Here is a 249,262-nt window from a genome sequence, read left to right on the forward strand (position 1 = left end):
GCAACACATGCAGACTGGGCTCTGAAAAGACCAGTTCACAGAATTCAACATGAGTCTCTGTTGTGCTGATTTCTACCAGCTCGACAGCTGCCTGTGTCAGCCTACACACAACGATGAAGCCACAAAACTCCACTGTTGATGCTAATATGCAAAGGAGGTCTCTGGCACCATCTAGTGGTTAGTGGAATGCAAACAATCCTGCTTTATTTGACTTCTTCATTGTCATTTGACAACTTTCCATCCCTTTTATGTCAGTGTAAAGTTGCACTGCGGATGATGAAAACAAACTCCTGTCAAGAGGGCCTTGCCATGAGTGTGCATATTGGCTGCCATTAAGCTGGAGATCATTAGAGATCACTGTGCTACACTGTGACCCTAATCTGCTTAATTACATTATGGCTGTTAAAGCCTATTCCGACTGCAGTGTCTGCACTGACTTTGGCCAGGTGGCACGGACCAAACAAACACAGGGACGACAACAACATCGTTCTGCTGCGCTGCAAGAAATGATTCAACAAAAGTTCAAGCAGGAGATGTTTTCCAGACCTGTGAGTATACTGTAGCATCTCACCAAGAAACAGTGCATTTGTTTTAAATGGTTTGTTACTGGCATAGCTGATGTTAGTTTGAGTGATATGTAGTGTGTGTACAGCAACCTTATCAGCTGCTTCAAGCATATACAATATACAAACAAATACACACTATTCTTGGTTTTGATAAGTGATTTAAGTTAGTCTTTAACTTCTGTATTTTCCTAGCGGCAATATCTGTATTCCACTTGTCCATAGTGTGGAAATTCTGTTAGAAGTGAACTTCTGGGTCTGATGGTTAATGTCACATTAAACATTTAGAACATTATGGAATCTTAAGTTTGGCATCAAAGAAAGTCAAAGTGCATGTGTGAATGTCATTTCCATCTTCCAATCTTGTATTCTCTGTCTCTGTATCACTTCCTAGCAAGGCATTCTTTATAAATGTGTGTACACGTTCAACAAATGTAATAATGGCTATTAAATAATTTACCTATACAACAGTAATAAGCAGTTTGCAATAGAGACTGGCTCTTTTTGGCTTGTGTCCAGCATAACTTGTCTCTTTAGCTAGCTCTTTAATTAATCACAACCCCTGTCTACGTCTTGTCTACTCTCTAGAACATTGGTTCCCAAACTTCTTTGCTTTGACCCTCTAATATGGAATAATATCTCCTTCTAGCTGGTCAAATTGTTCCTTGGAGGGGTTGTCTTGATGAATTGAAGAACTATTTTGAAAAAGCCACTAAAGGGACTTTTCTCCCAAAGTTGTCTGTATTAGTGGCTTATTGCCAGTCCACAAAGCATGACTAAATTATATTTATTTACATTAATATTAATCATAATTAGGGTTAGGCTAAAAGAGAGGCGGTGTACATCCGGAGGGTGTATTTTGTGGTGCATGGGCAGAGGTTAAATAGAATACAAAACTTCTCTAAATATGAAATATACTTAAAACAAGATATTAAAGAGTTGCCAATTAGGCTTTATCTCTGCTTAGCTTTTTTCACGAAGTTGTGTGGGAAATTGAGTTTGGAGTAGGAAAGGGGATCAGGTTGGGCGCTGGGGTGGGGTAGGGTGTGGCTGGCTTTAAGTACTGGGAAAAAGAGTGGTTAAGGTTGGGGTAATGGGTGGGGGATAGATTAACCAGAGGGGCAAGCCATGGAACTGTTAACCTTGGGGCCCCTTGGGTCACAGGTCACCATATGGAGGAGTGCCCCCCACTGGGTGTACATAAATAGGAAAAAATTAAATAGAATGGAAATAAAAAAGACCAACCCATTATCAGTAAAAGGCACAAGGGTTAGGGTTAAGTTAGGATAGACCCTAACCCTAAACTCTGTATAGAATTTGCCTTGTTAGAAAGTGATGCCAATTTCATTCATCTTAACAGAAGAGTACTCTACTTGTTACATTGGATAAGTACCATTATGTTTTACAGTACTGTGATACACAGGGTTTTAGGTAGAGTTGTTCTTGGCAGAAACAGAGGCCACATTATCATTTTACTTCTATGATTGAATGAGTCACTGATGTCTCTTTTGTTCAGGGGGCTCCCCAGCGAGAAGAAATGTCGACCATCCAAGTTAAAAATACTATGTTGCATCTGAGTGGTCAAAACCTCAGACTGGCGGCTAAAAATGTCCGCAATTCAAAAACACCTGGCCTTCATCTGTCAGCAACACATGGGAAGGAGGCGGCGGGTCGGCTTACGGCCTGCTCGCCGACCCAGGAGGGCACGGCACAGTTGGACTTGCTGCTCAAGTCACCCAGGCATGACCCAGAGAGGGAGGCCGAGAAACAACCAGTCAGACGCCCTCTGAAGCTCGCCCCACTCGAGCTGCCAGAGGAAGTGAGAGAGGCTCACAGGCAAAAACTTGAGTTTATCCAGCAAGAAGCCGAACCCGCTTCCTGTAAGCTGGATGTGACAGTGAATGAGCCCCGAACAAGGAAGGTGAAATCCTGTGTGAGACAGAGACTGGGAAAAGCTGCAGTGTGCCCTTCTGCTTCCACTGAGCCGCTCAAAGCCCAGCACCAAAACAGATCCTCAAGGCCTCAGCTGACACGCTGTAACCTCATAGAGCAGAATGGAGACAGGCATCTGGAGGATGTGGTGTGTCGAGGTACCCCAGCTCCTCTGCGCAGCAAGCCTGCCCCTCCCCTACTTTCTCCCAGAGTTAAAGCTCGGGCCGCACCTGGCGCAGAGGCGGCACGTCAAACCCCTGGCACCCTGCAGCAGGAGACAGGGAGGAGGCGACTGAGGCTGAGGAGAGCACAATGCCTAGAAGAGGATCAGTGCAATTCAAACACGTCAACAGGGGGATTATCTGCAGATAAAGGCAAGCTGGCCCAAGGTGTCCAAAGCAAAGGGCATCGGGCAGAGAGGGCTCAGAGAGTCCAGCCGCATACTGGAAAAGGCCTCAAGGAGCCTCCTGCAGTCTCCTGGGAGTATGGGAGTGTCAGGAAGAGCCATCAAGAGGATTGCAGTCAGCAATCTGCGAGATGCACTCTGAACCGGCAGTCGGCTGAAGGTGGGAGCAGTGAACATGCACTTGAGGGTGTTAAGCCAAGTGCTTCTAACTGGAGATTAAAGAGGAAGAAACCCTTGATCACAAGGCATAACAATGCAGTCCCTCTGGAACGTCTCCAACTGTAATTAAATTGGATCTTTCACTTTTGCAACTCAGGACTTTGCAAAATGATGTAATGCTTAGAGATGCACTTGTGTCCTGAAGAGACCCGGCAGAAACAGGCTGATATCCCAGTTTGAAAGCTGATTCATAGTCTGCTAAACAGTGAAAAGAAGGATACATGAACCAAATGGCATTTCCTCACTAGTTGAAAAAACACATGTAGGAATCAAAAAGTTATTTCTAAAGTTGTGCCATCATAAACTGCTTTACAGCATTAGTCCTTTTTAAGAGCTACAGTCTGCTTTTGTTCTAAAATGATACCACGAGCAAATAAAGTTAATTTTAGAAACATATTCTCAAGACATTATTTATTTAAACAGTTTAGTCTCTTATATTGAGATATGCCAGCCATGTGATGAACCGGCGACATGTACAGGTTGTACCCCACCTCTCGCCCACTGTCAGCTGGGATCAGTTCAGGCCCCGCAACCCTCCAAAGGATAGATAATGGATGGATTATTTGCATTAGATTTTCTTCCATACTTAAATGAAAAGCCCCGTACAGTGTGTTGTTTTGAAATCTCTGAGGGAAACAGCAGCCTAGCAGACATCGCTGGCTCAAAGCCAGACCAATTTTGAGTTCATTAATGGTCCGGGGCACTTTCCCTAGTGCTCCCAAAATAGAAAATAAATAAATAAATAAGCAACATTTCATAAAAGTGTAAGCCAGGTCGCTCAAAGTTATGGATCGTCCCATTTCCAAAAGCTGTTCCCCCAGATCAGAGGATGCACTGATTAAATTAGGTGAAGCAGGCGGGGCACAAAGCGAGGCTTCTGGCACATCATGGAGAGCTGTAGATGATCCAAGATAATGAAACAGCACAGAAGTTTCTCATACAAACAAAGTTGGTACAATGTAACAGACAGATACTGATTGACTAACAGTCAGTGAACATCCTTATGTGATCATTCAATACAACTTTTATCAGATGAATCCTGCATATAATAGTGAATACTGTAATGTATGTGCATACATATTCAACATATAACCCAACATCGAAATCTTAGGTTACGTTCACACTACAGGCACAAGTGGCCCAAATTTGATGGGTTGTTTTTGCTCATATGAGACTCACATCTGTTAACAGCACAAATCACAAGGAATCTGATCTTTTCACTTCTGATTTGGGAGACGTTCATATGTGGTTGACAGTATGAACGTAGGCTTAGATTAATTTAAGTAAAAGAAGAGGTTACAAAACCATTCACTTCTCTTAAGGAATCTAGATTTGACTTACATATTTTAGCAGTGGTCGCTGAATGTCTTACTTTTAAAAGAGCAGGAACAGTCCTGTTTTGTTGTTGTTTGACGGCCCTCCTCCCCCACCCACAATGCTCTGCACTCTGGAAGATTGGCTGATGCTTAAAGTCCTCTTTGAATGTAGCTTGAGCTGACCTTGGTCATTAGCCAGGAAGATAACATCAGCAATATTACTCAACATAAAATAGGTCCTTATGATCTCACTGTCCGTGTCATTATACACTGCCTGTTTCAGTCCTCAGTTTATCTTTGTCCAATGTTTGCTTTTGTTGGAAAGAGTATCTTTTTGCCTTTGGTTTTCTTTCTACACTATTTAACTTCACTGAAGAGGAGGAACATGCTTAACTGAGTTTCCCCTCTGTTGAGGTGCTATAGAGCCAAAGTTGCCAAGATGTAGCCTCCATTCTTTCACGCTTTGTTTCACAGAGGGATTTTTTTTATCAAAACCTCTCTGTTAAAAAAAAAAATGTATGTATCAACTTGAAAGGTGTCTTTTTTAAAATTTTCAGGTTGGAATCAAACCCAGGCCACTGAGGTAAGAACCCATGGGGTGCACACTCTACGGTACACCCTGAAAGGTAGCTTTGAACAGATTGTATCTTGCTTCTTCACAGAAGAGCACAACTATACTCAGTTTGAATTCAGAAACCATTACAATGGACTGCAGTGATGACCCAGGGCCAAGGGGAAAAAGCATCAAAACCTCCATAGAAACGTCTTACACCAAACCTGTATCAAAATCTAACTGATAGGAAGTAGTCACTCTTCAGAAGAGGTGTTGCTGAATGACAACCGAATAATTATTGTTGTAAATGAAAATGTTTAGTTATAATTGACACTTTTCTGAGGCAGCAAATGAAGCTCTAAACACTAAATTGATACAGCTAATGCGTTAGCAAACAGTTATTCATTTGGAGCTGTGTTTCTGTCCACCTGACTGTCCAACATACTGTTTTGGTCTCTAAAAATATCTGGCTTAAATGCTCCACTACGTTGCAAAAATCGGCTGTTTGTTGATTAGTGCCAGGAAGGTAGCTTACCGTGGATCTATCAATTCGTATCATATTTTTCACTGGAAGCTGCCTGCTGGAAACACTTTTTTAAAATATATATATATAGATTTTTGGAGGCTTTTTGCCTTTATGTGACAGGTCAGCTTGAGATAGCCAGGAAAGGGGGAAGAAAGAGGAGTTGACACGCAGCAAAGGGCCACGGGTCAGACTCGAACCCATGGCCGCTGTAGCACAGACTCAGCCTTGGTACATGGGGCGCCCGCAGGTAGGGTTCCACGCTGGAAACAAGGTTGATGGACAGTTTTTACAAACCATATGCTCTTCTTACTTGTCAAAACCTGGCACCCACAATTCAACTCAACCACAGACAGTTTGGTAGGTAATGCTAGTTGCGGCTAATAGAGCTATCCTGAAGCAGAGACGAGCCCCAAATGTTTTTTAAACTTGTAGTCTTCAGCCTCCGAGACGCTGACTCAAGTGACATCAGACTTTCTCACATAGGCAGTATCACTCCCCAAGACCTGTCAACAGACTGTGATGTGTAATTTCCCCTTTAAGCACAATCATTTGATCCATTGTTAAAGTTAATACTCTGTTGGTGCAGAGAACAGCGCCCTCTTGCTGCTTTGTGCTGTAAGGCAGTGCAGCAAATGTCCCTGAGTGGGGGGCACCTGGTGGCATACATGGCAAAATAATGCATAAAAAGTAATGTGGGTAATGCTGCCGTATGGTGAAAATGTAACCTTGAAGTTTGAACCTAAGTTTAAAAAATGCATAGTCTGTCCTGCTTCAGCTCTTATTCACACATTAATATTTCAAACATATTTCGGACGAAGAGCCTCTCTCTGATGTGGGAAGTTGAAAGCTGGCTGTCAATCAGATGACAGATGGCATTCTCCAACACTACACGGTACTCGCAGCCTCTCGCTCACCCTACATGCTGGTCACCTCTTTAGCCCTCGCACATAAGGCGACAGACGGTCCCTCACACTAACACCATTACTCATAACGTGCATCTGGCCCGGAACGTCAGCCCACTTCCCATCCACTTCACGCTGAGCCTATACATAGCCTGGCCTGCGCTCACTTTCCTTGGCTACAAAGGCACTGTAAATAGGCCTGGATATAATGGCTAACTTGTTTGTTGTCCATGACATTCAAATATTGACACTGTGTTTTAGAAGAAAAATGTTGGTGCCTCGACAACTCCACGGCATATTTGGATATGTTTTCTAATGCAGCAGAAGCATGTGGTGACAGTTGTGGGAGCACATTAAAGAGGAAAGTTCAACCAAGAGCTGCCAACACGAGACTCGTGATGCAGAGGACTTCAGAGGAGAAACACAGAATGTCTGCCAGGCAGGATGTCTGACACAGACAGAGACACAGAGGGCTGCTGCGTTTCACTGCAGCTTCCTCTCCTGCCAGGGAGCATGACCACACATGATAAGGACATCAGCGTACACTGAAATGTGAATTACAGTCATCCTGTAAATGTGTATATCAGATCAAGATGTAGATTTACAGGTTGGCAAAGAATACTGACTTTTCTATTAAGGATAGCTATTAAGAAATTGCAAGGTGAAAATGTGTGGGTTTTTTTGTGTGTGTGTGTGTGTGTGTGTGTGTGTGTGTGTGTGTGTGTGTGTGTGTTTGCTTGCTGTAAATAAATAATCAGTTCTTCAAAGTGAATATTATAAGATCAAACTTTTATTATCCCTGAGGAAATTTGGATATTCCAAAAAATAAATGTTGGGCTCAAGAAAACAGCACATCCACACACAGCAAATTAGGATGGAAAAGTGGGGGGAAACTCCTGGGGCAAGTAAGAAAAATAAAATAATTAAAAGATATATATTTTGTATGTTATATATGAACATTTATTTAAAAAAAAAGATGTGTGGTCTGATGATTGTAAACTTGTCAAAGCAGCCCGACATGAGTAATATAGATCACAGAGCTTTACTGTAAGTCAGTGCGAGGACAGACATTTAACACAAAGCTGCAAGCACAAATGTTCTGTAATCATTTCCCCAACTTAAATACAGCCCTTCTCCATAAGTGTGTGGCTGGTTGAAGCCAACACAGCCCGGCCCACCACCAGCCCCAGGGCGGCTCCGCTGTGGCTATCGCAGTGGCAAAGGCCGGACAGTTGAGGCGGTTGCCAAGAAGCCGTGCCTTTTCTTTGAGGGCAAACACTTCAGATGGGCGCAGCCATAAAGAAGAGGGGGAAAAAAAAGGGACAAAAATATCCAGAAAGTTGGGTCTATAATTGGCTGCGCCTCTCAGGCTTTTTTTATGTGTGAGCACAGCCCAGTCAAGAACAGTAGAAGCCACCTCGTCCCCCAGTGAAACCCTACACTTTCCCTTCTCGCAGTTCCCTCCCACTCTGTCCACCCAAGGTTTCTCAAACTCACCTCACCTCACTTTTTAACAACACTGTACACTGGATTGTCACCCTGGATTATATAATAATCTCATCCTGATTTCTGGCACCTGCAGGGGAGATATTTTGGATTATTATCACCTGATAATGATGCTGCCCCTGTGCTGATTCAGGGTGTGATTGCTGGAGGCAGAGAGAGAGACACCTCAGAGTGACAGGCCAGGTAAGAAACAAAAATTGCACCATAAAATCATCCATCTGTCACCACTATCTTCCTCTAAAGACCGATTCTACAATTATTTATTCTTTAACAGTTTCTGCATTGTTGGCAAGAGGTGTTTCTTTGTATCCACATGCTGTTCAGATGCTCTATCAGAGTACAGACTTTTTTTTCTCTTCTTCTTGGGTTGCATGTGGAAAAAAAACAACTGCTTCTGTTTTTTACATTTTGGGAATGATAAACGTGGTGCTTCTGTTATAGACATCTACGTTGCAGTCCCAGGTCTACCATTGAGAGAGGAAGTGGAAACAGGCCTGATGATACAGACCCACAGTTTGTAAGGAATCTGGCCCCCAGGTTCAGATGTTGACGGAGGCAAACCAGCTTGTTTTTAGCTTTACCTCAGATACTGTATCTGCTTGTAAGACTGCAGATTAATTCAACACAGCGCTGGAAGACCCATGCAGTGCATTTAAATGTAATCAGAGATGAAAGGGAGACAAATGAGAATATGTTAGACTTGTACAAAGTTGGGTAAAGAGGATTAGGAGGATGAATCCAAATCTTGTTCTGCTACATTCATAGGGCAGCTGAGTCTTTTTTTTTCTCCACTGAAGTCTTGCAGGGCGGAATTTCTCAGATTTTAAATGCACACTAATTGGGGCAATTAGAGTGATTCAGCTAGCATGCCTATTCTGCTCATTAAAAGTGTCAGTGAAACCAAGTAGCAGAAATAGCCTAATGGAGAATCTGATAAGTAAAGTTGTATCTGGAGGCCAAAGCACTTTCCTTTACCCACTGTAAATAATGCACTCTCTATTTCACAGGCTATATAGGTCAGGCCAGAGTCAACTGCTTGCTGTTTTTAAATTTGTGTCTCTCCACAACATTTCTTGGAACTCACTCCCTGCTCAAATCACTTTCTATTTCAAAATTACACAAGCATATACTCACTGTAATTACATTTATTATTTATAACTCCTTCATTCCACTGACTTTTGTAGTCATAAATAGACTAAAATATGCTTCCAAGATGGCAACATATTTATCTTTAAAACAGGAGAAATACTGCAAGTGTCAAGGAAACATAAATCATCACAGTCTGCATCAGTTAATAACAATACTGCACAGTACAGTTGGATTCACCTTAGCTTTTGTACATATTAAACAACAAAAATAAAGCATGTAAGTTATTGAGGTTAAGATATCTTTTCTACCTTTGGAGAGACCCAGACTAGCTATTTCCAATCTTTATGCTAAGCTACGCTAACTATAACCCGGGCATAGCTTCATATTTAACAAAGAAGTATGAGTGAGGTATCAATCTTCTCACCTAAGTCTCATCAAGAGAGAAAATAAACATATTCTGCAAAATGTCTAAGTATTCCTTAAAAATATTCCATTAAGCACATTCTTGATAACAGCCTGTAAGTTTGGCTGCTTTTAACCTGTGGAAACCAATACATTTACTAGCTAATTTAATGGAAAGAACACAGAAAGGTGGTGAAGGATGGTAAAGAACTTTTCAGAACACAAGGGACTGGTATGATTGCTTTCCAAGTTATGCATAACTCTTTCCTCAGCCTCCCACAATGACCCCCCGCAATGACACACACTCCAAATCAGGATGAGTCCATGTTATGGCTACGGTCAGTCACACATCAGCCCTAATGGCAGCCATCACAACCACTGGTGAACAATAAGAGCAAGAATAGTTTTGTGTTTATATGGCAGGTTTCTGTCAGTGCCACACAGGCACAACAACCTCATAAATGAATCCAACAGAGATGGATTGATTGGTCCTTTGCAACATGCTGGTGGATCAAAGCTGCACACATTTCATGCTAGCAGCTCCAAATAACAACTAGAGATACCTGCGTGGATCTCAAAAGAAATCATGCAGTGCAACATCAGAAAACTACACTCTTCTGAGGTTGTTCTTTTACTGTCTTGTGGGTGGAGATGGAGATGGTAAAAAAAATAGTTTGGCAGAAAGTTCCGACAATCTTTGGTGAGTCCACTTTTCTCTGGATGGAGTATTCACTTGCTGCTGTAGAGAGACGTGTATTTCATTCTCAGGTTTCAATTATCACATCCTGAGAACGGAGAACATTTCCTGCCAGCTTCCATACCAGAAAGAAATTCAAACAGGGAACAGTAGAAATACTGCACAATAGGGGGGATGAGATAGAGATTTTTTTTCATACTGGAGCCAAGTTTCTTTCTACATACAAAGTGCCTAATGCAATCTTAAATCAGCTCTCCGTCAGTCCCTTGTCAATATAAAGATGTGGCAGCAGCAACCGCAGGAGTCCTGCTTCTTTACAGCAATCTCCCTGCACTACAGGAAGTGCTTCACCCACTTTGGTTTCACTGTTGGAGAGAAATTATCAGAAATCCTGTTTGCCAGGAGACAGCTTGGCAAACAAGATTTAGATTCTAAAATGTCTTATAGTTCAGTTGTGCATTTACAAAGTACTGACTGTAGTGTCTGCTAGAGTGCATGTAAAAGTGCAATGTTGATATTTCCACTGACCTTTCCACAGGCTGGACAGCTTGATGGTGGTAATAAGCTAAACAAAACAAACCCAAACCAAGGCCGAGATGGAATTACGACTGGGATTTAGGATCACCCTGGTCTTGGTCATTCTGGCCTTGACTCTTTCCGGAGAGAGAGTGGAAGCACAGAGGGCAGGTAAGACCATTAAGACAGAATATTCTGATGTAACATCAGTGGAAGAGCTTATATTGACTGCATGTGACTAAATCCTCCTGTATTTACCTATGACAGGATGTAAAAATGTCCACTATGACTTGGCGTTTATCCTGGACACCTCATCCAGTGTCGGAAAAGAGAATTTTGAGAAGATCAGGCAATGGGTGGCCAACCTTGTGGAGTCTTTCGACGTGGCACCCGACAAGACAAGAGTCGCCGTGGTACGCTACAGTGACAGACCCACCACCGAGTTCACCCTGGGCAGACACAGGACCCTGGAGGATGTGAAGCGAGCTGCCCGTAACATACGCTACCTGGGGGGGAATACAATGACTGGGGATGCGATCAGCTACACCACCACCAACATCTTCACGGAGCGGAATGGAGCGAGGCCCATCGCCAGAGGCATTCAGAAGGTGGCCATCCTTCTCACAGATGGACGAAGCCAGGATTATGTTCTGGAGCCCTCTAAGGCAGCTGCCAAAGCTGGCATCAGGATGTTTGCCGTGGGCATCGGGGAGGCGCTGAAGGTGGAGCTGGAGGAGATTGGGGCCGAGCCAAAGAATGCCCACGTCTTCCACGTGACGGACTTTAATGCCATTGACAAGATCAGGGGCAGGCTGAGGAGGAGGCTGTGTGAGAGTAAGTCGGCCGTCAGGCCCAGTGCCAGCACATCACTCACACTGCATGCTTCTTTTTGAAGCCTCGCTTTAAAGAGCCTGCCTCACCCCGAACGTGCACTTAATCAAATTAGACTCTTATTTTAACCTTTAAGCACTATACTGAGGAAAGACCCTAACCACAAAACCCCACCCCAACCACAAAGAGCAGCTGCGCATGCACACAGTGCAATCGTGGCTTCTCTTTGACTGAATATGAAGCATGTGAGGGGGCTGTTGCAAAAATTGGCTTGTAAATGACAGTTCTCTAACCAAGACATTTCTGTGGCGTAACTGCCTTTTTGATTGCTGCTTTGGTGCAGAGGTGTTTAGCACTGGAAAGCCTGTCTTGAGCTAACCTCAATGGTTTTTCCACTAGTGTGCTGAGAAAATCTTTCAACACAGGCATACAGGCTTAGAAAGTGGCTTACATAGCCAAATGAATTAGGGAAAATAGGCTTATAAAATAAAGTAAGAGCTTTATGTTGTCCAGTAGCTGTGTGGAGAAGTGAACAAGTATCTGCGTGTGAGTGTTTTCATGGAGAAGATGGATGCTTTGCGCTCCAACACTTGAAATTCCTTCCTAAAATTAGCCAGACAGGAAAGAAAAGGATGCCATAAGTCTTGGCCGCAAACAGTACATGCAAAAATGGAAATGACATGATTGCATGGTTAAGCGCACAGATAAGCAACGACAAACTCTCAATTCTCATTTCAATCTAGCTCTAAATTGTCAAGCTTGACGAGGCAAAAGTAGAGACTCCTCTGAGGAAAATGTTGATTCAGACTCCTTTATTCTTTTTTAAGGACATATCATCTTGCAGGGTGATCCTGGTGCAAGGGCAACACAGAGAGTCATTTTAAAGCTGCAAACCTTTGACCTCGCTCCTTGACTCCATAGGTTTTCACTCTGTCAATGAATAAAGTAGCTTATATTTTTATAAAACGTGTCATACGTGCAAGTGTAGAGCTTAGTGCTCCGTAGCACAAACCAGAAACTAAATTTACACAGAAAGACAGTTTCAATGTTTTCTTTTGCAATCTCTAAACTCACCACGAGTAAGTCTCTAAGTATATCAGTGGTCAGCACAACTGGCTCCCTGAGCAATGCAAGTTATTTTCACCCAGAAAATTATAGCTCTAATGTTTCAAGTGGGTCCAGTGCAGCCGCTCCAGTGTCCATGTTTAATGTTTTCACCTTTTAATCTATAGGTTTTAAAATGGACACTACTTATTATGTGCTGCACTGATTCAATACATCATGTGTGGCCTAGATCACACACTTGACCTTACATGACCCCAGTGAGAACTCTAATATCAAAGCTCTTGTCTAACACCCACAGTGTGTTTAAAAAATTCAGCAGCCATAATGATGACAGGTAACACAAGTAATAGTAAGAATTAAACATTTATCTCGCTGCAGAAAAGAAAATGGTGGTTGTTAGATGTGTTGTAATGCTCAAGCTTCTGCTGATACCATGAACCTGTCTGAGACATGCATTTACAAAGGCAGGTCTTACATTGCATTCATTTTAACTCACAGCCGGATCCCTAAATTATAGCTTCAGGGCCACAAGTGCAGGGAGTAGCTCGGCTATCTAGCATGCTAAGTCTCAGGGCTGTGCAACAACACTGTCTTTAAAAAAAGAGTGACGCACTTCCATTCATTCACAGAATGGTAATTTTTGGTAGACTCGCTGGCTTTATAAACAACATAAAGCAAGTATCTTTTCTGAGATCTTCAATTATCACCTTAGAGAGACTTTAAGAAAAAAAAAGACTCCTTTAATTTCGCTGCTAAACAAACTCATGACAGACACAGACAAGGACAGAGCATGCGGCTGAAATTAAAAATAAACCATGTGAAATGGAGATAACGCTGCTTGTAGATTGACTAGAAAGTATGCAAATGCTGACAGTTAAATTAGCCGCTTGGATTTTCCTATTAGACATGCTCTGGGCTTTGCATGGAAGAGAAAAACAAGCCATGTCAACAGAGCTGTCCTCATAATGAACGTCACAAAGGTTAAAAGCCACTCTGACATGATGATTTTTATAGCTGTGATTTAAGAAAATTGCAGGGTTTGATAGTAGATGTTTGGCAGATACTTGATCTATTAGGGAAGCTGGAGTGTCTCACCGTGACATTTTCGGCCACAGATAATATTTAGGACTGACAGTCAGGACACAGACAAATTGTTGGGCTAATAATAGGTTTAATGAGACATTTCTCTGAACAGATTGATTACAAATGGATGAAAAGACCCTGCATTTGCCGCTACACCTAATCAACAATATGAAAATGTATCTTGCCATGTGGGATGGGTGAGAAGGTTTTATTCATGATCACCTCATCAGTTGTGAAGTAAATGCAAGGGAAGAGTGATTTTCAAACACTGATGAGTCCAAATTTGTTTTGATAAAACTAAGATTTGATTTGTGCAATTTGTAGAATAATTTGGAGAAAAGGAAGTGAGGATGGGACAGTCTTATTTAATTTAGATTGATAAACTGAGTGTAATCTCACATAAAAGCTTTGCCTACTGCAGCTGTAAACATTGGCTCACTTGCCTCTGTAAAGTCAAACAGCATATTTTAATAAAAAAAGTAAGTTAACATAACTTAATCCTCCAAAACAGGTGGAGTAACTCATTCCTATAAATTACTGAAACTCAAAAAATATTTGCTGAAGTAATAACTCTTAATAATACTTACATTTGTGCAGTATTTTAAGTATTGTTCCACTGACATCATTACAAACGTGTAAGCTCCACTGACTATGGTCAGTGCTATAATGCTGTATAGCTTTAAATTGTTTTTTTATTTCAGTTTATAAATCATAATATGTGCAAGCATCCAAATAAAGTGTAAAGATTTGGTGTTAGTTAGATAAAACATCAGCCAGGCTATTGTTAACTACAGCATTAAAAATGAGATTAGTTGATCCACTGAAAATGAATTGGCTACCATTTTGATAATCGATTAATTGTAAATAGTTTTTATTGTATGTTAGCTGTTTTGACAGGTAATGAAATGATTTTCTTCAGTGAAAGAAAATCTAGAAAATTCAACTTAAGTGGTAACATTTGTGTAAAGAAATGCACTTAAGTTAGTCTTATTTTATACAGATAAATTATATGAACACATTTTAAATAGGTTTGGAGAACTGTTGCATATGAGCTAGTATAAAATATGCTAGTTTTAAGTTCCATTAACAGAATAGAACTGGTACAATTAACTTCAATTGAACTTTTTTAACTTGATATTTCAGTCTGGACCAAAGTAACTTTGCTAGGTAGCTGGAGATAAGAATCCATCTTACCAGTCTTCAAGCAGTGTCCTAAACTGGTAGCTACTTCATGAGCTGTGGGCATGGTTTGTTGATCTGATTGGTTGAAGTTCAAGAGTTCATGATGGATGGTGACTGACAGATGGTTCATCCAATCTTCACAACAAACCCTTTCAATGGGAAGTATTATCCAAGCAGTTCCAATAAAGTCTGTTGATAGAGAGGAAACTGTTTGTGAAACTGTTTCTGGAAAAATGCATTTCATTCTTTAAATGCAACTGTTCAATGCTGTGAGGACCAGACACAAAACTCACCACCTCAAAGTGACAAAATATGTTCATGCGGTCATTTAGGTGAACTGACCCTTTAAAACTGTCCCTCTCATCTTTAAATCAATGTTTACATCTATGAAACTAAACAGGATACATATCTGCGTTCTTTAGTAGTGAAGCTGGCATCTTGACACAAATAGAAAATATGCCTCCTGCCAATAAAAACTTAACCTGATCGTGTTGCCTTTCTCACTGTCATCACCGTCACCGAAATATGTGTGTGTTGAAATATAAAACTGTGAATGCTTCTTGGGCCTGTGGATGTGCCCCCTGCTCTTGTAGAGCTGCCCTCCACCCACACACTCCACTCCCCAGACATCAGACAGGAGAGATGGAGAGCAGTCTGTCTGCTCTTTAGATCATGTATCAGTCCAAAGGCTGCATTTCACTGAGATCACCATTTCCTAAAACAATCCAACACTTCACACAGTTTCTCATGTGACCCCTCATAAGCTTTCAGAATAACTGCTTTTCGTAAGAAAGCAATAACACATGTATAGATTTCCAAGAGTAAGATACGAAGTTACCCATAAAAGTGTTTAAACTGTTCTCTTTACCTACCCTGTGCTCCCCAAACAGCACCATGTCCTGATTTACAGCATGTCTAACTGAGCTTTTGTCCTTTCTCCTCAGATGTCCTGTGTCCAAAGATGAAGGTTCAACCTGATCGGTTTAAGCCCAACAGCACCAGTTATGGTCTTGAAGAGGTTCCAGGTATGTGCAAAATGCTGCTTTTTCTAACGGCAACACGAAGCACTGGCAACACTTGTCAACCACAAAGTCAGCATTTCCTACACTCCCACATTTATCTTTTTTCACATCAAGAAAAACAAGAGATAAGTGCAAAGAGTTTGACTGTTTTCACTCACAGTGTCCTCTGTTTCTGTAAGATTGGAAACTGAATTGGTTTTATGTATGACTTGGCAAGTGCCACTTTTCTGGCACATTTATTTTCTGTCTTGTTTTATGCTACCATTATAAAATCTCAATATACTTGCAAAAACTAAATGCTGTCAGGTTTGAATTTGCCCACACGTTCCCACTTTACGTCAAAGCTAATTATTTTGGGAACCCGTTTGCTGTGTTTTACAAATGTAGGTTAGATGTATTTTGTATTTTGGAAAAGTTTTTGGAAAATATATTCACTATACAGACATGATCTTGTCTTCAAGACTCAGCAAGAAAGTGAATAAGCAATTTTCCCCAAATGTGAAACATGGTGGCCTCCATGGAATATGACCTTCAGTGTCTACAGATATAAACGGCTCATTCAAAGTAAAAAAAATATACGATTCGTATATTCAGGTGATTATACACTAATGAAAACATACCTATATGCATATTATATTCCATTTCTGCCAGTAGAGCTTCCTAAATGTTACACACTGGACCTTTAAAGAGGGAAAACTTGCAAACACACTGACATGTTCCATTACATGCAGCTGGGATGTTCAAGTTCAGTGGTGAACGTAGTCATCTACTAGACCTCCATCATTTGATGTTCTTATTTCACATATTCTGAGCTGCTGTAATGTTAAAAGTTTCTCAGAACTCTAGAATAGCGTTTATCCAGAAATGTCGGATGTTGTTATAAGAGTGTCTTTTGGGGGATCTGAGTTCCTGTCTATGTCTCCCACCCACATCCATCACACTAAGAGAAAAAACAGATGCCCATGCATGACTGTTTTGACTGCTGCTAATATGTTTGACTCAATGGAAAGAGAGATGTCGGTGGAGGCTTTTGTTTTGTTGTTTTTTATGTTTGACTCTTTTGGCTGGCACAGTGACACCTGATAGTGTTAAAACAAGGGGGCAACGGACATTTTGCTGGGGGCTCTTTTGTGCAGTATCCATTTGTGGTTTTTTTTCTCAAAATCGAAAGTAGTGTTTCTCGAGAACTATATTTTTGTCAGGCTTTAAAAGTCTCTTTAAACAGCATTTCAAATTATTTCATGATGGAAGCCGGCTTTCCAATAAGGAATTAATTTAAAATATAAGGAATAATTAACATTGCAGCCACAAATCAAACAATCCGTCTATTTCGTTTACCCACAAATCGGTTTAAGGATTGTGGGGGGTTGGATCCTATCCCAGCATGCACTGGATGAGAGGCAGAGTACACAGGTCAGTCACAGGGTTGACAACTACAACAAGTTAATTCACTCATACGCCCCTATAAGTGTTTCCAATTCATTTAACCTGCATGGTTTCAGGCATAGGGAGGCAACCAGAGCACCTAGAGGAAATTCATGCAGACACTGTATGCAAACTTCACACAAAAAAAGCCCAGACAGACTGCAGTCTGTGAAGAACTTTTAGCTACAGCGCTGCTGTGCCAACCACTGAGCCCATAAATGAAATAATAAAAAATAAATCAAATTTGGCAAGAGAATGACATGTTGAGCAAGAGATGGATGACAATGATAGAATGGATATCTAAGGCTTTCTTTATAACATTTTTGGCATAAAATAGTTATCTTTTCCTGGGGTTTGGCTGTTTTGGGGGCCACAGAATGTAGCCTTTTGAGAACACCACTGTTAGCTTTGCACTTTAAACTGGCAATACACATTTGCTGTGACACGGCCCCACTTCGCGCATGACTATTACCTTTTTCGGCCAAATAGCCATGTGCCATGGTCCTAAAATATATGTATTTGGATTGGCATGACTCCCAATCAATCTTCCCTTAAAATCACCCTGACAACCTCTCTTCATACTCAATAAAAAACAAGTTCAGCAAAATAATACAATTCATACAGAGTATCTGAAGTACAGATATTGAGTAAATGTACTAATTAACTTTTCAACACTAGCCATAAGTGTCGCTCCCGATGTTAGGTAGAGAAGGCTTTACATTTTGATATATGACAAATTGATACATTCACAAGTTAAAGTGACTCTTCGGTCAAACAGCCAGTCAAGTGTGATTTTGCAGTACAGAGTGGAGGAGTGTGTGCCTCTGATCACAGCTGACAGCATCACTTCCCACTGTCGAAACATATTATCAGATCCTCTTCATTGGGCAAGTGCTAATTATGTGGTTACGCTTTTCCTCTAAACCCGCAAAGGAATTAGAACTAACTTCAGATAAATCACTGAAACCCGCTGATGTTTTCTTAAGCAGATGTACCACTCTGTCAGATGTGCTGTAAGCACTCTAATTGGAATAAATCCTGTTGGGCTGTGTTGTTTGTCTTTCTAAGTCAGATCCAAAACCCAAGTCTTGTTCCACTGGAAAACTATATGAGAAGATCTTTTCTTGTAACCAAAAACTAGGTTGTTGTGGAATACACCATAAATATACTGCACACTGATTCATATTTCTTTTACATTTAGCTATTTGCACCACAAATGAAATGGTGCCCCCTAAGAGCTTCTACTCACTCCTTTTACATCCTAAGTTAGTATCATGATGTAAGATTACTAATTTGGAAGTGGATTTCCAAGTTGTAACAGTTCCCACAGTATGGCCCAAGGACCAGCAGGTACCTTTAAAAATGTAGTTTTTATTTAAGTTTAGATGTTGGCAAAGTGAGAGAAAGTATATGGATGATTATTGGCTTTCTCTATAGCACAGACTGTTGTGTCATGTTTAAGGATGAGCAAGTACACCTTCATCTGTGTGTGCATTTGTTCAAACAACTAATTTATTTTTTTACCTTAAGGGGGGGGCTTATACATGGATGGAGCTTAAGTTGTAAGTGGATGGGACTCATCAGAAGTTGTTTATTTAAGCCTGAAATTGAGATCAGTTGATCAGAAGTTGCTATTGTTATTGTCGAAAACAGCCTCAGAATTGATCTTCAGAGCAATACTTTTGATAAGACCAAGAGAACTAACCGGATACTAATTTTTAGCCCAAGTCATAATCACATCTAACAGCCCAAACCTGAACTGGGGGCAAAATGTTATCAAACAGTGGTCTGCAGTCTGAAGCTGCCTGACATGACAAAGACATCCGGGGTTTTCCAAAATGTAGTAAGTCTGTAACTGTGGCCCAGCTTTAAGACATACATTCTCAAACTTAATTCAGTAAAGAACTTTTTTTTTCGAACTGTGGCTACAGTAAGCACATAGAGACTTTCTCAACATACACAGAAGTACTACACAAACAGTACTTATCGTCACTACACCAGCAGCTCCTGCAGGTTCCCTCTTATAATCACACAACAAATGCTCTCTACGCTGCCGCTGAGAGAGTGTAATTCTCCGTGAGAAATGTCGAGACTATTTGTCACTGATTATAATTTGACAGCCAAGAGACCTGCGGTTTGAGTCAGACTTGTATTTATCATGGGCTGTCTGACCCCTCAGGGTACTGAGAACACACGGGAGGATGCAGAGTGTGTTTGCGGCTCTGTGTCTCACTATCTACTGCACAAATGTTGCCATCTGCTCTGATCAAAAGAATGCTGTGTTTGTATGCGTTCGCTTTTTCCCAGTCAGTGAACTCATCTGGCTTTTCCCGCAGATCACCCCATTGGTCGTTTTTGGCTGTCCAAAATAACTTTTTGGGTTGATTATACGCTATCCACTGCCAGTCCAAATTACAGCTCTGTGCTGAGATGGCCCGCAAACAGCCATAGAAACAGCGCGGTGAACGATGCAAGCATGGTGACAGAGAGAGTCGGGGCCAGCAAAACTCACAGCTGCATGGCTTCCTCGAGCAACCCTTCAGCAAGACTGATGAGCGGCAAAACATCCCTTTTGCATGGCATCACCAGTGCTCAAAAGACAGAGCTGAGCTTTAGAGAACATTAGTTGCTTGATCTTTTTACTTGCTAAAGTATTTCCGCTCTGATTCAAAAGTAAGCAAAGCTGTTTTATACCAGACTTCTGTCAGCAGATTTTAATGAGCTGGATGTATTCTGCCATGGTGTGTTTTTGCGAGTATGAGTGTGTCTTTTGATTTTGAACGAGGGGAAACTTGAAACTTGAAAGATTACACAGGTACAATTAGAGAACAAAGCTACAGTAATGTGTCTGATTCCAGCACTCACACACTCTCAGGTATGCTAGTTATACTGATTGAGACATGGCAAAATTGGTCTGGCCCAGTGACGGTCCACACAGCCCACTTAAATTCAGTCCAAATACAGCAATGAGTTACGGTCCACAGGTGGCCCAGATCTGTTAGCTACTTATGGCCCGTGACATAGCTACATCTCAGCCAACTGTCCCTCATTCTCTTCCCCCAGTCAGCACTGCATTAATGTGCAGACTAGTTAAATAAGGAAATTGAGCCAGGAAACACTTTTGTAAACCATGGCCAAAAAAAAAAAACATTGCTGACGCTTGTCTTGTCCAACATAGGGCCAGAATAGGGTCAGCTATGGTCATACAGCTGGCTGAGATATGGCTATATCATAGGCTATATGCGGCTACCAGATCTGGACCGTAATTTATTGCTGTATTTGGGCCGAGTGTATGGGCCAAACCAATATTGCTATGTGGGATAATGTCTTGCCACAAAGTAAGCATGTGATAATGCTATAAAGCTAAGCCATTGATAGCATATAAGGTCATGAAATAAAAAAACCTGCACTTTTTTTTAAAACGTGGCAAGATAGAAAAAGTCAAAATTTTAGGCTTGTGCATGAAGCTGACTCAAAGCCCAAAGTATCAAGATCAAGCACATAGTCATTGATACGAAATTTATGGAAAAAGTACATCAACTATAAAAAATGAGAAACTCAAGGCAAACAGTATTTGAGTCAAAGGTGTTTACTGACCAGCAGAGGTAGCTTTTAAACATGAGTGAATAATGGGTTCCGAAATGAATGGAAGTGTATGAGAAATGTCCCCCCAAAGAGGTCTTATTCATATACCAACCGGCACAGAGAAACTCTCCACCCTGTGTGAAGAGTAATCTGAGTGCATAGTAATCTGTCATCCCTAACAGTGCATCTGGGACACATAGTGGCCTTTCCTGACAGACAAAGTAGCTGTGATCCCCTCACTTATTCAGTCTGTTATGACGGCTCAGGTTTTTACTGTTATTTTTTACTCTGTTGCTAGTGGCACAGGGGCAGCCTGGGTGTCTTACCACCTGTTTCCAGGCTATTTCTAATGACATCCACTCAGCTTTTGCCAGACTCTCACATTACCACCTTAATGTTCCAGTTTCCTCTTTGGAAGATTAGTCCACTGGTGTTACTATGCCCACCGGAAACCTTACGCCTCACAGATTTTTCTGCATTACTATAAGTCCGTGCAGGAATATGTTGAGGCTGCCCTCGTCCTGCTGGCTCACTAATGGCACGGTCTGTTTCAGAAGAGCTCAACATGACCACCAGCCTCCAGTGAGATCTGCTGGACAAACTGACCACATTACGGTGGTTCTGTTGGCATTACCATAGCTACAGCACTTGTTTGTTGTACAAGGGAGTGTCCTTTCTAAACCACCTAAATACGGTCTGTGGTTACACCACTTCAAATCACACACTGCTTGGCAACGTACACACACGTGCACACACTCTTAGACTCTCAGAGATGGCAACTAGTTTTTTCCTCTGGCAGCAAATCTAACAAACTGAATAGCCAACAAATGGCTCTATTTTCCAGTTATTCAGTAATACTGTGATTTTAATCTTCCTCCAAAAAGCCACAAACACAGTGGCTTCAGGGTGTGGTGAGGCAGACCCAATTAAACCCCAGCATACCCCGAGAAATCTGACAAAACCATAACTCAACCTCACGACTCAAGAGCCCTGTGTGCTTATTTATGCGTGTGTGAGAGACTGTCTCGAGTCCAACTAGGCTATTTTATTGTGCTTGCTGCAGGGTTCGACCTAATGGAGTACTTCAGTGTGAGAGATATTCTGGGAACCAGAGATGATGATGGCCAAAGTTCTTATGTCCGCCTTGGCACCATGCCCATTGTACAGCAAACAGAGTAAGTGACCACCCTGTTACACTACAAACAATACACTCCACATTAAATATTTCTAAAGATCTGATGGGAAGTCATGGCCGCAGTAATCCCCATCCCCCTCTATGGATTGTGTATGTACCCTGTCAATGCACTTGATTAAAAGAGTAGTTCAGCATTTTGTTATAATTCCCAAAATGCTTTTGCTTACTTGCCAAGCGTTAGATAAGGAAATTGATTCCACTCCCATGTCTGTAAGGTAAATATGAAGCTACATAAAGCAGCCAGTTAGCTTAGCTTAGCACAAATATGCTTGGCTCTATTCAAAGGTACAGATCCATCTATCAACCTCTCTAAAGCTCGCAAAAAGACCTTTTTCACAGCAGCCATTTTGACAATAGTAGGGTAATCACAGGTGCTACCAATGATACTAATAGGTTCCATTCCATTTAGTGTAGTGGAGACTTTTTAGTGACCACCATGCACAACAGCAGCATCCTGACCTGCTTGGAACCGCCTTAACTGGTGTTATTGGTAACACCTGTGTTTACCCTAATATTTCATGTCAAAATGGCTGCTGTGAAAAAGGTTTATTAACACATTATTTTGTAAACAAGTAAAGTTCTGGTTCTATATACAAAACCAGAAGGGGCTCATAGGCCGGTTTTTGTACCTGTGTGCACTGTACAGCTCCAGGCCAGCTGTTTGCCCTGTTTCCAGTCAATATGCTAAGCTAAGCTAACTGGCTGCTGGCTGCAGCTTCATATTTACAGTGCAGGCATGAGAGTAGTCACAAAGCAAAGTATTTAGATGTGGATGACTCTAATTTGACTATTCAAAATGATTTCTCCCAGCAGACTGTTCCAGATTTTAGGTTCATCTAGACATAAGCATCATCTTTATGTAAAAACAAATAGTTCAACAAAAAATATGAATACAAAAAGAATGTCTCCATGCATGTTTATCAAAGGTTTTAGTAGGCTGAGTGTACAGTGGATGTTAACACTGTATGCATATGTTCTGTTCATAATAAAAATAATAATATGTCACTCTGAGTAGGAAGCAGGAACAGTGTATATAGACAAAGCAGTTACGTGGTGAAACATAGACACTGTTTAATTTGGGGTTTGTACATTAATGTCTAAACTGTAATGGGGTCACTGCAAGTGTGTGTTTATCACAGAGTAAAATAAAACACAGTCTGTTAGCAATAACAATGTTCTTTTACTCTGCAGAGACGTGTTTTCTCAAGGGTTGCCAGATGAATATGCCTTTGTGACGACATTCAAATTCAGGAAAACCTCAAGGCGTGAAGATTGGTACCTCTGGCAGGTTTTTGACAAATATGGAATCCCACAGGTGGGTCAACGAAAAGTAAATAGTAATAAATGTGACTATTACAAGGTCAACTTAGAATAGGCTCAGCTCACTGACTATTTCAGATCCTTTTTAAATTATTGGGTGTTAAACTGGGAAATGGTGTATTTACCTCTACCAAGCCAAATAAAATGAAGACTCCTGATCATTTTCAAATGGAATCTAAAAGTATAATACTATATGTAATACCATAATTATGCATGTTAAATTAAAAACTTTTTTTAAAGCTTTTATATGACCTAACAAATCTTGTATAAAAAAAATTTAACTTTGTACCTTAAATTGGATTGATTGTTTACTTTCATAATTTGCCTCTACAGAAAACAATGTTTTCGGATCTCCTTACATCTTGACTTGAACTTGACTGCCTGTACTTTTTCACCTGCTATCCTTGACATTATCTTGCCTCTGACTTGTCAGGTGTCCATCCGCCTGGACGGTGAGAACAAGGCGGTGGAGTACAACGCTGTCGGGCTGACAAAGGATGCTGTCAGAGCTGTGTTCAAGAACCCAGAAGTGGACAACCTGTTTGACCGCAACTGGCACAAGATTGGCCTCAGTGTCGAAGCCAAGTCTGTGTCTCTGTACCTGGACTGCAAACTCATCCAAACTCTGCCTATTGAGGACAGAGAGGACATTGATATTCAGGGGAAGACAGTGATTGGGAAGAGGCTGTATGACAGCGTGCCAATCGATGTGAGTCTATGCCTGCATGTGTAGTAGTTTAATGTACTCATGCAGTGAAATGAAGCATTATGAGAGCAGGTAGTGGTACATTTTAAATGTCCTAATAGCCTCCACTCTGGAGATATTGTGTGAGATAGAAGAGTGTAAGCCAAGGTTACTTTCTTGACATTGCTCTTTTCATTGTTTGTCTGTGTCCATGCAGTTTGACCTCCAGAGGATGATGATTTACTGTGACTCCAAGCATGCAGAGCTGGAAACCTGCTGTGATCTACCCAATGGACCCGTGAGTATTTTAGTCGGTGTCAACAATCATGGTGATGAATTAAAGATTTGGCTGCCAACAAATAAGTCGTGAAACAAAGATGCATGACTGGATCTGTTTGAATTAAAAGTTGCAGTCAGATATGTAGATTTGTTTCTAATTGCACGACACTTTAACACAATAAACTGTCCTGTCTTTAGTCCAAGCTAGTCTCTTATTTAAAAGACTGTGCCGTTGTTAGCTATTGTTACAGCATAGAATTTCATGTGAAACCGTTTTAAAACAATGTAGCTTAAAGTGTCGATATGTATGTTTTTAAACTCTGTAGCCAGGCTAGCTGTTTCCAATCACCTTCTGGCTCCATATATCATTTTTTCCCCCAGCACCATATTTAACGTGCAGGGAAAAGACACAGACAGCTTAACAGCCATAGAAGGTCATCTGAAAGACGTTAATTGTTAAGTCAGAGTTCCTTAATGCTCATCAGATCCTCGTTCAACCTCATTCACACTACCATCCCTTCATTTTTTGGTTTTGATGATCAGTGTTGGCTTAAATATGCTCCTTTCAGTGCCCTAGGAAAGTTGTTACAGAGGCCCCCCCAGTGGAGATCCTCACTCCAACACCTACTGTTGTGGAGCAACAAAGAGGACCTCAAGTGAACTGCTCCTGCACCGCAGGACAGAAGGTAAAGCCACCTGCCTCTACCAGACTTTATCCCTGTCTATTATTTCCATGGATGAGTGGGAATCCTTTCTTTAATGGCTTTCGAAAGATGTCTGTGTTTTCATTTCTCACAGGGAGAGATTGGCGCTCCTGGTGTTGCAGGACCTATGGGTGAAAAGGTCATCTACCATTGCCTTTAAGTACTAGTTTGTGTGTAACTACAGTTCCATTAAGTTCCAGATTTGTTTGTTCTTCTTTTTTACTGTGTGAACATACGTTTTCAGGGTGACACTGGCCCTAAGGGCGCCATCGGACCGCCTGGAATCAGAGGAGAAAAAGGAGAAACTGTATGAAAACCTAAAGTGTGCACATTCACAGGAGTAGTATTTCTAAATTGACTGAGTTTCTTCAGCACATCGTGTTTAGCACTTATGATAGTTTCAAGCTTTGTTGTACTGTAGATTCACTATCATACACATTGCATGCCTTCCAGCTATTATCTCATCTGCTTTTCTACCGGCCTCGATAATAATTGATCTTTATCGATTAATTATTTGCAGGGCAAAGTAATCTCTGTCAAAGGTGACAGAGGTGAGAAGGTAAGTAAACCTGCTCTGACTGATGCTGCATGAGCATCATGTTAACCCAAATACATTTATTTGCATGACCCTATTTTCTACTTTTTTCCTTACAAAAATGATATTTTCTGTCTTTCCCCTTTTCCTATCTTTTGTTTGATGTTTTTCTGTCGACGTCTTTTCTGTCAGGGAGTGGCTAGGAAAATGCTCATAGCTGTTATTGTCAGAATTACAGGACAGGTTACCACAGAGGATGTGTAGCAGAGAGGGCAGGTCTACGCAGACGCCCACCCAGTTCAAATCACAGCCTCTCTACTGCCTGGCAGTGCCAGCTGGGAGTCTCAGAGTATAATTTATTCCTTGAGACAAAATCCTCGGCGCGCATCATTCAAGCTGTCCAGAGAGGGACACTTAAAATGGCCACAAGAGGTCTGGAAGACGAGACATGGTCTTCTCACTTGTGTTATCTACTTTGGTTGTGATAGTTTTTAGAATGTGGTTCGTCTGGATAATACAGGGGTACCTCCCGTATATAACTCTAGCTTTCTTATTTTACGTCAGTGATGCAGTCAGACAGACAGCAGAACTTATTTCATGATAAATTTATTTTCATTTTGTAGTTCTTGCTCCTGGAAACCTTGCTGGTTTGATAAAACAGCATTAAATCAAACTTTAATGCTGAGCATCCCTGTTGCTTTTCTATTTCTTACTGTCTGCATGAGCATCTGTCTTCACTTTCTCCCAGAGAAGACTGCAATTTGTTGTTGTAAACTTCTCCAAAGCTGATGCAAAAACATGACGTAAGCCGACTTGAAGCTGTGGTTAAAAATGGCTATGTCGGTCATTGAGTCGCATGGGGTGAAAGTGAATTCATCCGGCTTTGATTGCTTCTAATTGCATCTTTAACCGACAAGAACAGGCAATTCCCCGTGTAGCAGCGTTGTTGTAGATAATGTCTTTTTCGTTATAGAGCACATCCGAGCGGGGGCCTTTCTCCTAATCTCTTTGATGAAAGAAATGACGTGCGTTAAAATGATATAAGCTCCTAAAATAATTAAAGGGCAACCTTCTGTGACTAGTAAAGTGGTTTATGAAGCAGAGGGAAGTCTTGCGGTGGGCAAGACCTCGTGGTAGGGTGTAATTTAACAGCCATTACTTTTCACACAGTCCAGCTTGCAAGGGATTCCTTGGCACAGCATATGACATCAGTGCACAGACCAAAAGTGCATCACTCTGAAGACAATAGAAAGCCATTGTTCCTTGAGTCTTTGGTTGGATGTGCGACCAGACCATAGTGGGTCTTGGTGAAGCGGTTGACAGCTGTTAGCATATTCTGGCTCCCAAACATTTACTCAAAAGTTTGTGTTTTTGTGTATCTTGACTTGTATAACTCCTTGTGTACTGTGTGTAACGTTAACCTCTGTCTTTTGTCCAAATGTCTGACTTATTGTGTGTTCCACTGTTCAATTAAAGGTGCTGTAAGTGAGTTTTTGTTAAAATAAGGCAAATAGCTTTACATTCTGACAGCCATTACTGATATAGAGTGTTCAGTCAGTAACACAGGTCTGCCAGTCCCTCCTTTCTGCAGTAAACTGAGGCTGTAATTGTAACTGCGTGCTATACTAGCAGTACGTACTGACTTGTTCGAAGTATAGCATATAGTATGCAGTGTACAAACAAAAGCTAAATCTGCAGGATGCCAAACATACCTACCTACCTCACCTATTGTGTCTCACAGTGCAAAGTGCTGGAATGATCACAACAGCTGAAGGTCAACAATGGAAGGTTTTGTGCAAGTTTCATATGCTATTTCCTAACCAAAGTCACTTCTGATGCTTTTTTAGGCGAGAAATCAACTGCGTAGATTTCCAATATTGGCTTTGGTTTTAAGAAAGTTGTTGGCAAATCGAAAATGTGCTCCAACATATTTGGAGTTGAGAAGCCCCACAAGTGCCTGCGGGGGTAGCATGTGCTACATACTGCATGCTGTGTTCATCTGTAGTATGTAGTAGGCGGTTCAGAATACAGCATATGTTTTCTTATGTCCCGTTCCAACTTTATCCAATCAGGAGAGAGGACTCCACAAAAAACAGTCAGCAGAATTTCAGGGGGGGGGACTGCTAACTACAGGAACAGACTGGAAGTTAGCCAAAATGCTAATTTTGCTTACAGCACCTTTAATCAAGTCAATTCTACATTAATCCTCCAGCCACCGTGTACTAAACCATGTTCTGTGACGCTAGCAGGTTGACACTCTGACAGCACGCCATCGTCGCCTGTACTTACCGGCCATCCTGCATGCTTCTGTATTACAGAACAGTCTAAGTAAATACTTGCCTTCTGTTTACAGGGTGATACAGGCAGGATAGGGTTGACAGGTGCTCCTGGACAAAAAGGAGAGAAGGTGTGCCACTTGTAAACCCGGACATGTGGAGGATTTCTTTTTTATGTTGAATCTTAAAAGTTTACATGCTGGTGTTAACTCTCTGTTTCCAATCATCTCACAGGGACTTGGTGGTGTGCCAGGTATTGATGGCTTATCTGGAGACAAGGGAGACAAAGTAAGAAACAAATGTTTTGATATTTCGGTCAGGGTTTGTGACACTTAAAAATGCACATTTTTTCAAGTGTTTTTTCTTCTTGTAAATAGGGTGCGGCAGGAGTGTCTGGTGATCCTGGGCTGCCAGGACCAGCTGGACTAAAGGTGTGTGAATGTGGTCTTTCCATTTTTAATCCAGCTCACATGTATTTGGCTCATTGTTGTAAGGATTTTAAAATAGTGTTGATGCGGGCAAAAAAATAAAAATAAAGGATCTTTAGTCATTCTGGCTTTGGCACTGATCTCAGAGATGCACTTGTTCTGTTAAGTGGGCGTACATACGTTTTTCTGGACAATTACCTCTCAGCCTGTTATCGATTTCCTGTGAAAAAGGGGGCCAGTTTGGTTGACTTTCCCTTGGATGAAGCAGCAGCTGGTGAAAGAGCCAGCAGGGGGAGGAGGGAGGGGCGCTGGCTGAGGTTTGGCCAATGGACTGTGACAGGCTGCTCGACCCAGGACTGGAGAGAATGATCGCCCCCTTTTGATACAACGCAGGGAATACTAAATCACTACTAAATGCTACTTTCACGGCAAGGGTTAGAGACTGACGATGCATGAGAAAGGCTCCTCCTAACCCCAGCTTTGACCTAATGTATAGTATTACCATTAACATGAAATGTTAACACAAAATAAAATATATGTGCATAAGTAGGTGAGCACTCAAATAGAAGCCATCTGACAGTTGTTTATCTGCTTTGCAGATATGGTGCCCAATCTAGACTATATGTTTTGTGGGATGTGTTTGATTAAAACACTTTTTCTTTATTATAATGAATCAATTGTGAATAAATGAATTCACAGAGAATGATCACATAACTATTTAGTCTCTTTTAACTCATTGTTTGGTTGTCATGGCACATTTACTGTATTGTTTAATGTGTTAAGCTCTCACTAGGATCCATTTTGAGTAATAAATGGCAGCTGTTCTCTGATGAGACGTGTATGCTCGCTACCTACTGTGGCACAAACAGCAGACAAAGTTATTAACTCACACTAGTGAGTTAACAAAGTCAAGTATCTAGCAGCTAAAGAGACACACATTTGGGTCAGGAGTTGACCAAACCAGAGCAAAAAGGAGAGTGAGTATTCGACTTGCATTCATAAAAGATCCAGAAATGTCTCTAAATGCAAGCTAATGTTGCACCATGTACATGCTTGTTATCTTAGTAAGCAACTGTTTGCTACCTGGCTGTGGTTTGTTGAGTTTGAGTAGTTTAATATTAATAATAACGAAGCTTATAAGTTGAGCTGACTTACAGTAGCCTAAAGTGGGCTCAGTTCACAGGAAAAGCAATCAATAACATTAATGATAACAGTGTGAACCATATGGAATTCAGCCATCTTTAATTGAATCATTTTCACCTGTGCTTTTCAAAATGTCTTTCATGAAAAATTATACTTTACAATACATTAGTGAATGAACTGATTAATCAGTAATTTATGTTGCACACAAAGCAAAGTGCTAAGGACTGAAGAGACAGTAGTCACAAAACTGAGCTTTCAAAATCAAGCTGACAGTTTGATTAAAGCATAGTTTTTCTACATTGCAGTGATAGACCTGATTAAGTGCAAAAAGGAAACAGATGTCTTCAATAAACCCTCAGCCGTAGGGGGTCTTGTCACTGACAAGAGCCGTTTCTTTTTTGGGGTTTCGGTTTCTTAGCGGGTCAGTTCAATTTCTTACACTGATTTAGCTCTGACTCAGCAGTCCCCCAGTTGGCCTGCAGTATACTGCTGAGTCAGTAACAGTGACACTTTTGGAGAGTCCCAAGTCAATAATGCCCACTAATATAATGTTGCTCGATTTATATCATATAGGGAATTCAAGGGGATGCAGGAATTCCTGGCGCACTGGGACCACAAGGTGTCGCTGTGAGTATGCTCTTAATGCACCTCACCAAATGATCAGTTAAGATCTGATATTAATAAATGATCATATTTATTTTTGAAATTAATATTAAGATGTTTTGTTGTAGGGTGAATCCGGAATAAAAGGTGAAAAAGGAACTGCAGGAGTCAAGGTAAGTAATACTGCACCAGTTCCACCGTATCACATGTTCTTATCTGAGAGTTCTCCGCTGCAATTGTTAGTGTTGGCCCAATAGGTCTACTGCAGAAGATAGGGTTCAGCATCTCACTCAAGAGCACTTGATCAAAATAGTAGATACTGAGGAACTCATTGCTGTTTTCCCAGCATGTCCTGGGACGTGAACCATGATGCTAGTTTGAACCTGTGCATAACAGAGTTCATACTGCAAATACGACAGGGTTAACTTCTGAGAGAGACCATTCTTCTCAGAGGAGCTGAGAAGTGAGGGGCGTGATTGTGTAAACAGATGTGGCTTCCTTGATTCACTCTCCACACTTCCTGTCTGGGATTCTGAGGGGGCGTTTGGCTCTAATGCAGCTCATTCAGGCCTGCTAAAGCTTTGTTGATGTCTGAAGTTTCCTCTGAGTCTCCACTAACACCTTCCCCCTTTTGCCATCACACTGATGTTAGGACACAATTCAGACTCTTCTAATAAATCAGTGAAAGGTTATCTCCTGGCAGCATCACAGTGGTTTCCAGCTGAAGTCAAGTTGTCAAGATGTTTTTAGGATTTCAGTGATACGACAAGTAACAAATTGAGGAACCGCAGCAGGATGATATGAGAAAGAGTTGTAGCAATTACTTTTGTATCATGCTGAGATGTCAACTTGAATTTAACTTTAAACGACTTTTAGGGGTCTGTATATAGCAGTAAACACGGAGTCAGTACACTGATTACTTTGCCATATGGCATGAGGATGTGTTGCAGGTTCGAGGTATACTGAAGCTCCATTCAAACATGCGGATGCCGAGTTTGGAGCTGTCTGTCAGCCGGTCAGTCAGACAGTCAGTAGGCAATTTCCTGTAGGCGAAAACTGGAAAAGTACTTGCCTCAGTGAAGTGATAAAGGGAATAGGTGGTTTAGAGGAGGCATCTGGGGTTGAAGTCAGGTTTGCTGACTGAAAAGTAAGATGTGTGTTTTGGGTTACACAGCACTGTCCACTGCTTAAAAATCTGCTCTCTGTTAGCCATGCTAGTGGCGTGGCTCTGGGGATGGTACTGTAATGCGTGCTAGTCAGTCCACCACTTTGATCCAGACAGAAATATCTCAACTGGATGGACTGCCGTGAAATTTGGTGCAGATATAAATGGTGCCCAGAGGATGAATCCTAATGATCTGCTGACTTTATAATCTAGCACCACCAGAAGGTCAACGTTTTCACATATCTGTTGGGAAAACTGGACATGTACTGGATGGACTCGCAAACAATTTGGTACAGACATTCATGGTTCCCAAATAATGAGTCACAATGACTTGGTGATCCCAGGACTTCTCCTCTAGCGTCACCATTTATGAACTCACTCACTTGAGGGAAATATCTCAACAATTGTTTTAAGCATTGCCATACAGTTTGGTACAGACATTCATGTTCACCACTGGATGAACTAAGTGTTCCCTGACTTTTCATCTGGTGCCACCATCAGGTCAAAATAGCACCTTGTTCAATACCTACTGGTTTACTATGTGACTGAATGACGAATGACGTTCCCATCAGCCTCAGCTGCAGTTTGTGTTTAGTGCTAATTTGTAAATCTTAGCATGCTAAACTAAGATACTATTACTAATCGTAAAAATATACCTTTAACATGCTAATATTGTCATTGTGAGCGTCTTAGCATGCTAACATTAGCATTTAGCTCAATGCAGCGCTGTTATGGATGTATCTAGAGAGCGCTGTACCACAGTACACCCTCACAGAGCGAGCCGCTTGGCTGTAAACCCTTAAGTTTTGTTTTTTTGATAGTGCTTGATTTTTCCATTTTGTTACTGACAGATCTTTTTACTTGGATTTTCTGTTGATGACATTTCAATTCAATTCAATTCAATTTTATTTGTATAGCGCCAAATCATAACAGAAGTTATCTCAGGACACTTTTCAAATAGAGCAGGTCTAGACCGAACTCTTTAACATTAATTACAGAGACCCAACAGTACCAACATTTGAATTTCTTGCCATGGTAGCTGCACACGCAGTACAGTACAACAGATATTTATTAATTATTTATTAACATAGACGGAATTAGGCCTTATTGAACCTTACATTGTCTTCCACAGTTAGCAATACTTTATACATGTTTTCTTGTACACTTGTTTCCATTTCAGGGCGAGGCAGGTTTGGATGGATTACCTGGCAAATCTGGTGTTTCTGGGAAAGATGTAAGTTGTGATCCTCTGCCTAAGATAAACAAACCCCAGATATTCATCTGTGACGGATTGTGTGAGTCACCTTTGTATTAATGAAGCTTTTGTCTAAAATTGATTAGGGTTTGAGAGGACTGGCTGGCACACCCGGACCCAGTGGAGTTAAAGGCACCAAGGTATGCTGCTCTCGCTCCCGTGCTGTATACAAAACACTCTGCTCACTTGATTAAAAACAATTCAAAGAGGATAATGCTGTAAGCATAATGTTATTAAGCTGCACTGATAAATCATTTCAAAGAGGTATAATCATTTTTCCATGCTACTGTCTGCACTCTCAGACATTCCCCAGTCTCCTCTGTGTACCATCAAAGTCAGCCCACTCATTTGTCTGAGAAAATAAAATGCAGAGTTCATTTGTCTGTCTGTAATTACTGACTTTGAGGATTCTTCCAGTGGTGCACACATACTTGTACCACACCCATATGCATGCACAAGGGTGCACACATACACACATGCACAAAGAATTGCCATGGTACTTTAGCCACAAGTTTCACTTTCCTTTAGGCCTTAAGTACACACGCGTCATCTCATAAATTATGGTCGTTACTGTATCATTACCATATTGCCTGAGGTGCTTCATTCTGAAAGTCTCTTGATTCTAATGACGGGGGTATCATCCTTGTTGTGTGCACTATGTCACAGGGGGAGAGAGGCCTTCCCGGATTACCTGGAGATGTGGTAAGTACCAAAAATAGACCAAAAGGATATAAGAAGAATTATGTTCTTATCATTCTGGCTTCTTTAGCAATGAAGAACATAATGGAGTGATGGAGCCAGAACAGCATTTTGAAAAAACAAACACAAAAATGTATTGTACATCTTCAGTTGTGCATTTGTATTATTATTACTTCAAACAAACCAGATAATCATGCACAAGACTGATCTACTGACCTTGTTCTTTAGCTGAAAGTACATTCTCTAGAGAGGGTGCTGTTCCCCAGACAGAAGCAAAATGATTAGTTAATTAACTGATTAGACAGAAATAAATCAGCAGCCATTTTGATAGTTGATTAATCATTTCAGTAATTGTGAAAAATTTGCCAGTCCCAGCTTCTAAAATATGAAGATGCTGATGCTTTTCTTGGCCATATACTTCAGTTTGATCACTGACTTCAGTTTGTGCACATCACCTGGAGAGTCTCTGTACACTTTATGTCAGCAAAAAACAATAACAGAAAAGACAACACATCCTATTACACGTAAACGTACACACACATACACAGATAATAATGTTGATATGACAACATGGTTGAGGTTAGTCATTTTAAACAATTGGAACAGTGTCGGTTTAGCTACATGTCAAGGAGGAACATAATAGTGGGGGGTTTTGAACAAACAATTTTAATGCTTCTCGTACTGGAAATGTAGCGAGCCTTTTGACTATTTTCTGACATTTTATAAATAAATTATTAATCAAAACATAATGAGCAATTTGAATATAATGAAAATAATTCCCACCCCTATGGCAGACAGGAGAACACATTCTTCCAGTCTATTTTGTTTCTGAAGCAACATTATATTTTTCTAGATGTGCTATGTGACTAGCGAAGGGTAACCAGTTGTATTGTCCATGGCCTTATCTAATTAGACCAAGGTAACACAATGAGATACTCATTTGAAAATAACATAGCTGTCCATCTTTTCTTATTTCAGTTTCAAAAAGAAGGTTTACGAGGTGAAAAGGTGAGTAACTGTTCAATAATTAAATCATGTAGTAAAGATCAAAGACTACCTCATAGTATTAGTTATGATAAAGTTTCCTAACTACTGTATATTAGGAAAAGCATATTGGGTAGCATATTATTAATGCAGAGTAAATCCAGTCATTCCAATGCAGTCATCAACATGAACACAAAAACATGAACTTTCAATGCACATACTGTATGTTTTAAATGGTTTCCTATCCAAATCATTTCAACAGGACGGTTTAAACTGTAACTCTTATTCCAGTATTATAGCTTACTCATGTGTTTGACCTGTTTTAGGGAGAACCTGGACCTGCTGGGCCTCCTGGGGCCCAGGGCCATCCAGGGCCTCCTGTAAGAATCCTGATTTATTACTTCCTTCATGTGTCCTCTGTGTCGCTGTTAAGCTTTGGATATTTTGTTGTTGTGAAAGAAACACCTGTTCAGATTCAGTGCTGAGCAGTTCATGAAAACAGCAGTTGTGCCCTTTGAACTGTAGCTGAACATTTGATTCCTCAGGGTCCTCCGGGTCTACAGGGTCTACCTGGGGAACCTGGAGAGTTCGGCCTGAGGGTAAGAAGCTCATTTTGATGGAACCATCTGAACATTTCTTCTCCACAGTACTTCATCACTTAAGTACTGATAGCCTATACTACAAAGGAGATGCTCAATAACATACATAGTTGTTTAATACCTGCATGTACCTTTTCTGTTGTGTTTGGCTTCAGCTGTATTAATATCATTTGAATTGCAAAGGGAATCTTAAGTGCCAATCCACCATTATCTCTTTTTATGTATGCATAATTAAATCTAATAATCTGAATTTATTATTATTATATCATAACTATTAATTTCTAACTTTATATGGGATTGCATAGTCACACCATCTCAGATGGCAGACCTTTACACTCATGTCTCATGGACAATCTCATGTATTGAGCTATGATAGTTAGGTTAGTGTTAGGATTTGGTAGAACACCTGACTAGATCATAGGGTTTGTATCAGCTTCATCCTCTCTTACCTCTAATGAAGCCAGAGGAGGACATAATCATGTATTTATGTAAAGTGACAAGTTGTAGGTTGTGTGTTTCTTTATTTCATAATCACAACATGAAAGGCTCATTTTAACCTTGTCTCCTAGTAATTACATGTGTATACGACTAAATTGCAAGAACAAACACATTTTGAGAGAAACGTAATGTGTGTGGATTACATTTTTACTAACATAATAAGGAAACATTGTTAATGAATGTCCGTAATGCCCACACTTAGTTAAGGTAAAAAGTCAACAGTTACTTAAAGCATGAGCTGCAGCAAGTTTATTTTATTTAAAAGTAATGGAATCCATGATCTTTCCTTAACCCTATCTTTTACTTGCATTTAGTTACTGTTGTGCTTTATTTTATGTTAGCTTTATCCTATTGTGCTTTGCACTTTGTTGCATTTAGTTACTTGTTTTATTTTTTATGCTAGCTTGATTCTTACTCTTGTATTACTTCTCCACTTTTGTATCGCAATTGTTGCACAGCAATTTCCCTCGGGATTAATAAAGCTCCTTGAATCTTGAATCTTAAAGCTGCAGTAGGTAACTTTTATAAAAATAACTTTATGTCATATTTGCTGTAAATTTCACTATATCCTGAAAATAGTACATAAGACAGATAATCAGTGAAAAAATCAGGTTTCTCTGGTTCGTCCTAGTGCTCCTAATGGTATTTACAAGAATCCACCATATCTGAATGAAAACAACCAATCAGAGCAGAGAAAGATAGTTGATTGTTGAGTCTCATTCCTAGGTTGTCGAATATCGATATTGGGAATGAAACTCAATAATCAACCATCTTCAAGCCACCAACCTAAAGCCTCTTCCTACCTTTCTCAGCTCTGATTGCTTATTTTCGTTCAGACCTAGTAGATTCTTACAAATGACATTAGAAGCACTAGGAGGAGCCAGAGGAACCTAATTTTTATTTTTTACAGATTATCTGTCTCATGTGCTACTGTCAGGATATAGTGAAAACAAAACGTTTTTTTAGTTTTAGCTTAAAGTGTTTTTGCAGGAAAATTCAAACTCCTGTCTGGCCCAGTCGCAGTCCCAACTCGACAAATACTGCTGCTTGGTCAGTGGCCCTCCGCATCAAAATATGACAGGGGGGGCTCCATCTTTCAGCATTATTTATGGATGCTCCCGGTACACATATTACAAAGAGCCAGGAAGTCCGCACATGGAGGAGGTGGGGTGGTTGGATGGGTCAAACAAACACAGGACTTTCCTCCATCCTGTGTGTCCAGAAATGATCCTGAGGGGCACCTACAGCATCATATTTTGAAGCAGAGGGCTGTAACGGCAGTATTTGTCGCATTGGGAATGAGAACGCGTTGTCCTGTCTTATCCCTGGGAGCAATTATGCTTTTCAAACAGGTTTGCATCACAAACGTCTTTTTATTCACAAGAAAATTGACACCGGTTACTTGTAACCACAAATAACAGACTCTTTTTGAGATTACAAGAAATCAAACCTTGTAATGCTTAAATCACAAAACAATAATTTTGTGATATTGAAACAAAAATACATAGGAAATATTTTGACACCTGGATACAATCCATTGAGTTTTGACTAAAATGAGATTATTATGTCCACAGAGAAGCTCTTGTAGAACAGAATTCTAATATGCAGTAATTGGAAGTTTATATTGTAGACTCATAAGCATATGTATCATATTCTACTGGGATTATCTTGAATTAAGAAAACTGATATTTATTCCTCATGCTAATGAGGGTTTATACTGTAGCTGTTATCAGTGTTGTAGAATTATTCTCATATTGTTCTTCCCTCTGTCTCACACTGGCCCCATCACACAGCAGTGTGTAATTAACATAGACACAGTGGTTCTACATAATTTGTTCTTCCAAAACATTAACAAAGATAGTGACCTCCATCCCCTTTCTCTACTGGGAGCAATTAACTTCTCATCAGCAATATGTTGGAATCAACATTTGCAGCTGCTCAGTTGGGCAGCAGAGGCAAGGCAAACCTCCTCTGGCCACGAATGAAAGACTTCTCTTCCAGCAGAATGCACTTTGTCCTCAGCCAAACAAGCTTCTCTGAGATCGAGGGATTTATAGTTTATTAACATGAATAAAGCGATCACACTGGGTTCAGATACCACAATATCTAGAAAATCTGCCTCTGCCTTGCTTTTATTTTTTAATATCATTGGAGGTCCCGCTGAAGCATTTCACAGCCCAATAGGATGCTTAAATCCTAAAAAACAGACAGATGGTGAGGAGCTTGACCTATTTTCCCCAGCTTTAGGGTTGTTATACCTCAGTTGAAGATGCACAGGGAGAGTGTGTGTGTGGGGGGGGGTTGTGAAGGTTGAGAGCTGAGAGCTGTGATAATAGGGTGGTCTCCACTGCTGCCAGTGCTGATAGAGTGGGCTGTATGGTTGAGTTGGTATAGATTGAGGCACTCTCACCTCCACTGCAGCAAAGCTCTCATCAGCTGTGTGTGTCGCGGCTGCTGACGCCTGTCTATTCACCTCTATCCTGCTATGACAGCTGAGGGCAGCTGGGCTGGAATGTGAAGAGTCTTAAAGGGCTGCAGAGGACAGCATCAACAAACATATGAAGAAAAATAAGACAACAAATAGATTAAAAAGCAAATGTGCCAGAATTTTCTTGTGTTTCTTATGGAAATGTAGTTTTTTTCCCTCCATGTTTATTTGTTCTGTTTTACACAGAATATTAACAGCAAAAAGATGAACCAAAGAACAAAAAAACTGAATAATGAGAATGTAAAATAAATTAACAGTACTACCAGTAATATTATGATAATAATAATTATATAAAACATTACATCAAGAAAAGACATGGGGGAAAAAGCAAAGGGGGGAAAGGAAAATAAAGCAGAAAATAAGTAAGAAAATAAAATAAAGAGTCAGTGGTAATAATATGCAGATAATGCAGAAGGAGACATTCTGGGAGTGCAAGTGAAAAAACAGTATCCACAGAAAATGTATTCTTTTAGCTTTCTTTAATTTCGACTATTTAGTTAAAGTTCATAGGGATTCAATGGATTAAATGTCTGTGTTGCTGTGTCTGTCTGACTCTGAGAACTCAAGGCAACTTAAGAAAACACATGCAAACAGAGAAAACATAAGCAAATTAAGGAAACATCACCAACTTCAACACATGTCCATTATTTTTAGAAAAAAATGTGACAAAACACAAACAAATACAGAAATGCTGCAGGTAGCGCAGACGGCAACGGAAACTGTGGCTTTAAATGTATGTATGTATGAAGATGAAGATGTTTTCTTAAATTGTTTGATTTTAGTTTTACCTATCTGTATGTTTTCTTCTGTGCATTGAGCTTTCAGGGCCACCGTATGTCCGTCCATTTTTATTTGGAAAATCAATATTTCCCAATGACAGACAGCACTAAGGGAAAAAAATCTGTAAGTACATTTTAGCTTTAGCTAAGGCTAGCCGTGGCTAACTGACCAGCCAGCCTTCATTTAATATAATGTAACTATAGTTGTCTATTTCTTGTGACAGCATTTTCTAGAGCTATACATTTATACAGACATTGAACATTTTTGTGGCATAATAATGTTTTCCATGTTACAACAGGTGTTAAAGACATTAGCATTAACTCAGTTTTGATGTAGGTAATGTGTTTCGGCTTTAATTGCTGAAATTACGGTTTTATTTCTTAATTTATTTAACTTATTTTCCAGCTTTGAGGTCGAAGCTCTACCCTGCCAGAACAGCATAGAATAATGCTTGCTTTAAAAATACTGGAATGGGCCGAAGAATGGGTTAAGCAACCTCAATATGAAAGAAATAATAGAGAAGACATGACCTCAGCCTCCTCAGTAGTAGCTACAGCCTGAAAACAGCTCACCTTTATGTACTGAATGTTTTTTAATGTAGTGATTTCATTTAACTGTTGTCTTTCAGGGAAAGAAGGGTGAGAGTGGACTTCCTGGAGTGGATGGCCTTCCTGGACCGCCTGTAAGAACAATTTCAGTTTCCTAGCAAGCAAAATGTACACACATATTGGTAATACACTTGTTTAAAATGACACTGTTGTTTATGTACAGCTCCTGTCAGTGCTCGTTCTTGCACCTCAATGACCTCTCAAGGAGAACTGAGGAGAATTCATTTGGTATTTTAATTGTGTGGGTTGCGCAACATTTGATGTGACCCACAAAGCACAAAATTACTGCTCTCTCCAAGGTGTCTTCATTGTGTGTTTTAATAGAGGGAAAATAAACAGGCTAGATTAAAACCAACAGGTTACGTCTATTAATTTTCCAAATGACTCCCTGGAGCAACATAGAAATACACCTGTCTTCAAGCGGTATCCAAGGTTGAATGAGCTGTAAACAGTGCTATAATGCCCCCCTCTAGTGGCTGCTCACTGGTACTAATGTGTCTGTTAGCGGTCCATACTGTATGAATAAAAGCTTTGGGGAAAATCTGAGTATTTGTTTTTAACATATATGGCCAGAAAATATTCCAAATGTATTGCGTATTTGTTTATATTATTTCTCTCCAAAACATATAAATACTTTTAAAACCTACATTATGTTAGTGTATTTATGAGATGATGATCAAGTGACATTTTTCATTGATGATATTTTTTGATTTTGCAGGGTCCTCAGGGTCCAGCTGGGCCACCAGGAAACCAAGGACACACTGGACCTCCTGTACGTGACCAGACACACACACTCGAGCCACAATAATTCTTAAATATGATCATTCTTTTGGAAGCAAAATGACACAGAACATATTCACATAACTGTTCTTTCTTTATGAAGGGTCTACCTGGTGAACTTGGATTTTCAGGCAAACCTGGAGAGCCTGGAAAGCCTGTGAGCTGGCCTTTTACTCTCAATTAAAAAAATCTCTGTTCTTGTTTCCCTGTTTATGTCACTGAATGTCAACCTTTTTTCACTGATCTTCACAGGGTCTTCCTGGTAAAGATGGTCTGGATGGTCTTCCTGGAAATGACGGTGCCATGGTCAGTATGACCTTTAGAATAACTTTCTTTTTCTTTTGCCTTTCATGTTCACAGTGAACAAACTTCTGGTTACTTTAAAGCTGGACCAGTTCAAAATTTAAAAACAATGGCTCAAATAACTATTTGTAAGGTGAAAGTATATAGTGATATAGTGATGAAAACAACAGAGAGTCATCCCTCAGATCGGAAGTTCTGCTCAGCTCTATGGAGCTTTTTTAGCATCTTTTAGCTCGTTGTTTTGGTTTCACAGCCTGCATGTATACTGTTCACTCTCAGTCACCACACCACACAGCAGTCAAAGTTAGCAACTAACTGGTGAACAAAGTTTAGCATCTTAAGCTTAAGACCTGGTTTAGTTGCTTGCTAGATGTGGAAATAGGACACTGTTTGCTAACACATTAGCCATGTCAAACGCCAGAATATGTCAAATGTGTTTTTTTCCAGCTTGTTGTGGAGTTCTGTCCCCAAGTGGACGTAAAAATAAATATTGTTTTGTCACTGTAACCGTTGCAATATTATTGACTAAGGCTTCTAATAAGCTTCTTCTAAGCTGCAAGTCATAGGTGCTGTCATGTGCTCCATATTGCTTTTTTGAGAAGCACGTATATTTTAGATATAGAGTGGAGAAGGCTAAAGAAACCAAACGTGTAAACTTCGACAAGAAACCCAATATGAAGCAATTAGCAACTACTAGCCTGGTTCCAGACCTCTGAGTCACTGCCTACATCTCTGTTTTAAAGGAAGACAAAAGAGCAAATTCAGTAACTAGCAGTAAGCAATAAAAAATAAGCAACAAACATTTAATTTATGGATTTCTGAGTTGTGGTGGGTTTACCTTTACAACGTTCAGTATCTGCAGATGTTTCTGGCAAACACTGGTTTTTGAAAGTATGACATCTAAATCGAAATCTTGTGTCTCTGAAGGGGCCCAGGGGAGAGCGCGGAGCAGATGGTTTTCCTGGCAAGTCTGGACCTAAGGTACTGTGACTTAATCATACCCAGGAACACACTGGGCGATGACTGGAGACATATGCAGCTTATGAGATAGTGTGTGTACTTTCCATATGCAAATTTGACATTCTAATGGCCTTGTGTCTTCTCCCCAGGGTGACGACGGGCCTCCCGGACCAAGAGGACCCCCAGGGGAGAGAGTGAGTTCACACTGACTTTTTCAGTGTGGAATATTTTGTAGTATAATGAAACATACAGTATTTTATCATGACTCACATGTTTGTCTTTTTTTCCCACAGGGAGAACCTGGTTCCCCTGGACAACCAGGTGCTGATGGAACAAGAGGGGATAGGGGTGTTCCGGTAAGTGTGCCTACACCTTTTTACTACAAGCTTATTATCAAGCATCACCAGGATATGTTCATTGGTTGAATCCCATTTTACAGTTGTTGCATGTTGTTTAGTTTTGAGCTGTTTAGCCATTAATGACTAACTATGATTATTTGTAGTATGTTAAGGAAAAGCCCCACATATTTTTGATTTCACGTATTTAGTATGTCTTAATGGACTGTTTGCACAGCAGGCTTTTTTCACAGCAGGTCAAACACAGACAGACTTAATAACAGTAATGCAGCTCTGTTCCATTAAAGGTCCAGTGTGTAACCTTTTCATAGTTGTGTTTTCATTACTGTATAATCGCCTGAGAATAAGATCTTTTTTTTCCTGAAATGAGCTGTTTTTTTAATAGACGTGGTCGCCTACTGCCTGTTGAACTCCATTTTTCATGAATAAAAATGTTCTCATTTTAGTCCCATAGGCATTATATAACCAGATGCCTATTACAATTTAAGTGTCCCATAAAGTCACACAAATGAGTTTATTGCTAACCTAATTTTTTGTTTGGCTGTTCAGCCATTTTATATATCCAGTTATTTTATTCCATAGAGTGACTCATTTATAGGAATACAAGTCACAGATTTATTGTAATTTTTGTTTGGGTCATTTATATCGATCTGTGACGCCCAGTCACAGTACTGAATTGACGCCCATTACGATTGTCTATCTAGAATAAAATAAAAGTTATGTGAATTCTGATATTACTGTTCACACTGAGGTCACATTGCAAAAAAATCTGAGCTGTATCTGATTTGGACCACATGTGAAAGTTGAAGTGAAGAATTGAATGCGTCACATTTGAGCAAAAAAAAAAAAAAAAGAAGTCAGATTTGGGCAACTTGTGCCTGCAGTGTGTACGTAGCCAAAATGTCTCTTAGGTCTGCACAATGACAATACTGGACCAAGAAAAAGCAACAGGTTATTATTTTACTTTTTGAATCCATGTTGACTCCAGAATATGTGTGTCAAAAATGATTATGAGATTATGTTGAACTTGTGCTGTAGCCTCATACTTTATCCTATTTGAAAGATGTCAGTAGATTTGTGCTTAGCTCAGAGTTTACTTTAAGTGCTGTAAAGGAAATTATAAAGTTCCACTGTGGATATTAATCGGTTAGTATCTACAACTTGGGGAGACATCCTCCTCAGGCCACTCTTATATTATTATGCAACAGAAATAATTTCTGTTGCATAATAATATAGTGAAATGAACTGCTCCTAATTTTGGCTGGGTAACCTCCTGGGACACCCAGCAGCCCTCGAGCTATCCCCAAATGCCACTATGAGACGCACTGCTCTTGACTTCCTACTTCCAATTAAAAACTTTCCTTATTTGCCTGTATTGAAGGGCTTATATATGGTCTGTAGCAATGTTTACAATTTTGGCTTCTTCTTCCATAGGGAGAACGAGGACAGGACGGACCATTTGGGCCAAAAGGTGATAAGGGTGACAAGGTAAATAAGAAATAAGGAACCTGCTTCATATGCTGTACAACCATACAAGGTAAAATTAAATGTCGAGCAAAAACAAATGCTGAATTCTTGCTGTGCCTACCGTGTTACAGTAGCTACAGAGTTGTCCTCTTCTGTCTCTGTAATGGCCTTTCAGTATTAGCTGTAATAAGGTCATTAGTCTACAGCCAATGTGAACATATTGTCTCTTGTCTCAGGGTGAAGTGGGAGCTAGGGGACTGCCTGGCACTCCAGGAAATGTAAGGACAATTTCTGCTGTTTCTGCATGTTAACAGTCAGGCAATGTAAGACATAACCATGACGGAGGGAATGCAGTCAGTGATGCTGTCTGTTGTTTCTTCCCAGGTGGCAAATGTCATCCCTGAGCCTGGTGAACCTGTGAGTAGACTTCTTTTATTACACAGACCAAACTCTGTTGGAAATTAATGGGATTTTAGAGCTATTTTTTGTTTTTAGCTGATACTTCAAAGGTTTGGCTTTTAATATGATCCTTTAATCTTCTTCAGTTCTTCCTCTTCTCTTCACCTACTTATTCTTTTCCACTGAAACTTCTAATTGCATTGTTTGTTCTTGCCTCTAGGGGGAAACCTGGAGAGAAGGGAGAGAAGGGGGATCAAGGGAAACCAGGAGAGATTGTGAGTTTTTTATTATTTATTTATTTTCTTGTTGTCTTGTCTTCTTCCCTTTAATGTAACCACATCACATCAGGCAATGTGCAGAGGAGTCCACTAGATGTCAGTAGAGATTCGGTGTGGCAACAGTGAAGCAGCCCTGCTACAAAAAGGGAGCTCAGGGGACTTTATTTAATTGGCTGAGTAAATTAAAGTGTAAGACAATGTAATACACCGGCCTGATTCTCTTTCCTTTTCACTTTATGGCTGTACAATATGAAACAGTGGACCAGAATAGAACACAGAATATATTGGTATATTTAGGTTGAAGTTGCCCTGATAGCAGCTCAAATACATTATGTACAATAATGTATTTCCATTATCTTTGACTTTCTCAAGCACCCCATGAAGATGATGAATAATGAGTCATTCATTTTGTCACAGAATATTGTGGTAATTCTTCATGCATGGATGTCGTTATTATCTGCAAACTTCATTGCACAGCCCTCATTAATTTGATATCTTTGTCATCTGGAACATCATAACAGTCCTCACAGAGGTTTTATGAGGAACATGACATAATAATTTTGACAAGAATATGTGAAAACGTACCTATATTCGGCATGTAGGCTTACACTATTAAAACTTGTGTGTTAATTCTTCTCTGAAGGGTCAAAGAGGGTTGCCAGGTGAACAAGGCTTTAAGGGACCGCCTGGACCAGCGGTAAGACGTTAGCGGGCTTGTACTTCCCAGCCAATGTGCTGTAGAGTGACGTGAAGTGGAATATGTCTAATTTTCTTCTTATTCCAGGGTCCTAAAGGTGACACGGGACTTACAGGAGAGACGGGGCGTGTTGGAGACCCTGTAAGTTGTCTGATTTGTTAGAACACACCAAATACAAGATGCACTGTTCTGTACCAACTATAATGGCTGATGTGTTTCTCCCAGGGTCCACCTGGCCTAGCTGGTCCTCAAGGTTCTCGTGGATTACCGGGGAATGTGGTAGGTTTTTCTCTAAACAGAAAACAAACAAAAAAAAAACAGTTTCTGTGACGGTACAAGAATGATGTGTGTGTAATATGAAATATGAAGAGGTCACTTCAGCGTCGAACTACCAGTTGTCTGTCTTCTTCTAGGGCATACCAGGGATCATTGGGCCTCCCGGTCCAGCTGGACAGAGAGGAGACAAGGTCAGTCACCCATTTTCAAAAGCTATATTTGGTTGGATGTTTTTCTGAAAGCATTCAAACTATGTTCAGAATGGTTTTGGCAATGCAGAGTGAAAACAAGAGTGCAGCAGAGAGAGAGTGACCTTGTATGTCCTCCGTTATTGTTTCAGAAGAGAAGTCTTTGTATTCATTTCAATCCAACAGCAGCAGCTTTACAAGAGCGGTTCAGAATGTTTTCTGCTGTCTCTCTTTGTTTTCATTTGCTTCATTTTCTCTTTTTCCACAAGTGACACAGTATCTGTTCTCCAAGGGTGTGACGGTGTGGTTACCTCTGATCACAATGAAGATCACAACATTTTTTTAAAAAGTTCTTCCTGTATTGTTACGTTTGTTTTAGGGTGATCCAGGTAAACCAGGACAACAAGGTCCCGCAGGCCCACCTGGAGAGCCCGGTTTGATTGGACCCCCTGGACCACCAGGGAAAGGGAAAGACGGGCAACGTGTAAGACACTTATTTTTTTGTCACACAATATATATATATATATATATAGTGTTGTTTTTGACATCTTTGCACCAGCAAAATCTAATTTATTTAATTATTAGTAGATGCCCTTTGCCTTTAATAATGTGTACAATCATTTGTGACCAATAATTTTGTATTTAATTATTATATTTTTGTTTTCTTTAAACTCTTTCTGAAGCTGCTTTAGAAGAACCAAAGAAATAAAATCAAACTGTCTGTAACATACTGAATTGAATAGCCTCGTGTTCCTTTGCATCATATCATACCACGTTGAATCACACTGTGTTGAATCCAATCGTGTCGGATCTCAGCAAAACTTTCAAACTCCCTGATTTTATAGCAACATTGCATCAAATGCATCACGTTGTACATATTTCCAGATACATTTAGTATCTTTGCAAACTTTTGAATGTCCACTAGAATTTTAAAAAAGTTCTGTGTAATACAAAGTTTCTAAGGACTGGTTAGTGAGGTTTAACAGATAAGAAGTAGAGTAAAGGTATATTAAATTATTATTATTATATTTTTAATGGTAGAAATACATATTCATCAGTTCACTCTCCGTTATTCCTAACAGTAATAGAAACCTCATTAACGAGCAGTCTCTTGCATTCCACATGTGCTCTGCTTGTAAACATCTCCTCGCCTGTAATACATGTCGAACCACAGCACAATATGACTGGCTGTATGGGCGGAAAACAAGGCTGAGTAGGCAACATGCTCCAGCCCAACATGTTTCTTCATCATTTTTCACCCCAGACATATGGCCGCCCCGCTGACGAGGCAGGAACAAACAGGAAAAACACTGTTAAGACATATCACGTTAAAGAACACACACAGGAGCACAACATATTCGCCTCGCAGCAGCTCCTGGTTTTTACAGCTGCCAGGTGCGGCCCTGAGGCCTCGCCACAGTTATGTGCAAGAAGAATGGCAACACATACACACTTTCAAGGCTTAAATGATTTATTCAAAAGAAGCTTAATTTCAGTGTTTGAGTAGCAAGAAATTTGATTGATGTCTTTTGTGATATTACAGGGAGATCCAGGACCACAGGGAATTCAAGGACCCCCAGGGCTAAAGGTAATGTGATTTAAAAAGTTTGCAAGAAAGTGTGTGTGTGTGTGTGTGTGTGTGTGTGTGTGTGTGTGTGTGTGTGTGTGTGTGTGTGTGTGTGTGTATAAGCTTTGTAGTTTTCCTGAGGTGGGTTTTTTTATCATGCACAGGTGCTTTTTTGTTGATGTGAACTTCTTTTTTTTTCCTGCCACGTATAAGAAAAACAATTCATTTTTGTTGAAAGCAGCAAAAGCAATTTCTATGTCCACCGCAGTGTGACCATTGCTCTGATTATGAGCGTCTCTTCGCTGCACGTCTAGGGCACAGAGTGGGAGCGGCTGGACCGGAGCATTTGGGGGATTTATGGTGTCAAATCGCTCACCCTCATCAGTGATACGTTTTCTCTTCTGAGTACCAAAATGTCAACTGCAGATTGTATTTTTGTTCCATCGCAGATTAAAAACTGAGTGGTATTTCTGGGATCAGCACACATCGCTGACTGAGTTTTTGTGCCAAGCGAGACCCTTAGCCAAACATGACAGCTGAACTGACATTATCTGAGGAGCAGGGTGGTAAAGTAAACTCTTTTTTCCCCTACCAGGGTCAACCAGGGTCACGAGGAGAACCAGGGTTACCAGGGGACAGGGGTGCTGCAGGAGAAGGCAAAATGGGACTACCGGTATGAGCATCGACACCAGCTGGTGACACGTTATTGTCCTCTGGCACATTTATTTACACATTTTGAAATGTGCAATCTTTCTTTATTTTGCAGGGGCCTCCAGGAAATAATGGGGAACCTGGACCTGCGGTAAATATTTTCTAAAGATTAATATTAAATATGTTTATGTCTATGACAATGTGCTCCTCTAATATGTGTTTATCCGGGTTCCAGGGCTTGAGGGGTCCATCTGGAGTCGCCGGTCCTCAGGGCCCAGCAGGACATAATGTGAGTCTAAAAGCGAATGACTGAATAAATAAGTAAATCATTTGATGCACATGTCTTAGGTTATTTGTTTCTTAATGCCTTATTTATTTATTTGATATATTGATTTATTTGGAAAATGTAATTCTTTGACTTTGCTCCACGTGCAGGGTTTACCAGGAAGACCGGGAGAGAAGGGATCTCCAGGAGAGCCTGTAAGTACACAATGGCAGGGAACAACCAGAACTATCTGTGCTGCTGGTTGTAATAACAGATAATAGAGAAATTTAACTACTTTATTTCACTTTATATTCAATATGTCCTCTGAATACTGTATAAAGTGAGATATATGTAGAGGATGATCATGTACTAATAAACTTTCTCCATGTACACAAGTGATGCAGTATATTTTAGGTTTATCTCTAAACTAGTTATACTACAAGAGTTTTTTAACTGATAACAATACATTTAGAAAACGTTTGGAAGGATGTTTTCACATTCATCTGCTGAAAGTGGAAAATTTCTCTGCACTCACTGAAAATCAGATTTTAAAGAAGTCAGTCCTGGTCCAGTATACAGCTTGTACAGTGTGATGTAGAAACTTGAAGCCACCAGTGCACATCCACTGAGAATTGACTTTACAGTGAAGTAGGAGACATCTTGTGTCCAGCAGGAAAACTTTAGAAATGTTGAGATCAGTAAAACAAGGCGGTAGAAACAGTACCGCTCTTGTTCACATGGGCTGCCAGAATCAACACAAAATGAAACTTCCATTTTTTAGGGACTTTAAGTTAACTAAACGGAAACACCAGTGACACAGTGCAATATGTAGCCATTGAGTGCATGCTTTAAATCCAAGGACCTTCTTTTGTTGACTTGTCGGATAAAATAGATTAAATCGATGATACATGTGCTCTTTGGTCAAAAGTATTCAGACACATGCTCTCTTGGTCTGGTGCTGGTTTTCATGATTTGGGCTATACCACCTTAAGCATGGTCAATAAAGAAAAAGGTTTTCCCAGTTTGTCGTTGAAGAGCTTGACTGGCCTGCACAGAGATCTGACCTTAACCCTGTCCAGCACCTCAGGGATGAAGTGGAACACTAACTGTGGGCCAGACCTCATCACTCAATATCAGTGTTGGACCTCATTAATTCTCTTGTGGCTGAATGGGAGCAAATCCAAAAGAGTGGAAGGAACAGAAGGCTTTTACAGCAGCAGAGTCAGAGCTTAACAATAAGGATTGCCCACTTGCAAGGGGCAAGTAAAATACCACTTCGGGCTAGTCAGTCAAGCAACTCCCATCGGGCAAGTGGGAAAAAAGAATGAAACACCTTAGTTTTTCTAGTAGCTAAAGAGTGAGCTATCATGCTACCATTTGATCTCTGTTGGGAGTTGCACATAAGCAGTGTCTATTGGACAGATAATGTCAGAGGGTAAAGACAAAGTTTATGAGCTGAAACTCGAGCTAGTATTTTAATTATCCTGAAAACAGGAGTATAGTTTCATGGCGTTAGAGAATGTGGGTGAACTACGTATTGCACTGTTAGCTGCAAGTTTGAGAGCAAGGTGGGAAAAAATGGGGTTGTTTTTCTTCACCTGAAACAGCTGACAGCATCTCGCTTACATGGAAGCTAAGAGGATCTTTGTTGATATTATTCTTTGTTGTTTTGGCCATACCTTAGGCCATGTAGCATGTACTAAATGCACTAGGACATTTTTGGAGTGGAACCCTGGGTCGCCTACTTAATAGAGACCACTAATCCTACATTCTTTGATTAACTCTCTGATTCATTGTCTCTCAGGGAAAGGCGGCAGACCTCTCTGACCTAAACCTGAAGGTAAGGAGCATTTCCACCCCTCTTCAATGAGAAAAGACTTTATGTTTGTGGACCCTGACACTGATTGCTTTATCCAAAAACATGTCTCTGCCACATTTTAGGACGTATGCTCAGACTGCCCTGCAGGTCCACCTGGAGCACCCGGTCTCCCAGGGGTCCCAGGGGACAAAGGACACCAGGGATCTCCAGGGAAAGACGGTCAAGATGGTTACCAAGTAGGACACAGTCATTAATATTGAAATATCAATATCACGTCTCGTGTAATGTGAAGACTATTATGATAACTCTGCTCATCTTTAAAGGAGCATTATAAAGTGTGTGTCTCAGCTGCATTAGCCCTAAGTGAGCGTGAGGTCCTAGCTACATGTTTGAAATCATCTGTCACTGTTGGTGTGACCGATGGAGGGACTCTGTCCACATCATTAGCTTGGCCTCCTCTGGGGGCAGCAGTGAACGATTAGGACCCCGGTGACTGCCGGGACAGAGACTGATGCTCTTCTGGTGTCATTACAGGGCCCGTCGGGACCAGCCGGACCTCAAGGGCCTCCTGGAGCTGACGGTGGAAAGGCAAGTTTGCACACTAACTGCACCCTTGTGGCTCCCAAATAGCCTAATGCTAATGAATTGCTTTTGTCAACCTTTTTTTTTTTTTGACCTTACAAGGGTTCAGGTAAAAACAAAAAAGGTATTGAGTCATATTTCAAAAGCAGTACAGCTATTGCTGCATCCTCCCCTGTAGATATATTTTGAACATTTTGAGGTTTTTTTTTTTTCCGTTGACAAATTGTTTCTCAGACAGACGCTTTCCTCTTCATGGGCGACATTTCATTTCTTTTTCACCACAGGGTATTAAAGGTGATCGAGGACCTCCTGGTGGCCCTGGAGAAAAAGGAGACAAGGTATATTTGTTGATTATGACTCATGAATCTTGCGCTTGTCTGCTGCTTCCCCTCTCTCTGTGTTTAAAGAAACACTCATTACAATAATGTCTGGTACGAATCACATTATTATATTTCACTTTATTGTGTATTAACAGGGTCACCCAGGACCCCCTGGCCATCCCGGTTCTGCTGGCTTGATGGGTACACCTGTAAGTCACATTTTGGGCTTATTTTCTCCGTTTTAGCACTTGAAATGGTCTGACTGCTTAGGCATTTTGCAAACAGGGATCATTGGATTTGGTCTCACGGTCAGGCTTTCTATTTCTGTTGACCTCCACTGACACTGTCTCTTTCCTCTTAAGGGTAACGATGGACAGCCCGGACCCATCGGCCCCCCGGGGCCCCTTGGAGAAAAGGTCAGGCTGCACTCCATGTACTTTCCCCTCTGAAAACTTATTACCCATGTGTCATTATTGTACAGACCTCTTCCCTCCTGCATGTAGGTCAGCCAGCCTGTGTGGTAATAGTAGCCATTAATCATTTCTTTTTCTTTGGTGACGGTGACCTGTTTGTGTTTATTTGTTTGTTTTCACTAGGGCAAAGAGGGTCTCAAAGGAATCCAGGGACCACCGGGTCTTCCTGGCTTGATTGTAAGAAAAATAATTAGATGTACAGCATCATGAATACACATGGAGTGTGGTATAAACACTCTGAGTTGTAAATGCAGTTAAAGGTCTTTACAGTGGTAGACGCAAAATGATCTGTTTCATTGATCTGCAGGGTCAGCCTGGAAAAATGGGAAAAGATGGCAGACCAGGTGAAACAGGAGAGCCTGTAAGTAGATGGAGATGTTTACTAAGTCAGTGATCCAAAGAATATATAAAGACAGTGTCTGGTTTTAGAAAAATCTGATAGCATAATGTGGCCAGACAAAGATGCTGTAACTATATCTGTTTTCATTTCAGGGCAAACAAGGTGAACCTGGACCACCAGGAAACCCTGGGCTCAGGGGACTCCCAGTAAGTAACCACCAGTAAACATATCTGATAAAGGAAGCTGGCAGTGCAAATTGCTGTGGCTGATTCACTGATGTTTCTCTTCCTATACAGGGCTTTAAGGGCCACAGAGGAGAACCTGGACCACCAGGACCTAAGGTTAGTGTGCTACCTTTTGTTTTCTGTGTAAGTGAAAAGGTCAGTTTGTATCTAAGAGACATAATTGGTGTTTTTCTGGAACACAAACAATGCTGTTAGATATTCTTTAGCACCATTTCCTGCCTGATGTGCTTCCACATCTGTAGGGAGCCTTGTCTGTCTGGTAAATTGGGAACGTATTGCTACAATAAAAAATTGGGAGAGAAGGGGACATAATAGCCTAATATGTAAAATTGTACTAGTTTCTTTTTTCCATGTGGTGTTGGACTCAAAACAATATTTAACTTACAATTTTAAGGCTTGAAATTTCTTTCTTTACTTAATCAAAGTAAATGAATACCACATAGTGCATGCAATTGCAAATACATTCACCGATTTCTGTTGTGCCATGAATAAAAAAATTCAATTGAAACAGTTCAGACCTTAAAAATGTGAACAATCTGGGTCTGACAATGTGGAGGAAAGCAGAAAATCCACCCCGATGCAGTTTTCTGTATGTCAGGTTACAGTGTTTTTACTGTGTTTTCATGAGATGTGCAGTTTAACTGACAGGGGCGCTGCATGCTGGAACTGCTATCTAAGTTAGCATTAGTGTCTCTACAAGACTGATGTGTCCTCTATGAAAATCTGACATAACATATAAATGTCATCAAATAATTGACCACACAATTGGAATCATCCCAGTTGACATTATATTAATACATTTAAAGAGACACCTTCCTCTGCTCAAAAGCCATAACCGATACTATTCACTGCAGGAGTTCAGGGAATAGTACACAGTCATAGTTCTTGGCATGCCGCACTGCGATGTCAAGATATGTCTGGCACTTTTTTACACACACCTTCTCCGAGAGAATCACTGCACCTGCTGCTTTGTCTCTCACACAGCAGCACACACCCGCAGGAAAGGTTTCTGCCACAGCGCCCTGACCAATAGCATGGCTCATTACAGACAGCTCTGACTGAGCCACAGCGAGGCAGGCAGGCCCTCAGCCCCGCAGCCCCGCAGCCCGCGCTGCCACACCGACGGCAGACAACTTATTAGAAGAAGTGTTTCCATAGACACTCTGAGAAATACGCTCCACTGCTTATAATTACGGTCACTAAATTATCAGTCATACAGAAATTATATTCATTATTATTCTAGAAATTCAAAGTTGCTGCGCACAATAAGAAGTACAGATTTAGCACAGTGTCTCAGCATAATCTAGAAGTTTCATATAGATCCTTATAATTAACTCTGTGGAGCTCAAGTCCACTCTCATCTCCTCTGTGGGCAGTACAGCAATATATTATGGAGGGCCAAAAGGGCCACAAAGGGCAGTAAAAGGTTACCAGATGAGGCAGAAACACAACTAAACACATAGTAAACTTAGTGAGATGATTACATTTGGGCTTAAAAAAGAATTATTATTATTTGAAATGCTTATATGATAATGAGATGGGTATGTTTATGTATGTCCGGGAACGTAGAAGACTTTGAGGCTAGCTTACACGAAAACGTAAGCTAAACTCACCGAGCAAGTTCTTTTAACAGCAGCTAAAACATTTTAGCCCGCAAGCTAATGCCAAAAAAATTTGTTTGCTAACACAAATTAGCCACTTGTAAAAACACAATACTCCTGCCTCCATAGCATTTTCTTAGTTGCTGGAATACTACAATTAAAATATGTATTTATTTATTTTTCATTGCCAGTTTTAGGGCTCCATGCTATGTTGCTAATAGCCTGCATTATTTTTTTTCAAAGCTATTAGTATAAAATCAATTTCCTAGTTTACCAAGGCTTGCTAAATGCTAATTTTGCTGCTGTCTAATAAAGTTTCCCCATCGACTAACATGGTTGAAACAGTACAAACCGATAATAAGTAGGCTATGTTAAAAACATTAACAGGACTTTTTAGCCAATATGTGTAGAACTGAAATATTTAGGATTTGTCTCAAACAAACCAGATTTTTGCCAGAAAACCTACAGTACATCACATTATTCAGTTTCATATCCCTTAACTTAGCTATAAAATAGAGACAGGATCGATTGGTTCTATTATAAACAGGGGTTGGAAGTAACAGAGTACTTCTCTGCTGTACTTAAGTAGTTTTTTTCAGATATCTGCACTGTACTCGAGTAGGTCTATTTTTTTTATTTTTACCCCCTTGGCTTTTACACGGATATCTGTACTTTCTACTCCTTTCATTTTCAAAACAGGCTCTTTAGTTTTAATGCATGAAGGGAATTATCAATTTATTTTATTTTTTTGCTTTATTGCACTCCTTCCCAACATCAAGACCGATGCATATCACGCATGAAAAATGTATGAATGTAACAAGACGAAACAGGAGGACTCGACCCTACTTGAAGGTTCAGTAAGCTTTGCAAAGAAGCAGTCGGTAGAAACACTCTTCAGAGAAACCAAGAGAGTAGTTTTTACTTTTTATACTTTTTCACTTTTACATGAGGAACGAAGGCGAATCACTACGTCTACTTTTGCTGGAGTCTTTTCTCACCCAAGTATTTCTACTTCTACTTAATAAATTTGCCTCTGAGCTGTCAAGTAATCCTTTCTCTTATTTCATATTTTTTTCATGTGCTATACAGGGAGAAGATGGAAAGTCTGGGTCACCTGGGCGGGATGGCAAACCAGGGAAGGAGGTATGTTATCAGATATTAGTGTTTTTTTTTCATGACTTGCAACTTTCATTCTGTGCATATACATTAAAATTATACCAACCAGGAGGGGTCTGAGATGATGCAATAAAATGACTTTATTCATATGATAAAAAAGTAAATTCATAAAAGAATACAATAGAATGGAATAGCTTTAAAAGCATGGAACAAATGAATATGCATCCACCTTTGATCTTTTATGCATTTATAAAGGCAATATACATACCACCACTATTATTCCCTACATTCTTTCATATGCAGTACTCCCTCAGTCACCCAGTGCTGAGAAGGAGCCACTCCCAAGGCACCTTGCGGTCCCTGAGAATAATCATTATTGCTGTCTGGAACCAGCCTCCATTGATTGATAGAATGCAGATAATACTCCTAAGATAAGTTTTGGACGGACTGCAAAATTTCCAGCAGACCACAGAATCCTTAATCTTGTCTGTATAATACAAGAAGACCAGAACTAAGAGTGTAACATTTTACAGGAGCCTCGTATCTTTTGACGTTGAATGAGTCTCATCCCGTTCATATTCATCAATGACGAACCGAAACCCCTCTCACATGCACGTTTAAAAGCTGCAGCACTTTAAGTCTCCCATTTGTCTAGAAGGAGGATGTAAGACTTCATCAGAAAAAAAAATCCTTTTTACCTAAGTTGTCCTCTGGCTGTGAGCAGACAGAATGTTCTCCAAAAGTAAGAACATTTCTTTCCTAACCTACTCCTTCTACAAAAAGAGTAGTTCAAATTTAACCCACCACCACAGCTGAGGCTCTTTTCCAGAAAATGAATAAGCCTGTAGTTTTTTTTTCAGCCCTGAAGATGAGATATGATTAAGTCTTTGTTTTCAGCATGTGGAAGTGTAATAAAACTGACTATTTTTTCGTTTTCGCAGGGCTCTATGGGACCTCCAGGCCGAGAAGGACTTAGTGGACCAAGAGGAGAGTCGGTGAGTCATTTTGTCTGACACAAACAGAAGACAGACGCAGCACAGTGTCAAGCAGACAGATAGATTTGGACGTAAAGTCGCACTCAAGTCATTCCTCTTGCTGTCCTTCCCCATCAGTTTTCTCATTCTGTCTTTTCTTTTTCCTCTGCGCCCCAGGGCAAGCCAGGTGAACCGGGGCCGGCAGGAAAAGCGGGCCTCCCTGGAACTCCAGTGAGTTATCCATTCTTACTGTTCATAATCTTCAAATTCAATTTGCAACAGGCTCTTGGATGGATAACAAACAAACAAACAACAGAAACACTTCAATATAAGCTGTGATTGATATTCTTTATTTCACAGAATGAACACATTTAATAGAGCAGTGCTGGGAGAATAAATAAGAGGCAAGGAGGAGCAGCTACTGTATGTGGGGTGTTCCTGAAGGCGAGAGGGGGATACAAAGTTTTTTCTAGAGAAATGAGCTGTCACATTATGATGGAAGATTGGAGTAAAAGTTGTCCTGACTGGGGTGGGAACATCACTTTCCCCTGGGTGAGCTATAGGATTGACCAGGTTGCTGCCAGTAGAAGGAAAGTGATTGCCAAGTAATATCAGAGCACAGGGAGCAGGTTGGAGTGGCACAAGGTCTATAATTCCCTCAGCAGGTTTGTGTGCCATGTAAAGGTGCGTGCATAGACAAATACCCACTCAGAGTCCCTGGTGACAAAGGGTCTGAATCATCTGATGATGCAGAATGCAAACAAGGTCATGTGAATTGGGAGGGCAGCGTGCATCAGGGAAAAAAAGCTCAGGCTTCTCAAGGTTGTCCTTGATGTAGAAGTGTCAACCAAGATGTGCAAGTCAAGCTGAGTGTGAAAGGATTAGTGGAAAAGTAGTAAATATATTTATGAGCCCCCTTGACAACTGGCATTAGCATAACTAAGTTTTGGTTGAATAGATGGAGAAATGCACCAAATCCAAGGGCAAATATTTTCAAATAACAATGAAGACATGGGAGTTGCCAATAATGCCTCTTATTTGAAATAAAATTAGAGAACAATGTCCTACGGACTATGTGGTCTATGAAATTCAAGTGAAATTCATATTAATCAAAACAGGTTTTGTCCAAAAGTTTGTGAAAGATTTGTTTAAGGCAGTTAATTAATTGTGAAGTTCTTTATTCCACGAAGGCATGAACACGTTGGTCATTTTTAAGCTACTTGTGATACATGAGCTGTGCACTTTACTGCTCAGGTAATATGTCTTTTAAAGTGCTGGCCCAGTCCTCATAAAGCTTTTGGAGCCCTTGTACTCTATGTACTCTCACAGTATCGCTGAGCACACAGATGAGGTGGATTAAAGTCAGTGAGGGTTCAGTGATTACAGAGTTTATTGTGTGACACCCGCGCTGGGGCCCAGTGGCGGACTCAGGCTGCCTGAGGGGTAAAAAAATAAAAAAGGGCACCAGCGTGTACAAAGATGTGATGCATTTATGGTGAAACTGTTCCAAACCCTGTTTAAGATTAAACAGTTTTTATTGTGTGAGTCAGATTTAATGTATAACTAATGTGTTTCCACTGCATGGTACAGCTCGGCTAGACTTGACTCTACTTCTTCTTGTCATTCATTCAGTTCTTTTTTGGTTAAAGTTATGGATAATAACTGGGACTTTTTTTGGTGTCACCTTGGTCGCGGTTCCAAGTGCGCTGAGCCGAAAGTAAAAGGTGACGTGAAAACACTGCTGACCACAAATTGGACAGAGGAAATAGTCAGTAGAATAAAAAAAAACCTGAATAATGTGTGGTACAATAAGGGACTATTAAAGCTGCAGTGGGTAACTTTTATAAATATTACTTTTTGTCACATTTGCTGAAACTTTCACTATATCCTGACAGTAGTACATGAGACAGATAATCTGTGATAACAACCAATTAGAGCCAAGAAAGATAAAAAGATGCTTTGGGTTGGAGGAAGATGATTATTGAGTCTCATTCCCAGTGTTGGTTTTTGATGACCTGCAAATGAGACCCAACAATCTACTATCTTTCTTGGCTCTGATTGGTTGTTTTCGTTCAGGCCCGGTGGATTCTTGTAAATGCCATTAGGAGCACTAGGAGGAGCCAGAGGAACCAGATTATTTCACAGATTATCTGTCTCATGAACTACTGTCAGGAAGGTTTCACCAAATATCCTACAGTTATTTTTATAAATATTACCTACTGGAGCTTTAACTATTTAACCATTTAGAGGCACCAAGTGGCCAACTAATTTTCTAGAAAGTAGGGCACCCTATAGGGGGACTTTCCCATAGGGGTATCCAAGTGGGCACTTTTGCGGCATTTTCTTATTTTCCAACATGGGAACACCAGGGGCTGGCCTGGAGACGAAGAAGAGGGGGAGGCATCATGACAGATATGATACTGTATGTAACGGAAAGTAAATGTGGCAGATCAAGATAGTAAGAGCTTGTGAGTGAGGAGAATTTTTTATTTGACATGCTGGTATCACTCGCAACAAAATGTGTTTTGGCAAGAAATAGACGGAGCTGTACGCTGGTCTGTGGGCTGGGGGATGGTTTCTTGGGAGGAGGAGTAACTGTTGCTAACTCGAGGGCAGACGATAGGCAGCCAGCTACCAGAGAGAAGGTGATGAAATCAGTCAGCAGAGGGAGCAGATCATCAGAAATAGCCTGGAGGAGGGAGGAGGACAGAAGCCAGATGCAGAAAGGTTAGAAGAGGAGATAGAAAGTGATTTCAGTGGAGGGTGAAGGTAGTCAGAAGTGGGATCAGATATTGCCAAAAATGATATCAGATGTCCAAATTTTGCGCACAGAGAGAGGAGATGTAGTGAGTGGAAAGAAGCAGCGAAAGAAAGTGTTTTCATTCAATAACAGAAAGAGAAAGAAGTGTCCACTGTACTTTCTGCAAGCATTAAAAAATTCCTTCACTCTGAGGTTGCCATAACCAGCTTGTCTTTAGGCCCACATGTCCCCTGTAAATATGAATTTTAATCTTTTCAAGCTGGCATGTCCCACCGCAAGATTGGTTTATGAGATTTTTATCCACAGCTCTGCTGCCTGTTGATAAGAACTGCAGCTAAATGTTAATCTAGCTGAATCCTCAGTAATGAGCGAGGCTTTTAGAATGCAAGTACAGTATGACACGTGTGCACCATGTGACAAACGGCCATGTCTCTGCTCTCGTACAGGGTCTTAGAGGGGACAAGGGAGAGCCTGGAAACCCAGGATTACCAGGCTTTAGTGGACCTAAAGGCCCTGCGGTGAGTGGTAGATTTTACATATTCTTATTAAAAGATTACTTGCAGCTATATAATAAGCTGTGGATCATATTAACTTTTATCTTGATTTCCAGGGTCCACCAGGTCCAATTGGCCCAGAGGGAAAACAGGTAAGCACTTCATAAATCCACAGGTGACTAATGTGATATAGAATAAATAGATTTGTTGCTCACATCCACTGTTTGTTGTCTTTTGTAGGGGATGCCAGGCAGAGTTGGTGATCGTGGCCACAAAGGAGATAAGGTGAGTGTTAGATAATAGATGCACCTGACTGACACAATTGTTTGATGCAAGTGAGTCATAACTCAGTCAAACGCTCAACACACACTTCTACAAACAGTGGAATTAAAATCTCTGATGTCCACAAAAGAGAAAAGAGTTTTGTTAATAGCTCATTTGTAAACAGACTAACTCTACATTCATCTGGTCCTCCTTCCATTACTGTGGAATGGTTTACACTTGTGTTTAGATTTACATTTACTTTATATATAGGCTCTTACTATCTTATTATATCTCTTAAGCTCTTATTGTATTTCTATTTCCATTTTATTTTTACTTTACTATATGTATATACCTACTTTTTCTATTCTATATATTGTGTTAGATATTGTATATAAGTACTATTTCTTTAACATTGTGTGAGTAGTAAACTGTAACAAACTAATTTCCCCCACGGGGATCAATGAAGTATTTCTGATTCTGATTCTGTTTATACTGTATACACAGCCATGCATGTGGCCTGATCTATCCCACTGCTGCAACCCTTGTTTTATTTCCATTATTCACTTAACACTTACCCCAGATTCCCCTAGGCACGGCTTTATAACGTTGCGTGGTACTGCGGTTTGACTCTGTGATCCGCACATCTTCAAATCCCACAGATAGCGTTTCAGAGGGGGAGCACCTTCAGAGTACTAGATCAGTGTTGATATAGCGTAAATATACACAGTATTTTATTTTGATAATTGACCGGATTCTCTATGTCGTTTATATTTCTGACTTCCTGTCAGTGCGATTTGCTTTGTGCCGCCTAACACAAGTGGGTCCCGGCTTCCATCAAAAATAGACCAGCCACGTATTCCACATTGTTCAGAGCGGACACTTCTGGTACGCTTCTGGTGAAATTTAGAGCCTTGCCAAGAACGTGCCTGGTGGAATTTGGGTTTGTTTTTCTTTTGGTTGGTGGGGTTCAAATAGCTCCTTCAAGCCTGAAAATTTACAACTGCTGTCATCTAATCCAGGGAGATCCAGGTATGAAGGGAGATAAAGGACATTCAGGAGATCCAGGCATGCCAGGAAACCCAGGACCCCCAGGCAGAAAGGGCCACACAGGGATGATGGGTATGTCAGGACCACCAGGAGAATTAGGAGCTCCTGGGCCACAAGGACCTTCAGGAAACCCCGGTGTCCCAGGCCAAAGAGTGAGTGTTATTCCTGAGAGCTTAATTCCATTTTGAAACAATGTTCATGGCACAGTAATATGCACAGCAGATGATTTCCATTCAATTATAAATAATTGAGTTAATCATTAACATCTTTGTTGTCTCAGGGAGAGTCAGTATCACTGGAGCAGATGAGACGGCTCATCCAGGAGGAGCTGGCAAAACAATTAGATGGTGAGGAGGCAATTTCTATTTGGGTCTCGTCTTGCCTGTAGATCTCAGAGAGACATTTGCTTCATGTGGGCTAATTTAGGAGAACCTAACAGAGTTATATATTTTAATAACTTTTCTTTTCTGTCCAGCCAAAATGGCTTACCTCATGGCTCAGATCCAGCCAGCCCATGTGAAGAGTACAGCGGGCCGTCCAGGACCTCCAGGCCCTCCGGGTAAGGACGGCGGCAGTGGACGACCTGGCCCCCCTGGAGAGCCTGGTATGCCTGGACAGAATGGAGGAGAAGGACCCAGGGGACCCATGGGCCCTAAAGGTAGGACAAAGGCTCACAGCAGTGTTATTGGTTGTGTGTGTCCTTTTTAAGGCTTTTGTTTGCTACTACAGTGTTTACTACTTCCTAATTCTCAACTTGGAAATTGGAGTTGAGATTTGAACTTGATGTCTTCAATAGAATTTCGTCATTAAAACTGCTTCGTGTTCAGTTCAGTTTTATTTGGAAAATACTCTTGAGTGAAGATTGATACCACTTTAATGTCTGCTCGCTAAATCTGAAGCTACAACCAAGAAATAGTTAGCTTAGCACAAGGAATGGAAACAATGGGAAACTGCTAGCCTAACTCTCTCTAAGGTAACAAATACCAGCTCCTCTAAAGCTCACTAATAAACTCATTATGTCTCACTTATTGAATCCATACTGAAACCCAAGAGTGAAAATGTCAGGGTGTAGGGTGCCAGAGAATTTCTTGGCTGGACACAGTGATCCTGAAATCCTGTCACAACTGTAAGGTTGTCAGTGTAACCAGCGGACAAACCAGGACATGATATAGTAGTATTCCAGCACTAACCTGAGTGCACCAAATAGTTTGTTACACAGAACAGTCTGGGAAGTTATCCTTAGAACTGTATGGAAAAGGGCAGGGACTTTAAAAAAATACTTGGCAGGCGATTGGATGAACCATCTGTCTGTCACCGTCTATCGCAGGCGAACTTCAAACGAACAAAACAGTAAGTCAGCCGGGAGAGCAAAACATATTTTACAGCGTGAAAAGCCTGCAGAGGCGTTCTTTGCTCTTATTTCAATAAATCAATACTCTCCAGTTCTGCTATCACTCATGCTAGCATCATCTATGCTAACCTCTTTAGCAGCCGCCATTGTAGTTTTTGCTTCTTACTGAATCACACTGCTTTGGTTTCCCCAAACCACTGTGGTTTCGGACACAAGGGCATAGCCTTTAAGCCCGGTAAGATTTATTCTCGCGTGATCCTGTGAATCCAGCTTAAACACATGAGCCCAATTACATCATCCAAGGAATCTTCACAGACTTGACAACAGTCCACAGAAGATATTATACAAAAAGCTAAGAATGATCATGCTACAGTCCAAAGGCTTGGACAGACACAGGGAAAGGCCTGACATTCCAAACAGTCCCTGCATTTATTTCACACTACTACTGTTCAGACAACCTGTCTAAAATATACTTGCTCTTTAGCTGTCCAACTGTTAGCCCTGTTCTTCCATTCAAACTTATATCCACTGCAACTTTAATCATATACCCTAAAAGACTGGAGAACTATATATATGTCATGAATCAATTTCATCATACGGTAATGCTCATGGCTGTTCAGAACTGCTTATTAATAAATACAACGGCTGATAATGTGCAATCATTGTACCATGCTATTTTCCTGTTCCCTCCAGGTGAGAAAGGAACAAAGGGAGAAAAGGGAGAATCTGGTATCGGTGAACGAGGAGAGCAAGGACCCTCTGGCCCCATAGGTAACAACCAGTCTCTTACTTACTGTATTCATTCTTATTTGGTTGGTTTCAACCAATTTAGCCCATAATTGTTCCTCTTCCCACTGTAGGACCTGCCGGTATGCCTGGTTATGGCAAAGACGGAAGCCCAGGACAAGCCGGAGCCCAGGGAGAGCCAGGAAACCCCGGCCCCCACGGTCAACCTGGACCTCCAGGTCCTCCTGGTCAATGTGACCCCAGCCAGTGTGCCTACTATGCCAGCCTGGCACACAGACCCCACACCAAAAACGTCAAGGGGACTTAAGAAAGAGGAAACACAAAGAGCTTGAAGTCCAGCTGTATTTATGAACTTGGTCGTGTCAGTCTGAATCAAGAACTTTTCTTTTCCAAGATAACCTCAGTTTGGAGAGCTGAAGCAACTTGTGCTGCCGGTCAGATTCTTTGTTTTGTTTTTGGTATGAAGCGTGGGATGGATGGGGATTAAGCATCAAAGGTATTTTTCAGATTTAATATGGGGTAAAGAGGGCAGCTACACAGTTTTTTCCTCACTTGCATGCTCTCTGTAAAATATATAGGGAGATAACGAGGATGATACAATTCCCTCCTCTTAAACCCCCTCCCCCCATCGGGAGTTAAGATTTGGGAGTCTGATATTGTATCGTTTCATCAGTAATTACCAAAAAACTTCAGTTAGGCAATGTCTTGCAGGAATATGTCTACAGCACAGTCTTTTCTTTTTCCTGCCTCACACCATTTTGCATCAATTGCCATTCGCAGCCCACGCTGTCCTACATCGAGCAATAGATGTCAGTCACTGCTCACTAAATTGTTTTCACGCTAGAGATCTTCTACCAGTCTACTGGTAATTACTCAGTCAAGGGAATTATCTGTTTTATTGTCATTGATGGGAAGGGGGAGGGGGGACAGACTGTGAGGCACGATCTCAAACACCAATAGTGATCTTGTGTAGGAGGAGTGTTAATGAGTTAGTGTGGAGAGTGATGAATGACCACATTTGTGCAATTCTTGCCTCCAGGCTGGTAGCATTGTTCTTATGTAGTGTTTGGAAAGTATTGGCACCCAATAACAAAAACTGTTAGAAAATCCCCCATTAAACAAAGTGAACATGTCTGATTTATTTAGACTGAAATAAAGCAACATTTTACTCTGGAAATAAACTGGAGGCAACAGACATGACTCTTGCCTTGGGAGAGATTTGAAGGATTTCATTCCAAAATTCTGTTTATTTGCCTAAAAAATGCAACACAGTGCTCACACTAGCAATCAAATGGTATGAATTTGTATAATTTAAAGTTGGATATCATTTTGAAATGAAAGTCATTTAGATTAGCTTGAAAATCTGTACAAAACAGTAATAACATGACACGTGTGCATAATTCATACGTGTCATGTAATGATTTGTTCCAAGCTCACCCATAGGATAGCTATTAAACCTGAGTCTAAAAACAGAGATGTCGAGACAGGACGAAATGTCACTGTTAGATTTGTACTTTTATGTTTAATGAAGTGGCTCTGGTCATTCTTGCTTTGAGGTATGCATAGACCCGAGCAGTAAACAGCTTTGAGGAGGTGGTATAATTGCAGCCTTTGTTCACCTTTCTTGAAAAGCTGCTTGTTTCACACTGCTTTCTTTAAATGTGTCACTTCCTTTCTGTTCAGTGGGGCTTAATAAGTGCCTACGCTGTGGCAGTGCCTGGCAGCTCAGACCCGCTCTGAAAAGACTCTGCTTTTCTTATTTGTCCCCTGAAACCTTAAATTGGAGCGTTGCTTCCATGCATCCTGATGACCAGAGCAGTTGTGGTAACCATTAAGAAGATTCTTTGTCTTACGTCCCTTATGGACCAATTACACCTCTCCCTAACCTCAGATGTGCTGGTCATCTAAAATCTATTAAATAGTCTCCACAAAAGGTATCACATTTGTCTTCCTTTTGAAAACATTAAGAAACACTTCAATACATACAAGAGCAAAAAAGGAAGTGCGGGAGCAATTTTCAAGAAGAGGATACAGAAATGTTATGTGCCAAAACATACGGTATGACCTACAGGTCACAGATTATGACTTTATGGGCCATTCATACTTATAATCTCTTGCTCAGGTTACCTTTTGGGAAGTCATTCATAAAGAATGTAAAGCTGTGGCTCTGACACAACTTAGTTTTTGAAGATGTTGGTAAAGCAGACTGGAGGTTTTAGTTCGACAAATATTTCTCGGCTGCTCTGGAGGCAGGAGTAATTTGATTTTTGTGTCATTTTTGAAAGAATTAACCGTACATTCTTCATCTTACAAATGAAAAGTTGAGTTCATGACCAATAAAGTGCACCCTTGCTAAATTCTGTACACTCAGGGGTTTTCCTGCTGTAGCCTCCCTATCTTATTGGTGGCTAATGTTAATGCTAATGTTAGCAAAAGGTTGAATTTAACATTTACATTGTTTTCATGTTCCCACATGTGGACAGTGGCCTCTCTTCAACTGAAGTTACATAGTTACAGTTATAGTTCAAAATAGAAAACATTTGAATAAAAAGGCTTATTTTTCATTGCTTCATGTCCATAGCATTAGGTTAGCTTGCTAGCTTGCATTAATACATAAGAATAGCTAGTTTAATATAGGCTGGCCAGCAATGCTCACTAGCTGCTTTTTCAACTTTTTTATGTACAGTATGTTGCCAACAAAACTGTAGATGTTACAGCACCTCTGGGATGTATCTTGCCTTCAGAACAGCTCTGCCTCTGAGAAATGTTCGTATCACTAAAACTACTGTAAAACTTCTAATAATAGCCCGGGTGTTTATTTGCCTAAATCACTGAAGTCACCCTGCCTTTATTGGGGTCAGGCCTTTATTCCTTTAGCACAAAACTCTTGCTCAACACAGATGGAAATACAATGTAACCGTGCTGCTTCTCTTGAGTTTTGTTCAGCAAATTTGACAACTTAAATAGCTTAAATTTCAGGTCGTACTTTTTTCTCTGTGCTGCCGCCATGACACTCGAACGGGAACGTTGTTTTACGGCAGCTGGTATTTTGTTTACCATGCCGGTAAATCTGAATAATATTATTTTGTGGTGCTCATAGTTTCCTTAAAATGAACCAAACAATTGAATTGTGGAGAATCTAACTAATCTAACAATGTGCAGCATGTCCATACTGACAAAGGTTAAAACATTTATATTTGTGTAGGCGAACTAAATGGCTTAAAACTCGCTCAAGCGGGCGACCCGGTGGGCTTTAAGAGGTTTTATACATCCAGATAATTCCTATAAAATCCAGACCAGGCTTCTAATTGAGACCTGCATTTATTTGGCAAAATGTGTGGCCACACCAGGCTTGTAAAGGAGACCTGCTTCTATTTGGGACCCTGCTTTTGTTAGAAGTTTTATAGTACCTAAGGTTCAGAATCACGGTTTGGTCCTAAATGTGTGATTGGAATGAATTACCTGCCATGTCATACCATTTAATATATCTTTCTATTAGCTGCTTCTTTGTCAGTGATTTATTATTGCACAATCAAACCGCATCAGTATTGCCCTTTCTTGGTTTTGTAAATGCTTGATACAGTTACCAATAGATGTGTTACAGGGTGGGATGGTAAGTAAGTTGCAGCACACAGCTTAAAGTTTTGTAGTGCATATTAGCCAAACATCTTTCATTATTCAAATTAGCTGTTTTTGCTAATTGAAAGATTTTTAAGTTAAAGTTATCAGGCTTTGAACCAATACAATTGTGTTTTAATGCAGTAAAAATGTATTAACCTGTTTTCCCCCTTTTTTCCTGATGAATTGGTGCTAAGATATTTTAAATTAGTAGCATATTGTAAGTATTGGAAAGACACATGTACTGTACTGTATAATAAAGACTGGAACAGATTAATTTTATAAAACAGGCTTTGCTTTGTTTTTTGAATAGGCAATGCTAAAGTAAGGTCCCTTTGACTTCTACTCCCCTTCTGCATCTGTAAGCTGAAAATATAAAGCATTAATCACTAGTCTGTCGCTGAATCAAATTTTATGAACCATGTGCATCCTTTCACTTATGTACACAACTTTAAATCCACTGGCTCTGAGCCATGATACAATCTATTAAATCAAAGGGATGTCCTTAGGACGGCTGCTACGTTAACTCTCCAGCAGCTTGCTAAAGGTCATGTTTGATCTGGGAATGTATTTGTGCTGTGCAGACAGAGGCAGGGATGATGTTGACTTTCTTTTGTAACCAGGCAACAGTGAAATGCCCTCCTGAATCTAGATTATATCCATAACAACCCGGGGACCTTGTTTTCAATACAAAACCATCGTACTGTAGAGTGGAATTTCATTGATCCACCACCTTGTCATGTGCATACCAATCTACTTAATTCTCTAAACTGATCCTTCCCAAGGATTGCTCAACTGTTATTGGGGCACAGAGCAAAAAGGGGCGGGAATTAGGAAGGGTCATTTGTGCTATGTAATCATCTGACTTATTGTTATCTTTGAATTTTAATACTAATAGAACGTAAGATGCAGCAGCTCTAAGATAGATTTTGTGTTCCATTAAACAGTCTTAATACACTAGTGCACACATTTCCAAAACATATCACTTTATTAAATTGTTTGAAAAAGAACATCAGGCAAAACACATGTATGATCCTAAATGAGAAAGCACGTTGTTGGAGAAGTCAGCTCGGGTTGACTTGTGCAGTGAAATCTGAAGATATTAATGCAAAATTTTTTTTGTAGTTTTGTTTTGGAAACAAGGACTCAAAACGTTTCACTTTACCAAATTCTGTTCCTAAGTGGCTCATGACTGCAGCGGAGAATCAGTGGGTCAATATGGCACCTGGTATGCTGTAGACTTTACATGTAGCTAGGGTTGAAAAAGTACATGCCTTTGTATTACTTCACACCCTGTCCATATTTGTTTTCCTGGAAATAGGCGTCAGCATTTTCTGCATTTGTATGGGACAACTCATGGGCCTGCAGGCCTGTCGTCGGCTGGAACAAGTTGCTTTGGCATCAGTAGCAGCTATCTGTGAACATTAGATAAGCTCTCACTAAAATCACATACAAGTTAAAACATCTATACAGTATTCTACAATTGTGCCTTGTCTCTGTTTCCCTTTGCGTCTCTTAGATCCGTGGTTCAGATGGAGACATTTGAAGACTCCCAAAGATCACCACGCCCTGGACTTCTGGAAAGCCCTTAAACGTGGTCACCGCAGGATAAGAACTGGAGTGTGTCAATGAGCTGTGATGTCTCATGGGTTTTTGTAGCCGGCGGACTTCTTCCCGCTGACCATATAGAAAGGTGGAAGTCTGCCTGTACAGGTTGATGGATCACAAAGCCCAGGTGGCCCTGAAGATCCCCTTGGACCGGCTGCTCCTGGGGAACCAGGACTTCCTGGCTCACCACGTTCTCCATTTTTGCCATCCTTGCCAATACCAGGAGCTCCTGGTGCACCTGAGGTTGAGATAGAAAACACATGAAATGTCGAACAGTCCATAAAATTAATTTTGGCAAAGGTATTAGTATATACATATAGTGTATATTCTCCATATTAGTTTTGACTTGACTGTATATTGTAAAATGATTGGTGGAACTGTGTGGGTGTGCACTAAAAATAGTTGATATTATCAATTCATTTCCAATGGCTAATGGTCCTGGATATATTTTTCCACTGCTTTTACTTTTGCTTTCCCATTTAAAAATGTATTCTTCTGCATTATCATCAATGTAACTTAAGTTACACAGAAACACTGGCCCTCTCAGATAATGTAAAGTTTCAAAAGGTTTATGTTTTGACAACAAATTTTAATTATTTCAGCTGTGTTTCTGAAAGCTCAAGTTTTGTCCGTCATTTTTGCTGAGGGCTCTAAATACTACAATACGCATGAGCCTCGGCTGCTGTTGCCGTGCGAGGAAGCTAGTAGCGGTAGAGATCAGAGTTGCAATTGGGAATAAAAGCCATGGGGGCTGAATTCATCCAAAAGTGACGCAGACTGCACCCACCGTTTATGGAGCATGTAAGAGAATTTTAGGCTCTGTGATTTTATGTTTCTTGATGACATGCACCTTGGGAGTTGTTAGTAATTAACTTCTACCTCGAGGTTTTTATGTACACAAGGCTTGTGCCTTCAAGACTTTTTGTCAAAGATCCAGATATTTTCAAGCAAAGTTGTTTATCTTTTGCACTGATGATTTAACTGGGAGAGTTTCATATCAGTCCCTAGCAGTGCTCCAGCTGTGAGTGACGCAACATTGAGCACGTTTGTTAGACCTCAGTGATACACAGTGACTTAAGTTCTTTGCAGGTAAACTGTGAAGAACCTCTTTAACAACGTGTCTCATAGCTCAAAACCTCAAAAGTAAGTCCACCACTGTCATTGGAAACGCCCACCCAGAGGCTGGAAGCTTGGATGCTGTTTCTACAAACAGCAAACTATAGCATGGCTTTCTGAGAGCTCACTTTTTCAACTGTTCAAAATAGAATAATCAATAATGGCGATTCAGTGTGCAGACTGAGTGGGACTAGGAAAGTTTATTTTCTGTATATTGTATGTATATTTTCTGATCTGAAGTTAATGATATTGTGCAAAGGTAATGGAAAGAATAACAGTATCTGTAACAGTGATGAATCACCCTCAAGCACAATCATACATCAATAGTAGCTATTATTAGTAGTTTATGCAAAAACCATGATGATGAAGACATAGAAAAACAGAAATGCATGGCAAAAAAAGCAAATTGTCAATATTTTTGAGGACCACCTCAAAGGTTTTAGGGAAGCTCACGTCTTCTTAAGAGGAGCCAAGCTCCTCCTTGACTCCCTGGGAATGATACTCAACAATCAACAACTTTTTTATAAAGAGTACCAACTGCAGCTTTAATAAAGAGAAATGCAGACATTTTAAAGACCTTTTCCTCTCAGCAGTGATGTGCTCTAATTATAACAAGAATTGAGCCTTACCTGCTGCACCTGGTGCGCCTGGGCTTCCTTTGATTCCTACACCGTCCTCTCCCTTGTCTCCCTTATCTCCCTTTTCACCAGCATCACCTGCAGAACAGAGAGCACATAGAGGACACACAAATGAATGCTGAGATGAGAGAGGCATACTGTTTTCACAGTTATGGGGATGTAATTAGGAAACTTAATGACTCCGCTCGGATTCAGCCTTGTTTAGTGAATCATTGATTGTATAATATTATGCATGGGTGAATCCCTTCCATCTGCAGAGCGCTCTATGCAACTTCTTTTCAGTGTTCTGTGCCAGTGTGAAGACAAAGGCTTACTGCCAGGACCCACAGTCTTGTTTTTAGTAAAGGCTTCATTTAATTTCTTGCCACTAAATCCACTGTATTAGTTCTGGATGCTTTCCAAGAAAATAAAGGAGAGGCAAAAGGCACAGCTTATCTATCACAGCACTGGTGAAACACATTCAGTATTTGCAAACCACTTAAGGCTCTTCTGAAGATTGCTGAAGCCAGCTGTTTTGGTTAACTGCAAACTGGTTCTGTTGGAGTTCAGTATTGAGTAGTGGAGAATGTTTCCAGTCTTACTGACCGTTCTTGCCTGGTATGCCTGGAAGTCCAAAGAAGCCTGGATGGCCTTTGGGACCCATTGGCCCAGGGGTTCCTGCTGCTCCTGCCACTCCAGCTGGTCCAGCGGGGCCCGGAGGTCCTGAAGGTCCAGGAATACCAGGAGCACCAATGGCTGCTGGTTTCTTCATAAACTCTTTCATAAACTCGGCTAATTGCTCTAGTTAGACAAAGAACAAATCAGCTTAAAAGTACTGTTTATGTGATTAGTTTGACCATGGGTTTAATATAGAGGAGATATGGATGTGATAAGGTCAAATTAAAGAAAACAAAGCACCTTCAACAACCACTGAGCACATCTCACGAAGCTTGTCATCATTCACTTTGGGGCCCTGTGGTTTAATGAATGAACAGTTATTAGTCCAACTACAATACCACAGTACTGTACAGTAGGCTACATACTCGACACTGTCAATGGTAACACTTACAGGTAGACCTCTGGGGCCTGGTGTTCCAGGAAGGCCTGGTTCTCCCTCCAGTCCTCGAGCTCCCATTGGACCAGACAAACCCTCGTGACCTGGCTGGCCTGGTCTGCCAGTATCTCCTGTAGCTCCTCTCTGGCCCTTCTCTCCACGCTTAAGGTGGAAATGAACACATTTTTACCATTCTTAATTCCTTGTTGTGCAGAGGTTCTATGTGAAATGATCCTTAAGCAACAGAAACAAAATGTTTTAATACCTCTCCTTTGATTCCAGTAACACCAGGAGGGCCCTGAAAACACACAAAGATTAGTTGACATCTTCCAAGTCCACTCACAGAGGGGTCGTCGCATTTTTTCAGCAAAACAAAACGTAGCTCCACATACCTGGTCTCCCTTGACCCCGAGATCTCCTGCTGGACCTGTGTCGCCCTGTTCACAGAAGGAATGTGGTGAGTGTGTTTACTGTACTGACGCTGAAACATTTGAAGCAAATACAGAGATTATAATTACCTGGCTTCCTTTTTGTCCCACTGGTCCCATAGGCCCCTAGACAACACATTAAAAAAACATTACGAACTTCACTTCACCTAAAGATTCTCATCAGTGTGGATGTTTAAAAGGTGAAATAAGATTTGTCTACCTGATCACCTTTGAACCCAGTATGACCCTTCATTCCTTTGGCACCAGTGTCACCTTTATCTCCTTTGTCACCCTGGAAATATTACATTTTATATGCATCTATTGTATTCATTTTGACATTTTGAATTTTTTTCCAAATCTGGTAGTGATGTTGATTATCTTGTGTCTATAAATTCTCTTCATCTTTATTGTGTTCTGCTTTGTAGTGCACTTTTGCTAGTATTGCATGTGCACTGTTAAATAGAGATCTTATGATTTAATGATCAAAGTATTGGTATATGCTTGCAATCTTATATTAGTTATGTATCACCTGGATGCCTTGGGGACCTTCAGCTCCCACTGGACCTTGTTTTCCTGTTTCACCCTGGAAATGGATTGTAGATACGCTTAACACAGCAACTCTAATTTACACATACTGATGTATCTCAAACCTCTAGAAAAACTGCAACAAACACTAATTAAACACCAATTTCTGTTTAAAAAGAAGCAGGAACTGAAGCATTAACATGACCTACACACAACTGAAAAGTAAATGTCCACTCACGGTTGATCCTTTATCTCCTGGTTTCCCATCTTCCCCATCTTTTCCAGGCTCACCCTACATGTAAACAGATGAGTATGGATGTTATATGACTATCAGATAAACAGATGAATATAATTAGAGTGTTACGGGACGCTTGACGGGAGACTCTCACAGTTTTTCCAGGAAGTCCGACTGGCCCGATGGCTCCCTCAGCACCAGTGTCGCCCTAAATCCACAACAGGAATTGTGTTAGTCTTCAAGTTTTTATTTCCATCAGTTCAGTATTCAATTTTATTCTGCAGCAATAAAATTTTGGATGTACGATGTGGACATGCCTCATTAAATAGGAGAGGATTCCAATTACCTTTGTACCAGGGGGTCCAACTACTCCCTGCTTTCCTGGCAGCCCCTAGGCGCAAACACACATCACATGAAAAAAGAAAATGAATGTGTCATTGCTGCTACACGCTTCGATGTTTATGTGGGGTGAAAGAATTTATGATGTTTTAACAGGAAAAAGGTCAATGAAGTAGCATCAAAACTAAATACATTTTTAAATACTTTTAAACAACAAGTAATACTGGTATACTGGTCCACCATGGCACTGTTACGTGTTGCCTCGCTACGGCGTGTTATAATAACTCGTTGTTATTCCCCGGTCAAGTTAGCAATAATAGATGCAGTTTGGGTCAGGCAACAAAAGTACTTGGTTAGGGTCAGGAACAGATCATACGTTTCTTGCCGTAAGTTAAGTAGGTTACGTTAGTTAATGTACGCACCTAACATAAAATAAGTCAGCCCTGACTTTTTGTCCTGTGTTTGTTTGAACACTCCATACTTGGCCTCTCTTGCTCTTTATATGATACTAAATGCTAACAGGTCACCAAAAGTGATTAAGATTCATCTTTGAGGAGCCACAACTGTCTGTAAAAAATTCCATGGTAATTCTTTGGAAAATTGTTGAGATATTTTACTCTGGATCAAAGTGGTGGACCAACTAACAATCAAATATTGCCTCATTTTGGTTAGCAGCATGGCTAAAAAGGTAAAACAGAAAAGTATGCTAACTTATGTGTAATCGTTAATGGCCATTACTTTTAAAGGTAAAATGGCAACAAAAACAAACACTAACAAACCTCCTTTTAAATGTCATTAGTGGACACTATACAAATGCATTTTGCAATGGTGGCTTGCAAATGATTCACTATAAAGTTCCTAGTGTGCAGTTTATGTAAGCCTTGACAATTCTACAACTCTACAAAATCTCTCTGCAGGAAATAAAAGAGGAGACAGGAGAGGAGAGCATAGCTTCTCTCCTTGTAGAATCAGTTTGACCACTCAAGCCATATCTGTAGCCTCTCACCTCACACTCTTACAGGCAAAGGTCGATGTGCTCTTGGCTTTAGATTTTCCCTCCTGCTGGTTGTTTGACTTTAATGTTTTATTAATCTGACCTGCTTTGTGGCCTCAGAGAACAGCTTGTCCTCCATTAGTATTCCTTGCTTTGACTCACTGTGCAATATACTACATATATGCAAAGCCATAATTACCAGTATAACATATCACGGACACTGTAAATGGTTTGTTTTTTATATAGAAACACAATTAATTAAAAAGAAGTTGGACTTACTGGAATTCCCACAATCCCCCTGATACCAACAGCTCCAGCAGTACCAGGCTCTCCCTGTTGAGTAGAGGTTTATGCACACAAGTATAACAAGTATTACAGTAGTCCATATGCATATATGTCTTATAGAAAAGATAAAGCATCATGATTAGATCTTTGGATAGCTTTTTTTCTGTTCATCAGTGTGAGGCTTTGTAACTTTTGACAGATAAAATCACAAACTTCGAACCTGGCAGATGCGTCTGGCCATCCTCCCATTCAGACAGACCTTCACCCGTCCTGCATCCGGTCACATCAATCAGAACCATCTATCTAAAATGCGCTTTTGTTGTCAAGAAAGATCTGTTTGCACTTGGATTCCTCTTGGACTTGGCCATTGGTCTCGCCAAATATCCAATATTCACCAGTATAAATATTTATTTTATATATTTTTTCCTCCTTAAAAAGAACCCCACTGATGAAGCAAGCTTGTTCAGAAAACTGGTATTGGTATTTTGTTTCTGTCTTGGTCTTGATTTGAACTCTGGACTCTTTGGATTCTGTCTTGACTCAGGCTCAAAAAGTCCTGGTCTTGGACTCGACAAAGGTGGTGTTGACTACAGCCCTGGTACCATGAAGGTCTAAACATTGTATCACACCCTCAAAAGTGAAAAAATCTAGGGGGAAATCTCCTTCTTAAGTAACGATATTGAATACTGGAACAAAAACAGTTTGCTGTTGAAAATCAGAAGTCACCTTGGCTCCATCAACTCCGGGAAGTCCATCCAAGGCGTCTTTACCAGGCTCTCCCTGTAATGTCACACCACAAAGTTATAACCCAGTCACACCCTGAACAATAGTGTGCTAAAGAATGAATGAGTCACAGGAAAGTCCCTTAATCCCAACAGCATACTTACAACATCTCCTTTTTCCCCTTTAGGACCCTGCTCTCCTGGAGCTCCCACAGCTCCCTAATCAAAATCAAAGTGAGTAACCAAAACAGTCTTTCTGTTAATGTTTGCAATATAATCCAGAATCCAAAAGAAACTGAAGTGTAGAACTCACATCGTCACCCTTGGGCCCCTCCAAACCCTGACGTCCACGGATTCCCTCCACACCCTGAGGAAAGTGATTCAATCAGGCACAGTTCGTTTTCAAATACATCCTGCCCCATAACTCTGAGAGTAAATGCCAAAGAGAGGAGGACATAAAACTGATCAATCTAAGACTGCTTACAGGAGCTCCAGGTGGGCCGGTGGGTCCTGGGACGCCATTGAAACCAGGAGGACCCTAGGAACAGAGAGAAGTTTTTATCATCATCACATGCCAGAAAATGTTATTTCATTATTTTAAAAACTTTGGTTCAACTTACCCTGTCTCCTTTTTCTCCCAGTGTTCCAGGGAATCCAATGGGCCCTCTTTGCCCCTATAATAACAGAAGAGTACATTTTAAAAAGATATGTCTTTCCTCTCATAGTGACACATCTTTGGACCATGTCTTTGGTAATACACTGGAAACGGCTTCCTTACGTCATCTCCCATGCGACCAGGTGGCCCCTGAGGGCCTTGCTCTCCATCTTCTCCCTGTAGAAAAAAAACAAACAAAGATAAATTAATTAAATTCTGCGGTAAGGCAATGATATTACCCTGTTTATAGAATTCAATCATATCATTTATGTGCAAACTTACATATGACTTGTTACTGGAAATGGGAATTCACACAGTTGTTGCAGAGACCAAAGGAAGGATAATAAGAACTCTCTCACATACCTTCTCTCCAGGTTCACCGTCTTTTCCAGGCTCCCCAGGCAAACCTTTGTGTCCCTGAAGGCAGCAATCAATTGTATTAACAATTTTGCATTATTAGATTTGATCTCATTACTGTCGCAGCTTAAGGTTCCTGTACTATGGTCTAAATTTATGCCCAAGTTTCTCCTCCTGCTTAAGTGGATGTTTATTTCCTGCCTCCGAACAGCAGCTGTTGTTTTCCATTCCACTTCTAATATATAACTAAACTAATACAGCCACAGTGGCGCGTCTGTACAAACATGTTCACAATGACAACATTAAAGCAGCTACAAGGAACTTTCATTCTGTGTTGATTCTGACTGCCACTGTGGACAAAGCTGGTAGTGTTTCCATCTTTTTCTCGTCAGATTGAGATGGCAGGCATTAAGAATAACTGTATAGAAACAGCCAATCCTCTTGCTGATGGTCTTGTTTCAGGTCATATAGAGGCATCAGTATTAAATTGACAATTTAAAAAGTCCTTATAGTATGTTTAACATGATGTTGACTGCACAAGATTTCATGACAATCCATACAATTGTGGAGAGATTTCAGTCTATTTCAGGAATTAATGGACTCTGCAACGGCAACCATTGCACGGTTCTGGCCTCCATGTCGTCCAATAATTCCTAATAACGGACACCTCATAAGGCATTATACTTTACATGTCGGATACTACAATAGCTACTAATGTCACATCTTTTTCCACAACAAATCAAACTAAATCTAAAATATAATTTTTTGTTGACATTGACATTCTTCACCTTCATCCCTGGTAGCCCAGCCAATCCCTGTGGTCCAGCAGGGCAGGCAGCAGGACACTAACAGACAAACATAAACAGACAGGCAGACGGGATGGAAATGAGAGATGGGAGAGACAAAACACACAGTCAAATAGTCCAGAAGCACGGCTGCTGCAGAGCCTCTTAACTTCAATGACTTCATTTGATCAGAAATTCCCTGTCACCAATCCAATTGCCATGCATCCAGGAAACATTTGGCAGTGTTTAAGACAGTAAAACACTCACAGCTTCCCCACTTCCCTCATTGCTGGCACCAGGCGGTCCCTAAAACACAGCAGAGTGACATCTAAAACAGCCGTGGGGGTTTAGATGTCCACATAAATCCACCACAGCAGAAATCCCCGCAGAGGTAATGTGAAAAGAGACTGTCGCATGCAACATCGTCATACACTTGTCATTTCACATGAAAATCTGAGCTCAAAGAGAAATGTATGTCTAGATAGAGATGACAAATTTGTATGGCTACTAGGGTTACACCTGTTCAGCAGATCAATATACAACATCTGTCTGATATTGAGCTTTAATTAAAATGCATGCAGATACAATCAGTTGTATACTGTAGTATTTTATATTTAACCAGGCCTACATGTTCTAGGTCTCGTAGGATATATGGAGGAATTCAGCATTCCAACGAAACTCTGTTTCAGAGCCTTTTTAATAATAATAAGAGATAAGACACTATACTTGTAATTTTTGGCATGAAAAGTGAGTAATATCGACATCATATTCGAAATATTGGTAACTGCATATAGGCTCTCAAATATGGAAGATTTAAAATGCCCAAATAAAAACTAATAAAAGAAGAAGAAATAAAAATAAATACAATATGTATGAAAAACTAACAATACATTAGTAGATGTCAACAGAACATGGGTTAGTTCTGGTTCTTACCACAGGCCCTGGTGGACCAGGAGGGCCCGGAAGCCCTGCGATGCCAGGTCCCCCTCTGGGTCCAGGTGGACCCTGCAGGTATAAGAAATAGTATTATAACATTTGATATACGATAAAGAACAACATTTTCAAGATAGCAAACAGTTTTATGACACTGTAAAATCATATTTAGAGCTTAAATAAATGTTCTAACTCGTCACTATGTTTACAATTATTGTCAGTGATGGAAGAAGTACTAAGGTCTTTTTGTACAAGTAGCAATACAAGAATGTAAAAATATTCCATTACAAGTAAGTAGTATCAATAGTGAAAGTAAAAGTACTGCAGTATTATCAGTAAAATGAAGGTGTCTTTACCAGAGATAAATCTGAGGGGTTGTGAGATGATTCATGAGAGCAGCGCGGACCGCTTTTGTGGACGTTTCTTTAATCCTTGCTTTTTGTTACATATTGAATAATCTGACCTCTTTGAACATTCAAATGAGCGTTCAGAGAGGATGTCACTGTTCAGTGGAACTAACAACTCATCTGAAGCATGACAATAATCCCCAAATAGAAACTCTTCTTTAATAAGCTTATTGTATATTATCTATATTTCCCTCTCAAATGTAGTTGAGTAGAAGTAGGATAAAATGGAAATACTCACAAGTGCAAGAACAACAGTAAGTACAATACTTGAGTAAATAGTTACTTTTCACCACTGACTATTTTCATATTGGTGCATATAAACATCTATTTAAATAAACAATCTTTATTTGTCACACTCTCTGACCTCAGGTCCGATGTTTCCTTCATCTCCCGGAATTCCTGGTTTCCCTGGTGGTCCCTGTCAGACACGGACACACAGCAGTTAACACAGCAGCAAGTTCACTGGTAAGCCATGTATGAGCATTTCAACAATGTTTCACAATAAAAGAAGAAGAAGATGTAGCAAACACATACAGCTGGTCCTTCACTTGCTGGGCCCTGTGAATCAGGAGATACATTACATTTGGGTTAATTTAAAGTTTGTTTCTTTATAGCCACATACAGTTTAATTTCCATGCATGTTGCTTTAGTAAGAGATTTTTCCACTTACAGGAGGACCTGCAGGTCCAGGAAAGCCCGGAAGTCCCTGAAATTAGGGAAGTAGTAATCAGTAACATTGTCATAATTCTGAATGATTTCAAAGTGATCTAAATGGTTACTTACTCTCTCCCCTACAGGCCCTCTGGGACCCATTGGGCCAGAAGAACCCTGCAGACAACAGTAGCACACAATCAAACACAGACAGTACTGGCAGATATTATAAAGAGTGCGTGTCAGTGGATGAAGTGATGGCTCCTACTCCAGTTCCTTGAAGGCCGGGCAGGCCTCTCTGTCCAGGAAGACCGACCTCCCCCTTCTCCCCTTTGCTGCCCTAGGAAACAGACACAACAGGAATAAAACAGCTTTATCTTCTTCCCGCATCTCTCTGCACGGTTGCTAAGATACACAGAGGCAGTGACAGTCAACATTTAATCAATGGAAGGCGAGCCTGCTCTCGTTGTTTCTTAGATCAACGACAAACCCAAGCTTGTGCAAGGCTAAGCAGATAACAAATGGATTGGACAGGAAAAGAGCAAAGATAAATGGCAGAGGCAGCAGTAAACATTATCCCTCAGGCTCAATCAGTAACAACGGCTAAAAGTTTCAGGCCTGTTGTGCATCAGTTCCAGTGCGGTAAAATTCATTATACAGTACATTACATTGATCGTCCTGGAGGCAAATTTAGCCAGACGTTCTCTGCATTGACTTCTATGTCTTTTCAATTGAAGACGCGTGAAAAATAACAATCTGTAGTCCTGAAACTTTGAAAGTTAGATTCCCTCAACATGTTGCCAATTGTTTGGCAATAGATGGGGAGTGGGATGTCTGGGCTACCTTTGCAGAAGGTGAAGACCCACTAGCAGCAAACAAATGGCTTGAAACCGTCACCTCTCGTGGCTGGACAGTACTGTACCTTAGGCATGTGACGATATGAAAATTTCATGTCACATTTATGCTGGCCATTTGTTAAGAAACACATATTTTAATTGCATCACATGTTGAGCCCTGATCTCAATGTCGTTTTTCAGTTTGGAATCTATAGTATCGCCACACAGTTGAACCTGTTTTTGTGGGGGATACAATGGGTAAGCCACAGTGACAGCCTTGGGATTTTGGTATCCTGGAGGTAAATATTATAAACACAACCTTACTCACAGGGTTGATACATCCATTTATAGCTAGCTTACAGCTAACATCTGTATAGTTGGTGTATTGGCTGGATTGCAAGAGTGAAAAAACTTGCCTTACTTTCTGTTTGAAACTCGCCTTAAGAATGCCATTTCTGACCATTCACTTTAATGTTGAAGTTTCTTCTGGCTAAACAACAGAAACCCAGTGAAAAATGCAAAAGGTAAGAAAATCTTTAGCTAATTTATGAACCCTTTTGCTGTTACTAGCTAAAAAACATTCATGCTAAGGTTTATTGTTTGGTTAGCTGGTTAAGCTAACCGACATGCTGACTTTCAGACAGGCCTAGGAGAATGACTAGAAAGATGGCGGCCACTCGCAATTCAAAATAAATCAGAAAATCAATATAGGATTGCATTCTAGCAAGCTAGACAGCTTTTTCAAGTCACTTGTGTAAGGACATTCATTATCTCGATAATAGAGTGTTTTTTATTGCAATACGCATTCAAATTGAATATCGTCACATCCCTACAGCTTGCCTGTTAGCCAACATTCTCTAACTAAAACAGAAATACAGTACTTCAATGTTCTTCTTCTCTATGAATGTATCCACAGGGAGTTAGGACTGCACTCTATAGCCAACCCACCACTGCATCACCGTTTCTTTGTCACCAAATCACTATAAAGCTTTCTGAAAAGTTCAGCTCCTTGCTGGTCAGTCCGGTGTGTCTGTGCTCCTGCAGTGCTTTGATGGGAAACTCATTTGCACATCACACAAAATGATATGGGGCAATCTTTGTATCAAGCTCAGTGAGCAGACCCCAGATGAGCAGAGGAAAATGGATGGCTGGTTCTTAGTTTGAAGTATGAAGAAAAAAAGGCCTAAAAAAGTCTAAACCAGCCTCAAATTTTGACAAACTTTTAGGATGTTAATGTTCAAAACTGAAACTGTGTAATGTTGGCTTTCTACAATTTTGAACATTTTTAACTTTATGCATCAAAATGGACCAAACCCAGCCCAGGCAAAACCTGATACTCTGGACCTGCCAGGTTCAGGTCGGGTTTGGCTCAGGGTCAGGCCATTTTCTTGCACAAAGCTTGGGGCTCGGATAGGCCACTGGGTTGTATCACTCTGGCAAGTTACCATCAGTAATGGATGAAATAAAGAAAAAATATGTGTAACATATAGAATTCTTCTGTGTCTACAATGTGTAAAATGTAGGTTGGTTTGTTTAAATTATCTTCAAATATATGAATATCAAATATCACTGAGTGCTTTAGACCATTTCTTTTTAACTTTTCCAAAATCAAATTGGAATTTCCAGAGTAAACATTTCTGAGTTGACCTATAAAAAATTGTCATCCTTAGAATAAAAAATAATATGTAATGACGAGTCAAACTGTCTTGGACAAATACATTTTGAAATCCTGTGAATGTTTGAACACAGAAGTAAAGTGAATGATTTCCCTGAAGAATCACGTCATACAAATAAATGCACAAAAAGAGGGAGAATGGATCCAAAACCTGCAAAGTATTTTGTCAGCACATAATTTAACATTTCATACTTACAGGAACTCCTGGACTGCCAGGAGAACCTGGAAGACCCTGGAGGGACAAATAAACAAGATAGTTAAAGAAAGCAGAGATATACATAGAGGCATACTTGCTCTGCGTTAATCGAACGGACTGTAGCGTTTTGTAGAAAGAATGGCTTTTATCAAGGAGGAAATACTTACATCTCTTCCATCTCTGCCGTTCTCTCCTGCAGGCCCTCTGGGGCCCTCTGGGCCAGGGGCTCCAGGGGGGCCTTGGACTGATTTGTCAGGCTGAGAGTGGAGACAACAGTCAGCAAATGACAGTGAAATAACTGAATAAAAACTATGAATATAGCTTTTAAAGAAAGAAATTATGAGACTTACACCTTCAAGGATTGGACTCATCAAATCATTTAACCAGAACAGTGAAATGTTATACCAAATGTTATTTGATACATTATCCATTTAGCAGTAAAAACAGAACATTGCTTGGACTAAGGAGGTCAAATTAATTTAAATGGTACCTTTATATCATTGTAACATTCTCAAAGTACATGTGTTTTTATAGCCTGCAGATGTGTTTGTAATTAGAGACATTTAGGGTATAATTCTATATATCGCTGTCCCAAATTGATATACAGTCTGTCACGTGTATGAATGGTCTATCTACACAACCCTAAAAAAGCCAACAAATAAAACCACCACCATGAATTAGATTTAGAACAAAGCAATGAGGCAATTAGGCAACCGAAGCACTGAAGTAGATTATTGGCTTAAAATCACAAAGCAAAAAGGAAGTAGAGTAGATAAATAAATACCTCAGCATTGGCATACATCTGAAGAAGCAAGAGAAATCAGATAAAGAGAGAGTTAGTGAAAGTAGTCACACCACCCTCACCAAAAGTGTCAGCAGAAGCGCACCTGTTCATAATCTTAGTAGTGAGTATATCATGCTGTCGTTTGAATATACAGCCCATACTACCAACACTCCCAATGTACAGAACCACCTCACAGCTGGATGCAGGAATGTTAGCCTGAAATCTAATAGAGCGCACCAGGCCAGGAAATATATCTAGAGTGGGTAGGAATATTTGCATCTTGTGCTTCTACAAGTGATTGAATATGATGATGATGTGAGACAGCAGAGTGGCATCACAGGCTACCAGTGTTTCTTTGAGGCAGAAATCTTGTCAATTGTGCTAAAGCCACACCGGAATAAAAGATAATGTTGAATCATAAATGCATAAAGGCTTACACAGCCTTGCACAATGTGTGTGTTTTCATCTCAGAATAACACTGTCTTGAAAATCCAAATATCTAGGCCTGCTAGTTGCCTCATGCTGCATTTGTGGTCCTATATAAAAATTCAAATCAATCTTGCCACCATTAAAAGCTTTCTCACTAATTTCCAATTAGGTTTTGCCGTTGAATGATCTCTAAGCACCCTCATGCCCAACTATTCCCATGTTTATGACTTCATCTACAACAAGATGGTTGTATGGTTGCAGAATTGGTCATTTGAGGGTAAAAAATAGGACAAGGATATTGGGAGCCAGAGTCTGCGCAGTAGCGATCAGGGTTGGCGCCGCAGTATCGAGGTCCAGCCCATACACCCGGCCAACTCAATTGCAAGCACGGCTTAGCTGTCCGGACGGAGTATTAGGGCTAGACTAAAAGAAAAAACTATTTTTTGGGGGGAAATTACGAAAAATGAAGTCATAATATTACGAGAATAAAGTCATAATATTAGGTCTACGAGAATAAAGTCGTAACATTACGAGAAAAAAGTCGTAATATTACGAGAATAAAGTCATAATATTGCGAGAATAAAGTAGTAATTTTATGAGAACTGTCAGCCTGTTGGCTCAGCCAGCAAAACTGTTTAATGATGAAATTATCAATACGTTAGCTTACCTGTTGACTGTATGTATATATAATTTGCATTTAGCTGGGGTATTATGAATCTACTTTATAAATGTACAGAGCGAATGAGGCACGGTTCAAATTTGCCTCACTATCTGTTAGAACAAGAATGACCACTAACTTTAATGCTGAAGCTGAAGATCCATGAGAAAAATTCAAAAAAGAAAAAATGAAGCTAATTTATGAACCCTATTGCTGTTTTTAGCTAAAATCGTTCATGGTAAGGTATATCTTGTATTAACTGACCTTCTAAATGTCAGGTAGTAGTGCACTCTGGTGTTGCCAGCTTGGAGCTAGGAACCGCTTTATCTTTAACAGCAGGCGGCAGGTGTTACATTGCATTCCTGTCAGCTGATAATCAAGTAGCAGCAGGTAGTGTGCCTGTACTAGGAAACTTACTTCAGGTAGGGCAACATTCGTAACCTGTTAAATCACAAAAAGTCCAATATACTACATTATATCTACCTATTACTGAGACTTTTAATTCATATTATGTCATTTTTTGTGCGTGCAGGAACTATTCAGTTTAGGGCTACACATACTTGTTTCTATGTTGCAGAAGCTGCCTACTATTGTGATTCAAGTGGCGCATACCGTATTCTGTCCTGAATTGCAATTAAATGGTAACAACAAAAATCTGGCACCATGCACACTATGCAGGCTTGTTCTCTCATCTCACACTTTTAATTTGATCACACTTCCTCTTTGTTATTTAAGTTTGCCAGTTAGCTAACAAGCCAATGAGATCATGTCTGCCCGGTCCTTAACACGTCTGCCTCCAAGAAATGTTTGTAGAACTACAACTCCAATCTGCTGTTTGATCATTTTAAAAAATGTAATTGTCCAACTTGCAAATTGTTCTGGGTGAGCTGTAACCTCTGTGTACTAAAGGAAACTGCTTGGCAAAGTATTTGTTACACTTCTGCAACTCTATCTCAGCATTTCTGCCCTGTTTTCCTTCAGCATGCTGGAAGCCCTATCAACCTGAATAAAACCACAAACCACAGCAGATGCTGAGCAGATCCGAGTCCTTGTTACTGTACCTCGGTGGCAGGCAGCTCATTGCAGCTCTCTCTCTGGGCTCTCTTTGGGTCACAATGAATCAACATCCACTGAAGCTCAAACTGAAAAGAGATGTCAATGTTACTGCAAATATAATACCATGCATTCATTTTCATATGTTACATTGGCAAAGAATCTTAAAGTGCTTCGTTATGGTGCAGTAAATTCTTTGTAGTTTTGAATGAATCGACCCTCAATGGGTGGTTGAGCTTGATTTTCCACCAATGCTAATTTCTGCAGGGATTAAGTTTTCCTTTTTTCCCACAGGAACCCAGCTGTGCAGCTTTGCTGTGACAGCAGCACTTTAGAATTATAGCAGAGCTCAGCACACATATAAAACCGGACGTGTTTGTTCACAGAAAGCACCATTTCACTGATAGGGCTTGTAAGGAGAGTCAGTGAGCATGATTAAATGCAGCAGGCAATTCTCCATCCTCGCTTACCACTACGGAGGTGTAGGGATCGGCATCCAGCCTGCCAATAAGAGTGTCTCCCTCTGTGTTGATGGGGCCTTTGCCCTTGATGGGTTTCTGATCCACAGGCTGGCAGTCCACATACAGAGTGACCTGGTCGCGCTCCACGCCAATCATCACCTTGTGCCACTTGGTGTTGAAGAGCACAGAGAGGCCGGGGAAGATGACGGTCTGCAGGTTGCCGTCGGCGCCCATCAGGAAGTACTCCAGGGCCTGCTGGTCACCATTCAGCCTCAGTCCGGCTTGTTTATTGCCGTCTTCGTCAACAATCTGCCAGACGTTCCACACCTTGTTCACCGTGCTCTTGATCATTCGGAAGGTCACCATGAAGGAGTACTCGTCAGGGAAGCCACGAGGAAAGTTCAGCCTGAGAGGGACGTTAAGCACAGGGGTTCGAATCAGCTGAGGTATCAGGGTACAATGTTCCATTTTGTCAAACTCAAAGGAGATTCTTTTATTGAATGACAGTCAAAAAAAGTCAGGAAAAGCTCAAAGACATCTCTCAGGCAGCCAGGTTATGATTCTCAAAATATCTTTTATGTCAAAGTTAATTCAACAACCCCTCAGCAAAACTGTCATCAAATCAAGCGCAAGGTGTGGATAAAAATAACTTAAATGCCTCAGCATCACTGTCTTTAAGAGTCAATACAAATAATTTAAGCTAAACCCTTCAAAGAAAGAAAGGTTTTAAGGCATGCTATAATATCACACAGTAGATACTTTGAAAGAGGCTGCCTCAGTGCATAAATCACTGCTTCAGTTACAACAATACAGTCCTGGTTAGCATCTACATTCTGGTGCTTTCTGTGTTTTTTAACAAGCCAGATTCTCACTAGGCGGTGCATTAATAGATAGGCGCTGCAGCCAGACTTTTACCATCTTGTAAACGATCAAGGTGAGCCAATAAAAAAAGAATTTCCTGTAAACCAGTAAAACAAACGAAGACCAAGCTCTAGCTTTTTGCCTGAGGTGAAAAAGTCTCAAGTATGTGCTGCTTTCACCCTGCAGTAAAAAAAAAAGGAGGCATAATGCTTGCTGGCAGGGACGGACTTCAAAGCACAGTCTGTGCCACTGGACCTGCGGAGGAAATAAACATGTATTTACATTCAGTGTGACAGGGCCGAGTGGTGTAGATACTGGGTGCCAGCGAGTTACATAACAGCTTCTCAGGAAAGCTGGCCTGCAGGAAGAGATTAGCCCAAACAGACTGGAGCAGGCACATTGGGAGACACCGGGAGACGTCTTTAGTTATGTAAAGTGGTAAAGCACTAACCTGCACACCGAAACCAGCTTTTTGAAATGATGTTGTCAACAGCATGCCTTTCACTTGTGTTAAATAAAGTGCAAAATAGCTCTATTTTGCAATTACTATGCAGGGGTGGGAAAAGCTACCCCAGGACTGAGGACCTTAAAGGGCCGTGAAACTCACAGGGCTACTAAGATGTATATGAGTAGATCTACTCATACGATTTAAAACATTCTTTTGTAAATCTTTTGCATGTCCTCCATCTTTATGGAAGCACAATACAAAATAGTTGCAGTTCACCTTTAATAATAATAATATAAACAAAAGCTCATGGCCCTTTAGTAGGTACATTAGGGGTGTAATATATAATTGTTTTCATTATCAATCAACCTGTTGCTTAATTAATCAATTTAGCATAGGACATGTCAAAAAATGCCTGTAACCTTTTCCCATAATCCAGTGTGACGTTTTCAAATTGCAGCAGCAAGTACGTTTAGAGGGAAATGTAATGCAGAGCAAATTACGTTTTCTATAAATTGTTGTTAATTAATGTACCTGGCATGTGTTAAAAATGTTGATACTGAACGTATCAGTAAAATGTTCACTGACAACGTATTTCATTTGTTTTCCTCCAAAATAGGCAATCTTGCAATAATAACAGTAGTAGATGTGTGGACACGAGCCCCGGACCCCGGTGTGACAGTCCTGCGCCTTGGACACACACACCACCCACCCCAACCTCCTCCTTGCGGCTATCAGCTGTATGACTCCGGACTTTTGTCAAGTCAGAGAAAGTAACTCTAGTGATGTCATAATGATGTCACCAGGGTTTTCTGAGCTTGGTTTTGAGATTACAAATCCATCCTTTGTTCATCTGGAGGTGTGGAATTTGAAAGATGAGCATTGGGTTGCATTATGGGAAATGTAGGATTCAGTATTGTTAAAAAAAATGACTGCTACTCGGGATATCAAGTCTTGGGCTTCACTGCTTTGATTTTGAATAAGTAAAAAGAAAATCAGATTCTTGCCAGTCGCCAAACTTTAGCAAAGTAAAATATAAAAATTGCTGTCGATTTTCTGTTTAGACTACTGGATTATTTGATAAACTGAAATATTGCCTTATCTTCAAAGGGCATGGGGTGTCTCACTCGGGACTCAAGGCCTATTTTTGCCCAAGGGTCCCTGAGCAGGTTAATCTAGCCATGTTGCAACAACTAACCTTAATTTAATTACAAACTTAAATCTTAGCAGGAATTCAGTACTGTCTTCTTTCAGTCTAAAAGGACTACAAACAACAGAAGATAAATCATTACCAAAGGCATGGTGAAATATGTCTCTTTACTGTAGATTTCCTGGAGATACGAAGGGCTTTTAGTTAAGTCCCAAAAAAAAAAGGTGCTTTTCCAATCCCACACCCACACGTACAAAAAAATACCTCTACTCTGCCTTTGTGTCTAAGAGATGCCAAATATGTTCAGACATGTTTTTCTTTACCAATTATATGCTGCTCGCCACGCAACATCTGTGCCGGACCTATAATAATGCAACACCTGCATCAGGAGACCACTGCTGCCTCTCAAGATTTGTGTGTCTTTTTATCTGTTTTCTTTTAAACCCTCTTTACTGTACTTACATGGTTGGAATTTGGAAGTTGGCCTCCCTGTCGAGGCGGTAGGCCACCTGGAGGGGAGTGGAGCCGTCCACCTTCCTCACACCTTTCAGAGGGATCACATCCAGCTGGAACTGGGTGATCAGATCAAAACCTATGAAGGATAACATACATGGGGTACATGATCACGTATGTATATAATAATGATCATCATCTACAGTATTTGTGCAGCAGGAGTCATCCTTAGTGTTATAATACAATAACAAAATGCTACTACATTTACAGGGCCAAACGCCACAGGAGCTTTATGTTTTTATCTTTAAGAATAATTCATTTTCAGGTCATGGAAAGGTACTACTATGATACAACATACAATAAGGAGCTTGTTTCATGGAGATCGTATAGTGTTTTGTAATCTTGATAAAACAAATGAGCTATGGTAACATGGTAACACTAGCATGCTAACATGCTCACAAGGACAATGCTAACATGCTAATGTTTATAGTAGGTTTAGTTTAGCATTTGCGAATTAGCAAGAAACAAAAAGTACAGCTCAAGCTGATAGGAATGCCATTAGTTTTTCAGGCGGGCTAATTAGTCTTAACCTTAAACCAAAGTATTGCACAAATTGGATTTTTGACCCCTTGGTGGCGCTACATAAAAAGTCAGGAATTCACCAAAATGATTGCAGTTTATCCTGAGGGGACCCAACACCACAAATCTCAACCGAATGGTGGCGCTAGAAGAAAAGCCAGAGGATTTCCAAAGACATCAGCATTCGTCCTGTGTGGACCATGAAGGTCTGTGTATAATTTCACAGTAATTCATCAGATAGTTGTATTTCAGTACTGCAGCATTTTGTCATGATAAATAGTGTCATTATCTCACAGTTATCATGAATGTATGATAAAGTTTAAGATGAGAAATGAGGAAACAAAACAGGAAACAGTGAATCCCATGTGAAATAAACTACTTCTCTATTTAACAATGACTTCAACCCACAGAGCAGAATGAGTGCAGATGTGCGTGAACAGGGCAGAGGTGAGCAATTACAATCTTGCTGAGTTCGAATTGTTCCAACTAAAATTCTGTATAGCTCAAGTGGAACATTTTATTTGCCTCATTTGAAATCTAGAGGTGTCTTGAGGCATTAGGCAGCCCACCCTGTTCAACTAATTAAACTCACCACCTTCCTCTGGTTAGTCTATTTTCTCTTTTAGGGATTTTCGGGGCTTAGGCTTCTGGTTTTACAACAGCTTCAACTGCTGCTCTAACTTTTGTTTGACTACAGCCCAACTGTAGGTCATTACCTGGAAGGTCATCTTGTCCACCTCTCATTGGTGGGCAGACGCTATCGCCATCCAACCGGTTGAGGTCTAGTTCTGATAGGATGAAAAGGAGAAAAAAAGCAATAATCTTGTTACACCTGTTCTTTGTTGAAAATGCAATATATTACCAGTTGAATTCAGTTGGCGTATTCCAGCAGACAGATACATGGATAAAGCAAGGTCTTTAATGTCAGAGTGGTGCATTTTTAATGCAAGTTTCTCTTACAACTACACATATAGTGTTTCATGTATTGACACATTCCAAAGCATGAACACAGACTAATCAACATGGTATTTGAGATTTATAATGCAGACGGCTCAGACTCCCCCTCGTGATCCAAATATGTCATCAGAGATGGAAACATAATGTTGATAAATACGGCAGCTAGTGTTGCATGACTGCGGCCAAAGCCATATGTCATCAGTAACATTTTATTGGCGAAGGTCAATATGGCAGGTGAACCAATTTCCTTTTTATTTATGTGTATGATTTATCAAGATGGAAGTCTCCTTTGGTGGAAACTGCAACCTGCAATACATCACACTGCCATTTGATTTCAGCTTTCATCATTACTGTTTTTTTTTTTAAATCTATACTTTTGTGTTGGGGTTTTTGTTTCGTTAATCTACAAAATAAAAGCCTGGCCTTTTTCATTGCCAATAATAAACAGATGTGAATTCAGAAAAGCTTATACTCAGAATCATAATGACAGATGTTTAGTACACATTTGGTACACAAATTGGATGGATCGTCATTTGAGTATTTCATATACTGGAAAATCTATTCCTGGCATGTGTCAGAAGAGGGCGCTACCCCTGAACAGCTACACTGCTGTTACGAAGGGGAAAAACCTCTCAGAAACCTCCATGAAACAAAGATGGTGATAGCCAGAGGGCCTTCTCAGTCAATAACCTGAGTCAGCTCATTTACAGTGAGCAGCTTGAACACAACACATCTGGAAGCCGTTCCCAGATCCCACATAACCGCTGAGAAATGAGATAAAGTGGTGAGACGGTATTTATAATCCCATATTTACCACCACTAAACACTTATCTGACTTTGCATGTGGGCCTCAAGTTGTTAAAGTTACTGCTTGCCGCTGCATTACGCTCAGAAAGCCAGTCATTAGTGCAATGAGCGGGCGATGAACCACAATTACGATGTCACATGCACTTGCATGTGTGCGCTGTGACAATGAGACAAATTTAAACAAAGCAGTACACCTACTGTATCTGGCACTCACTGGACGTCCATGTTAGTGTTACTGTGTCCCCAGACAACAGCAGAGAATGGGCTTGTTGTGATTATCAGAAGGGACATTTAATCTGATTTAATCCTACGACACAGACCAGCTCTTTGTGTCTGCTATTTCTGGCCTTTGCTTTGTGAGTTCTGATAAAGAGAATGACCTAGCAACAGTCAACATCAACCTGAGTCCTCTTTGTCTGTGTTTACAGAACAAACTGTTTCACAATAATGGTGACGTTCATGCAATATACGGTACACTGATTTTGTGATGTGTCAATGATTGAGCATTGCACTGTGGGTGACTTACGTCCAAGTGCTGGAGCGAGGAGGAGGGACAGCAGAGCCATGCAGACAGGGGAACACGCTGACATCGACAGACGCCACGGTTGCTTTCTGGTGAGGAATGATGGAGAAAATCAGCATTCACTCATGCATCTAATTCTCTTTGACAGTTTCTTTGAGTCTGAATCAATAAAACACCACAGGGATGACATGGAGCGCTTTGCCGTTGTCCTCTGTGCTCATCCTGAACACAAAATGAAAATAAAAAGTTTACGCCTTTCCTTCAGATTCATCCAGTGAAGATAAAAAGATTACTGTAAGTGGAATATGAGAGTAAATGCTTAGTGAGTCATGATATCACGTAGAGGTGGAACGGTTGCTTGACAAATACATTTTTCAGTACAGATGCCACATGCCCTACCAGATTCATATCTATTGGCAGAAATGGAACATGATATAATATAATTATGTTTACATCAGTGTATATTCACCTGAATATAGGAATTGTTATGTTTTTGTCACCTTAGAATGAGTCATTTATATCTACAAATGCCACGGGTCGCCTTCCATGGAGTCCACTATGTTGAACCGCCATGTCTCTACAAAAGCCCAGAAGGGACAAACCAAACACTGGCTCTCAATAGGTGTTTCAATATAGTGTTTCTTTGTTATTTTGAGGCCACCATAGTGTCTCCTTCGTGCTTGGTAACAGATGGTGACCAAGGGAGTTGCAACTACATCGCAAATGCTTCTAAATCCTACACATTAGTCTTTTGAGCTTTGTTAGCCTCTTTTAGGTCATTGTTTGGGCTTTACAACCTGCAACTTCACCCTCATCAACCTCGTTTCCAGCCACAGCAGACACCTGTTTCCAGCGATAAAGCTCTAATTGAAGCCACTGTACAGAACCTGCTCAGCACCAAACAGCAGACAGACACAGTTAGAGGCTAGCTGGTGAATCTAGTGGAGCATTTAACAGCTAAAGAGCCAGACATTTCCCGTAGGACTTGGTGGAGACCAACAACGGAGCTATAATTTCAAGAGGACCCAAATAAGTGATAATGAACAACTCAGCTCTATCAGCTGGCACCTTTAAGTCAAGTTTTTGTAAATGAACACAAGTTGCTGTAGTTGTATTGTGCCAGTAAAAGTTTTAAAATGTTGCCTGAATTGCATTCAAGGCAAGGCAAAATGGCTCATTCTAAGGTAACAAAAACACAAAGATTCCTGTATTCAGGTGATTATACACTAATGAAAACATACTTATGAATATTATATTTCATTTCTGCCAATAGATCCTCCTAAACATTATATACTGGACCTTTAAAGGTGGATGATAAATGAGTAATAGCCATTCAGCATTTCCAAGGTGATCTTACACAGCAGTACAAGTGTCTAAGCAGTGGTACATTTTGTCCACACTTTCACAAACGTTAGCACACTCTGCTCCTATAGCTTCTTTTATGTGTGTTGTGACAGCTTTCCACAGCAATTCCAAATCCACCATCAACATGAGTGATAGTGATAGTGAGGACTCTTTTCCAAAAGGCAAAGGTTGCAGCTCGTCAATCTGAGAAATGAATGAGGTAGAGGTGGTGTTACTGAGGCCATAACCCACCTTCAGTGTGTGAACTCTTTTGCAAATGTGCGTGTTTGCTTGAGGAGTATGAGTGCATGTGTGTGTGAGTGCAGTGTCAGAGAAATAACTAATGGCTAAGTCAGCAAGGTCTCTTCAGAGAAGGCGTAGGGCTCTTACACAATGCCCTTCGCGTTAAAGGAGCATCTTCGGAGCCCCAGTGGGATTGGCTGTCTGCCTTCCATGCCGATCCATCTACAGTCTAGACTGGTGCAACGGCACGTCACTGATGAAATGTGACAAGAAGGAAACTACTGTTGAACCTTTAAAATTTACAAACCCGTAGTTATTTAGGAATTGTGTGACATTTTGGGAAATACGCTTATTGGCTTGCATGATTCACTGTTAATAATAACATGGAAACCATCTGAAGATTGCTGGGTTTAAAAGGTTGACAGCTGTCTCAAAGTAGACTTTAAGCTGCAGGCACTGCTCCTTAAATGTATATTTGCCACCGTACAACATGAAATGCTGTCAAACAAGCACCCATATCACCTTTACTGTAAGTATAAATGTGTGTAATGTGCATCCTGCAAGATTAAAGGTCCTGTTGTGGTTTCACACATGGAGAGATACTTAGTGCTTAGATGAACAAAATACTTGCAAACACAAAAGGAAAATCCCCAAATATATTCCAGTAAATATCCCGTCATGAAATCAATCAGTTACGTTAATTAGGTAATGACATGTCATCTACTTTAATTCCTGATATTCATCAACATTCGATAGGACTTTCCCTTCGCTGCCACCCATGTTGTGATGTCTCTTAGGTTCTCCCAGGATGCTGAAAGTGAGCCAACACTCCTGCTCTCTCATTTGTCTTAATTACCCCAAAATGGATCACCGTTGAGAGTGAAGCAATCAGCTGTACAATTCAGTCATGTTAAAGTTGACTGTGGCAGAAAACATGTGGACAAAACAAATCTTGATGATGTTGTGGTAGGCGTTAATCAAATGTTCATTCAGTCTCAGGCTTTGTCCCGGCAAATTAAATGGAAAGACTGAAGGGCTAAAGACCGGAAGCTTGGTGTTTATCACTTAAGCGCTTTTTTCCTTTTTACTTTGTTGAAAATGTCACGCACAGTAGAGGTTTATAGGCTGGAAGTGTGCGTGTGTGGGCCAGATTAAAAGGCAAATGGCCAGCTTCTTTAATCTATGCTAAACTAAAGATCTTATTGCACAAAGTCACTAAGAGTGCTGCACAGAGAAAAAATTTAAATGTTTCCTTCTTCTACATGAAGATTAAACACATTTCTAGTGAACACCCAGTATGAAATGGGTCTTCATTATTATGGAATGTATGCAAAAAGCTCAAAGACAAAGATCGCTGACGCAGAAATCCGACGTGAGATACTCACCTCTTCGAACCAGAGCTGTGGAAGGCCATGTTTAACTCCCCTCCTTGATGGGAGACAAGACAGGCTCAACAAAGAGGCGCAGCGGTGAGATGCAGGAGCAGAAGGAGCCACAGATATGAAATTCCCCCCTGAAGTCAGTCCTACCTGTGCATGTTGAGGACTGACGGAGAGAAGCGGCGGAGGAGATGCTCAAGCATTTTCTGAGGACACATAAAAGTTTGTTCAATGGGTTCCTATTGGCCAGGAGTTCTTCAGGAGGTGGTGACTACTTTTTATTACCAACACTTAAAAAGATGCAGAAGCCCATGGGCCCTTCATGTGTAACCCCCCTCCCTGCTTCTTTTCTTTTACGGTGCCTCCTAATGACACGTATGCCTGTATGTAATTCTCTTAATAATTATCGTCAGGATAGGGAAGAAGCAGCCAGTGAGTGGTGAAATGTGGATTTCATAATCACGTGTACTCATCAGTGTAGCTGAAGAATGCATGTTAGCCTGTAGTGTTGACATGGAGAAAGCCTTGTTATTACCTGAGGGCCTCCGGCAGACATGCTGTTTATGTATCCTGCATGTTATGTAATTGATTCTACAGCGTTTGATCTGAGAGACAAAAATGAGCTGCGATGGGCCAATTTTTTGCAGGGATCACAGTAACCCAAATCAGAAAATACTCAGTGACATTATTCATTGCTCTGACTTTATTTGGCTTGTAGCCTACAGACATTTTGACATTTCTTACAGGTATGACTTTCTCATCCCGAATAGATTTCTCAGCCTCTGCGGTACACAACCACTTTGAAGTGACAGGAACCATACCCCCAGTTCATTCAGATCTCTCTAAAGGGGATGAGGCTTATGTTCTAAAAACACAAATGTGCTGCAAATGTCTGCAACACAGCCCACTGTGATCTGAAAAAGTGTCCACTTTGGCAAGTTCATATTCTTATGCTGGTGGATGCCACAGCGTATTACTTTTAATATGTCTCCCATATTTGTGTTTTTCTCTGCTTGGATTACTTGTTTATTGATCCTGGCAGTTGCTGTCCATGTTATATGATAAGGTATTAGAGATCAATAACATCACAGACACTCTGCAATTTACTACAACCAACAATATAAAGGTAAAGGATAAAGATTTTGTTACTGTATCATATTGCTTGAATTGATTGTTTTAGTAGCTACGCCACAATGTTGGTCTGACAGAGCTGTGAGGGAAACATGATACAGTGACTGGGCCTCCTCAGAGATCTGGCAGGGAGATCATGTGTCCAGCCTGGATAATTGAGAACTCATGCTCTCAATGAGAGAGCAGGCACAGACAGTGCGGGCAGAGGGAAAGAGAAAACAGTTAGTGATTATTCATCCACGCGGCAGGCCCCATGACTACCACACTTGTGACCTGGAGTCACATACTCCAAGGCCCTCCAGTCCGAGTACGGCTTGATATTGTTCATGTTGTTCATATGTGGTCCACCAGAATCTAAGCTATGTGGAGGTGACACCTTTGCACCCTGGTAGGTTTTGGATGCAGTAAAAGCTTTGCAGTGTGCAGTGTGGTGGGTGTAGGTTCATGAGATCAATTGATCTGAGCAAACCACTGGCTGACACCTAGAGGTAGTATGGAAAAGCATTCAGTCATATAAATGTTAGCAGCCACAAACTGTATGCAGTCCATGTAAGAGGACATTTTGAGGCATGGATTTGGCTTTACTGCTCACTATAGTTGGAGAACAAACTAATTTGACCTGGAGCCCATGGTTGAATTTTGATATGAGCACAGGGTGACCACATCTTACCCCCCCAAACCTGGACCCTTAAGTGTACCTTACGCTCATGCACATGTACACGCTCATCCATGCACCGCAGGCGTTTTCATCAGAATGGGGGCAATTATTTCAGCACTTTTTCAGCACACTTACTGAGCGCACCTTTCAACACCATGGACACCATGAATGCAGCATTTTCATTGTCGGGTTCTTTACTCTTGTAAATGTCATATTTGGAAGTACAAACATACATCAATGCTGTAAAGTGTCCAGTGTGGAACATTTAGGAGGATCTATTGGAAGAACTGGAATATTTTCTTTTAGCATACTGACAGGTTCTGTCAGAAATAGCCTATGTCTCATAGATGACATTTACACATTGATTGATTGACACACACACACACACACACACACACACACACACACACACACACACACACACACACTGACAAATCAGTGTTGAATTCAGATTTTTGGTGCATTGTTTATATTTTTATTTTGGGTTGGGTAATAATGAGTGGGACAGAACGTGATAAACATTTATCAGCACTAGGGTTGAGCAAATGCCTGGCTAAAATGACTATCCGGTATAGATAATGTACTTTTTATAAGTAAGTGTATCAAACAAGTAAAATGTGTCAATATCTGTACTTGTAAATATAATTTATAATCAACATTTATAAAAAATAATAATAAATAAATAAATAAATAAATACAGCAACATCTGATCAACCTATATCAATTTCAGGCTTAAACAAACAACTTCCAGTTAGTCCCACCCACTACCAGTTTAAGCCCTTCACACATCCCGTTTAAGCCCCACCCATTTGTACAGATATAAATACAGATATTAGTGTACTTGCTCATCCATAGTAGGCACTGAAAACCTTATAATTATTTTTGTAATTGTTGTGAAAACCAGAATATTTGAGTGTTTTACAGAAGGACTCGGTACACCCAGCTTGAAACTGGGACAATCCCGGGATGTCTGGTCACCATATGTGAGCAACCAATCAGTGTGGTAATACGGACGATGTGCATTTGAAAATGTAGTGTAACAGTGAGTACAGAAAGTTAGCAAACTTACTCTACCTTTGCTCATACTGTATGCATCTAGATGTTGCTAACTTCACACAAAATGTGTAACTACTTTCATTATTAACAGTTTGCTGTATTTAATTCTAATAGACTGAACTTTTGCTTTAGAAATGAAATCAGTTGTTTACTTTTTCTTAAGAGCTGAGACCTTCAGTATTCCTGCCAGATAATTATGTTATGTCAATTTTACCAGATTTTTAGTTAAAGTCTCAGTGTTTTGGCAAAGATTTATTTTAGTTTGATAAAGACAAACTATGTGAGGTGAAAAAAGAGAAAAACTAAATGAAGTCCTTGGTACTGTATTGGTTGAGTCGGTGGTGCCAGTATACCACTGCAGAAAAAGATGGTGCAATGATATTACGTAATGGAAGAAGCACCAGGCGAATCTCAAATGAACAGAATTAATATGGAAAATTTTCTGGAAATACATTATATATATAGTTTGTTTCATGTATCAATGTAGGAGAAGGTTACAGTCTCTTGCTGCTATTTCTCTATAGTTGTGCGGAAGCTTCAGTGAATAATTAAAGGGTTAGTGTGTGACATTTATTAGGATCTATTGACAGAATTGGAATATAATATTCATAAACATATTTTCATCAGTGTATAATTGTGTTTTCTTTACCTTAGAATGAGCTGTTTGTATCTACAGAGGGAGCGGTTCCTCTTCTATGGAGTCCACCATGTTGAACCACCATGTTTCTACAGTAGCCCGGAACGGACAAAACAAACTCATGGTCACCGTAGTTTCTCTTATACGCTGGGGAGGCTAAGCAGTATTCAGTTGGTTGCAATCTGCCAGTTCACCACTAGTTGCCACTAAATCTTATAGGTCCTTTAAGTCATAGGCTTCATGTTCCCATTGCACTTTGTCACATTCTGTTTCCATACAGCACCTTTTCCATGCAGCTCATCCAAGCGTAAAAACCTGTTCGCATTATTTTAACTTTTCTTTTTTCTTTGGCCTTGACAGCCTTGGCACAAACTTAAATGCAAATGAAAACAGGTGGATGGAAGCGCACTTATAGATTCTCAAATGTGGAGCTCTTCATGAGGGATGAAGAGCATTCTTCCAAAAGATATTCCAATATTTGATGCTTTGCTGATTTTGGTGGAGAGCGCTGTCTAACATGTCGCTGTAGGTGTTGAATTGGATTGACACCTGGCGACTGTGAAGACTATGGCATATGATTCGCATTATTGTCACACTCATCAAACCATTCAGTGACCCGTGGTCCCTCTGTATGGGAGCATCTGCATTTCTACAAGTTTTTCGTTTATCATAGATCACACAGACAATATGAACTGAGTTGACGATTAGGTAGGTGAGTTTGTGATCATCCCCTCTTTGTAATACATCACCAGAGAGCACTTTTCTGCCAAATCAAATTAAAAGCAAAAACACTGTTATCCTCTGCAGTTATTTTTTTATAGAGAATAAATACTCGTCTGAGTTTGATATTGTACTGTGTTAAAAGTGTTGTCCTTGCTGGGTAACCTCTCTGATATTTCTGCCAGTTTTTTTTTTATGTTTTCCAGACTATATGGTCATCTGGGCTCTGGCAACCATCTGAAAAAGGCAAAAAAAATCGATAGCGCTTCTCTCTTAATCAAGTGCTCGGAGCTTATGGCAGAACGCCATGAGAGAAAAGCAGCAATTGACTTTGGGTGTGTGAAGGTGAAGCTGGGAACAGAGGAGGAAAAGAGTCATCCTGCACCGGTTCACCTGCTGCATCAGAGACACTGGTAGAGAAAACAGATTTCCTATTGTTGACAACTGTTAAATACACAGTTACCAACAACACCAACAGCTTATGGGTCATGGACATTTTTATTCATTTGCAGTTACATAATCCTCCCCTCCCTCCTATCTGACAAGTGATTAGTGTGTGAGGAGTTTTTTAACCAGGACAGATGGCATTTTAATTGCAGTACCTGACTGCCAGGAACAAACGAGGCAGTGCTGGTTAGTGGTTATCCATTGTTACTTTGTTAATATGCACTTTCTCCGAGAATAAAAATAAATATCTGATCAGTTTAACTCCTTAGATCCTTAAAATGGTGAAAATGTTTTGCCTTCTTCTATCATGTACTGTTTTTATCATGCTCCTGGCTTACACACAGTATGTGTATTATGTGAGGGGTATTTGAGTTAAAGTGAGTGAAGGTAATGATATTTGCTTCGAAGCATGTATTTCAGTGTCTTGTCAATCACCCGGAAGCACCTGGAAATCATCCATAAATAATAGCCTAATTTGACTTATGATCTATTGATCCATGATAATTTAGATCCAGAAAAATTGAAATGCACTACAAAATAGCACATTGTGTCTATTTTAGAAATAAAGCCAGAAAAAAAAAGCCAGAAACCGTCTGGTTCCTCTGTAGTTTAATGCTCTCTAACCATCATATTCTTGCCCAGTAATTCCCTTATTCTAAAGCTCTTTCACGCACATTTACCTTTAAAGGTCTGTGGGAAAATACATTTTTGACTTCATCCTTGATGACTGGAATGTAATATTTACCACAGGCAATATAATACCAGACTCCACTGCACTTGGACCCTTGGGCAAAAAGGAGCTGTTGGCCCTTATTAACTCCCTGTTTCTCTCACTGTGTAATGTGTACATCTATGCTGGAATACCTGGACTTTGCTGTGTGGTGATTTTATTGAACATCTTAATTCAGGGATATATACCATAAATAAACACAACACAAGTTTATGAAATGTCTTTGAAAAATTTGTATTAAAAAGCTTAGAAAAACCTGACCTAAACATGACCTGAGACTAGCTAACACACTCTCAACTTGTCAAATACTGCTGTTGATCTGTGGCCCTCTGCTAAAAAATATGATACTGTAGGTGCACCTTAGTGCCATTGATGGACTCGCAGTCCATAAGTTAGGTTTAGTCACCAAAACTACTTGGTTATGTTTTTGGAAAATATCATAACGTAAGATCATAAGTCAACTTCCTTCCTTTTGGTTTCAAACAGGGCACGAACAGCCGTCTCCGGTTGAAAGTCCGATGTCTGATTCGTCCATCTTCCACACCTTCATATGCAGACTGTCGGGCTCTTTATGTCTGGTGGGTGCTAAGGGGAGTGGGAGACCAGCTGACTTAGCAAGCAAATGTTTTCATCAAGAGTTGGTGGAGATAAATGGAGAGTGAATATTGGACGTGGACGTACTTTTCTAATTCACTGAATGTGAATATAGCTTGTGTTCAGATCTTTACGGTTTTCACTTATAGATATAAGCCTCCTACTGAGTTTTTTTCTTACACCCCTAAAAATCAAAAAGGCCTCACATGAAGCTTGGGAACCACTGGGATATATAAATAAAAATTGAACTGGATATGTCTGATTGTTCACAGCTGGCAAAAAAGTCAATTAATGCAAAAAAAGACCAGTGTGTATGAATTTAGTGGCATCTAATTGTGTAGTTGCAGATTACAACTCCCTCGCTTCACCTTCCCCTTCCAAGCCTGAAGGAGGTGGCTGCAAGGGCGTCAGTGGGGCACTGACAAATGCAAGGGTGGCATTATGTTTTTCAGTTTTCCAGTCATTCCCAATTTATTAAATTCCAAAGAAATTGAAATTTTCAAATACACTAGGTTAGTACTAGTGACTACATTAGGGCGTCTAGTTCCATATGATACCAGTATCTTCAAATGGAGTCTGCTACTGCCTCTGAAAGAAGGAAGGATAATACTGATAACCCCAGGACCCCCCTCTGGAGACACCCCTGGGTGGCTGCAAAACGCACAAGTGTTTGGTTTGTCTGTTCTGGGCTACTGTAGAAACAGGGCGGTTCAACATGGTGGACTCCCTGGAAGGTGACCCGCCCCATCTCTTGATAAAACCGGCTCATTCTAAGGTAACGAAAACACAACAATAATTATTTTCAGGTGATCATAAAGAAAAACACCTCTACATATTATATTCCAGTTCTTCCAATAGATCCTCCCAAACGTTCCACACTGGACATGTATGATGTATGTTTATACTTCCAAATATGACATTTACAGGAGTAAAGTTTCTTTTTGCTTCTGCTAATCTGCCATGGACTCCAAATCACGTGACACAAGCATTCTTTTATTGCATTTTGTTGGCATAACACTCATCCTTTGTTTCTTAGCATGGTAATATCCGACTGCACGGTTCACTTCAGCTTCCAGAGGGCAGGCTCTGACGTCAGCTCGCCCGCTGGACGCACACACACACACACACGCACACACACGCACACACACACACACACACACACACACACACACACACACACTATAGTGCAGCAGGCAGCAGAACACACACTACTGGGTGCTGCTGGCTATTAATATTCCCTTATGAAACTGCTAACAGCCTATAGTCTATGTATTGTCTGCAAAACGCGGGGCGGACCGGGAGGATAAACACAAAGCCAGATTCCGCGACAGACGCTGCCGCACTTTCCCAAATTAAAATCCCCGTCAGGACAGAGAGAGAGGCATAGGGAGGGAATAGAGTGAGAGAGAGAGAGAGAGGGAAAGCGAGAGAGGGGGGGACTGCAGAACATACAGGGTCTGGATGAATAACCATGGCAACAGCAGCAGCAGCAGGAGAAGCGCTGGTATAAACATTGCGATTTACTCCTTAAAGGCTGGAACCGAACCCTCTGCGGATATTACACTACATCGCTGCTAAGGTGAGGCTGTTTTATTCTACATGTGACACCCTCCTTCTTGCATGTGTGTGGAACATGAGGATTGGGAAGCTCGTTGTTATGTACATCACAGCAGAGAAAGCTGCTACTGTAGACTGCAGGCTGCTGAGAGCGGTGTCAGGCTCAGTGAGAATGGCTCTTATGGAAATACAGTCTAATGGAGAATTTAGCTTCATTTATACATCCTATGTACTATGTCTATATGGCAGCTAATTGTCTTTGTCTGACCTATTGTATGTATGGTCATGTGTCCTTTTGTAAAGAGTCTAAAGGACACCACACTGATAAGTTCATAAAGCAAAAAAGGACATTTCTAATCAAATTAGCCCTTCAAAATAAAGGCATTATTAAAAATATATCCAAGCCCTCTCATGCTAAGAATGATCTAAATGAAATATAATGAAATTTAGATTGGCAAACTAAGCTGGCAACTGTGTGCGCTGCAGTTCAGTATCTTTGTGGCAAGCGAGGATGTTTGTCAAAGCTGCTCCACAGTACAGTGTGTGCTGTTTATTATCAGTTTTCCACAGATGCTGTAGTCTAAAAAGAACAAAGCAAAGCTGCCACGCTTCATAATGAAACAATGCAGACTTGTCACAGCGGGCTGCATAAAGATAAGAGCAGAAGTAAACAATGAGGCGAGGTTAAATCGCAGTTAATAGGGCTGCTCATACTGTAATGCAGCACGAGTTCAGGCCCTCCTGTGACCGATGTAAACATTTCATTTGTGCAGAAAACCACAAGACCATGTGAGAGTCTGTGTCTGTCAACTGAGCTAATTCAATCTAATGTCTTTATACTTTTTGACTTTGCACATTCGTATATGTGGCTCACACACACGCACGCACACACACACACACACACACACACACACACACACGCACACACACACACACACACATACAGTGGTTCTCGTGCAAATAAATTATTAGTGAATCAGAGTTGTGAATACAGATGTAATTTAGGATCTTGAGTGCAGATTTCATGCAGCTCTCCAAACACTACAAAGGTCTGTTGAGGTAGTGAATGTAGGATTTTCCTGCTTTCTTTTTTTGTTGTTGCAGAAAAGCTCTTTGATCATAAGAGAATGTCATAGGGAGACAGCATGCTGCTCTCAAAATCATACTCCACACTGTCTCTGTTTTTTTGTATTTGCCTTTGCAAGGATTTGGTATTGTAATTTTGAGCCTAATGCAGCATCATGGAAGGTTTTGGCAAATGCTAGATTATGCCATCACATGATTGCCGGCTCAGATCTCACATACCCAGTGTGCAGATTCCTTTTCCTTAAAATCAGACATAGTGAAAAAGAAGTATTGCTTCAGTAACTGTGATGTGACAGATCTTAATATCCTTCAAAATACTTCACAACATCAGCATAATTTCCTTTCATTTCAGCTCATCATTTCATTTTGCTTAAAGGAGATGCTGTAACTCATTGGTCCTTTGTCACATGTACTTGACGGTAGTCCTTTTACTGCTATTGTGCTCTGCAGAGGGAGGTGGATGTTAATGAATGGAATAATGGCTGAGATTAATATCCGGCCCTTTGAGCTGTGCACACATACAGCAGCTTCCAGTCGCGGCACACAATGACCCTCTGTGTTACAATGACACCTACCTACCCTGCAAAATCTGCTCATTCCACATTCAGTCCCTGTGAACGTGTCGCACCTTCATCCTCCCAAAATTGAGAATGGAGATGTCAGTCAGCATTCCCAACTGAGCTGACACCAACAGGGGCAGCTGGAACGTGGAAGGAGGCAGCCAGGAGTTTTTCCTAAAGGTGGAGGAATTACTGGAGCTGCAAACTCTAGACTTCCAAGAAAGCCAGCGTGTGTGTGTGTGTGTGTGTCTGCCTTGCATTAAATAGTAATAAGGCAGCAGATGGCTGTTTTGTAATGATTAGTGTTTAATGATTTGCAGCAGAAAAATCGGGAAGAGATAGTTTGTAAAAGTGCAGAAGCAGCAAATGATACGCAGTAGTCTACAGGTTGTGCAGATCTGTGTGGCGGACAGCAGCATTTGAACAGGGATTTGTGTAACAATAGAGAGATGAAGGAACATTTTAAACATTGGGATTTTTGTTGAAACGTTTAGTGTGTTAACAGCACGTTTTGTATTTTTTCTATTTAACTTGATTGCTGAACATGCTGAGCATGGCAACTCCAGCTGTAGAAATTGAGGCATTGAGGAACAGATAAGGATTTGAAGTGGTAATCCTTAAGATTTCAGTCCTGGTTGATTTGGTATCAGCTTGATACTACTGATGTATCTGGTTAGAGTGCAGGCAAACAATGTCACCTTGTAGGTAAGTGTAGGTAAGTAATCTGAATCCACTAACAATGAAAGCTCTATAGAGAGGTATTACAGAATGTAAATACATTGAACAACTATTGCTAAAAGAAAGTCAACCATTGAAGTCCATAAAAAACAATGGGTTTTCATTTTAATGAACAGAAAAAAAAACAAGTCTCTAAAATGTTTTAATTATTTGTATTTTGATTCCGTTCTATTTTCTTGAAACAGGTTTTTGGAAATTCCCTTAAAAAATTAATAAGTTATCCTGAAGGATCAGGAAAGTACAGACATGTAATGTAAAGTGTTATCCATTTTTTCCCAGCATGAAGGTGTGAATTCTGCTACTAAGCCCTGTAAAATCCTGGTGGGGAAATGCTGGACCCTGGTTGAAATAGTCTAAAAATAGGCCTTGTGGAATCAGCCTAAAGAAACTTTTTCTGTCAGCAAATCCAGTGAAAAGACCAAAACCAACAAACAATTTATCTTAATAACAAGTGCTGTCTGAGGCCCTAGGCCTTTAAAAAAAACAAGGCATTTGGGATTTTGTTTTTAAAATATTATTGTACATCTTTTGTAGGCAATAATTAGCTAAGGGCTGAGCCACAGACAGGCCATGGAAGACGGAAAATAGAGTGAAGAGCAAACGTATTGTTAGTTTTAGTCTTTTCATGTAATTTGTTGACAATATGAAAATAAGAGTAACCCCACGTTGCCCTTTGAAGGCACTGTCGTCGTTCCATCATCATCATCGTGATCATCATCATTGTCATTGCCATGAAAGGAAACACAATGTATCTCACTTAGCTGAATGACAGCCGTATGCCTTTAAAGCTGTCGGCGTGGGTGTTTTGGTCTGTGCCTCACTGATTTGATTAACTTATTGATGAATTTTCAGGCTGATAATCAGTGTTTGTAGCGTCTGTGTGCTCTAGCCACATACTGAAGTCCCTGGATTGCTAGCCTCCATTTAATCATGTACACTGTGTTCATTCCCCTCCTTACTGCCTACCCTAACACATTGCTGTAGAAGTGAGCAGCTCCTGTCTTGAATCTCTGAGACAGCAGATAACAGATAACTAGGACGTTGGCTTGAATTAGGGAAGCAGTGAAGCAGCTTCGGCTAATCATTGCTGGAGAAATCACAGGCTGTCTCACATGAAAAGACCTATAATTGGCTCATGACATTATGATGACCGTCGTCATCTGTGGTCATCCTGACACACACAAGGCTTCACTCTTGTGGCGGGTGTGTCATGTGTCATGTGACATGACATGCAGAGTCAGCAAGAAGAGGCAAGACAGTCATTTCTTGTCTCTTCAGGCCATTTGCAGCAGTGGTTTAATGTACTGTACTACATTACAGAAGTGTGTTTCTCAGGACTGTTTATGATGCTGCTTGCTTTTATGTTCATCTGCTTTAACATAGACCCGTCAACTTTTTACTCTCCTCTAGACTTTTGGAGGGCAGTAGTTGAGGTTTTATTGAAGATTTACTGGTCCCTCTTTCTCAGCTCTTGGCAAGATTCTTATAATACATCTTATCAGCAAAAGTGAGGTGGAGGAGAGCGTTCTGCCAACTAAAAAGACACCTTAGACTCACCCCATTTTCTCTAATTAAATTCTGGTGTTGCGAAAGGACACTGGAATACATTTCTCTGCTAGCAAGTGTCAAATCAAAACTGACTGTTGGCTTAATCAGGACATTATTTACATTAAAAGAAGCATATTCCTAAAAAATTTGCTCCGGTCACGGCTGGATTATGGACTGGGCCAATGGGGCCAGCATCCCAAGGTCTTGGGCTGCAAGGGGGCCTGCAAGCCTCAGGCTGCACGTCATGTGGCCCAAGACTTCTGAAGGAAGTTGAACGCCAGGGCCCTCAGTACACACAGCACAGGCATACCACTAGGCCCCTGGGTGTTCATAGTGTGAGCTAACCATTAGCTAACCCTTCAGTGTTTAAAATGTTCTCTCACCATGAGGGCCTCCTTGGTAGGGTTGAAACAGTATGAGATTTTCACAGCATGATAAAGGTCTCAAAAAATAGCACGGTTTCACGGTATAATGGTATACAGTACATTATTGTTATTATCATCAGTTACAGTGATTTTGGTTAAACAAACACTTTATTATAATTTCACTAAATATTATGCCCTATATTTTTTTTTAAACACTAATACAGTATAATTCATTCAGTTACAGTGGTATACCATGGTATTGCTATGCCACTTCAATGCTACCTCTAGGTGTTTAAAATGTAAGCTGACCACTAGGGCCCCTGGGTCCCTCAGTGCTGACTGGGCAAGGGCCCTTGGTATATAAAAAGTGAGCTGACCCCTAGGGCCCCCAGGTCACTGTTTGTTAACCAAGAAGACTTTCCTCTTTTTAAGTTTAAATTGAAGTTATAGGCTTAAACTAAGCAGTTACATTTGAAAAAAATAAGAGTCTGATCTTACATTTCCCCCCATGGACTAACTATTTTTACACTGCAATACATTACGAAACATTCAGAGGTTCTTAATGGAACTGATGTTAACTTAATTAGTTAGCTAGCTACAGCTGATCCAATCGCCAGCAACAGTTGTCATTTCTTTACTATGAATTTAAATGGCAAACTGTGTGTGCCATCAAAGAACAGACAGACATGGCAACAGTAACACATGGTGCCCAGATTAGCAAACAGTCAACTGCTAATAAATGAACAAGAAGTTCAAAGCTACCACTTTTTAAAGGGCATCGTAGGACAATTGGTATTCACAGGATATCTGCAAGCTGGAGTTAACTGTAATTAGCGGGAACTTTTGCATTTTAGTAGCAGCGAATTAACTTCTCACAATACCCCAGTGTCTAAGCTCTGCTGTAATAAAACCAGCCTGTCTAGATAAATCTCCACTGCTTAAAGAAAGTGGACTGTAACAGTTTTTAAACCAGCTGAGCTGAGGACCGGTCGTTATGCACAAGTAAAAGGTGTTTCTTCTGCAATGACGTGTGTGTGTGTGTGTGTGCGTGTGTGTGTGTGTGTGTGTGTGTGTGTGTGTGTGTGTGTGTGCGTGCATCTACTTTTCTAGTGACGATTCTCCGTGTAAGTTCTTACAACATTTACAGGAACACCAACCAAACACCACACACATGCAAGGCTTCTATTTCAAAGCATTCAATGAGAGGTTATTTGATACACTTTACTTTAAACACTGTCAGCGTTTCATCTCCGTTTGGTTGGTAACAGCTCAGTTTTTACTGTGTTTCAGCTCACACAGCAGTCTCTCTGATCGCTGCAGAGTATAAAGTCCATGTTTTCCCCTGATGATTTCAAAAATTGTGGATTTAAAGTAAAATTAAATGGTTTGTGTTTGGAAGTACAGGGGAAACACTGAGCTTTAATTGCTGCTAATGGAATACACTCCTCATATGGTTGTGAATTGAGCTTCAGTGAGCCTGGGATATGTTGATCACAGGTTCATTTAGAGACTTCCATTTTCAATAGTGTGATGCATTGAGGTACTTTGAGTGCTTGCTTGCATTTGTCTCAATGAGCTGAGGCGATGGCCATGTTTACACAGGCCTGTATTCCTAACTCTGAGGCCCATAAGATAACTAAATTGAAACTGAACTGAATGTGTACATTTTTCTGCAGTTAAGTTTAAATGTAACTGGAGTTTCCTTCAACAAGATCATTGGCAGTTTGATTACAAAATATATTTTCGGTTAAACTCAAAGCTCAGAACAAGCACACATGCAGCATAAGGCAGAATAAATTGAGTTTGAAAAATCATCCCTTTTCATTAAAATGTCCTTTTGTGTCAGAGGGGATAAGGTGCCTTTTGTTTCCTTGTAATCCTCAAGGTACAAAGTCTCTGAAACAGCATTTACAAAATCATGGCACAAATTGAACACGCCTGAAACACAGAGAAAGCTCTGGGATACATAAGGCCTTTACATTAAAAAAAACATTACTAATATTTAAAATTTAAATGTGCAAAGAAGATAACACGTAATTGCCAGTTATGCAGGTATTTGATAATTAATTAAAGGGCAAAATATTAAAGTAGGAGAACCATACCCTAGTAATTATATAGGTAATAATAACAATGTACCAAAGGGCTGACATTAATAGAAGCTGAACTCAAATCAGCTCACAGCTTTCAGCCGCACACATCAGTGCTTTTACTCTGAAATAATTAAACCATACGTTAATCTTTCCAACATTTATCTGAACACTGATGGTGTTGACTGTATTCAGACCAAGATGTCTGTCTTCTTCAGTCAGGTCTGTTCACCACAGTGGACTGCATGAGTCATACCACCTCAGCAAACAGAGGAAATAACAGTGTGAGCTAGTTTTTAGAAATGTCATTATTTGTCTTATCTTTTACTGTGGATTCTGTCTTATTTCTGCTTATTTGTCTGATATGTCATATTTACTGGCTGTCTTCTCTTTTGACAGGTGATGAGTGGGATTATACCATGTCTGAAGTACAGGGAACACTGGAGTTTTCTGTAGAGTTGCACAAGTTTCACAATGTGGATCTCTTTCAAAGAGGGTAAGCAAATTCATCTCAGCAGAAATCACATTCCCAGAGTCATGATATTTGTGTATATTACCGGTCTTTACAACTGGCGACTCAGCAAACTCACAGAACATATTACTCACATGTATTGCTGACGAAAGATCCACACATTTTAATATTTGTTGTTTTTTATTCTGTTGACTTCTTCAACAGTAAAATGTGCCATAACTGAACTGAATTAAAAATTATTAAGATGCATAACATAAGTAGCTCAGTACAATGGTTTCAACCTGAGAAATCACAGACTTTTGCTCCCTCAACTACTGTATGACTGGAAGTGACTGTAGTATTCAGCAGTTCAGAATGAGAATGACAGTATATCCCTGCATTTTAGGTAATCTTTGCTAATTTATATATTTATTTGTATGAAATCCATCTTCCATCCAATCGATTAATACATTGTTAAACATGGTACCTGCATGTGCAAAAGAGGAATACTAATAAAGATATGACTCCTGGGACGCTGAAGGTACAATTTAATTTATCAGCTGAATTAAAGTAACGTACCCTTCCACCTCTTTCACTTCTGCTGGACAAAGATTATGCTGTAAAACTGAGTCACTCTGTCCGAAAGAAGAAAAATGGTGTTGAACAACTTTCATCTAAGCTGGATGTTGTCAGCCGTGTTTAAGTACCCATAATCCTCTCAAAATGTATGTCACGACTTCATGTGGTCCAATGAAATGGCAGTTTACAGTTCAGGATGAGGTGAATCAACATTCAGAACAACGTATTACACTGCCCTGAATAGGAAAACAGAATAGTAGGCCCACATATTTGGTCAAAATTGAAAAAAGACCAGAATGAGGCATTGTGATATTGGCTTTAGCCTACCATATAAGAACTTATTAAACCACAAAAATGTGTGACTTCTGTGAAAATAGCATGTAGCCTACAATTTTTTGGCCATCTACAAAACTGAGAAGACCAACCACTGGGTTCTAGAAAGACAGCCAACAGGACAGCAAAAGACACATACACATGGGTAGCTACAGCTAAAGCTAAATTAAAAATGTAAAACAGATTTTTCACACTTTATCAATTTGTGTGAACTGAGATCCGTTTGTTAATCCACTAAAGACAATAGCAGCTAAGTTCAACCACAATTGAGAAAAAAAAACACACCAGCTAAACCGAAAGCTAACAGCTTTAGGTAGCATGCTGTGTATGCTTTTGACTCTAGTGGAGTTTGTGCAGTTTGGTTAAGTTAAGCTCCCTTTAAATCATATTTGATTATATAGTCCAAGCCACGACCTCACACTGTATATTTAAAATAGAGAATAAAACAGCCATTGCCATCCGGCCCAGTCCGACTATTGATCAATTTTCAATAAAGTTGTCGGTCCGACTCTAAAATAACTAATTCAGCTGAAAAATTGGGTCAGAGATGGGCTCAAATCGTACAGTGTATTTTTGGGTAAAATAATCGGCCACAAAAATGGGGACATTACAAATTTTGCATCTGCTTTTATAGTGTACTGACGTTAGGGTGGGAACACAATACACAAACAGTACAACACAGAAACAACACATTTACATTTAATGGGTTATACCAATAAGAAGAAGAATAAGGAGTGTAAATAAAAAAGCTAAATCAAACTTTCCAGTTGAGTTTTTCCTGATATTCCATAACATAAAAAAGTGCCATGTTTATCCAATGATGCAGGAAGATTAAAACCTCCTGTCTGGTCGGCCTCTAGCTTGCTGAAACACCAGCTTTATCAAAATGATTTTCCCTCTCTAAACGGGATGGGCTAAAGCTTTATCATGGTAATCCCTTCAGCTGAGTGCACTAATATGTTTGTTTTTACTGGTTGCCACGTTGCTCCAGATAGCAGCAGAGATCTGACCAAAGAGAACTGTATCTCGATGTAAAGATGAAGGACTGCGGAATAAGAACAGTTTGGTCCTATGCATCTCACCACACAGTAACGTAATTGCTAAAAATCAATACAGATCCCGGCTGTACCAGACTGGGGGACCACACAGCTGTACACTTTGAAGGGCCCAGTTGTACACTGATTGCATTAAAAAAACACTGATTAAATCTGCATTTAATTTGGAAAGAAGGCGATAAGCATGACATTTCTGGTTTTCGCTGATGGAGGCAAAGTTAGACTCTTAAATAGCTTCGGATAGTCAAATTAAGAACCCAGATGTATTTTCTTAATGTCATTTTTTCTAGTTTAAAGGACCAGTGTGTAGGATTTAGTTGCAGATTGCAACTCTCTTGCTTCACCCTCCTGCTCCAAGCATGAAGGTGAAACTACGGTGGCGGTGAGATGTGCGAAAAATGCAAACAGCCCTATCTAGAGTGAGGATTTGGTTTGTCCGTTCTGGGCTAATGTAGAAACATGGGGCTTCAACATGGCAGTTCAACATGGCGGCCTCCATGGAAGGCAACCTCTGGTGTCTGTAGATAAAAATGGCTCCTTTCTAAGTTTACGAAAACACAGCGATTCTTAATTTAATTCTGCAAAATAAATGTAAACGACTACTAAGATCCATTCTCAAAATAAACAGTAACGTAGTTTATTGAAAATGAAACACTGAACACACTATACGTCCCTACTGTAAAACCTACATTTGTTTCTGACCGGTTTCTGGCAATTGAGTTGACCTATTTCATCCCATAAACATCTCTTATTTATTTATCGACCTCCAAAACCTTTTCCATGCTCTTCTCTGTCAATCCTCCATCTCTAGGAGCGCTGCCGCTAACACACTGATGTGAAGACTGTGTTCACAGCCACACTTTGGTCTCTCAGATTGCCAACGTGTCCCAGAGGAGCTGAGATGTGCTTTTACACAAAGCTGCATTTACTTGAACTGTCAAAGTGACCTTTTCAAAGATTGCTGCCTATAGTCTGGAATGTCATGTAAATAATCCCTGTTTAAGTCAGTAAGACTTATATTCTGTTTTCCATTTTATAGCTTTGTGCTGATATTCCATTTTTTCCCTCAGGAATCTAATCACTAAGCTGCAATAACCTTGTTTCCCAACTGGGTTCAATACATTTTTATTTTACCTAAACTGTTTGCCAGTTGAACTGTAGAATTCAAGCACTAGCGCTCATCTGATACCATGTACAGTATACTTTACAGCCTTTGAATGGATGCATGTCTTTTTAATTATTAATAACCATTTGCCCATTATCCTTTAATAATTTAACTGCATTTGTACAGTTCGTGGCTGATTTTGTTTAACATGACATTGTTAACTTCTCGTCCATGTCATGAGGAGCACTCCTGAATCCAAAAGCTGTACCTGTAAAGATTTTTACAAAAAATCTGTCTTGTCAGTACCGTATTCCATCTAGGCATATTACGGTTATTCAAACGGTCAGTTTGAAGTTATGCCACACTAAGGCTGTAACACCACAGCCACCAATATAGTCCAGGTCATGTCAACCATTCCAAATAACCCAAATACTTTAATATTAGACTTTATGTCTCGCAGGTATGAAGGTAGCTGAAGGCTATTTTGGGTCGGAATGGCAGGATGGCAAAACATGCACGACAAATGTTGCTATGCTGATATCGTATCGTATTTTATTTTATGTAATTTATTAAATATTAGCTCCTTGTTGTCCTGATTGCCCATGTTTTGTCCTACGTAACATCCAATTTCTAATTCTGTCACGGGGGGACGGCAAAAAGTTTAAATATTTTAAACAATGCCATCTACTGTTACCGGTACTCTCTGCCGGACTCACCTAATTTTACCGTCCTGCTCTGATCCACCAACATGACCTTCAGTTTGTAATCTGTCTGAATCCACAGATCTTTTTGTTACCTTTTTTTATGATTTTATTTAGCAAACAGTTAATAGTTAGGGCTATTAAAGTAGCCCCAGCTTCCTTACTCAGTCCAAGAATCTTGAATACATTTGTTCTAGTCTCTGTTGGTCAGCAAATAGGTTTTAAGTCACATGTCCTCTTGAAACAGTAGCCTTAGTGAATCCAATAGGATTTTGTTGTACATTTTGATACACAATTACAGTTTAACATGACTAGCTAGCTAACTTCGGTTCTTTCTTATTCTCTTACTTCTGTATATAGTGAAAACATTTTCCAGGGTTCTGACCTTGAGGATTTAAAAGACAAAAGGAAATTATTTACTTGAACACCATATATCTGTCCAATGGGCCAAATTCTGGTCATCAGTGAAAAATGTCTACCCACAGCAGGTGAATCGGCAAGAAAAAGGAGTGAAATTGAAAATATCTGCCAAATAGCAATGAGCTTAATACCCTGATTATATAAAACGTGATTCAAGTAACCATTTGCCTTCCCTTTGTCCTAAACAAAACAGACCATTCACAATTGATTATATACTGCATATATAAAAAATCTTGATATGTCCTGTTCATTCAGATATAACAGTATGTCACTTTATTTAGTGGAATTGTGTGTGTGTGACTGTTATGTTTGTATCCTCTCCCTCAGGTTCTACCAGGTACGAGCAGGGTTGAAGGCGTCACCTCGAGTGCCCCACAGGTTGATAGCGACAACACAAGACAATACAGGTAAGGTGAAGTGATGTTTACGTCCTCACACACAAACAGACACACTCACACACACACACACACACACACACATGCACACACACACACACACACACACACTCACTTTTTTAGACATCACATAGACACCAGTCTCACAACCCTATCCTCATTCTGGTCAGCAGATAAGCTCCCAATTTTCTATATTGGTTCTCAGTAATCTCAAAATCTGTTGTTGCACTTTTGCTGAATGAACCCCAGCATGTGTGGAGATTGAGGATTTTAGGTATTACAGGCCAGAACTCATTTTCAGTCATGGATGGATAATGGGACAGTGGGCCCCTGGGTACAGACATATAAAAGGCCCCCCAACCCTCAAGACACCCAGGCGTAATTTTTTTTGTTGTAGTCATTTTGCATCTCATTGTGACCATTTATCATTTCTTTGTTTCCATGTTGTGTCTCATTGTGGTCTTTCTGTGTCTTTCTTTGTATCTGTTCTGTGTCTCTTTGTGGTCATTTTGCATCTCTTTGTGGTCATTCCGTGTCTCTTTGTAGTTATTTAATCTATCTTTGTAGTTGTTTTTTGTTTCTTTGTGGTCATTTTGCATCTCTTTTTGGTCATTCTGTGTCTTATTGTGGTTATTTTTTCTTTCTAGTCATTTGTGGCTACTTGTTTGTGTCTTTCTGTGGCCTTTTTTCACCTCTTTGTAGTCACTTTGCATATTTTTGGGCCATTTCATGTCTCTTTGTGGTTGTTTTGTGTCTCTTTGTAGTCGTTTTGTGTCTCTTTGTAGTTGCATTGTATCTCTTTGTGGTCAGCACCAAATGTTAACTGTCACTTCAAACTGAGACTATGGCCCAGGGACTCCCTGACCATATGGGTCTCTGGGCCTGTGCCCAGTTGGGCCATTCAGTCATCCATATGTAAAAAAGATAAATTGCTTTTTGGACAAAAAAAGACTAATATGTTAGAAATGGTATACTGTACATGAACTACAGCAGTTTAGATCTATTTAACTTTTAATGGCAAGTTATTGTGTTTTCCAGAGAGGTTTCAAAAGTGGTAATATTAATCAAATAAACTTCAGAATAAAACCAGAAAAGTACAATCAAACATACTGTTGTTATGTAGTAATATATCCTGCATACTTTCCATCATACAGATTCTGTTAACACTCACTGAGCAACAGTTGAATTTTAATCATATGTCATGCCGGGCCTAAAACAAATAATATCAGCCTGATTATATAGTCTAGATCATGTTTGAACAGGTTGCGTTTTAGCCACAGTGGTCCATATCCAAAGGGGACTGAGTGTGGGAAAATGTCACTTGAAACATGGAATTGAATTACACACATTGTGTTGTTCATACTTGACTTTGAAGTCTGTGTGAAAACAGTAATCTTTCAGTGTTGTGTGTAAAAGTACATGGTAGTGCAGGGAGTGCTTTTATTCTGTGCCTTTCCTGGAACGAGTGAGCATAATTTTACAGTATCATGTGAAATACGAACATTTTCGGCGGCCTTTCTTTTGATTGTTGTCGTCTCACAGATTGATTCCTTCATGTCTTGGCTGTATTTCTGACATCTGTGGATTCAAAAGAGCTTCAATTACAGACATGACTAAGGCGTTTCTTAAAATAAAAGCAATCCACAGATGCCAGAGGAAAACAACTATATATTTCGACATCTGCTTTGTGAAGTGTGTAGAATGCACCAGAATCTTTCATTGTAAATTGTGGATAAAAGCAGATAACAGACAATAAAAATAACCAAATGGATTTTATTGATAAGAAACTGTGCACAGTAAGTGATTCTATTGGTATGTCCCTGCCATTGTCCCACCTACAGAGTTCTGCATCAAAGAATGAAAGTGGTGTCCGGGAATTTTATGACGGTATCTTGTCATTTGGCTGTCAGTGGGTTAAAGACTGACTGACTCACTCTACAGAAAATCTTGCGTCTCTAATATCTTCCTAAACCAAAGGAAGACAAGGTGACTTTACTTGTTTATAACCCAATGTTATTTTTTTTTATATTTATTGGGTGTGAAACAAACAAAACTCTACTGGCATTTCTTCTCACGGACAAGCTTTAGTCTTATAATGAGGGATTTAAGACTGAATTTGACAGAACAGGCTTAAAGCAGAGTGGCATAGAGCACAATAGCACAGCTAATCTTATAATGCCTTTCTTCAAAGAAAACTGTATTCATTTGTGACCAGAACATTTGAGTTGTTAAAATGTTCACTTTGAATTAAATGTTTGTTTCTTAATTAATATACTTTACATAACCAGCAACAAAATATGCAACCAACTAGGAAAATTGGAATTAAAACTTTTTAACATGCCCCGTGTCTTTTACATCCTCCAATTGCTAAATACAATTACATAAAGATGGTTTCTATCATAAAAGATTCCTCACATGTCTTGTCCTCTTTTGTATTCATAGGTTGTGACACAGTGTTTCTGAATCAGCCCAAGCGTTAAAATCTAAATCTCTGGCAATGCAGGAAGCCGTTTCACTGGCAAAACTGATTCGCAGTAATAATGGCTATTTTTAGCTTGTCATGACTGGAGCACTGTGTGTGTGTGTGTGTGTGTGTGTGTGTGTGTGTGTGTGTGCATGGGTTGATCTAGCTGTACTTGTGAGGTCCAATTCCTGACTGCGCAGTCTGCTTTTCTTATGAGGACATTTTGGATTGTGAGGACATTTGGGTCCCAAATATGACTTCAGGCTCAGTCTCAAGTTATATTTAGACCGGACATGAAGCTCCAATAGTTAAAAATCACCAGGGAGATATTGTGTCAGTTTGAATGTTCTCACAGTTATAGCTGAACCAATGTGTGTGTGTTTGTGTGTGGTGGCAAGGACGTGGCTAATTGTGACGGCGATGTGTCTCAGTCTAAGATGTGACAGTGATTCATGTTTTCTCCAGAAATACAGTGACAGAAACATCAGCATTTCCTATACCTTGTCATTAGTTCATGGACGGAGAGAAATCCTAAATAGCCAAAATGTAATAGATTGCAAAGGAAATGATGAAAATAGAATTTCAGTAGTCTTGCTCTCAATGGTCTATTTTTAGGGTACTAAATTCTGGAGGTGCAGTTTTACATGATGTCAGGTGAGAAAAGGAAGTCCAGCTGGAGGAGGCTTTAGTGTTGTGACTCTACATTGTCTAAATACAGTATGGGTATAAACAGATATTTATATTACAGTTTATGTAATATAGTCGATTTTCTTTGTAATTTTAGCTCATTCTTAGAATTGCTCAGCCTGCAATGTCAAGAAAACTAGCCTTGAGTGAGTCAGCACAGGAAAACATCCAGTATGAGGAGATACAATTTCCACTTTGTCACATTTTATTCGCTAAGCTTTTAAGTAGCTGTAATAATATTGTTATAATACTCATATGACTATTTATATATGATAGTATATAGTATATCCCTCATAGTGACAAACTTTGTTGTTCCCCTCAGCTCTATTTAGCATTTCTAGGGCCAGCTCATTGTTTTCTATCATCAGCTTTGTTTTCAGGAGCAGCAGGCAGCTTATTTCAGGGTAAAGACACTGTACACTATCTGCTCAGCGACTGGTGAGCATAGTGGAGCTGCTAAAGAGCCATATATTTCTCTCATGATTTGGTGGAGACCAAGACAGAGCTAACAGGAGAGTGAATATTGGACTTACATTCATCAGGTGGACAGAAACATTACTCCCAATGAATGATGATGTTGCACAGGGTCTGGCCGATGTTTAAATGGGAAAGATTTACTAAAAAGTTTTGAACCTAAAAGGTGATTTCAATGGTGGGTTGCGGCTTGTTTCTGTTGGCCCTACAGTAAGTTACCATACAATCAGTTCATGCAGGTTTAGGTTTGAGCTGAAATCAGGACGTAGTTAGCCTTGCTACAGCTAACCTGGCTCTGTGCCAGGTGGAAAAAATCCTGCCTCCCACCTACTTATTAAGACATAGCATAGCATTGTTTCACACATATATAAACAGAAATGTAAAAAAAACAATTTGAGGTTTTCTAGGGTGCTGCTCCAAAGCATTGCAGCCTATCTCTCATCCACTGACTGCAATCCTATAATTCACCAGGCCATAAAATACATAGCAAATAAGGGACTGCAGTTGTGTACATCACAGTGAAGATAATATCCATATTGTAATTGGAAGGCTGCGGCCCTCCCCTCCCCTTTTGCAGCTCTTTCTACAAGGTCATGCATTAAGCCTGCACACCTCTCAGGCTGAATCCTGAGCACCAGCCAGTGCTCCGGCCAGTGAGAGTGAATACATTCATCATACAAAGACACAGAAAATAATCCCTTACTGTGTTTTCTGTGGAAGTGTATGCTTGACATTTCAATTGTCTGTGCCCTTCAGACAAATGAATTTTGTGTGAAGGATCGTGCCACACACTCAACTGAAGTATTTAATGACTGTGATTCATGCACAACAACGTGGTGATTTTCAAGTCAGAACGTTAGTTAGGAGAATTGGATTGCTGTTTAAGGTTTCTCCAACTGCACGAACTAAGATACTTCCTCATATTAGTATCATGAAGAGCAATTCTGCATTGAGAGTTCTCTGTGTTTTACTGATAGAGAGTGACTAGCACACACACACTCTCACACACAGCAGATGTAGAGCACCAGAGGCTGTAAGCAGATTATTTCCAGCACAGACTCACTGTGGCTAAAGCTTAAGGGCATTTCATCGAGTTTTAATGTGCAGGATGTGATAACACCCCAACACCTGTGAGAACTGCAGTATAAGATGTCAGAACTGGGTGGGTTTGATGTATTTCTGTTGCAGCATAAGTGAGATCTAACTCACTGTAAACATGAATGGGAGCACTAAAATGTATTCGAGTCACATTTATATCCGACAAGAAGAGCATGGGAATAATATTAGATATTCCCAATATTTTCATAGTGTCTGCATACCGTGTTCAGACTTAGGTCGACTTTTTTGCAAATTGTCTGTATGTTACTAATGGAAAACCATTCCTGCCAGGAAAAGAAAAAGATATATCTGCCTTCTTTTTATCATAATACTGATATTAAAAGTCACAAAAGTCACAATGTCTGGTATTTTCCTTGGCTGTAGTGAGAGAAGAAACTTGTAGAGTGAGTGGCAATGCCAGTCCAGCGGCAATCTTGGTACCAGGAATGACTCAATGAGTTGTGTCAAACAAATTTTATTCTACGTTTTTCAATCAGAAAAAAATGTTAAAATGTTAACAGTAAAATGTTACCTGGCATTTACACTTTTAAGGATATTAAAGGAAATAAGGAAGTTCAATACAACACCAATATTAAGTACAGTCTCTTTATTAACTGAAGTCTAACATATTATTATTATTAACATAAGATTTATACATATACAATTTACAAAAATAGAATTCACAGGATGGCTTGCTATCACTGTCAAAGCAGAGATCTCAACAAAGCAGCTGTCTTATCAAGGTCTTATCACTTCTGCTCCCTTGGTACATAATACAATACCTAATCCATGTCGTAAAACACACAGGCCTTTAAAGGAAGCACAGTGTGTGTAAAAGTAGTGAGGGAAACTGCAGCAGCTACTTTACAGTGATTTAGTGACTTTGGTCACGCTGAAGTTCCCCCCAGCACAGGGGTAAGGGCATGGAAAAACCTGGGGGAGATCACAAGTCCTTCACAGGTCAAACACACATAGATAATCATTTATGCTAATTCCTGCACACAGTCTCTAATCCACCTAATTTACGTATACTTAGACAGTGGCATGTCAAAAACCAAAATATCAAAGCCTCACTCGCCTGACTGCGAGGCAACAGTGCTGACACAGAGATACAACTCCTTCCACATACAGTACGTACCCAGAGGGATTACACTGTCTCTGTCACGCATCCACCAAGTCTTTGACAACAGTCATGCTCCCACACATCTGTCATCCTGGCTGGGGCTGCTTGATGCTGCAAGTAGTGACAGCGTTATCAGGATGAGGCCTGCCGAGAGAGGGAGAGTAAGAATGAGGCAGAAAAGAGCACAACCTCAGCAGGGGATTTCAAAGACCTCTCACAGCTCGCAGCTGGACAGCGGCTCTGCCGGGGCGAATGTGCTAGTAACAGCCATCATATCGCACACAAAAGTGCTGGAACATGGGAGATATTCAAAATCGAAACACCAGGGATTACATGTGTCAATACAGGATCCTACACATGTTTGCAAAACAATTTAGTCTGATAATGTTGTGACTATAGTTGCAGGGATATTTGGTGAGCTGCTGTAGTTGGCGAGCTACAACCATACCTCACTAGCTAGCTGGTCTAGCATCGGTCACTCCCACAGATTCTCTCTATTTTCTGTCTGTTTTCTCTATACTGTTATGTTTACTCCCCCTGGAATCTTATTCACCGTTATACACCATTTTGTTCAAAAATAAAGAGAGTAAAACCCTCCAAGCTAACAAGGTTGCTTAGGGACAGTTAGCAAATGTATTAGCTGGTTAGCTGAGTTCGATTGCAAACAGGACAAACATCACCAGAAAAACCCAACCTGTCTAACACCACCAAGCTCCGCACTGTCAAGAGTTCAAACGCAAACTTTAACTCAACGTGAACAATTTCTGTGCTTGGCTTTGCTCACACGAGCGAATCCACTAATTGCGAAGAATCCTTTGGAATGAATTTTGTATGCTGTGTGACCGGGCTGTTAGGGGACGAGATGGATATCACTCTTGTGTCTGTAGGCTCAAGATGAAGCTACAGCCAGCAGCTTAGCTTCACATTAAGACTGGAAACAGTGGGAACAGCTACTAGCACTAAAGCGCACGTTATATCTTCTTTGTTTAAATGACTATTTTGCAGTTTTACAGACAGAAACGTACCAGACTATTTCTTTAGAAGTGCCAGTAGGTTGATTTTTTACCTCTGGACAGAGTCAGGTTATCTGTTTCCTCCAATTTCAAGTCAGTATGTTAAGCTAAGCTAACCGGCTGCTGGCTGTCGCTTCATATTTGACAGTAAGACAGGAAGTGTTGAATCTTCTCATCTAACTCGCAGCAAGAAAGAGAATAAGTGTATTTGCTGCAGTGTCAACCTATTTTTTCAAGGCTACTAGGACCTTTCTTTCTGGAGGTGTTTTTATATGTAAATGAGCCTGTCTGTGCACAGGGAGATTAATGTTGAATACGTGAATTTGTCATTGTTCATTAATGTGTGAATACGCATGTTTGATGAATACCAACTTTCTTCTTTGCACTGACAGTTCTAATGCAAACATTTCTAACTCGTTCTATGCATGGTGTGATGCATTGCTCACTGAATGTTCTTAACTCTACAGGATATTTGCATGATTTCATCACATTACCAGTTCAATTAAAAAATTGGGCAAATAGAAAGCTAGAGGCGGGCGTGAGAGTGTTGGGATGTTAAAAGAGACATTGGGTACTTCTGGACAGATGATCACAATTGTTGGTACATGCTGAATATACACTCAGATCTCTCACCCGCCCCATCAAACATTTACAAGTGTCAGGTCACGCATTCGCAAGACTCATTACGCATTTTCAAATCCTTGTACATATTCACAAATCTGTGCAGCAAATATCAGATTATATATTTGTCAAATGACAGGCCTGATTTTATTTCTGGTTATGAAAAAACACTGTATTCCTGAGACAACTCAGTGTGTATTCAATTAAACATTTATGTTTAGTATCGTTTTGTAGCGTAAGTGTTGTGACATAACTGACTCTTGTAGTTGCAATGAGCTGATAGTTATTGTGCATGTTGCTGTGTCGCACATCAGGAGAATGCAGCTTCAGCTCCGCGGGGGTTTACGACGGCACCGTGTTCAGCCGCATATTTCAGATCCTTTACAGAAATGAGGAGATTACGGTGAATGACTGTATGCTCTTCAAGGTGCACCTTCTATTGGATGGAGAAAGGGTGAGTCATGCTGGGGACATTTTCCTCTCACACACACACACACACACTCTCTCTCTCTCTCTCACACACACACACACACACACACACACACACACACACACACACACACACACATGCTTCCTGCTGAAGCAAAAAGAAAAAGAAAAAGAGAGAATGGGGATCAGGGAATGCCATTTGGGTGCTTGCATTTTATCAGTAGCCTGGCTGTAAATTGCGTGACAGATGATTACAGTGAAAGCAGCTGTATAATAGTTCAATTAAATGGCCATTAATTAATGCATTTTATCATCCACAGTTCCCTCCCACACAAGCCCCCACTCCTACTATCTGACACAAACAATACTCCCTCATAACAGAGATTCAAGCCAGTTAATTAAAGATGAAATCTAACATAATGAAGAAATCATATAATCATGTTTAATAATGGAATAGTTATACTGCTTTGTCATTTGCTAAAAGTGGCTTGAAATGTCAGTGAGTGGACAGTTTTTGTTGAGCAGGCTTTATCTGTTGCAAGCTTGCTGAATCTGTTGTTATACATTAAGCAGCTTTTTAAACCTAGAGATAAATTCAGTGGTTATAAGGGTCATATTCATGTGTGATCTTAAGAAGTGGTTCCCAAACAATTTATGCTGTATATTGTTTTTAGTGGTAAACAGCATATGTTAGTGTATCAAAACCCTGAACTAAGTTGGTGAACATGCAGATGGTGGAAGAAGTATTCAAAGCCCCTACACAGAACTTTCATTTTGTGTTGATTCTGGCGGCCCCTGTGGACAGAGGCGGTAGTGTTTTCACCTGCTCGTTTCATTGATTTCAAGGAGAATCCAACTGAATCCGACCAGGCGGCAGGCATGACCACATTGTATTGTTTGTTAATATGGGTCACTGAGTTATTATTATTAAATTGAGACAATTTCATAATCAGTAAAAAAAACTTAATGTAGTATGTTTTTTAAAATAATAATATGAATTATTAGTATTATTATTTATTAATAATACAGTGTACTTAAAATATCATTGTGTCATTCTGCAGAATGGCCCCTATCACTGTTATTTTATCATATTATTGATGTACTAATATGTAATATTAATGTTGTGGTTGGTGGAGGTGGCAGATTTTAATTACTTTTGCAGTTTTAACTGATCATATATGTTGTGTGTAAAATCTTGAAGTAAAGCAAGGCAAGTTTTTTTATATAGCTTAATCTGAAAAGTAAGCTATAACTGTAGTGGGTTAAAAAGTACAATATTTCTACTAAATGTAGTGGAGTAGAAGTAGCATATACTAGCATTAAATAGAAATACTCAAGTATTTGCATACAAGTACAAGTACATCAACGAGTAAGAGTAGTTCTTTGAATCTGTAATTACAGTACTCGAATGCTACTTTATGTTGCTTTCCACCACTGATTACAACCTACTTGCTAAACAACTTGTTGTTTTGAGCAGGTTAGCATGCTGATGTTAGCATTTAGACTTCACTCACTGGTTTGTGGAGTACCGTTTGCATTATGGTCATCGGACACTGGTCCAGTATGCAACTTTTACAGTGTGATAAAACTTGAAACCTGAAGCCACCAATTCAATTCAATTCAATTCAATTCAATTCAATTCAATTCAATTCAATTCAATTTAATTCAATTTTATTTGTATAGCGCCAATTCATAACAGAAGTTATCTCAGGACACTTTTCAAATAGAGCAGGTCTAGACAGAACTCTTTAACATTAATTACAGAGACCCAACAGTACCACCATGAGCAAGCACTTGGCGACAAGGGCAAGGAAAAACTGCCTGTTAAAAGGCAGAAACCTAGGACAGATCCTTCGGCTCTAGGTGGGTGGTCGTCTGTCTCGACCAGTTGGGGTGAGAGAGAGAGAGAGACAGAGAGAGAGACAGACAGATAGACAGACAGACAGGTGCACAGCAACAACAGCAGCAACAACTACACTAATGGTAGTGACTGATGATGATGAACATGACAACAGCAACGATAGGGGACAATGAGCAGCGACAACAGCAACAACAGTAACCGTAGCTATAATAATACTTTATAATACACCAGTGCACATCCACTGAGAATGGACTTTACAGTGAAGAAGGAGACATCTTGTGTCCAGCAGCAAAACTTTAGAAATGAACAACATTTGCGTATTCAGAGATTCTGGATTTGTTTATGAGGTAGAAGGAGAAGATGCTTTTTTAAGGAGGAATGTGGAATTTATATGTTTTTTGGCTTAAAAAAAACACATCATATATCAAATATATATATATCATACATCTATAATTATTCTTCCAAGCCGACTCGACTATAACCAATATAGAAACAGAAACAGTCTAAGGATTATTGAGTTCCACGACCTCTTGGAATTAATGTGATTTAATTCACAGACAAATGTAAATTGCCTGTGCCCCAGACTGCCCATCTTCGGCTGAAATGACCAGGCGTGTAAACCCGCCAGACAGTTATTGATGTACTGTCCCTTACAGTTTCACCGTGGGCCCGACCCCGAAAATCCACTCTGCCTGTTTTTTTGTTGGGAGCCACCGGAGCTCAAATTGATCAGTGGTGACAGCGATGATGGGGTGTGGGGGAGTTAAGATGCCCCCCGCTCGAAGCTAATCATCCATATGATAGCCATAGCTCACACATTGACATTACCACAGCTGCTTGGTGACATATGTCTACAGCCTGGATTGCTGTGGGAAGGATCCCTGCTTCACTCAGAACGTAGATAGTCTCACATGACTCTGCATGAGTACTAATTTTAGAAGATTTCATTAAATGTAGACGTTCATGCGGAGGTGTGTGGAGACAGAGGAGCTTTAAGGCATATCAGATTTCAGCCGTAAGCTCTCCCGAAGGCTCCCCGCTCATTAACCTTCCGGAGGTTATCTGCGGCTCACAGCTACAGATAGCGCAGACAGAAATAGCCCCTCATTTCCCCTGTGCACACCCACATGTATGCTTAATCAATTGGAACATCAATAGAACCGCAAAGATTTGTTTGTATGTTAACTGTACAGTGTGTGTGTGTGTGTGTGTGTGTGTGTGTGTGTGTGTGTGTGTGTGTGTGTTCATTTGGACAAGGAGAAAGAGGGGAAGAACTGTGTCTAACCTTTATTATAATTAGCAACGCTGCACCTCAATCTTCAAAAGACTCCACTGGCTGCGCTGCCTTTGTAGTTAGATCATACCTTTTGTTTTTCTACTTTGTTTTTCAAATTTAAATAGGTGCTCTTATTTCCATAAGCCTTGCAGTCTATGGCACTTTGAACATGAGGGCAATTCCATTCTATTCAGCCTACATCAGCTTAAAAGAAATGCAGGAATACAGTTTGTAGACCGCACAGAGAACATAAACACTTCATTAAAAAGAACTTTGAAGTGACTAAATCAGCATTGCAAACAAGGTTGGTCATGTAGTATTCATGTAGACACTACAGAATATATACTGTAAAGGTACGTCCAATTCTTATTGGTCACAGGTGATTGCTGTTCCTTTTCATCTATTCAGTATTTCATGTCTGACATACAGATAGGTGAGTGTCACACTAAAGGAAAAAGCAGATGCAAAGGGTCTCCTTTTCTCCCATTAAAGGGTTCTTCAAGTGGAGTTTTTCCTTATTTGAATCCAGGGTCATACTGTATGCTGTACACACACTCAGAAAGTGCTAACTAGCACATAAAGTGTTTTTATCCCCTTGTAATCATATGCAAACTGCTTTTGGTGCTATATAGCATAAGGTAGTTGATAAATAGAAGCATTAGAGGTGACATATAGCACTACATTGCTTCAACAGAAATGGTGCTAAACTGTACCCAAAAGTGATCCTTTTCCTGAGGACTGCTCGCGCACTGACAGTGTGCACCTTCACACTGTGCAGGGTTTAGTTTTAGGCCTATTTTGCTTGGCTACATGCTCTGGTCAAAAGTAGTTCTATGGCCAAAGACACATTTTTAATACACTGCAGTGATAAAGTGGAACAAGCCTCCAACTGAGGTTTTTAAAGTTTAGGAGCACACGTAGGCTATTAATAAGCTACTTATGGAGGATGATCTGGAAATGGTTTAAGTGTGGATTTGAACAGTAGGCTTACACTTATTTGTGTGTATTTTATTTATTTATTCTTAACCTTTATTTAACCAGGAGAAGTCTCATTGAGATTAAAAATCTCTTTTACAAGAGAGTCCTGGCCAAGACAGGCAGCAGCACAGTTCCACAGTTACAGACAATCATTTAAAAACAACAGAGAACATATAAATAGAGTCACAGTCAGAACATCATCAAACAGTGCATGTACAGCTTCAACATCATTAAGAAAGGATTTAAACCTGTTTATAGAAACCAGCTCCTTAAGTTTTAGCACTTTTTGCAGTTGGTTCCATGAAGAAGGAGCAGCATAACCAAAAGCCCTTTTCCCCAGTTCAGTATGGACTCTAGGCACAGTCAATAAAAACAAGTCCTCAGAGCGGAGCTGATAAGTTCCTGTGCTTTTCTGAATTACATACTTCTGCAGGTATGTAGGAAGAACACCGAGGATAGTTTTATAAATTAGGATATGCCAATGATGGAGTCTGCGGGTGGACAGGGCAAACCATCCAACTCGAGCATACAAAGAGCAGTGGCGCGTGAGGGTTTTAAAATTAGTAACAAATCTCAGTGCTCCGTGATAGACCCTGTCCAAAGACTGTAGGCATTTTGAAGATGCATGCATATATAAAACATATTGTATATGTTTGTTGTGTTTTAATTTGAAATTCGGGCAAGACCCGTATTTAAATGTTGTATTGTGCTTAGGATACTGAGAATGCGTTTGATGATGAATAATGCAATATTTTTATTTATGTGACATTGAAGGCCACCTTGACTGAGTACTGAATATTTGAATGCAGTGCTCAACAGGAAGGCTCACAAGGAGGCCTCAGAGACCTACCAGATGATAGTAAATGACTGAAAACTTTACTTACAGAATGCATTGCAGTCCAGCTTTCTGGAGATGTCACATCTACTCTCACATGTTTACTATAAATGGGAATTTAAGCAAGTAAAGAATCATTTTTGCTGCGTGAATATTTTAAGACTACCTCAATGGCAAAAACTGTTTTTGAATCTCTTTTATGCTTTTCTGAGGTTGAATAGAACAACCTGAGCTTGCATTTATTGGAGTGTGTACAGATGCAGTGATGACAGGCAGGCAAGTCTCCTTTGGACTGGAATATTTCAGACACGGAGTCAAAAAGGTTAAGAACCACAGCTTTAAAGTCCCCAACTGCGACATGATGTCAAATTATAATATAATTTAGTTGTTTCATATCAATTTAAACTTCCCCATTATATATAGAAATAAATAAATAAAAATACAGTTCTGTTTTAAAAAAATGTATTTTGTTTGGTGCAAAATAATGGCAAAGGTCAAAGATCCCCAAAAATGCGTGCATTGTTGTTTGGCTGCAAGCAACAAAGATGATATCAAATAATTATATAAAGATGTATAGAAACTGCTGTTTGCTTTTTTTGTGTTAATTATGATGTTTAGTAAGGTAATTTATTGAGAATATGATGCTTTCTTGTAGTGCTTGAACGTTGAAGTGGCCCTCCTATGAGATGACAATACCAGCAGTGGCCCCGAGCCAATTTGAGTTTATGAGTTTTCCAACCATACAGGTTCTTTGTATGGCAGCAGTGCTATAGAGCACCTCTTTCAGTGTACATATTGTAAAGGCCCTTGAGGCAAATTGTGATTTGTAATACTAGGTTATATGAATAAAATGAACTAGATTTGACTTCACTGAATAAAAAAATATGTAAATCATATGGCAATTGAACACCTATGGGAAATAATGGAGTTATATCTCTACCACCAACATCAAATGACTACAAAACTCTGAAAATGACTTCACAGTCCATATCAAGGTGAAACTGGGGTGAGAGAATAATTTTCATGCATTAAACTCTGTACCAATGTTTTGCAGGTGGAGGAAGCCTTGAGTGAGGTGGACTTTCAGTTGAAGCTGGATCTTCATTTCACCGACAATGAGCAACAGTAGGTTTTTAAGCAGTTTCTAAAATGTGTGTGTGTGTGTGTGTGTGTGTGTGTGTGTGTGTGTGTGTGTTTGAGAGAGTGAGAGAATGCTAGACTTTCCCCTTGTGCAGCTTTTATGCAAGAGTGAGAATGCAAACCAGGCATGAATAAGGGCTATTATGTCCTTTGGCTCATAGCCATCTCTTTAAGCACCTGATCACAACGTCTACGCTAGCAACACATGATTGCTGTGATTTGTTTGTTTGCTTGGGACAACTAGAAGAAGAAGCGGGTGGTTTGCATTAGCATACATTGCAAGGGGTGCAATTTTTGCCGCGGCACAGCTCTCGTATCGAGCATCAGCTGCACATTAGTGAAGAGTAGTTAGTGTTATGTTTGTGTGCTTAAACCGCTATTTCACTGTTTTTGTCATACCTGTGTGATTATAGTTATTGTCAAAGCTACACAGGACTGAATTATGGAGCTCATTCTCTATGTCGTAGCATGGCATAGACATCTGTATGGCTTAATAATATCTACTAGGTCTCCATTACCATTCCAGTCAAGATTCAGACTCTTTCTCTACGACTTTTTTCTTTCATAGCTGCAGGAACAGTGCATGTCCTTAATAATGATATTCTCAGACATCTTTTAAAGAGTCTGGCAAAAGGAACAGATATTTGTCAGTGTAAGAAACAGACTCAGCAGGGTCAGATAAAATAGGTACAAATATTCCTTTTGTCGTTTTTCATCAGCACTACAAGTTTAACTGCAATGTATTGTTTCATTTTAAGAATTGTAGAAGAAGAGATGTAAAAGTATGTGTCATTTGTGTGTCTCTCTTCTTCCCTCACTCAGGCTGGCTGAGATAGCGACTGTCCCGCTGATCAGCAGTCGGACCCTCAGTCTCCACTTCCACCCACGGAGAGGCCTCCACCACCACGTCCCTGTGATGTTCGACTACTTCCACCTGTCCGTCATTTCTGTCTCCATACATGCTTCACTGGTTGCCTTACATCAGCCGCTAATCAGGTAGCAAATATTTGCATTTGACAGACCTTGGACTCACACAAAGCATCAATACTTTTTTATTATGATATGATCCCAAGGACCCAATTGAGGTTTTTGCTAAGCTAATGATCCATGAGTTAGATGAAAGCCCTGTCTCCAGCTTAGATTGTAATGTTTAAAAATAATAAACTTGATACATGATATTGTTGAAAGACTAAGGCGAAACCTGCATGTTCTAGGTAAAGAGTATAAAAAAGATTGCTATTTCTTTTTCAGTCCCTCCAGGATTTCATAGGCTTCTTTTGGGATTGTTGCAGCCTAAAATGCCTGATGTCATGGCAGCATTTAATAAAAAATGCAATGCATTTTGCGATGTTTTTAGTCATTTTTTTGCAATGCATTTTGCAGGAGATAGTGAAAATTCCAAGAGCAGTTGTGATTTATTTTGTATAATTCATTAAGAATTGAAGGCAACTTGTTCCAGTGAGAATAAAATGAAAATGGCTAGTTGTATTTATGGCTCAATGTTTTGCTTGGGGGACTTCTCTGATTGGTCAAACTCAAAATTGCAAGGTTGTGCAAGTAGCTCAATCCATAGGGAAAGTCCAGCAGGGGCCACAGTATAGTCTAGAATCTAGTCTAGAGTCTAGATTGTGGACTGGTAGCTGAAAAGGTACCAGTTCACCTCCTTGGCCTATGTGTACAAATTCAAGTGAATATTGGAATTTCACCATTGGGGATTAATAAAAATCCTCTTCTTCCAAATAGAGGACCAGATGCTAACATTTGCCTAAAAAGTCAGATAGCATCCAGGACACGCAGTAGGGAAATACTACACAGTGGATGGGCTTGTTTGTGTTTGTAATGTCACCTGTATCCACCTCACTAATGGGTGTAGCCTATTTGCGTCCTAGTTATGTCTTCCTTGAAGTAATGCTGAGTAGTAACCTAGTTAGCTGAACATGCTAGGCCACAGATTTCCAAACGTTTCCATGCCAGGGCCCTCAAATAACATTAACATGTGGCCGGGACCATGACTATACTGTATACACTGAGATTTTGATATGTTATATATCCTTTTAAATTATATTTTATACTAATAAACATAATAATAAGGTATTAATTCAATTTTAATTTTAAAAATATTTTCCCCTCATCTTCCTCCATATTTTCTGAGGCCCCCTGGCACCCCCTGGTGGCTCCACCCCCTCTTTGACAAACACTGTGCTAGGCAACTCACATTATAGCAGATAAACTCATCGTTTACTCCATTCCTTACACCTAAGCTGTTGTTTTTGGGTTTGGATCAACTCAAAAAGACACCACTCTTTAAAAGCAGAATGTTGCTCATACTACAGCACAAGGCGCACCACTTTGGTATGTTGACAGATCCAAAGTTTGACAGTTCTGCTGTGCCTAGCTACATTTCTTGTGCTGTTATTGGACAATTGTTGTCCAGGGAAGGGGTTCAGTGAATAGGGAATACGTCTTTATTGTAGACAGTTCCTGTAGAACTTTACACCGGAGAGATTTGGAGTTATTGAGTTGAAACTATAATTGCAATCGCAACCAGAATATCAAGAACAGAAGAATCTCAAGAGAATGAACTGCTGGCACGGCTTATTTGTTTTGGCAGCCACACTTAAGAGTGTATCCGTTAGCTGCTTGAACGGATAGTTTTACAAACACTTATCCGATGAATTCAGCTGTAAATATCATAAACTCAGAGTTTAGCCATCCATTACATGGATTACTGCAGCACTAGATTGATTGGAACAGTAGCAGCTCCCATCTCTCAGCTTGATCTGTGTGCCTTCACGCACACATACACACTCATGGTTTGTCCCTGCCTGTGTCCTCCCTGTTCTCTCTGCAGCTTTGCACGTACAGGGAAGGGCTCCTGGCTGGGGAAGGGCTCGCCAGAGAGCGCGAGCGACCCATCTGCCATGTCTGTGGAGAACCTTGTGTTCGGAGCTGGCTATTGCAAGCCTGTCATCTCTGAGGTATGTTAACCTTTAGCAGCGTTCAAATAGAAAGTCACAGACAGTGAAAGCCTATTTTGTCTCACAAAGCTGAAAACAGCTCAAAATGAGCCGGCCGTTGTCCCCGTTCAGCCGGTTGTTCCCTTTTTGTAAGCAAGCAGCTAAATGCCAAGCGATGACGTAAACGTGGTCTCGGTTTAGGGACACAGGTCGATGGATTTAGTTGTGATTTGTTCTGGCATGTCATTCGGAAGCAACAGGATTCAGCCCAAGAGCTGGGCAGAGTCATTCTGATCTGGATTACTCATCCTGGACCTGTCTGTCCCTCAGAATCTGTCATTTGTTGGGGCTCCGTGGAGTCTTAAGGCTTACAGACCATAGGCCAACACAGAGATTATTACTTTGCTGCACTGTGGCTTTTCATAATATCTGATTAACCCACCTGTCCAGGCATGTAGGCTCCAGGCTTAGCATCTGGAAGTGATAGCAGCTCTCCCTGGAAATGATGGTGCAGTCCCGTCACCTCCCTCTCATGGCTCTGTGCTGGTTTACAGTACAGTGAAGCTGCACAGTTGCACGATGACAGAAATCATCATCCAATTACTGTTATAATAATTATTAATCATGATTATATATGTTTTACTTTACAACAATTACATTATTTTATTACCCTTTAATCACCTAAACATACACTGCTTTCAGGGGAGTATTTCTCAAGCAGCAGGAAAATCTCAGCAAAGTTAGCAAACTAACTCTAAAACCAAACTAAAGTTTCTTTAAGTGGTAAATGATAATTCTAATTAATCTAATTTATTCTAATTTATCTTCCCAAAATATATCTTTATGGGATCTTCTTGGATCAGTTTTACAATTAATTTGTATTAATTCCATATGTGCATTTCATTGCAGGAAAAGACAGCATGTCCCAGATATACACACTCATTCTGTCAGGAAATGGAGGAGCTGCTCATTCACAGCTTGGTTGACATGTGAAGTTGCACATTAATTTCCTCTTAGTATAAAATGGTAAAATATAAAATTTTTGTGTGTACTAACTGCTAAAACAGTATACTGTGACCATTAGTATGTAGTAGCTATACTGTACAGAATCAGTATGTAGCATGGATTTGGGAAGTACACTTACTCAAGTACTTCAAATACTTTACTCGAATATTTCCATGTTTTCTACTTGCTACTTTTATTCCTCTGTATCTGAGAGACAAATATTCTACTTTTTACTCCACTACATTTTTCCGGACAGTTTTAGTTACTAGTTACTTTTAGATGCAGTTTTCCAAGTTTGGTGATTTTTAATGTTTTGAAAACTGAAGGGATAAGAGTTCCTTTGTGGGTTGAGAATATTCTCCCTCTCCTTAAGCTAAATAAACTATTTAAAAACACTCTTAAAGTACATTTAGCTGATAATACTTACATACTTTTACTTAAGTAAGGTTTTGAATGCTGGACTTTAACTTGTAATGGAGTTATCAATTTTCTCTTGTGTTTGCCAATTATTCCAACTTGTGCGCAGTTGTAAAAGCGTTCCATTTTTTCCATCTCTTTTATAACGTGCATCTCTCAAGTCCCTGCGGACGTCACAGTCTACACTGTAAATCTTAATGAGTTGCCCCCCTCGCCCTCCTCCTCCTGGTTTTTACTCCCACCCCTGGCTGGGCACTTTAATAAGCTCTGCGTTTAGCCAAGCAGGGGGGTTTCGTTTGATCACAGTAATGAGTTCAGCTCACAAGCGCCACGTACCACATAGCTGCAGGTGAAATGCACACGGAACGCCGCCTCCTCCTTCACCTTTATTTATTTAGAGCTTTCACCTGCAGCTACACTACGTTTTCAGCACTTTCCCCCTTAACACCACAGCATTTCCTCTAAGTGTTATGTTGTTATTTCTGAAAAAAGAAAATTCATATGTTGTAGATTTCCATTGATGCCAGCTGTTACATCTCAAAAGGAAGGAAATAGTTCCCTCCGTGGGATAAAAGGATGTTTTGAGAGAAAAACGATGCTGTTAGAAGTGAGGCACCTGAGAATCTTTTGTGTTTTTGGTGGAGAATAACATGATTCTGAAGATAACAGCTCACACAGTATTTGTCCTGTGAGATACTGCCAGTACAGAACGTCTTTAACAGCAGCAGGGATTGGACCCTCAGATACCACTACAAACTGCGATGGTGAACTGTAACAGTTGCAACAGCCGCAGCAAACAAAAGCAGAAATTCACATGTCAGGTGACTTCAAACTTAAGCATTGTCAGCTCAGAGAGAATCTATGGTTTTAGGATAATAACTGGTTCATACAGAAAAATAGCTATTTTCTCTGCCCTTCGCTCGCAGACTGATCCAGGCAGGCCTCTATAAAGGTAGAAAGAGTTATGAAAGTAAACATGCAGATGTTCCTTCCTGGTTCGGGTATACTGCACTGCAGCAATTACAGAGCGCGCACAGGTATGATGATAGGGCCAGAGACTTTGCTTGCTTGGGGCAAATTACAGTACATCCCCAGATACTCAGGCATTACATGCCTTTCAAAGCTCAGAGCCCCACTGGCGCTGCCAAAACATCCCAGCCATGGGAAGAAGTCGCTGGGTAAAAGGGTGTGTTAGGTAGGCAACCAGAGGACGAGGGCAGTCGCTGGTCACATTCAAAGCTCCCTCTGGCTCCATATTGTGACGGCTGATGTGTACAATGATAGTTGTTTGGAGGCCATTAGCTCTTCAGGAAGATAAATGAGGGGCATGATTATAGCATCCATGTTTTGGTGATTTGTAGCTATTTGGACAGAAACGTGTATGACTCTCAACACATACTGTAAATTGCACCAGTTAATATTTCTACTGCATTGTTAGAGAGCCATCTACTGGAAACATGCTCAATATTACAGCTTACATTAAGTTCACACTCAAAAGCAGGAGAGGAGTTGAGCTACAGGAATGATTGTCTTTATCATGAAATATAATTCCTCATCAGGCTGCTTTCTTTCTTTAACTTTGCACTAACTCTTAACACTGTTGAGTGTTTTATTGTATGATTTTAATGCAACAAATTCGATTTGCAGTTTGTATACACATCATTTTTTTGTTATTTCTCTTACTCATTAGAGCCCAAATGTTGACGCCTTAAATTCTGGCTAAACTTCCTATACTTGTGAACTTTTAAAGGTCATAACAGGGGTGTGTTACATCCTGCTTAGGCCACATACACGTATTGATCTGCCTTTACAGCTGACGGCAAGCTGTGTTTAGGGGCCATTTGTCTCTAACATCACATTAGATCTTGCATGTAATTATCTTATTTGTTTCTAATCAGAAATAAGCTCCTTCTAACACAAGCTCAGAGACTTGTTGCAACAGCTGGCTATAAAGTTCAAGTATGTGTACATGTCCATTATTAAGGAAGGCCATTTTATGAGAGGCGACCACTGACCTACATAGCAGCTGACATTTCCTCTGTGTCCTTCTCTGCAGGGAAGCTTTTATGTGCCCAGTGAAAACTGCCTGCAGAGAGCTCATACGTGGCACCGAAGGCTCTGTCGCCTCCTGTTGGTCGCACACAGAGGCATGCACACCTACTACACGGCACTGATGAAGGAAATCCCACAGCTCCAGCAGACTCCACTAGACTCAGGTGAGCACATGCAAAGACTTGTATTTTATTTTTGGTCCTTAAAAATCTGTAAAGTGATGATTGAAATGTAATGTCTGAGTAGAGTGTTTCATGTTTTATTGCTAGTGGTGGTCTCATCCATAAAATCATGTCACATTTTATCAGCTCATCATACTTATATTCTGGATTAAAACTGTAATATGAAATGTCACTAGTAACTACTGAATACATGTGTAGTAAAGTATAATATGTGCATCTGAAATGCAGAGTCAAGTATAAGTTCTAAGTGCCATAACTTGTAAATAATGTTAAGTTAAGTACAAGTACCTCAAAATGTTACAGTACTTCCACCACTGGTTAATAGTAAACAGTTAGATGTTATGGCCTTAAACCATTCATTTCATTTAATTTGTCTTTAATCAGCCTTTTATAGTTTTATTCTTCAGTCCCAAAGATTATTGAGTTATTTTAAAGATTTGTGTTTTTGTTCAAGATTATACATTGGTCTTAAGTTCAGTTCTAATTAGTATAGAAAAGAGTATGTGCCATTATATTTGTAGTTATCCTGTCCTATCACATGGTACACACAGTGTAATGAAATCCTTTGCACTAAGTTCTGCAAATACCTTTTCTTTCTACAGATGTGCTGCCTGTTGAAGAAACTCTAAATCAGCTCACAATAGAGTTACAGGTATGTTCATTCAACTAACTATATCCACATATTAAAGATTTCTATTGTCTTGTGGCAGACACTAAAGTTGTTCTCATTATGATTTGAGCTTTACTTTATCCAGATTGTTGTGATTTCTCTGTAATTGTGTTTTCCTGTTTTGATGTTATTAACATGTTATCATTTCAAATTCAGAAATGAAGAAAAAAAACATATTTTTTTGGCCTGCTGAGTTATATTTGCAATAGTGCATAGCTCCAACTGTTGATTCTGTGCACAGATAATGGCAGTAGTAATGGCTCAATCTGAAAAAACAGACCTTTTGTTGGCAATGCAAATTTTTTAAACTAATTTAAATTCTATTGTACAGCCCATCAGTGGATTTTAGCTTGGATGGTGCTAATGAGCCATTAGTTTAAGGGGATGAATATGATCACATTATTCTCCTTGGTGACTAAAAACAATTTGTTTGTTAAGTCAAGTTAAAGAGACCAATGATACATTAAATATTCATGGCTTTTAAGTATTAAAATGTAATCATATTGTGAAACGTATGTGTGAACTTGTATGATGCCGCTGCTGTTGTTACCAGCCTGTCACACTGAGAACAGCATGGGTTGATTGATTAGTTTTTACAGTGATCCAAAGACATGTGTTTCAAGTAGACTTCAGATACTGCTTAGTGAGTAAGTATAAATATGTTAGCAGGAAAACCAAGGATCCTACAATAAAGATACAAAATGTATTTTCAGAAAACCTTTCTTTCAGTTTGACATTGTAAAAATGTCTTCTTTTGTCGCCATCAGCTGCAAGAAGGCCATGAGAAGGTAGCCGAGCAGATCAGCAGGGACGTGAGCCAGCTCTGCTCCCAGCTGGCTGCTCTGTGGGGCCGCTTCCTGGAGGCTGCCGTGTTCAACCCCCACATCCTCTCCTACCTGGCCCAGGAGCACCACACGCTCAGGGTGAGAGCCAGACTCCATCAAAGGCATGCTTATACAGTGCTGAAACGTCAACATTCCCTGTGTGTGCTCTGAGCCACAGTCCAGATAGTCTCCATGTTGACTGTTTATGCTTAGCCTTTTTTATCCTTGGCACACAACAAGAACAATCAAAATGGTTTCATAACGACTGACATTTGAGCGCTGTAAGCAGCTCTTTAAGCCATGCTGTGACCAATTTTCTTACAAGTTTTTAGAAGCTATTGATTAAAAATACACCACACTAAAATGATCTCTTGGCATACTGGCAAAGTAAACATGATGTTTAAACCAGTTGTGTTGAAGGAGAAACCTCCATGTTGGACCACAAAGTGGTCAAATGTTAGAATTATAATTTAAACTGACCAAACTCTGGAGTGTCAGACTGATCTGTAAGCGCTACAAAGGGAATCAGCAAAATGATGAGATGCCATTTTAGACCTCAGTAAGCTAATATAATTTCAAATGCAATTTCTATCTAATCACTGGGCTATTTAATATGAATATGTGCTTCACAGTGGAGTAGCTTTCAATACCTCTCTTATGTGGCACTGTTTCGTCTCAGTTGTCTGAAATTAATGAACATGTTTGCTTTGGTATTAGATTATCCTGAGGGGATGCTGTCATGCCTCCACCCACCAGTGGAGTTAGGATTTCAATTAACACTTATTCTGTAATTATTGTGGGGTGAAAATACACCAGAAATAGTGTTCCTAGTGATTTGCCTGTCACACTGGCTGACTTTCAAGGATGATGCATTTCTAATTGCTGGAGAAGGAGAAAGCTTTTGAATCAATCTTGTGTCACAGACTGGAAGAAATGGTTTGAATCTTTCTTTGTGTGCAAACCTTGAATGTTTGACTTGATACAGCTGAATGTTTTGTTGAAATGCCACTAAAAATGAGATCTCTACATAGGTGAACATTTTTTCTTTTGTTTCTGGAAACACCAGGTCAGGAGGTTTTCAGAGGCATACTTCTTCACCGAACACCCCAAAGAGATATCTATGACTTTTCAAGAGGAACTGTAAGTGACAGCCTTCTCAAAAAAAGAAGAGTTAATTCTATGAATGGGTAGAACTTTAGTATTCATATTATTCTGCTGATTCAGAATCAACAGACATGGCCAGATAGCTGCAGAAGTGCGGAGCTCAGACTACCTGACCAAGATGCCTCCTTTACCTGTTGAGTGCCTGGACATCGATGGAGACTGGAACAGCCTGCCCATAATCTTTGAGGACAGATATGTGGAGTCTCCTCAAACAGGTAAAGCTAAAAGTGTTCTTATTAACTCACACCTAATCACTGATTTTTGTTTTTCTAAACAAAAGGTTTACTCTAGAACTGCATTGTCCTTGTCTTTCCAGAGTGGGTATCACATGTGCCAACCACTGATGGGCAGACCAACTCACATCCTACCATCACTCCTACCAATGGTTTTGAAATCGGCCAGGGAGCCAGATCACCAGCAATACCCCAGGATACCTTGGACAGTGATGACTGCATGGACCTGCCCACATATGTCTCACTCATTGCAGAGCAGAGTAAGACCAGCACCAACATCAGAAGTACCATGAAACCCATTCCTACTGAAGACAGTGCTGGACCCTCTTTAGCCCAATTAGGAATCTTGAAGGAACCAGAGGAAAAACGAGGTGAGGTTGAGGAGAAGAGTAATCCAGGCCTGAGGTACATCACAGTCAAGCCTTGTGATGTGAATCCATGTAGAGGAGAAGCAGTCTTGGTTCTGTCCTCCAACCAGAATCCCCTAATTCACTCTAGTAACAGCAGTGATGAGTCTCCTGCTCATCATGAAACAGAAAATACCATCCAACTTTGTGAAAACGACAGCAATTCAAAAGAGAAGGAAAACAATGAAGAAGAATCTGATATTGCCATGCCATTAAATCACTCCATGGATGATGAGAGTGAGGATGTTCCTCTCATCAGCCTTCCCACTGCCTATGCTCATCCCTTTCCCGGTGATCTCAGAAAAGAGATGACTCACCGTGGAGGTCTAGTTGGTTCCAAGATCATGAACCGCTCGTCCTCAGTTATTTCCGACTCAGGTATTGAGAGCGAGCCCAGCTCGGTGGCCTGGCCCCTGGAGGCCGCACTACGAGGCCGACCTCCTTTAGACTTCTCCAGCGAACGGGAGATTCCACAGCAAATAGTGTGTCGCCATCCGGTCCACCGCAGCTCTCTGGAAGGCCTGCAGATGGAGAGCAATGGCAGCCTTCCAAGTGCAGGTATACAGGCCTCACTCACCTCAATTAGCTCCCTTCCCTACGAGGAGGACCAGCAGCAGAGGCAGCTCAGCAAACTGACCAAGTCAGTCTCTGCTCCTCAGATAAGTAGCCCTGAAGACACTGAGGAGGACCATGTCCTGCTCAACCAGGAAACAGACACTACGAGTTTGGTGCAACACCAGGATTCATTTAAGATCAACTGCTCTTCGATGAACAGCAACCTGGATTCAGAGCAATCTGAATCATCTCTATTAGACCCAAGTTTAACAACAAATCATGACCATATTCTCAGGGAGAATATTAACTCTGAAAGGTCAAATCTTCCACACTACCTGTCAGAGACATACAGAACCAAGTCAGTGTTAAGTGGTGTGTCTGAAGTCTTGCTTTTACAAGAGTCTGCAGAGAGCCCTAATGTGAAGGAAAGCGCAGTTATTGGCAGCCAGGGGGAGAATATGAACCATCAAACACACATCAGTGGAGTGAGCGCCTCAGTGGAGGATGTGCATCTCGTTGAAACGGAAGTAGTGCCCTGCAGCTGTGGAAACAAACCATGTGTGCATAAAAGTGTAGCAGATCAGGAGAGAATTAACACTAGAGATGGGTGCCAAAGTTTCCATCAGACCAAACTGCTTACTGTTGAGGACCAGGATCCCTCCCAATCACCTCTAGAGTCTTCAGGGCTTCAACACTCCAATGACCTGCCCAATGGTACCACCACCACACAGAGGCCGAGTGACCTTACAGGGCTCATAGCAAATGATGACACATTATCTGTTGACCTCAAGGGGATATCAGCAAGTGAGAAAGAGCCTTTAGACTGCCAGACTAAGCCCTCTAAGATTCCCAACTCAGGGCTGGCCTTCGTGAATAAGAAGATGGTGGAGGTGGTGAACATGTCAGTGTCCTGTGCCCCAACCTGCTTGCCATTTTCTTCTGTTCTGAGAGACTCTCCATCCATCAGTGGAATGTCTGCTCGCCAGGCCACCTCACCTATCACCCATCAGCCCCTGGGCTCCTTTGGCATAATTTCCTCGTCTTCACTCAATCCCCTGAACATGGATGACGAGACCAATGAACGGATGCTAAAGTGAGTTTATCTTTTAACTAAACTTAATGTTAGCAACAGACAAATGTGCTGTAAATGCATTTTAAAACCCAATTTAAATTACATAGCATGTTATTTTCTGCTTCACCACACGGGGTTGCTTTGTAAATCAAACCTCCTGTGGTTTCTTCAGTGCCACAAATCTCTATCTACATCGACAATGACATTTGTAGGCTTCATGACATAAAAAACCCCACTAAATTTGAAAATCATATTTTTTGACTGCTTAAGGGGGAGACTGTAATTTCAGTTAGACATTAAGGCTGCATCCAAGCATGTTCAAATTTTATATTTATTTTATTTTATAGTTATTTTATGTGTTCAGGCAGTTGAGAATAATGCTTTTCTGAATTGGGTGTCAGTAAATAATGTTTCAGAAAATGCAGGCCCTTTGTAGGTGTGAGATTATAATCCACACCAACCACAGGAAACAAGGCCAAAACACAAGATTTTATGGGTATGTGGAGACGGCTGTTGACATCTGGTGCAGTAGCTGGCAGTTACTCATGCTTGGAAAGCCTAGCATAACAAACTGAAGAGAGGGCAAATTTGAAGAGAGGAAGTCAAGACGAGGTGAAATGCTCCCTGAGTGTATTAAATCACATCAAAGAGTGCAGACAAATCCATCACGATTAGCTGAAAGTACAAGAACTGAAATCGGATTTGTTTTGACTCCTCCACTCCTAAAATCTGTAACCTGGCTGCATGACAGGGTAATAAAACTTGGAGAAGCTGCTTGTAAGTCTGTATTTAAGCCTTGGTTTGCTCGGAAGTGGGCAATGTGAACTAAAATGAATCGCATATAAAAATGCAAAGCCGGTTTTATATTATATTTGGAATCAAAGGGAGAAAACTGTAGGAGTGATTCACCTCTAACAGATGCACTTTTAGTGCTACGCAAACTTTTTTGTAAAACCAAATCTTAGATCAGCATTTCATCTCTGCATATATAACTAAGATTGTACATATTTGGTTGTCTTTGTACGGAAGCCCTAAAGGGCCATGCATTCATACATTTTATTTCCTCCGTTTTCCTGTGATAACGAGTTAATTTCACTTGTTGTCACGAGATAACGGGATAATTTTCTTGAGATAACGAAACTTTGTTTTCCCGAGATAACGATATAATTAATTCGAGGTCTCGAGATAATGACTGTGATATGATAACTGCGGTCAAGCCAGCCGTTACTCCGATCTCCGTGGTCAAATCAGCCGCACTTAAATTTCAATCATGGGCGCATGAAACACTTTAATGTAACATATGTTATTTTAAATGTAGGTTTGAATTATAGCTTCTTATAGCTTATAGCTTATAGCTTATATAGCTGTTCTTAATACCTTTATTTTGAAAACCGGAAGTGAATACGCTGTTTCTCCGCAATTACCATAATGCTGAGAATACTTGTACACTCTAAATTTAAGTGCGGCTGATTTGACCACGGAGATCGGAATAACGGCTGACTTGACCACAGTTATCATATCACAGTCATTATCTCGAGTTCTCAAATTAATTATATCGTTATCTGGGAAACAAATGAAATTAACTCGTTATCACGCGAAAACGGAGGAAATAAAATGTATGAATGCATGGCCCTTTAGGGCTTCTGTATCTTTGCACATTACTGCAAAGTTTTTCAATTTATTGCTAACATACAGAATACAATATCTCTTTTTTTCCCAAATGCCGATTTCTCCAGTTTCTACAAAGCCAAAGAGGAGCTCTTCAAAGAGTTGAGCTTTCAGGCCAGCTTGTACAGTGACCTTCCTCTCCTGGCATCTGATCTGCCCTACTTCCCCCCCGAGGAGGATGATGAGGAGTTTGATGACGGCATACACCTTGTAGTGTGTGTTCACGGACTTGATGGTAAGTTTGCATAAAGCTGAATGTTCTGATTCACTGCAGGCAAATTCCACTGCAAGAGCGTAATAGCTATTAAAGTGACACATCTCTAGCATACTGTACATCCTTTTTTTGGATTTTAGTCTTATTAGCATTGTAAATGTAATATAGTCTCTGAGAGTATGTCCTACGAAATTAAAATATCACTTCGAACTGTGTAGACAGTGAATACTAATTCCTCGAAACATATTCCAGGTGTCTCTTAAATGATTAATGGGCACTCTTCATAAGAGCCGAGCCAGAAAGTGTATGTATAATTTCCTTCCTGCTTCCAGGAAACAGTGCAGACCTTCGGCTGGTGAAGACTTTTATTGAGTTAGGACTGCCCGGATCCAGGCTGGACTTCCTCATGTCTGAAAGGAACCAGGTACATTTGTAGACGACGGCGACGGGAGCAAATTGATAACATGTGCAGTCACATTTTCACAAGGTGCTTTGAGGCAATGTGTGGAGCGCTGACTGCTGTGCTTTTCTGTGCTGCTCTCCCTGCAGACTGACACGTTTGCAGATTTTGACACCATGACAGACAGGTTGCTGGATGAGATCATTCAGCATATCCAGCTGTACAATCTCACCATAGGCCGGATAAGGTCAGTCTTTTATACTTTAATGCTGTGCAACATACACACTATTGACGCCTCTCCTTTGGATTTATTTTGATTGATTATTTAGAGTCAGAACAGAGGCGATCATCCACTGAAGCAGCATTTGCTTTGGTCAGTAGATGGCAGCAGAGACTGTACAGTGGTACTACTGTAGCACTCAGCATGAATGTCTCAACTCATGAGAATCACTGTTTCATGATAATATATAGACCTTACAAACTCAGAATGGGTAAGTTGCACAAAATGGATGATAAGCTCTTATCACACTGTGCCAATAAGCTTTTGACTTTCACTTGATAGACTGTACTCCTTTATGCAGCAGTGTGTTGCCTACTTCCAATCGAATTAAGCTATTCATCCTCCTGCTTAATTGCCCTCAATGTGCCAATTTATTTTTTTTTCTTAGTTCTCACCGAAGTTTGTTAACTTTCTTTATTGTGGCGTATTCTCCAGAGAGTACGTATCAAAGACAAAAGCAATGAACTGCCACAAGAGCATCTGGTTCTTTCCACATTTCCTCTATATTTAGTTTGGTAGGAGACAGATGAGAGGGAGCAGACATGGCAATGAGGGATTTTGGGTAGAGCTGTAACAGTACAGTAATTAAACTAAGTGACAGACATAGCTTCATGAATCTAATATTTCCCACTGCTGGCAAAGGCGCTATTAATTTGCATGGTATGTCCTCTATGCTAGCGTCATTAAGTTGTCATTGCCTTTGAGAATGTTTAAACATTTAACAAGTTAATGAATTTTCTGTAATTACCAGTGTTGTAGCTAAAATCTCCAAATAGCCTCCTAGTTCCGACTTACAGAAGAGTCTATAAAAAGATATTACACAGCGTCGTACTGTGGGTCAGCAGCGTTGGAGGCACTGTTTTTCCAGCCACCCACTCACGTTGCAAGTTTACCTCTCTGAAAGTTGTTTGTCTTCGGCCAACAGCTTCATCGGCCACTCTCTGGGGAACATCATCATCCGCTCGGTGCTGACGAGGCCTCGCTTCCGCTGCTATTTGCCCAAACTGCACACTTTCCTCTCGCTGTCAGGCCCACACTTGGGAACGCTGTACAACAACAGCACATTGGTCAGCACAGGTGAGGTGGCCGCCGCTCGGCTGTGGGGAAGAAGCCACACTGCAGATGTGCTGTATTCACAATGCTGTGCCGCGCAGCATTTGTTTTGTGCTCCTCAGCAGCATCTAGTCTTTCATCTAAGAATATCATCCCTGTGTGTGTGTGTGTGTTGTTTAGGTCTGTGGTTAATGCAGAAGCTGAAGAAATCTGGATCCTTGCTGCAGCTCACCTTCAGAGATCACGTTGATCCACGGAAAACATTCCTCTATCTCCTGAGTCAGAAACCAGGTACCGACTGAAAGCAGATTTGAAACAGAGACAGAATATTGACTGCCTCACTTAACAGACTATTACTTGAAAGACGGTCTGTTCAAATATTCATGAAAATGTTGTCATCTTGTCTTTTTTGTCAAATTTCTGTATATGTCAGCTCGCTAACACTCAAACCCCTGCCAGCGAGCTGAGAGAGGCCTGTGAGAGGCCTCCCCACTGTGTGAGTGGAACAAAGCAGTCGTTTGTCACACAGGCTTGAAGAAGATAAGCCTGAAAACACTTTTTTTACCCCTCCAGCGCTGTGGCAGGCTGACAAAATGATCTAAACCCTGTCATTGGAAACCCACCAGTGCACTCTCTTAAAAGCACACTGACAGGAGACTTGAGAAAAAATGCGGTATTATCGTATCAAGCCTGTCATTGTACTTTGTGATTGTACTTTGCGTTTTACAACCAATTCACTCCTTTCCTCTGTCTTCCTCTCTCTCCACGTCTCTCTCTCTCTCTCTTTCTCTCTCACACACACACACAGACACTCTGCAGTTTCATTTACTAGTTTGTTTTGTGTCCTTTCAGGGATCCAGTTCTTCAAGAATGTGGTGTTGGTGGCGTCTCCACAGGACCGTTATGTTCCTTTCCACTCAGCCAGAATAGAGATGTGCAAAACTGCTCTTAAAGACAGGACCACAGGTCAGACCTGCATATATTAACCCTCTTTTCTTTGTGTTTTCAACATTTTAGAACAACAATCCCATATTTTTCTCTCCTACTACTGAGTACCAATCCTTTAACAGTGTGTCTTTAAACATCACTGTGTGAAACCGAATTGGGATTATTTAAAGTGACACTGTGTCATTTTTATACAAATAACACATCCTTCCTCCTCCAAATGAAAGATGTTCATAAGCAATGGAATGTACGCCTGCTCAATTCAGTACACTCATTGGTTTTGCTGCTACAGCCCTATTTGGTCTGGTATGACCAGTAGGTTATGGAGGCTAATATTAGCTAACGTTAGCAAGCCTAACAATAGATACAGTATTCCTGTGTAACTGGCAATACTTAAATTGGCCTGCTGACTCAGTAATCTGTCAGTAATGTGGCTCTGTTACACTTCTTCCTGCAATTGCTGCATGAGGCAATAATTCATTATGTTGTTTTCCAAAGTTTATAAAATTGTGTTGTTTTTTTGTAAGAAACGTGACAAAGAAATTGTATTTTATCAGACCTTGGTCAAGACTTGTAATTGGTCAAGTCTTGCCAATACCCAGTCTACTTAATGAGTTAAGCACTGCACGGATACAGATCAATGTATCACATCAGTTTATCATTAATTACAAATCTCATTACCTTTTGACAGTTGTCTTTACTGTGTTGTTTTAAAGACAGTGATTTAGTGTTTCCACTATTTGTTTTCAGTGGTAAGGTACATCATATGACACTAAAGCTCAGCAATGAAACAAATGATGTTGTCCCTTTAACTGGATTGGGCGTTTTTCAGGAGAATGTCCTCTTGATCAACTCACCTGTTAAGTGATGAGAATGTACAGCAATATGGATGACTTGCTGTGCATTGCCACATGTTTCCATACATCTCATGTTCTTTTCATTTTTGAGTGTTTTTTTAATGTTTATAAATTGCTGAATCTCCAGGGCGTATTGATCACAACTAGTGGTCTGTCAAGGATCTTTCTTTTACTGCACTACTACATCATGTCCTTAAAGCAGTATGACTAGTAGTAGTTTCACTCCATTATCATTAGTGAGAAGATTGATACCACTCCCATGTTTGCATCGTATATATATCAAGCTACAGCTTAGCTTAGCTTAGCCAGGTGCAAACAATTAGCCTGGCTCTGTCCAACTGTTCCAAAATTCACCTACCACTACCTCTGTATGTTATATATCGTTTGCTCAATGTTTTTTGAGGGTTAAGTGCCAGATCATTGTATTTCTTGGCTGGGATTTCAATACAAAAAATGTATCATGTATGTAGTAGCACTCACTGTTCCTTTCCATTTTTGCACTGAAGGGCCCGTGTACACTGAGATGATCAACAACCTCCTGCAGCCGCTTGTGGAGGCCAAAGAGTGCCGGCTGATCCGCCAGAACGTGTTCCACGCTCTGCCGAACACGGCTAACACCCTGATTGGCCGGGCCGCCCACATCGCTGTCTTGGACTCTGAGCTTTTCCTGGAGAAGTTCTTCTTAGTGGCGGGGCTCAACTACTTCAAATAAAGGTGCTAGCACTGCAGGTTTATGGAGCTGATCTGGAGGACAAGGTCTTAACCTTCACTTTGTATAGTATATTCAATGTATATAATCCCCGGTATGAGGCAAGGCCTGTATATCCCACTTGTTAGGATTGTTAGCAACGGTTATTAAAAGATCAGTGTATTGTGACTGTTTCAATTGCTAACTCAGAAGTCTGAGTTTGACGTGTAGCCATGCAAAATGAAACATCTATCACATGATTGATTGTAGATGTTTTGTTGGCCTTATGAATAACCTCTAAGCCAGAATTCTAACAGATGCTAATGGTGGTCGAAAGCATTTAACTTTGTTCCCTTTAGAGTTGGTTTAGAGCACTGGTTGATTGAAGGGTCACAGCGATGATAGTCTTAAACTATCCTTAGAACCGAGGCAATAGATGCGCAGCATTTATCCCCTTGATTGTACATTTAGTATTTTGTTGTACAAAACATAGATGTTCCTTTATACAGAAATGAATATATTGTTTAAATTATTTATTTTTTATCTGCTTATGTGTCTACAGTGTAAGTAGTCCATCTAAATGTGATCTTTTATGTGTTGTTACCATCAAATCTATCAAATGGAATCAAAGTGTTTATAACGATGGAGGCAGTGTTACCCCATGTAGCCTTTCATTCAATATAGCTGATATCTGCTTTTTCATACATCCACTTATGTTTAACTGTGCACCAGTTCAACTAGTCCATGGATAGCAAGTATAAGGCTACAGTGAGCAATACAGTATCTTTGATACCAAATGGCTGTACCTGCTGTGTTAGCCTCCGTGTTTTCATTAATTGTTTGCACTGATCGATAGCAACATTGACTAGATTAATGAATTGATAATTTGCAGAGCCCCGCCCTCCTTTGTTACTGTTGCTATGCATAGCCAAGCTTTCTAGACTTCTAGTGATAACGGTGGCAGATTACCACTCACAGTTCTAATATTAGCTACACTTATGTATATATAATGTTAATGTAAGATCAGACTGTTATTTCGTTCTAACATAGTCCTCTTTGGCTGCTTCGTGTACATGTTCTTATTTTCAAGCACTACGGATACATTTTAACACTAAAAACAAACAGGCCTTTGGATGAGGACTGATGAATTTTGAAAATGTACAAACTTCCAGGACCGGCTTCATACAAAAGAGAGATACTGCACACTTGAGATGCTAGTCCTGATTGGGCCTTTTTATAATGTAACCTGGAACAAACTGCTGTTACCTAGTTAGTTAGTGATGTGCTCCTCAGCCTTGCAAGTAACGCCTGAATCCTACTTTAGTTAGCTAGTTAGCCGGACATGCTAATGTTTGCAGCTCACATTAAATGTTTGCTTTTGCTTGGCTTTGGAAAGGCTACAAAGAGACACTCTTGAAACTCTTTGAATGCCAAGCACTTCTCTTACCACTGCATAACCAGTTATGGTTACAAAGGTATGACTGAGATATTGCTCTTCAGGGCAGGGGTTTAGCAAACGGTCAATTCATTTGATAAACTACCAGTATTGAAGCCAATCTATAGCATTATAACTACCACTAAAACCTAATTAAGATGCACAGCACACCATTTTGTCCCCTGAATTATGTGACAGGGAGATGGAAAACCGGCTTACTGATATAACTAACAGCAAATATGTTGTACACATAATGTGAAAGAGAAACACATTATCCATGACTGTACAGTACAATCTCATGGTCTAATGACCATCACTTTCTTAATGAGCCATTTTAAATTATAGATTAAAATTGTCTACACAAGGATAGATCGCATAAGGGACTTTGAAATTCATTATTTTTTAAATGGCGTAGATCACGGTGTCATTGCTTTGTTTTCTGGGATACTGGATGATTTGGCATTACACGGACCCACTGCCAAGATTCTCCCACAAACACTGTCATTTTCTAGAAACCAAGGTCAATATGATGCATGGCGATAGCAGGGAAGCGCCGTCGTAGCAGACGCTGTCTCGTGTTCTTGGACATACGATGCCATATTTTGATCATCTCATCAGCGAAATTAAATGTATGCTTTTTTTAAAGAAATGTTCCTCTCCGCAACCTTGGCCGCTGCACTCGAGTGTGACACGAGAGATGTCGTTTCACAGTGGTGAGGGCCGTTTCTTCATCACTGTGCTGTCCGTCAAATGATGTTTACATTTTGACATTAGAGAGCTGTTATCATAGTGTTGCCACAGTCGTCTCATATCCAGCAGTGGTCGTGCATCTGCTGCATATGTAGTTATGTACATACAGAGAGCTATATTTAACCTTTGCACTGGTTTGATGGCAAGTGCACTTTATTGACAACCTTGAATCAACCTCCACTAGCTTTACCACTAGCTTTACAAAATCCAGACAGCTATTTTCCCTGTGTTTTTTGGGGGGGTTTTGTTTGTACATGCACTGCTTCTTTAGATCTGAAGGTCGCATCCTGCACTTGTTGTAAAAATTAACCACGGCTGTCCGTCTCGGGCATTCAAGCATTGTATCGTCTTCAAAGAGTACAAAAGATGACATCGCAAAGTGCTCTTTTTTGTTCCGAAGCCTTTGCCGGGGCGCTGCATGGTAAGCAGAGTGTCACCGTGATTGACTCTAATCAAATGGGCTCCTTTAGGGCGCAGAGACCGTTCTCAAAAAGCCACTAAGCAAAGCTGTGTAAGCAATCTGTAGGAGCTGCCATGCATCATGCATCATTTCTCAACACCCCCTACCCCCCAACCACAAACACACAACACATACTGTATATGGATGAGGCTTTAGCTTGTTTGCGTTTAGGGCCATGTATGTTTACCCAAAGGGGTCGATGGAGGGAAAAAGTGGGCAAATACAGGTTTGAAATTGTTTCATGAAATGGATTTCTGTCCTGTAAAAGGTTTCACTTGCAGGCGCCGTATTAGATCAGAAAGAATTGTATCTACATTACACTGAACTCCATTCTGTATTTTTTTGTTTTTTATGACTAAACACGTCTGTACATTTATGCTGCTGTAATAACTGAGAGTGAATTCAGAGGTGATCCATAAATCCAATAGATCCTTGCAAGTGCTGTCAACCTTCAAAACTAGCTGACTTGAACCTTTTTGTATTTGATTGCCCTTTACTGAGAGTCCAGTTCATGTGTAGTGTGTGCGTGTGTGTGTGTGTGTGTGTGTGTGTGTGTGTGTGTGTGTGTGTGTGGAGGGAGGAGGGTGTGTAACATGTCTGTGAAAGGAGATGTGATATCATTGTCTGCGCGTTGCTGGGACATCCTTCATGTGTTTGAACTGAATGTAAAAAAAATGTTTGACTTCACTGTGAGGAACATGTATTTATTTCATTCTGCAGTTTTTTTGCTGAATGTATAACATGTAAAGTACAGTAAATCCTACTTCATCTGTGCCAATACTGCTCTAATATTTTTCTATGTTGCTGACTGTACTGTATGTATTCCTTAGTAGCTTGTGTCCTATGTAAAAATATAAATACAAATATATATATATAGCATAGTATTATTATAACAGATATGATGTTACAATTAAAAATGTTCCTTTTGCATTATTATGTTGTTTGGCTTTCAATTTCCAGTTTGCTTCAGAACATTTTTAACTTTAATGTTGTAATATCCTATCCAATTCAAATCTAGTTTAACCCCTTCAGACCCCTGCGTCCATTGTAACAGACAGCAAATAGATCTCAGCCAATGAAAATGCACTATTTAAAGGATTTAGAGATATTCTTAAACATTATTAACACTTTCTTAGACACGTTTCCACCAGGTATAATATCAACATACTAAATTCCTCATTTTAAATGTGGAGAAACCTGTTTTGTTTTTGTTTTTTAAAATAAACAACCATCCTAATGTCAAAATATCAAAAAGCAGCTGATGAGCTCATGGTTCATTAAGTTAGCGCAATCATTTCAATCACGTTATTGTTGTTAATTTTCTAAAGCAAGAAAAATAACTTTTTTGATGATACCAATTTATTATTCAAGTGATTAATGCAATTCCTTAATATTGTATTTATACACATACAGAATTTATTATAGGCCAGTGTTTGATAACCTTTATAACTTATTATATAATAAATGAACATACTTTTATAATATATTATATTATTTTAATTAGTATTTTTAAGACTTAATCAATTTTAATGTAATTTTGTTAATTACAAGGAGCATACTATAACTACAACTATATCCGAATTTCATCCACAACCCTGCAGGGGGTATGTGAGATTTAAAAAAGAGTAAGTTTTTAAAAGTCAGCCATGCAATATTCCAAGTTCCATAAACCAGTTTTTATATTCAGTATTCCTATTTTCATTGCAATCGCTAACTGCTGTAAATTGTCAACTGTCATGATGATGTTAATTCACTGTGAGCGGCAATGACCCTGTTCAAAACAAAGCAAAGAAACAGAAAAGAGTTTGATCACTGCAGTTGCCTCCCTGCCACAGAGACAAAGATCCTCAGTTTAGTGTTTCTCACTACATTTGAAGTGCAACCTAACAAAAAGATTCAGTACAATGCTGTCTCATTGCGTCATGCTGACAACAAGTTGGTTTGTCATGAATTTGGCGATAGATTCTAAACTTTTGAAGTGTATAATTTAAGTGGTGCTCAGTTATGAGGTTGTTTAATAAGTCCGTCAGTGATGGAGCAGCACTTTATTGTACATCTTTAGGAATTTTTCCTAGTGAAAATGTTTTGCACTGCATGGTGAGGAGGTACTTTCAAAGACTGTAGATTATTGCAAAAAATTTAAGAACCACTGTCATATAGGCCATATGCAACCATACACATTTAATAACATATTTTAGTTAAAACATTTTGTTACAACTGTCAATAGGAATGTATATTATTATGTTATTATACATTATTGTTATATCATGTTGTTATAACGTTTATTATGTTGAGTGTCTCCACAGGTTCAGCTGGTGGGCGAGGTTCCTTGAGGTCCAAGGCAGAGCATGCTGGAGGCCTCCCCGAGTTTGAAATAAGATGACGTCCACAGATGTGTAGATGAAGAGTTACATATGAAACATACAAAACATTTAGATTTAGCCTGATATCTACATGAGAGATGGGTGAGAGAGACACATACATAGTGCATACTCGTTTGTGTTTCATCAAATTATCAAACTCTTAACACAATCTGGCATACAGGGAACATGTGGCAGGGTGGGATTCAGTGTAGGAACACTGGTTGGTGGCTGGGGCTCTGGGCAAAATAAGTTGGTGGAACATGTAGGGGGGCCCATTGGGGACAATCAGCTCTAGTGGCATAATCCTCTTCTGTGTGAAACAGGTTTTAAACCAATCCTACATTTTAGCACATCATCTATTACAGCTTCAGTTTCAGCAGAAGTGGAGGTGAACTGTGGCTCAGGTCCACCCACCAGCTATTTTCTATAGCTTTTAACTGCAAACGTCTTCATCAGCGGATGGAGATAAGTCAGATGTCATCACATCAGCTTTGGAAACCTGGTAACAAATAGGGAACGTATTATCACCAAATATTTGTTTTAAATATCCATCCGATTGTATTGTAATTCTGGTCCACATATGTAATTATACTTACTGTCAACACATGCAGTTTGGAAATGCAAAGAAGAATTAATGGACAATTCTGTTGCATTCACTTTCATTTATTTCCCAAATAACTTGGTTTAGATAAACTGGGGATTTGTTTTCAATCTGTCCGATCATCTGATTGTGCTGCCCTATTAGATTCAGTAAAAAAAGCTTCATGAATCACTGTTGCAGCATGGAGATAAGATATTATCATAATCAATGGGACAGAAATAGAAAAGGCTGTGCAAAAAAAAACAGAATTGTCCATTGTTTGGCAAAATAACTCTGAAGGCAAACACCAACATACAGACACACATTGATTCATATTTTTTTGGTGTGTAAAAAAGGAAAGATGCTGCTTAGGTAAAATGTTCAGGTTATTCCAGGTGAAATAACATATAATGCTATAAGGATAAGGCTGCCGATTTTATATGAAAGAACAAAACCTCTCAGGCCAAAGTCCGTTGATTCCTATTTAAGACAAAAATCTTTACAAACAGCTCATAAATATATACTTTCATTTTACATCTCAATGATTTCCTATGACAGCTGGGCACTGTAGCTTTCAATAAATTTTACACAGACTGGAGGAAGCAGTGCATTTGTTGGGAACTATTTTCAGCCGTGGATTAATACACATTTAGTGTATTTAGTGTTTAGAGTATTTTCCGGCAGCTGGACAGTGAATGTGGAAGTCAAAATAAACTACAGTGCCCTTGTTCATCTTAAAGGACCAGCATGTGGGATTTAGTGGGGAAGTTTCAGATTGCAACCAACTGAATACTACTCTCCCTCCGAGTGTGTAGGAGAAACTACAGTGAAAAAGGCCTATTTACAGCCAGTGTTTGGTTTGTCCATTCTGGGCTACTGTAGAAACATGGTGGCTCAACATGGCAGACTCCATGGAAGGTGACCCACGGCGTCTTTAGATAAAAACGGCTCATTCTAAGGTAACAAAAACACAACAATTCTTATTTTCATGTGATTGTATGAAAACTATAACATTATATTCCATTTCTGCCAATAGATCCTCCTAAATGTTAAACACTTTAATTAATGTCACGGTCAAGGTATTTTTAATAGTTTTTGGGCAACAATGGAGCTCTATGGCACAGAGGAGGATAAATTCATTATTGATTAGCCCTTTTAATGGGATTTGTTGACATTAACCAAAACACAGAATATCACCAGACATATCTTTTAAAATAAGGGATGCTAACAGTGTCCAACAAAACCAATAAAAATAAAATAAGAATATAAACTTACCATATTGTTTTATACTGTACTGTAAGTTGTTCTAATATCTTTTACAAACAGCCGGTGTATTGCATTAATCAATTCGGCATTACCAGATCCATTATAAATCAACTGAGCGTCTGTTACCAAATTTTTCCTAAAAGACCAATACAGACCCACAATACTCTACGTGCAGACCAATATACTGGTCTCACCCAGGCTGTCACCCTGTCAGTGTCAGTGTCCCTGAGAGGTGCTTGTGCTGTGTGTAGATATGTGGCTGTTTCCTGCCTCCCCGAGCCACACGGTCCACAGAGGCAGATTTGTCACGGCCTTTAACTTCTGTCTGTGTATATTCTATTAACGAGCCCTGTAGTGGGACAACAATGACTCGCCATTTGTATTGTCCGTCGGTGACACCCGCAGTAAACGAATCATAGCAGCAATCCCCCACTGACGCCCCATTTCAACTGCATCAATTTATGACTTCCAGGTTTGGGATACCCCGGAGCTATAAATCCAGGCCACAACAATCCATACTCAATTTGATTTCAGGGTGTTCTTTCTCATTCCACCGTCCATTTGTCACTGCATGTTGAACTCATGATCCAACTGAGGCTAGTTGGAGTCCCTCTACTTGCCTTTTCCCCCTTTTTCCTTCCCTCCCTGAAATCAATAGAGCTCATTTTTCCACCTCGACCCTAAAGACATCACGCCGTCGCCGAAAACTGATGAGGGACCCGCACTCACACATAGTAATGCATTTCATTTGCTGCAAGTTAACAGCAATTGGTTGGTCACATTCACTTATCATCAAATGCAATGAAATCACAGCAAATAAAAGCAGCGCGCTTGTTTACAGCTCGGCTCTGGCACAAACACATCCCCTCCGAGGCCCATCTTATTCTGCATGTGTCGCTCCTCCTCTGCCATAAAGTAGAGGAAAAATGATTTTGTCATTAAATCCATCACTCGGAGTTGATTGAAGCGGTGTTCATTCCATTGTTTGCCTTGTGAAGGAGGGAAAGCATTAGTCCCTGAGTGATACTTTGGGCAGGCATCGTCAATAAGCAAGCCGCCAGTGGGAGTAATTATTGCTGCATGAAACTGTCGGTGCTGGAAGGTAATAAGATCTCACATGGTCTCATTATCTCCCATGACACTGATGAGCAGGATTTCACACCTACGTAACAGGAAGATAAAGCAGCACAACTACAGCAGAACTGGACTTTGAGTGCGGCTTTGAATGATGTCTTTCTTTCTTGATGATTCATCTGGATGAGTTAAAGTTGCTTCAGATGTTCCTGCACAATCCTCTTTGTTCTGAGAATGTTTTTTATTTTAGAACGGATGTTCCAGGTAAGAACACACTGGCACATGCACTCACAGTGCATGCTTATAAAAAAAACTGCAGTCAATTATTATAAACAGCTTTTTATGTAAGGAACTGCTACCTAACATAAAGTGGCCGTAATGTAGGATGACTGGGATGTAAATCAGTACCAATAACTAGTAAGATTTTTGTTTTTTTCCACTGACTTTCTACCCTGTATGTTGTCTTCACATTGGATTATATTTCAAAGAAAGTCTATTTTTAATTGAAAAGTTGAACCTGCAATTATGCTAATGAGTTAAATCTGGGTGTGATAGTGTTTGTAGATGGATAATTAGACCCTTATCATCTGTGCTTGTCGTTATTCCTTTTTAACCACACTTCTTTTTCTCTATCCAAATGAAGGTGGTAGTCAGAAATGACATATTTACATTCTCAATTTGTAGGCCGTACACCATCAACCAAAACTTCAACATGTCCGTGAGTCAGCAGCCATAATAGCAGCTCTGTCTGCTCATAGGCACAGCGGTGGGCATACTATCATGCTCATGCTGACATTCAGTTGTTATGCAGGTATAATGTTGGTATATATGTTCACCATTCTAGTTTGGAGTGTTAGCATGCTATAGGACTAAACACAAACATTATTTTTGCAGGTATTGGACAAATTGAACGATCAGGTTCAGGGGAGCATCTGATGGTGGCACTACAGGAAAAGACACCATATTCATGCCAGTTCATCCTGAGAGGGACGTTTTTACTCCAAATTTCATGGTACGCCATCCAATAGTTGACAAGACATTTCCCTCAAAACCACAGATGTCGACCTCATGGTGGCACAAGAAGAAAAGCTGGCAGATCACCAAAGTCATTAGGATTCATAGTTCAAGTTTCATGGCAATCCATCCAATAGTTGATTCAGCGGCGCCAACCCTGATCACTACTGCGCAGACTCTGGTTCCAAACAGCAGTCATATCCAGGATATAAGATAAGATAGACTTTATTGATCCCATACTGGGGAAATTCACTTATACACACAACACAATAGATTAGAAAAATACCTGTTATATTAGAACAGAATAGAAAAAAATACAAGGTATAAATATATAGACTATACACAGCTTTTTATATACAGATGTGGTGTGATTGATATGGAACAACAATAGAAATAAATATAACTGCACAGAATAAAAATTGTAATTTATAGGTAATATGGTCTATAAATGTAGGGTGCAGTACAGGTATAAAATAGTGCACAAAAACGAGCCGTCATCTGGGTGCTGCTGTTCGTAAAGCACACCTTCAGCCTGATACAGAGTTGGGGATATCCACCTACTTAAAATGAAAATTTTATCTCCTCAGTGATGGGTTGAGATCCTCTCAGACAGAAGTCCACGTCTACTCCACTATTAGTGTCTAGTCTCCATCAGGAAATCTATCAGCGCTTTTTTCAAAGAGGTAATTGCCAAAGATTTTCATCATGTCGTCTATCAATCTTTTATAGTACTTTTTCCTATTTCAGGGGTCAGTCAGACTCAGTCCTTGTGAATAAGCAACAGATGGTGGCATCTTTTATATATGTAAGTTCACATATGTACTTTAATGTTAATATGTCTGACATAAATATTTCCATTACTTCTCCCATTTCTTCACATGCTCTAGCCATTGTCTGTTATGAGGAGTCCCTCCAGCAGATGGTGCTACTACTCTCTGTTCTCGTCTGTTATGTGACACAGGCTGCGGTTATTAAAAGGTTCAGCAATGAAGCCATTTTGTCAGTAATATGAGTTTGTCAGTAATATGAGACCAAAAAATTACACAGTGCCCTTTAAATTGTGACAGATTGTCTTATTGCATTGTGTTTAGGTAGATCCTGCTTTTGCACTTTCAGAGTGATGAGTTGCAGTATAACGTGTGTGTGCATGTGTGCGCTGAAAGCAGGACTACAGGTATATCTATCTGCTGCCAGTGAGCTGATGTAAACCTATAGGTCAGACACATCTCTAATGAGCAGAGCAGTGTGAGAGACTTGGTACAGTGCAGAGCTACGGGCAACAATATCGATCCAGAGACATTTAACATTTACTGTAGCATCCGTACTGGCAGTAAAGTGTCAAGATGCCTCCTCATCTCTCCAGTAACTGTTAGAGGGCAAGGACAAAACTTCTGATTAACAAAAGTGAGAATAAAAGGCTACGAAAACAAAAAGAAAATCCATTCATCTTAGTGTTTTGGAAGCAGAGTCTGTTAACTGAACTTTTCCTTTCACCTTTCCTCAAGGTGACCAGCCTTTTCTGGTGCTGGATAATAGCAAGTCAAGTCCCAAAAGTGATTCCGACAATACCCACCAATTTCATAGCACTGCTGGTGAACACACTTCACCAGTCACATCCATATCATTTCTCAGCTGTGGTGGGCTGTAACTGTAGAGGTCAGTGAATCCTGAAACCAGATATATCTGAGGGGGATGACAGGCAGTCAGGACACAGAGAGAGAGAGATGCTAAGAGGCAAAGGAGATGGTTAATATTATGTTGAACAATACGGTTTTAAAGAAATAGTCCAACATTTTGGGAAATGTGCTTATTTTCCAATAGCAAGATGAGAAGATTAAATCAATGTCCTTTTTGTGCATTCAGTACAGAGAGAAGTGCAAAAAACATTATAATAAGCTGATTAGCACATTATGGCTCAACTTGCAGGCTACACAAACAGACATGTAAAAACACAGTTGCTATATCTTGATGAACATTCTGTCTGCACACGTTCTGACTCTACACTGTTAGACTTTAACAACATTTTATTTTAAGGTTCATTACTGTAATATGCATTGAATTATGGGTATTATTGTGACGTTTCATGTATATTACTGTATATGTGGGATTTTAATATTTATACAAATATAGATTATGTGTAATATATTGTGAAACAGAATTACAGTAAAATTATTTTGCCACTAGACAATGTCAGTATCATGCACCAAATCATAAGGTATCATAGTGTAAAACACATGTACAGTTAAGCTACTGCAGAGGGATGGTTACCACAAAAGTACAGTAAAACTAATTATTATTATAAACATAAAAAAATACCAAAAGCTTACCAAAGCCTTTTCACAGTAAGGTTTGCAGGTTTGGTAACATTGTGCCTGTCCAGAGACCAAAACCTGTGTTCACCAATCATATCTAAACCAGAATAGCTGTAGATACTGCATAGAATTCCTGTGTAAGTGGATGCTATTTCTTAGCTCCAACACATTTTACATGTCAGTTTATGTTTTAAAAAAATAAAAAACAAGATTATGTGATAATCAGTTTGCGTTGAAAAGAACATTAGCCTAGCTTAGCATAAAGACTGGAGGCAGAGGGAAACAGCTAACAGTGAGCTTGGTGGTTTACAAGGTAAAAAAAAAAACTTTTTCAGCCCAGGTCTTATTTCCTTATAATTGTGGCCATTATGACTATAGGTAATGCTAACTTTGCACTTAAAGGTCCAGTGTGTAATATTTAGGATGATCTATTCTACTAAATTGAATATATTGAAAAGAAGAATTGTTGTGTTTTTGTTACATAGAATGAGCCGCTTTTATCTACAGAGGGAGCAGGTCAGCTTCCATGGAGACCGCCATGTGGAACCACCATGTTTTAGATAGGGCCTTTCACAGTTTTTGCAACTTATGTGGTCACCGTAGTATCTCCAACACGCTTGGAATGGGAAGGTTTGACGAGGGGGTTGTAATCTGCAACTACACACTGGTCCTTTTATGATTTATTTAACTTAGACAGCTGTGGCTCAGGAAGCAGGTGTCCGGTGATCACAGGGTTGGCGCTTCGATCCTCCTGTCCAAGTGTCCTTGGGCGAGATACTGAACCCCAAATTGCTCCCAATGGTCAGGCCATCACCCTACACGGTAGCTTGCTGCTACCGGTGTGAGGGTAAGTTAATTTGGAAACCATATAAGGCTTGCACTGCTTGCCCCAGTATCTCTCAAACTTTAATGGTGTTGACATGTGTTTTTATCACTTTGTGCAGAGCCAGGTTAGCTTTATCCTCTTGCTTCCAGTCTTTATGCTAACCTATAGCTAATCACATCGTAACTTCAGCTTTGTTCTAGATCTATGGTTTTAAGTAGCATGTAATATATTATCTAAATTTGTTTCCATTTTATATTTGCTTTATATGCCTTTTGGTAACACGATTTTCATGCATCGTTATTATCATCCATGCAATATGTAGATTCTATAATGAGAGTATCATCAGAACATGACCTTCACATTTACCCACAATAGCTTGCTGCATTCCTAATGATGTGATGTTTCCTACGCAGCATACTATAGTGTATCTCCTTCAAGGCCTTAGGGACATTGAACAAGCGACTGCATGTGGGTCTTTACGTAATTTTAAAAGCTTGTTTGCTTAGTTTTTTTTTGTTTTTATGTAAAAATTGAAACATTAATTTGTTCTTTAAAAGGCAGCTGCAGGTTTTCTGAAATCACTGGAATGACGAATGATGCACATAAATCACAAGTTGTACCAATGCTGAGAATGTGGATGTGAATTCTCTGAGAAGCACTCAGGATGGTGGAGATTCAGCATCTTACCAAAAACTGCCGGATGGAAAAGATAAAGGCAGATCTGGCACGGGGGGGTTTTAAAAATATGAAGTAATCTCCCTGTAATCCTAAAAGATCCCAGCATGCAAAGAAATGGTAATCCCATGTAATGATAGATGATCCTTACAAAGGTCCACTCTATCATGCAAAAGAAGGGCTGTGGAAGAAAGGTGAAAGAGGATATACTGTGCTAGAAAAAATATCCATATGGGCTTTATGTCTGGACTCTCAAGTAAGTCATCATGACTTTCGCCCTTCAACAAAATGTGCTGCATTGGCAAAACCACAAACATGCTGAGCGAGAGATATTGTGTCTTGATATGTTCTGAATCCATTTCATTTTTAACGACAGATTAACCTTGATCCTGCATATCTCGGGATTATCCACTCAGTGACAAGTGCATATGGTGTGCTTTTCTGAAATGCATCCAAATCCAACATCACAGCCGTGTGTATTCATACGCATTCATTTTCTTTCCCCCCCCATCAGGATCAGCGTCCCGATCTGGAGCAGTGCTAGGACTCTCGGGAATCGACAACGCCATCCTTAGATGTCAGGGGCCGCTGTGTGATCCTCTTCTGAACATCACACAACTCCTCCGAGGCAGAACAAGATGCTTTTCTAACACGGCATTCGTCCTCCAGATGCATTCTTATTTACTTGTGTTTCTCGCTGCAGTCTCAGCCTGTTTCTTCTCCGGCGCAAAGGTGGAAACGTCCCTCCAGCTTCAGGCCGCAGAAGAAGTGAAGAGATAGAGGTGAACGTTGAGTTGAGTTAAATGAGGATTTAAGCTGAGGAACTGATAACTACATAAAAACATAAGCAAGTCTTTTATATTAGACCATTTAGGAGAGTTCTTCAGGCAGATAATTTTCCAAGAAAAGTAAGGGAAAAGTTCAAACTTCAAAGCACATCAAAACAAAACTCTGCCTTGTCTGTTTTCATTCGATTTAATATTTCATACATAAAGGATGGAAGGGTTGAAAGGGACAACAGATCTAATGTCGATGAGTCCAGCTTTTTCTTTCGATTCTTGCTCACTGCTGTATAATTGAGTTTGTTTTTCGCTGAGGTTTTGATTTGTTACTGCCTGGGATTAGAGAAGGAACTATATTTGACACCGGACTTTCTTTTAAAATAAAATGACAAATCTGCAACACTCAGTCAGTGTGGACGGGGATGGTGTAAGCACCCAAGCAGCTTTTAGATTTCAAAACAGTGGGGTTTTATTTACCAAGAAAATGAGCAAAGATAAAGCAAAAGTGAATATTAAACTCAATCAGAGAGAAAGATCGATAGAAACAGAGCAGAATGCAACGTACAGCAAATTAAACTGCAACAGAAGTAAACACCTCTCTTATACTAACTGACGTACTAAATGACAAAACAGGGGAACATATACTGGCTGACCAAACCATTTTGACACATCCGGGGTGGAGAAAAAACAATTTCATAAACCCTATGCTCAGTATTAATACTACACAGGATTAGATTTAACTTCATTATTCACAAACTAAAGTGTTCTCCTCCCAAATCCCCCTTGCTGTGACAGGTGTTTGGTCCAGTCCAGGGCCCAGGTGTGGGCATCTAATACTCCCCTCTTCTTAAGTCACATCTTTTGAATGGTGAAGGCCAGACATCCTGAGGACCAGCAGCATGGTAACTCAATGCAATTTTACATGAATTAGTTTGGCATTGGAAATATGTATTCATATTACATAAGAAGATCAATTTGGATTAACGTGTTCATCTCCGGGCTGTAGGGTTGCTGTTACCTTTGGACAGAGCGAGGCTAGTGGTTTCCACTTGCTTCCAGTCTTGAAGCTAAGCTAAGCTGAGCTAACTAGCTGCTGGCTGTAGCTTTACATTCAACAGACAGACATGAGTTATATCAATCCATTTCCCAAATACCTTAAGGTAAATTTCACAAAATCTAATGAGTTGTAGAAAATAATGTGTGTCAAAAATTCAAACTATTACAAAAGGATGCTTAATTGTACACAAATTACCTGTAAACTCGAGCTCATTCAGATTGCAGTATTAGAGTACTGACTTTAACCAAAAGGTTTGAACACATCCAACCTCCTATTTTAACTGCTCACATGCTCACCGAATACACATCATAGATCCCTTAGATCAGTGGTTCACAACCTTTTTCCTCAAGGTTTTTCTTACACCCTGAATAGTCCTCGCAACCCCCAGGTTGGGAACCATTGCCTTAGCTCAGGGGTTTCAAACTCAAATTGGCTTGGGACCACTGTTGGTAATGTCACTTAACAGGAAGGGGAGGGCCACTTCAATGTCAAAGTAGTCCAAGAAATATTCAGAAAATATTTCTTGGAGTTACTCCATTACTAACATCATGGAAACAACAGTTCCTATACATTTTCAATTCAGTTCAATTTATGAATCAGTTAATATAGTTTAAATTTAATATAAAAAAAACAAAAACAAAAAATAGTGGATTATGTATTTTTGACATGTGCCAGCAGTTTGAGATCCCTGCCTTAGATCAAGTAAAGGTCCCATCACTATATCAAAAATAAATTCTAAACCAGTTTATGATACCTTCAGTCATTATGGTCCTAGTTCTATACCACCTGATCTAAGGTCTACAGTGTCTTCTTTTAAAAACATATCTTTTGTAAGCTTTTAGTTAGGTTTAAAGTGTAAAACTTTTAGTTTAGAATTTCTTCTTCTTCTTCTTCTTCTTCTTCTTCTTCTTCTTCTTCTTCTTATTAATAACTTAAGATACCTTTTTTGTTGTAATAACTTTTATAACTTATGTTTTTATATTTTATATTTTATATTTATATGTACAGATAATGCCTTCTTATTTTATGTTTTTATCATATGTTTTTATATATGTAATACCATCTTATCTTTTGTTGCTATGTATCTTTATGGTCTGTTTTTTTTTGCTTTTTATTTCAAAGCACATTCAGTCTACACTACCATATGAAATGTGCTCTGTAAATAAACCTGACTTGTAACTGAACTCTAACATGAAAGAAAAGGTCGTATAAGATGAAAATGCGAGGGTGAGAGGACCTCAAATGTTTTAGCCTGCTGGTGTGGCCATCACAGACAGCTTGTCTTTTCAGTCTTCACTCTGTGATTCAGGTTGATTCCAGATGTGTATCCATGCATAAAATAACGTGCAGTGCATACAGGTTCCCAACATCTTGGTCAATAGAAAGCATTTCTTCCTAAATGCTTTCCCCCCCCACGTCCTTTTGACACAGGGGCTTCCACAGGGATAAGTGGGGGAAGGGTGGATTGAGATGGATGGAGGGACAGATGGGGGAGGAAGGGCGTAATAGCTGCCTGGGTTTCTGTAGCTGTGCCAGGGTGGCGGTGTCAGCGGGACCTCTCAATAAGACACGGTACACAAATTTGCTCATCTTTATCTATGCTCTACCCCCATAATCTCTGAATTTTTGGCTGTACATATGCAGGTAAATAATTAAGCATCAAAATTTAATTCAAAGTTAATTAGCAGATTAGTAGATGAAGGTCAACCTCAAAAGACTTAGTTTCATTAGGAACGAAGAAGAGGAGCAACTGGGATCCATCAATTCTAAACATGTAGCCTCCCCTGCTAATACAGTTAATTGGCAATTTGATTACATTTCAGAATTGAATTGAGAAGTTGGCTATTCATCCTTTTCATTTCACAGAGATGTAGTTTTCTCTCTCCAGACTATGAGGGAGAAGTCTATTAATAAAAAAGTAATATAATTCTGAGCTCATTTTTAAAGCTACTGAGCCATTTAATCACTAGAAGATGTGGATTCTCTGTAAAGGTAGTCGAAACAAAAGATTTTATATTTTTCTACCATGGATTACTTTTAAATGTCATCTTTGGTAGCCATTAGTTGTTGGTCCGGAATGGAGAAGTGTTGGCTGAAATGCTTGCAAGAGGAATCAAAAGGAGATATTGACTCGAATGCTTGGCTTTTAAAAATGAAGCTTCAGTCCGCCTCAGTGGAGACATCCAGTGGGGATTCTATAGTGAAGAGAGAGGGATGGTCCACTTTATGAATTTGAAAGGAAGGGTAGAAATTATGCTAAGGGAAAGCTGTGTTGGCCTCCTCAGCGCAGGCTTCATTGTACCTTCATGATAAAGAAAAGCAACCTGCTGGAACGGGTGGAGGCGGGATGCGGACAGTGGCTGGTTGCAACTGCTCTCTGTTTCATTGCGGACCGCGCTGTCGACGTGAGGTAACAGGAGAGTAAGAGAAGAAGAAATGCAGTGAGAACCATGTGAGGTGAATTAATGAGGGGCAGGTGATGAAAGGGTTACAGGGAATTCACGAACCCAGGAAGCCTAACAAAGAACAGTCAGGAGTCGGTTTTAATTGAAAGGAGGCCTCATCTCATTTGGGTAGAAGCGGTGCCAGCGGCTTTGATGTTGGGGTATCTAACTGTCAGCATTATATTTTAATGGTGACCAGGTAGGACAAAGAACGAATAGCAGAAATAAATGAGGATGGTTTGTTCAGGAGAGTCGATGTTATGCAAGATTTGCAACAGAGAGGAGATCAATTGTGATGCATTTTTCATTACACAACAGTGGGAGGATGTCAGAAACTTGTACTGCTGCAGAGCTCGACTTCAGTGAGGATGGCTGTGTGCACACGCAGGCTGGCACCTGTTGCTGCAAAGTCAATATCGAGCAGTAACATTAAAAGTAACACTGTAAAATAACTGCCATTTCCCCTCACTCTCTTCGACTGGACCAGAAGAGTTCTATTACTGGGGAAATGCCGCCATCTATTACAGCATTATGGCATGGATTCACATGTAGCAGATCTGTCAACAATCTACTAAGTATAGTAGTTACAGTATCTATCCTTTTCTTATGGGTACTTTATTAATACTTAGATCTTATTGCCATCCAGATTCCTGGTAGGTTTCCATTTACTTACTAGGTAATAACTTTGTACCTGCTAGCCAGTTATTTTCTTTCCTAATAATATTTTGTTACTATCTAGTTTCCTAATAACTACCAGGTAATTAGCAGACTGTAAAATAAAGCTTTATGGAAATCTTTTTTTAGTTCATGCACTTGGAGAGAAATTTTCAGTCAGGTGAAGGGGCATACAGACGCATTCAGTTCCTACGGTACATCTGTGGTCTAGGCAACGGAAATATGTGATGAACACAGATTATTGAGGAGTAGACGTTTAGTACTGATATGTGCTATATACTGTGATACATGATACTGTGTGTGTGTGTGTGTGTGTGTGTAATGTGTGTGATATGTGTGCGTGTGTGATGTGTGTGATATGTGTGCGTGTGCATGCAGGAATTAGCCCTAAGCCAAATTTCTCTTGCCAACGTAGAAAAAAACAGACCAGACGAGTTCAGCTTAATCTAGGGGCTTCTGACTTCAGTTCAGACCTTTAAGAAAACAAACAAGGCTGTACTATCTACTTATTGTTTACAGCTTGGCATGGCAGTGAACAAGGGGTGGCTTTGTTTTCTCCCACATTTTCAACACATTGTCCTGATGGTAGTGTGCTGCCTCTGAGAAGGAAAAGCCATTTCCTCAGCTGGAAAAAGTTGGTAAAAACTGAGAAAGCTGACATTATTTGTGAGGGATGAAGCATGATGGTCATCATATGGTCAGGAATATAAAACTTGAACAGTGTGAAGCTGGCAGCCATACAGTTAGGATTCTTGTGAGGCCAATACTGTGGCAGGATCATTCAGATTTACTGAGGCTGCAATGTGATCTACTAGGATGACCAAAATCAATCCGGTGTGGGCGTACCGCCGTCTCCCTCCTACTGTGGAACATTGCGCATTGGTGAAATGATCTGAAACATGACTTACTTCCCTCTCTTTCTTTCTCTTTTTCAGACCAACCCACGTGCGCGCACACACACACACACACACACACACACACACACACACACACACACACACACGACTGTCAAGGGAGAGGAGAGATTCGGCAAGCTCCAAAATTTACACAGTTCACTATTCAAACAGCACCTGTTCAGTAATGATAGATCAACACTGCGAGGAGAATGAGAGAGCATATTTAATTGGATGTTTACATGAGGAGTAACTTCAACCATATGGATTAGATTATTGGACCATATGCACTTCAGCACTTCATCTGGGCACCTTAGTTGCTGAAGTAACACATAGCGCTCCAGAAAACCCATAAAAACCTGCAGAAAAGAAATAAAAGCTGCCTCAAATCCCATAAAATCTACCACACTTCTCCTTAAACAAACAAAAATAATCAATGAGGAACATAAAAAAACACACGTCTTTTTAAAACCCAGCAAATGAAACCACATGGTTGCATTGAAGACCTATTAGTAGTTAGTTATGCAGGATATTGAAAAGTAGGTGAAATTAGAATTAAGTTCAAGTTACTCATTGATCTCAGTTCAGAGGATTTACAACATGACTTTATAGATTATGTATTTTCAGAAGAGGAAGTATCGGCCATGGGCTCACCGGCTTGTGAGCCCTGGGGCAAAAATTAGCTGTGGGCCGAAAGGTAACGAAAACACATTGATTATTATCTTCAGGTGATTAAACACTAATGAAAAAATGCAAATAGATCCTCCTGGACCTTTTTAATATGCAGTTCTGAAAATTAATTGACAAAAATTTTCACTAATTTATTCAATTAATTTCAAGTCATTTATCAAACAAAACTGCCAAACATTCAGTGGCTCCAGCTTCTCAAATGTTTTTTTCCCTTTTATATTTTTTAGGTTTTGGACGGTTTGTTTGTTTGCACTTGGTCAAACATTTTGAACAGCACATAACTGTCTATTTTTTTTAAGTGCATTTTTTCCCCAACCATAACCAAGTAGTTTTATTTTCCCGTTTACAATTTTGGTTTCATTTTCATAGCAATGGCATCGGTATTATTGGTCATAATAACACTCTATAACTCTAACCAAGTTAATTGCCAAGATCCCAGAACACAGCCACAGTGCTAAAAATATATCCAACAGGGCAAGAAACAAGAGCACTCAGACATGTTTTAAAAAAGACATTTTATCCAGATTATCTAAACCACCTTATTTGGAGGTAAAACCAAAAGGGAGTGCATCTGTAATACAGCTAATAATATAGCTAACTAGCCATTGCACAAGAAAGCTGTTTGCACATTGTAAGTACAGCAGTTTAAAGCCGACCTACGAAATCAGTCTTGAAACTGATCATGTTTACAATGATGATTGATTATCTGACTGCTTGTATTTCTTGCCCCATGTAACATATTTTGTAGATCTAGGCAATTATCTGAACTGATGGTCAGAGCTATAAAATCAAACTCCAGACGGTCATATGTAACAATTATTTGTAAAGGTTCTGAACACCTATAGGCACCAACATTCATGAGTTGTTTTGAAAGGTAATGATAGGTAAAGAATGAAGGTAAAGGTAATGAAAAAAATTGTGTCATACTATTTTCTGACATCTTATTAAAGACTAAGGCATATACTGAATAATCCATGAAAATATTTGTATGTTGCATCCCGTAGCAACACATTATGTAATATCACAACAAAATGTTATACATTTTCACTTCATTATGTAATACCACCTACATTCTGTAACAGTCTCATTTTGTAATAAACAGCCTGAACCCAATATGTAATGCATTTTCTGACATTTTGTAATAAATTATTAGATTGTGGTGCTATTATGAAATGTGGGAGTTGCACTTTATTTTATGAACTGCATTTTGTAATAACGGCCACAATATGTCATTTATTTCCAAAAGCAGGTATATGTATTACACATTTTGTTCAGGCTGTTTATAAAATACGGCAGATTATTATAAAATGTGGGTGTTAGGGGTGGGATTCTCTCCTTTCTAAGGATAAGATATGTATTTTGATACATGAGGTATGATACAATTCAGGGACGATGCTTTTTAATATGGAACAATTCGGTTTGAAACAAAGCAATCTGATACAGTTTTTTAACATTTGTTCAGTGTCGACATTTATTTTCCATTCTAAATTAAAATAAGCCCATCTATAAAGTCACATTGCTTACAATCGAATACATATATTTTATGAAATTCCAGGGAATCCCAAGAATTTATTTTATTTTTTATGCCAAATTCCAACTCGTATCGGTCAATCTTTACACCTGTAGTGGGTGTTATTACATAATATGTTGTTACAGTACCTACAGTAGTAATATATACCTCAACATATTGGCCTGAAAGACATCAAGATTATATTATATTATTATATATAGGAAATATTGTAAGTTTATGGCTGTTTTTTAATTTCACTAGGTATTTTAATTAACAAATTATCTGTACATGGATTTCCACATACCTAAGAATACAGTAAAGTAAACTGGTCCAGAGCAAAAGATAAGATTTACATTTATTTCACTTACATTTTTGATTGCTCAACTTTGCCAACAATCAATGCATGACAAAGTTTTCAAATGTTTTCATTATACTAATATACCATTGTGTGACCTAAAGTTTAACTCTGCTCCATTTATCAATCCATTAACCAAACACAAAATTTCCATTTCAGTAGTTCGAATAAACATGTATCCCATGTATCATTGCTTTAAAATTACAGTCACTTCATTATCCACTGCACAAACTCCAGAAATAACATGTCATTAAGATAAAACTCTGTAAATTTTAATTAAGTGAGCTCATAAAATAAGATGACTCTTTCTGCTTCATTCATCTACAAAGTCAATGGTAGGCTGCACATTACTGAGCAGCATTGCAGAAGTGGAATATATTGTGGATCAGTGTATTTGATTTGATTATGCCTTGGTTCAACAGGTAAAGATACGGCTGTTCTGATGGCCTGAGCTGTAAACAAAAATCCTATTAGGTCATGATAAATGATTATCTCTCTGTGAAAAAACTGTTCCATCGTTCTCCCGTGTGCCTCTTAATTATGTTCCTTAACCCTGGTGAATTTAAAGAGGTAAATAATGATACCATTTTTTTATTACGATTCATCAACTTTGCCTTTTGCTGCCGTCGGAGCTGGAGAGTGCCCCGAGTCATCATCTCTCATTAAGTAATGAATAGTGATTGGTATGAAATTACTTCACCCCACTCTGCTGCCTGTCCATTAGTCCGTTAATCAACAGCATATGACTGCCAGGCTGCACAAAATCCTCTTGCAAACAAATCACCCTCGCCCTCCATCCCTTCCCTTCCCCTAAAATACAATTCCTAATTTGCATAATGAGGGCCAAAGGAGGGCAATGTTTGCTCATAATCAAAATGCATTTATTCACAGGAAGCTATCCTGTTGCACCCGCTTAATTCACACCTGCTCATTTCTGTAATCAAAGCCAGGGTTCAGGTGGAAGCACAGGCCTTATAATGTGTTCTCATAGGGCCCAGAGTCTGTGAACTGACAAAAGAAAGATTTTTAGAAAGCTTCACAAGCTTGGAAAAGTACAAGAGAATCAGGGTAGGTAACTTCGGCCAACACAATGTGGACACAGCTAATGGTTCTCACACCAAATCTTTAATGCTCCCCTTGATGTCACCTGAGGTTCTGGAACCTGGCTTTCATTAGCTGTTGTGAGTTTTTGCTGACGCCGTTGGATGCCATCCAGCTTGTCAAATCTCCAGTGGCTGGTTTTTTATAACGTAAGGCATGTCACCTATTTCAACAGCGGCTTGTTGCCATATAAGCTGGTCAGATCAGCTAAAAACAGTAAGAGAATTTTTGATGAAGGAAAAGCCTTAAAATTTACCCATGCACCCATGGACTGCTCCAAATTCTTGACGCTCTTTTTATTGAGAATATTTATTGTTTCGTCATTTATTTACAACTAACTGCAAGTAAATCACTATCACTGTCCTCATTTTAAATTTTACGAGGCTACAAATTATATCAGGCTACAATAAAAAGGCTGAAAAACGGACAGTTAGAAAGGAAGTACAGAGAGTTGTTTGCTATGGAGATGGTACACTGTCTCCTAGTTGCATTGTCTTGTTGCAAATATTTGGTCTGAATTGGGCTTTAGTTTTCTTAAGAACATGACAAATGCATGAAATGTGGCAAAATGCTGGACGTGCAAACATTTAAATTTTTCTCAGTTTTGTATGGAATTGCAGTTAGTCCAAATCAATACAGGCAACTGACTAAAACCTCATTTAAATCACGCATATGCCATAAAGTGTTTTTCCTTAAAGCTGCTCTAATCAATATTTTAATTTTAACAATGGATCAAATGTGAAATAATGTATAGGCTAAGATCACTCATAGTGACAATTACCCAAAGAATTACCACCCAGCTCTACAGTTCCCCTCAGCTCTACAGAGCATTTTGGCGTCTTTCACCTCAATGTTTTGGTTTTATAACCTGCATCTACTGGTTCTTTCCCAGCACTCTCATCAACCTCTTTTCCAGCTGGAGCATGCATCTGTTTTTAGCACTGTATACTACCTGCTCAGCACCAAACAGCAGAAACACACTTAGCAGCTGGCTGGTGAACATTGTGGAGCATTTAGCAGCCAAAGAGCCAGATGTTTTCCTCGGAACCTCTGAGGAGGTTAGAGACCAAAACAGAGCTAAAAACAGAGTGAATATTCCTCTGTGTCTGATGACTGTGTGAAAGGGCAAAGGTTTGGAACTGTGTTTATCATACAGTATCAATTTTATAAGAAACAGTAATGTGCAAATGTTGCGTTTGCAGCTTGCTGTGTTGTCCCATGTAGAGTTTTTATTTTAGTACAATTCACCTTTCATATGCTGTAATGACAATGAAAAATGCTACAATTGCCCCAATGTATTATGTTGTATATCTATATATGACAATTCCCAATCAAAATAAGCTTTTCTAGCACTTTCTTCCATATTACGTCCACATCGTAAGGTATTGGCTGTGTGATGGTGGGTGGAGTGTGTCTGTCTGGGTCAGTGGGGGTCAGATTTCCACATCCATTCTTATATCGCTTCTTTAGTCTGCTACAACACGCCACAGATCCCAGGTGCTAATCCTGATTAGCATCTTGCTGCAGCATTTCTGCACAGCACCTGCCAGAGGTCACTTGTCAATCAAGCAGTGTTTGGTGTACTGTGATGTCTCTTTGATTTACTGTTTGACTTTGTGTAGGCAGCAGCACCACTTCTGCTGCTCAGGCTAACTGACTTTTTCTTCTTTCCTGAGCATGTGAGGATTCTTCAATGTAAAAGCATCATAATCCAGCAAAAGCTTTAATGAAATTGTTATGCATTGATTCAGTTTTATGTCAACAGCTAATAGTGAGTACAGATGCATTTATATATATGCAAATGTCACGTAGTATTACTTAAAATATTACACACTGACATTTCCAATGGCATAGCCTCCTTGTCTTGGTAAACCAGCAGTCAGAGCAGCTCTTGTTCATTATGAACTCACCTCAAATGTGACAGTCCCAGTGAAACATGTAAATGTGAATATGCTTTGACCTAACAAGGACACCTTGTTAACCAGCATCATTCTATAAGATGAAATGAGAAAAAGCACCCTTATCCATCTCTGTCAGAAAAAACAAGCAGCCTAATAGAAGGGATAAGGTCAACACCAAATGTCAAACGTGTTTACCCTCCAGAGGCAGACAGATTGGCCAGTATTCATCATAAACACAACAGGTTCCCATTACTGAAACATTCGCTCATACCATTTTGATCTGTACTCGGGTTTAATTGTGTGAAAATAAAATGAAAGAAAAGGGAAGCAGGAGAAGTCCAGCACGGTCTTTTCCAGCTATAGGGACAGTAAAGGTCATCTTTTCATGAGTGATGACACCTTGCGAGCCTATAAAGCTGGGATTTTCCCTGTGATCAAGGCACGGAAGAGCAGGAGTGTGTGTGTATGTGAGAGTAGAGAAAAATAGAGAAAATACTATTGATTGTGGCGCTCCTGGCTGTTATCCACAAAGAATTGGGGAACTATGAGCAGCTAAGTGAGATGGATTCTCCTGTTTCTCCTCTTCTGTTAGAGAACATATAGTATATCATGTGAGAACATTCCCAGACTGTATTTACTGTCCATCTGCTGTGCATGGCGATCATGAGGACGAAATTGCTCTGTAGCATGAGTGATAAAGATTCATGGCAGGGTGACCTCAAATTCCCTCATGTCACTGTGTAATTCCTGTGCTTCATTACATGTATAATGGAAGGTGAGTGTTTAAAAAGAGTGCCAGCCATGCTGGGACAATTTATTATTCTCTACAAGGCCCAAACTGTTGGAGATCAATAGAACAGGAGTTAGGAGAGGGCTAGGGGTGCAATGTGTCATCATTTTAATGAAATATAGATTTGGGACTATTAAACAGCTTGCTAGTGCGGGTAAAATTGCTCACTTTTTCACTGCTAAACAAAGCCATCCATTTAACTGTAGAAGAATCGATAGCGGGCTGTGACCAATATGTACCTTTCAAATGTGGGTACAGTTACATCGAAAAGTAGCTAATAAATCAAAGCAAAGGGTGCCGCATCTTTTACAGTCGTTGCATCAATATGAACCTCTGTGGCTCTCAGCAGAGTCTCCAGCAGAGTCTTTCATCGTGAACCATGTTCTGAAACAAAACTGAGTAAAAAAAAATAAGTCCCTGTCCTCATTAGGTGCGTATTATGTGCAGGTAGGGATGGGACGGTCTTGTGCAATGACTCCTACTAACACTACCATTTTTGATCAAGTCGCAGCTCAGCATGTCTGTGAGACCCACGTGTTCTGGTTGAAGGCCATAAGCAGAAATCACAGGCAATATCACAAACTGTCTTTACCTTCTGTACAACATACCAAACCCTTTCTTCCTTTGTATGGTGTGTTGACATATGCCAGTGTCAAAGATACATTTCCATTTTATGTATTAAATCGGAATCTAAATAAGTAGAATGACAATCTGGAGATGTAATATTGGATGAATAAAAACATGCAATATATAATAAAAAAATAGTGATTGTGCATGTGACTGAGATTCCAACCCCCTCTGTACAGGTTTAGAACACACTAACGTGGAAACTGTTCTGTGGTACATTTTTAGCTTGCCTTGCAATCATTTTGCTTTCTCTTGCAGTAGTTTATTCCACAGAGCTCCATACGTACATTTATACTGAGATGTGAGCCTTTTACACTCTGAAGCCATCCATGAGGTTATTTCATATATGATATAAAGACTCCGACACAAATGCTCACTCACTGCCACTCTATGCTCCAGCTTCTCTAAACGTCACATTTTAAAGATTTAACCCTAGCCCTACCCTAACTCTAACATTTAAGAGCATCTAGTAGAAATGGGATATAATACTCGATATTAGATGATTATGAAAACCTGTAAGAATCGTTGTGTCTTATTTACCAAAAAATGTGCTGTTTTTATCTTCTACAGAGTCTGTTGAACCGCCATGTTTCTACAGCAGCCCAGAGTGGACAACCAAACACTGGCTCTATATGGTTTTTCACAAGCCACCAAAGTTCTTCCTACATGCTTGGAATGGGAGGGTGAGGCGAGGGAGTTACAGCTAGCAACTAGACATCTAGATACCACTAAATCCTTCGCTCTGGTCTGTTTTTTCACCCTTGAGCAAATCCAAGGGTAACTTTAATTCTATTTCTGTCAGACAACTCACGTTTGAAATGTTTATTAAGCAGTATAGCATATTTAGATTTTGGCATCTAGACTCCGACCTCATCCCTCCCTGCAGATATGTTTACATAGAGATATTGGGGAGTGATGCGCAAATACCTTAACCCCCAGTCAGAGCCTACAGGTGGATGCTGGGGTGGTGGTGGGGCTTACAGCGCAGCAGCAGCAATACGGATGCAGGGCAACAGCGGCATTGACAGAGCAGAGGGAGAGCTGGGAAATTGTGCAGTTTAAATAGACCGCCAGATTGGAAGACTGCGCTTGCTTAGTGATTATGGAGTGAGGCATGTCATGTGTGTATATCAGCGCAGCTCGAGTTGACTGCCTGAACTAGCTCGCAGGCTTCACTCCATTAACAATGCCATTGGTAATAGTTAGTATTTGGGGCTAATTGACCAATCCTAAGCACCGCCTTATTTCATCAATTCACCCAGCTAAACACATATCAATCTCCTTTGGTATTTTGCTCTAATGCTTTGACTGTCTTTTACATTCAAGCTTCGGAAAACCTCACAGTCAACATCAGTACCTTCACTAAAGACACTGATCAGTTCAGAGGTAACATTAAAAGACATAGTTACTGCAGTACTCTAGTTAGCTAACATTTGATGTAGTTAATAGCCTTTTTGTTGTTGTAACTCAGTCGATGGCAAAACATACTCACACCACCATATTGTAACTGAATTTGTCAAATATAGCAACATGTGTTCAGTATTACTCATTATTTTTATGAGAATTCATTTTATTATCATTGTTTTGCCCAAGGCAGATGTGTTAAGCCTACTATGGCACTGGTATACTACTGTCACGTAGGCTAGCTACTTGTTTCTTACATATTTGTGGCTAAAGGGCTACAGCTAATGTCAGTTACACTCTTTACTCCATCGCCACGTTTATGGTTTATGTTTGGTAACGTTGGTAATAATTTAGTGATTTAAAAAATACAAATGGAATCTATCTTTTTAAGCTGTTAGCTAGCTGCTAGCCAAAATCTCAGTGCCGCTGCCACCTTAAAACGTGCTAACATATCTGTCAATTCATCAGGAACTTTAGGTCGTAACAAAGAAAATATCAACAAAGATGAAATGCTAATGCTACTGAACAAATGCTCTTGGTTTTGCTTCATTTATCTGTCTTGTCCCTGTTAGCAGTGACCTAATGCTACATGTTAAAATGACTTACTGTAATTAGCTTTTGTTTTTAGCCAGCTGACCCCTGGTTTCGGGTTAATCAAGCTACATTATTCATGCTGTATGTATGCTATTCATTAAAAAGATAAATATTTGGTACATTGTAGGGTAGGCAGCAGTAATACATCGTATCACTATCACGCGAGTGCACAAAAACCAAAATCTCTCTTCTTTTATGGTGTAAAAAATAGATTAAATTAACATCCTCTCCTGTGAATGACAACGGGACCAAACAAAGCCTAATTTCATTCAACAATGTTATGTACTGACACCTGGGGATCATCAAGAGTCAATTTTGCTGCCATTTTTTTTTTTATCTATGTCCTTGCTGTTATAATGTGTGTAATTCAGCATGAACAAAGGAAAAGAGGCTTGGTCGGATGTTGAATATTTGGATACACCTTTCACCATTGAAATTTACAGGGGTGATAACAAAAGCAATTCACGTTCTTTGTTTCAACAAACATTATCGAGAAAAGCGATAACATTTCTTTAGTGCAGTTTTGTTGACTGCGCTGGGCGTCATGCAGCCGAAGCATTGGTTCAGTCAGGTCAAGTCCAACCTATTCATCATGGGCTTTTAAGCAAGGGAGTCTGACACAAATGGATTCAAAAACGACCAATCAAAAAGTAAAAACGAAGGGAAAAAAACAAACAAATCACAGTTGTAAGGTGGGCCTATGTACAATTAGAATGAATTCATTCAATTCATTCATTTTTTATACAAATTGTCAAGCATCACATTGTGTGAGCAAGTCCTATTTAATAATAATAGGTTGCTGAATATAAGCAGAGTGAATACACTTGGTGCGTGTGGTGTTAATGAATTTCAAACAATTTGAGATTTGTTATCTGGACACATTCTAATTTAACCCTGCGTGATATGTTTGTTTTTAGTGTTGAAGTACTGCGTTTGGAATGAAAGATCAGAGGATGAAAGCTCTTTGTATCAAGTGGTGCTCCTCCTACAAGAGGTCCCTGTCTCTGAAAGCTGTGCTAATGGCCACTTTTAAGGCAACCTAAGTGACCCTTAAAAGTGTGGGTGATGTGAAAGTGGAATAAATGGTTCCATAAAAGCCAGCTAGGATGTTTTGTCATCCTTCTTGAAAGATATCTCTGAGAAACATGTATTTTTCTTTGTCACTTTTGTCAGACAGATATGAGACCAAGACCCCATACTTTATTTCAATGCTTTCCAATAACTATCCAACCTATGACTTGGAGATATCAATTTGAGCTTGGCTGGACTGAATCTCTTTTCCATTTTGCATAAAATTGACAACCATCTGGGGAAGCCTTGGAAAATTGCCTCGCACTGAATAAGTGATGAAGAGATGAGTCTACTGTCAGTTGTAATAATGTGGCTGCTTTAAATGCATTGGCACCATTGTGGTGCATAATTACAGCGGCAGGGGGATGCCATGTCTCTGATCTGTATCATGTAATGCAACTGAGCTTAGAGTCTTTTCATAAGTGATGTACCTCATTTTGTGCGGTCTGTTATCATATTAGTATCTCTTCATCAAACAGATGTGCTGTCGATAGCTATTCATAAAACACAGTGAACAGAATGCTGGCTGAGCTGATGTATAGCTGCTTCCAGAAAAATGTCAAAACGTATCCCAGCATTGTGCAATTAAGGCAAATAGGTGCAGCTGAGTATGGGTTAGACTAATGGAACTTGAGAACTCTGAAATCTGACAATGAAGAGCTGAATCTGATGAGCTGAGTCGGAAATGTCGTTCAGTGACCACTACAGAGCAGAGGAGAAACATTCACATTTGCTTCACTTTTTTTGCTCCAGTGGAAATAATGATTTAAGCACTTTCATCCATCTAGTGACTTTTTTCAAGTGAGCAATTACAGGAACTCAATTATTGTTGCATGTGTATATGTTAATTTCTGCTTAAAAAGATTATTAATAGAAAAAAGTACAAATATGCCAGAAAGTAAAATTAAATTAAATTAAAATGCTAAAATTAGTTTTTTATAGCTTAACATGCTATGTTAAAAGACTAGGTTAAAGGATAAACACAGCTGTTTCAACCTCTAATGCCCCCCTCAGGCCAAGCTTTATATTATTTTTAACTTTAACTTCGATATTTTCGTGCTGTTTTCTACTGCTTTAGTAGTACTATTAACGTAACACTAGTGATGGGAATTATAGTTGGTTTTGGTGAATTATGGTTGGTTTTGGCATCTTGTTCAGCTCAGCAATAAGCTATATTTTTAAAATATTTATTTAGTAAATATGTTTCACCTATGATTGGTATAGAAACACATATATGACTCATTATTAAATGTTACATACTAAACATTATAATTTCCATAATATCATAATTTTACATTATGCTTGGTATGAAAATTTCATTCATTCATTGATATATATATATTTATTTTAAAAAGACATAAAAATTGTATTTCAGACAGGAGTGGCTTCCATTGTTCACTTAAAGGAGCCGATTCATTCACAAACAACACATCACTATTTTACACACTAAACATTATAGCATGTTGACTATAAAAAGGCAAAACACTGCTGAGCCCAAGTACAGCTGAGGCTGACAAAATACAAGTTGGAGTAATAAGTGTTGAGAACTTACTGTGCTGAGCTGAGCCTGACAGAGGATAAATCCATCAGATTTACCTTGCACGGCTATGGATGGAGTTTAGGTTTTGTTTTAATCCAGTGTGCTACTTTACCTCACGGTCTAATTAGATGGCCTATAATGGTCACATTAGCAACCTGTTTATAACTGTGAACTTGGACTTTATAATAAAAACAGTATGAACACTAGACCATAGCAGCAGACCCCCAGAATGGTTCAGTTCATCCATCAGTGAATGCCTGCATTTCACCAATGGAATGTTGACATATGAAAAGAAGTACGTTTGTAGTTTTTTGATGAATAGGTTACATGAGCCCTGTTGTGCTACTGAACATATATATAAAAATGATAACGACCTTGAGCCTCAAAAGCCTATGTGCGGAAATAAAGTTACATACACATCCAATTCGTTTTCACATGTCAAAAACACAAATGGCAAGATTTAGACTCGAAAAATCAACCAGGGATTCATTGATTTAAAAAAACAAACAATACAGCTACAAGATAATCAAATTTAATTTGTTCAGACAGTTTTAACAAAAAGTTAACCAGTAAGTTCAAGTCGAGTTTATTTTTATTTCCCAAAACAGTTTCATTGGCCTTTTCGACACCCAATTCAGCAGCAGTTCCTAACCAGCTCAAGCCTCGAACACAAAACTCTCTGTTATGTTATTTGGAAGGGTGCTGTCTTAAACGTAGTAATATCTGTTGTTAGGTGGTTTCTCGCAACAAAACAATATCAAAACACAAAGTCTGATTATAATGTGGGAGTCGTAGTAGCATGGAATCATGGGAGTTGTTGTTTTCACCACCATTGCTGTTATTGCATCAGCTTCTCCCAGTTAGGATCCATTGTTCATTCTTCAGTATTGTTTTTTTACCTGGGAATTTTCCCAGGGTTAGGGTTAGGGGTTAGTTCCCCTTCTCCCTTTTTTTATACGAGCCCCCCAAACCCCCGACTAAATCGCTAGAGAAATACCCCTTTAATGTCAGATCTTTCTGCAATGATTTAATGTTTTTTCAAATCTTAATTTCAGTATGATTAGAACCCATCTCATCTACTTCATTCTTGACCTTGGGTGAAATAGTTCGACAAAAAAATAAAAAAAAAGTAAAGGGAATACATTTTTCCTGGTGATTTCCAGCTGCAGAATTGATAATTACATATTTTCTAAAGATTAGCCAGTCAAACCCAAGGTCTCTACAATAATTTGTATCTGTGTGTCTTTTCAGTAGGTAGGGTTAAATAAAAATAAACAGCTTAATGGATTTTTTATTGATTCTAATTCACAATTTTCAAATCAATGCCGCTGACTCTCCTTGAATCAATGAGCATTTATCGTTTTACCCTCCTTTAACACATATTGTAGGGCTGTATTGTATTAGATATAGTTATACATTGATAGAGATGTTGTTTCATTTGCTGCTTTGTAGCACAGACACACTCTAATGCTGCTGAAGGAAGAGAGGGGAGGAGAGATTGAGCTAGGTGCTTGAATAATGCCTCATGGAGTGTTGATAACCTTTCAGCTTATTATCCCAATTAGAGTACACAGCTGGAGGAGAAAATTAATTCAACACCGGGCCATTTTGTTTGTTTATTTACCGATGTGTGCGAATTGGAATTGGGTAAACAGAGCCCCGTGATCGAGGCTTCGGCTTGGTGCCGCAATAACGGTCATCACTTTAACCAGACGCCCAATGCAACCATTTCATTTCCCCAGCAACTTTAAAAACGCACAAGGCCTAATAAACAGTATCCACTAATACACATGTGGGTAAATTAAGCCAATCATGAGCACATTTGTATAATTACATATAACGAGGGGCTGATTTTTATGTCAGAAATATCTAGTAAAAGATGTGACAAGGATGCAAGTAAAGGTGACATTAAACGTTGTGAAGACAAATGAACAGTGCCACAGTCAAAGGGCCCGCAGCGCTAATGGTAAAGTAAAGAGAGAGGGTATGGGAATTCCTAATCAAGCGGCAGATGGAAAATTTTCTTTTGAGATCACACAGTTGGCACATTTTAAACTATGAGATGTATGTGAGCCAAGAGGAAATGGTGCTTTCCTCTATTCTCCTCATGCCATAATGTGGGTTTCCTCTGAACTGGTGTATTTCCCCTCCCAGGGGGACAAGGTTGTTCCACATGAGCTGGTTCCCTAATAACCAACCCAAGCCTCCCAGTGAAAAATCCATTAAGGTCAAGTCATGCATAGTTGATTGAACATCTCGTCTGGTGGTCTGCTAAGGAGAGCCATGAGCCTAAGAATACCACATTAATCAGAGGCAAAATGTTTTTATGGTTATGGAGCCGCAGATGTTCTTTAGGGGACTTTTTGGCACATTTGTATCATTAGCACACCAGTCTGATTTAGCAGCATATTTTCAGCAATGAGTTGATGTATGAGAGTGAAGTCGCATGTAAACAAAAGGAAGGGACCTTTCAATTGCAGCCCAAACGGTCCAGAGGGAGTGTTTCCCGTTCTAACTCCCAGGGAAGATCTGGCAGCTCTCGCCACTAAATATTACTCTGCTCTCCAAAAAAACCATGATGACAGTAACCTGCTGTTGTGCGAATGCGAAAAGGTGCTTCAAGAGCACCCTGATCTCTCCTCCACCTCCTTCTATTCACAGCCAGCCTGTGTTCTCCCTGCTCCATTAGTTCAGACACCGCATCCATCCCGCCGAGCCTCGCACGGGGGAGGCAGAAGCAAGGACGTCACTGTCTGATGCTGTGTGTGTTCTTGCGTGTGTGTGTGTGTGTGTGTGTTTTGTGTTGTGGTGGTAGTGGTGGTGGTGGTGGTGGTGGTGGTGGAGTGTAGCACCTACGAAATGATGCAGCCAAGCATGAAATCACCTCTCTTCAGCTTTAAAGGGCTTACATGGATTTTTAATGATGAGCCCGTATCTTTTATATGCCAAATATACTCAATGACTCCATTCTTTTTAATGCATATTTAACAGTAAGAAAGAGGATGGGACTACAACAAGATTAATGGGATATGCATATGCAGGTTCCTCTCTCTCTCCGGGTTAACACTGAAGGTGTCATGTTACGTGAGACGGCCCTTTGCATTTTTAATTCAGTGATTTTTGTGGGTTAAGCAAAGTGGCCACCAGAGGACAAATGACACAGGGAACAAATCTTCAATCCTACGTGTTGTTGTAAGCGGATATTAAGACATATTTTGTGTTTTTTAATATACATGTTAAGTAGTTTTAATTTGAAAGCTGTAGTTAACCTGCTGTACGTAGTATGGATGGGTAAATACTGCACCATTATCTGTATCTGTATCTGTTCAACCAAACTATATGTTAACACAAATTGTCATCATAGTCCGAGAGAGAATTTTGGGAAAAGTTCAGCGGTCTGTGGGTCCCTTGGAAGCAAATGTTAAACAAGCCTAAAAAAAACCCCCTAGGAGTTTCCTTTGACCAACACATGAACTTTGTGTGTCATATAAAGAAAGTGGTCCAATCTTGTTCCTTCGACTTTAGAAACATTGCCAAAATCAAAGGCATATTATCCTTTCAGGATCTGTAAAAAGTAATTCACGCTTTTTTTTTCTTCCCCTTTTTGTCCCGTCTCCTGTAGGTCCAGAATGCAGCTGCTAGACTTCCCACTAACACACGTTGTAGATCACACACCACTCTGGTATTGGCCAATCTACACTGGTTACCCATCACATGTAGAATTGATTTTTAACTTCTTTTTATCACCTAAAAAAGCACTATGGGCTGGCTCCACCTTATATTTCTGAGCTACTGTGTCCTCTGACTTAGGTTTTTAATTGTTTTTACATTTTAATGTTTGTAGTTTAATTTAAGCATGAAATTGATAGCGGGTTGATCTGAAGTTGCTATATTTGCTGTAAAACCATACAGAACAGCCTCAGAAATTAGTAAACAACTTTTTACAGAAAAGTTGCTATATTTACAACACAATTTACACTGATATTTGTGCTTAAAAAATACATTACACCAAACATTTGCTCAACCCTTTAAGATAGTTAATTAAGGCTTTATAAAATATATTAGAAGTCAATATATAAATATCATTTGATTTATTTCAAACCCTATAACCTACAAAGGATATGTGCACAAGCTCACAGTAAATGCTAATGGAATACTACAAAATTAGATATTTCTGAGGATATCTTTGACCTAAATATTCATTTCAAATCAAACTTGTGTATTCATCCATCCTTCGGTTTTTAAAAGAGGAGCATGGTGTTAGATATTGATTATTTATATACCAAAGTCAGTGTGTATTTTCTGCTGAGCACACCCCTGTACTGTGTATTTAAAACTGGGGCCTGTTCCAAGAATTTAGGTTTACTGAGTTAAAACCTGGAACCTCTACAACACTGCTGTATTTATAGACCCTTTTCACAGCAGCCATTTTGACATGAAATAGTAGGTTAAGCACAAAGTTGCCAATAATCCTAATGAAGGTTCCGTTCTATTCAGGTCAAACAGAGTCAGGGTGCTGCTACAGTGCATTTTGGCTCCCTGGAAAGGCTCTACTACACTAAATGGAACAGAACCATATATTATTGTCACTGGTAACACCTGTCATTACCCTACTATTTCTTGTCACTTATTACTAATGTTGAAAGAATTTCACTATACCCCAAGTTATTGATGTGGTAACTCTTCCCTTTGCCACAAACTGAACTTGCTAATTTGATGGTGACAAATTACAGGGATGACCATAAAGCACCTGATTATATGGGCCATTCCTGGACAAGCAGATATTGTTTTATTTTTTACTATAAGTCATTCACAGAGGTCTGAGCCCCCATTTGACCTTTTATGAACACACTGCTATAAAACTCCAGTAACAGAAATCTAAAGAGACTTATTTTGGATTTAGGAGGGTAGTGCTGCATTAATAGTATAATAGTAATATCGGCACTAATCACTGATATTAAGCACATTAAAACCCACTTTATTTGAACAGGTTTCACAGCCGGGTGGTAATAAAGTAATGTGTCATTTTATGTAGTGGACTGAAACACTGTTGCTTTCATCATGGGCATAGTATTGTATTGCATTAACACATGCTTAATAATAAAGGGAAATTAAAAATGTGTTTATAATATCCTCATATGAACAAGATATATTACATATTTGCAGATAACAATTCTAGTGTTAATCTCATGCTTAACAATTATTTTAAATATTACAGTGTTTAGTTTCATCACGGGGGGAAAAAACATGTTAGACAAGGTGTTTGTCAAAGTGCTGCACAGAGGTGAGATTGTACTTGCATAAAATTTCATCAGGAGCTCGAGCAGCTCCCATCTGCTCAGCACAATGAAAAAACTCTCGCCAAGTCTGTGGCTGTACCGCCGGAGGGAAAAGCCAATCAAATTAATCACTTACTCTTCAACCCTACTGGGAATCACTGTGTGCATGAATAGAGGAAACTGTATTTATAATGGGGCATGACCCACTGATAAGTACCATGGGTGAAATGTATGATTAAATGAATGGGAGCCAGTCACATGTTGCTTGTGGGGGCCAAGCAGCCCAAAATGTTCTCGCTGTGAAGGGAAAAAAAAATATACACTCAGGCCATTAGAGAAAACTTTAGAAAATTAAAATCATTATGGGCTGCTATTCAAAAAGTCTAAACACTTGAGAAGTTTCACTTCAGGTTCTAACTGTGTCAAGAAGAGATGGAGGGCAGCGCCCATCAATGCCCCATTTTTCATCTGCAGAGACATGCTGGGAACGTGTTTGCCTTTCCGCTCCTTTTTAAACTCTACCTGAGTGACTGTGGCTGCATATTCCAGATTCAGTAAGGAGTCAATTTACATGACATTTCTGCACCAAAGGCACTTTCTGTCATTGTTGGTGTGCGTGCCTGTGGTGCTCTGACGAAGAGGGAAAGCTTGTTGTCTGGGAAAAAATGAGCTTCAGCACGTGTGACAAACACTTTACTGGGAGTCTTTACACAGCCAAGGGCTCCTTCGCTGGCACTCAAGCATGTTGTCGCTGTCAGTGGAAATATTCACCTCCTCTCTGAGCCCCCGTTGTTCAGGTTACAAGTCAATAGAGGGAAATTGTATGCAAATGTGACCTTCAGTTAAGTTGCCCATCTCTCTGCAATTTAGGACAGTTTGTTCAAATTTTTATTTTAAGTTACTAAATAATTGCATAACTTCCTGGACTACAGGGAGAAAAAAAAAGTGGTTACAAAAGTGGATGTGTACAAAGGCGAGACTTTAAAAAAAGAAAGAATTACATTATGTTGCATTAAGTTAGTTCCCAAACCTCACATGAATATATCACCTAAAAGGCCACCTTAAATGTCTTTGATCATTGTCTACAAATAATGTAAAAAAGTATTCTAATGTACAAAAAGGATACTGCAAGGTCCGCTATCTTGCCTTCTACAGGTAGGTATCTGAGGCTTGTTCATGTTTCTTAAATACTGACCAATAATCAGTAATGTGACATACAAATCACCATATATACCATGCATACAACTTAAAGGCATACTATGCAAGATTTGTACCTTAATATAACAGCTTCAAAGTCATTTCGATGGTAAACAAACTCGTAGTATAGCGAATCATACCGATAGCAACGCTGGGGACCAGCAATGCAAGTCTGAAGATGGCGCAACGCCTAATCTCGCGAGAATCACAAATTGCTTTACGGCACGACATCACATACATCAGCAACATAAGAAGCAGCCTCAATGGAAGACATTACCTGTTCAGTAGACATCTTCAGAGTCTATCTTTTCCTGTTCGATGTCCGACGCTTCCATCCTACTGAACACGTACCGGTATACAGGGGGGAGGGGATCAGGCCGTGAGTGCAGAGACGCAGAGCCGTCTATAGAGACGGCTCTGGTGAGTGGTATTTACGACAGTTAACGTTAAATACAAGTACTCCGCAGTGACTCTAGGGGTAGCTGTTTTGACAAAACCGGCCTTTAACATTATCATCCTTTCAAAAATACGATTTATCATTACTGTTAGTTGAAACAAATAAATAAAAAACAGAACATGTAGTGTAACAATCATCTTTTCAGAATATTCTTTAGCAAAAACACTTTCATTCTAAGCCATCAGCGGGTAGAAATGTTGAATATTAATTTCTCAATATAAGGAGACATATTCTGTCTTCTTACAAGCTCATTATTCACACTAATCTTTCAAAACACAATGTATTCAAATCCCTTCCATCACTTAACATTTATGAATATACATAACTCATTTCAAAGTCCATCTGCATTTGAACTTAACACATCCATTACCTGAATTTCCAATCATTCTTTAAACAAGAAGCATTGTGCTCTCATGACCAAATTTAATTTTCAAAATACTTAATTATATTTTTTAGGTAAAACTTGAAATGTTATGAGAACAAAGTTGCTGTTTTGAGAACCTTTGTTAGTTAAACGTTATTAAAATCAAGTTGTAATTTTAGAAGAATGGTCACATGATATTTTTGAATAAAAGCTGCACTGTTACGAGAATAAAGTCATAATGTCATTGCATCATTGGAGGAAAACGTATGACATGACAATAAAATTGTCATATCAAGAAAACATAAAAACATTAAATAACATATTAGAAAATACATACATAAACATACTACAAAAGTAAACTTTAAACAGCATTCTTAAAATGAATAAATCAACACCATTTTCTCTTAAGTGAACATTATCATAGTAAGATTTATTAAACTTTTTTTGAGATATGTTATCAAAACAGCCCAACATCAGTTTAAAAAAAATTTACTGGATCATACACAAATGCAAAAAAAAAAAAGATTTAGGAGAATAGATAAAAACAGAGTATGAATCTTTAGGGAATGCCACTGGTCAGATGGGCCACAGAAGAAAAGGCATCACCGACCACTACTGAAGAATTTGCTTTGATAAATAAGATTTGAAACAGAGTAGAGCAGAATACCTGTTGCTGACCCACTTTTCAAGGTGATCCAAAAGAATAGAATGATCAACTATGTTTATTTTCTTTAAACTTTTCTTCTGAAACTTCTGTGTTACAGGTATGACAACCCTGGATAACTTTCATGCAGTCAGTCACTTTGGGGTGTAAACATAGGCTGATGGACTGGTACTGGAACATGTTAGTTGAAGTCCACACCTTGTCTGTAAAGAACTTTTTTGGGAAAGGTGCCTCGTGCGTTGAGTGCCATTATGACAGCAGGACTTTTGAGGAATCCTTAGTGCTGAGAAGTATGAATCAAGAAGCACAAGGTAGAGGTCAGGAGCTGGGCTTTCAGCGGTTGCTTTGGTTGATGGAGCTGATGCCTGTAACAAACTGGATGCCCGCGCAATTTCATCACTTATTGATGGCCAGAAGACATCCTTCTGCCCTTCCTTTCTTTCCTTCTTTGCTTCCACTCTTATGTGCCCTTAGTGTAACACTGTTGTAACACTGTCAAGTACTCTAAGTGCAGTGATTTAGGTATAACTCCTCTGTTTTCTTTGTTCTCAACAGTGAGCTCATCAGGAAAACCAAAGACTGGTCCCACTTCGTCTGGAATGCTGCATGTTGGTCGTCCTTTTTGAATGGTGCTAAGTGTTGTTGAGTGCTGTCTGCAGCTCTATATTTTCAGACCTCCTCCAGGCAAAGTGGGGATGTCAGCTGGGCAGCCATTATCTCAGACTCTCGTTGTTCCTCCTTCTGGGGGCTGAAGTTCTGTCTTGCAGTGAAGGGAAAAGTGTCAGAGGGTTTACCTTTCTTCTAAATTAGAGTCTGAATTTCTGTAGCCTCAACATTGTATGCTGCATGCATGCTAGGGACATGTGAAATGGCTTTTTGAACCATGATATTCTACTTTATAAACTTTCCAAATATAACTTCTCTGATAAACTTCTACCAAGGTTCAAATCCTGAACAAGAAGTACATTTTCTTAGAGTGAAACAGGAGACCCACAGGGTTCTATTCTTGGCCCCAAAGGGTTCTATTCTTGGTCCCTGTCTCCTCAGTTCAAAATGAACAGAATCACGTCTTGAAGCAGATTTTCAGATGTATGCAGATGATATGGTCATATGTGTATCCTGTAGAACTATTCCATCAGCTTCCACCCACTTAACATTAAGATAACTGTGTCAGTTTTTTTTTTTCCAGGGCTCGGCAGAAGTTAAAGTTCAGTTTATGATGAATGTACAATGTATTAAACAGGGTTTTGGAAGCATGCAATTTTAGAACTATGTTAAAATGGTTAGCAGGGTTGCAAAAGCAAGCTTGTTTACCATTGTCTTTATTCTTAAGAAACTAAATACCTAAATAACCAGGCTCCTAAGGTGCACAGTGACCTGGTGGTTCTCAGGCTTTCTGGCTCAGTCACTTTGCGTGCATCTACTGTATGGAGAACTGTGAGAAGCCCTATTGTAAATACTTATTTGGACAGCTTTCTGTCTTCTTCTGATGAATATGTGGAAATCTTTATCTTCAAAAGTCAAAATTGATCATGACTGTATTTTAGAGTATACTGTGGTATGTGGCATTGGTTTATGCCATATCCATGTCCCTATATAAATAAACATTAATGAAATAAACATCAGACGATTCTGCAACACGTAATAGCCCAAATGTGCATAATTCTTAGGCATATTGGGCTGTGCAAAGATACTATTTCAGTGACATATTTTCACCTGTCTAACACAAACTTACTCTCCTTTGTCATATTCATGGCTCCTTTACCTGTAACTACTATATCATGAACTGGACTACCCTGCTAGTATTTGTGTGGAAAGTTGTGTAGGAACTTATCTGTATATGTTATCTCTCCACAATAAATGGCAACAGGTAAACCTTTAACCCTAATCTGTCTGTAAAAGGGTGTGCAGAATGATGAGGCATCATTTAATTTGAGATACAGGGTGGTGAAGACGCATTAAAGTTATACAAATCATTTATGTCATGCAAATGCCGACGTTAGTCTTATGTGAATGTGAATCAGCCATATTAGAAACCCATTCTATATGCTCCTCCACTCCTAAAACTTGCACTCTCTCAAGCTCTCCTTTTGCATTTTTCTACATTGATAATGTGATACATCTTGTGCACTGTAGCATGCGTTGGTGCTGATTATGATCGTTGCTATTGTTTGACCATGCATTTCAATCTACCATGTTTTATAAGCACTAAATGTTTTGTGACATTACTTACAGAATTTTCCAGATGTGCATGGCCTTGGCTGATGTTAGATCAGACTCTCAGCAAGAGACATCTGACACTGTCACTCCTAATTCTACCAGTCTGACTAGAATATCCTGTATTGCAACAGATTTGGAGTTTCATTTTGCTCACACAGTACAATATCCCTCAATTGTTTCCCTACAGCGTTTTCATACCTTGTATTTAAATTTTGCCTTCATTATCACATTCTGGATTACATATGTACTTGGATTTTCTTTTGATTTACTGACTGCATAAACTCGCCATGCTCTGAGAAAACTGCTGGTGAATGGTCACGCTCTTTCGATAGCCTCTGGTCTTGCAAGACTGATAGGCTTTGTTTAGCCTGTGAGCAGAGAGCTTTAACTCATTTATCATTACATATCTCTCAAGATTATCACCAAGTATGGCACCACAGAGGCACCTAGATAGTGTTTATTGTTAAGTTGCACAGTTTTCATTGGGACTATTTCTTTAGTAAAATGTAAGTCTAATGAAAACTTTCCACGTTGGATTTTAGAGTAACAGGGGCATTATTTCTAGAAACAGATGATAATTAATTTTTTTTCAATACTGTGGGCACTATCAACAAAATAGTTACTTTCAAACCAAAATTACCTGAATGGCTTTATACCACTTACAGGTGACTAAAAGGTATATGGCCTTTATAGTAATTCTGTATGTTTTGTATGCTCTCACATGCATTCATTCATATGGAAATAAACTTTTAAATGGTCATCCTTTGATTGAATGTTAGGTGGTGTGTTTTAGTCCAGCACTCAGTCCTGTCTTCTAATTGGAATAGATTGACTTTTGATCTTGTAAAATATATAACATACAATCTATGGTTCCCAAATGATATGTCTTATGAATCGCACTCTGCTTTGTCACAATACTCCTGACTTGCCACTGAAATAATATCTTAAATAATTAACTAGAGGATGATCACTATCATGTTTATTATAGATCCTCTTCATAATGGTATCTCCAAAATTTCTAATAAAGTCTGATTCGGATGTCATTAAGTATGAAAGATGTATATGTCAAAACATATTCAGGGTTTTATCTGGTCCTAAAAAAACTGCACACACTTAATGTGCTTGGCATTTCCAGTTAAATTACAGCATTACAAAGGAACTATGTCTCACTGTGACAATATAACAACAGTAATAACTGTTACATAATTCTGCTAGCGAAAGGTGACTATTTGCATAAAGTTGGATGCACTTCTCTTAGATTTAACTGGCTGTAGCTTGCAGTGCGGAGTGGGAGGCTTGTCATAGGTTTATGGCTCAAGTCCAACAGATGTTTACAGTGTTAATGAATGACAATCACCCTTTCTCCCTGCATGTCCTCCCAAAGAAATATGTTTATGGTGCTTGAAAAAGCTCTCCAGTGGCCATGGGTACAAAGTGCATATAGAGGAGGTTGAGGTGAATGGGTGAATCAGAAAAACCTCAAACCAGGTGAGATTATGGCCCGTTTCCTGTTTTTTTTTCGAACAGTCAACAGTGGTAAATTGTTTTCTACCTTAACCACTCGGTCATTATAGTAACCATGAAGGGTTGCACAGTTAATTGAAGTATTACTAAATTTCTATAATGCCAAGTGCAATGTCCAAATCGAAGAAACTGATAAAGGTAAAATTTGTGGTATTATAATAAAGTATTGCAGTGCTGCAGAGATACCTTGGACTCAAATCTTGTTCTTCAGATGTAAGAAAACTAAAAATTTAAGTGAAAATTAAAATTGTGATGCAAAAGTGATTATTCCCACTAATCATGACTCACAATCGTGACATCTGTCAAAACAATCACAATATAATTTTCTACCATATATTGCCATATAACAATGATGACATAGGCCATCTTAAGGCCAGGACACACCAACCCGACGGCCGACCGTCGGCAGAAAAGCAGTCGGACTGATCAGTTGACTCCCGTCTCCCCGAGTCGGTCAAAAAAGTGCCTCCGAAAACACCAAACCGCCAACCGGAGCGTATGTTCTGCGAGCCGTCGCCTGACTGTGTTAAAACCGGAAATGACGGATCACTCTAGACCTAGTAAACACAGGCACGCTGTTGTCAGTCATTGTTTTAATCAGAGAGTGTTGATAGTAGTCAAGACGGATGTTATTGTCATTACCTTAACGGAAAATACTCTCAATAATAACAAGAGACTGGCGTTGGAGTAGTATGTTTACCACCCCCCCCCCCCCTTTTTTTTTCCCCCCCCTTTTTCTTTAATAAAGGGGACCCCCCCCCCCAAAAAAATTGTTAATTAGGGGCCCCCGCCCCCCGCCCAAACTACATATTTTATTGGCCAAAAAAAAACCCCACCCCCAACCCCGGACGACAAAAAAAAAAAAAAAAAAAAACCAAAACAATTCACCCACCCCCCCCCACCCCAACAAAATGCCCGACCCCCAATAAAAAAATTGGGGTGGGGGGGTTTAAAAAAAAAAAAAAAAATAAAAATATCTTGTTAGTTTAAAGCTAGGTGTATGTAACGTTTTCCATTATATCTGTTGCTAATTGCTCATTCCATGTGCTTCTCTATTGCTCTTAACAGAAATATTTGAACCAGCCTTCCTGTTTGTGTATAAAAAGGTGCAAAAAACCCTCCCTTAAAGGAAACAGGAAGGGGAAAAATAAGAAGCAGAAATATGGTATTTATTCCATAATCTCTGAGCATTGACTCCACATTATTTGACAGCTGAAAGTTGGCGGGCAGGCAAACAGATTGTCATTCTGAGACGATTTGTCACGCAGAGCCTGGCAGGTCTCCATTCAGTTTTAAACACTATGGTCCAATGTTTGCACCACTGACAGGATTGTCAGAGCTATTTGTCACAGCTCTGTTTAGTGATCAGATTGGTTGTACCCTCTGTGGCCTCTTCTTCTCCTCTCCACAATAAATGGCAACAGGTAAACCTTTAACCCTTAATCAAATTATCTGCTCTCTGTACGGATGTTTGTTTCCTCCTTTCCAACTTATATGAAGACAGATGTCCACATTCACATATCTTTGCCAACAAAACTGACCAAATTAGAATGTTATGGTGCCCTGCACAGTGAGAGAAATCTTCACCCTGAATAGAAGACTTAAACAGTGGGTTTGGCCTTTACAATGACTGCTGTCTGAAAGCTATCAACTAGCTATGCTAGCAATTAAATCAATGATAGACACACTGTATAGGCAGTACAGATGCTTGTTTAAGACACAGCAATTACTGCCTGTGAAATTAGTCATCTAAAAGACAAGTGTTACATGGTGATAAATAATATGATAATATTAATCATTATGGTGTCGGCCCACCACTTTGGTCCAGAGTAAAATACCTCAACTACCGGATGGATTGCAATCAATTTTGCTATGGAAGTCTTCCTCTCAGGCTAAATTATCATAACAAGCAGCATTCATTTGGAGTTGTGTTTATGGCCACCGGACAAATGTAAGTTCATACTCCCATTGTTTTCTGCCAAAAAAGCGCCAAAGCTATGTTCTGTTTGACTTAACCAAAGCAGTAAACTAAAACAATAAGCTAAAAGATGTTTAAATGCTCCGCAGAGCTGTGGGGAATTACAGAGTCTAGAGATAGTTCTCATAAGTTTGGGACTACAAGTGACCCCTTTCACATTAAACATAATCATTTGACCCACTGTTGAATAAAAACATGGATTAGTGCAGCTGTAATGCTTTCATAGACAGTATATATATGGTGTGCATTAAAATTTGGATACATTCAAATATTGGCCATTCCTCTATCATACATACAGTAGAGAGAATGCTAGTAAGGATTTTCAGGAAGTAAGTGAATGAAGCAAGGTAAGATTGATTAAATTTTCATCACTAATCTAAAACTCAATAAGGACTTGTTGCCGCCTCGTTCTTCCCACTCCCTCTGTGAGCCAGACAGTAAAGCTAAATGGATCCAGCTGCTCTTCTGCTCGGCATTCCTCTTTGATTTCAAGCTCCAATCTTTTTTTTTCTTTGTTTCCTGGACCAGTAATAGTACCCCCTGTCTGTACTTCTGTACAAATTATACATTAATCTTTGAAGTATTCCAACTTATATTTTATACTTATTAAATATGGTACTGAAAAACCAATGACAACCAACTTTAGCACTATGAAACTTGTTTTTTCCCACTATCGGGCTCCCTCCCTCCACTACTTTCCTGCTCTTTATCTCTTCCCTTGACTCTCACTTCAGAAAATTAACTGTATTAAATTAACTGTGTTGGCATCCACAGGGAAATCAATAGACAAAGGGGCCAAGATTGTATAACTTCACTCTCCCACATATGTATTTTTTGATTGAACAGGGGGAAGTTACATTGCTTTTATGGATTTTATACCTCTCGATATCTATTTTTTTTTCCATTTATAGGAAATTAAACAAACTGAAATTGTAGTGTAAACCTGGGAAGGTGATTAACAAGAGGATGAGAGATACATCTCTCTGACACCTGAAAAGCCCAGCAGACACACACACACACACCACACACACACACACACACACACACACACACACACACACACACACACACACACACACACACTCAAATCCAGAGCAACATGGGATAAATACTTTCACATACACAAACACACATACTAGTATACACTTAGTTTTGTAAGTTAAAGAAACATTCCTGAGTATTTATTTTAACGCTTTTTTTTTGTTTTCACAGTACAAATAAAATAATCACACTTGTGCCACTCAAAATTACTTAAGCTGCTTGATCAAGAATGTTTTTTACCTTACAAAATTAAGTTAGTTCTACTTAAAATGTTTGGTGTAATCAGTTTCAATAATGTTTTGAGTAGTGAACTAACAGGTTTTACAGTGAAGGTAAAGCAAGCAAAGTCAGCACAAACACACATCAAAGTTGTAGCTCTATCACAAATAGATGAACTGCTGCATTTTACATGACACAGGAATCTGCTGTAGCACAACTTATAGTGAGAGATTCTCTGCAATGACAAAATGCTCACTTGCTTTATGGCAGCCTTCTTATCTAAATAACCATCATTCTCATGTTTTGGCCCATTTACTAGGCTGCTTTACATGTTACAAGTTTAATGGCTTCGAAAATAGTCTATAAGGTACAGTATGTGAGCAGTGAAGTAAGGAGGCAAAAAGACTCAAAAGAAAAACACGATCATGTTACCTTTTGTGGCATATCTCCTCTTGAAAGCTACATTGCATAACTTTAGGAAAGAGTTTAAAAATGAATGTCACTGAAAAGTAAAATAAGTTTTGTAGTTAAATTTAGTATTGCATAGCCTCAGAGATCTGATACCTTAAATGTCCAGTGTTTAACATTGGGTTCTATTGGCAGAAATGGAATATAATATTCATGTTTTATTTATTATTATTATTTATTTTATTTATGTATTGGTTATTGTATAATCACCTGAAAATAGGAATTGTTGTGTTTTTTTTATTTTAAAATGAGCCGTCTACAAACCCCTCGATGAAAACAGGATCAAAATCTTTGAAACATGAACATGGGTATCAATTTAATGACAATCCATTCAATAGTTGTTGAAACCTTTCAATTAAAAACCAAAAGTGTCAACGTCACAGTGGCACTAGAGGAAAGGTCAGGGGATTACTTAAATCAGTAGGATTAATTCTCTTGGAACAATGAATTTCTCTATAAATTTTTATCTCGGTCTATCAAGTAGTTGTTGAGTCATCTCAGCCTGGACCAGAGTCTGGACCTGTCCCTACTGTCATGCTGCTTACAGGGTAAAGACATCTTCTGGGCAGCATTTCTTGGCAAATTTGAAATGGCTTACATGTTTCTGAGTTCAGATTCCCACAAACTCACTTACTAGGGGTAGAGTAATTGATTTAAAATTATATATTTTTTTGGCTGCAGATGGCTCTAGCTGTGATTGTACTGCTAACACTGATTTGAAATGTTACTTTTTTTGCTGTTCAGGCTTCTAATTGTTTCATCCTTTCATTTAGAATTTTAATTCGTATTGTACCCCTTTCTGATTTACATTATGATGGCTCAAAAAATGTTTAATGAATTATTTGGCTGGTGTATTAAAATTTCATGTCATGATTGGCCAAAATAACTGCACAATATTATCAGGATAATCATTCAAATATACTTCATACTTGGAATGACTGGAAAGATGCAGGCTGGAAAGATGCAGGCTCCCCCTTGTCGCCTTGTTTAAAATATATTAGGAAATCAATACAGGACTGTATGGTGAGCTAGATAGCTTTTTCAGGTCAAACTATGTGAAGATAGTCATGATTATCCTGATTCATGATTATAAGGATATTGGAAATTCACCATGTATCTGTTTTTATCATGATACGCGATAATATCTTTCCATCCCTATTTTTGAGCAATGCTTCTAAAACACACCACAGCTGTATTTCTCACTAGTGGCTGTTATTTCTCCTCATTAGTAAATTAACACATACTGTTCCAGACTTCATGTAAGAGAAAAATAAATCCATTAATAATGTATTAACATTTACCATTGCAGTGTGTTACAAGAATCACAAAGATGCACTATAATGACTTAGAAAAGGCTCTATATGCTGACTGCAGTCTGACATTGCTGTCTTGCAGGCTTATTATGTGGGAGGACCTCCGCAGGAAGACAAATGGAGGAGTTAATGATGTCACTCCTTCCAAGAACCAATTTTTTATGATGCCATTTTGTGATAAATTTCCCTTGGTGGGCCTGTTTTACAGGTGATTTGGGATTTTTGTAGGTGCCATGGAGGAGACAGACATGATGTGGGCTTTCCAATGGAATTCTTGTGGTTGTGTTCACACCATGGCCTCAGTTTTACCTCAACATTGATCTGTTTCTACTGCACTATATGGGCTTCTGTATGTGAAAAAGTTCTTCTGTGATGTACAGTATAGAGCAGCTTCTTTGAAGCTTCTCCTCATATCATTAATTTAGTGCAGCACTGTGAACTAAGAATGTAAGTAACAATCATATGACTGCCAAGCAATACAATCCTCAAAAGGTGACAAGACGTTTTCTTAATTAAGTCGGCTAGAAGCTATAGTACTTCTCCATGCTCAGGGTGCAGAAATGTCAAAGTGGCCATCAGTTCAGGAGTTCCTCAGCTTTAACAAACTGACTGCTGACCCACAGCGTGCGGGTTCAAAGCCTCCACTATGTGTGACCAGTATGTCTGCCGAATATGTGCCTGCCTACTTAGTGTCAGATGAAAATTAATAGACACAGATGTACTCCACAGCTTAGGATAATCACGTAGCCCTTGGGGCAGTGGGGAAAGAAAACCACAGTCTAAATATCTCATTAATTCAAATTCAGGGAGGTCACGGCGAGGTTTTGCCTTCGTGGCACTGACATTTTAATCAGAAGTCCGCCCAAGTCTCCATTAATAGAATAATGGAGATTATGATAGCAGGTATTTTGTAATACCTTTGCACATTTGGTGTGAGGTTTTCACTGTTTCTGTTCTCTCTGGAATCTACCTGTATGATATTCCGGCATTGATTGCTGCTCTGCTGGTACCAGAGAGATATTCCTCTCTGTGTTCTACTTGTCCCAGCATGATATATACCTCCCATAGATGCGAGTATGATTTTAGCAACATTTAATTTATAGCCCAAGCGGTCTTGCTAAATGGCACACTTACACATTTGAGCTGTAAAGCAGGTGAGTCAAAATGATCATGCGCTCCAGATACAAAAAGCAAAGAGTCTTTATGGGGGAACCTCTTTTTTTTTTTTATCTCTCACTCTGCATGTGTATTTTACAGGAGGACAGCACCGTTTATTCCCACTTTCACGGAGTACCACTCACTGTTAACAGCATGAGGGCTGTTGATATAAGTGTTGGAATACAGTATAAGAGGAATGTGGAAAGACTTGTGATCAGTGATATTGAGGTATTAATTTGTGGTATCTTCAATTTGTGATTAATTTCACAGTTTCAAAGCTAATTAGCACAGGCTGCGTAATGACAGTGGTGACATTTATCAATGGGAACCCATTCAAAACTTGTGTCACTGTAACTGACATAGACTTTAAGCCATCGTCTGTTTTTTTTATGATCTGCTGCCAAATCAATACTTAAGTGGATAAATAAGTCTCCCAAAAGTTCCGGAATCTGTACATACGCAGATTTTGTTGTTTCTTTCTAAAGTTCTGCTGCTAGACACGAGATGTCTCCTATTTCACTGTAAAGTCAATTTTCAGTCTATGTGTATTGCTGGGTTCAGGTTTCTACATCACACTGTACAAGTTGCAAACTGGACCAGGACTGACTTCCTAACTATGTGTGATGTCACAAATCATGCTGACCCCTTAAAATCAGATGTTCAGTGAGCTCAGAGAAACTTTCCACTTTCAGTAGATGAATGTGAAAACATCCTTCTACTGTCATACTCTGCACATACATCAGTGAAGATCAAACAGCCAACCCCAGGAACAAGAAGAGAAACTGAGTTTTGAGTCGAGGGGGAATCAATGACAATAGTGTGAGGTGAGATTGTGCTTCGTAGAGGGTATACTGATTATGCACTGTGTATTGCTGGTGTGTGTTCACATGTGTGCCCGACGCGTGTGTGCTTTTAATTAACAACTTTAAACACATTCATGTTGACTTTGTGAATTGAACCTCACGTGCATAAAGGAGAAAATGTGTCTCACCTACATCCAAATGGAGTCAGCGCAGATAAGAAGGAGATTAGAATAAAATTCATTCCTGTTATCGAGGCTGGATTATCCCAGCGGGAGCCCCAGGGGGCAGACACTTTCTGTTGGATCCCCCTCCACCCACCCCCTCTGTGCTCAATCACCGTTCAACCCTCTGAATGAACCTAGAATATGTATCTCATCCAGCTGACTGTCATTTTATCAACTGAGGCTTGTTTTGAAATCCTCCAATGCAGGATCATTTCAATTCATTTTCATCCCCCTCTTTTTATTGATTCTAGTGCAGTTACCTAGCATATGATGCCTTGATTTAAGATACCCTAAACAGGCCTATGTATTAGTTAACACTACACTGTAAACCCTAACCCTCACAGAACTCAAAAAATGTTGTCTAAGAGATTACCCAACAATATTTTAGTGATGTTTTTAAAATTTTTAAGTTTACATAAAATAAAAATTACATTTACAGTTGACTTAAATTATCTCAATGTTATCTTATAAATATTGATATTCCCCAACTTAAAATTAGGGAGTAATTCACTCAGAATTTTCAATATTTTTCAACTCATATAATGTGGGAAATACACTCAAAATTTTCAATATTTTTCAAGTCATATAATGTGGGAAACCCACTCAGAATTTTCAATAATTTTCAACTCATAATGTGGGACATGCTCTCAAAATTAATTCCAAACTGAAATACTGATGTCGGCCCACTACACAATTACAATAGAAAACATGAAAGTGACACCACAATTTAACAACTTTTTTTATTCAACATGTGCTTTTTAAAAGGCATCTTAAATCTGAGGTAGAACAGGCAAATCCTTACATTTGTAAAGAGGGAAAAAAGACAAAAAACTTCCTCAATACTCAGCTCAACAAATAGTCCATTCTGAGTGATTCACTCATTGAACAAATCATTCTTCAGCGTCAGCAGACGCCCTTTCAGTGGTTTGTTGTCCTCAAGACACATCACAACTTTTTGGATAAATGTGAATGTAAGCTCGAGATTCTTTGGGTACTGTAGGTCTAGTGCATAGACGTACCCAAAGAGCAGGAGAAATGAGTCAGCCAGATTTGTGGGACCACCCACAAGTATTTCATCCTCCACGACAATACAGATGCTCTCAGGGCTGAAGAGGGCCGCATCAGTAGTGTCATCCGTGGCGACTGTCAGGAGAGCCACCGGAGTGTCAGTGAGGTCTGGACCATCTGCTGACTACAAAACACAAATAATACAAGAATGAGTTCAGCCCCTCAAGGATACAAATCATGCTAATGATGTCTAGACATTACTGCCACTTAGCACTTAGACTGCAACTAAGCTACATGTTTAAAATATTTTCTTTACATATGCTTATATCTTATGTTAGTTTCACTTCTATCTGTTAGCATACTTTTTGTTTAGTGGAATGCTTTATACTTACCTTTTCATTTATGTATTTTCTACATGTCAGTTTGCAGAATAACAACTCTAGTAAACTGGGTCCTGGGGGCTATTCCAGAGAGGAGGTTCAACAAACTCTGAGCCTAACCCTGAACTCTGAGTTGACTTACCCTGTGAAGTGAAACTCTGAGTTTTCGGTTCCAGAACAGCTGATCTGAGTTAGGTAAGTCGACTCTGAGTATGTTAACTCTGAGTTGAGCTCGTGCCTGACGACTAGTATAAAGCCATCATCAGTGGAGCTCCGATACTGTGATTCACCATGGCAACGGGAGAAAACAGGAAGCAGACATTTTCTGGCTGCGGCCGTAATAAAAATCACTGACAGAGTTTTAGATGCGGTCGTCTTTTCATTTTGAATTTAACATCACTTTCTTTTATATTAGCCTTTGAGGAAGTGGTTGAATGTTGTTCAGTGTTTTGTTTTATTTTATTTTAGGCTATTTTATTTCATTTAAATCGGCTGAAAATGAAATATAAAAACAGTCTCACGATGGCTGCTCACTTTGGTTTTATTTCACATATTAAACAAAGTAAAAATTTATTCAGTGGATATTTTAACTTGTAGTAGCTTTTACCACCAACAGATGCTGTTTAACACACATCTGTCTCCTAACATCCTGCTGAGTAGATGAACATGAAGTGGTGACAGTCACCTCCACCTCCACCACGTCCGACAGAGGCAGAGGAGCTGGTCCTGAGTTCTGGAATAGCCCTCTGGAATGGATAACTCAGAGTTTCCCTCATCTCAGGGTTCACTATGAGTTTTCACATAACCTGCTTTCTGGAATACCCCCCTGGTTCTCCTAGAGTTCTTTGAGTGATGTCATATGTTTAAGCTGACTTAATAGCTAGGCAAAGTGATTGATAGTGAGGCCAGTACACTTACATTACAGGTCCTGAAGAACTTGGAGGCATCTTCACGCAGGTGCACAGGAAGTGCACAAAGGACGAGGGCCCGTCTCGTATTTACATCAGGTTTTTCCTAGATGGACAAAAAATATAAATATCCATTACAATAGTAATTAAACAAATGCAGAGCAAACACTTAAAAAAAGTGTTAAATAGCTCCATATTCTGATGGTGGTCATTGCTATAGATGGTCGATTCAGTATTTTGGGTCACCATTTCTTAAATTAATTAATTTTTTTAATTAATAACTTTCTATTGTAAATACTTAAATAACTCACAAAGGAAAAAACTTTAGTAAAGAAACAAAAAAACAGTAGTTATTTGGACTACTACTACAAACTGAAGCTGATAAAGTATCTTTTTAAGAATATATCTTGTGAAGACGTTTATCTCTGATGAGATGACAATGTTGTGTTCATGGCATAATCACTTAACCTCGGGGCACAGTCGAGGCAATTCACACTATGGCTTCTTACAGTTGTCTGCAAACAATCTGTTAATAATCTGTTTCTGAGTCATGCAAAGTTAAAAATTCACCTGAAGGTCATAAATCCTCATGAGCTTGGCTAGCTCCTCCGCTATCTTGCCAGTCTTGGTGGCCTTGTCTCTGAACAAGGTGATGAGTTTAGGCGTGTGTCTGTCCAGCTCCTTGTAGAATTGATTGCGCAGGTTAACGTTGTTGATTCGGTGGAACTCTGCAAACACCTGTACATGGACAGAATTACGCAGAAATGTACAAAGATGAATGAGGAACAGAATTGTGAATGTATTTTAAGAAGTTTTCAGTTGGCAGGTAGCAAAACCAAGTGCAATTCTATTAGGGATGAGTCAGAACCAAGGTCAAAATAGAAAGTTCATTTTCTTTAATTTAAAACAGGCTGTATAATGTTATCTAAAGGAAATTAAAATAATAAACCTCTGTATACTTTGTTTACAGTGATTGGCAAAAATATGTCACAGCGTGATGTGTTGTCAACTTTTACATCTGCCATTTGCTTTTTGGTGAATTTTTTGAAAATGTAATTTTTAAAACAGTCATTTAAATATTGGAAAAATCAATCATGTTCAAAGTGGGCATACTAAAGTCATATTGATTAATTGGTCTCAACAGGGAGAACAGTAAAAAAATAAAAGATTTTTTATTTATTTTTTTACCTGTGACTCCATAAGTAGGGCTGGCCATCTGTCCACGACGTCTCTCACCTGAGGAGCTACAAGAGCTCCAACGATTTCTTGGCGACAAAGGGCATAGGTTGTGTTCATGAGCTTGCCTATGACTAATTGGTTTTGCTCAGTCTTTTCGACTTCATGTATGTTTTCTTCTCTCAATGTTTCCAGAGTGGCTGGGGTTTGATCCTTCAGTAGGTTGATGAGGTAGTTGACCTCAGCTTTTCAAGCTTTCTTTATGTTTTGATGGGGGTGATCATTGTCAGGGTTGTTTCGGCTCCACTTCCCTATGTTGACGGCTACTTCTGCAACCCCAGCTTTGGCCAGATTGTGACGGTAAGACAACCTTGTACCCTATGTGACGTTTCCATCCCAACTCCCCATCTTCACTAGCCGTCATTCTGAGACATGGATGAGCTGTAATCAAAGCTTGAGCAGCCATTGCCAATTCCTTTTCATGTGGGTATGGTTTAAAACTGTAGATTGTTTCTGCCATTTTTTTAAGGATTTCTGTGACCTCTTTAACTTCAGCAATTGTCCTGATTCTTCATAAACACGATTTCCTTCTTCTAGTATATGCTCGATTTCATAACCAAAACCAGGAACAACAAAGTGATCAGGCCAACTCTTCTGGCGCTGTAACGCAGGTACATGTGGGAGTAGGTCTGTGTCAGAAGATGCAGTAGATGAGGTGTCACCTTCAGGTCTGACGACTCTCAATGTGCCCTTCTCCTGGATGTCCACAAGAAGACAAAGATCACCATCAAAGTCCGGATCCCCATAGTGCAGGCTAAAGTCCCCATCCAGTCTCGGCTTGAACCTCTCTTGCATTATTTCTTTCAGCTCCTCCACTGACTTTGGTCGCTCAAGTAGAGTAAGCTTCAGGACGGTGTTCTCGTGCAACATACACACGCAGCACATGCTTCTGGGCAGCAGCCATCTTTTGGTTCCTAAAAGACAAAAACGCGTTCATTTTTATGGAGAGTGAAGGTGACACACATAACATATACATGTCCACATACCCACTGGTCCACACAAACACTGGGACACCACTTGAACGATGGGATGTATAAAAGGCCAGCTGCTGGAGTGGGGCAGTTTATTCATGGACCCACTGGTCCGCAAAGCTCCAAGAGAATGTTGCAGTCAGCTGTTAACGTGCTTCAACAAATCTTCAGTGTAATAATATGAAACGTTTAGGTGTCAAGAGCAATCTTCCATCTATGTTGTAAGCGCAGGGAGGTGTTTTTTCATTTAGCTCTGATGGGGTGTGAACAGCCAGATTGTTTGGGGAAAGTTCATAAGATCTCAGGTGTTCAATGTAGTGTGATGTGCGCTCTTGGCAAAGAAAGACAACACTACTGTTAACCAGGAGAACCTGTTCAATTCTACAGTAATAAGGCAGTCCTCCCTCTTGTCCCACAGACAAAAACATTCCTACATCATAATCAGTTCCATCAATGCAGACCTTTGATGTGCTGTAAATAACATTGCTTGCTGTTATTTGTTCAATGTATGTCTTGGCAACATTTGGAAGCATTGATACCAGTACAGAAGACACATTTGATGTCTGCTGGTGAGGTTTGAAGAATCCTGAGGCACTGAGATGGTATGCTACCATGTATTGATGCCTGTCTGCAAGTGTTTTTAACACATTTTTAAAGTTTTGTGTGTCGTGTAAAACTCTCTTGAAAAAACGGTGTTTACCCTCAAACCTCATTGTCCACAAGTGTACAAGGGGCCCAAAACGGCGTACAAGGTCAGGATAGTGTTCAATGTAGTGATACTTAGGACGGAGTTTGAAATCTGGAAAGGCTTCTTTCAGCATTTCTCTATGATCCTGTATCTTGGACTGTAAATACTAGATGGACTCCTCTGTGAATTCTGAGCACAGCGATAACTCTACCACCTCTTTTAAGTCCATTAGCACAGTCCATGCTCCATCCTCTTCGGGAACTGCATTCCCAATAATCAAAGGGAGACAGAATTCTGTTGTTCAAATATTCAAGGGCGAAGTATTTGCGACGGATCATCTCTCCGATACACAGTGCGAGCTCTACGGGCACAATGCCCTCAAAAAGATCGTGGAGGGCATCAGGTGGAAAGCCAGTGATAGTATGAAAATGCTCTAGATGTTGGCTCAGGACACAATCTGCCTGAACACCATTCTGACTCTGACTATCCCCATGCATTACAGCATGCACATCACTATTATGGCTGTCTTTTGTCCTAAGACTGAACTCACCACTTGCAACTTCATGAGTCTGAAGTTTAGCTTGTGTTGCTGTGCAGAATCTGCAAAAATATTCTGCTCTAAAAGACTTTGAAAAGCCTGCCAAATCATGGGCTGCAAGATTGTCAGACACCACACACATGACTGTTCCTTGAACTACCTTACCAATAGACTCAATGAATACCCCATCTTGTTCAAGGGTACGGAGGTCTCTCAACAAAGGACCAAGTGCTTTTTCATAGCCAAATGTCTGCATGTCAGCCACTTTACATAAAGCTGCAAGCTGAATCACATGCAGGGCTGATCGGTATTTACTGGGAAGATCAGCAAGCGTCCAGTATAGTGAACAGATTTTGTGTATTTTGCGTGATGTGCCAAGTGGATTGGCTATTTCCAAATCATCAATGTACAAAATGAGTGTTATCTGTAACTCATCTGAAGACAAGAATGTGTTCTCTTTGAAATACAAACCATCTTGGTGGCTTACATAATGACTGTTTTGTGCCACTTTTGTTTCTTTAATTTTGTCCAGAATATCTGTATGATTTTTTGTATCATCTCAAGAATGGGAACATGCACTGCTGTGTGTCCTGGCTGTAGCAGATACTGTACAGGCTTTACCACAGGGTAATTATTTTCGATGAAGGTTTTCCTTCTCTTGGTTGAGGATAACTGCTTCCCCTTAGCTGTGGCACTGACAATAACATTACTGTCCATAACAGTACTGACAACCTCATTTAGAAGTGTTTCACTGATAGTGATGTCATGACTCTGTAAGACCTCTCTAATGTCATGTTTGAGTATCGGTTGGGACCAGGAAAATATCTGAGTCAAATGTTCCACTATTTCCTGAGATGCCATGTCAGATACATGAAGAATAGATTGCATCTTTAAGAATAATGATGAAGTTATGGTTCAACTGGGCTCTTAAAGTGTCTGTGTCAAACTGACTGTTTACCTCATCAAGATCAAATGTGTCTGCAGACCCTGCACTGTGACTTTCAGCAGGTTCCCCAAGACTTTCTGCTGCAACAACAACAACTGGGGCACTATCATTGTCTGCCAATACAACACATTCACCAAAGTCTGAATCAACACCATGTTTTCTACTTTTGTGTGCATTAAACGCTGAGTAGCTATTTGTTCTGTAATTACAGTTCTTGAATGGGCATGCTACCATCTCATGACTTCGTAAATGACTTCTCAAATGACCAAATAGAATTTCCTCAGAAAAGGGCTGCTTTAAGTTACACAAAGGACATGTAAAAAAAACACATGCTCCTTCAGTTGCATCTACTCTACATGAATCATTATGAGATCTTGACAGATGACGTTTCATCGCTTCGAATGATGGAAAAGTACAAATGCAACTGTCATAGAGACATGGCAGGGGGGACACTCTTGAATATTGGCTATGCAGTACAGTATAGTGCCAAAATAATTGTCCCCGGGTATTTGAAGTTGCAGAACACAACTTGCACTTCCACTCCATTGGGCCAACTTCAGCCTGCAATTTAAATATTTTCAATTAAAGTCTAAACCATTTCAGCCCTGTCTTGCACTTTTGGCTATTCAAAAATGTAATTTGTACAAGTTAAAATGTGTGTAAAATTTTGAATGAGGGGGAAAATGATTATGCCAACCAGTTGACAACACATCAGTAATTTGATTAAGTCTGTTCTGCTGCAAAAAATCTAAACATTGTGAATAATTCAGGGCAAAAATCTCAAGTTTTTTTTAAATTCAAATTAGTACACATTTTACAAAACTCACCTATTGGCACCTGTCTGATGGTGAAACGCTGACTCTCTGTAGCACTCTTTGTAGTCCGATATCTGTCCACAACATGCGCACAAAGATGATTTGTTAATGTTCAAAAACATTTTTAAAATAATACATTATGATAAATGAAATTTAAAAAAGTGAATATACAGATAAAAAAGGTTCCAAATCTATCAAAAACATTCACTGTACACTAATTAAAGTAAATATTTAAATGTTAAAAGATGAGCAAGTTAGTTATTAACAAGCAAAGCATCAAAGTTGTGTGCTAAAAGATCTGCTATTTCTGTTGTTGATGTTTTTGTTTTTAACAAAGTATTAATAAAGGGTTCAAGTGAATTTTGTCCACAGTTGATATAAAAACATTTAAAGAAATAGCAAAAGAATGACTGTGGAAACACATAAAATAAAACAAATTGTTAATAACACCATTTCATAATACATCCTACCTGAACTGTTAAAAGGATTTCGAGATGATCTCACTTGAGCCTACGAATACAAACACAGGCCTGTTAGCATCACGATAACACACTCACATTATGTTATTTAGCATTGTTCGTTTCACGCTAGCACACACATACACACAGCTCGACAACGTAAAATATTGACTGTGTAACGCGGACATTTGAAATAAGTATACTCACAGTACGCACGTGCGAACAGCGAAAACAACAACCGGCAGAAACCGGAAAGCAGGGATACCGTTATGCTTTCGGCCTCCGCCAGAGAAACCCTAACCGTCAATGTCCCGGGCAAACATGCATTATGGGAAATGTAGTTCATCCAGGAAACCCGCTGATAACGTTACACCGTTGTAAGATGAAGTAACGTAATTAACGTATTTGTTACATTCAACAACTTCTAAAGTTACAATTACTTTGATTTGTAAACTATTTACAACAAATATTCACTGTGCACATTGTACAAATGTATTCCCAGTTCCAAATTTAAGACTATTTATCAAAAATTCAATTTAAAAAAAATACAAACAAAAAAAAAACGTTAGCATTACTTACCAAATCAGGGCTGATGATAAGACGGCGCTTAAGAAAATGAGGGCAATAAGACTCATGAAAAAAACTGAGGTGGTGGTGGTTTGAAGCAGGGGGATAAAAGTGCGCATTGCAAACATATAAAAACAAATAAAAACAAATAAAAACAAATAAAAACAAATTAAACTGTGTTCCACATCCCACACGGGCTGGCCAGAACTTCTCCGCATCAAGGCAAATTCAAGATGGCTGACTCAGCTTTCCTGAGGGAGAGATAAGACCCACCCACCAGAACAACACTACTGTATGGTTCCTAAACTTTTTGAGCGTTCCACACAAATTAGCTATAAAATATTGAGCCCTATTCAATTAAAGTGGCATAAATCTCAACAGAGCTCAAAACTTTATAGTTTGGTCAACTGCATAACGACATTTGACTATTATGACCTCATTAGTTTTGAGCTAGTAGAACTGTTCGGGATTACAGTGTACTATTAAAGGTAATCGTTTGAATGCTGAAAGAATGTGAATGGTAAATGGACCTGTACTTGTATATAGCGCCTTTCTAGTCTTCCGACCACTCAAAGCACATTCACCCTTTCACACACATTCACTCAGTGATGGCAAAGCCGAACAGAAACTAATGCATTCATACATATTCACACATGGGGTTCAGTATCTTACTCAAGAATACTTAGACATGTGGCATGAGCCAGGGATCGAACCAACAACCTTCCGATTAGGGGACGACCCTAAACTTTATTTCCTTCATTATGGTGACATTTCTGTGTGTTGCTGCAAGAATATAGTATGAAAGCTGCACTGTTTTGTATTTATTTAACCTTTAAAATGATACTTAATTTTAAAAAAGACACTGCAATTAGCAATTAAATTTGAACTTTATATTGTAAAAGCAACCAAAGCCACTGAGGTGACATATGAAGATTAACAAGAAGAATACATTTTGCTGATGCATACAAATTCCTATGATTACAGCAATATAATACAGTGTGCTGCAATATTTTGAAGGAAACAGCCTCCTTTAAGATTTTAGAAAGCCTCCCTGAAGAATTTAGATACAGTGAGGACTTTACTTTACTTTTAAAGCTTCCCATCGACTGCCAACAGTCAGGACAGGTGAGGGTGAGACATGATTGGAGTGGCTGTCAGGCCTTATTAGGTTTTGCTGAGGGAATGTGTTCTACAGCATAAAGAGAATCAGCAACCCTGGGGGACAAAACAGGAGAAGACTATGGAAAATCATGGGTTTCCAATTTTTTAACTAATAATCAGTGACATTTCTATAGAAAAACAAAACAAAAAAAAAACAAACAAGTCACACACTCAATACTGAAATGATCAATGAAAGTAAAATCATCCATGGCAGGTGCATCTTTAAGCTTATTGTTCTGGTTTTACAGGCCACAATTTGACTGTTTTAGTTCAGTCTAACTGCTCTCATCAGTGTGGTTTCCAGCTGCAGCAGACAGCAGTTTCCAGTAAAATATGTGATGAAACCACTACATTATTACCTGTCCAGCACCAAATGTCAGACAATGTTAGCAACTAGCTAGTGAACATAGCAGAGCATTCAGCAGCTAATGAGACAGATATTCCTCTCAGGAGTTGGTGGAGACCAAACCAGAATTAAAAGGAGACTGAATATTAGACTAATATTCATCAGTTGGCAAGAAATACAACTCTGAATGAATGCTGATGTTGCTTGATGTGTAAATGTTAGGACAGTGTAATGGTGAGAATCTGGCAATACGATACGTATCACGATACAGGTGTTCCGATTCTATATATTGCAATTTAATTTTTTAAAAATCCAGTTTCGGAGAAACTGTCATGGTATAAGGAACACACCACCGCATGAATAAAATCTGAGCTAAAGAAAATTAACAGTGAGATCCGCAATATCACAAAAAAATATCGCAATACGATATTTTCTTAGTACCCCTAGTAAATAGGCTAACACGTTAGCCATATCAACTTTAGCAGGTAAAGATAAGTCAATGTTGTGTTTACAGCTTGTTACGCAGTCCCCATAGCAAAATAATCCGTTAACACAGGTTTAAGATGGACATTTATTGGCGGTGTAGAGCAGGAACGTATAGCCATCTTGCTAACAGCAGTTGACAAAATAATCTCACCACAAAGTCCATTTACATTATCTACATTCGATCTTCATCAGGTAAACTTGCAACGTCAAGAATGAGCTTTTAGGCCAGCAAGAACCTATGTGCTCGTGAAAAAAATGGAAAGTTTAACATCTACAATTCCATGACAACTCAATCTGTTTGTGAAGATTATGTGACAAGGCCGAAAGATTCAGAACAGCTACTATATGGATCTTGTGTTAAGATTATTTTGTCAACATCAATAAATTGATTTATGAAATATATAAACATGCATTCACTTGTGCTTCTTGCACAAGCACAGGCAGATGCATTTAGGCAACATTTTCATTCCAGCAACGCCACATTAGTGCGTTACACTGTGCATATTGTTACTACTAGGATCTCTTGTATAAAGGCTGAGCTCAGTAATCATTGAGTCTGAAAGAACGAGGGGAATATTGTGTTCATTGGTTTATTCATGGCATGAGAAACACTGCATAACAGAGTATCAAAAGTTCACATAAACAGCTTAACCTGAATAAGACCTTAACTGGAGTGATGCCAGCAGCTAAGTTACTCTGAGCATGTAAACACAGCTAATGGCTCGCAAATATTTCCTTATTGTTTTCATTCTGGGCAGTGACTATGCACCTTCAACACCAGGTCACACTCAAGGATTCTTTTGCTGAGGTTCATCTACTCGAGGCTGTATTTAAACTCAGATTATAATGTGGCATGGGGCAGAAAAACAAATCTTGAATAACTTGTTAAAAGCTCAGCAGTGGACAGAAGCCGAGAACATCCATAAGTCATTGCATTGTCTGAGGTTATTGATTACAAATGTCAAAATCTGACAAAAGATAAAGAGTCACTCGTACAGTAGATTAATATCAAAAGAACCTGATGCTAAATTTAAGAGGTGAGCAGAAATAGAGATGAGAGATGATATGGCTTCTATTCATAGAAAGAAGCTCTACAGTAGCTTGTCATGTTGAGAAATAAGGAATATAATAGCTACTAAACTGAGAAGCCTATAAAATTTCACCCCTAAAAGTAGTTAATTATTGATATGATATAAAATGTAATTTAACAAGAATGTAATTTAAGAATCTAAATCCTTACTAGCAGTCCCTAAAGGCTGCAATGTCTGTGACATGTTACAATGTTCAAGACAACAAGGAACTACACACTGATGATTTAGCTTTTCATAAATTGTGTCCCAATTCAAGATTACATACCAGTTCTAAGCGGCAAAATCAAAACTCAAATGGCGATTTAGCCGTTTGTTTGAGACTGCACAAAGAACACAAAACTAAGGCTAACCCTATTATTCTATGGCCAGTTACCGTGTGGCTTAAAGGTTCACTGTGTAACATTTATGATGACCTACTGGCAGAAATAGAATATAATATTCAAAGGTATGTTTTCATTAGAGTATTATCACCTGAAAATGAGAATCATTATGTTTTTGTTACCTTAGAATGAGCTGTTTATATTTACAGATGGAGCTGGTCTGCTTCCATTTTGAACCATTTTGTTTCTACAGTAGCCCAGAATGGACAAACCAAACACTGGCTGTAGACAGGGCCTTCTTTTTTTTGCAGATTTTGCAGCCACCATAGTTTCTCCTACATTCTTGGAAGGCAGTTTTCAGTTGGTTGCAACTTGACCATTAGATGCCACTAAATCCTACACACTGGTTCTTCAAGGTAACATTAGCTCAGAGCTACCATTACTTACTTAACTTTGCAAACATCATTTGAGCACTCAACACAATCAGTGTGGTAAAAGAATCTTTGCATTCAAGATTTTGTAGCTCAAATGTTGTGGTTATTCAATAAGGAAGCAATTTGCAATTTCTAGCATTAATCGCCATCAAATAGTACACAATATACAGATCGTATATAGTACAGTATGGGCTTGCAACACAGTGTTCAACTAGTAGTGTGGATAAAATGTTTAATTTCTTTATTGTTATAAAGGTTTTTCCAGAGGTTGGCACTATTAAGAGACCATTGAAACACTAGAATAAAAATTGGTTATCCCCTTGGGAGACAATTTCATGGCAATCTGTCTAATAGATTATGAGATGTCTTGTGCACAAGAGGACATTTTGGCCAGATTGTAGCGCTAGGGAAAAGTTTACAGGGTCATAGTTGGACACAGGTATTGTAGGATTCATTCCCTGGGGACCACTAATATTCACAGCACATTTCATGGAAATCCAGCGATTAGTTTTTCAGATTCCTTGCCTTGTCATGGACCATTGTTTTGTTTGGGAAATTGATTATGTTGCTAGAGGAAAGTTCAGAAGATCATCAAAATCTTTAGAAATAATTTCCTCAGTAGCATAATTATTCTTTCCAAATTTCAAGGCAATCAGGTCAGTAGGTATAGAGTTCTCAGACCCACCACATGGCATTGGTGAGTGAATATAAAGCTGTTCTCATATTATTTACCCCTTAACACATGGCAAAGACACTGTAACAGAGAACATATTTGATTCGATCTTTTCAGTAAAGGTAAGCTGTGTCCTTTTGTGGTTTGCATTGATCTGTGAAGTGGCAACGTGGTGTGTCAGAATGGAAGGAAATTGCTTGCTCCTAAGCAGGGCACATATTTTGATATTGATTGCAGCCTCGTCGCTTTTCGAGGAGATTAGCTAAATTACCCTCCACATAATTGGGACTTGCACTTAAGTAGAACTCCACTGTGAGGGAAGATTTAAAATTCCATTAGTGTCAATGACAGCTCGGCAGTGGGTTTAAGACGGGTCTCGTCTGATCAGCGTCTAAAATGTTCAAGGTAATTGATGATGAAAAAATTAGCCTGCCACTGCAGGGTGATTGATACCAGTGACTCTCTAATTAGAGAGCTGTGCCCATTCAAGAGGCCCTTGCACTTATGCATTGTTGGAAAATCTCTCCCCCTTTTCACTCAGTTCAAAGAACAATGACAGGAGATCATAATTTTCATTTACGGTGTACGTATGTGGTCTAATCACATAATAGCTTCTGAGTTATCGTAAGACTTTTAGTTCCCTTACATTCCCACCTTCTCTTCACTATTATGACATTTGGTTTTTGTGTCAGAAATAAAGAAAATGGTGCTCCTTGGCTATGTGTTTTTTGACTCTAGAAGCCAGCCTGAATAAGTGCATTATCAACAAAAAAAAAATGTATCTCTTGAATTGCTTGAAGTGTGTGGAGCCCAGAACTACCTAAATCTAACAACATGTTATCAGAAAAGTAAAAAAATATGATTCAAAACATAAATAAATAACACTGTTAATAATAATAATTGAAATGGAGTATAAAAATACCTTTAAAGCATTATACATTTACTTTACTTTACCTCCAAGCCACTGGTAAAAAAAAGAGTTAAAGGTCCAGTGTGTAGGATTTAGTGGTGTCTAGCAGTGTAGTTGCAGATCCTTTGCTTCACCGTCCTTTTCCAAGCATTTACGAGAAACTCCCTGTGTTTGTCTGTTCTGGGCTACTACATGGCAGCTCAACATTGTGGCCTCCATGAAAGGCAACCTGTGGTGTCTGTAGATAAAAAAAAAAGCCAATTGTTTATAATTAAACTTTATTATATGTCTTTCACTAGATATTTTTACGTGTGTTCAGTGGAGCTAAGAACCAACTGTATAACTTCTACAACATTAGCTAAAGCATTTTAGCTGGCAAACTAATGCTCACAACGTTAGCTAGCTAACATGGCTTTTAAGTTTTATTTGATATAGGAAAGGAGACATTAAATAATAAATACCTAAAAAAAAAAAAGTGAAGGACAACACAGAATAAAAGTCCAAGACTAATTTCCATTGTGATATTTGGTAAAAAGAAGAGACATGTAGGCCTCCTCGAGAAAGATAATGAATATAGAAGCATATTCATATAAGTATAGTGGAGTTAAGGGGTTGAGCAGGTAGTTGCTCATATGATTATTACTTATTATGAGTTGAGTGTGAATCGTACAGACATTACACAGTGCAACTATGCTGAGATTTCACACTTCCCTTATAATATTTCATAGTCAAATTGGATTTAAAAAAAAGTCATGCTACTCTTTGTTTATGTCAATTGCAAATGTTTAAGCAAAAGGAAAAATTGATTAAATACCTCCGTTACAAAGAGTCCATACAGTAAAACGGTGACCACCTATTCAATTTAATCCTCCCAGTTACTGTTTGGTCTTACAGGAGCAACAACACATTCCTGATGATATTTCTATCTTCTAAGGGAGGAAGGATTAAAGCCAGTGTAATACATTGTTCCAAAGAAAGAAGTTCATGCCTCGATATTTACTCAGTTTGTATTCCAGGTACCTGTTTTGACAGTCACAAGATCCCCGCACCACTCTTTTGCGATCTCCGTCCGCCACCGCGAGAGAACAAGGTCTCATCTGCTGCTTTATTTCACACTTCACTTGCCATATTCTTTGCCGAGCAGGACCTCAGACTCATCAGAGCCCCACACTGGGTAGAGAAATGTTATGCAAATGTGGCCGTGGTCTGTGAAAAGTGAAGAGGAGGAGAAGCGTATTTGAACAGAACCCTCATCCCCTCCACGCACTGGTTCACTTTTAAAGGGCAAACTATTGCCTAGATGAGGCTGTAATGAAACATCTCCCGTATATTTCCGTAGAGAAAAATACCAACAGGGCAACAAGGTGATACAAAGAATCACCTTGGCTATAGGAATTTTAAACACTTTTCACAAGGTATGGCTGTATGACTTTGTATAGAAGCAGTAAAGGCAATGAATCTGATAAATAATGAATGTATTGTTCTGGAAAAATGAACCCTTGTCCCTGCCTGTGAACTCAGTTTTACCCCAGTGTCACTAGGTAAGGTTAACCCCGCCACAACTTAAACCACTTTGGTATCAATAAAATATTGACCGTGAGAGCAAACTACATGGTTAAATATTTACAGGTGGGGTGGACATGGTGTGATGTTGACATCATGTGAGCGAGAACTGATGAGGACTTGGGAGGCAGGTGAATTCCAAGACATCCTGATATTGCTCCCTGACAATGTGTTTCAGAGGAAGATTTTTATCAGCTGTGACATGATATTGCACATACATAAATGTCACTCGTGCCATGAATTACCACGTCATGTCATTTAACTGCGACAGTTTCAGCCTGTCCTTTGTTCCCACTTGATATTGTGCTGCTTAACTGTGCTTCTTTAATGCTCTGAGACACTTGCCACTGGACTGATCTGATTCTTTTTATGCCCTTGGCATCCAGACACCGGGAAATGAGAGTAAATTGAATCAGCGTGGTGAGTGACAGAAGCATTATGGTTCGGGGGTTGGCCGTCAGCAGCCACAATCCCAAAAGGAAAGGAGAGGGAAAAAAGATGAATCGCAGTGGCTTTGTACTTCTTATTGGTTAAGGTACATTGCTACTAGGGATATAAACAAATACAACAACACTATTGGATATGGACAGATAATGTGCTCTGAACAGATACAAACAGCTTCTGAAGTTTTTGTTTAACACAATTTGCCACAAATGTCACACCACTCCTTCTCAAAGTCACAACTTAAACATGTAATAAAATTGGGTTTCTCTACACACTGCTACAGTGGATAGGATATTCATCCAGGATCTTCAGTAACAAAATAATACAGGTGATTACAGTGGCAAACGGTAACTACTAGCCACTAAAGTAGCATGACCTTTAATGATGCAGATTTGAGAAGGAATTAGGGCTGCACAATATGGTAAAAAAGCCTTGTGATTGCGATATGATTCACAATTAGTTGGAATGATCATTTTTGCAAACACAATTTAATTTTAGTTTTCTTACATCTGGAAATCAAGAAATGTAGGCTAGGGAATCTCTGCAGCACTGCAGTACTTCATTATAAGGCTGTTTTGACCTAAAAATGGCAACTTTTTGAAATTTGCATATTGCTCTTGGCCATATTGCGATTTCGATAATGTTGCGATTGTTCAGCCCTAGAAAAAACAAACAAATATAGACAGGCTAAAACCATGGAGGTATAGATAGTTTGGAGTTTAATATTCAAACATTCAATGAGGTTCATCATCAAAGTCTTTTCATCAGTTTTCACCATATTTGTTGGGCAGTGCAGGATAATGCCTGACTTGGCCAAAACTGCCATGAAGTTTGGTACAGGGCAATAGCGGCAGAGTGATTGTAATCACTGGTGACTCCTAGCTTTTTATCTAGGGCCATCATCAGGCCCATTAATTTATCTAATACTACCTGCAAAACTAATGACATTCCTATCTCCTTCAACTTTATTCTTCTCATGCGGAACTCCTCCCGTTGCATCCACAACCTTCTTTTTTTTTTTAGCTAAGAGGGCACTCAGAGAGCACAGACCTCCGCCAAGGTCTCATAATCACTATCATAGGTTTGTGCATGTGCAATGAATTCAGTTAGTTTCGCCGTAGTGTTACAACTGACCTAGCTTGCAATGTTAATGAAAGTTAAAACTATTTTGTGTATCCTCCCCATATTTGGATCCTCTCCAGAATTTAATTACATTTTTTTTAAAGATGATTTTTAATTCATAATCCTGCTGACAGAAACACAACAAACAAAAACACAACCTTCTTGGTGGAGTGAATTATGCAACATCACCCAGTGAGCTATTATGTCCAATTTCCGTCAAACTTTTCTTCATTTTTTATTAAAGACATTTAAAACCAACATTACATTGATCTGGGTCTCCTCCCTTTATACCAGGGGTCTCAAACTCAAATTGGCTTGGGGCCACTACTGCTATTGTCATCTCGTAGGAGGGCCGCTTCAACAATGAAGTACTACAATAATTAATAATAATTAATAATAATAATTTCTAACCCAAACAACAAATGAAGGCCTGAAACCTGCTCTCTTCTTATCAACACTTTGCATGCATTTGCAGGCACCTTTGACCTTTGTCATTATTTTCCACTGAATAAAATACTTAAAAAATAGAATTATTTATTATTTATTTATATATTTATTTTATATATTATATATTATATTTATATTTATATTAATTATATATAGAATTCTGTCATTCTTTTTATATATGAAGGGGTAGTTTTAATTTATATGAAACAAACACAAAAAATAATAAGGGTGCTCCAATCAGGGTTTTTGAAGCCCATCACTGATTGTTGGGTCCATTTTAAGCCATTTTATTTATTTAACTATTCTCAACAACATTGTATTTTAAGTATTAAAATTTGTTTGAGTTTGGCAGGCAGTTTGAGACCCCTGCTTTATATACTGTACACCTACTCCAAAATGCATGCAATATGGCTCTTTAAGCTATTCTGACTTATATTTTCCACTTGTTCTATTTCCACTATTGATTTCCAGCTATTAACAGTCACACAGCTTTTATTTAGACACTGTCTTAGTTGTTTTTTTGTTTTTTAAGGCCAGTTTCCATGTTTATTAATTCAATAAATTGTAATATGTTGTGATACTATAAGCAGGACAATATATTGCGTTTTTTCTTTTCAATTTAAAACTATTTTTAGGATGTAGCGTGAGACCAGCATTTGTATTTATCACAGTCCCTGTCACATCCAACATCATAGCCTTCAGTTTACAACACTGCTATCTATCAGCTGGAGGTTAACATATTTATATCATATTATATATTTATATTTAAAAATCGATATAGTGTTTTTGAGATTCAATAAAATATCGCAAAACAAAATATCACGATACGATATTTTCTTACAGCCTTATTTATTATTTGATTAATTTAAATACAACTTATGTTACGTTGGATTATTTGATTACAGTTCCTTGGTTAATATAGTATGTTATCTTGTATGTATTGTTGGTAACTAAACGTATACATTAAAATTAGATATTAAGACTGTCCTGTAAGTGAAAGATTTTAAATATGTGGAAATACCTCAAGCATTTCCCTTTAGATTAAACTGCTGTATGAAAAGTAAATACTTGCCCGGAAAAACAAAGAGGAAGAAGTGGAGGATATAATGTAAAGGTCAGCTATTAATTCACTTCTCCCTGGGGACACAACTGCCAAGGTCATTCAGCACCATGGCCCTGAGTGTTTCTCACCTCTGAAGCAAATGAGCACCGTGTCATCTTACATCTGGATGTGATGGCTTAAATTTTCTCAAAAGCCCCATCCTGCTGCCAGAATCTACACTCTGAGTAAAGCAGTTCATCCCTGCACCTTTACAGGATCTGCTGGAGGATGGCTGAATACAAGGGTAAATGCCAAAGCGAATAAAAAGGATTCGCACATTTGATGGAAATTCATGCTATCCGAGGATGTAGTTGTTGGGTGTTATCTGGGCTTTGTTTACTTTTGATTTTAATAAGAAAAAATGGTTCTCCCTTCTCTTACTAGTTTTAAACACACATACACACACACCTCTCGCTTCAGCAGGCCAGTTGGTGAACTAATGTTCAAGCTCTTAATACTTCAGATACTGCAACTATAAACAAAAACATTTTACTTGCTGGGAAGGATTATGCAGGTTGTACATTTATCCTAGATCTTTATTTTATTCGTTCTAGCAGTTGATTTGTAAAGGATATGCCAATAACCTTGCAATGCCAAGGGGGAAAAAAATAACACCACTTTATTTTACGGTCCCATTTCACCTTTCTGAAGGGAAGATTAGAAGCTATTTCTCACTGATGCATGCACACTATTCAGCAGACCGAAACTAATCTCAGGTTACCAAACATACAAACAACAATACACATATATACCAGTAAGATTGTATTCAATATTTAAAGGTGCAATAAGTATCATTTTTATGTCCATAAAGTGAGGAAGGCAGGGATGGATGGATGATTGAAGAAATGTGAAATGAAATGTTAGTTTGCCATTTCAAACATGGCCATGATCGTTCCCTAACCGTAACCATGTGGTTATTACTGTAACCATGACAACAAACTAACTATAGCATTTGACTTCATAAAAAATGATCAACTGTTCTTTTGTTTTGTTTTTTTCAACAAACAAACAATGTCACTGATAGGGGTGTCAGATTAGAAAACAAATGAATGTGTATTGAGGACATGGATAACTTGTTGGCTCTGAGAGGTACTAGATGATAAAGTCCAGGGATCACTTAATGTATTATAATGTGTCCTGAGGTGGACATGAGGACATGGGGTTTGTACAAAATTTCATGGACAATGATCCAAGAGTTGTGAAGGTATTTCACTCAAAACCAAAATTATCATGGTGGAGCCAGAGGAGAAGTCAGTGGATCACCAAAGCCAGTAGGTGCCATCCTCTGGGGCACCGTGAATGTCGGTACATCATTTCATGACAATCCATCCTATTGTGGCTGAGATATTTCAGTCAGAATCAAAGTGGTGCACCAACCAACCGACCAACATAATAACTCTGAAGACATGATGCTAGCATGGCTAAAATAGCAAACAGTAAAAGTTGGACTTGGACTCAAAGTCAAAGTGACATACTTTGTTGGCACAACCATCTTCCTTGACCTCTTCTTGTTTGGTTGTTTTATGACAACTTCATGCTTTTGCTCCTAACAGTAATTTTGTACACGACCACACAATGTTTTCATCAGTAGCAGCCTTGTGTTGTATAATGATAGATAAATGTCCTTGATTCAGAGATTCCTTGTTTACGTTGGAACAAATGACCAATATACTTGTTTCTTTGATGAATGTAGTCTCACTGTTAAATTAGTTCTCTAATGCATAATTACAGCTGTAATTATTATTTAGCAAATCACCACAAAAACTACTGCAGTAGTTCAAGGAGTATATGCAGTTTATATATGATACAACTTAAGAAATTACTTTTAAAGTTGTGGCAAACTGTCAGTGGCACCATTTGCAGGCCAACAGTATTCCAGATCCAGACTTATCTTATTTGTGTTGTTGTACCTGTAAATAAGCAGAAAAGTGTCTGTCTGTGCCCTCTGCCAATGACTAAGCCTGCACAGTAATCTTGTTACAGCTGCAGTGAAAAATGCTGGAATGGAACTACTTGCACAATATTGAGTCTTGGCTGCAGAACATGATCTCTTAAGAACTTTCCACTGCAACCCGCCTTCATCAGTAGCTTAGTTGTAGAGGGAAAAAATCCCACAACAAACTTGAATAAATTGCTACTTCAAGCAGGGGTATTTCTGTCTTTCTCCTTTTAGATTCGTTTGCAGCTTAGAGGTATGACGACCTGGACCTAGCCACAACCCAATGGATCATATCGCTTGTATAGAATACCATTAAAAGTAAGCTTTTATTGAAGTTTGAAGAAACATTTTATGAAATGGCCTAAACAATGAGGATATACTTATTAAAGCTGCATTTACCAATATTTTCATATTAACAATGGATCAAATTACCGTACAATGTAAATGTTGTGGTTTGTTGAGGTTCATCCAAAGATAATTATCGGCAACTCAGGCAGCATTTAATCATTTATCAACATTCAGTTGAAGTCTTGTTTCTGGCTACCTGGTAAACGTAAGTATTCAGTCTTTTTTAAGTTAAGTTTTTGAGTCATGAAAGCAATGAGAGTGAACCAAACAGTAAAGTTGTCCGAAAACTAAAACAATTAGTTGAAATATGCTCTAAAGCTCTGTAGAGGTGAGAGCAGTGACAGCCTTTTCACATTAAATAGTCACTGTTAATATAACAATTGATTGTAGCTGATTTACTCTTTGTATTTTGTGTCATATCAATCGAAACCGTACGCACTACATTCTGGATCTGGTTTATGTTAATTGGTGGTGTCTTTTTTCTGTGGATGACAAATTAATAACAACTTATCCAGTTTCCTTACTGCTGGAATATATTCTGCCTTCTACACCATGTAGCCAAGAACCCTTCCAGTAACTGCTATTTTTCAGTGTGATTTTTTTTTCAGTGTGGTTGACATTATTGTTATGTGTGACATTATCTTGTTGTGTGCCATTAAGCACTCATAAGTTGATTTGTCAACACATTGTAATGTGCCAAGTATAAAACCATGAAGCCTGGAAGGACATGTATGAGAATAATAGAGGGCCAAGGGGGACATTGACTCACCCATCTATTAATTGCACTGACTGTTGTCTGCAGCCTGACATCATGGAAGAGAGAGCTGGTGCACAGCCAGCCAGCAGCAAACAAACTGAGTACATTTGATAAAAGCATTAGATAACATTCAGTCCAATACTTAAACATGCGCACTGGAACATATTTCCAGCAGTGGCACTTCCCTGGATATGTGCTCATGCGTATGTTTAGAATAAATATCTGACAGATGTAGAACATTTTCTGTAGAATCTGAAACTTGGGTGGTATTAATATCAGTGTAGGACAAATATGATCCATATGATCAAGGATATTTAAAGCGGCAACAAGTTCAACTGCTGCTTGCTAAACTAGTCAGATACTGATACAGTTTTGTCTGTCCTGAAAATCAGCAGCTGTCAGTGTACGTTCTCTGTGCAGAGATGTACTTGCTGTTTAACCCTTTATCGGGCGAGGAACCATATATGGTCACTTCATTATGACGGTTTTAATTACATTTCTATGGCATATGTTGGTGTTTTTTTTTATGGGTGATATACTAATATACACTTCAATGTTACGGCTTTCTTTCACAAATAATTCAAAGTGGGCTTGATCTTGATTTGCTTATGGCTTATTTATTACATATTTTCATAGTATATTGATGTGGTATATTTCTTTTGCAGCAGCTGTCTGCTCAGTCCTTCTATGGGAAGAGGAAGCCTGCTGTGCCACAGATTGTTGTTGTGCCAGCCCACGTAGATATCATTGACTTTGATTTTCAGACTAAAACTGACTTTTTCAAAAAAATCAAAACAGAAAAAATGTCTTCTTATATCCACCAATAACACTCCAGGGTTGAAAATTAAATTTAAATTTCCAAGTATTTCAATGAGTGCCCTATAAAGGGTTAACCACGCATTCACGTCACGTCAATTTCTGAGGACGTGCACAACCAACTGTTCAAACAGACACAGGAGACACGAGACAGCCATCATGTGTATGCAAATATGTGGTTAAAGGTGCAGTAGGAAACTTTTTGTGTTCTGACAGTAGTGCATGAGACGGATCATTTTATTTTTTTATTTGCGAGAATCCACCGGGCCTTCATGAAAACAACCAATCAGAGCTGAGAAAGATAGAAAGACGCTTTGGGTTGGAGGCTTGAAGATTGAGTGTCATTCCCAGCGTCCCAAAGTTATCAAATATGATAGAAAGTTATTTTTATAAAAATTACCTACTGCAGCTTATAAAGCAATTATATTTCTGGCCTTAGTGTGTCAGGCACAGAGCTTTTGGTAATTTTGTGGCGGGGCTCCCGTGGCACCTGGGGTGCACTTAGGCACAGGGTGGGGTCAGAAAGGATACAATATGGTATGTTAGAGGCCTTAAAGTCTCCCTTAGTTGACATTTGAATGAAAAACATTTAGAGAACTTTACATGGGTGTGTTTTTGCCAAATAAACTGACCAAAACATCATGAAACACAAGTCCTAAGCTGACAACCTGCTCTGTGCAGGTAGGCAGTGGACCGAATCATTTTTGGCACCAAGATTGCAGAGCATTGCTAGACTGGCATCACCACACCCTCTACCGCGCCTCCCCTTCCCACAGCGAGTCTCCAAGAGACCAAGCAGATGAGGAAATGTCCTCAGTGCACTCTAGCTGGCACCAAAATAGAGCCCTGAGATTCCATTTCTACAATATAAGAAAACATTGGATTTACGGGATAAAATCCACCAGGCAGCACAAAGCCAGTGTAAATTCTGCAAAAATGCACCTGGGGATGTACAAATAAAAATAACATGCAGCCTCAGTCTCACTACCAGACAATGTGTCATATATTTCCATAGAGTCTGTTTTTGTGGTTGGCTTTGGATGATGTTAAGTGAACAAATTATTCTATTATGTATTTATTACTAAGTATTAGTGGTATTTATTTTATTTTCTATGCTATTATTTGAGTATGGTCAGTGATGTGGAGCAGCTCCTCTAAAAAGACAGGCTGTCATGTCATATTTGGTAGAAAACCAAATATATGTCTGTATGTAATATGTATGAAATATATAGGAAATTTACCACAATTTCACTTGAACCACAGCAGAATAATGCATCCAAGCATCTAAACAGAAACAATTACCATGGAAATGATTTTCATCAGAGATTATTGACAAATTTTAAATGATATTACTAATGTGTTTCACTCTGTTCCTGCACTAATGCACTACAAAGCAGTAACACTCAAATTGCATCTTGTGACAGTTGTACTGAGTCATGCAGGATTATATCAAAGGTTGATTTCTAAATGCTTTTATTAGCTTTTCATAGTAGCACACAGACTACAGTACTTACACAGGAGCCTCTCTGTCAACGTGACGTACTTATGAGAAATTCATACTGAATTTAATATATTATTTACTATTTACATAATTGATCAGATTGTCTGCAGGCTGTATTAATAGAAAGTGACAGTTCTTAAGATGAGAGATTTCGCAGGGCGACGTGGAGGGTTCAGGAAGCCGAGCAGCTGAGTCGGCGCTGATTTAATACGCCTCTTTTTTCCCACCATGGCCCCAGAGTTGGATGGCGTCGAGACGATCGGAGGGTCTTAATGAGCAAATCGAGTTAGGTGAATCACCACCTGTACCCCATCAAACAAGATGATTTCAGCCTCAGAGTGAGTGAGCTCTGGCGTCGTTTGTCTTCCCCTTTGGTTTCCCCAGGATGACTGGGATTAAATGGGCCATATTTATCATCAGTGACAAATATAAGGGATATGGTCTACCTGTCACAGTGGGAGACACTTTGATAAAGTCAAACCAAACAAATAATAACGCTTTAGCCTTGCTCGGACTGACAGTGATTCACATTTGCCGATTAATAATCCATGACAAAGAAAGTGGTTACACATATCATTGTTGCCACAAAAGCCAGCAATAATTTCATCAGCAACAGTTAATCATCCTTTCTTTGTTCTTATCCTACTTCCCCACTGTCCAAAGGTTGTGCTCCATATTTGATTTTAAATGTACATTCAAATCAAACACTGCAAATCATTACATGATGGTTTTCTTCTTGCCTTTACCTACATTTTGCCCATGGTAAAGGGACACCAACGCAGACATGCAAACATGCTCTGACAGCAGCAATGATACTGAACTGGTGTTAGCTGTTGGTGGAAGAGGGAGACCTTTGATGGCTAATTAGTGCAGGCAGCTGTCAGAACAGTAACGGCAGAGATTTGAAAGTTTTGATACTACGGTTATATTTATGCTTTCACAGCTCGCTTTGTTCTCTGAGGGATTATTGGGTTGCTGAGGACGGTGCTGGAGAGAGGGAGGAATGGAGAGGGGAACATCAGATTTCCTCTTACCGTGCTGGATGTGACCACATTAATTATAGATCTTGGGAAGCAGCAGTTACCTTCATTGGGCATATTTTTAGAATATAAGAGGCTGATTTATTCCTTTAATCAAGGCGACAGGTGTCAGCTCGTTTCGGAACAAAAGACACGGAAAGCTGCTTAAAGTTGTCAGATGGTGACATTTTGAGCAGGCTGGGGTGTGAAGCGTCTATTTGTGAATTCTTGCCTGGGGCTAAAGGTGCAGGTGAGGGCCTTACATACACTACTGTACTCTAGGTTACAAGTTACTATAGTATTTAACCATTTACAGTAGCTATACGGTACAATACATGTCATGACACCCATTAATTGTGACCAGGGGTGGAGAGTAGGAATACTCTTACTTCAAGTTCACTGAAGTAGAAGTGATATCAAGAATCAGGCCAACTTCTTTTCAGGTTATTATACGCTTAAGAAAACATAGCATTTCTGCCAATGGATCCTCCTAAATGTTGTACACTGGACCTTCAACATGCCCAGGAAGTACAGGAACACGCCCATCTACCTATTCAGTCTGTCGAAGTTATTTGACTGCTCTGCTGAGGACTGCTCTTCAGGATTTTGGAGGTTGTTCAGTCTAGCAGAAACTTTTTTAGTTATGAAGGGAAGATAAATATTTTCTGGTTTTCCTCTGAGGCTGCAGCTCTGCTTCAACACTTGACGATTAACAGAGTTTCCTGATGGACAGCTTTACTTGTTGCTAAAGTATGGGGAGAGTCAGCTAATGAGACGACTAGCTGCACGGCAAACAGAGCTAACAGACGCCACGACCCGCCGCAGCACAGAGCAGATCACACTAGTGGAAGTCAGACATAGAAACAGAATAGAGAATCAGACTAATTTGAAAAAACAATAAACAGCGAGCAGACTCCAGATCAACAATGTCGCACCCGCCTGGAATTCAATCCGAGGCAGATCAGAAGAGATTTTAAGCTAAGAAACACAATGTTTTGTATCCTTTATAAGGGCAAAATACACAAAGTCGGGCAGGCAACGCACTCTGAAGAAAGTCTGCTTCTCAAACGCTCTCGGTGTCGAAGAGACTACACATAGCTCAGCACAGAACCCCCCTCACACAATTAATGTTAATGTTAATAAGTCATGTTGGCATGAAATTCCTTCCTTATTGTGGATATTATTACATTACTAATAATAACAGCATGCATCAAGATGTACCAGACACTTTATATGACACTATACATTATTCATCATCCCCACAGGATCATGAAATATGTGTTATAACGTGAAGCTTTTTCTTTCCTAATCTGCGCCTCAGTTGGATGAATGAATATTTTCGACCCATTACTTTGCACAAAAGCAACTTTTTGTGTTGATTACACATGAGCTGTCAGTCAATTTGGTGTTGTTTTTTTTTACCCCCCTTGTGCACGCACATGTAGGTGACCATAGTTTCAGAACTGGTGTGTTAGGGGATAATTGTTAGTGGTTAACTGATCATTGTTTTGGCACGTCAAGCAGAGTTGGGTTTTCATTCTGGCATGTTAAATGAGCATTTACCATTTCTTTTGTTGTGTATGATCGCGTCCCCCGTGTCCACATGAGGAAAGGACATAAGTGGAAATATTGCACTACTTGATGAACTGAAAGTTTTTCATAATGGACTTAGATAGTCCTGCAAATTCAGTGGTTAAGTTCAACTGTTTTATTTAACATTGTTTTAAATTTTACTTCAACAGCTGCAAGTCTAGCAAACAGTCGAACTGGCGTAGTTTATTACAGTGAAGGACTAATTACTTTCTGTGGATTAGAAACCTGCACTGGCATGGACATTTCACTCCACCTTTGCTTAGTCCCTGTAGGATATATCGCCTTTTAAATGATTCCAGGTGTTGTATTGATATATGCATGTTTTCTAAAGATTTACTTTTTTGCTTCCAGTTATTTTAAACATTTCCATGCACGCAGTACAGTCACAGCAGAAAATGTTGTTCATATTTAAGCAGCAAAAGTAAAAACTAGCATAGTTATAAACTTAACAGGACGGCTGTTTTACTCCTGCTTTTCTCTGTCTTCTCCCATAATAGATATACGATTCTAATTATTTTAATTGTTGGGTAAGCTGCACAATGTGGTAGTAAATGTTGAAAACTATTTCATATAGTAATAGTTGAAAGCTATTCGTTGGGACAAACCGGGACGTCGGTTATATCTCACTGATGATGTCGCTCGGAAACCCTATAGTCTATAAACCGTATCACACTTCCTCAGCAGACCCTTTTGAAGTGGCTAATTCAGATAATGAGTAGGTGTACCAAACTGTACAAATCTACTCCACCATATTAACATAAAGACAGTCAAAAGATTGTGTTCACTTTTTCAAGCGCCAGCACCTTAAAGCAGTTATCAGTGATTTTGGAGCATTTGTGGCTGTCTCTGAGTGCTTTGAAGTGCTTCTGAGTGCTTCTGAGCACCAAGTTAGGAAGCCCTCTGTGAAAGGTGCACATGGTTTACACTCACCCCAATAGGTTTGGACAAAAGTAGATTCCAAATGCAGTTCTTGTGCTCGCTGAAAAAAAAGAGTTAAAGGAGAGACAGACAACAGAAGAGAAGACAACAGTGAACATACATTGTTACCGATTTTCTTTTGCTCAAAGGTCCAGTGTGAAACATTTAGGAGGATGTATGGGCAGAAATAAAATGTAACACTCTTTATGTTTGTATGTTTTCAATAGTGTATAATCACCTGAATATATGAATTGTTATGTTTTTATTATCTTTGAATGAGCCGTAGACACTGCAGGTTGCTTTTTTTTGTGCATTTTGCATCCTCTTTAGTTTTGTACCTGCCTCAGTATTGTTGTACTAAAGGGGAACTTTTCATTTTACTGCATGTGAAAAGAATAATTGTATAAAGCTATTTGTAGCTCCAGAAGAAGCTGTGCAAAATGGCCTCAAGTGATGTCACTTGAGTCAGCATTGATTACAACTGAAGACTACAAGTTCAAAAATTAAAAAAATCTGGGGGTGTGGAGTTGAAGTAAGTTTACCAGAACTCTCTAGCCCAACACTAATCTCAGGTTCAGGGTAGAGACTCGAGGCTTCTTTAGCTGCTACTAGCAAAATACACCCAAATCTCTGATCACTCTATTAATGCTCAAGTTGCATTGTGGGCAATTTAGGGGCTGATATCGCTGATTTTGGTCCTTTTTTTTAGAACTATCCATTGTGACTCAAAAAGTGTTACACGGGTGCATGTGGAGTTTTGTGCTACACACGTCTGACCGAGTCACTTTTCACACACTGAATAGAGGAAGCCTAGGAATTACATTAAGACGCCAGTAAGCCCACTTATAAATGTGCTACTTGTGTAAAAGCAATACGCTGAATGCAAATGTGAATTTAGGCGTGTCAGCCTAAGGGAAAAATGAATGTGCTGACAGTGAGCTAACTTACTGTACATTTAGAGAAGTTATTTGTCCATTTTGTCAATTACAAATTAATGCACCATTGCGGCACACATTTTAATCAGTCTGTACTTTCAACTGTATTTCCACGTGGACTTCTGAAAGGACAAAATAATACAAACAAAATTATAAAAGCATGGTTTCGGTGGGTTAGCCAAATAAAAATAAAACCTCTGTGTGGAAAACACTTTCTCTCATTTTGCTTAGTAATGGGATAATAGTGTGTAACAACCAACAGCAATCTTGTAAGAGAGATAATTCAGTCTATAAAATACATTTCTGACAGTACTGAAGGATTCCCAGCACATTATCTCACTGGTAGTAGTAGTTTGTGCCATTACCATGATATCTTTATGTAATCATTAGATAAACAATAATCAAGTGTGTTTACTCTTAGCCAGACACTGGTTGCCAGCGATTCCTGTCTATTCATAGTGTATCCATTAGATAGAGCTGTGTGACTAATGGATAAGAAAGCAAGTTACAGTACCTGCCTTTTGTAGATGCATTTTATGAGGCAGTGCTGAGGGACTCTCCTATTCTCACACGGCGCTTCAGGAACGATGAGGCCATTAGGACTTGGCAGAGAACATGATACATCCTAACTCTAAATTGTTTAGTCCAGGGATTAAATTAACTCATCTAAGAGCTCATTTGCAAAGGAGAAGATTAAGTCCTACCCTCACTCTGGTGTTTTCTAGTGTCACCTTGGGTGGAATTTCCTCTAAATGTGGTGCAAAATGATCAATACCCTGAGTAGTGTAAAATGGCAGGTGACATCCTCTGAAGGGGAGATGTGATAATGGATCCCACACCACGTCTGATACCAGTGGCATGTCAGTAGCCTCTTCCTCCGATCTCTCCTGCGGTCTGCACGGGGTGTATCATATCAGCTGATTGTTTTCAATGTGACTTTGATTGATATCAGATCCACGGTGTTGTCTAGTTCACAGACCAGAAGCTGGCTCTCAAGGGGTATCAGTTACCTGCGAGTCACCACATTACCTTTGCTACAACTATACTTGATGGCACCAAAGTACCCCCACATCTGCTCCATCTACCCATCCAGGATGTGTCATGTTCTGTAGATCAAAGGGAGTGAATAGAATCACTCAATTCTGACAGATCAATACACCCCTCAAGAATGTGTCCTACAGTGTGACAGCTCTAGTATGAACCATTTCTCTCTATCTCTAACATTCTTCTTCCATTTTTTACCACAAATGGAATAAACTGTCTTTCAATGATGGTTGGGTAAAGGCTATGAGGGTAGGATATTTGAGAGGAGGGACAGTTAATGGCTATAGGAAAGTCCATCACCATTCACTGAAAGAAAAATCTGTAAATACATTTTGCAACTTGCTGTAAAGGTACCAACAACGAGCACTTACTGCTGTGTTTGCTGCCCATAGAGTGACCTGTATTGTAAATGGGTGGCAGCTTGTTACCATTTACCAATCTGTGCAGAGCCTCCGTTTACCATACTTCTTTGTACAGGGCCAATGGTCAATACCGATGCAGAAAGTAGTGTTTCCTATGTAGCGAGGCGGAGTGTAAGGACTTGGGTGTCATGGGAGGGCACGTAGCAAGTCCCACTTTGATGTAGCAAACTGCTGTTCGTGATCCATCACAGATCTATAATTTACATATGCCTTTTTATTAACTGTAACTATGATTTTTCCCTATCCTTAACGGAGTGTTGCCTAAAATAACATTTCAAATTTAAAGAAAAAAACCTTTGAACAGTCTTTGAACATAATTGCTTAAGAACCCTGTCTCCTAGAAATTACGTTTATATAGTAGTAAATTGGTTTCGCAATTATGTTAAGGTGACAAATGCAATCACTGCCTGGATTATGTTCAAAGGCAATAATTTTTGGAGTGTATTAAGCACTGCATTTATCGCCAGAGTCTCAGGAAAATTGTGGGTATAAAGTGCTGAGGCACTGAGTCCAGGGTTTGTCTGTGGTAAGGATTAGGCAACTAAAACACGTAAATATGAAATATGTTGTCAATAAACATTTTACTGATGTTTTGTGACCAAGTATGAACAACATTTCCTCATTATGTTTACAGGAAATAGAATCGGGTCTGCAGTACATTTCCTTCAAAAAGTTTTTGCTGTAAATTTGTTATATATAAATGTAATTTTTAGGAGACAGGGTTGTACTGAATCATTCAGTAATCCTGTTCTTGTATGGCAATAGAGTTTTATTTGCACCTATTCTCATATCAACAATTAAGTCATTTATAAATGTCCCAGCCTGTGGACTGTGCAATCTGTTCAGGGTCTAACATGCCTATTAAGATATACCAATATAATGTTGTTCAACTTTCACACTGATTTTGCCTGATGCCCTTTTTTTTTTTAAAGGAATATGTTGTTTATGAAGTATGAAATGATATATATGAGACTTCAGCAATCTCAGTTAGACAAAGTGAGGCCTGACCATAGATGTTTGTAATACATTGGCCCCCAGAAACACTCTAAAATACCATTGGGAATATCTGAAAATACTTACAAAATGTCTTTTTTGTAATTGTTGGGCCAGATACTGGCATATAGCACTAGAGATATGTGATTAAAACACATCAGTTTTGACTACTACATAAAACTAGACATCGGGATTTAACAAGAAGGCAGTCCCTTTTGGCAGAGGCTATCCGCCTCCCCACACCTCAGGCACCTGCGCCAACCTAACACATCCTGGACCAATCTGTCTGCTGAATGTAGAGACACCAAACTGACCACACAGTGAACAAGCTGGCCCCCAAATGTCAAAGTAATGGAGCATTACTGGCATTAGTGCCTGTTACGTAATAAGTGAATTTTAAATTGCAATCCCTTTCTCGACTCTTTGCTGTCACTGTAGGGTAATGGAGTATGGATATGACTACTTCATGGTACGAATATTGTATTGGTTGATTTAGTAGCCTATTGATTATTTTACCTGCCTTTCAAAAAATGCTTGCACATAGTCACTCAGCTGTTTCCAAGGGAAGCTTGAAACAACTGAGAATTACTGGAGACTGAAAGAATCCCGTGGCTTTTGTTGATATCTGGTTGGTGTTCTTTAAGGGCAGAGACTGCTGATGTCTAGATAGTGTAAAGACAATGAAAGCACTGTGCGTGGATCCATGTAGTGAAGGCAGAAGCAGCAAAGGGATTATAAACAGGTTACACAGAGATTTTTACACCATATTGCCTCGTGAATATTAACAATGTAGCTCCTTATACCTACGAGCTACTTAAGTCAATTAGACAACCACAGTAGCACAACTGCTGCTCATTATATGTGCAAAACATACCACAACATGCCCCTGTACTGTAGTTAATAAGTTGCAGTGTATGCAAAAGTGTCATTGATTAAACAATCATATGATTCATGGGTTATATATATAGCCGTCGCATTGCTTCTTGCTGATGTCTACTTGTCTTGTCAACTGAACTACATGTCTCCACATTGCATCAGTCTTACTGTAGAAAAGCATGCACAAGTGGCAAATCAGCCTAATACTATTCAGCTATCTAGAGGCAATCACAAAATGAGCATGCTGACCAAGCCAATATATTATTACCAACCCCATTTAGGTTCTTTTCATAAATATATAAATAGATGTTTTTTTCTGTGGGAGAATGTAAAGTGGGGGGTAAAGTAACTCAGGTATTAAGGTGCACAGATATCTCTGCATGTCTAAATGAACAACCGTGGTCAACAAAAACATGCTGTGATTCCTATCAACGGAAAATGCAGGCAATTTGTGTAGAGGCAGGCTTTTTTTGTCAGCTCTATTTGCTAGATTTCCATACCCCCGCCCCTGCTGTTCCGACAGCCCCCTCTCGCACCGGCCAGCAGGAAATAGGCATTCAATGCTTTCTAGATGACTTCCTGAAAGAAATGAATCTCTCACGGAAAATGAGAACAATGAATAATGAAACGCTGGATGGGATGTGCCTGACCCATGCTATTCATACAACCTGTGCCGTCGCAGAGAGCCATGTATGAAATTGAAGGTTGTGATCACAGGGCTGGAAAGAGCCATGGGTAGGACCATTAGAGTGAGGGGAAACAAATAGGTTTTTTTTGGTGCACATATAATCATTTGATTTAGGCTAGATGCAGACCAGAGAGCTTCAGTCAGGATGAATCTTACATTTTGCAGTTGTAAGATGGATTATATATTTTTCCTTCATTCATAACATTTTGCATTTCTTCTGGGAATAGTGGAATTTTCAATCACAGCCGTTTGACAACTATTTCAGGCTGTGCAGAATTGAAAAATTGATATAAAACTTTACCCAGCCTGCACAATATATGCAAAGTGTAACTGAATGCAAAGTTCCTCAGGGAGGGATAATACAGTCAGAACTGAACAGACCATTTCCACTGTGCACAGCCACTTTACGGCTGGAAAAGTATCTTAACAATATCATAACCCCACAGAGAAAATAATCCACCAATGACAGCAAATACAGCTGTATAGCGCCAGAAGAATGCCAGCGCCAGGAGGTTTTCTGGGTTTTGAAAGCTTGCTTCTCTGCCTCACATTAGCCCCAGCAGGACAGCCAAGAATGAAGGCAAAAGAAGTTGCTTGCGCCATTTAAAAAAAAAAAAGGTCCAACCACAGCCCTCCAGCTACCGCTGCAATCCTGACATGAAGGAGTCAGCTTGAGCACTTACAAATCTTTCTAATCCCTTTCAACATAGAGCAGCATTTGCCAGACCCCTGCTCCTCAAGGGTCTTAGAGAGAGAGAGAGAGAGAGAGAGAGAGAGAGAGACAGAGAGAGAGAGAGAGAGAGAGAGAGTGTGTCTGTGCGAGTGTGTGAGCGCATAGGTCTGTCAGTTAGGGTAAGTTAGGATGTGCGAAGGACTTTTGAGAGTCACTGGGAGGAGAGACGAAGCACAGCGGCTGCTCAGTATGAAACTCCACACTGTGCTGTAGTGGTATCATTTACCCTTTGGGTGTCTGGGTGGCTTACCGCCTGTGTGTTACCAAAGGCTGTGAACTGCAAGATCAAATAATTACTGAACACTGTCGAGCCTCCTGAGTGTGTGTTTTATGTCACACATTTTCATTGAAGTGAATGACTTCAGTGTTCATTTGGCTGTGTATAATCATATTGAACGTAGTGGCAGGGGTGGCTATCTGACACCCGGCGCCGACTGCTGTGTTTCGGGTCACTGAGCGCTGTTTACGAATCATTGATTTTGTTGTACAACAGCGAAAGACACAAGGCAAGGCTTCGCCTCATCGCGGACCGTCCTAGTGAGGCGCCAGCAAACAGAGGGGGGCCACCGTGAAGTGTCACAGCAGCCCAATTATGTTTTTGTAATAAGCTAGTGATGCTGGGCCAGTTGCAGGGCCCCCAGGGGGACCTTCAGCGCTCGCTAATTCTACCAGAGTCGCCAATTCCAATCTAATTCACCGCGTCATTTTCATCTTCGAAATGTTGGAATGGGTAATCAGATGATTGATTGAAGAGAACTGCTGTTCTGACAGAATACTGACATGGACACAGCTGGCTGCCTGTCAGGGAGGATGGCTGAATGATATATGAGTATCCTCGCTCAAAACAAAGCAAAAACCGCCCACATTTGCAAGGTGATACTGTAGCCCTTACTGGTAATCTGTGTTCACTCATTATCCGAGCACGTGAAGCATATCCAAAGACCCCTTTGCCTCATGACTGTTGATCGCATCTTCACATTTTATGAGGTATTTTTATGTATTTTTTTTTTTTTGCTCTTCTTAAAAACCTCTGCAGTGAGGTGAAAGGATAAGACCCACCTCTGCTACTCACCAAGCATCCAGCAATCACATTACACATTGTGAATTATTTCATGCAAGTACAGCTACTTACCTTTAGTAATAAAAAACTGAAGATCTTAATTTCAGCTTGCCAGAGAATGAACCACCTCAAAATCAAATCACCATCTATTTCCTCCCTCATTTGAATGAACGCTGTGACTACAGAGCAGCAGAGTGATATTGAAATGCAAGAACACTCCCACACATACAATCTCATAGCTCATTTTAAGTACAGACACAATCATTAGAGGTGGAAAGCACAATAGAGTTACACTCCATTAAAGGTTAGCGCTGTAGATAGCTGGATGATAATAAAAGGTACTGTGTTATAATTAAAGTTTGAAATGCTAAAAATATTATGTCCTTCTTGCAATATGGTGTAAATAAATGAAGCATTTTTGTCCTGGATTGCATTACTTCATGTCCACCAACGCTGTGAAATGTTTAAGAAAGATTCTTAAATCCATCAGATACTACACCCATGATCTGATTGACGTCGAGGAAAAGTGGTATTGATTGATTAGAGTCTCTTTATCGTGTCTATTGATTGGGTTTCGGTGTGCTGCGGATTACAGCCACATGTCTCGCTGCTTCAGGTAATGAAATATGAGGATCTATTGAATTGGAAAAATAAATGCTTTCGAAAATATTGCTCTGCAAAGCTAAATTGACTGGCTTCTGAAATGATCATTATTTATGGGGGGACAAGCTGGAGAAGATGACATGGCTCATCCTGTTCAGCATTTTTCATGCAACAAGATACTACACAATGGCTGGACTGTCTCCACATCAAAGACTGAGCTAAAAAGAAAAAGTGCACACGGCAATATGCGTAAAGAAATCAATAACCAATCTAGGGAGCACAGAGGGTCAGGTTGAGCACGGGGAGGCTATCATATACTGTACCTCAATACGGATAATGGAGGACTCTTCTATGTGTCGGGGCAGCTTTAAGATACAGTGTGTTATTATAGCTTGCAAGAGAAACCACACGGAGCTTCATTACACCTGTAGCAGATTCTTTCATATGCCACAAAAAACACAGCAGACAAGTAGATACAATCAGCAAGATATCTGGAAATGTACATATATTTAATATATATGTATATATATATATATATATAGCGGATTTTTTGACAATAAGACAACATAGACAACCTACTTAATTTTGTTAAGTAAAAATAGGATCAGGTATATGCAAATTCTTTTTCATTTTAGGCTCTGTACTTTTCCTGTATTCATATAAGTTCTGTAAAGGTTCTATACAGAACTTTCAGTGTGCTGTTAAGTGAACTGCTGTTAAGTGAACTGCTGTCAGCATCCCAAACAGTCCATCGGCACAAGCGAACATCGGCCAAATGTGACTGATGAACGCTCAATGCTGGATAATAAAGTGATAGATAGTGATATTAGAATAACCTTACTATCTGTAATGGTCGCATTTACTCAATTTACTCAATTACTCAATTATTTACTCAATTACTGAGCCATTTACTCTAGTACATAGTCATTTACTCCATTACTTATAACTACATTTACTCGATTATGGAAGTTTACTCAGTTATAGAGCCATTTACTCCATTACTGAGGCATTTACTCCATTACTACTATTACATTTACTCAATTATGGAGCAGTTTACTCCATTACTGAGGCATTTACTCCATTACTACTATTACATTTACTCAATTATGGAGCAGTTTACTCCATTATTGAGCAATTTACTCATTTACAGAGCACTTTACTCCTTAGCCATTTACTAAATTACTTAACAATTTACTCCATTACTGAGCCATTTACCAGACTCTGTGGGATTTGATCCAGCAACCTTCTGACTGTGAGACTCTACTTCCTGAACTATGCCGCCCTCATTCAGTTCGTAATCAATAAACTATTCTCTCAACTCCTTAACCCTTTACCAATTACTTACAATTACATTCACTCAATTATTAAGCCTTTTACTCAGTTAGTGAGCCATTTACTCCATTACTGAGCCATGTACTCAATTACTGAGACATCTACTCAAATACCTAGCCAGATTTGGGCCACTTTTGCCTGCATTGTGAACGCAGCCTGGAATAAGAGCATGGAATAAGAAGTGACCTAGATCTGATCAGTCTGTTTCCTTTTGAAGCCAGCTGGTTGAAAACATTTATACAATTGCAAATAAATGCAAAGCTTGAATTAGTCACGCACATCTGAACACTGTGGCTGATGACCCACATTAATGGAGTCTCTTACAGTGTGGTCTGGTTATTAGAAACTGGGTTTGCAAATTAGATATCACAGGACCCCTTATAATACTGTACTACTGTGCTGATCAATGAGTAAGCCCAGCCACTGCTTGTGCTCCTTATTTACCTGATTGTTGTTTACTCCTGCATGTCATAAAAGCATTCCATAGTACACAGCTCCTCATCATTTCTAAATGCTTTAGAATATTTAAGGAGGAGGAAGAGGAAGTGTTTGTCAACTACAGCAGTGGAAAATGTGAAGGTTTGTTCATCACCTCATGATCCATTACTGTGTTTTTTTCAGTTTCAGCTCTTAACCTTAATTTCTCAACACTATCACCAGATGAGAACATGAATATTAGACATATCTATGTAGAAAACCAATGTTTTTAGTGTTCAATGGCAACGTTTCTGAAATGGTAGCTTTGTACAATATCTGCGCATGTCAACTATGGTATGGTTAAGATTACTGTAAAATTGTGGCTATGGCAAATATGCTATGGTTAGGTTGGTTACGGTGAGGCACCTGAAACACACAATTATGTTGTGGAATGGATAATGGTTAAAGAAAAAACATAAAACTAAATTGGTTTGTGATAGAAGAACTCTAGTCTCCGGTTTGAAAGTCTGTCATGCTACACACCGAAACAACACCTTGACTCTTTCAACCTGCCTCACTATATAAAGGGCATACTACTTCCTATGATAGCACTGAATTAAGGTATTCGACATACATTGTTAAGTGAATCATCCAGTATGGACAACATTCTTTAAGATACTTGTCCATTTCATTATTTAAACTGCAATACCTTGATATGACAAACGTGTCAGCAAACAGTTGCCTATTTACACATTCAGCAGTAATGGAGCAACATTACCGCTGACATGGGGTTGTCCAGTATTTACTCTTTTTTAGCTCTGTTTTTGGTCTCTACCAACTCCTGAGGAAAATATTTGTCTCTTTAGCTGATAATACTTTACTATGTTCAACAGCGAGCATCACCACCCTCAGAACTAAATGTCATTCCCAGCATCTGTATTTGACAACCTAGGAATGAGACTCAACAATCAACTATCTTTCTTGGCTCTGATTCAAGCCCAGTAGATTCTTGCTAATGCCGTTAAGAGCACTAGGAGGATTTATTTTTTTATTTTTTTGTGATTTTTTCACGGATTATCTGTCTCATGCACTACTGCCAGAATATGGTAAAAGCTTCAGCAAATATGACAGAAAGTTATTGTTTATAAAAGTTACCTGCTGCAGCTGTAATGTTAATGCTTTGAAGGGGATAAACCCTTTTGGTTTTTATGATGTTTAGCACTAACCTCAGGGCAAAACTAACATATTAGCACTACTACCAGTAGTCTAAAGCTCTGTAGCTAGGAAATTATTAAAATAAATACTTGAATTCCATCTATCCCTTTCATATTAAGTGGCCACTGCAACTTGTAGGTGAATTTTAGATTTGTTGTAGGTTAGTTTCATCATATAATTGCATGCTTGTTGAGGGTGAAATAATTGCATCCTTTATAGGACAACTATCAGAAAAAAATATTATTCAAAATTATTGACCCAATGCACACTGGTATTCACTGACTGATCCACAAAATTACAGTTTACCCCTTGTCTTTATTTCCCCAAACCCCAAAAGGATAGAAAACTCAGTGAAACATGAACAGCTCAGGTGTGGTTTTGCTCCAGCTTGGCAGTTGCTCCTTACAGAGTCCAGCTGTATTTCTGGTTCTGGTTTAAGAAAAATGTCAGCAGGCCAGCTCCTAAAAACAGAGGGGAGTCTCCGCAGGAGCGACAGGATGAACATGACCATAAATACAATTTCAGTCTCGAATTTAGCTGCTTCAAGCTGCTCGCTCCACCAGATTTACAGAGAGTTTCTGAACTGCTCTTTATCACCTTATTGCTATTTATCGCTGTGTGTCACATAAACAGCAATATAAGCTGACAATGACCTTTCATTGAAAATCACACATTACCACCCGTCACAGTCACTCAACTCAGATATGATATTCGTTTGAAGAATATTATAGGACACTCTGCCTGGATGTTTTTAACCTTGTAGGATAAAGCTTGTGATATTGTACCAACAATACTCACAAATATTGTCCTGTACGAGGGAGCGAGCAGCCAGAATCTGTGGGTGCAGTTACACCTTAAGGGATGAGATTCTGCATTGCATGCGAGTGGTGTTCACTTTTTTTTCTGAATTTTATGAGTTCTTACAGGATAAAGACTGGCAGTCAATCTACAAAGTTCTGTGAGTCAGAAGGCGCTGCTGGGCTTTGGTTTATTTTAAATGTCTCATTAAAGTTTCAGTCTGCACTGACGCCTCCGCCCAGGAAAAAAGAAATCCACACACAACTGATGGAAAATACCTAAATCGTAAATTCTCACTTTGAGATGTCAAAAAAGGGCATGATATAAATTTGGAATAAGATGCAACGACAGCGTGTTTTTTTAATTTGTTTAATAGACACTTTTTAATTACTTTTTTACTGCAGTGCCATACCCACACATAATCTCACTAGCTCTGATCATAATAATAAAAAAACATTGTAAACATTAGGAATAACAACAACAGAACACAGTAGGAAATGAAATACGTTTGACATTCATCAGAGGTGAGAGAGACCCCAAAAACAAGACTTTTATCAGGTGTTATGCTGTATAAGTAAGCTGCTTTTAAAGAATGTAACACAGCAGCCATAATAACTCACTTAGTTAATTAAAACTGGTAAAAGATCAATAAAACTCCTGGTCCCTCTCTCCTAATTCTCCAGTATTAATTAAAGATACTCACTTTGAAGACAGTTTTTTTCTCTTCTGTATCTAGTTAATTAGAAACTTTGAAGCAGTAAACTGCTCCAAACTAGATGAACGTAACAACACTAGATCAAATTAAGCCACAGGATCTTAATCAGAATTACAAAAGTGAGGCATTTTGTACTGAACTGACTAAAAAAATCGATATCATGGTATTATTGTCAACTGAGTCAGTTTAGTCTTGCGAGGTTGCAAGTATTAGCAGCGTATCTCAGTTTCTGACCAATCCGGTTTCACAGTCAGAATTTAAATGACATATTAGGGGTCTGGGACAAAGCAGCACTGCCCTGAAATTGTTCCACAGTGGCCTAAAGCGCAGCAATATGAGGCAAATGGCTTTCATTGCATCATAACCTTGACCGCAGCGGCTGCTCTGCTTTGAGCTTTGGCCATTGATGCACTCGAGGGCCACTTTGTGCCAGTATTACCCCTCCATGTCGTCCTGCCATCACAGTGAAGCCAGGCCAGTGGCAAGAAATAATAAAATGAAATGTCAAATCAAAGAGAGGACAGAGAATAGTCTTTACCACAGGGCTTACATTTTTGAGTGAAATGGAAAAGTGTATTTACTGCGGCTATTCTCTGTATAGAGGGATATGCTGCAAATTGAGTCAATGAAATATGGAATGAACAAAATTCACACTTAGCTTCTAAATAAGATGTTCCTCATTTGACAAGAAGCATCATGTTTAGTGTTACATAAAGAATTTAATAAAGAACTTATACATTTATTTTCAGGCAACAACATTTTTAATAAATTATATGCAGCATCTACCAGCATTTATAAGTAATTTTACAATCTGTGTCAGACTGACAACACAATAACATATAGTAAAATGCTCTATTTATTATCATTATCTATCATTTAGTATTGATACATTTACAAAAGTATTTAAATGCCATGTTAAGGATTTTACTGAAATAAAATGCACTCTAATGCTAATGAACAGTTTATAAGACCTCAAGAAATCCACACTACAGGCATCCGCCTTCAGCCTATTTTTAAAAATACAGCAATATTCAATATGGAAGAAGTATCACTAATATTCCATTCATCCATCGCTTCTCAAAACTCCTGTACAAGGTCGCAGGGAGCTGGACCATCAAACCAATGAAGCACTGTGCCACAATAGTATCTGAGGGGAGAAATGTGTCTAATGTAACACTACATTAAAGCCCTACTGGGATTTTTTGAATGTGGCTACAGCATCTTTATAATGCATCATAATCCTCGTCATAACTGGCAAGTTGTCTTCCACCTATTCAACTCGGCAAGTAGGTTTGTTCTGGTCTGCTACAGCAGCTTTTTTGATACTACCACTAGGAGTCTCCAAAGTCATGTTTTCATTTTACTGACTATTTATTTTATTATATTTATTTCCCTTTAATACTACTACTAGCATTTTTCTTTAGCAATTCTCCCCAATTTCCACCCAAAGGTATACTATGGATTTTTTTACCACTAGTAGTAAGTGAATCACCGTCTGGTTTTTATCACATAGAAGCACGCTAGGACCCACACGCATGAGCTCGAGCAAAGCAATACAAATTCCTGTTGGCAGTTTGACACTATTGAGCTGATATGCAGTTGATAGGTGGGTAGGTAATGCACAAAAGCAATGTAGCAACTGGTCAGCAAAGGCAATGGATTTAAGATAATAAATACATTTAGTTTAGTTGAGTAAAACTCAATGTTAAAATCATTTTGTTTGTTTACAGAAAAACTCCACAGGGCACCTTTAACTCCAGTTGGGCTCTCCATCACCTTGTGTAGCTTTTCCATTGTATTATTAACCATAAACCAGCAGTTTATCATGGATCGAAACACAACCCTGTTTACATGGTTGGTTTGTTTATGTCTTTTAGTTACCATGGATACCCTGTCCTTGTATAACTATACACTCAGCACATCCCAGGGTGTGATCCTGCTTTTTTCCAGGTCAAGAGGGGAATTAGAAATGGGGAAAATGCAAGGTGTGATTTACAACGTCAGATAATTTTCTCTCACTCATTTTGACACTTTTCACTAATTCAAACAAATGTGAAACATGCAACTCAGAGCCCTGTAGAACTCACACATTTACCTGCTAATTGGCCCAAGAATTATTTAGTCAAGTTTTTTTTTAATCATATGTACCTGAAAGCCACTCGATAGACTAGACTGCAGCAAGCAGTCAACAACAAAATCAAGTTTCTAGAGAAGGTGAAACCAACAGTCAGCCAACTATGTTAAAGGAATTTGATGAGGCACTGGGAACCCTGACCTCTCATCTGACTCCACCACTGGACAAAGTAATCAGTCAGTGGTATTAATGAACAAACTACCCACTTTTAACTGTTTTATGGTCATTTTGTGTCAATCAAAAAACAACAGTAAACAGCTTTAAAAAATACTTCATGTGAAACTTATGGATGCCCTGAAAGTGATTTTCTGTGCTCACTTCATCACTAAAAAAAAATCACTTGTGAAAGCCCTGAAAGGCAAGTGAATTATTATTATAATTTTTTTAGGATCATATCTCTAACCTCTCTAACAGCAACGAGCAGATAGCACTGGCAGGAAGTCAGACACAGAAATGGAATAAAGAATACATTTTTTAAATAAAATACTGTGTGCAGACTTCTTGAACCAGAAGTCGAATCAGTCAGAAAAAGGTTAGAGGAGATTTGAAGCGGAGAAACACACATATTTGTATAATTTTTAAGGACAAAATACACAAGTAAACAACTTCAAGCAGCAACATGCTCTGAAGATTCTCCGCTTCTGAAACGCACTGGGTGGGTCAGTGATTGCTGTTGTAATACTCATTTTGACCACAAGAGGACCGCTATCAGTATCTAAATAGTACAATGGAGTATTAGGGCCAGACTAAGAAGAATTTTTTTTAAAATTTTTTGTTAAATTGCGAGAATAAAGTCATAATATTGCGAGAACAAAGTCGTAATGTTACGAGAATAAAGTCGTAATAATACGAGAATAATGTAATAATAATACAAGAGTAGTTTTAATGAGAAAAAAGCTTCGATAGAGTTATCAAGATCTGACGTGACCAGCTTAACCTAACAGCAGCCTCAGCCTGAGCCCAGCAGCCGCTGTTTGTCTCAGTTGTACCGTACAGTCAACAGGTAAGCTAATGTATTGATCATTTCGTCGTTAAACAGTTTTGCTGGCTGAGCCAACAGACTGACAGTTCTCATAAAATTACTACTTTATTCTCGCAATATTATGACTTTATTCTTGTAATATTACGACTTTATTCTCATAATGTTACTACTTTATTCTCGCAATGTTATGACTTTAATCTCGTAGACCTAATATTATGACTTTATTCTCGTAATATTACGACTTTATTCTCGTAATATTACGACTTTATTCTCATAACGTTACGACTTTATTCTCGTAGACCTAATATTATGACTTTATTCTCGTAATATTACAACTTTATTCTCGTAACGTTACGACTTTATTCTCGTAGACCTAATATTATGACTTTATTCTCGTAATATTACGACTTTATTCTCGTAATATTACGACTTTATTCTCGTAGACCTAATATTATGACTTTATTCTCGTAATATTACGACTTTATTCTCGTAATATTACAACTTTATTCTCGTAATGTTACAACTTTATTCTCGTAATTTCCCCCCAATCTTTTTTTTCTCTTAGTATGGCCCTCATACTCCGTCGTAAAATAGGACTAAAAGCATTAAAAAAAAAACATTTTAAACTCACAAAAATCCTCTTGAAGAAAAAACATCTGCTTTCATAATTGAAAAAAATATTGAAGGCTGTTTTTTAGAAAAACGATTTTCAAAAGAATTTCTTTTACCTGTTTTCAAAGAGGAAACAAATTATAAACTTAAAAAAATGATCATGAGAAGAAATCTCTTGCCTTTCCGGGCTTCCATAGTATTGCATCATGTAAAATAAATATTTATATTTACTACAGCATAATGCAAAAACCTTGTATTGTGAGACAGATTTCCCCTCCTCTGCCCACAGAGACAAGATGCATGTTGGTCCTCACACTCTTTGCTCATGCAGCAAAATTATCAACACTCCATGGATAAGCCGTTGTGGCAGCCTCTTGAGACTCCAGATGCTGCAGGGAAGACCTCTGTTGACCTCACAGCAGACCTGGGATCAGTGCACTGTGGGCCTGCAATGATCATCCTAGGGCCCTTTTAGATGAGGTGTGCATAATGGGGAGGTTTCTCTCACTGAAGGATGAATCAATGTGGCATGAAGAAGAGAATTTCCACCCCATTTCCTCCCCTGATTACCCCACCACATACAGCTCCTTAATAGCTTGTTGTGTGTCATAAATCTCCTTTTACCACCATAGCACCACAGATGTATTACAGTGTATGCCTTACATATTAAAGCAAAGGTGTCATTGGGATTTGGTGCTAGGAGCATGTTGAGACAGTACTGTAAGGATTCGGGCAACATGTTTCATTTGTCGGGTTGTCAGGAACGTCTTAGCCAGCACAGAGCCATGATGTGCAACCGCAAACAGCTCTCCTGTTTATAATAAAGCTGTCCCTGTATGGGATGAAGAGAGTGATGCTGCTTCCTTCACCTCACAGGTGGGACTGCAGTGGACGTTCAGGCCCACAGGCAATACAGACAGCACAAACTGTGGGTGTGCAGGGACTCAGGGGTCACTGGGATCTGCTGTCACAGTGATCAAGTGCCAGTCGGGGTCTGAACTGGAAAATATTGTTTCAAATGGAATCCAACTGACACAGGTCACTCCTGATTTACAATAGTAGAGTACAAATAAACTAATAACTAATTAACAGAAAGAGACTAAACATACACACACACACACACATATATACATATGGATTTGCACAATTTTGGCTACTTTTCCCTCACCTTTATAATGTTGTTTTGTTTTTTGTCTTATATGTCTGTTGGCTATTTACACATCCAGCAGATTTGGAGCAACAAGACCTGTCATTTAAATGTCATAGTTCTGGCCACCTGAGAAATGTAAATTCTATATTCATTCCTTTTCTTCACACCTTTTAGCTTTTGTTTGGACTTTGCATTATTTAAAGAATAGTTGATGTAGTCAATCAGAAGTGTAGTTGTGCATGTTGCAAAAGTAGTTGTATAGCCACTGACCACTTGTCTTTGTGAAAAATAATTACATAAATAACCTCCTAAATATCACTGGATAATTAAACCATTCCCACCTAAATCACATGAGACATAGGAACATCTTGTAATTTCACTGATCTATGCCAATTCATTCAGGGGCATTACCAGACTTGCTTAACCAGGGTGGCACAAGGTGGCACTGACTGATGCAGGAGTGACAACTATGTGTCTTTCAGTCATTCCCAATTTAAGCAATTCCAATACTGTTTATGGACCTTAGTATGCAGAAATATTCAAATACACTTGGCAAAAATAGCATGCCCAGCATGGCATGTTTGTACCCATAAAAGCCACTTTTCATTTAGAGGTCAAGGGATACCTTTGAAAATGGCCATGCCAGTTTTTCCATCTCCAAAATTTTGCATAATTTCAGAGCATTATTTAGCCCCCATTCTGGCACGTTAGCACTTCACTCTAGCATTAAAACAGAGCCAGCTAAACAATGGCCCAGTCTCCCTCTCTGGACACGCCCCTGCTCACCTTTATTCACCTACCAGTGATGAGTGCATGACTACAATTTACATATATTTGCATAGTGGACCATGATTGCCTTCCATTTGTGATGTCAGATTTCAGGAAAAAGTTGAGATGCCTTCAACCTTTACCTAGTGAATACTGCACATATTTTTATAGCAAAAATCAAACTTCCAAGAAAACCAGAAATACAGTTTTGATCTTCGAATCAAAGTCAAAGTTAAGAGGGGAAAAGGGAATATGTATCAATTAAAACACTTTGCAGAGTCTATTGATTTTGTCTGTGAAAAACTTCTACATCAGACATTTGAACAGCAGTGAGAGTGTGGTGCAGTAAGCTTAAGCAATGTTTTCATTGGGCCTTGGCCTGTGAGCACCATCTTACAAAGACTCATAATTTAGCTGACGGGTTCCAGAGGGAAATGTTTGTCAGAGAGCATAAGAAACAGATAGTGTTTCAACCTTAAATTCAATCTAAATAGAGTTTGATACAACACTTGGCATGGCTCAGTGTAGCAGGGGAGGTAAAAATGGATGTATTCACACAAGTCAGCACTGCTACATGCACAACTTACTGTAAGTCATTTTACAGTCAACTAATTACTGATGTAAGGCAGCTATCTTGTTGCTTTTATGTCATCTCATTTTAGAGGGAGAAGTGCAAAGTCTGTACTAGAATACACAGACTGCACACAGAATTCCAGTTACATTAATAGGCGATGGGATTTTTCTTTGCTGTCAGAGCTACATATGCAAATGTGACAGCAATGTACCAACTGGTCATGAAGAGCAGTGGGAGAGCTCTACGCATTAGTCATCCCCGCAGAATGAACCGCACTGACAGAACCACTAATTAATGGTTAAAAAAAGATTCAAGAGTGATTTCCATCCAGCTCTCCTCCACCTAATCAGTTTATAATAGCATTTTCGTCCTCCGGGATGATAATGTCTCCTCTCAGATGTCTGCTTGCTCTGTCATTAAGCCCTTACAGGAGCTGAAGTGGTTTTGTCTGTAGGTGTTGTGTAGAAACTGCACTTTTACTGTAAGGACCATAGTAAATAAGACAGAAAAAAGAAGGTGTGATGGGAAGAAGTTGAGAATAAACACTTAGTCAGCACACAAGGCTAACTTGTGTCTGACACTTATATGAATAGTGACTTTATGCCAAAACATGCGTTCACACTGGAACTGGATTGAATATCCTCAGCATGCCCAGTATCCCGAGGAAATCAGGACCATGTTGGACTGTCCTATACCTCCTGACTTAGATCCAAGACCAACGGTGCAAGTGCAGGAAGTTGAGTGTCCTAAATGCAGCTAGAGGGCAAGTAAGGACGGGAGTCAGGGAAGTGGATTAGCACAATTTTATGCAGAAGATCAGAGTTTTTGTCCTGTCACAGATGTACCATTAAAGTTAACCATTGACAGGATATGTTAGAGGACAGAGCTTATGGGTCTAAATGTGAAACCCACGCAGAAGTACCTAAAACCTGCATTCTTTCTAATGGCCAGCAGGGGGCTGGGGACTGGCTCCGAATAGTCTGATTGCGGTGTAATGGCAAAATAACCCTACAGTACTATTTTGTAAATTATGGTCCCATTTAGAGTAAAATACTTTACTTAAGTGAGACTTTTAGGGCGTGGCTACCTTGTGATTGGCAAATCATGTCCAGCGCAACGCACAAAACCCAAACTGTAAAATTAGGCAGTGCTGATCAAATATCAGTCCAGATTCTTGGTAACTTGGGCGCCTATTTCTCACCTCAGATCTTTTCAGAAACATATTCTATTGTACAGTTTATCTGTAAAGTTGTGACCAGGCCTCTAGTTTTTCCTTCTCCTCATGCAATCAGTATGTTAACTATTAGCAGTGGAGCTCCACTTACTGGAGACTGACAACACTGCTGTAAGCTCAGCTGTGATTCACAGTACGTCACTTCCTCGTTAAAGCTTAATAAACGACAGAGAAAGCCACAGATACAATCATAATGTAATAACTCGCAAAGTGGCTGCTGAGCTATTAACCTTATGTTCAGTACTGGCTTGTACTGAACTGAATGTAACAGACTGAACAAACTACTGAACTGAAGACACTCAGTATGAACAGTGATGCGTTCTTTTACCGCTGTAGTGACATACTGAAGTGCATTAAAATGAATGCAATCTCAATACTCAATAATCAGCAAAGTGATTCGTACTTTACACCTCTCTTGCCTCACCCTGACCCTAACGTTGACTCTAACCTAATGGTCACAGTGAAACAGTAGTTAGTGCCTTTATCTTCCGTAATGTGACATAGTTCCAAGTGAAACTAAATATATGGTCGGGGTTTAATTATGAGAAGGATTTAAACCAAAGTTGGTGTGAATTTAAAAGTTGGTGTGACTTACCAACAACGTGATATAGATGTAGATTCAGAGAAATAGAGTCCTCCACCTCCCTCACCCTCATTGTTTGATCAGAACTTGGAGGATGAAGGAGAAATAAAAAATCGGCCTCAAGCATACCATACTATATTACCAGATTATAGGTAGAAACATTTTAGAAACATAGAAGTAAAAAAAGAAAGTTGTAACTTTTTAGAGCTGTTCAATATATATATGTCCTTGTCTGGCAACAATGATATTTCCCATTTCAATCCAGTTTAATCAGTACATCAGAAACAAGGTTTTCATGACAGGGATTCACAAAGAAATGTAATAAAATGTAAATTTCTGCAACTCAATCCCCAGAAAGTGAAGTGAACAATGCAATGCATCTTGACCAAAATCCAATAGTTGCTTTTCTCACCATCTTGACATTGTTTTATTACAGAATATTAAATAATGAGGTTTGTGGGAAAATGTGCATATATTCTACTCTAGTTTCTGACCCAGTAGAAGACTGAGGTAGGATGTTTTCATTCAGTGTCTTCTCGAATCATGTTTCAAAGCTGATGAATGAACTATAGAATTGATAACATCCCACAGCAAAATCCTTGTTTCCTGCCTTTTAGTTTAATCCCTGATTAATTCTGGCCCAGTGTAAAATTACAAAAATAAACAAATGAATAAAATAAAGATTAAAGGAGAGTGTGTGATTTTTCCCCCTAAAGTTTTCAGACTTTGCCCATAGGTCACGAGAAGTGTTACCCATAATTGGCAAATAAATGGGAAATATGTAAATTACAGAGGATTCGGAGTAGAGTGGGATGTCTTTGGGGGCATAGTTTTTTTCTTTTTTATAGGATATTGGTATACCAAGACTGATATAAACGTCACATTGAGATATTAGTTATAGACACACTGTACGGGAAATGCATATACAGTAGATGTAATTACAGTATGTGAATAAAGACCATTCACTTGATAATCTCAGTGTTTAAACTGATATATTCTCTCCACATGAGAAGAATGGATTGAGAGAGCAGCTGTCATCGGGGGTGATGCTGAGTTCATTCATACCTTTGCTATGGAAATGAAGTCACTGCAACACTTGATATTTGTTTCCCCAGCCTCATTTTAAAAAAAAGGTGTCTGAGCGGTAACTTGTTTATCACAATAGCAATTCAATTGAGTGTTTGTCATAGACCGCTGCACTGACACTGTTTATTTGAATAAACAAAAATAAATCACCCCCCCCTGCATGAAGCAAATGCAATAATCATGCACTGTAAGTGAAAGGCTTAGCTGACTCCATGAAAAACCACTGGCTGTTGAGCACGGCAATAAATTAATTTCAGTCTGGATGAAATGTCTTTTTCAGCTTTATTCTTGTATTGATTGTTGGCTTTGGTGGATCCATGTGGTTTACAAAGACAGATGCTTCCAGGTGACTGTCTGATTGTCCTAAACAACAACAGATTTTTCTTTTTGAAAGGCGAACAGGATTATGATGTATGTGATCACTGCTCTATATTGATCCACCACGTGCATTATCTGTAAACCCAATAATCAATACAGAAAGAACCATGGGAAGAAGCTGTCACCCAATCATGTTTGGACCTGGTGTAAACTACTTCTTTATTAGTAACACTTTATTTTAATGCCTCATTTATACGAGCTATAATTAAAACATTGGCCTATAAAACAGCATAATGTATTTATGAGACGATATGAGGACATTTCTCCGATGATGCATTTGTAAGTGGTTTTACTGAATGATGGATAGCACTGTACAACATTACTATTATATTTATTGATTTGTATGAACAATTCTATATACACATACACATTTATACACATGTAAATTATTCACATACAGGCTTAAAACTGGTTATAAACTAATGAAGACATGTTGAGCTTGAAGGTTGCACCTCGCCTAAGCATGGCATTGTCTGTTTTCATAACAATATGACAACTATGTGCATAAGACATGCAACATGCAGTTACACTTTCAAAATAAAGCGAGCTGAGGTCGCAGGATTAGGCAACAAAAATGATCTTGTTAGGTTTATATCGTGTCTGTCAAGGTACCATTGTCTTTTGGTTTCACTCGGACTCAAACACAATACCATAACAAAACACTAAAGAATGTCCATCTATATATTTACAACTACACTATAGTTTGCTCTAAAGGAAGATAACATTTTTAAATATGTAGTGCTTAAATAAAGTGTTCACAGCCTGTCAAGATCATTTCAAAGGTCAAACTCTGGCAACATCAAAGATAATATGCCCATATACCATTCATTTTACACAATACAGCCTTGTAGTGTATTTTTTCTGGCTTTGAAGGGTCGGCCTACATTTGTGGTCGGGTTGTAGAGGTCACCTCTACCATGTTTAGAATGAAGCTGGGAGTAAATCTCGGCCAGTTTGACTATAAAAGACAAGTTTTGCCGGGTCGTGTCCTCATTTGCGGTGTTGTTGCCTCCATTCCACACAATCAGTGGAGTAAATGTTGTGGCCCCTCCCCAAATTGGTACAGTGCCTTAACCTGACCTGTCAAGAGACGCAGAGGGTATCCTGTTGGTACAAAAACACATTGCTTGTGATGTCTCTATAAGATTATTTACACTAAGGTCTAGACCTGTATGACCTATATGAAAAGTGTCCTGAGACACCTGTTACACTATAAATAAAATTTAATTGAACTGAAATTTAAAAATATATTTGACAAGATTTACTTTAGGTTACTGTGTGATTCAAATATCCACGCAGGTTTTGAACTTATATTTTCATAAACTAAATGTTTACATTTCAATGAAGTGTCAGATGTTGTTGGTTTGTTCATTAGTGGCTCTAATCTCAGTAACCTTATCTAAGCTGAGGTCTGCCACTCTGCGTCGTTTCATTCTTGGGCCAGAAGTGAGACCCACTCCGCCCCTGGCCACACTAAACACTTTGCAACGCATTTGCTAACTGTTCATCCTCAGCGTAGGTCTAATCCCACTTACAGATAAGACCAAATAAAAAGCAAAGCCAGTCTGTCTAATATTGCAAGCTCACGTGGCTCACGTTGTCTGAAATTAATATATTTGCTCACAAAACACAAGCTGAAATGTGAAAAGAAACGTGAAATAGAAAAATCCATCAAATCTCCCACCTTCAGTGTATTTGACTAAAGTTAAGAGGTATTTTAGACACAGCAGTTCAACAAGGACATAATGAAAATCACACAATCTCTTTACAAAAGTGCTAGAGTTTTTGGCAAGCAAGTAAAATCTGTTTTGAGCAGATCAGGTGGAACCAGTCTTGTCACAGTGTTTGAGACAAAAGCAGAAGGAAAAAGAATGCAATGAGTCAACAGTCATTACAGTGTGCATATTTCAGTGAGGACGTCAGACTTCATACATGCGTCAGCACTATTTATCTTTGGGTTTTCCTTTTAGAGGCAGAGACAGACTGAGCAGCTGAGGGTTTCAGTCAGAGTTCATCCAGACTGCAGGACAGCACTGCCTGATCCGCCTGCCATCGCAGCGGAGTCCTCCTCTGGCCCTGCATGCTGAGCAGCCACTAGGCGACCTCTGACCCCTGGCTAGTCACGGGGTTTTGATCCTACCGTCAGCCAGCGGCAGCACAGCTGTAACGGCAGAGGGAGGCGTCCTCGGGCCCCAATTAGGCTCCCGAGTCCCAGCCGGCCCGCCGCGGCAGCCCTCCTCCAGGGACCCGGGGCCTGACACTGATGTGGCTGTACAGCAGCTGAAGGGGAGGGCAGCGGGAGGTGCTACCTTTGAGGCAATGCCAATAAGTGGCTTAAAAATGTATGGCACCCTTGTCAAACTTTCTCCGTTTCACAATGCCATGGCAACCGCCTTGTGCTTGTGGCGAGGTTGGCGGTAAGAAAAAGGAGGGTCACATTTGTTCTCCCTGTCTTGCTCTTACTTACACACACACAATTCACATTTCAGACTATTGGCATGGCTGTTTCTATGAGATGATGTTTCCCAAACCTGGCACAAAGGACAATTATTGAAAGAATAGAATAAAAACTGGACAGAGGTGAGGTTTATTGTTTATTGCCAAAAACTGAAGAAGACAGTTGAGGATGATCCAGACTGAATTTTTGCTTCCTGGGAAATATTTTTGCCTTTTTTAGAAAATTAAATGTAGGCTCATTGTCATCAGATATACTACATAACATTTCCACATTTAAATGTCTATAAACAATAGCACTATGATATATACTTTATTGAGTTGTGTACTTACATTATGCCAAATGTTTCCAACCATGTTCAAACCCAGAAAAAAACCGCAGAGACAGCAAAGAGAACGACTCCCGTGATCCGACGCTACTTCATCAAACTTAGTCTTTTGCAATAGTTTTGATGTGAGAGACTCCCCGGCAACAGAAATTACACAGTTTAAATACTAAAACAATAAGGCAGTCAAACGCTGGAATACAATCACCAGGAGAAAAAAGAAAAATTTGTCCATATAGTCTAGACATGGGTACAACTTACAGCTCAACTTTTCACATGTACTTTAACACAAGAATGAAATTATGCACATCGCTCAGTCAAGGCTCACTATACAGTATTTTCTAGTTGACACAGTGAAGTGGAGAGCAACGGCTGGGCAGTGGATAATTCCTGGGTGACTGCAGGGCAGACACAATGGACTGACTGATGCACACTTGACGAAACATGACAGCAGTGCTCAAGCCCCGTCATAGACGCACTGATGTGATGCCGCTGTAAATGGTTTAGCGTGTTTGCGTTTCCACGGACTTACACAACTTTGGCTCAATAATGTCGGCATGCATTTTCTTTCCAATCCACCAGTCTTGGTCCAGTGTTGCTTTAACTAAAAAACACAAGAGTGACATTACCCAGAAGGCTTTTCAGCTTTGATTTCTCATTTGTGTTCTCTTTGTGTGTTAGTAACAACACTACTGAAGCTAAATGAGCTACATCCAACAACATTAGCATAACAGACAAACTGAGCCGTTGCAAAGCTGTCTGGGTAGAACTCTCACACTTTGGAATTAGACTGTAGTATATCCACTTATAGTGGTGGAAAGTGACTACATTTACTACATTTAAGTACTGTTGGGAAAACATTTTGGTAAATGCACAAGAGTTACTATAGATGAAAAGATCAATACCACTTTGTCTGCTAAAGTATGGAACTGGAGCCAAGACTAGCTTAGTCACTGGACATGGCTATACTGTTGGCAAAGAAATAAGTAGCCTATACAAGTTGTCATTAATGTATTCCCGTTGTTTATTGATTAAAAAAAACAAGATATGCTGTGAATGAGTTGTAGAGGTGCTGGTAGATCTTTGAATAAAGACAAGTCAGTTGTTTACCCCCGTTTCATGCTAAGCTAGGCTAAATGCTGCATGGCTGTAGCTTAGCACTTAATGGACATACAGGAGAGGTCAGAATCTTCTCATCAAACCCTCAACCATTCAACACCGCCGCATTTCAGAGGGAAATAGTGTGCTTTTTACTTCACTGCATGTATTGTACAGCTATAAGAGGTTAGTTTGCAGAGATTTGACATACAGTAAGCTTTTTCATGATTAGGGAGATGGAAAATTGTTGTTTTTAGCCTTCAGCTTTTGTGCGGATTAACCATACGAGAGATATCACGTTAAAGCTCCAGTGTGTAACATTTAGGAAGATATATTGTCAGAAATGGAATATAATATTCACAGGTGTTTTTTTTTTTAATTGTTATGTTTTTGTTACCTTAGGAGGAGGCTTTTATATCTACAGACACCATGGGACGCCTTCGATGGCATCCGCCATTTTGAACAGTCATGTTTCTACAGTAGCCCAGAAGGGACAAACCCTTCATGTTTTTCGTACCTTTCACGGCCACCGTAGTTTCTCCTTCACACTTAGATGGGTGGACGGTGTTGCAAGTGAGTTGCAATTTGCAATTGCACCGCTAGCTATGCCAATAAATCTTACTTACTGGTGCTTTAATTAGTGAGCTGTAGAGATATTCTGTTACCTTTGGACAGGGCCTAGCTGGTTCCCCCTGTTTCCAGTCTTTATGCTAAGCTAACAGGTGCAGCTTCATATTTAACATATAAAGAACACATCTTCTCATCTAACTTTTGTCCAAAAGCAAATAAGGGGTCACCCCTGTAGTTTTGGCGTTAGGACAGCGACCATGAACACAACATTGCCTGATATAAGTTCGGCTGAGAACCTTTGTTGCACCTCTCTCTCTCTCATTTCCTGTCATCTCTCTATTACATTTAATAAAGTACGTTTAAACGTACAAATTTCCCAAAAATATAAAAATGAGTAAATAAGCACATTTCTCCTGCTGACTCATTCACAGTGTTTCATGGCTTATTAAACTAATTTTGCTTTCTGTGTATGCATCCAATCTGTGCACACTGTGTGTACATCGATATGTTCACATTATATAATGTGAAAATGTTCACAGCAGAACACTTGGCTGACAGCACCTTCCCAACTTATGTTAATGAGCATCTCCCATGTTGAATTGTGGCCAGCAGCCTGGCAGTGCGAGGGCGTGAGAATCTGTGCTGTCAATTATCCAATGTGAAAGTAGCCTGGTAGGGACAGCTTGTAGCCTCGCCGCCGCTCAGCGACCAAATATAGTCAACCTAATGCACGCTGCCTTTCCATCAGCTGCTTTAAAGTGCTTGTTTTATGCACATCAAATCCTTTAAACAAAGTCTGAGCTGACCATTATGAGAAACAGTTGGTTCAAAGCAAAATTGGGTTTGATTTAAAGAGGCAACATGTGAAAGGTTCCTGCCCCGTAACTCAAAAATGGTCATAATGTGTCCACGAGAGGTTTTTGATCAATACAAAATGACTCAGTAATTGTTTGGCCTGGAGCTGAGGTTTCTGGCTTCCTTCCTAACCCAAATCCCCCGCTGCTCACACACAAACCCACCTCACCCCCATCTACTGGCATTTCAAACCACTCTGAGATGCAGGACAGAGCTAAAAGCAGCCAAACGGCATCACAACACATTTCAGCTCCGAAGGTTAAAAAGTGAAGCTGACATACTGACAAATCTGCATTGTTATTCCAGAATTTATCATGGCAACATGTTTCCTCTTCACCAGACGTTTCTGTTGGAGCCCTGCTCTAATTAGCCAGCGAGCACGCTCTACATTGTGAAAATGGGACTTGTAAAGGGGTGGGGAGGTCTGTGCCAAACACCTGGTGGTGTTTTAGGAATTCTTCCTGCTAACAGAACTCAACATAGATGACTTCATGTCCCTTTAAATTGTGTTTTTAAACATTTGCTAACCTTATTGTTCGGTTCCTGGGTTTGACAGAAGGGAGAATTAAATGTGATCTGCTCTAAAGCCTTTCCCCATACATGTGCATGTGAAGAAGACAAAGCTTTCATTAAGGATTGAGAGTATGATCATGGTAGCCCTATCAAATTCCAGCAGACCAGCTGAAGCTATTCAGCCCGGATGCAAACCTCTCTGGAAGGGCTCTCGGCGGGTTCAACCCTTGCCAATCATTCCAGTGCTTTGTTCTTTTGCAATTTTGCTCTTTTTGTCACATTAAATTACATTTGAGAGGAGTCAATTGTTTCTCTGGCATTAAAATAATTGCATTTTCAGAACATCCACGTGTTGTGTATGGAACTGATCACAAGACGCATTAGGTCCTCCCCAGCTGGGCAGAACATGGAAGAAAGGATTGATGAATGGAAGCTACAAGCTACATGCTAACACAGTATCTTTATTGCTAGTGATGTTTTCACATTTTCTCATTTATTTAAGACAATAGCCTTTCCTTTTGAAAACATCAGATTGAAGGACAGCTACCTACTACTTCCTAGCTATTGTTAGTACGACATACTCAGGCTTCCATCATCATGTGAGATATTTTCTTCATCTTAGGTGTATATACTAAAAATATGTTAGTCTAAAAAATAATTAGGAACAAATTTAAGTTATTCAAAACTAATCTTGCCAATCCTGTACACTTAAAAAAAATGTTATCGGACTGAATGGATCAAATTGTGATAGTGAAACCAGTCATTTCGCGGGGCTGTGACGCTCAAAACAGTGTATCCAAGGATGCTTCTTTCACAATGTAATCTTATGGAGGAAGTCTTTTTGGGCCATTGTGCATCACGTGACGGACACCACTACAGCCAGGAGACGGTTAGCTTTGATAAATTCTAGGAAGTTACTGAACCTGGCAAAGAAATAGTCTCGCACATAACTCCCGTCCAATCACAAATTGTTGTTTTTCCTTTTTTTGTGCGAATTAAACAAAAAAAGATCCACCATCATATAATCAGTGAGAGTTTAGAGAGACCCGTTTCCAGTCTTTATGCTAAGCAACTGTCTCCTGGCTGTAGCATCATATTTAATGTACAAATCTGAGAGGCGGTATCGATCCTCTCATCAAAATATTCTGAATAAACGTGTTTCCTGAAATATGGAGGACGTGCTAGTCTGGTTATTATAATCATTTATTATTTACTGTGACCTTTTTTTTGCCCCACACACCGAATTCCCCCTTATTTTTACGGACTGATAAGACATAAGAAGAATGTTCTGAATTTATAATGACTCATTCACAGTGTTTCATGGATTTGTTTTCTTTCTTTTCTTCCTGCAAAGTAGCTGATAATTGGTACATTTATTGCAGTGCGTATTTGTGTGTATTTAACCTTTGTCTGACAGCATTCAGTTCTGACCAGAGTCAGGTTGAAACTAGAACAAAGATTTTTGTGTAAAAGTACCTATTCAGGCATGAGTCCGATACGCAAATTACTATCACATTCTTGTCTATTGATTTGACTGGATGATTACTGATAGGAGGACGGTACTAAAATAACCAGATTAGGTATTGTATGAAAGGGTTATTCTGGAAGATAAGAAACACAGAAATCAGAGAAGCAGGAAGGAACAGTAAGATGATCCTCTCTATCTCTTCTCCTGTTGTGTTCTTGAATCACAACATGAGGTTCTTTCAAAGTGTGAAATTGTAGAACCTCCTACTCGTGTTGTGATGCCAGTTTTCAAAACGTGGCTGCTGTTCGTCTCATTCACAGTGATGGATTACGTGTACTGATTGCATCTGAAGTCTCCAGTTGTTTTGTGTGCTGTTAGCAACTGAATAGGACTAACAAAGCCCGAGACATTTGAGAAAGTTAAAGGTGTCTTTATTCCACAGTCTGTCGCGTGTCCAACAAATAGCTTGTGGGAAAAAATCTAACAAAAACTGAAATTAGGATAAAGCCGTCCCTTAACAAAGACAGTAAAAGCACAGCGTACCCCTTGAGTATCGTTAGGGGAAGTCATTTGAAGAAGCCCAGTTTTGTTCCCTGTGAAGAATTGCTTGGATAAAGACAAAACAATGCTAATTTTACCAGCTCTTGTATGAACGTGACCCTGCTGGAACTCCAAGGGAGGATTTCTTGTCTAAAGGTACCCCAGAGATGTGATATTTTTCCCCAAGTGATTTATTAAATGGGGCTGGCTGTAGAACAGTGGAGGGCTGTGATTGGGGGGGAGGCCCGCTATCATTTTCCCTCGGGATGTGTGTGCACACAGCTATGTGACAAATTAACATCAAAAAGTGCCTCTAGTTTCTGGAAGCGAGGAGGGAAACTTCCTCATAGCTGATTTATGTCATCTCACCACTCCCACAGACGGCAGCCACCCTGACCATTTAGACAGCTCTCGCATTAAATGGAGCCATTTCATTAAATCTAAAACCAAATTACCTCATTGTATTTGCCCTAAATATGACCCACCATAACATGCAATGATCTCTCAGGATGAGCAGCCACGTGAGATTTCTCTGTCTTATGGGATTTTATTACTGTGAAGGTAAAGGAAACATAAAGCAGAGGTAGCGTGATGATTTCAAACCCACACCCACTTTTCAATTGACAGATAATAAAGACATCAGTCTTGAAAGTTCTTTTCTAATTAAAACATGAACTAAATAAATGCGCTCGCACCATAATACATTTGTCTCCTATGGGGTGAAAATTGGTTTCCACAGGATACTTTTGAAATCTGCAAAACATATTCTCACTGCTGCTACAGTCTGTGTAGCAACTGAGCTGTGGTGGCACAGGGGCAAACACTCACCTCACTCATCAAGACAGTCTGAATGCATCCTTTGTAGACAGTGAAGCTGCTCTGCTGCTTTTACTACCAAAGAATGGACTGTGGATGTGGTTGGGGGATCATGTATTGATACATGTATTATTGAAAGTATTATTCCTGATGTTTTAAAGATCCAGTTTGTTGAATTAAATCAGGGGAGGACAGAGGACGGGATGAAGGACTGACCCTGACTGATGTCTGTTCTTCATCCTTTCTAAACTTCACTCGTTTTCCAGTGAGATATTTTGAGTGTGTACAGTGACTGTTGCTACGGGCAGATCTAGAGAGAGCCAGCGTCTGTCCGTGGTTTCTGCCTCTTAAAAGGAAGGTTTTTTTTGCTGCCGTTGCCAAGTGCTTGCTCATTGTGGGAACTGTTGGGTCTCTGTAAATCATTTTAGATTTTTTATTTTATTTTATTTAAGGAGTATGGTGAGATAACTTCTGTTCTGAATTGGTGCTATACAAATAAAATTGAATTGAAAAATTGAATTGAATAGAGAAAAATTCATGGGATA

General features: G+C 39.5%; 5 protein-coding genes and 1 long non-coding RNA gene across 13 annotated transcripts; 4 read left to right on the forward strand and 2 right to left on the reverse strand.

The window, feature by feature from the left end:
• The first annotated feature begins 438 nt into the window (after positions 1-438).
• LOC127357338 (uncharacterized) lies at positions 439-3,516 on the forward strand. Its single transcript, XM_051389461.1, has 2 exons — positions 439-548; positions 2,080-3,516. The coding sequence occupies exons 1-2, from the start codon at positions 507-509 to the stop codon at positions 3,184-3,186; spliced, it is 1,149 nt and encodes a 382-aa protein (XP_051245421.1). The 5' UTR covers positions 439-506; the 3' UTR covers positions 3,187-3,516.
• A 4,351-nt stretch (positions 3,517-7,867) lies between these two features.
• Positions 7,868-65,290, forward strand: col22a1 (collagen, type XXII, alpha 1). Of its 5 annotated transcripts, XM_051389447.1 has the most exons (66): positions 7,868-8,106; positions 8,365-8,440; positions 10,650-10,798; positions 10,895-11,461; positions 15,733-15,813; positions 21,884-21,995; positions 23,207-23,330; positions 23,769-24,044; positions 24,238-24,318; positions 24,869-24,985; positions 25,098-25,142; positions 25,248-25,310; positions 25,524-25,562; positions 27,892-27,945; positions 28,049-28,102; positions 28,192-28,245; positions 29,959-30,012; positions 30,117-30,161; positions 32,334-32,387; positions 32,495-32,548; positions 33,075-33,110; positions 34,086-34,115; positions 34,418-34,471; positions 34,637-34,690; positions 39,085-39,138; positions 39,783-39,836; positions 39,948-40,001; positions 40,097-40,150; positions 41,075-41,128; positions 41,257-41,301; positions 41,401-41,463; positions 42,898-42,951; positions 43,167-43,208; positions 43,315-43,347; positions 43,551-43,604; positions 44,251-44,304; positions 44,392-44,445; positions 44,530-44,583; positions 44,718-44,771; positions 45,148-45,252; positions 46,312-46,356; positions 46,931-47,008; positions 47,102-47,137; positions 47,222-47,275; positions 47,422-47,466; positions 49,056-49,091; positions 49,193-49,306; positions 49,605-49,658; positions 49,937-49,990; positions 50,128-50,181; positions 50,335-50,388; positions 50,569-50,622; positions 50,753-50,806; positions 50,938-50,991; positions 51,082-51,126; positions 53,721-53,774; positions 54,689-54,742; positions 54,899-54,952; positions 57,929-58,000; positions 58,093-58,128; positions 58,217-58,261; positions 59,260-59,439; positions 59,568-59,634; positions 59,763-59,945; positions 61,332-61,409; positions 61,499-65,290. In XM_051389447.1, exons 3-66 carry the CDS (start codon positions 10,708-10,710, stop codon positions 61,690-61,692), a joined length of 4,869 nt encoding a protein of 1,622 aa, XP_051245407.1. In that variant the 5' UTR covers positions 7,868-8,106; positions 8,365-8,440; positions 10,650-10,707; the 3' UTR covers positions 61,693-65,290. The 5 variants fall into 5 exon arrangements, with proteins under 5 accessions (XP_051245407.1, XP_051245406.1, XP_051245410.1 ...); XM_051389446.1 differs by lacking the exon at positions 8,365-8,440; XM_051389448.1 differs by lacking the exons at positions 8,365-8,440; positions 25,098-25,142; positions 25,248-25,310; positions 25,524-25,562 and having other exon boundaries at positions 7,869-8,106.
• Positions 65,291-65,968: 678 nt separating this feature from the next.
• On the reverse strand, positions 65,969-91,719 carry LOC127357336 (collagen alpha-3(IX) chain). Of its 3 annotated transcripts, XM_051389457.1 has the most exons (38): positions 91,554-91,718; positions 88,585-88,670; positions 87,011-87,082; positions 85,725-85,854; positions 82,816-83,212; positions 82,354-82,434; positions 80,206-80,223; positions 79,589-79,678; positions 79,422-79,457; positions 76,983-77,054; positions 76,847-76,891; positions 76,734-76,769; positions 76,598-76,621; positions 76,428-76,481; positions 75,657-75,728; positions 74,991-75,029; positions 74,727-74,783; positions 73,945-73,998; positions 73,705-73,758; positions 73,547-73,600; positions 73,411-73,464; positions 73,240-73,293; positions 73,092-73,145; positions 72,931-72,984; positions 72,199-72,252; positions 70,933-70,977; positions 70,741-70,794; positions 70,590-70,643; positions 70,356-70,409; positions 70,047-70,118; positions 69,917-69,952; positions 69,791-69,835; positions 69,664-69,696; positions 69,414-69,560; positions 69,263-69,317; positions 68,951-69,145; positions 68,357-68,443; positions 65,969-66,849 (listed from the first exon to the last, which is right to left on the reverse strand). In XM_051389457.1, the coding sequence occupies exons 1-38, from the start codon at positions 91,580-91,582 to the stop codon at positions 66,647-66,649; spliced, it is 2,850 nt and encodes a 949-aa protein (XP_051245417.1). In that variant the 5' UTR covers positions 91,583-91,718; the 3' UTR covers positions 65,969-66,646. The 3 variants fall into 3 exon arrangements, with proteins under 3 accessions (XP_051245417.1, XP_051245419.1, XP_051245418.1); XM_051389459.1 differs by lacking the exon at positions 74,991-75,029 and having other exon boundaries at positions 91,554-91,719; XM_051389458.1 differs by lacking the exon at positions 80,206-80,223.
• Positions 91,720-94,208: 2,489 nt separating this feature from the next.
• LOC127357687 (uncharacterized) lies at positions 94,209-97,596 on the forward strand. Its single transcript, XR_007882300.1, has 2 exons — positions 94,209-94,319; positions 95,047-97,596. It is a non-coding gene; the product is annotated as an uncharacterized LOC127357687 (long non-coding RNA).
• A 1,101-nt stretch (positions 97,597-98,697) lies between these two features.
• fam135b (family with sequence similarity 135 member B) lies at positions 98,698-145,720 on the forward strand. Its single transcript, XM_051390419.1, has 20 exons — positions 98,698-99,099; positions 105,861-105,957; positions 110,433-110,512; positions 118,295-118,434; positions 124,414-124,484; positions 125,322-125,495; positions 127,351-127,477; positions 130,935-131,094; positions 131,715-131,764; positions 132,550-132,705; positions 133,673-133,746; positions 133,831-133,985; positions 134,087-136,058; positions 137,774-137,940; positions 138,252-138,343; positions 138,469-138,566; positions 139,525-139,676; positions 139,833-139,943; positions 140,505-140,618; positions 141,961-145,720. The coding sequence occupies exons 2-20, from the start codon at positions 105,881-105,883 to the stop codon at positions 142,164-142,166; spliced, it is 4,176 nt and encodes a 1,391-aa protein (XP_051246379.1). The 5' UTR covers positions 98,698-99,099; positions 105,861-105,880; the 3' UTR covers positions 142,167-145,720.
• Positions 145,721-191,965: 46,245 nt separating this feature from the next.
• On the reverse strand, positions 191,966-199,468 carry LOC127357691 (uncharacterized). 2 transcript variants are annotated; one of them, XM_051390043.1, is made up of 7 exons: positions 199,396-199,468; positions 199,201-199,240; positions 198,743-198,804; positions 194,725-195,686; positions 194,107-194,274; positions 193,547-193,642; positions 191,966-192,432 (listed from the first exon to the last, which is right to left on the reverse strand). In XM_051390043.1, the coding sequence occupies exons 4-7, from the start codon at positions 194,830-194,832 to the stop codon at positions 192,115-192,117; spliced, it is 690 nt and encodes a 229-aa protein (XP_051246003.1). In that variant the 5' UTR covers positions 194,833-195,686; positions 198,743-198,804; positions 199,201-199,240; positions 199,396-199,468; the 3' UTR covers positions 191,966-192,114. The 2 variants fall into 2 exon arrangements, with proteins under 2 accessions (XP_051246003.1, XP_051246004.1); XM_051390044.1 differs by lacking the exons at positions 199,201-199,240; positions 199,396-199,468 and having other exon boundaries at positions 198,743-198,864.
• Positions 199,469-249,262: the final 49,794 nt, after the last annotated feature.

Source organism: Dicentrarchus labrax, unplaced genomic scaffold (genome assembly GCF_905237075.1).
Source record: "Dicentrarchus labrax unplaced genomic scaffold, dlabrax2021, whole genome shotgun sequence".
In the NCBI taxonomy this organism is placed as follows: Eukaryota; Metazoa; Chordata; class Actinopteri; family Moronidae; genus Dicentrarchus; species Dicentrarchus labrax.

Bases quoted from the DNA above. Each gene is read 5' to 3' on its own strand.
- LOC127357336 (XM_051389457.1), bottom strand. From the start codon at position 91,582: ATGGCCTTCCACAGCTCTGGTTCGAAGAG. The intron at 70,410-70,589 runs GTGAGTGGACAT...ATCCATTTCCAG, and splicing joins CAGGAGATAAAGGATCAACC to GGTGAAACAGGAAAACAAGG. The intron at 70,119-70,355 runs GTGATACATAAC...TAATATTTCCAG, and splicing joins AAGGTCCCCAAGGCATCCAG to GGTGACAAAGGAGATAAAGG.
- col22a1 (XM_051389447.1), top strand. From the start codon at position 10,708: ATGGAATTACGACTGGGATTTAGGATCACCCTGGTCTTGGTCATTCTG. The intron at 25,563-27,891 runs GTAAGTAAACCT...TTCTGTTTACAG, and splicing joins AAGGTGACAGAGGTGAGAAG to GGTGATACAGGCAGGATAGG. The intron at 27,946-28,048 runs GTGTGCCACTTG...ATCATCTCACAG, and splicing joins CTGGACAAAAAGGAGAGAAG to GGACTTGGTGGTGTGCCAGG.
- fam135b (XM_051390419.1), top strand. From the start codon at position 105,881: ATGTCTGAAGTACAGGGAACACTGGAGTTTTCTGTAGAGTTGCACAAG. The intron at 118,435-124,413 runs GTGAGTCATGCT...AATGTTTTGCAG, and splicing joins TTCTATTGGATGGAGAAAGG to GTGGAGGAAGCCTTGAGTGA. The intron at 138,344-138,468 runs GTACATTTGTAG...CTCTCCCTGCAG, and splicing joins TCATGTCTGAAAGGAACCAG to ACTGACACGTTTGCAGATTT.
- LOC127357338 (XM_051389461.1), top strand. From the start codon at position 507: ATGATTCAACAAAAGTTCAAGCAGGAGATGTTTTCCAGACCT. The intron at 549-2,079 runs GTGAGTATACTG...TCTTTTGTTCAG, and splicing joins AGGAGATGTTTTCCAGACCT to GGGGCTCCCCAGCGAGAAGA.
- LOC127357691 (XM_051390043.1), bottom strand. From the start codon at position 194,832: ATGAACACAACCTATGCCCTTTGTCGCCAAGAAATCGTTGGAGCTCTT. The intron at 193,643-194,106 runs GTGAATTTTTAA...TTGTCCATCTAG, and splicing joins TGAGGATTTATGACCTTCAG to GAAAAACCTGATGTAAATAC. The intron at 192,433-193,546 runs GTAAGTGTACTG...TGTGTTTTGTAG, and splicing joins AGTTCTTCAGGACCTGTAAT to TCAGCAGATGGTCCAGACCT.